Raw genomic sequence first — 288,358 nt, forward strand, 5'->3', positions numbered from 1 at the left:
CGATTCTCAGGTCGGACAAAGTGCTATTGGTCTTTTTCTAATTTATTTTAGGCTATTTGTATATGTGTATTCAATAGCTGTTCGCTGTTTGGTAACAAGCCCGATATATAGCAATAGGCTCGCCCCTATTAAGTACTTAAATTGTTAACGCGGGCGTACAGTACCTCGATTCTGTACATTCGATACTAACGTCACGCTATCGAATACCATACATTACTATCGAGCTACTCGTTAGGAAACCGGCAGCAATCCGGCAGAGAATCGCGACCTATCGAGTATCGAAAACTTGACATTTAAAGTGAGAAAAAGTTTCGTTCTGAAAATTTGTTCTTTAAATAAAATTTTATTGGTAATAATTGTGTATAAACTAATTTTGAATATATTATATAGTGGATAAAAAATAATCATGAAAGGTATCATTCTCATAAATAATAATTATAGTCTACTTTAAACGGTATTAGTAGAAATAAATCAATAACATAAATAGAGTAAGATCCCAGAGCTGCCAGACCTACGTCATTTTAGCAAAGCTGTTACTTTGAGGATTGTTAGTATAAAGGGTCTGTTAAGAGGTATGCACATCCACTACCTTGAAAGCGGGGCCGTTTCTGAGGTAGCGCGGAGTGAAGGTGCGTAAAAAACGACCCAACCCACGTTATAGTAGCAAAGTTGGTTTTCAGGTATGTTATTAATGATATTATGTAGAATTAAAATTGACTATTGCCAGACCGTTTCCCGGGGCCATTACTTCTGCCAGACGCCTTAAATGTTATAAAAAAATGAGGTCAACTACGTCATAGTAGCAAGCCTAAATTTTATATATGTTATTAAAGGTACAATTTTAAGACCCCCTGTATGCGGACAGACCATTCCGCGGGGCCCTTCGTCCCCTAGACGCCATTAAACTTTCCCTATGAGTGCGAGAGTAAGAGCATTATTCATACGCATAAATGAAAAACAATTGAATTAAAAAAATAAAAATTGAAAAATTATTGAATACTAACTGACCCGCGCATCTTTGCTTGCGTCACTTAAGAGAAATAGGTCAAAATGTTACATAAACGGGTTATGTAACATTTTTCACTGGTACTCTGCTCCTATTGGTCGTAGCGTGATGATATATAGCTTATAGCTTTTCTCAATAAATAGGCTATCCAACAGTAAAATATTTTTTTATTCGCACCAGTAGTTCCTGAGATTAGCGCGTTCACACAAACAAACAAACTTCTCAGCTTTATAAAATTAGTATAGATTAAAAGTACTTGGAATGTTTAGGAAGATAAGTAACATTATTTCAATTATTAATATTATATTATATATTATATTATTATATTATTTTATTTCATTATTTTATTATTTCAATATACCTACTTGTAACTGTTTTCAACACCATTACCTACATTTTTTTTACAGAGAATTCAAGTAACAATGAAGACGATGGTGGAGATGATTTAAATATTCAATTTGATGAGGGAAGTAAGAGCTCAGATAATGATGATGATGATGAATGACTACAATTTTTTTTTCATAATTTTTGATAATAGTGTAAACCATATCTATTTTTAAAATAATTCCCAAAATAATGTTACTTATCTTCCTAAACATTCCAAGTACTTTTAATCTATACTAATTTTATAAAGCTGAGAAGTTTGTTTGTTTGTGTGAACGCGCTAATCTCAGGAACTACTGGTGCGAATAAAAAAATATTTTACTGTTGGATAGCCTTTTTATTGAGAAAAGCTATAAGCTATATATCATCACGCTACGACCAATAGGAGCAGAGTACCAGTGAAAAATGTTACATAACCCGTTTATGTAACATTTTGACCTATTTCTCTTAAGTGACGCAAGCAAAGATGCGCGGGTCAGTTAGTATTCAATAATTTTTCAATTTTTATTTTTTTAATTCAATTGTTTTTCATTTATGCGTATGAATAATGCTCTTACTCTCGCACTCATAGGGAAAGTTTAATGGCGTCTAGGGGACGAAGGGCCCCGCGGAATGGTCTGTCCGCATACAGGGGGTCTTAAAATTGTACCTTTAATAACATATATAAAATTTAGGCTTGCTACTATGACGTAGTTGACCTCATTTTTTTATAACATTTAAGGCGTCTGGCAGAAGTAATGGCCCCGGGAAACGGTCTGGCAATAGTCAATTTTAATTCTACATAATATCATTAATAACATATCTGAAAACCAACTTTGCTACTATAACGTGGGTTGGGTCGTTTTTTACGCACCTTCACTCCGCGCTACCTCAGAAACGGCCCCGCTTTCAAGGTAGTGGATGTGCATACCTCTTAACAGACCCTTTATACTAACAATCCTCAAAGTTTCAGCTTTGCTAAAATGACGTAGGTCTGGCAGCTCTGGGATCTTGGTCCAAAAAATATCATAATTAATGTTGTTCAACGAAACATTATCAACACAAAAAAAGAATCAGCGTCTTTTTTTTCTACGTTGAAGCAGGCAAAGGAGACAATGCCTTTTCAGCCTCGTTGGCCTCGTCTTCCTAAAATTATCTAATATAGAATATTTAAATAATTTATTAAAATTAAAAATGGAAAGAATATTTTATTTCGAAATTCGAATTTCGAATTGCCCCTAAGTGCGCTCCAGCAAAAAAAATATTTATTTAATTTTATTTTATTTTAATGTTTGGTGGAAAATGGCGCCATTGAAGAACATAGTTGTTGCGAAAATCCGCTAGGGGCGCTGATCAATTTTTCATACAAAATTTTTCGATAGCTACTCGTTACTCGATAGTCGATAGTTGTACAGAATCGCGGTACAGTTCATTACAATTTTGAAGAACTCTTTATAACCACTAAATAGTTCATATAACATACAATCATAGGTGAGATTGTATCAATATACCTAAGGTTATATAAATATAGCATTATGCTTATTATAACCACAAATTGTAGGCAAAAGTGAATTTAAAATGAATCTGTTAATATTATCTTTTTGAATACAAATCACTGTACGTAGAATAATGTAGATTGGTAAATCATCCGTACACGCAGAATAAATAAATATTGCTTGATAAAATTTCCAGGAACAATTATGTGGTTTTGTTTATCTTTCATTTACGTTGCCATGCAGAGAATTAAGCTATAAAAACGTGGGGTAACTTTACTCCTTTTGCTGTTTTTCGGAAGCTATTTTTAACGATAGCTGACAATGAGTAATTAAAATCTTCATTTTGAATTTATAATTATTTGTCTTATGTCATTGCTGCGGTTAAAATTATTCGCTTTCTTTGCTGTATAAAGCAAATTTTTGCTCTTGAACTTATATACTGTGATAACGCCACATCATCAAACATGAGATTTTAAAATATTATAACATATTACGGAAAAAACCTTTTTTTATGTTTATCTTACCGTAACACCTATTTTAATCTTCTCAAAGGCAAATTATAATGCAAATCTATAGCTAGTTTATCTCATGCTCAACAAATACTAACTTAGATCCTTAACAAACTCAAACCTTCCCAAAAAATTTAAAAACAAGAGTTCATTATTTTCAACAAAACAAACCACGAAAACACCTTACCAAAACAAATATATTGAAAAGCAAAACATAGTATTTTAAACGATACCATTTCATGGTCGTTACTGCAAACGTTTTTTTTCTATCTCTCTCCATTCCGTTTGGCCTCGTTTAAAAACCTATCAACCTTTGAAATATACGTAAACGTAGAACACTGTGAGTTTTTAACCCCTTGGATATTTCGAGGCATTGTTTTTGCTATAGGCGATTCGTTTTTCAGGTTACAAATTGCAGGAATGTGGATGTTGCTATTTGATGACATTGGATTCCTAGACTATGGCTTTAGACTATAAGGTAGATCATATAAGAAGTCAATTTTATGTGCAATTTTTTGTGGGTGTTCGTGAATTTTTCTCATTTTTGCTTTACATTTTTAGTAAAGACAAAATATAGAGATGTAATTGAAACCAAAATCAAATCGATTTTTTGTAGATCTCAGAAAGTTTTTACTTCCTCATGGATATTAAACCCATGTCAACTTTTACAAAGGTTGCATGACATGAATCACGAGGAATCATCATAGAAGTCACCTTGGGGATAATTAAAAGTCTTAAATGTCAAATACTAATAACCACTGACAGTTGAATGACATTCAGTTGATAGTATTGTATTGAAAGGGTTGATAAGAAAAGTAAGTCAATGAATTTTCCTTATTAACTTATTCTTTAAGCATTCAAGCAGTTCAACAAACTTCTAAAATATGTTTTTAATATATGTTTACTAATTTTAAAATATTTTTTTTACAAAAAATTAATATTGAAACACATCTACAAAAATTCTAATTAAGCATAAAACAAAGGAATTCTTTGTCTTACTAATATCAAAGATATCAATATAATAATCTAACGTAACGTTAAAGTAATCTATTTCAAAAATAAATTACTTTAACAAAAAATGAATGCAGTTTATTACATTTTTCACTGAAACCATTTGTTAAGAAAGACGCGTATGAAGTTCATTACTAAAATTCGAGTGTAACGAAGCGTGAGAACAAAATATATTAATTTTATAAACATCTGAAACAATTCTTTATATTTATTTTGAAACTTTGTATTGGGTGTTTTTGTAGCACACGACACGGCATATAAATCAAGATATATATCGGTGTCGAACTGACTCTGACATAGTATATAGTTTATTTAAACTCTTTGAAATTTGAAATACAAATTTCACATTCTCTCTTTCTTTAGCTGATACTGTATCAAAATGATTGCAGTTTATAAAGCAACAGTGATATTAACTACGTTAACCACTTTGCTAATATAAATAAGCCGAAGGAAATCCGACATAATCTCGAAATATATTGTTCCAATTTGAAAATATTTTTAAATATTGATTTTATACCACTTTCAATTCAGCTATCTACGCAAGCGTTGCAAAAGGATATAAGCGTATCGGCAACACATCGTAACATTTCAAAACCAAACGAAAGTTAATGCCTTCTCCAACGATACAAAGTCTTCGAATAATTACTCAAAACACTCAAAACGTTAACAGTTTCAATATTACAAACTCACTTAAACGTATGCATGTGCAGGTGAAACCTTAACGCATTGTACACGTTGTACAAAGGGAATTGTAAATAAACAACGTTTAGCGTTACTCCGCGCTTGACGATAAACGCTCTTGTATTGTTCCGTTCGTTGACTGTTTAATAGCGCTGTTTTATATATGCTTTTGAAATTCTAGTAGATTTTTTGTAGGTGAAACAAAAAAAATCGTTTCAAGTAAGTGAAACTATTCGTCATGTTCATGAATCGGACAATAAAGTGCCTAACGTGCTTTTATAACACTATCTAATAGATTAATAGTTTAATAAAATAGATAATAAGTAGGTATAAGTAAATGTTCCTTTAAAATTGCAACACCCGGAACGGGTAACTGTTGCAACTATTATTATATTGCACCAACTTATGTATACAGTTTTTATGATGCAATAAATATATGTCTGACGTCTGTGTCTTTGTCTATATCTATGTCTAATAAAACTGTTTAACATTTATTTTACTAACAAGTCCTTTCGTCCTGCCCTAATACTTTGTAAGGGTCTATTTCCGCACTGCGGGAGGAGGAGATATTTTATAGTATGTTACTGTACATTTAATTTGTTTCTATTTGTCTTTTTACGTGTGTTGCTAATCGGCAGAGTAGATTTATATTTCGCAGTAAAATATCAATAGATTCAGATTTAAGTATTAAAAAAATATTAAAGACGCGTTTCAAATGTTTTTTCACTACAAAACTTTTGAATCTAATACAATACCTAGAAAATTGTGGTTTATATGATAAACTTACTATGAAAGCTATCGTGATACAAAGTAGATATTTTGAGCTATATTTTTTCTTATTTTAATCTGTCCGCACTCGTTACAGAGTGAGGACGCAGATAATAATGGACAAGCTGACAGCTAATAAATAGTAGAACCAATAATCTAAGATAAAATAATTTATATTTAGTTTGATAAAGTTATATGTTTTGAGAAATATATTTCGATTTTCGTTTTGATGCATTGTAAGAATAATATCTTCATTGTTTTATTTGGCTTGGTGCGATATTTAGAATTAGTATTTTATCTGACAACTTGCAGTTTTGTCAGCTTATGTTTTGTCACCTTTAACTTAACGGTTATGTGTGTGTATCTTAAACCGTATTTATTCTGTTTCATTTAAATAGACTCACACAGTTTAGCCGTGCCAGCGTTACAAATAGACAGAAAGACTTTCGCATTGAAAAATTTTGTACGTGTAATAAGTATGGACTTTCCGTTATTTTTTGTATAAAAAAACTAAAGAAACGTGTTAGACATTGAGACATTGAAAATACTAATAAATGATTTCGAGGAACCCAAGCTTTTGTTAGCACTCCTAGGAAATAATAAACTATTGTAGTGTAGTAAATTAAACTACCCACACAGAAGGAAGGTAATATATCTCATTTATCTCGAGTTGTAGACAATTATGAGGTTTTTGTTCCTGTTGAAGAACTTTTTGATGAATTACGCACTTTATTAGCAGCGGTTCTTGAGTTCAATGAACTTTTGAGTGTTTTGTTAATTTATCTTGACGATATATCTCATCACTATTACGTACAATATCTAGGTGACTAGATATAATTCTATGCAACGTAATACAATATGAAAAAATACAAAACACCGTTTCATCAATATTATAGTCTGGCAATTTAGTAAGAGTGTAGATTATAATTAAAAATGCTGTGGATATCCAAATTAGAGATCGTGACATGTATCAGACAGACCACCGACCGCTGCATAAGCCTGCGAGTCACGGAAGTTCTAAATTCTAAATAATGTATAGTATGTATACCTTCGTGAGCTGCGAGAATTGCATACAAGGCTCTTTACTAAGGTGTTGGACTGTACATAGGACGCAAGTTGGGTCATATTTTGCTTTAAAAATATAGCTTGTTCCACTTCGCTTGCGTAAAGCACTAGAAAATCACAAATAACATTCAAAATACTAAAATAGAACCAAAATCTTAGATTTTATAATAAAAATAATTGATGTTCTTTATGAATTATAAACTTGCGACAGCCCACGTGCGTGATGTACATAAATAAATCTGACGAAACATTTCAAATTCAACCAACTCCACTTTAATTAATAGTACTTAAAGCCCTTATACAATACGCTCGTGTGGCCGCTCATTGGCTATTACATTAGGGTCGTTATGACGTCACTCCTACGCACGAGACTCGTAGCACACAAATCGATTCGTAAATAGATCAACGCTAGTAACATGATATTTTTTTTTAAAACCTTTCCTTTTACAATGCATAGTACGCTTCGCCTTGCCTAAAAAGTGTGCCGTTTTGATTAAAAACAGTAGTCAACGACGAGCAACATCTAGTCTGGGATTAAAGGAGTCAATGTGTCGAAATCACTGATCCAATTTGGTTACGTTTAAAGGAGCTGAAATTTGCTTTAAAAAGCGTTCACCACGCACACACCGCTATGATTATAAAGACACACATTGCAAAAGACTCGGTATGCACAAGGCATTTCGTACACATCGTTTCTACTTTATATTAACATATACTTCATGGCAAGCAAAATGCCACACATTTGCTATCTATTTCTATATGGGTATGTGTACTGCGATCTAAAGCCACCTACGCATTCCTTTCATACGTGGTTTTGTTTTATCAATGGTGGCGTCCAATGTGGGTGTTTTTCTTTCCTAATTGATTTTTTCTAGGTATTTGATATTAGGTTTATATTAGGCTGTCGTAAGCAGCCTTGATTGAGTATGAGAGTAAGAGTTATTCTCAGAAATTTGGATGAACGAAAGTACGCTTTTATGTAAACCATAAATGGTCTTATTGCAAAGGTCAGGGTTTTGATTAGCAAATAAATTAAATATTTATTCATAATTTTACGAATATTTTTATTTCTTACGATATTTATTTTTTGTAATTTACAGTTTTCAACCTTTAGCGCAATTCCGTCGGTGCTGTCGAGTATCGAAAGTTTGACAATTAGAATGTACTGCCAAAATAATTCCTACGGCGTCCGTCAGAGGCGCTGATCAGATTTTCATACAATTTTTTTGTTGTCGGTAGTCGATATTATGCTTTGCATATTCAACATGAAAAACATTTTTTTAAGGTTCTATGAAAAAAAGGGTTACTAATACTCACTACTACTACTACTAAAGGGCTACTATTACTTAATAAATATTTTGAGTTATTTTTATCTACCAAAGTCAAAACTCCGGTCATTTACCCATAAATCTGTCCACAATAATTGAAAAAAGTTTGACGAACTCTATAATTTTCTATTAATTTAAGTAATGATAGACCCAGAGCGTTTGAATGTATTTCTTATGTGTCTAGACTGTATCTGTTTTCTTGTTATTTCTAAGAAAATATATTGAAATACAATAGATATGTGGGCAATTACACTAATTATAAATGCCGTCTTATATTGCAGTCTCTTATTAGTTTCATTTCAAAGGGATTATTTTTAATAACGATACATGTTTTTGTTTTTAAAATTCGCTTATTGTTCTTTCATCTAAGCAGTACAATAGCGTGTTGTGATTTCTACTTTGATTAGAAATAATAATAATATAAAAAATGCGTTGTTGTAGAACGTAAATTGTTTAGCAAAAAGTTAATTCTTTACATATTCCAGTTAATTCAAATTTACTATTGTGTCACTTGCGATAAACTTAACTAAGCCAACTTAGAAAATAAGGACTTAAATAAATAAAATAAAAAATAAAATAAAATAGCCTTTATTGCTGTTTCTTAACAAATAAACATTAAACATATTCTTGACATGCCTACTTCCTAAAATTAAACATTCTTTCTAACTAACTTGGTTGTTATCTATCGGCAACTGGTGTTTCTGTGGAACAGCTTGTCTGTTGACATAGGCCTCCTCTAAAGATTTCCACGCATCTCTGTCTCTAGCTAAACGAGTCCATACTGGACCAGCTATTTTCCGGATATCATCTTCCCATCTTATTGTTTGTCTGCCTCGATTTCTTTTGTTTCCCCTTGGATACCATTCTGTCACTATCTTTGTCCATTTATCTCTATTTTCCCTTAGCATATGCCCAGTCCAACGCCATTTAAGCTGTCGGTAAGTCGTGTGTACATTTTTAAATTTTGTTTTCATTTTAATTTCCTGCAGTTTTACTCTATCTCTTCTTTTTATACCTAATATACTTCTTTCAATTGTATTTTGACAGACTTTTATTTTATGTTCTTGTAGTTCTGTTAATGCCCATGTCTGGCACCCGTAAAGTAAACATGGCATAATGCATATTTCGTACACTTTCTTTTTTGCTGACATTGGCATATCTTTATCTTTCATTATCTCTTTCAGAGACCAAAACCGTTTCCAGGTATTTATTATTCTTCGTTCTATTTCTTTTTCCATGCAATTATCTGTAGATATAAGTTGGCCCAGATATATGTACTCCTTAACATATTCTATTTGTTCGTTATTTACTGTTATTTGTTCGTTGTTTACTGTTTGCTGGGCGTTCGTCATAATTTTAGTTTTAGTTAGGTTCATTGTCAGACCGGCCTTGGCGCTTTCATCAGATAGTTGCTGCAACATTAGTCCCAGCGTTTCGGCGTCTTCTGAGAACAAAACCAAATCATCTGCGAAGCGTAGATGGTTGAGATTCACGCCATTTATGTTGAGGCCGTTTTTAGTCCAGTTTAGATTCCTAAAGATCATCTCAAGCACCGCCGAAAATAATTTAGGCGATATAGGATCTCCTTGACGCACACCTCTTTCAATAGGAAACTCGTTGCCCGTAGATTCAAGTTTAACTTGTGCAGTGCTTGCTGTATAAACATTTTTAATTATTCTTATATATTTTGCTGGCACCCTTTGCCTTTCTAGAGCGTCCCATATATACTCATGCTCCAATGTATCGAACGCTTTATTAAAGTCCACAAACCCAATGTAATACGTTTTATTATATTCTCTATATTTCTGTAATATCTGTCTTAGAGTGTGTATGTGATCTATGGTCGAAAAATTACTACGAAAACCAGCTTGTTCCTTTGGTTGGTTTTCATCTAGTATATTAGTGATTCTTTGTAGAATGATTTTAGAAAATATTTTATAAATATTGGACATTAAACTGATCGGCCTGTAGTTTCCTATATCGCCTTTGTCTCCTTTCTTATGTAGCAGTATGATGGTCGATTTAGTCCAGTCTTCTGGGATGGTTTCCGTTTCAAGGATTTCATTGAATAGATCTGTTAGTCTTGGTGCTATCACTGGTAACGTTACTTTTAACAGTTCATTTGTGACCAAATCTGATCCAGGTGCTTTATCTAGTTTTTGTGTTTCAATTGATTTTATGGTTTCCTCCTTAAGGATTGTGTTTATCTCGTCCGTATCTGCCGAATTATATTCTTTTATTACTTGGTCACCTTTACGGCTTTGGTATAAATTTTGGTAGTATTCTGTAGCAATTTGTAGAATTTCGGGTCTTTTGCTGGTCTTTCCCCTGTTCTTATTTTTCATATTTGGAATCCAATCCTTTTTGACACTCATTTCTTTTAGGGCCTTCTTTATTCCGCCTGTTTTTTCTATATGTTTCTTTAGTGTTGCAAACCTTTTTGCTTTCCGTTCTTTTCTTAGTTGTTCGCTTATCTTTTTGCTTAATTCTGCAATTTTTTGGACATTATTATTGTTGCTATGTTTTCTTTGTTGTATAAGTTCTTTCCGTTCTTGTAATAATTGCTTACTTCTAAATGATATCGCTGTCTTACTGGTCATATTTGCTTTTTTAGTTTGTGATTTTAGTTGTTTGAGCAATCGGGTGTATTTTTCTTGAGTCGATATACATTCTTTTTCCCTTCCTTGTAAAGATGTCTCAAGGTTATTTAGAAGTAAATCAGTGTTGCCAATACACTCGATGGCTTTCATATTATTGTGAAATTGTCTTGGTCTTTTAACACGTGTCCCTGATAGTTTAGCTCTAACCAATCTATGATCTGTGTTAAAATTAAAATTTCTTAAGATAGACAGGTCCTCAAAAACTTTTAAGTTGTTAGACATAACATAGTCGATCTCGTTTTTATGCCGGCCATTAGGAGATATCCATGTCCATTTCTTTGATGGTTTCTTTTTGTAAAAACTGTTTATAATGCTTAATTTATTTTCAATAGCAAAGGACACCAATCGTGAGCCGTTTTTACTTCTATTGCCCCATCCGTGATTTCCTACGGTATATTCTTCTCCCGTTTTCTGTGTGCCAATTTGTCCATTAAAATCTCCCATAACTATTAGGTTTTTTGATTCATTTGCAGCAGTTAATTGTAGGTCTGCGTAGAATTTTTCAATTTTTGATATGTCTTCTCTTCTATTGGATTCAGTTGGCGAATACGCCTGGATTATTGACCATATTCGGTCTTCTTCACCATCTACAGGTAATAGAATGTTGAGTAATGCGATCCGTTCTGAAATCCCTCTTAATTCCTGTATGTTTTTGGCGAGGTTTCTTTTGATCATAAAGCCGACACCGTATAATCCAGGCGTCTCCCCAATATGGTAAAGTATGTATTTACCATGGTCTTCAATTCTTTCCCCTAATCTTCTCACTTCGCTAAGACCAATTATGTCCCATTTTATTTCATCCAATGCTAATTCCAATTCTTGTAGTTTTTCAGTGGTTCCTAATGATCGACAGTTTAAAGTGGCGATATATATATCGTTATCGTTACGTTTCTTTTTCTGGTTGTTTATCTTTAGAGGGTCGTGGTCATTTTCCCCCACGAGGACCAGTCGGCTTGGGGGAGGTTGGTAGTTTCTGTATGTTTGGTTTTCTATATTTTTGTGTTGTTTTGTTTCCCGGTTGCCGATAGTTAATTGTTATTGCCTATTATCCGCCTTGGGGCACGAGAGAGAGTTGGATCTGCCTCTCATCACATCAAAGGCGTTGCGCCTATTTGTATGTGATGGCGTCCAGACTTGCTGTTTTTTAGTTTGTACGTTATCACCCGGTGAATAAGCTTCTCCCCTTTTTCTTTTTTCGTTACTTGCATTATTTTCCTTTACTACGAGCTTATCGTACCTGAGATATGCGAAATTCCCTTTTATCCTTTCCTCTTTCAATTTTGTTTGTAACATTTTCCTCTTCTCCAATACTTCTTTAGAATAGTCTTCTGTTATATACAGGGTGTCCCAAAACTCAACGATAATCCGAGACAGGATGAAAGGCCAAGTCATACCGGTTATAGGAAAAATAAAAAAAAAATTCCATATCACTTAGTTCAGCAATAATAGACACTTTTCAAAAAAGTTCAAATTCCACACCCTTGGTCGCATTTTCAAGTCCTGTGATCACCAATGTCACAATTTCGCTAGGTTTTTTTGAATTTCGTGATCTTAATTAAATATGCTATTGATCGTATAACAAATTAATGCACAAAACATTGTTAATTTAATAAAAAAAGTTAAGTTTTAGTGAGTCATCTTTCTCAATAATATCGTTAGTCAACTTTGACGCTTCATACTGAAAAAAAAATGTACTACACTACCCTTGGCAAGTTATTTCAAAAGTTGGCGCATTTAATCAAGATTTGAAAATGGTATCACACTTGCCACTTTTCTTGCAATTAAAAATTTTATTTTTATTTGAACGAAGAGTATCCTCGCAAATGGATCGGACGCAGTGGTACAATTGTATGGCCTCCTCGTTCTCCCGATCTAAATCCAGTAGATATTTTTTACTGGGAATGCATAAAAGAAAAAGTTTATTCGAAATCAATACAAAATCTATCAGAACTTAGCCAGAAAATTGACACAGCGTCAGAGGAAATAAATGCAATGAATTTTGATTGACTGGTGCAAAGGTCTTTTGTAAGGCGTTGCAGAGCCTGAATTCATGCTAGAGGAAAACAATTCGGAATTACTTTAGTTTAAGGAGAATAATTAAATAAGATCGATGGTTCGTTTATTGTTTTTTTTTTTAATTATTATAACCTATTATGTTTATTACATTAAATATTTGTTATGGACTGACTCAATTACCTCTTTACTAAAAATAATTGCTTTCCTCTGGCACGAATACAGGCTCTGCAACGGCGTACAAAAGATTTTTTCACCAGTCAAGCAAAATTCCTTGCATTTATTTCTTCTGACGCTGTGTCAATTTTTTGGCGAAGTTCTGATAGATTTTGTATTAATTTCGAATAAACTTTTTCTTTTATGCATTCCCAGTAAAAAATATCTACTGGATTTACATCGGGGGAACGAGGATGCCATAAAATTGTACCACTGCATCCGATCCATTTGCGAGGATACTCTTCGTTCAAATAAAAATAACATTTTTAATGGCAAGAAAAGTGGCAAGTGTGATACCATTTTCAAATCTTGATTAAATGCGCCAACTTTTGAAATAACTTGCCAAGGGTAGTGTAGTACATTTTTTTTTCAGTATGAAGCGTCAAAGTTGACTAACGATATTTTTGAGAAAGATGACTCACTAAAACTTAACTTTTTTTATTAAATTAACAATGTTTTGTGCATTAATTTGTTATACGATTAATAGCATATTTAATTAAGATCACGAAATTAAAAAAAACACAGCGAAATTGTAACATTGGTGATCACAGGACTTGAAAATGCGACCAAGGGTGTGGAATTTGAACTTTTTTGAAAAGGGTCTATTATTGCTGAACTAAGTTATATGGAACATTTTTTTTATTTTCCCTATAACCGGTATGACTTGGCCTTTCATCCTGTCTCGGATTATCGTTGAGTTTTGGGACACCCTGTATATGTCTTTCAGATTTTTCCGAACTCTCATTATCTCAGTTTTCTTCCATGAATTGACAAGAGACAGCAAAACCGGTCTCGGTTTTCTGCCTGGGCTTTTCTTGCCGATGCGAAAAATTTGATTTATTTCAAAATCCCCAATATTTATATTTAAGTCTTTATTAAATATGTTCTTCACCACTTCTATTAATCCTGTCGTTGATTCTTCTTCCTCTTGTAATCCAAAAATAATAATGTTGTTTTTCTTCTTATCTCTTTTCATATATTCTATCTCTTTCTCAAGGCTTATTACTTTTTCCTTTAAATCTTTATTTTCTGCTATAATAGGCTTTATTTTTTCATCCATTTTTTCCATGACTGAATTAGTTATAGACTCCTTCAGTTCAAGCGTCTGTTTCTGCATTTCAATTTTCATTTTCTCAAACAAGATTTCGAATTGATCTTCCATGTTTAAGTTTTAATTTTTGCGTAAAATGAATCGCAGCGGTAGAAATTTTTCGTGTTGGCAACACCGACGCAATGAATGAATGATATCGATCCTGTCAAGTTGACTTGACAGTTGACAGTGTCTACTAATGTCACAATCAATTTCTAACCTCACTTCGGTAATCGTTGGTTTTTATAATCAGTTTTTCTTTTTCTCACATTCACTTTAATTGCACTGTTAGTTAATATTTACACAAGTCCACTACACGTTAAGATTGTGTTTTCAACTATTTATCGTGTCCAACAGTTCGTAAATGATTTTTAATCACAATAAGTTGGAGGATCTGTACTACAACGATGTTTACGCTTCGAGCACCGGAACCGGTTTCCATAAGGACTTAACATTGTACTAATAATAATAATAATATGTTCAATCAGTTAACGGTCTCTGCCTGCCCTCAAGAGAAAAATGCGAGATTTCTAGTATGTTTATATGTAGGACCGATTTATCTGTTAAAAAAAATCTAAATTCATACAAATACACTTACATTCCCCCAACTTACAAAATAACCCGTGTCTAGTCGTGACCTTCAGAAAACATGAAAATCCGGAAATACCCAGCTCAGGATCGTCATACGAAAAATAAAATAAATGGCATTCGGAAAACATCGGATTAACGGGTCACGAAGTTAATAAAGTAAGAAGCTATATAATATATCATGAAAGATGCTCGGTCAGCTACATCCTCTAGACTATAATTAGACTGATATATTGATTTATTACATACTTATTCTTTTTAGACAAACAAAAAAACCTCTTTCTCAACTTAAATTTCCTCTTTTATTATTAAAGCACCTACTTCATTCAATCTCTGCATCACCCCAAGGTAGACTGGCAGAAAATGCCTTTGGCATTAAGTCCGCATTTATACAAATTTTGTATAAGAAGCATAAATAAAAAAAAAAGGTAAAGTATGAACAAGATACATGCATACTATCACGCCTGTTATACCAAAAGACGTAGGCAGAGGCGAAGAAAGTACAACCGCGGTTTGTCTCATGCAATGTTAGTCCCATATAATAGAAGAGCCTGTTGTCCTATACCAGGCATGTTACTTAAATCCAGGCTACTATTAAAATAAATTGTAATAGAAAATACCAGTAATACGGGAATTGAAACCGAGACCTCGAAATCAGCAGTAATATACTACCGACCGCGCCACAGGGGCAGTCAACTCTCTTATTCTTTTTATAGAAAGATTTTGGTTAGTTGTGTGATGGATACGAAAAGTTTTAGTTAGTATTAGTTCAGATGTAGGGCAAACAATTTTGTTTTTCATATGTTGTAGGTCTCGGGTGTTATGTTTGTTGGTACTGATATATTATTCCCAGTAGAGATCTTTCTTAAGTTATATGCTAGACCCAAAGTGATTGACCTCAAAAAAAACAATGTTCAATTTTGCCAGTTTGTTCACAATACAGGGTAATAGATAGATCACGCTTTTTTTCCAAATGTGTGACAGGGACCGAAGTAGACCACTAGTTTAAGCCACCTACTTTCAGTTCTATTTGATAAAATATACGGATCAATCAAATGTTAAAAAAATGGTAAAAATCAATCAAATAATAAAAGCCCAGGTACCATATAGGGCTTCCAATTTGTACCAACATAGTGGCTAAATCACTACATTTTAAAACATGGTCCATCTCATCATATTACGTCAAAAACCCATCAGTAAAATATCTGAATAGTCATTTGAAGTTTTGATTACCTCATATGGGAAATGGCTGCGGAAATAGGTACAGGTGGCGCCACCTATGACCGTCCGTATGTTCTACATATTCAAAGTTATAATGGCCGTAGGAAACGTTTCAATGAAATGTGTGACGATTCTATAACGATCTGTTGGTGCATTTCGAGAATGTTCTATTTGAAGTAGATTGATCATGTCATGTTATTTTTATTGAGGTGATTGAAATAATAATTAATGTACTTAATTTCTTATAGAAGTTCTTGTAAGAAGGAATGTTTCGTGGTAAGTTACCACACGGTAAATTATGTGCAAACAGACTATACTGATATAAAAATAATGTTTTGGATGAATCAAATTGTATTTGGGTGAGGTACATATTATAATTATGTTTATTTCTCTCATATTTTATGTATCTATAGTAAAACTAGATAACTACTTTCCACAAAATTCTTCACAACTCCTCAAGATTATTAACCTAGATTAATACTAAAACTTCTGGCCTATATTCAACAAATTCTTTACAAATCGCAAAACTATGTCTCAAACATCCAACTAATTATTTCAAACTTACGAATTCTTACATAATTGTAAGGGAACCAGAAAATTTGAACAAAAACTATGACTTAACTTGGCCGAGTGCCACTTGAGAAAGTCAGGAACAATGTGTTTGCTTACGAAGCGAACTTGGTCAGGAAAGATGGCTAGAGGAAGTACGGGCCACGGGGTCGCCGCAAACATGGCTGTTACTAACAGTTTAATTGTATTATAGACATGTTGATTGATACTGGTCGGCCTGGTGACGTCATTGAGTCTGACTGGTAACAACTTGAACTACTATAGAAAGTTACAATTTGATCAGAATATGATGATTTTTAGAATAACCGTAGTAACGAGAGACACAAAAGCGATTTTAGTGTCGAGTACCTAAAAATCTAATAACACAAAATTCTAACGTTAAACGTAATTGCACCTATTATGAAATTATTGAAACATTTTACTTTGAATCTTTTAAAATTCATGTCTAGCAACACTTAAGGATTACTTACTAATTAGGTAATCATAAAAAAAAACAAAAGAATCTGATGAGCATCTTTCCAAAAAACAATTGCAAAACTTAATCAACCTGAATAATTCGGGTCATACTTAAAAACTTAACTTATTAACTCACAATAATGATGTAGAATGGGCTTTTAAATTAATTATTAAGCCTTCAGAAAGTGCGTTATAAGCATTATGCCCGGAGTTTTTTAATGGACAAAATTTCTCTTTTACTCCCTAAGCAGTGAAAAGTTTTAAAAGACCTGCTTTTTTGTCATTATTGAAGACATTTTACGATTTTAATAACTCATTCGAGTCGTTAAACTGTTCAGTATTGGCTTTTGGATTGTAAAAATTGAAATGGGAGTACAATTTTAAGCGTATAATAAAATATTTTTTCATTAAATGATAGTTACAGTATTGATAAAATAATCTGATTCTGCTTTATTGAATATTTTGTGATTGATAAATGATTCGAAAAGGATCAAAGGTTGAAAGCCACAAAAATACCAAACTGGCCTAAAATGGATTCACAGAATTCATTTGTATTCTATAAATGTTTGTAGAAACGCATTTTGAGCGGTAATATCCAGTACTTTTTTATGAAGAATCCGGAATAATTCATCAAAACCGAAAAAATAACTTTACAGGCATGATTTTTAGGGGGCTGTGGTTACACCAGTGTAAGCTGTTTGCTTGGTGTAACCAACAATCATAGCTTTATCATTTGACTACTGGCTACACCGAGTCGAGTAACCACGAAGACAAAAATCTTGGTAATTATTCTGTTGTAACCAGCTGGTACGGTCAGCCCTTAACTTGTAGTATAAAGGTAGTAAATTTAACGCAGAAGATGGATGATTAGGAAAAGCATCACGTTCTTACTCTTCATACAAAATCTTCTCATCACCAATCCATAATAATACGCAAATTAGAACATTTAACTGAATCAAATATAACAAGTTTGTATTAACAGATCTTCAATCAGACTAAAATTTACATTTCATTAGAAAGCAAACACGATGGAAGCAAGACCTAACGTGCTTATCACGCTTAATAAATAGGTATAATCAGTTGAGAATTTATTCAGCGCCGAAGGTCTGAACTTCGGGATAAATTTGAGACCAAACTTAAGGTGTTAAACGGATTAGAGTTGGTAAATTCTGGCCCTTTCATTAATTGGAGGCAGGAATCGAGAAATCGGACGAGGTAGACATTTTTTTAATGTACGTAGATTGGTTTTTTATAGATATTGAGTTATCACTTGGTTATTATTTGGTATTGGATGTTTTTAGAACTATTCCTAAGAAGTGAAGTCAGGAAGGCTGCCGGTTGTACGAGTTAAAACTTCCATCAAATCCCTACAGGCTTTTGAAAAAGATAACATTTTCTGCCAACTACACTTAACCTGGGACAAAGACTAGATAAAGTATGAGCTATTAAATTGCATACCTACTTAATAATATAATTATTTACATTCTCATGAGGAACATCATATGATTCAATCTTTTCTATTTCTTATTCATACGTCCAAACACGAGCGTTGAAAAAATGGTAGAACTGCTAAACCAAATCAGAAAGAACACTACATAATATATATTTATTGACGTTTCCTATATTCTCTTGAATAATTTCTACAATTTATAAACCATCCACGTGTAGCCTTTCATATTCAATTTCAAATTCAAAACCAAGGTGAATCATCTAATTACATCATTATTATACTCGTGTAAGACTGACTTAAGAGTTCATAAATACATACTTTAACCACTTATTAAGTCTATTATACATATACAAAGCGTCCGAATTATAGCTTTCGACACCTAAAATCAAACGAATCAATAGAACCCATTACTAACACTTAGAAGGCTTTGAAGTCCACAAAACATTCTCAAGGGTCAAAGTGTAATCAGGTCTGGCCGTAAAGTCCAAAACTTGGTAATATTTTGTGGCTGTCAGGACCTTTCGATCAACGAGAGGTTGTAATAGTTTGGCGGTCAACGCTAAGTTTCTGCGGGTAGCATGAATTTTGCAACGGAAGTTAAGGATTCAAAATTCATAATTGTATTATGGTCAATTATCAGTGAAGCTGTTCGTTACAAGACTAATATCCTATATAATAGCTTTAATATTTTCTAAGAGACATTTTTAAAGAAAGTTAATTATTGAAAAAGCTGTCCACTACCGGACACGGACTTTTTTTCGGAATGAAGGTTTGAGTTAACCACCAAACAGTTTTATTTCAGTTTCTTTTGAATCTTCAACTACTTCGAAGAAATTGGTTGCAAAAAATATCCCCAATACGATATCCTAAACACAAAATTGACACCTCACAACGTAACCGAACATATCATCCAATACAACGCCCAATTTACAACGAAACCCCACATTACTATCGAGATTATCCCAATTCTCACATTTATTCCCAAACGCGATATAAAACGAGAAACACGGGGTCCAAAATAACCAAAAATTACGGGTCACCCGACGCAAACAGACACCAATTTGAACACAATACCGTCAATTACAATTACTTGTGGGTGCACAATTGAATAAATTTAGCAGAAGGGCCCTAACCTAATAGTGGTCCTAGTATAATGCCTTGGGGCACTCCAAATTGCTACGGTCGAGTTGTTTCAAGGGGCATTGGTGCAAGATTGCAATGATATTTTCAATTTGATAGAGTGGGTGATTTGTTTGTTTCGGTTGACAGTTGTTGAGATGCATTTTCATGTTGTTTATTATTTTATAATTGAAGAGGAAAATTCTACAGAAGATATTTTTTGTTCAATGAGTGTTGTTACTTACTTACTTCAAATTACCTATATATTTTATTTTCGGCATTTTTCCAATTGTTACTTATTGTATGTCAAAACAATAAGTTACTGTGTAAAATATCATATAGTGTTCTATCTATTATTAGATGAAAATCTCATAGCCTTAAACAGCTTCTTTTTAACAAAAAATGAAATCCGGCTGAAACATTCTTAGCCTTCTTTCAGTTTCAAATATAGCATAAGTGCTTTCATACCACATCCAATAAAACGTGACCTTTTGTATTTACAATAGATTCTATTGAACGATTTTTATTGAATATGAATGCATTTAGGCATTAGCATTAGGTATAATAACCCCAAGATTTACATACTTACGCGGATTAATGTCTTTTCTGAAGAAATATTATTTGTGGCTGCAAATAATGTTGAAAAAGCGTAAGCTGTTTTGGACAATAGCATTGAGTTCAATCACTTTCATATTCAGTTTTCTGCGGAATATTGGCAAAGTGGAATTTTATAAATCAGATATCGCATTACATATAAATAGTAAATATTTTACGCCGCGGGATACTTATAAAGGCAACGAAAATGACTTACATAAATATATGTTTAAAGTGAACAGATCTCAGCTGAGTTAAAAAAAACAGCCGGATAGATCAAACATGTCAATCACCTTAATTATTGTTTTACCACAAATCTGAATTTAAAAACGCCAAATTTTTCCTCTCGCTCTCTAGTGAAGGTGCCAATATACACCCCTGTGGAACGCTTTGACGATATTAAGAAACATGTTAAAACTAAAATAAACCCTTCCAGGCTAATCATTTCAAAATCTTTCTCCACGTACAACAAGCTTTGCTCAACAACCAATATTAAATTTTTCCACATAGAGACATACACAAACACTGAACCAAAATAAATATGGAGTTTAAAACAGTGTCCGCGCGAACTCACATAATTTGATTTATAAGTTGTTGATAGATGAGTGTTAGTCGACACTTTTGCTGCGCCTTTACTAAGCTCTTTGGCTTTAAGTTGATGTTCGTAACTTAGGTCACTTTCAAAATAGTCTAGTTAGGAAAATCTATCATTCTATTTTTGTATTTGTGTACTTTAAACAAAAATTGCTGTAGACTAAGGTACTGAAAACTGCGTCATATTTTATTCAAATAAGAAACAGAAAAAAAATATACAGTCGAATTGAGAGCCTCCTCCTTTGTTTGAAGTCGGTTAAAAATACAAAATAAGTTTTATTATTGTTTCTTCTAGCTAAAGCTATATTTAAAACAAAGCAAACAAAACTTTCTATCTTCATTTTATTATCATTAACCAATTAATAAAACTTGAGACTACAAAGCTTGTGAACAGTTCATCCTATTTTAAAATAAAAGGTCAAAGTTGTTAAAGATTCCTAGAAACTTCTAACTTAGCTGTAAATTCTCTTGATGACAACTAATTTTACACGTTTCGAGAAACACAATGGCGCTCGGTTATAAAGTATGACGTTTGAATTATATTACACCAATTTGAGTAAAGACCCAAAGGGTCATATCAACGAATTAAAACGTAACAAAGCCATAAAAGAAGAAATGAAACGCCACAATAAAATTGACGAGGTGAAAAATTATGATATAAAATGTTATTCATAAGAGGCAGGTCTGTTTGTAAAGGCAGGTGCATCCGAAATCGGGCTTTACGAGCGAGTGTAATGTGAATCGTCAATTTCGGTTTATGACGTCGCGCATCGCCGCCGAGGGTGGCTAGCGGAGCGGTGAGAGGGTGCGGCTGTAGTACAAGCGGTGTAAGATTGAGAAGATTATTTTTAAATCTAGGGTTCGATGTATGAAAACCACTTATGACGAAAAATGTAGAATGCTTTTATTTATTTGTTGATGTCTGAGATGAGATAAAATGTCATGAGGGAACGAGGCATCATATTGACTATGTTATTGTCAGCTTTGATTTTGATGGTCAAACCATTAATTCCAAAGCTAAACAAGCCAATCTAATTAGAGGACGTTATTTTAACAATGAAGTTATTATAAATTACTTGTAATTACCCAAGTCGTTTTATAAATAATTTTCCCCTATTATGGTTGCGTCATCATTAACGAAATACGAGTATAAATTTTTCTTACAAACCTCGCTATTCGCAACACCGTACACTCAAAACCAACGCACATTATTATACAATAGCCTTATACATATACACGTCTGTGGCTTTTTAACGTTATTGCAGACATAAAGGTCATTCCATAGAAGTGCCGTGGTCTCAACGTCAAGTGCGTCAATGGTTCCGACACAATAGAAATGTCAATGATAATGAATTATACTCGAATGCCAAGGGGCGGAATTCTGAGGTAATTTATCTAATACGTGTTACTGTTACGGTTTAAATTCAGAGTGAGTTTGCTTGAGTTTCTGATATTGAAAGCTTAATTCTTTTTATTGGTTGGATTGGTGCTGCTGTAGATTGAATACTTTTTCTATTCATTTTTATATGCAATAAATTGCTGACAGGATCTAGATTTTTATTTTATTACGTCTAATATTATGCTTTATTCTCAGTGCATCTATCCTGTATTTTTATTGAACACTTTTGCAAAATAAGTCATTAACGTGCCCGTTTGCCACAAATATTATATTTATGGTATTTCCAAAAAAAGAATACTAGAAATTGTTAATATACTAAATGATTTGATTGTTGTCTTGAACATGTCCGTCTATTCTTATTATACATTTCCCCGTTTTTGTAACATTTTTCGTTGCTACTCCGCTCCTAATGACCGTAGCGTGATGTTATATAGCCTATAGCCTTCCTCGATAAATGGGCTATCTAACACTGAAAGAATTTTTCAAATCGGACCAGTAGTTCCTGAGATTAGCGCGTTCAAACAAACAAACAAACAAACAAACAAACAAACAAACAATCAAACAAACAAACAAACTCTTCAGCTTTATTATATTAGTATAGATTTATTGTTGTCCTTTTTTCCACTGTTTACATCTTTTGGTTTTCTCCTTGCAATCTTGAGACTTTGTTATGCCAGTTATTTCTGTTCCGTCAGCCCTCAAGAAAAAATAATCCTATCTGATAGAAACATCCACCCTTCGTGTTAGAGATCACCTCACCTCATTTCTCCCTCTACTTATTATTATAATAAGAGTCATAGCGAAGTTATCAGCGCGAGAAATTACATTGTTGCTTACACACAACAGAAATATATGAAAAAATAACTGCGGTTCCTACATAATATACTTATTTCAATACTAGCTGACCCGCGCAACTTCGCTTGCGTCACTGAAGAGAATGGGTCAAAATTTTCCGCGTTTTCGTAACATTTTTCGTTGCTACTCCGCTACTAATGACCGTAGCGTGATGTTATATAGCCTATAGCCTTCCTCGATAAATAGGCTATCTAACACTGAAAGAATTTTTCAAATCGGACCAGTAGTTCCTGAGATTAGCGCGTTCAAACAAACAAACAAACAAACTCTTCAGCTTTATAATATTAGTATAGATTGAGATATGTTGGGTAAATGAGGAAGGCGTGTTATTAAGGAAAATTCAGTAGTGTGGAAGGCTATACATATTTATATTGTGACGACGAACAAGGTCGGTTACGGAATTGCCTTCATTATGAACGGTAATTATTCGTTTGATGGTGAATGAAAGATATGGGAACCTTGGTGTTTATTAGATTTTTTTGGAAAACTACAACGTATTTTTGGAATCCTTAGAATGCAAGCGTTAAATAACGTAACGTTATATTGTAGGACCTCATGTTTGTTTTGATAACAAAACAGATCGTTATGAATATTGCGTTGGTCTTACTGGAGACGAAAGTTTTTATTCTGTTTCCTACGAAATGGTTTCTAGTTAATTATAATAGTGTAATCAGCTATTTTAACTAAAACAAAAATAAATAAAAAACACTACCATACATTGTCGTCAAGAATTTATTAATTTCGATCAGTACTTTTAATCTTCAGAATATCGATAACTCCGCTTATTTTCAATCAACAGTCCGATCATAAATTCCATTGAAAGTAATTGAAAAGAATTTACGATCCTACTGTTGAAACTTTACACAAACAATTCGCTTAAAGTTTATAAAAGAACGCGCTAAAACAACATTACAGTACACACGAGCTTGATTGAAAAATAATTCGCGTTACCGATATTTAGCACGTCGAAAATCGAACCTCAATTTCGGCAGGCGTCCACAACTACGTCGCAAAAACAAACTTTATATTACCCTTATAAAAACCAAACAGCCATTGAAATATAGACTGTATTTTCAAGTAATAAGAGTCATTTGTTTTATTATATTTTATTTTTCAACAGCAAATAACTTGTCGCCACAAAATGATGAAGCAAAAGTTTGATAGCGGCTTATCTTTCACACTACAAAAGTTGGTTGAACCACGTAACGTCCTAAATAAGTATTAAAAGTTAGTAATAATAGTAGCTTTAAAATTAACAACCTGAAAAAACAGTGGTCATGTTTGTTTTGAAGTCAGTGTTTGGTTTCACTTAGCTGGACTGTAGTGTGAATGATAAATTTTAAGCTAAGGCTTAAAAGAAGTTTATCACATGAAGTTCAAAAGGTATAAATGTTGTGTTAAACTTTACTCTTGAATTGAAGAATAATTAAAAAAAAACACCCGCACTAAAAATTGCTCTTGTGTCGCGGGGACTTTTACAAACATACAAACAACGGACACAAAGCACAACCAGACCCAAAGCTATTCAAAAGAACTGCCTTTTTGTCTTTTATCTAGTCCTAAGTAATAGTAAACATCAACTTATGAAAATAAATATCTAGGTAGCACTAGGCTAGTTTTTAGAATCGACTTCTACTTCTTGGTATAAAAAGCTGCATGCATCACAGCTTGAATAAAATATAAACATTGATGCTTAATATTGTAGCAGACAGTTTTATTAATAGATCTCCTTACTTTTATTAAAATAAAGTATTCACAAAATTCTTTACAAATTAAACCACGTATTTTCCTAAATCAAATACTAAATTGAGGTCGATGACTCCACAACTTGTTTCATTACAAGCAGCCATATAATGTTCGGTATATAAGTATGAAATTAAGTATTCAATTTGAGTATAGTATGAGGAACAAAAAAACTAGAATCCTCTTTTTATTACTTTGTATATTTTTCCTTTTCACTTAAACGTTGTCTACTCGTATTTAAGTATCGCTTACGGTAAAGATACACTGCTACTTCTATGAAAATGTTTGTATGAAAATATATTAATATTATGCACATTTTCGACTTAAAATTTCTTTATTACTATTTATTACACTTTTCTAAAGCAACTATGTTGAATATAATCATAAGATGTTTCACTTGCCGAGAAATTGTGCAAGTGCTACGACGTCGTAGCAAAGTGCTACGCAACAACATTGACTTTGCTACGCCGTGGAAAGCGTACATTACATGTAACCAAATTGAATAGCCACAGTAAAACAGAATATAGGGTAGTAGAAATCTGTTGTAAGGCTTCCGATGTCCTACCGAATGTCATTATTATAATCAGATCGAACCGGATTTCAGATTTGCCGAACAGGCAGTACAATGACCTAGAACCGACCAGTTATATCGACCCCGCAAATCAGTGCTACTCATCTAAAATTCGGTGCAAATTGCCAAGGAGATGAGGTTCTGAAAGATCAACTTATAGTGGTTATTTCAGTAATACAATGCGTTTATCTTAGTAAGATGTTCCGTATTTTACGTCATAGTCTTGTCATTAGCTAGATGGAAGTTTCATGTTTTGCTTTTAGTAGAAAAATAGAGAATGGTTATTGAATGGACGTCGTTAGTTGTAGCTATTGTAATTAATCTAGTTCTTTATAGCTTACTGAATTAATTCTAGATTGTTCCCTGGCCTAGATTATGAGATTGATTGGTCGACTCTTAATGGAAAAGAATTGAATGATTATTATATCGATATAATTACAGAGATTTCATAATGAGTACTATTGTATTACTGAAGTGTTTAATGGTTCTGGAAATTTGAACCATTATTCACGGAGATTGCCATATTTTTACAGTTTCATGTTTAAAAACCTTTTAACCTGAACTTACACCCCTGAAAATTCAGGTTTTTAACAGTTTTTTTTCTAGCTGGTTTTCTATTCCCTTGTTTAACTACTTTAACTACTAATATTATCAATGCGATATTTTGATACCCGAGAAAGGACATAGGCTATATATCATCACGCTACGACCAAAAGGAGCAGAGTACCAGTAATTAATGTTACAAAAACGGGGAAAAATTTCACCCATTCTCTCTTATTGGACGCAAGCGAAGTTGCGCGGGTCAGCTAGTATTTAATAAAGTAACTTAACATTTCCAATACTTTTTAATTTCAATTTGGCCTTAAAATAATTTATTCCAAAATTTTCTCTAAACAGTTAATCAAAATTTCCAATCATCGTAACAAAATTCACTTAAGCTGCGCCAAGAATAGACTACCCATTACAGTATCTATTGCTTCGGCTGTGGCTCCACGGGCGCATAATCGAATCTATTAGTTGAATAGTGTATTCGATTCAACGTTGTTGCGATCACCAATCCGATCGGCATTGTGGCTATGAAAATACAGTCTGTAACAGTGGTGAGGAGTTATTTTACAGAGGTTACTTATATTGAGGTGTATCGCAAGAATTTGTGACAATTGTTGGTAGTATTGTAATGAACTTTAATTAAATCCAGATGTCATAGTGACATTAAAATACAGTGATGTTTCTAAGAGTTTCCCTGTGACAAAAATGACAATAAATTTGAACATTAGCAACTCGGAGAGAGTACAATAAAAATTGTTTTGCATTGTGACGTCGTAGTAGTTACAGAACTATTGTAAATAAATAAATAATAAATATTTAAAAAGCAAGTTACTATGTTAGGCAGACATGATACGTAATTCAAAGCTCATAATCATGATTAAAAAACGACTAATCTTTGTCCAGAACCAAAACATAAAACATTAAATAAACATATGGACAAAGCATATGAAATCACGCCTCTGCACGTACAAAACATCTAATCTCGCTCCCACGAGATATAATTACGTCACTATACTATCTAAGGCTCAACATTATCACATAAACAAATCATAACACTGAACAAATAACTTCGAAATGGCTGACACAGTAATTAACTATCAAATTATAATCCGCTAAACTAATAATACATTTTATTACAAACTCATCACACCCTTTCACGAGTAAACCATCCATATAATAATAATAAATGGAAACTTTAACGTCGTTTTAGTTTTAATGAGAATATAAAGGATCGTGTTATACGGTGGTGTGAACATCAATGTATTTGTCAATCGTGGATTTGGATGCAAAATTATTACTAAATCAGGTTAGAGAGCCATAACTTCACTCTCCATGAGGTGTTATTTTTACATTTTTGCAATGTTGTTATTTTGATTTAAATTTTATAAAATCTTTAATTTTATTTTTCGGTTATAGTTACTAGTAGAGAAAGCAGTGTTTTATCAACCTCTGATGAATTAAAGATCCTTAATTCAGGTGATATTATTTAACTTAAAATCTTTTTGCTTCATTGGTGGATTTAAAATCAAACATTTCGTTCAAAAGCAATGTACATCTACACTACTACAAAGAATACCATACGAAACGTTACAACTACTATAAACATTTTTAGACACAGTTTCTTCTGTGGTCGATGGAAGATTGATTCATTCAATTGACGGTTGATTGAACGTTCAAAACTCGAGGAGAGACTGTAAACAGGCGTTCAATCACGGCTATCGACGCGTGAAGGTGACTTCGACATAATTAGTTCGGACTTCGGTGGCTTGGTGATTCATTTTGTTAAAGTACTGATTAATTAATGTCTAAATACGGATTTTAGAGTACAAGCCTCGGGAGAGTAGAAGTATTTTATTATGTTACCGTTGGTTATGACATAAGGGTCGAATGGCGTATTGGCATATAATTGCAAACATTAGTTGCAAATATTTGTGACCAATATGTATGTTTGGTGAAATATACAATGTTTACATTACTTATGAGCCTAAGTCTGCATATAGTCCTGTGGCATATTAAAAGATAAATCTCGATTTTGGATGAAAGACTTGCCTGATTCCAGAGACACTGAACCCTTTTTTTAAGAAAAAATGGATGAAGCTTCTGTTACCTATATTTTCCTAATTATTCCATTTAAAAAGTAAAGTAAGATTCGATATTGTCTTGTATGTGCATTGTTAAAATGATGCTAAATGTCTATAATAGTTTACCAAAAAAATTAGATCTGGCCACTAAAACGTTATCAGTTTATTAAAAAAAAACATATCAACAGCAAGTACCTACACAAATACTGTTTCCACCAATAAAATCATAGGTACCCAAAAACAAAAATCCAAAGCGAATGGTGTTATTACGAGGTGTTTATGAAAGAGTCGCATTGTTAATTAACAGTGGTTTGGTTATAATTGGACATATAACTGGCAGTCACCACGCTACCTGAGTCTTTTGTATTGATATTGTACGCGATGCTAGTGTAGTTTGGATAAGGTATTTTGTGAATAGAGTGTGGAGGATTTTTGGTTTAATTTTGTGTGATAAGTACTATTTAACACGAAAATATGCACTAGGTTCATAAAAAAACCTTTGACGACTGAAGCTTTTCTCGCTTTTTTACCTTTTAGCATAGTTATATTGGACAGCAAGTCCCTAAGTACTATTTCCATGAACGAAATCAAAGCTGAACTGACCAAAAACCAAAATCCAAAGTGAATGGTGTTATTACGAGGTGTTTATGAAAGAGTCACGTTGTTAATTAACAGTGGTTTGGTTATAATTGCACATATAACTGGCAGTCACCACGCTACCTGAGTCTTTTGTATTGATATTGTACGCGATGCTAGTGTAGTTTGGATAAGGTATATTGTAAATTAAATTATATTGCTATTTGGTTTATTTTTGTGTTTAATAGATGAGGAAATATTATGTACTTAAAAATAATGTTTTAAAATATAATAAAAGATAAAATATTTTTTTCGGAATCGTCGTTATAGTATAGTCAGCTTTTAGGTATAAATATTTTTACAACAATCTGTTTCATAAAAAAAATAACATTCAGTTTTTTTTTTAAATAGACCAAAAAAGTATTATCCGAAGGGATTTTCTTATTTCATTGATTTGTTTGGAATAAAAAATGTACGTTGTAAGGTGCAAAAATAAGTTGTAACATTCTCGGATAAGGACAAATAAAGCTACCTGCAAAACTCTAGCAGGTGTGTAATCGTAGATTGTTTATCATTCGTTTCAATTTCCAAATACACTCAGCTAAATCCAAAACTATTTCGATATAGAAAATCATAGTACAAGTTGTCGAAGAAACCGCATTTTGCAGTACATTGCTACAGCGCAACGACCGCGTGCCCTTCACAATACACCTAATGAATAGACAGACTATCTTAAATCTTCTATCACTCGCAGAATTTGAGGTCTACAATACAAGTAAAATTGACATCTTAATAAAAAGATCTTTGACTTCGTCAACAAACAATAAAATTGAACATTGCCGACCGAAACGATAAAGATATTCTCGAGCAAAATTACCGATGCTAATACCCCTATAATAACAAAATACACTGGTTAATTCATTGCGATGTCATTCGAAATTTATTAACCCCAAATAATTCAAAGTATAGTCGTTTAAACTGACACACGGATCAATAAACGTAAATATCCGGGATCGAAGATTCTCAGAATTTCCAATACTCGATAAATTTTCCGTCGAATTCTCGGCCAAACTGAATGCCCATCCTTCGAGAGATGTCGTGTTCACATTTTGCCTAATTCGCGCCATTTGCCCCTTTTGTCCAAATCCTTGGGGACAATCGGCACAGAGAATAGAAATGCGTAGATTAGCGAGGCAACATTGTTTCTCTTGTAATTAAGGTATTCCGTTATTTAGTGTCCAATATGTTTAATGTTGAGTTAATTGAATTCAAGCTTTAGGTTTGAAATTCGACCTGAATTTCTTTGTAATCGAAAGAAATAGGATTGTGAAAATAGGTTTTAAAGATCTAGTTTCAGATAACGTAGAAAAGGTTTTGGCAATAAATATTTTAGTACATGCTCTTTACGATTGCAAAGTACGTATTCGGACTTTTAATTAGACTTGGGTCGTAAGGTCGAATCTAATATATTGAACTAATAATATTTGGCTAATACAAACATTCCTTTGTTAGAAGACATCGATGACATTGATGTCAAATTAATATCGTAAACTTAATAATAAAGGTATCAATATTTTAAAGTCAATAACTCAATCTATCAAGGGAATGTATTGGACTGATAATATAATTATTTTAAGTCGTAAAGAAAAACTATAACGATTTTTATTACAATCTATAGTGCAACTTTCGTTCAACATTATATTATTATGTAGCTTCATTTAAATTTGACATTTCGAGCAACTTGAAGAAAGTAGTTCATGTAAAATCCGCTAGGGGCGCTGATTAGTTTTTCATACAAAAATACGTAAGTGGTCGGTCGAGGGTCGATATTTGCTCATTCTATTTCAAAGCAACTAATTACCTATTTTTCGCCACGTCTACCAATTTTCCGTTAATTTTACTTACAAACCGAAAAGTAGTTGAAAATACTTTGATACCGTATCCACGTTATTGTATTCCTTCCCTATCCCTTGGGTTTGTCCGCCCTCCGAATAGAAATGTGTTGATTATTTACAAATAGCGCTATTCCGTGATTCGTTGGCAGGTATTGTCCGCTCACGATTGTTGGCTAGCTTTATACCTGTTTATAAATATTATGATGAAGCTTTCAACTCTCATTTCCTTCTGAATATTAGACGTGTATCTTAGTAACTCGGCTTGAGTAATCAAATCAAATTAAAGGTACAATTTTGTATTCTTGATTTATACACGTGCTGTTTTGAAGTTACAATTGATTTTGTTATTGTTTTGAAGACCATTTTATTAGGATTGTCGTTTAATTTTGTTTTGTTTGTAATATTATTTGTTTTGATTTTGTTTTAAGTTTAATATGTAGCTTCTTAGCAATCAAATCAGGTATGAATAATTCCTAAGAAAGTGTTTTTTACTTTGGTCTCCTTGAATTAATTAGGCACGGTGGTGCTCCCTTGTAGGCACGCTCTGGTTGACTCGTCGCAGTGTCATGGGTTTGATCCCACACGAAACAAATATTTATGTCATCCATAAAATAATATTTTTGGACACAATGTTGTTCTCTGTTTTAGTTCATTCAAAGATTATGATAATCATCAAATATATTCTTTACAAATGTAACAATACAGCAATGATTATGTTCATAAAACGTTTTCACTTGGACAATAGTAACACTTAATTTTTGTATCTTGTGAGGTCAAATTTTTTACAAATATTACGAAAAAAACTGCTTCTATACCACAAAATATTACCCACGTCCTTAGAGATTTAATGCACGGTACACATTTTATGAGTCATTCCAAAGTTGTCAGGTGTCGTAAAATGCATTGCAAATTGTGAATTGCAAGTTTGTACATAAAAAAGTTTGTGCTTTAGCGTAATGGCGACTAATTTAATGATGAGGCTATGAATTTGTAGGCAGATGTTAAAGTAAGATTGTTATGGTTTACTTAGTTGTTTCGGCTAATGTAACCTTGGGTTTATAATTCAGACTCTTGGTAATGAGGAACGAAATTGTTGGCAGATGATGTAAGTTACTGTCTTGGTTATTTCATATTTCAATAAAACTTTTAAGTAACTTATGATCCGTCTGTTTTCGACTGTGCTTTTGTAAAAAATATTTGCCATATTTTATTTCGTAAAATCACGCCTCTTATATATTTAGGAGTAAAAACTTATTACTTTTTAAGTTACTTTAAATTTTAGTGAGTCATTTATATGTAATTAAAAAAGTGAAATATTATAATTATTATATGTATTTCGGAGCGTGTGACGTTCTCTGGGCTCTGCCTACCCTATGGAAAAAAGGGCGTGACTTTATGTATGTCAAAACATTCAAAAAACTAAACACTGTTGACACACTTCATAATTATGTACTCAATGAAACAAACAAGACAATTTTCATACAAAAATCATAAGCTGACCTCGTTTTCAATAACCCTGAAAATAACTGATTGAAAAAACTCCAAATCAATGAAACTACCCCTAATTATTTTCAGTCGTAACTTTCAGATTTTCCAAACGAAATAATAGGATGTAAAAAGGTAAGTTTTAATGACTTTTACAGAAATAATTATACATTTTGTTATGCGGGCCATATTATTATTTTATGAATATTTTATAAGTTAATGTACACTTATGGCGCATTAAGTGCTATTTGAAATCAGATAGGGGTCATTAACATTTCTGGTCGAAATTATAACTTTTGGAACTACGGTGACGTAAGGGTTTAGGGTTCCGTTATTGTAAATTTATTCACACTCGTCTTATTAATAAACAGCATTTCATTTTAACTTAATTTGGATGTTTTTAATTCTAAAATGCTTCAACCGAAGACGATTCTTTTATTGACAATTTTATTAATCAAGAGAAGAAAAAACCTACATACATATTTTACGCCTGGTATACCCAAAAGTGTAGGCTGTGTATGAAATACACCTTGCGTTTTATCATTATCAATGTTAGTCACATATGACAGTAAACATACAGTAATAGACGAGAATCAGAGATTCCCTCTCGTAAAACACTAAAATCTCACGCTATCGCAATCACTTAGACGCAGTAACGACAGAATTCCTAACACTTATAACTTCTTTTTTTTTCAGGTTATGATGAAAAAAGTATCGTTTTTATAATAATCAGTCGTTAAAATAACATAAAAATACATATTAAAACTGACAAACCCCGATAGCTAACTACTACAGCGTGTTTTAACAAACTTCACGAACAAAACTAAGGGTGAAAGTGAAGTTCCCTATAAAAATTAAACGACATTTTTATGAAGCTTAAGCGTGTTATTCTATAATGTAAACGGGCCACTCGTGTTGAACAATAGCTATCGAAGATTGAAGCGGTACTCTCGTTAGCTCAGAGATTCAGATTGGCATTGTTTGTGAATGTCTAAGGGATAGGAGGTAGCGGGAGCGGGTGAGTCATGACTTTAGATAGGCCTATTTTGAATTTACGGCTTTATAACCAATACTTTAACTATAGGAGCAATTTTATACGAAACACTTATCTTACAAAAGGCATACCTTCAGGTTGCAATTATCTTCAATAAACTTGATGTATGTTTACATACATTACCTACAGCATTGTATTACAATCCATTATGGTCCCACAGCTGTTATGCTAAACATTAAAGAATTTATTAGGGCCACGTGAACGCACATATTTACAAAACCATCATAATTATCTAACTACTAAAATAATATTTTTCAGCATACTAAGCCTTGTATAACCTATTAGCGGTCATTAACACAGTAAGCAAGCCCGCTACTCTCTTATATCTTCCACCAAATCAGATACTCCAAACTTTGAAGGGGTTTTTGTCTTCAATGCCACTCAGGGTTTGGCAACCGCTTGGATCAACCTGTATTATGTAAGCGTTTCAACTTAAATGGGCTTTTTATGGTCTCCATGTTTTGTATACACGATAAACATATACGCGGAACAATACAAAGGATCTTTTGACAAATGATATGTGTGTTTCAGACAAATATCTCGCACAGGAAGATCACTCAGGATTCGTATCCATTTAGTGATTATAGCTAAAAGGAAATTGCAGTGCATTAATCTCATAGCAAGTTTGAAAAAGAAGCGCTGGAATAATTCGGACGAAACTCTGGGCTTACTCTTTTTAAGACTGATTTTCCTAACATCAGAGAACTTTATTTGACGAGTTTCGATACATATTTCCAAACATCACAATTGTTCCCGAATTAAAATTATCCGTCAGTAGAAAAATGATTTCTGTAACGTTTCTGCCATAGTAATTGCACGTGCCGTGGTCCTCCACCAAAAATAACATTTCCAAATTCTCTAATTCGTAAAATATATTTTCCAATTGCAAGGGTCTCTTCTAAAATATTGAAATTGCCATTAATTTCGTAACAAACGGAGTAATAATCAGAGGAGCAAAAACATTGTCGTATTTATTCTAGTAGGGAGTCGAGTTCAACTTTAACCTAGTTTCGATGTGACCTATTTATTTAAGTGTAGAAATAATTAAACGTTCCTTACCCCTAGCGAGAGTTAGAAGTGTATTCAACAGGCTCGTTGATGTCATTCACTGTCATACGCAGCGGTTATGTGTAGAATTAGCTGTTGAGGATAACTAACTTTTTTTTGTTAGTATAAGGCTTTTGTAACTAGCTGGTGCAACGTTTTTTGTGTGAAGAAGAAACAAGTTTCTCAATATACTACTAGCACCGAAGGGGTTGAAAATTTGGTAAATAAATTACAAGCAGCCTCTCTTCATCGTACATAAATTGATGTGATGGAATCAAGACATGATTATTTTAAGTACCATTAGATGACCTGCCCGACTTCGTTCAAGGATAATTTATTATAGTACGTTAATACCATACCAGTTGGAATTGGGATCCCACCAACATCGTACAAACCTTGTCCTGACAATTACAACGAATTAAAACAAGAATTATCCAATTAGGCGCCGTAGCTTGAAAGTGATGCTCATATAAGTCTATGTTTATTTTTATAAATTAAAAATAATCGCCAAATACTCCGAAAAAATGATTTTGCAAACATATTGCTATGAATATACAACCCGGCGACAAGCAACCGGACTCTATCTGTAACGCGAGAACACATTCGTCATTACACCAAGTTTGACCGCAGTATATTAACAGCTCTTCGCCGTTTCGTATGTCCAATACAAACATAATTCCATTCCTAGCTTTCAGATCATGTTTACAGCGTTTGACCAGTACATACATAGCGGGTGGTAAAGGCTTTTCACACATCTCACGGGAACGCAACTCCGAACTCCGCTGCATCAAACACTACGAAGAAAAAGAAGCTGCAAAGAAGTTGTGTAGTGAGTTTAAAATGTATTATTTTTAGACTTAAAAGTCGACATATGGATACGATAACCATTTCAAAGTATAGTAGTGTTAGGGAAATTGTTCAAAACCTTATATTTTAAGACAACTCCGACTCTAACGATCGTTCTCAGTGTTGTTAGAACTTATGCAAAGTCAGCATCAAAACAATTATTTGTAAATGGCACATTAATTTTATTAACCTATGTCGGAACCGAAATCTCTGACTCCGTGGTAGTAGCGTTGTGACCATCTTAACCACTGCGTTACAAAGGCTGCCAGAGCCGTACATTTCAATTGCTAACGAATAACGATGCGGCCTTGTAATCGAGAGTGTGGCAAACCCTTTATCTATGAGCAAAGTTAGAGTCGGTATGACGGTCAGCCGACAGCCGAACGTGCTCTCCCAGACATGGTGTCAACAATGGAAACGCTTTTTAATCTGGTTGGTTAGTTAAACTGGGGTCAATATTTGCTACGTTTTGTGTGCTGGGATCGCGTTTTTTGGAGAGCCTCTTTATTTATTGACCTTTTGTATAAAATAAATACTTAATGTATTGATGGAGTTATACAACGAGAGAAATTTTGTGTAACTGGCCTGATGTATCTATAAAGGTCACTGTTGCGGTGCAAGTGACATACCAATAAGAAGAGTAATAACATGCTTTTTATTTTCCAATCTAATTTTTTTTTCATTGTCTACCTTTTATATTTTGCTAAAATGAAAATGGTATAGTAATATAACTATAACATTTTTATTATTTACACAAGAATATTAACGTTAAAAATAATTTTAAACTGAATTATACTATCTAATATACAAAATATAAATTAAAACAGTTACTTAGTTTAATTTTTCGAAAAATAAAATACGCTTAGTATTGTTAAATAAAATTAACATTTCCACCACAGGTGAGAAGCACTCAAAAGGCGCACATTATTCATCAAAGCCCCCAAACGTAGACGCCAATAAAAGAGCAAAAACCCCATTCAACAGATCAAAACGTATAGATCAGCGACTAAACCAAATAAACCAGCAACTCGTAAGGCAATTAAAACGTCCGCGTCAATGTAATTGAAACCGCACGCTCAAAGAACAAAATAACAAACCGTTGATGTCTTATTGGTACTTTGAATCGGAAATTAAAAGCTGTTCATGAATTAAACTGACTTTGTACCGCTGAGGTGGTGATTGCTATGCTGAATTAATGAATGAGAATCATTTATTTTAACTACTGCCCATAGATACCTTTACCTAAGTATACGTATCAAATATAAAAACTTTCTTGCACATTACGTTTTCGTGCGTTTGGTGGAGATTTGTCCGCGAAAGCTCAGGTCTCAAGTGTGGTTTTTTGTCAGGTCATAAAGTAATTGCAAAAATAGGTTTTCGTAATGTTGCAGTTTAGCTATGGTAGTCAACGCGTCGGCATATTCACGAAGCAGTACGGCCTATTCACAGTACTGTTAGACGGCTTTGACTACATGTTTGTAATATGTAGACTATGCCACAATAACACTAACATACTAGTGTCGATTATATATTGAAAGATTTTTGTCATGAATTCAATGAGGCCTAAATATGTGTATAGTTACGACTGACTGCTCCTGTGGCGCGGTCGGTAGTGTGAATGCCGCGCATGAGGTCGAATCCTGAGTCATGCTAAAAAGAATATCTTGGAGATTGCGCGGAATTAGGATGTTCAAATAGTGAATCTCCGTACCTCTGAGAGCACGTAAATTGTCGGTCCTGTGCCTGATGTCTCGCTGGTCATGTCGGTTTAGCCGTCCAACCAGGCTATGATAGTAAGAAAATTAAGAATGACCTGTGTATTGTGCACAAACTTCGACACTGTAAACAAAATAATAAAATGTAACATAATATTGACGATAAAGTTATATTTTGTCCACCATTTCATCAAAAACCACTGATTCCATCCTTGATCCTTTTTTCCAGCTAAATTAATTTCCCTTGTTTCCACAGAGATTAATCGCAAACCCTTCAATAGTTGACCATATTCTAAGAATTATTATTATCATATTATTTACTTAACTATTGATGTTAGGTGTAATTAGCGTACGTACTTCAAGTTACCAGGATAATATTGTTTTACCACTTCTCTGAATTCCTACGGACCTTTCCCGGTATTGGTAAGATACTGGTGGCCAATCACGAGGCTTAAATTGATTAATTGAAATATTGTGGATATAAACTAATATGTATTAACATAGCACACGCATTATTGCTTCGAAGAAGAAGACATCAAAACTCTTAATCATTTTTTTAACTTTTGAACAATAAGGCTAAGTTTATATGCGCGGAACTTTCGACCGCGCGGTACAATATCGGAGTAAACAGCTAGTATTGTCTACATCACCGCGTGGTAACAGAACCGAGAAACCGCGCGGTCCAAGAACTAGCGCGCGGGTCCTATCGCGATACCGTGCGTCTTGTACCGCTGGATCGAATGTTCCGCGCGGCTCCGCGCAATCATATGAACTTAGCCTAAATGTTTTGATCAAGAATATAATAGCGACGGCGTATACGTGGACTGATTTATTCTCAGCCAATTATCATTGTCGCGATGTTTGTTGTAATTAGCGTACGTACTTCAAGTAACAGGGATAATATTGTTTTACCATTTCTCTGAATTCCCACGGACCCAACTTCTTTCCCGGTATTGGTGAGATACCATTGGTCAATGACTTCGTCGCGAGGTTTCGGATTCAGTTCTTGGATGGAATAATTAACAAATTATGAGTACAACCGGGCGCTTAGCTAATATTATTAATGTGAGTTTGTAGTAATATACTATCTTTCATCATTTTAGCCTCGGGTTTGAACCTACATGGGAGGTGCCAACTTAAACCACTCGGCTGTCACAACTTTTTGATCATCCTTCAGACTATTTTTTATCTTAGCTATCGCTCAGCTTCTAGACTGAATACAGTCAAACAAATGTCGAAGCCGTAAAAGCCATCTAATAACAGAATTACATAGTAGCTCAGTTAACGAACACAATTTGATAAATCAATCAATACCTTTGTCCAGTCCAATATATCTAAGTGTATTGTCTAATAACATAACAGTTTTATCCCATAGATTTGTTCATTCGGTCTCGGACAAGGAAAAATCAGGGAAAATCTGTGATACGATCTTGTCCCTACGGTGGCTGTTAATCCACTTTGTGATCGGAGACAGGAACCTTGCATTACTTAGTTACCGGTGGAATCTACCTGTTTAAGTATAATGTATGAAGGACTACGGAATAATGGAGATCTTTTTTGTTTTGTACCTTGAATTTGGATGAAAAACTTGTAGAGTGATTTGATGTTCTTGATACTATTTGTATGTTGTATTGCCTTTGTATAGAGTTTTTGACATAACTTGAGAATTTAATAAAATTGATCCTATAAATGTAGCAGCATATGCGCCATAAATTGATTAATTGAAGTATTGTGGATACGATATGTATTAAGTTCGCATACGCATTATTGCTTCGAAGTAGAAGAAATCAAAGCTCTCAATCATTTTTGATACTTTCCAAAAATAAATGTTTGGCCAAGAAATATGACGAAACTATAACGTTTATTATAATATATCGCGACGGCGTATACGTATACTGATTTATTCTAAGTCAATATCATTGTCGCGAACAAGGACCCCGCACAGTAATTTATTTCAGCGGCAGCGTAGTAAGGCGGAAAATTATCAAACACCTAATAAAATATATATAAAGACATTCTCAGAACGACGTATTCATGTGGAATTTAATGAAAACCCCATTCGGTTAAATTACCCCCTTTGTAGGGAGCACACTGGTTTTATAATCTGTCTCTCGCATCAGTATTTAAATAGCGCGAAACACAATTTTATTTTTCAGAGCTTCTTGAGCATGCGCGGTGTGCCACAGTCCGTTTTTCCCCGGCTGTACCGGGCACTCACACAGACCAGCGCGTAGGTGATCGACGACGCACACATACAAAACAATGTACCGCGACTCAAATCACTGACACGCGTCTAGGATCACTCACACATTGAAGGCGCGTTGTCCGTATACAGTTTACGGACAGGGTTCCACGCACACATGGAAGCGCCAACCCTGGCGATGCTGTGTTCGTTAGTTAGTTACCCGCAAGGTGTCGTGGGAGCCAGACGTATTGTTGCGTCATTTTGACGTCTGACGTACGTCGAGTGCAGCGAAATGTGAAGTCGCGGGTCGTAAACCACGGAATATCCGAAAGTGATAAGATTTATGAGACATAATCAAGGCTCGCATTAAAAGTTCGTGAACAACTTTGTGTACTTACAAACTTAGTTCGGCTAATAGTTTTTTAAGTGAAGTGCTAGTGCGGTTTACTGTTAAAGTGGGAATTAATAAAAACAGGAAAGTTTAACCCTCTGTAGTGAAGTCAATTAATGTTTCTGGATTTATCAGGTAAGGTTTACAAGCTATATTATTTAAATAAATAAACATTAAACTGAAAAATTAAATTTTCAATTATTTAAATAAACTATTTTATACGCTCTAAAACAACGGTATTATTCATGGCCAATAAAACTAAACAGGATTAATCAATTCAAAAATTATGACAATATTTTATAAAGAAGATTACGATTTACTATTAAGTTAATAATATCTCAGAAAAGGCTTACTAATTACATCTTAATTAAACATGAAAGATTAAAGGGTAGGTATTTTGTACCAGTGATTTTATGTTTCATTTTACAAAAATACTTGGAAGTATTTTTGATTTCTGTTATTCGTAGAAATGGTCTGGAATGTAGGTAATGGCTGCGGTTGTAAAACGTTGGTATTCCCCGAAGCTATTAGATTACTATCGATTTTTACACTAAGCAATATTTTCTAAGAAGTGCCGAGTACAATGAAATTTACTGCCGTATTCGTACTATCGGAATTGCTTTCATGCGACTATATTTCACAAGATTTTAAGGTATTGTTTTCTAACGGTTTTTATTTACACATTTAAGCAATTTTTTGTAAGAGTAAGCAGATATTTTCTGGCTTTGAGTGTCATATTTTTGGTGTTAAGGAGGTTTATGATCTGCAGTTGTTTGATAAAAATGGTGAATGATGAAGGTTTGGGACATTAGATGACTCCTAGGTCTGTGCTTTCCTAAAAATATTAGATTGTTTTTAATTTTCACATATTTATATTTTAATTTCATTTTTACAATTTAAAAGGGATTAGATACGTCACTCGTCATATGCGAATAAAAAGATTTTAGTTTGATTTCGAACATTGTAGATTATAGGATTTAATTAAGTTTTTGGTTCTAAATGACGTCACGTGTGACGTTTACATTATTACCCGATAGAAGAGTGTGGTTTAAGAGGTTCATGTACAATATTTTTAATAACTTGTGTTTTATTTAGGTTGACAATTAAAGCCTTCTAATACTTATGTGTAGCTGATGAGACAAGCATTTCGTGAGTCAAGATTTTTTACCGTTGTTGTCCAATTCATTATTTTGATATTTATGAGAATCTAGTGAAAAAGGTGTTAATGATTCAAATATAAATTAACACGAACTTCAAATTTAGTTTAACTATAATATACTGCAGCGAATCCGTCACTTCCAAGTTAAACGTAGAATAATTTCCGTTGACCTTTCCGTGCCGGTTAGGGCAAAGAATTCGCGTTGATATTCGTAGTTCATGTGACCTAGATGCCTGCTACGCCGATAATGTCATCCATCTGAAGACAGTGTAAGGGTTAATCTTGTATTATGGCACGTTTTGAAGATTTTCATGTGAAACTTTTAGGATTATTAGAACATTTTATGAGTGAAAATCATGATTTTATGCTTAGACGTATCAATAATGTAATATAGTAGCTGGATGGCTATGGGGTAGGCAGGACAAATAGCTTCAATATTGGAATATACATCTAAAAATCAGATCTAGTTTCTACGGGGGTAAGCAAAGACCTATGAACGACGAATGCTACGATCTTTACAAACTTGTATCGCTTCATGCGCATCGTAGGGCTACGAGTACGCTTCTGACCTTTTCGTAGAACATCACTGATATAATAGATGCAAGCCAACGAAGAAAAGCTTAGGAATATTGATCATTATCACATATTATAGTGGTGTACAAAGAAAACAACGATATAAAACCTTACATGCCTAGGAGTTTTTTAAACAGTTTTGGAAGGAATGCTAAGACTTCAGCCCGTACTAGGCCGGCGCGGTGGACTCACGGCCTGAGTCTTTCTAAGTCTATTCGAGACCTTTCCCAACAGTGGGACAATAATGGGTTTTATTTACTTCTATTACGTATGCATTGGGATGTGTATGTAGTGATCTCCGAACGTTCTAAGCGCATCAAGTCGTTACCTGACTGCAAGTCAACTCGTGCGACGTCGATCTAATCCGACGTATGGCAGTCGCATGCTACATTGGGTATTACGGCAGTCTACGTGGGGTTAAGTCAATTACTATGTGTAGAATGTCTGGGAAGAAAATATAAATGTATAGTATCTTTGAGTTGAACTCTCATGCTAAAGATAGGCATCAAATAGCTGTAGAAAAAGGCAGGTGGAAAGAGGGAAGGGATGCCTTTGCTCTGTAGTGGGACAATTCGGCGAAAATAAATAAATAAATAGTAACTTTCAGATGAACTCAGTATAATGCAGAGATAGTCAGTTAGAAGATTTTATTTTATTAAACAACAATCTGGACATGATCTTGCTGTGATTACCGGAGAAAGCAAGCAACCGGGGGATCTAGAATTTGATGGGTGAATTGCCCAGCAATAGGACATTAGTAGATTAAAAGGATTTTAGTTATGCTTTGATTAGCTTATTAAATCATATAACTCAATTGATTTTTAAAAGCATGTAGACATGTCTTTGGTAAGACATACTCGTCATTACATACTTACTAACATTTTTAGCGTAGGTTGGTCGATAGACTATGAATGCCATGGGTGAAATCCCGTATGTATTCCCGGGTTACATTATGTTGTTAAGTAGTTTGAAATTCCTCTGCTTTTGTTTGTTAGAAAACTGAATTTGTATTAAATAATCACATTTACAGAAATAACGATAGTTTTCACACGTATTAAATACATGTTTCTAAATAGTTTGACTATGAATGCTATGTGTGAAATTCCGTATGTGTATCCGGGTCATATTATGTTGTGAAGTAGTATGTAAGTCCTTTGATTTCGTTTTACGTTTGAATGAATTTGTATAAAATAATCACATTTACAGAAAGAACGATAGTTTCCACTCGTATTAAATGCATGTTTCTAAATAGTTTGTATGGTTTTCTGGAGGTTATCTACAAAAAAAAAATATAAGTTTTTAATAACTTTTCGTCGATTTTGGTAGACGGCTTACTTCAAGTATGAAAGTGTATTAAGTATTAATTGTCCTAGACATAAAAAGTTTCGTGTCTTTGAAAACTTGACGGACAAAATCGTTTTCTCTTATAATTACAAGTTTGACTTTTTACTTGTAGCCGCTGGTCATACAAGGTTTATTTTAACTAATTGGAAAGGCCTTGGTAAATACAACCATTTTTCTTATTTATAGTATTGAATATACTTTCAGAAAGTCATATCTTTGAGTTTTTGATAACTTGTATAAAACTTTTTATGTCGTATTTTTGTGATGTTATTTTTTTATGATTTGTTATATTCGGGCGTGTACTTAGAAATGTATTTTATTTACAATTTATTTTTTGCTCATCATAAAAAATACTTAATTAGTATAATTACCGCATTAAGGTTTACCCTTATGTCGCGGGGACTTTTACAAGCATACAAACAACGGACACAAAGTACATACAAACACCAGACCCGAAACAACTATTTGTGTATTGCACAAATATTGGTTCCAAGTAGGAATCGAACCCCCGACTTCTCGACACACTGGTAGTGGCGTGGCATGGTGATCACCTTAACTACAGCGCTACGCAGACCATCCAATTACTAATCAAAACATATATTTTACTGTTTTATTTGTACCATTTGTTTTTATAAAATTCAGACACGAAGTTCTATTGAAAAGTAGTACTGTTGTTTATTTGCTAACTTACAATGTTAAAACATTCTCTTGCAACAAAGATGCAGAGGATCCTAAGAAGAATATTACTAATTATTAATACGTTTATATAATAATAAGCTGAGTAAGTGATTAATATCTTTAGTAAAGATCAATATAATCTCTGAGCAATAATATTAATATCTAGGTAGGTTTAATGAAACAATCTAGATTATAGATAATATTGAACTAGAGCTAAGTACCACTGCTTCACCTTAATCCTTGAGGTTAAAAGCTGTTTTAATCATAAAATTATAAGTGCCTAGACTAAATCTAAAAGATTTAATTCAAAAAATAGTATCAAGTAAAGCTAGAAGCCATTTAAAAGTTTATAAATAACAAAACTTTTCAATAAAATATATTACCAGTCAAAAAGGATATGGGCCACTGTCAGACTTCCACTTTCTCAATGTTAAATAATCTATTTTCTAGATAATATAGACAGGTAATGTATGAGAACAACTGCCACTATTCCGTCTGATAAAGCAATGTGATGATTATCTTGATTTGACCTCCAGTTTCTGAGGTACATTTAACGGTTGCTTATCTATTCAATAGCATTTTTAAACTCATATTGAGAACCAAGTATTAGTATTTTCACTATAAAAGAAGTTAATTTAGTATAAACACTAATAAACAGGGATTAGTAATGGATATATTTATCAATCAACTAAATAAACAATATTGTCAGCATACCTATCAAAAGTTAGACGATCGATTCGGCTTAAGATGCATTAAGATAGAAACGTTGGCAACATAACTTTCAATAACAACTTAGACTTAGCGATTCATAAGACAACCGAACTCTCAACTATGCACTCAAAGGCTTAAGCCAAATCCACACAGCCACAATACAAGAATTTAATCATAAATATATGAAATAATTCACGAAAGGAGATAAGAAACTAATGAGACATATCTTTGAAGCTCCAAAGGTTTCAACAAAGAGGATTTCGAGAATAGAATATGTTTTGTCAAAGGACTAGATTTAGATATGGATCTATGTACGGTACTTTAATCTGGAAAGGTCAAAGAAGGTTAAGCGAGACTTGGAATACATAAAATTTTGGACAAATTCTCCTCAACGAAACCTAAAAGATTTGAGATGCCTACAGTTGCTAGATATTAAAATAGACTATGAATATTACATTTGAATAAACATTCTATTATTTACTGAAAGAAAAGATGAATAATGTGATACAATATCTAAAAGGTGTGAAATTAAATCTGAAGATGTACTCAGAAATCTCTAGACCTAAAACGAAATAAGGTTTCAATATAAGTAAAAAGAGCGTTACGTTTCCAATTTTGGACTAAAACAGAGATTTTTTCACGAAGAAAATCTCAATTATCCACTTGCCAATCTGGAGAGCGAATCTTAGAATCTTTAGAGGAACGAAGTTTCTAATTCGATTATCTAATCATGAAAAGTCAGGAACTAGGGAAATTTTAATTTATTTCGGAGTCTCATTAGCCACAATAAATCTTTGATGGAGTTGTTTGTGCTAGAGTGATTAATTGGAGAAGAATTTGGATAAAATGTGCTATCTTACAATAACGTTCAATACCTTAGATATTGTTCTCCCTCACTTCTCTTAAATTAGACGTTGTTATTTGTGATTTAACTTTAAAATACAATTTACAATCCATCTTAAATATTGATTTTCTTCATAAGTTCAAGCAGAATCGTGAATAATACAAAATCAAGAGCTCTTCAATCAAAAACCGAATATTAATAGGACTTAGTCAACCAACATGCTATTACGCCTTCTCGTCCCTCGCTTTCAAGTTTGTCGCCAGTTTATCAACCCACGCCTTTTCTGAATGAAATCGTTACTGCAGTTTTGTGGGTGTTAGTATCTACAAGATTTATATTTTTACGCTATATTTTATACAGTATGTTGCTAACTTAGTGCCAACAAGATTTGGCGCAGAATAAAATTCACAACTTAATAAGAAAAGTCTAGAAACTGAATTGAAGAGATACTGAAACTCATAGAAATGTATGTGCAAAGGTCGTTCCGTAATCTCTTCCGCCTCTCGGTACGCGAAAGGGTGATATTACGAGGGAGCTCAATAAATCTGAGATATAGCGTAACAGTAAAAATATATAATACTTACATATTTTATGAAGGAATATTTTTGGAAAGTGAGTAAAATCAAAATTGCTCTCTAAATGCTTGCCTAATTAATCACATGAATATTTTGCTAACTGCAGTAACAAATTGTGGTTTGCCACAATTGAATTTTCTGCTCTAGTGAACACTTTTAGAAATAACGACCACAAAAATCATTAGTTCGAAACGTTACACATTATCATTTAACTATTTACCCTACACACAATTAGTCATATCTATCTAATATGTCAAATATTTCATTATCTGTATCTGGTATACCACATAACTCAAAAACTGTTTCATACATGCCAGCAATTTCGTTGACATGCAACTTCTAAGCAAATATGACGTCATGTTCCCCTAAATTTCATAATCGCAATCTTCTATAGTGAGAAGCAACCGACAAACATTTTGCTTCCCTCTTGTCAACGTCTCATATGACAAACAGAGCCGCGGGCTAAAGTGTGCTGAGTAGAGTAATATATCCTATATTCTTTTACGTCGGATCATATTTGAGGAGTAAACGAAGCGAGCTCAGATTGCTCTTGTTGGATTCGAATTTGTCGTTCCTTAGTTACCTCACTATATTTACGTCGACGACTTGTCAAGAGTTCATTTGTATGAAGAGCGTTTGGTATTTTGCTTTGTACCATATGAGTTTTCTTTCGTTCAGAGGAGAGTCTTTTCTAGAGCTTTTGAGTACGGCAGATAATATGGATATAATAATATATTTGTCAAATAGATTATTGTACAACATGTTTTTAATCGGTATTTCTATGTAGATTTGGTTTTGCTACCATTGAACCATTTTAGCCGCGTTTTTTGCACTATTTTTATGCAAGGATTTAACTTCAATATTTGCCGTTTCTGCAAATATTTATCATAAAATATTTTTCTCCAAAATTTTAATTCATAATTTTTATTTATAAAGTGGTATCCATTTCCATTTGGGTATAATATAGAAAAAAATATTTTTATTTTTATTCAACGCTGGTTTTTGTTTTTATAATTTCTATGCCGTATTTTTTTAACATCGATACATTTTACCAATTACTTGTTTTTTTAACAAAACCTTCGACTGCTCATCAAAATATCAATTCTGATATCAGAATACCCATTTATTCAATTAAAAATCATATTTGGAGAGTTTTGTGTTTTGCTTTCTGGAACATTGAAAATATTTTTTTCCTTTTCATTTTATTAAAACATTTTTATGACTTGTTTAACTGATTTTTTTATTCCATAAACTGCCTTTTGATTTGCATCAAGTTTTTATAATTTCCGTTCTAGGACTCTTACTTCAAAAACGGATATAGGTATAACTAGGACGATATGCAAAAATAGTTGAAACTTTGAACGTCATTCAGAAACTAAGACAGTTAGAACTTGGTTTTGGCAAAGGTACCATGTAAAGTTTTAAGATATTACCACAAGTTTTACTCACTTTATATCCTATCCTGCAAGCTCGATGGAAAACAACGATCAAAGCACACCACTACATTTTGCCGGAACCATAATGAGATTTTAATTGCTTCTACCTTTCTGCTTTATAACTTCTGTACTATCAGCATCTTTTGCCTTATTAATATTAATTGCTAGTTTATTTTGCTTTACAAAATCGATAGCTACGACCCAGTTTAATTACCTTACAGCAGCTTTATTTTTAAGGTTTACTTATGCAATATTGAGTAAGATAAGTTGGCAAACGCTACAGCAGTAAGGCCACGGTTTTAAGTTATTTTATTTTGTTTATACCTCTATATTATGATCGTTGATATTAGTTACTTTATGCATACAAATGTTGACAAAATAATCAGTAAGAAGCTGGCACATTTTTTTTACTATCTGTCGAGTGATTTAGTTTTCTTGTTTATTTACCAATTACTGCACCGTTCTTAAAATTGGCATAATTTCAGAATAGTCAGTATGGCCAAGAAACAATAAATAAAAATCGGCGCGGTAATCTAAAATCTATGCATGACTTGTCATGATTCAAGAGCTAACTAAACATTGGATCAGGCTCTGAATAGAAGTAGCCTATTTAAAACAATCCTTCATTTAACTAGAACAGTTTCATTTGCTTATTTGACAGCGTATAATAGCAAATTAGTCGCGATACACGCTTCGAACTTGTTGTTGATTGAAAGTTTGTAGGTTTTCTCACCACACTGAGTTGTTTCATAACAGTGTATTGTGAAATGCACTCCGGGTACACGGCTCAAATTAACCTGGAATACGTTCATCTATGGAACTTTGTTGGGCTGTTTATTTACCTGTTTTATCTCCTGCTGTAGAGATAGTATTGTGGGTTTAAGTTTTCTATCATTGTGAAGCTAACTCTAACTATATAGGGGTTAAGTATTTTTGAACGCTAACTTAATGTGTAAAGATATGTCGGTCATGAAGAATTAAGAAAATACGACTGTAAATAAAATCGTAGAAGATAAAGAAGATATTCATCATACACTATTTTAACATAAACTGATGACGTAGAACAATATTGTTATTATTATGCCAGCAATTCCAATTCTGTGATTTTACTTCTTACAGAAGGTAACAAAAGTTCTCAGATTGATCTTTTAAAAGAATAGTAAAGATCCAAAAATATCCATTAAACAATCTCGGCTACAAACTAGAAGTTAGATAATTAATTCAGAAATAGGCACACTGTCTGCTGGTAAATCTATTTTATCTATCCAGATAAATCTTACTAATAAATTTCCGAGACTATTTTTGCCCAAATATTAAGCTAAAAGATAAAAAAAACTTTTATAAGATAACGAAGTATTTAAAGTTCTGGCCGCGGCCAAACGATTTAAGTTTTTGGTATGGAATTAGATGTTGAGGCATAATTAAGTTGTTCGTGTAATAATCCTCTAAAGCTTAGTTGGGAACTTAAAAGGAGATTTTTTCGGACTATTATTTAAAAGACTAATTTGTCACTTGTAATTTAGCTATTCTGATACCCAGATGTGAATGAAAAATGGTCGTTTCCTTTGAACAAGAAAGTAATTTGACTTAAACATTTTGTTTATGAGACGGCTTTACATAACATAGCTAATAAAGAACTCGTTAGATATGGCGTCATGTGTGTATATTCTAGTTTTTCTTGAAAAAATAGTTATATGTGCTTATATCTTCACACTTTACATATGCAGTTTGGCGCAGTGGTTTAAGCGGTCACCTCGCCTCAATAACCATAGCGCCGGGTGTGATGGGTTCGAATCCCACCCGGGACAAATCTTTGTGTGATGAGCACGATTATTTTTTCTGAGCCTGGATGTTAATGTATTTATATAAGTATGTATTTAGAAGTATATAAGGACAAGCTCTGCTTAGTTTGGAAGCAAATGACCGTCAATATTATTTATTTATTAATAATCTGTGCTTATATCTTATTTATAAACAACTCCTTTATAAAGTAAGAGGCTATATATACCAAATCGCTTTGCAATTTCACAAACTGTATTTTTTGAAGCCCTATCAAAATTTTGTTATTATCGCCAGTTAACAAAATGGAAGTCTCTCGACAATTTAAGACACTTGATATCGTTAAAAGAGTTGAGATTTAACCGTGTCCTTTAACGCCCACGTTTTGAATTTAAATAAGTAACAAATAGCTGTTTCACTGAAGGCCAAGCGTTAATACTTAAGCTAGCTTTGAAGTATGACGCTACAAAGTTACTGGTAATTAAAATTTTAATATATTATCTTGGAAGGTTTTAAGAGGTAAGTTTCTGCTACACTTGAGAATTGGGACAGGAAAGTTCATTGGCTTTTGATAGATAAAAAAATGACAATTTTCTATAGCGCGATGTGGTTATTAATTATAGCGTGATGTTCTACAGCCTTTCATAATAAATGGACTTATAACATAAAAATGTTTTTTTCAATCCAAACAAGTAGTTTCTGAGATTACCGGGTTCAAACAAACAAATAAACTCTTCAGCTTTATATTATAAATATAGATGTAACAAGAGACAAAAGAAACTAGAAATATTTATCTTTTTAAGAATATCTTGTACCTTGTCTTGTACTGAAAATTGATACATTTCTATTACCAACACTTTAACTCGACAGTTGATTAGAATGTATTATGAACTTCTGTTGGTCATTAACTTTTATTTAAATAGTTAAAGCACATAATAGTAACATTCACTAGAATATTAAAGACATTTAACAGAATTAAGTCGGTCATCTAACTAGACATCGTTGCGTAGGTCTTAATACGCGTGAACGTAATTCTATCACCATTTACGAAACAGAATTTCATGTCGGGTTATACTGAGAATTTCCTCTATAAGATTTTGCTAGCTTTGGGGTCGAGACTAGAATATCTGAAACGTTAGTATCTAAAGCAATTCTCGCCGCTAGGCTTGTACAGAATATTGTTATTTTTATGGTAATGTTGTATGATCGCCAATACGAATGTTATGTACAAAAATATAATCCTGGGTTATTTTTAGATTTGCTATATTGCTGTTGAACAATAATTTTAATAATAATGTTTCAATTTTATATAGAGTTGCCAACCAACACTAAACCAATGCGATAGATTCGAATTTTAACACCATCCTACCACATTTAGCAGTTAAGGGTAAACTGCTAAACGTGGTAGGATGGTGTGCCCAGCAGTACGATAGTCATGAGATAAAAAATGATTTAACTTTTTTTGGAAAAAAATACAAGTTTCACAAATTCAAGTCTATATAAAAAAATGGAGCCAACAATAAAATTATGAAATTTTCGCATTACCTTTATGCAATCTCTCGTTTACTCTATTAAATCATTTACCACCTCATTGAGCATGAGAAAGAAAGGTTCAAACTTCAAAACTGAACTTCGTCAAAAACAATTCGAAAGAATTAAATTTCATCCCATGATTTAGATCTTAGCAAGATCCTTTAATGATCCAAGAAACGTCAAGAATTTTGCCATCGGATTCTTTGGACCCAGAAATATTTGTTTCTCTTCAGTAATTGCACTGACCCCAATCGAATCCCTTCTTTCCCCATTGTTTTATCGCTCTTGATTTTGTAAATTCTTTTAGCATTTGATTGAGGATGGAATGTTGCGACTTTTCGTCTTCTCTTCATAAAAACGACTTTGAGATCATTGGCCTTTCGACTTTCAGTGAGTACAATTTAGAAGCAAATAAAATTAGCGCAGACGATTTCAAATGTAAATTAATTATTGTTTCTACAACGTCATATAGTTATCGTCTGAATCACTAATTTTCATTAGCAGTCTTAGTTCGCTACTGCTAATTATTGTATGTTTAATATCAGTGTTGTTGTAGGCTTATAGCTCAACAATCAAATCGAAATTTATTTTAAAGTGTAAATAACATTTAAGACTGTTTTAACGAGCCGCCATTTTGTTTCGAAGCATGTTTGTTCATAATCTTCGAGAACATTCTGCGTCTCACAAACGCGGTCTATTTAATTACTAAGAGCTCACTATAACACAATTTTAATTAATTATTTGTTTGTTTGCTGTCTTTGAGATTTCTTCTTGTTATGTATTTTCGCTTCAAACGTCTTTCCTGTGGTTTAGAATGTTGAAGTAAATAAGTCGTCGTTGTATCTTCTTAGGCTTCTTAGGGAACAACCTAATTTAGGATTGTCAAATAAATATCATTAGCAGTAATATGTAAAATAGAGTCTCTACGTGGTATTTTTTGTTAAAAGTCGAATAATGAATTCAACTTATTAGTGAAAGAACCCACCAAAAGCATGTCGCATACGAAGACAGCAATGACATTAATAATTGAAACAAAATCTCACAATCAATAGCAATCTTTATCAGAAAACAATTCACAAAGCCTTTAACGTTCAATCGCTATTACCGTATAATTGCAGTTAGCCCGCAAACTATTTTTATTTGCTAAACATTCCAGCAAAGAAAACCTCCGCTAAGAGAAAAACAAAGGTAGGTAATTGGCAAAATAGCCTCAGTCTTGAACACTGGAATAAGCCGTGCTTAGAATAATGTTGTTGCGCTGCACTAGAAAATCACAATAAGTCCCTTAAGTGTTGGAGAAAATAGTGTTTTAGCGTAGTCAGTATGAAGTGCCTTCAATTTGTGGACTGAACGGTTTTAATACTTTGTAAACGAAGTGGTTAGTGTTCTTGATACTTTTGATTTTGAATGTAATATTTTAAATTCAAATTGCTTTATTAGTTTGTGATGTAAATTTGGCTCTTTAACTGGTGGTTTTAGACTTGATTATCCCCCGGTTTCTGAAGTACATTTGGCGGTAGTTTATCTATTTAAACTCATATAAAAAACAGTTCGAATAGATAAACTACCGCTAAATGTGCCTCAGAAGCCGGGCATAAAAGAGTCGCAATATGTATTTTACTCGTCCAAATTTACTCCACGTTTATTAATATTGCAACTAATGTTTTAAATAGGATTATTTTTTGTATTAATGTAGCCTAAAATTATAAAACACCATGTTTAAATCATATCAAATTGGATTAAAGTAGGATTTTTACGTTTCATAATAATAAACGTAGCTGTGACGACGAATAATATTATGAAAGGTTATAATCCTGCGGGACTTGCATTGCATGTTACGGTCCCAAAGAATCCCTAAGGCATAATATTCTCGTCTTGTCAATGATGAATATTTGCATATACATAACCCAGTGGTCTGTATTATACACAAGCGTACCGTACTTCTGAAAACTACTTCATAAGTGTTGCACCGAAACGAGTATTACTTTGTAGCGTCTTTGTAATCGTGTAGTTTTATTAAGATACATTAATTTAATGAAGCATATGAAATGAAGTATGTTTGATGATAAGGACCAAATGTCTGGTGTAATAAATTGTATTTTATTAGTACGCGAATTAATATTATGTATTATTGAGAATAAAAAAAGGGTAGATTTACGTGTTCAATTGTGTTCAACTTTTTTTGGACTAGGTTTTTAAATTTTGGGAACAAAGCTAGGACATTGAACTAGCCTAACAAGGTATTAATTTTTCTTTAAAAGTTTGGAATACTAAAATTTTATTACAATAAATTAGTAGTTTCTCCTCCCACGTTCTGCCTTAATGACAAGAGCCTAGTACTTCGAAAAACTATTAATTTAATAGAAACCCGATACAATTTCTTAAACATTCACTAACTTCTTGCATTAACAAAGAAAAACTATGAAACAAAGTGCAGATTGCCTCCATTTATATGAACGGTTTGCAATTCAACTTAGAACAAAGTTTAAGAGTTGAAGAAGAAAGTTTTAACAATCAGCTTAAAAACTATAGGGGTTCATAGAAAATTGATGCTCAGTTACACTAAGTTTTCCAGATGGAATAGAAGATTTATAAAAGAATAAACGGACTTGTCTCAAGTGAAGAACTGGTAATTTAATAGTTATAATTATTAAAATAAGAAAATCGCGAATTTTCTCATTGACTTATTCAGTTATGACATTTAATTGTTTCGCGTTTGATTATCGTTTGACAGTATGTTATTCGGTATCAATAACTATGAATATTTCCCCAAATAAATTCCATATTCCAAGGAATTGATAATTGAGTACAATTTTACAGATTGCCACTCCTTTTTTATTATGTTGTTTAACGCCGATTTTTATTTTAGCCAAATTTTTAAGCTTTGATTTCCATCAGTATTATGACGAGCTGTCTCCAAAGACTCAAATCCTCATGAAATTGATTGTAAATTTGTAAACATCAGAGTTTTTCTTTGTCGTTCCTTCTGTTCAAAAAGTACCAAGATAAAATCAACAGTAGAGATAAACACGGGTGGAAAAAATATTTTTGAGTGTTGGACGCACGATGAAAATTATGTAAGCCGGGCCAAGGGAAGCCGTGAATTTTTTATTACAGAGTTTTGAAACGACCGGAGCATCTGATATTCTTTGTTTTGTGGGACAGTGTACATGGTGGGTTACTATTTGAATATTTTAAGTTAACTAGTTAAAACTGGTGTTAGTTTTAACGAAGGGAACTAGTATTCTGATGGTTTTCGCCAAAAATAATACTGTAGGCAACTACCGTGTTATTTTTGTGACTTACAACGTGTAGCAGTAATGCTATTTTCCACAGTCGACACAAATGGAGTTTGATATTTAGAATGTATCTTAATGAAATTAGTTCCAACCCCATCCGCTAGGGGCGCTGATCAGGTTTTCATACATAATTAGTCGAAAATTCGATATCGGTAATCGATTATGGTAGAAAATCGCGGTATTTTAATTTTTTAATAGGCTTTGTGTTTCAAAAGTCAATGCGATTCCATGCTTTTTAAATATGCCTAGGTAAGTAAGGATAAGTAGGTATGTCTAGGTCGGCATACCTACTTATCATAGTAGGCATTTACAAGTACGCAGTAAAGTTGTGCTTTAAGTCTATTAGAATTTTATGAAGCATTACTATAAAGTACTTAAAACATCTCACGCGTTAAAATAAAACTTATTCAGCTACGCATTTCTTTGAATTTAAATTCACACTGAATTTGAAATCAAATTGAAGCATTTAGTTGAGACGTTTAAGATTACACCGAGATTTTATTTAATTTGAAAATAAATAAAACTGTTACTTGTGTATTGGCTGTTTATTTCTTAATACATTTAAATTCTCAAATTTTCTTTTTTGCGAAGCTCAACTGATTTTCGTAAACGTTTAAAAAACGGTCTTGATTTTTTTTTAATTGCACGAAATATTATTAATAAATTTAATGATTACGTTAATAGTAGAAGCCAAAAATTGGTGATGATTATTTGGATTTCTATTTATGAGTGAGATACATATGTAACTTTAACATTGGAGTTAGTAGTACTAAATATTTTGTGTCCGTGATTTATGCTGCTATCTTTATTACGATATTTTTTATTCTTGGCAAGATTTATCAAAATATATATCTGAATATTTTCCGTTGAAAATAAAGGTAAAGAAATACACAACTATTAAAATGAAACTAGTAAAGGTTACGTTTTCATCTCAAACTTTAATTGCTACGAGATTTTTATTTTAATTTTAATACATCTCTCGACTCTAGTTGTACAAAAGGTGGCGAATGCAATCTACAAAACATGTTTTTGTTGAAACTTTTTCGTCCTTCAAGATTGCAATCGCTTAAGGGATATCAAGCAGTTGTTTTTTTTTATTTAGATCTTTATCTGTCTTAGTGTGGTCGACTGCCTTGAACGGCAATGCATGTGACTAAAGATCTGTAGAATTTAATTATCGAGCCATGTAGTCATTACAGAAACACACGCTTAAATTAAGTTTTCTTAGAACTTCTTAACGCAAACACTACATCTACATATGTAGATTTTTAATGTGCACTGAATTTAAAAACGAAGCTTTTTGTTCCAAGGAAATACATTTTTAACGTTGTGTCTGGTCATAATGTTCAGCTATTTATAAAGGTGTTTTTCATTACACATACATATTATCAATGTGACGCAGATATACTAAGACAAAATCGTTCGGTCGGTGACTCAAATAGTTTGTTTCTGTAGTGTCTAGACAAAAGTACCAGCTTAATAATATTATTGTGTGAAAAAGACACATTTCATAAAACAGTTGACATTACGTCCGACCTCTCTCGTTTCACAAGTTCTTTGTCAAACATAATAGTATCATCAAAACGGAGTCCAATTTAATTTCAACTAAAACTAATTAAATTAAATTTGTCACAAAATATTCTCGTAAAATTAATAATATTCAGAAAGGCGACTTCAAAAACTAAGTACTGAGTTTAAAGTTACTGATATCAAATTACGAAAATGTTAATTTTGTTTTTGGTGACATAACCATTTGTTAATATCCAACTTATTATTAAAATACAAGACTGGAGACGTGTTAATGACCTTAGAAAAGATCTGCCTAAGATCTTTGGGAACTTTATATAATTTGCTAGGCCTCCAAATACTCCGATCACCTCGTTCCTCCACATACTATATAAGCAGTTTTTTAACACGGTCATCTGATTCTAAATTGAACAGGGCTTGGATTATGGTAACCAGATAACTGATAAACGAACTTATACATACCAGGTGCATACTATTTTATGCAGATACATTTTCAATAATAGATACCTTCTCTTTTCTCTCAAATAAAATATAAGAAATCGCGAAAAAATACATACATTTGTTCCACACGGAAAAAAGAGTATATTTTAAACTCACCTGCGTTACCTTTTAGAGATAACAGTGTTATGTGAAAAAACAATTCGTGAAATAATATTTTTCATTCTCTACTTCTATACATCATTCAGGTTTATACCATCGTAAAATTCTAAGCGTAAACTCTCAAACTTCCAAGCATTCAGTCATTTAGACTAAACGCACGCATTCACTCAAATTACTGTCGAAACTTCTTACTAACATGGGAACAAAAACTAGGTTTTGTTGGTACATAAAAGAAATAACTCAGTACAAACAGCACTTGGTTGTTGAGTAAAGCGTAAAGTTTTACTATTGACACTGATAAGATAATATACATTAGTACTGACGAATGAGGGTTTTTGAAGTTGTAGGTGTTTTATTTTTTTTTACTCTAAACTTAGAACGTATGTTTTTTGAAGTGAGAGACTTTATGGGGTTTAAAATGATTATTTAAGCTTATTTTAGTTCTTTACACTGTATGTAATAGAGGATAAAATTATTTCAATAATAAATGTTTTTTAGTTTTAGACATCGCTTCGAGACAAAAACAATATTCGTCGCTTCAATGTTTTTATATTACCTATTTTTAACGTATTTAAAACGAAAGTTTAAATTTAAATTTAACCTTTACATTTATTTACAGCATGATATTTTTCTTCAACAGTGCTGGTAAATAAAATGGCAAATGACATGATAAAACGATGATAGTAAGGTAAATTTTATCTACAGTTAAATAACTCATCATAGCAAGTTACAGTCATTTTATATCGTTACTGCTGTTTGATGGCAAGTTTCGAGATCGACCTTTTTAAGTGCCCTCTGAAGCAGAAAGGGTGGTTAGTTCAAATACCACTATGCGGTCATTCATTCATAGACTGACCACGGCGGAAATTCACAAAGCTTATTGATGGGTTACCGATCACTTGAAGTGAAATTTATTTTGAATAACGCTTCTTTTAACTATTAAATGTATGTTATACTGGCTGAATGATGTGATACTATAAATAAATTGATTTTGCATCAACTTCCAAAATTTAAATTGGTTGTCTGTTTTTATAATTCTGACATTATGTTCTATTTTAAACAATATAGTAGAAGAGTAATAAGCTTAATTTTTTTTCATATACATATTTACGTAATATCACACCTTTTTCCCTTAGGGGTAGGCAGAGATCAAGGAACGCCAATTGGTAACGATCCTTACCGACTTTTCTTGCCTCATTCACATCCATACATCTTGTCATATAGGACCGCCGGTGAATATTTTTGTTTTAATAAATAACTTATTTCTGTTCCACGTGTGTCCTCGTTATATCAAAACAAACTATATTTAGATTAATATGAGTACAGGAAGTGATACTATTGATAAATCATTATTACTTTGTACACAATTCATTGAAAGTTATTTAGATACAATCCGAATTCCCATTACAAAATTTAAATTAAGCAAGTTGCGTCACAATTCGCAAACGAAATTTTCATTTAATTTTCATTCTCTAACAAGCATGAACGGGGAATTTCCGAATAAAACAATTCCTAATTTTTCTCATTGGGAAAAACGTTACGCCAATAAAAACTGAATCGCCTTTTAGACCCAGAAAATGAATAATTCCTTCCTTCGTTTTTCTCTTTATACAGAAATACATTTTCTGAATACTTACGTTAATTATTGGAGTAAATGGGGAAGGGAAATTAAAAACATTTTCGCTAATAGAACGCTTAGACGAAAATTGTTATTAAAATGCTGCAATGCGGAAGAAATCATAGTGACGTTTTTGTGTCACGTACGTTTATAGACAATATTTAATTATACATTGTCATTAAAATATTGTCACGTTCATCGCACAATTCTCTGCGCTCTTGCGCACTATGGACAACCGGCTGGCCATCGACAAATTTTGTATGAAATTTTGATCAGCGCCTCTAGCGGGCGTCGTTGGAACTAATTTTACAGTACATTTTAAATATCAAGCCTTCGGTGCTCGATAGTACCGAGTGAGAATATAAGTGATCTCTTTTGTTCAATCATGGGAAAAGAGGGTCATAGTGAAATAGGGACATTTTTTTTTTTTAAGAAGGCCTAATAGCACTTATCGCTAATATCAACGAAATTTATTAAAGAAAATAAATTTTCCATAAAGAACTTCCGTTTAATGGTACTAATTAACAGTTCTTTTAAAAATGATTTACTAACACTAAATAATCGCCATAAATTTTCTAATTAAACATTAACAATAGTCACGTATGCTGATGCGTCTGTGAAATATTTACATTATAATTAAATAAGAAACTCAATATTGATATCTAAAACTTATGATCCGAATACAGTATAGTTCAACGAGTCTATCACTTCTATTCAACCAATTAAATAACTATGAAATCTCATCTTCCCATCAATTTCACTAATTCGAATATCAGCCTTTACATAGCAGAGGCGTGTAATCAAATCACGGCTATCAAAACAATTAACTATTGGACAATAACAATCAACGCTTGATCAATTGCTCACATTACAGTGCCCTCAAGCATTTTGATCGTGTAATAAGAGGTTACTGATTATGGTTCAGTGGTTTGGATTACTATTATATCAATAAATATAACTATTTGTACCTAAGCTATGGAATATTTGATTCTACAAAATATTTACAGTAGCGCAATTCTCTACATTCGATACTGTTGAGAATCGAGTGTTTGACATGTGAAATGTACTGCCAAAATAGTTCTTATGGAGCCCGCTAGAGGCGCTGATCAAATTTTCGTGCAAAATTTTTCGATAGATAGCTGGTTATCGATAGTCGACAGTGAAGAGAAAGTAGAATACCGAATTTGTTAAGTATTTTCAGTTTAACTTTTCAATCCTTGAATTTTAGAAACCAACTTGAAGGAGTTGTTAAGAAAACTTTATTTATATGAAAAACAGAGGTCTATTCAAGACGAATCACACACATAAAATACATTAGAATTATTCTACCCATGATATGGAATCCATAATTGATGCTATACATACTATCATCAATGATAACAAGAAGTAGATTTGGAGATAAAGAAATGACGGTTCTGTATTTTAATAAAGTAAAGCTGAACAAAGCGTATACTACCTATATAGTAAATATTTTTACTGCGTACCTGACGTAATCCGTCAGTCAGCCCTAACAATATCTAGTAAAGATGATGGAATACAATATTCTTAGACGGGACTAAACGGCCTACGTTGAGGCTTATGTTATTATATGAATGGTCGTAGGACGCCTGACACGGTTGAAAGGAAAATGTTTTGTGTAGAATGTAAGGGTTTGTTTCCTTGTTTAGAATTAAACATCTGTTGTCTCGACTAAGATTCTCGATATGTAGAAAATGAAATACCCAATGTAAATGTTCCAATTTATAATTTCTCAATAAAACACAAATCAATTTTGTAGTAAATCTGGGTACTATACAGCTACAATGAACGACTCACACTAGCAAAATTACGTACAACTATCGACTATCAGACCGGATAGTTATCGAGAAATTTTGTATGTAAATCTGATTAGCGCTTCTGGTGGGTGGCGTAGGACTTAATTTTGCAGTACTTTATAGTTCTTTCCCATTTCTTCAACGGGCTTAAAATGATAAGGTGTCAACTCTGATAATTTTAAGCCGGTTTTTCAGAGTCAATAATTTTAAGGTATACGAATAAAAATACGTTCTATATATTACCACGTCTATAACCAAGAACACAGCTTTTAAAAAATACTCGTGATGAAATACAAAAGTTTAAATTTGATTTCCATTGTAGCCAACGTTTGCGAGTGTGAAACAAAACGGTCAAAAAAATTCTATACATTTTGCTGTATCACATTTTTTCATTTCAGCTACTATTTCCCAATACTAGATTTGTCATCCAAAAGTTCAGGGGTCTACTCCAGTTCCACGAATTCGAAATAAAATAAATGTATTTTAACAGTAACATACAGATTCCTGTATGCACTAGAAAAATACTAATTTTCTTTATACATATAAATGTATTACAATTAATATTCATTAAGTACATCTAATGAAAACAAGAGTTTTAGCGTAATCATACTCGATAATACCTAGTAGGGTATAAGTTTTGAATTCTTATTGATGGACTCAAATGCGTGTTAGCTTCCAGAAACGCAGTTGGTACTATCGTGTAGTACCAAGTAACGAAAGTTCGGCATTAATATTTTATCCAAAAGCACTTATAGTTTAATGTTAACAATTAAATACTATTTGTGTCTTTTCACGGGCTAGTTTCACTGATCGAATCTTCATACAAGATTTATTGATAACTAGTCAGTTTTCGGTAGTACATAGAAGTAGAAAATTGTCCACCGTAAAACTATTTGATACCCAAGGCATTTGTGCCAACAACAACGCAGTAAAAGATCACCATGAAAGAACAATTTCGTTTCTTTATAAAATTTTATTTCATAGAACAAAAGTAGGCCTCCTGTTTTGAAGTGAACTGAAGAAAAGAAATCGAGTATATCGGAATAGGTGTAATAAAATTCAGGTTCAGCCTATTGAGACGTACAGCGTCTGTAGTCTGTATATCACAAGCTTGTATATTTATTACAATTCCAGACCTCACTTCAAATACGAAACAGACTTCGAAGTATAGTGAAAATAAGCCCCTTTTTTCGCAGTGATTAAATTTATTGGGTACAAATGTTTGAAAGAAAACCTTAGGTATTCTCTCCTTTGTTAGTTTAATGGATTTTAGTTAGCTAATTTATTCTTAAGACCGATTGAATTATGGGTATTTCTGTTATTTATTGAATGCTTACCTACTCGAACTATAATCTCTTTTTAGGTCAAATAAAAGTTGGTTCTCACAACACGGGCTATAATTTCATATATCATTACCACAGATGAGACACGGCTTTGTAATTGATTTCTTATCACAGTAAAAAAAATACATTGTTACTTTATTTTAATGGTACATTAGGAGTGAACATTTTGAATAAAAAATATGTCAAAACTGCTCCACTGCATAATAATTCAGAGCCGTGCATAAAAGAAGGAAATCCACAAACACTTTCTGAACCCAAAATATTCAAGTTAACCAAATGAAATTTCCTCGCACTGAATCTAAACTTCATCTTTTAAAGTGAGCGTAGTACATTTACATACACATTATTTCCTCTTTGCTCTAGTCAGAATTTTGATGTAACAAGAGAATTATCTTACTCTCTAACAATGTAGGGAAGTATTTCATCTTGACTCTAGCGGTGTATTGTAGGTTGAAAAAGGAAGTAAGGGCTATTACTGTCTCACGGTAAGTGCCCGTGTAATGTGATAATAGTTTTGCACAACAAAAGTTTTAAATTTGTAAGGTGCACTGTTTGTTTAATTGCCGAAAGTGTTACTTGTCCGATTCTGCACAGTCGGTACTATCGATCATTTAAAATGCACTGCAAATATAGTTCTTTACGCGCCCGCTAGAGGCGCTGATCAGAATGTCATAGTTTCACTAATAATATTACCACTACAGGTATATAATTATATAATTTTACTAGACTGATACTTTTTACGCATTTATGCAATAACTATTAAAACAGATTTTCATGAAATAAAAATCGAAATAAAACAGACTACAGCTATATTTTACAAAGAACCAAAAGAACCAAGTTGTTTGTACATTCTTATTTTGTTTGTTGTGACCCGATTTCATAGAAAGAATTCCAAAGAAGCACCGAAACTAGAACTTGCTATTTTAAATTTAAAGAAACCGTTTTATGCTATCAAAATTGGTTGTATATTTTTTTGAGCTACCAAATAAGTTTTAATTTGTGAAAACGGCTTAGTATCGAAATAGACTTCATTATTTTTAGTCTCAAGACACTCATTGCTGGACTCTTTTTGCTTCTCCATAAAGTCAGCAAACACTTCGATTGAACGCAAAATAAGAATAAAACTTCAACATCAATAATGTTGGCAAATACATTTATACGAGGTGACACTGGGAACCTAAATTAGATTCCTAAAAAGAGGCCTGGGACCTAAAAATCGATATTCACGGTGCCTTAGCGTCTTGAATATAAGGGATACAATCACACTCAATGACAGTGCGGTTTTACGCAAAAATGTGAGAAAGCAAACATACGCATACGTGATTCTGTGTTGTCATGGCAACCTGTGTACTAAGTAAGTCAATTTATATGAGCATGAAGGCTTTTTAAAAACTGCTGACAGAAAGAGGTTAAAACAAAAGAATGTAAAATATATTATAACAACAGTAATCAGGCTAATCTGATAGTAAATACCTGCGTCCTCCGTTTACCATCAATCTAAAAACTACTTGGGATTATTTGAAAATATTTATAATATGTTAGCTAATTATTTACACGTCAATCATCTTATAAATACAGTAACTTCCACAAATTGTACGGAAGAGGATTTTCTTATGAGGTGTTCGTCTAGTTAAACCTATATAAGGCGGTTTTCATTCAGGTTTTGAAACATTAGCTCTTAACTGGAAGCCTAAAAATTCCCAGCCTATCAATCAACCGTAAGTCTCTAAAATGACTAGTTCCAAAACACACTTCAGTTGAAATAAACTCATTATTTCCTATCATAATTCATTATCTTAATAACCTAATCAGTTGATTTAATAAATAGCCGGGACATCGGCGGCCACTCCAATCAAACTGTCAACTTGTCTTGAGTGATTGAGAGGGTAAATAAATGAAAAAAATATTGTTTTCATGCCCTCTTGTTTTATAAGAGGACGTCGGGTATTTTGGAATTATAATGCTGAATTTTGATTTCGTTATGGAAAATAGGTTCACGTTTTTATTCCTATTTCATAAAACCTACCTACTGGACTGGGAAAAACAAATGTTATGCCGTTTAGTTTTGAATAAGTGTCATGTTTTAAACAGCAGGTAGAAATCGTAGAAACATATAATAATTAACTTTTACGAACTTGTATATACATCAAAACATTTACCATGCTCAGCATTTGTACACAACCGAAGGCTAATAAATAAATAAGAAAATATTCAAGTTATATCTATAGAAAATATGTTTATTTTTCTTCATGGAAAGTTATCCAGAATATACAATGAGGCAATGAACATCTTAAGTCTTACGATAGCACAGTGAAGTAATATTTTTTACAACATTCGTTTCTTATGTCACTGCTAGTCTAGTGATCTATAAAGTAATTAAGAACTACTGCAATTAGTCAAAGAGCTATCTCAAAACCCTATCGCAGACTCGACGTACGAAATCACAGTATCTGTGTTTTTCTTAGACACAAGACTAAAATAAGTCTTTGTCCACCGAATCGTATTAGCTCGAACATTAAACAGGATTCGAGATAGGTCGTCCGACTAGTCGTAAAAAATATAAATGACTTTTTCTCCCAAAGGACAGACGTATTTCTCGTATTTCGGATAGATTCGTATCATCACAGTTTTTCGATTGAACTTCCATTCCAATCATAAGTCAGATATAAAATGGTACAGCGTCTTGTATTAGCTGAGTTTTTCTGACTTGAATATTGATGTGAAGTAATTTAGTTGAGTTGCAAAGATTTATTGCTATATGACGCGGCCTCTGTGGTCTAAGTGATAGTGTATACCTCTATCATCTGCCATTACAAATATACGCACACGAAAACTAAACACAAATAATTTGAATGCATTGAATTTCGTCATAATGCTTTCCGTGGTTTTAGCGTAAAAGTGTAACAGACATACATTTTTGTAATTGTAATATTATAAGACTTACATTAAATTACGCCCTTACGGCAGGTAGAAATCAAAGAAAAATCCCTACCTAATTTTGTACAAAATAAATTATAATCTAAAAAACAAATTAAAAATGAAAACACCTCGCGGCCTTTATAATTAAAAATTCTTACGAAAACACCGTAAAAAAACTTTCATAAGATACGCGAAAACAAAATCATCGGCCGTTATAAAGTAGCAATATAAAAACATAAACCGTAAACTTGCTTTAATACTTCCTTATCTTTACGGTTTATGACTGTTTTACACAAGATTACGGTTTATCCCTACTAATATAAATTCGAAAGTAACTCTGTCTGTCAGACCTAGTCTGTTTATAATTTATATTTCTTTTTATTTTGACTGTCTCTACTTAATACCTAGACTACTGAACCGATTTGGATTTAATTTGAGCAAAGGTAGTTTGAAACCTGAAAAACAGGCTTGAACATTTTCTGTCTGGAAATGTGACATAGTTTGGCGGACGGAGCCACGGAAAAGAGCTAGCACTATAAACTTGTTTATTTAGAATCATGATATTTATTTCACCTTTAATAAAACTGTATTATGATTTGCGTCCTAATGAAGATTTGTCTTATCGGGATCTGTTGAAATTAATTTAATCTAAGACGCTTTAAATACACCAAAATAAACTTCGACTTGAAAATGAGGTAAAACTAGGTTTTAATTAAGCTATTTTTATGATACATTATTATATTTTAGGCACAGAGGGGGTTTTTTAAACAGTTTTCTTGATTTAATAAACAGCACAATTTGTAATTGTCGGTCAAAAGTTAATCTTTAAGCAATGTTTATAATACAAAGGTTTCTACAAAGCAGCTTCATGCCTAATGAATGTACGATAAATACGAAACAACTCACAATCCTATCTATATCTTTTTAAAGGATCTAAGTATCAATCCGCAATTTCTAAGCCTTTGTTACTACAACTAGCTAAATCTAAAATATTTCCACAACCAGACAAAAGAAAAATAGGAAAACTCCCAAAAGAAGCTTTATTTCACTACGTAACAAAAATATAAAGGAATAAATATTAGCTTCACGCAAGAACTAGCGATAACTTTCAAAGAAATCTAATATACCTAGAATTTCTCCCGCTGTAATAATATAACTATTGTTTAAGTTCACTGTATCGATACTTCTATTGTCATTGTGAGAAGATATTGGCATCTTTGTAGTCAAGGTCAAAGACCTTCGAAGACGTTTTTGGTCATTCACTTTGTACGATAAAGGGTAAGCTGTCAAGATATTGAATATCTTCAACAAAATTGTCTATCGAAAAACATTAACAATGAAAAGGTAGAGAAATATTTTATGGTATATTAAATATTGAAGGGCTGCAAAATAAGTTGCGCATGAATAAGATAATGTGATGTGTATATTATAAACACAAAAACTTTGCGCATGTATGTATGTTCCATGTTTGTTACTTTTCTCACAAAAAGTACTTACAGATTTTGATGGAATTCTATAAACATAATATTTTTTAACTCGTTACTGTCGCACTGCTTGCAATAGTTAGATAAATAATAGTTATAGCATGCATACCTAATATATATTTTTTTACTTAGGAAATATTTGTACCTGGTCAAGTTCGTAATTCATTAACAATATTAGTAACAGGGGCACCATAGAAGACGAACTTTGGTATAGTTAAGGAACAAAAACAGAATATATCGTCCCCGTAGAGCGAAAAGTCATTAACTCGAAAAACCTTGTTTTGAGATATGGCTGTTCAAAGTTTTTAAAAATATAAAAATTCATAACTTACGATTGCAGTAACCTATCTCTACGTTTATAGTCTTAAATGAAGGAAATTATAACAAAGTTTATTTAATATAGACTACATTAAGAAAATATTGTCTGAACGCTTGGAAATATCAAAATATATAAAATTAGTTACTTTTATTTTTTAAATATGTAACATAATTTCGAGTTAGTTAATTTTTGATCAGAGTTAGTGATTTTTAACGCAGTATGAAATGCGTGTACCGATGTGAAAAATAGCTAAATCCATTTAGTGATTTTACAATTGCTAATAATAATTTTAATATGCAGAGATAATTCAAGGGAAAAGTAATCAAGTCGTTTTAGGTATTTTTTAAGTATGGGTTAGATACAATCTTAAGAAATGAATATTAATTAACTAAAATTAGTTAATTTGCTCATTTTATTTTCAGCTCAAAAGGGTTGACCTGGTAAATTTTCACATTCTATAAAACAAAAACTATAATAGCTACAGGTATGTGGATTAGACAGAAAATTAGAGAAAAATATGGCGATTTCAATGGTGTCATAAAAAAAGAAATCATTAACTCGAGTTAATGACTTTTCGCTCTACGGGGACGATATATAGAAGTTCAGTTTTTATCGTTAAAAGTAAACCTAACTGAAGCGTATCCCACATGCTTCGATCAGAAATCCGATTTTAGACGCTATAAATTGAAAATCAATGACCCGAATTCTCTGTATAGTTAACCTAAGTTCATTAAATGGATTTTATAATAGCACAGCAGCTATTAGCTTGGCGACTATTTAATTTAAATCTTAAGGGTGAGTTACACTGACAAGCTATTAACAGCAACATAGTTTTTTATATTTTTGACCTACGTCACGTTATGTTTGTAATTTTTGGCAAAACGAGCAAATGGTTTTTTAAAAACAGTGTTAATATATAAACGGTGCTCGCCTCGTAGCTAGATCAATTGATTGACAGACCAAAGGATTGATTAACAAAAAACGTAGCAGTGAACAGGTTGTAGTTGACCATTAATACAGGTAGTTCGTAATATCAAAGTGACTCTGAAAGCCTGATCAGCGCCTCTAGCGGATACCGTAGGAACTAATTGCTCAGTATGTTTTAAATGTCAAATTTATATCCGTTAGTAACAAGTGTAGAAAATCGCACTACGGTTCAAGAGCTATAAAATATCTGCTAGTTAATGTCATATTGTGACCACGCCTTTACCAAATTTTATCAACAGTCCTCTAACCAGCTGTAATAAGTTTGAATTTCCAATATAAATGGTAAATTCCTATTAATGATACAACTTCATAATGAAGAATATAATTTAGTGGAAAATTATTTGAAACTAGCTAACGCGTGCAACTTTGCTCGCACGATATTGAGTTTACAGTTAAGTTAATGGAATTCTATTCGAATGAACTCATTAAGTATGTGAGTTAAGATGGCTTCTGTTGTCCAGACTACGGCGTTAGTAACAATTGTGTTGCTTGAGACCAACTAAATACAAAGAATTCTTGAGGAAACCTTCCGCCAGTGAGCATTTTTTAATGAAAGTTTAATTTCCTTTACGCATCAGGGTTGCTTATTGTGTATCTTTGTTGACATCTATCTGATAACCATTATACTGCACATCGTTTCCTTGCCAAAATCATGATGATTAAGCGTCACGTCGTATTGCATAGTGGCTTTCAAACTGACGTACACTAGCTGACAACTGGAATACACAATACGCATGCTGGTTAACATGGTGGATTTAATCTAGTCTAGTTCCAGTCGCATCAAGGGAGGAGACCAGTAATTCAGGTTTTTACAATTGAAGTAAAACAAATTTTCTCAACAATAGAGTAGAGTTTGGTTGTGTGCCAAAAGATCAACGCTCTGACGGGTGTAATAAGAATTTGCCAAGTGAAATCTGAGTAAGTACTTTACTCCTATGTAGTTTTTACAAAGATCTATATATGTTTGCATAGATGTATGAAATATACCTAACTTTCGCCATTTATTATTTTGGTTCCATGTAATAAAAGGCTAGCCTATTGCCATATACATTGCATGTTACCAAACAAAGCGTTCTTTGTCCTTGAATTAAACTCGAAACCTAGTGATTAGTAGTGGTATACACTACCGCCCAGACCGCAGAAATAGTTTGTCAAAGAAGTAGGTAGAAATGCTCGAAGTAGTACTGTCGTTTGAATACAATCATGACTCTGCTTAACTGCTGGTAACATACGTAATGTTATGTTGTTGGAGATATGATTTCATAATTTGATGCGGTCTGCCGCAATGCGGCTAGTGCGTAAAGCCTACTTTCTTAAATCTCATAAAAGGTAAAGACTATACCAGAAAAATCTCACCGTATTTTTCACCGGGCGTATTTTTCACCAAATGGAAAGTGGAATTAATGAAGGTATTATAGTAAATTAAAGGCTAGTTTTATAGTTTGTACTTAACTGTCAGACAGTCTATCTGCTAAATAAAGTATAGCAAATGTTTCAAAACTGTAAATTTTCAAAACTACCACATTGATATTTAGAAGTGGTAAATGCCTTTGGGTAACTGAACTATCAAACCAAATTGAAAGTTGTCAAATTACTGAAAAAGAGTTCTACCGCATAAATATTTTCAGTTATCGTACTTCATGATGTCTTTTTCATAAACTCGGTGCAATGAGTTACCAAACAGAAAATTATGAACTTTAAAATTGAAAAAGTTTTCTTCAGACGTGTCCGTTAGTTTTTTATCACGCGAAAGACTTTCGTGTGGCAATCCTAATTTATTTTTATGGTGGTTTTCATTATTCAGACTGTAAGTGCAACTCTAGCATTTTTAGCATCTTTAGTGTCTCATTTAAATTGAGGCAAAGGTTGACATATGTAGGGTTATGGGAACGTTTTTTAATAATAGCACCCTTAGTTTTTGTCATACGCATCTAAAAAGCATCACCGCCATGTTTTGTGTAACGTCAGCGTTTCTCAAAGTGATAGCTGTCCCCGTGGCCACTTGTCAAGGACATTAACCTCTCGGGCCATAAGAAGACAAATTAGCCCCTTGCGGCCCAGGAGGCGTCCTAAAAAGGTCACCTAATTATTTTGATAGAACGCTTGCCCCACTTAAGTATTGATAAATGATGAGAATGTTAGATAGCTTTGGGAATAAGTTGTTTGTTAAGATTTTTGGGGGTTAAATTAGGGGATGAGTTATTATCGCTTTATGGATGTGATTAACTTCTTTGAAGATGGTTAACGTTTGCTCTTGCTATCTCGACGAAATATTAGCCCAAAGTTTGGTACATACAAACAAACGACAAAGGGCTTGTCCACTGTTCTACAGGACTAAGAATATATTTTGCAGAATATGGATAACTTATTGATACTGCACCATTAAATTAAGATTAACTCGGAACCATGATTTATGTTATCTATTTTTTTAGATCCAAAACACGAATTGAATCATGTGGAAATCGACCTTACGAATTCTCGACTAATTGTAGCGGCTTGACGAACTCAACAACGGTGCCATGAAGTGTATGTTAAATTATTATTACGTTACATATTATATTCATTATATTAAACCTAGTGACAAAATTGCAAGAGTATTATAAGCACATTACAAGAGACTTTTTTAAATAGTCAATCTGCCGTCCCTTCATTATTTTAGAACAGTAAGTAAGTGTAGATATTACTGTATACTCCTCAAAATGAGATAAGACCTAGCAATTTAACAATATTATCATGATTAGTATTAATATTCACGTTTCAATATAACCCATTTAGAACGGGCTTAATATTGTTTATTAGGTTCACCACAAATATCAAATTAAAGCACTGTAAATGGAAAACTAAATCTGAATTTAATATAAATGTTTTAGGCTTATTGACTTAACATTTAATTGTAAACATATAAAAGCATTTGGTTGAATGTATTGAATAATTATTTAGATGGACAAACCAATTTTGACAATTGGACGTGTTCGTATTAATAACCTGTCAATGTTCATTGTAGGGTGATGTTAAACATTTACAGGATTTCGGAGGTTTATTTTTATTATACATTTCAATGATCTAACGTGTGACTGATATTTTTTATATTTTGGTTTTTGTTCCAAGATCCTGTGCCTATTTGGTTAATGTTGACAATTATTCTAATAAAGTTATTACGATTTATATATTACTTTACTCCTATGCAGTTCAGCAAGAAAAAAAGCGATCGACTTGCATTTATTCCGTGTTTGCCTCAAAAAGTTTTTTTAAATTATATTTCCATTTTAGTTCCTCATTCGCCCCAAAATTAACTTACTGTAACTTTATTACAAGTACAACTATTTATTCTTATAATAATAATTTCATAAAGCAAAATGAATATCAATAATTAATAACAGCACCGTGAATGAGAATTAATTACTTGTTAAGCATACTCAAACAGAAATATTGTTTGTCGCAAATAAATTGGGTAAAACAATCTACGCAGTCAGTATACCGTTTCCTAGAAGCGCGGGAATAAACACAGCTGACGAGATTTTTCCATTCCTGTTTAGGGCTTGCAGAACAAGAAAATGTGTTGAGCAGCTATTTATCTTGGGACCCTGAAAAAAGGTTATACTTTGTGCCATTTGTCAAATGTATAAAAGAGCTAAAATCGTACATGTAAGTACTGTTTTTGATTAAAAAAATGTTCATGTTATCCTTACATAATGTAAGTTAGGTATATAATAAAAATAAACCAACAATGTTGTTGTTGTATTATCGGTTGCTATAGTCCTATAACTCAATAGAGAGACTTAGCACTCACGATTTATCTAGATTAAAGTTCCATATATTAAAAAAAATCTGAGTGCTACAAAAGTCTGCTGCTCGCTAATGTTCTAAATTCTGAATTTATTTTACCACCGTCAGGCGCAAATCTTATTTACATGGCTCTTTACTGACTTGATGGACTATATTTATGTAACAAACAAAATAGCGTCTCAAGCGTGAATCAAAGGAGCCAATTTTGTCAACACTTGTCACGAAACTTTCTGCGACTGATAATGTCAAAAAAATATACAATGTTCGATAACCAGCCAGCCCTGTTCTCAAATCACCATGAAAACAACAATGATATTTATCAAAACATTCTCTTGTTTTCGAGACGTGGTAGTTTCTCCGCCCCTTACTTGAGATACACTCTGATATGCATTCGAAAACTTTTGGGCGATTTCTTTATTTGGCGGCGGAACGTATGTGAAGATTATGGCAAAGATAATAGATACAGATGGAGGATAGTTTTGTTTTTATTATGTTTTAATATTATTTTATCCTCCAATATATTCCAGATATATTTATTGATTCCATCAGTACCACAATAATAATTCTTTTGAAAAAATAGTTCTCACAACAGCCGCGCTGATCAAATTTTTTATTTAAAATTAGTTGATAACTAGCCTTATCTTGATAGTAATGATAATAGTAAATCGCCTTTAAAGAATCACTTGCAACTGTTACTTAGTAAACATATTAAATATTTTTTGCCTCTAATATTTTATCACAAGATTTTATGTCGCGAGAAATTTAAAAATTCAATTACGACTGACTATTTAATCTAATAACTATTATCATTTTGTTGAAAAGCAAAAATTATGAACGTGGACAAAACTATAAAAATAAGCCACTTAATAAGGACAAAGAAATTCAAGACAAGTAACTACACTGAAACAAATCGTATAAAAGCTAAAACTATAAGAATATTGAATTATTTAATAAAATTACAATCTTTCAGTGTATTATTAGATTATAGAAACGTGACACGAAGAATATTAAAGTTTGTGAAAGTTTTGACGTAGGTAACATGTTATTATGAAGCCTTTGACTTTGTAAAGGACAGTATTCAAAGGTTTCGGTTATTGTTAAATGAATGGACAAACTTCATATTATAATGTTGTTTCGTATTGATGGTGTTTCAAACTTATTATCAAAGTATTATCAAAAGTAAAATTACACAATGTCACATTTTAAGCACTATACTTACCTAAGAGAGTAAAACTATTGACGTAATGATGAAAAAGGAGATAAAAATTTAAGTAACTTTACAATCAATGTGATCTGTCGACTGATGGTAATATTTTTGTTTTCATAGAAAATACGGTTAAAAAATTGACAGCGTGTACAATAAGTATTAAACTATTTTTAAATTTAACTACTTTTTTTCTGTCTTAATTGAAACTTTTTGTTTATTGCCTGATTGCTGATTGAATGCTCTATATATGCCTTTAAACATATCATAAGAGCATAAGAATGTCCTCAACTTATTTTTATTTAAATAACGCGTACATGATAACACTGTGTAACTTAAGTTTCCCGAAAATTCGATCCTCATTACGGAAAGGTTAAAACAATATCAAAGCAAGGAAGGTCCACAAGCTGTTCCAAAATAGTGCAACTTTATCAATTTTCGACCCACATTTGTAGTATCAAGTTTCAAACAGGACCTTAACATTAAAATCGTGTCGGAGTCAATAATAATATTTGGTTACAGAAACATTTAATGCAAACTAGTGTTGTTACAAATCAACGATCCGACTCTAAAAAGTCGGACATGATTTTACGCCTCCGACTTCAGACAATCATTTATAATTGGAAGTTATAATGAAAATTCGATCACAGCAAGCAACAAAGCGCTTTACTATGCAGGCTCGGAAGTTTGACTCCAACCTAGAAAGCCGGAACTTCCGATACCAACTTCGATAAAATAAATTTAGAAACTCGAACTCCGACTTCAGTTTTGGTAGAACGGAACGTCCCTAGTGTAAAGCCAAATACAGATAATGGGAACATTCGGTACAGCTGATACAAGATCGGTACAAAATGTTGGCCCCTTGCTTCAACCGCAAGAGTGCCTTGGCAAAGCGTCACGTTATTGAAAATCTTGCTTCAAAATGAATATACAATATAATATAGTGAAGTTTTAGCTACAAATCAGTTATTAAAAAGTATAGGACACAAAAAATACGACGGAAATTCAGAAATGTTGTTCTTTTAAAGTGACTTAAACCACTGATTTATAAAAGCCATATTATACGATAGTATGCATTAAAATAATGTACTAGAATTAATTCACATATAAATAAACAAACTCACTAATACCACTCATCGTAATTCATTATTCCCTTATTCTATATTCAATTCAACCCAGGCTATCTCTTACACGCACGCACAAACTAATGGCCGAAATAGCTTCAAACATTAGAGGTATGACTGGAAGAATTTCCACGATCAATAATGACAAAGCGAAACCGTTGGCCTTATTATCACTACAAGAACAATGGAATCGCCAATATAAGAATATCTATAGATTGGTTGTTTTGGTCCATCGATTGCCTTTCGGGAACGTCCTTTGTTAGTACAGAGGGTAGGCTATTGAAATTCAAATTTGAAGCTGAACATGCCACAGCTCGGATGTTTGTAACTTTGAATTAGGTAGTTTGTCGCGGTGATGCCGTGCGGTCGACGGTGAATTTTGATTTTTCGGGATTAAAATTGAGTTTTTCGATCGAGTTTTATAGACAAATTGATGGATTCGCCTCTGAGCGAGGTGGTTGGATTCTTGTGTGTCGAAAATCAAGCTTTTTCCTATTGAGTTTTGAGTAGCTATCGAAAACTGTTGTATGAAAAAGTAATCAGCGCCCCTAGTGTATTTCAAGGGAACTACATTTTGAGTTATTTTTGTTCTGTAGATAGAAAAGCAATTGCAAACGTAGACAATCTTGCTACTGATTCATAAACATGTCCTTACGTTAAACTCAGTATAATTAAACATGAACAAACTAAATTATTACTTAATTGCACCACGAGAATAGATGTAAAGAAATAGATATGAATTTAAGAAAATTACCTGGCGAAATGAATACCTCTACGCGTTTACTATATACCTATAGCTACCTTGAAACCAAGTACTAACTTAGAGAAGATGTAATATTCTGTGAGTTTACAGCCCTCGCTATAACCGCGCTTATTTTGCTACGCTCATAAACGCACAATGCCTACAGGCGTTACTAAGTATAAACTAAGATGCGCTTATAAGCTTTTTATGCAGAAACCCGGCGAAACAGCAGCAAGGCTTTATATTAAGGACTAGTAAATTAAAGTATCAACATATTATTATAACAAATAATTGAATTAATAATAACCAAGCAATGGTGTCTCGACATCAGTGTAGATAAAAATTTGCCGGGCTAAGCCCGGAGGATGCAGGACTCCTTTTTGACCGACTTTATAAAAGGCGAAGGTCCTCAATTTGTCGCGATTTTTATTTCAAAAAGCATTTGTTTGGAAACAAAAACATATGTAAATGCATTGCAGAACAACCTCAACTAAAAATTATGCCTTCAAATATGCCAAATCTCTAAACAACCTTTAGCTTTCGCCCCTACATATTTTGTAGGTACGCCCGATAATATTTACTCATAAAATTAATCCAAGGTTAGTACGAAATCAAGTCGGAATTTGTACGCAATATCCCTATAGAAAACGTAATCAAAGGAATATTAGTTACTGGGTTATGTCGGCTATATTGGTAAGTAATCTTAGAATAAACATTATTGGATAACTACCTTTGAAAGACTTAATAGAATGTCTGCGAATGATGGAAGCTCACTAATATTAGGTATAATAATAAGTTAGTAAATAATATTACTCCCAATGGATTGATAAGTTAGGTTCTTAATAAATTGTATTATTATATAAAATTATTATGATCAACATAGTTATTTCAATGTATAATTCAGATTAACCTATAATAGTTACGAAATTTTGTACTCATAGTAAATGAAATATATTTCTATACGTAAACTACTAAAATATATTTAAAAACCATTAACATTTTAAGTTATTAACACAACAAGTAAATAATAAATCCATTAAAAATCAAGTTAAAAACTTAATGGACGAAAAAATCGTTACAGAATTTTATGAAACTTCAACACAATATTTTGCTTCAAAAATTATATGTAAAATTTGAGACCTATTTTTATAACTTATGCCACTTGAACTAGTAAAATGCTTTTAAAGTGTGATTTTATCCATTAAATTGCAAGCTTATCCTGCGTACTACACTCGAAGGTTCAACACAAGAAGAAGTGTTTCAATTCATGTTTACGTGACCGAGTTTACAAACTTCTACTCATACACTGTACCAATTTGTATTACAATACCGCAGGCCCGTTTTGGTGTCAACGTTAAAGCTAAATCCCATCGGAATTCAACTCACTCCATAAGGAAAAACCAGCTAAAATTACTTCGTCTCTCTAACTAAATCTTTTATGTAAATTTCTATTGCGTTTCGCACCAAATCGTTCCCGAGAGATGACTTCAACGAACAATACCTTTAGAAACGAAAACGCTAGACTTTTTTCACCAAACATTAATCTGTTTTTATTACGAATCGTAGAGCTATCAAAGGCCAGGCAGATTAAATTGGTTATGTGACGACTAACAGGTTTATTGGATCATAAATTTCCTTCGTAGAGATATTTTATTAAGAGAGCAAATATTAAAAGGAGATTACCTAGTAGGCTGTAAACATAAATTGCTTCGAAATTATACGGCTCTTCAAATTTTTAGAAGCCGATTGGTTCGGGATTCTGTTTCCGACAGGTTATGTTATTGAAACATAATTTCTTGAGAGATCAAAGATTAAAAAGACAGGGATCAGAAAGTCTTTTTGTAAATACTCTGCTGAAGAATATGCTCTTTTTGAGAAGAAAATTGATTGGAAAATTAAGAGGATTGATGTTTGCTTTACTCATTAACGTCAATGAAATGAAGCTTATAACAAAGGCGTTAGGTAATATAATTAGTTATTGTGTTACAATGGGTACGTATTACGTATATAATTATGGTACACCAGTTCGTGATATTTTTAAAGCGTGGATTGGATGGATTAGAAAAGTTTATATTTGATTATGTTACCTGTAGTTAATGTATAATAGAATACGGGAATTAACGCGAACACGCATTTTACCTTAAAATGCCTAACGTTTCGGCGCAGGTTGCACTCGCCATGATCCCAGGCTGACTGGAGTTAGGCATTTTAAGGTAAAATGCGTGTTCGCGTTAATTCCCGTATTCTATTATACATTAAACATGCAACGCGAGAGTTTAAAAGTTATGGTTACCTGTAGTTACCAAATATTTTGGGATTAAACCAGACGAATGTTTGAACCCGTAATACCCATTGCAAACTAAAATGTTAATTGTTCTATGTGCTATAATACATAATTATGTGGTTAATGTTCTTGATTTTTTTTTTCAACTTCGCCCTTGAGAATTACTTCAGAAACTTGCAATTCAGTGTCCTTTTTCCCTACAGTTCCCATTCTATCTCGGTTCGGTATGGCTTCAAAACGTAAGCTGGTGAAAACATAAATTCGAGCAACGAAATAAATTATTACCGCCCGAGCTTACATTAAACTCTTAAATTTCACTCTTTTGTAAAGACTTCTACAATAATTGTCCCGACTTAATAACTGTTCCAGTGATATAATTTTTAAATAAATAAGGTACAAACTCGGCTGGTGGTATCTTGAGGCTCATTTATTACTTTGTGACTCAAAAAGCTAATAATCTTTGTCAAAGAACTTGAATAAGGCATTCTCTAAAGAACTTGATATTTAAGTAATGCTAAGAATTTGGTTTTGTTATTTAATATTAATTAATTTATTTTTAATAATAAATTATTTAACCCATGAATGTCCCACTGCTGGGCAAGGGTCTCCTCCAGTAATGAGTGGAGGGTTAGGCCTAGAGTCCACCACGCTGGCCGATTGCGGGTTGGGGACAATAAATTACTGTGTTTTAATTGTATTACAATTATTACATTTACCAAATAGTACATACTCAAGTCTATCACTATTACCTACATTTGGTGTAACGTTTGTATCAGACGCTAGTGTAGCTGATTTTTATATACCTCTGTGCCTACTCTATAGTTGAACTGGTAAAAGCCCACACCTTAACCAGCTCCCAGTATTCAATTGCATATTGTCAGTTTTGAGACCCAGATTAGCTTATTATGTAATGACTTCATTGTTCTTCGTCGGCTTTTAGTCTGAGTAAATATATGCAGGTAAGAAATACCCAGAATTCAGTCGTATTTTATTTGTTTGAAATCCAAACTTCAAAGAAGCCATGATTCCAGAAAATTTTCCTCGCTGAAACCTTTGTGCAAAAGCTGGAATATATTCTAGTCTAAGACTTTCCCGAATCCAGCTACTGGAAAACTGATTTTCTTGTAAAACAAATAATAATTACTAGTCCAAAACAGGGTGATTCTCAACTTAATTAAAGTTTCTTACAAATCGTCTCGTTTTGTTTCTTTTACTTTGTTAGTTGTATAAATTGTAAAGTTTAGTTGATGGCCCGCTTTGCTGGTCAGGGCAAGGCAGTCCGTGTAAGTACTGGCAATTAGTAGCCCAAGGCACTTGGAACTAAATTGATTCTGCTCTGGTCAATTAATTCACTTGCAAGTGCCGTTTGCAGCGTTTCTCTGTGGTTAACAGATGTTTACTCATGACCAGTTAACTCTTTGAAGAATATTACTTATCACTTAGCAGTATCTGTTCTTTTGAGAGGAATATAATTAAACTCTGATTAATACAGCTCTAATTTAGGGTTTAAGCTATCAATCTTTTCCAACGAGTTAGTATCTATTCACACCTAGCGTAATTTGGAGTGTATCACGTCACTTAGGAGTTAAAAGGGCTACCAAATAAGTTTGCAGTGGAAACGATCATGATACTACTACTTACTATGGATACAACCAGTCAGCGAGTCAGCCAGACAGCTATTATGATGTGTAGTAGAGCAAGCTAGGCGTGCTTAATAAGAATCTGACAAACCTGTAAATGAATTACAATTTACTCTTTAAGCCTTCAGATTTTTTAATATAGTATTAAATAGCATAGCATTTTTTATGGACTTAGGATATATGTTTTAGTTATCAATTTTTTTATAGTTATTACCATGGTGACAAAAAATAGTACTGAGAGTCGAATACTCTTAATCCATCCCGTTATTAAGTAAACTGGAGACTAACAAAAATTTGTTTTCTCTTTTCATGACACTAAAGCACCATAACAGTCTATGATCAACGTACATCCAAGTAACTGTTCGCCTACTAGCTATATCGCTACGAAAACGTATCAAAATGATTTGGCATCCGACCAAACCTCTGCTACCTACGGGTAGATTTGTCGTCTTTATTATAGACTCCGCTTCTTGTAACTGGTTATAGCCGGTTAAGGTGAATCGTAAGTAGAAGGTAGCTTATTGCTTTATTTCAGAGCGAATTGTTAGTGAGTTTATGTCTTTTGTGAGGTAAGGGATTAAGTATGATGGTTTATTTTCGTTGGCTTGAATTTTTGACATTGAAGGAAGATGCCAATAATATTCTTAATAATATAAGCTATGTGATTTCTCCTATTTTGCTCGTAGTTAGAGAAACTTTCTGGTGAAGATTTTAAACTAAAGACAAGTAGTGTGATTTTCTACAGTTGGTTCTATCAAAAATCGTACCATTTTAAATGTACGGCAAGAATAGTTCCTACTGCGCCCGCTAGAGGCGCTGATCAGATTTTTTTTTCTAGCTAGCTAGTTGTCTATATTTTATAGAAGTTATCGGATACCGTACCTCTTGAATGAAAATGAAGTTCATAACTAGGACTTTACCAGTGTGATGTGTTCTAAGCTTGCTCCCATTTTAAAAGGAGACTCGCCCAGCAGTGAGACAACAATGTTTTTTTTTATGTACAACTAGAATTACCTTAGTAAGATGAGATCAGAGTAATTTAGGTAAGTTTTCCGTTGTTCCGTTTTGTTTACTGCTGTCTAGAGCTCAGTTGTTATTTTAGGTCACACTTCATATAAATCTCCTGTGATATACAACTGGACAGTCACTTACGCAGATTGTTCAATTCGTGCTCCTACTTTTCTGATTCTTACATTTCAGGTTTTGGGCTAAATTCTCAGCATGTTTTTGGTTTTGAAATTTTAGCATAAGATTTTTTATCGCTCTAATTTTAAAAATATGAGATCGTGTCCTTTACTAAAGTGTAATCTATCACCGCATCAAATGTTATCCAAGTCATGCATAAACGAATATAATTTCACTATTTACAATATCACAATCACAAGGTACTGCAATTTACGCGAACACTCCTTATTGCTGAGACGATTAGTTAACGACATTTAAAATGCATTACCATTAATTACCACATACCACCGAGGCCAAATTTTGTCGTGCCCTACGAAGCACGGAGACGCTCAGCTGTTATGCGGTCATCCATCTACAAAACAAGCGTGCTATGGTCGCTTAACCCACTGATCATTTACAGACCAGTGAGCGCAACAAGATACGAGCGCCTCTAGAATCAATCAATCCAGTTTTATCTTTTAGTACCAGACTAACGATTCCACTTTGGAACTCTAAAACCGTTTTTAATTATTCATCATAATGGTCACGATTTGCGTTTTCATTTTTTCTATGATTTATGAAATTGCCGAGCGTTTTCGTTGATTAATGGGCCGTTAGTTGGTGAAATTCTTTTTGGTTCGTTTCGTTAAGCGGATGCGTGAAGCCTAGTTTTACCTAATTACTAAAAAAGGTTACACGATTAATAAAAGTGGAAGGTATAAATCAAATGTTATTTATAGCTTCCTTTTTTCTTATTTTCTAATTTCGATTTTTACTCGGTTTGCACGATTAAGTAAGATTTTGTATTTTGTATTTTTCTAAAATGTTTACTAACTGTTGCGCATATTATCGCATTTTAACAAATTTTCTCGCTTATTAAATACACATTGGATTTGTGATAATATTTTTAAACAAGTAATCCAAATAGGTTTTCTGTTCTCTCATTTTAGCGAGACTAACAAAAGTCATTTAAATTTTATTAAACTAGTCAAAATACTTGACGAGAAATTAATTGTTTCAAATTCTCCCAGGGTTTTCACTTATAAAATGTATCGGTAGTTACTCGATAGTGGTACGAAATACCCCTCAATTCACGATAACCCAAACCAATAAATAAGATACCAAGTAAATAGCCGTTATATTGATTTAAAGTACACACTTAAACCAAGACAAAATACAACAGTTTATGCCGTGCAATAACGTTGGGTTTCGATACCGTACACATATAAATTACATCAATTAATATTGGGGTGTTACGCACCCTATCTGGACCCACATCAAAATCATTGTAAGGGCACAATATATTAGTTTTTGTTACACTACAAAAGGCTGAGAATGTGGCAATATTATCAGGGTTTAGATGCGTTAATCGCTTCGTAATGAGATAGCGTTCTTTGAAATGGCTGCTGAAATGTTATTAATAAAATTATTAATTCTAATATTAAAATGTATGAGCTAATGAAGTTTTACAAAACTGCGTTGTGTATTCTACATGCTAATACATTTTGCAACGTGTCATTATAAAGCCTTAACACTTAACACCATAATAAAAGCTCAAATTATTACTGTAGACTTTTACAACTTAACGCATACATATGTTATTGTGAAAGATTTTGTAAAATTTACAAATATTTTTTTTGTAAAACACTCTACTCATTAGAATAACTTGTGCTTATTCAACTATTGTAGTTAATTAGCACACGTTGTTTGATAAGCCTGCTATAATAAAACATTAAAATTATCATCAAACGTAACATGACGTGACGTTACAAAAGTAGCTATCAGATAAAAGCATGTTACAAGCGCGTTATATTTGACAGGAACGTATTCAGAGCCCCTCAAACTACTCTATGAGGCTTAAGCACGCATCGCATTCACGCCCAATTTTACACACAGAGCTTACCTCGGATACTAAGTATGCTGGAAGCCGCCAGTTCTTTAAATGAGTTGGAACCTGAGCGTGCCTGTACTTTTTCAATAATGATGAGATCACGTAAAAACTTGTTTAAGAATTCTTGTGCTTTGTAGATTACTGAGTACTTACAATCATGTTACGGCTTAGTTAAGTTTTGTTTGTGTGCCTTGCGTACACAAGAATACGCCAATCTCCGCTAGTCAACGATTTTAGTCTTCAAACGACTACCGGTGATACAAATCCTTTGTCTACGTGTGGTATCGCCGACATTTGTCCCGCGACTAGATTTATGTGGCGTTAGTGTTATTGGTGGTATTCATACTAATTTTGCTATGTCACTTTCTGTTTTATTGGAGTACATTTTATTGGTGATCTTGTTACTTATTATGTAAAGCTCTCAACACCTAAATTCATTTATTATTTACATTACGAACTTAAACATTTAAGTAAGTAGTTTGAGTAAGGACTTGCTTGATTTATGTTTTACCGTATCTAGTACATTACGCGATATCTTTGAAGCTTATCGTTGAATTGTACGAGTACATGAAACAGAAATGAACGGGGCTCGCGATGCATTGTTTCGAGTTCGCTATGATGTTACAATGGACATTAATGTGTTTGCAGATGTGAGATAATGTGCTTCATTTGATTCAGTTGTGTACTTAAAATAGGCGTAAAATAGGCAATATTTGCTTTTTTTTCAAGAATTAAATAAAAGAGAACTTAGACAATCGCTTTACTGATTTAGATCCTCGTTCCTAAGGCACTCACTTAGAACGTTGATCAAGTCATACAGAATTTATTGAAAGCTTATTAGCCGATTAACGATAGACGGCAGTGAAATAAAATCGCGGTACAGATCATCGCAATTATAAATCCTGTTTATTGATGTAAGTAATCTATACTAATATTATAAATCTGAAGAGTTTGTTTGTTCGTTTGATTGTTTGTTTGTTTGTTTGTTTGTTTGTTTGAACGCGCTAATCTCCGGAACTACTGGTTCGATTTGAAAAATTCTTTGAGTGTTAGATAGCCCATTTATCGAAGAAGGCTATAGGCTATATATCATAACGCTACGACCAATAGGAGCAGAGTACCGGTAAAAAATGTTACAAAAGCGGGGAAAAATTTGATCCATTCTCTCTTATGCGACGCAAGCGAAGTTGCGCGGGTCAGCTAGTAAATTATATAAAGCAATAAACATGATTAACCATCTATTATCTACTTCAACTAAACTGGAAGACTTGTGTCAGATAATATGTTATAATGTAATATGTTATTGCGATGAATGAGATTTTAACTCATGACTTCTCTAATGCATCCAATTTTTGCAATGCATTTTGCAGCTAATGTTTTTTATGCTTATTCATATTGTAACGGTTTGATATGTATAATTCCCCATAAAAGTGTTAACAATAAAAAACTCGAATTAGTCGCCACAACACAGACAACGATTCCCAACTCTTAATTTCTCAAAAAGGATTACACTACAAAAAAATATACCGAGCTAATATCAGCTGTTCTCGAAACTTGGCTAGAAGCTTGCCCCACTTGGCAACCACCGAGAACTCATGTTTCCCTTTTATATTTACTGCCATCTAAAAGCTATCGACTTGGTTTGCGCCCGGTGGTACAGCAGCAATGGGCGTTGTTTTTAAAATATATCGCTCTGATTTGCAAGTGGGATGAACTGAGGCTATAAAGTGTTGTAACTCTATTTTATAAAACGGAAATTAAAATGCGGAGGATAAACATTGTTTTTGTTGATGCCAAATATGGTAAATAATATCGAAATTGTACAGTAAATGTGGATAATATTTTTTTTAGTATCAAGTTAACTTTAAATCTTACATTTAATTGCAATATTACGGATTTTGGTACCGCCTTTTTACAATTAACCAATACAAATTAATAGTGCGTACATCATCTTATCTTATATACCTATATAAAAAAAAGATTTTAACGAATTGAGAAACTCCTCCTTTTTTAAAAATGGTTAATAGTAATGAATTGCCAAATGTGTTGCTAAGCGTAAAACTGAAGAACGGTTTAACCGATTCGACTTATTGATTTTGTCAATTTTACAAAATCACTAAGTGCTCATTTACGTTGACTCGCGGGCGCGGTGGCGGACGCGGTCGCGAATTATCAAACATATGGCGATGTACCGAAGTGTTCACGTACAAACCGTTCGCGCCGTCTAAGTCGCGGGCGAGCTAGCGGCGTCGGGCGCGGCCCGCGTGGCGCGCTCGCGCCAATATCAAACGCGTGAAGATGTTCGTGTGTGTTCACGTCGAACTAGCGGTGGCGGGCGCGATTCACTCGCGACGTCAAGTAAGTTCAACCAGTTTGAGCCAGTTTGAGCCAAACGCCCGCCTGGCGGCCAACGTGAACACAAATCGCCACGTCCCCGCGCTCGCGACCGCCACCGCGCCCGCGAGTTCCAACGTGAACAAGCACTTAGTCTTTAAGACGCGGTAAAGGTTTTTGTGGAGAGAAAAGCTAATCAAAAAGATGCATAGAAAATTCGCGAGCAGAACTGCGCAAGTCGGCTAGTAATTTATAAAATAAATATTGTACAATAAATAGTATAATAATTTTTCTCACTAAAATTTTGTTATTAAATTCTAATTAGTTTTATCGAGGCTGTATTTTGCTTATGATTTGTGCTAATTAGTATTTCCCTAGTTTAAACTTAGCAAAATACAGACTCGAAACTAATTCACATTAAAACTTTGAAGCAACTTATATCAAACATCTAATTAGTATATTTAACATACTGAACGTATAAAGTAAAACCACGTCTTCAATTCCCATCTACAGTACACATTAATTCCTCTCGATCTATTAATTAGCATCTACTAACATAATCTACGTACAGTAGTTGCGTAATACGCCACCTCGTTACCCGAGGTAAGCCTTTGACAAAAGTAGGTTAGGCGGTATCGGGCTTGTTCGTCATTTTGTACTGTCGTAATCTGCTAATAGAAACTTAGTTATCTTGTTTTCTTTTTCATGCGGGTGGTAGTGTAATGTTCTATTATATGTTAGTCAGTAGTACGTCTAGGCTTTATCGGATTGATCGTTTGTAAAGTTTCTATGTTAAGTTTTGAGATTGTCTTTTGGTTCTTTTCAATTTTATGTAAATCTTTTTTTAGATTTTTATTTTAATGTTGCTCAATGGAAACCTTTTCCATTTACTTCCTTTTATATTCTTCAAAATTACTTTCGCTATTGATATTGTCCATTGAAAAATTACTCATAAATATCCTTATAGGAAAATTCCTTCTATTTCTGGTTCATCTAAAAATACCGGGCAGTAACGCGGTTAACAGGACGTACATTAAGCGATGACCGGTCCCGTCACCCGTAACCTGCACACTGAGTGCCCGATCGATAAATTCGACAATTTATACACTTCCAAGACTGGGTAATTTAATAAAGTTGGGTTAGAACACGGGGTTTGTTCCGCCTAAGTGATAGGCATCAGCGATTCTAAAGTTTCCGATCATAAGATCCTAAAGTTTGAAGAGCCAAAATATTTGGCCTCGAAATTTTCCAGGGACCCTAATATTAGAAGGCTCGAGGAAATGTCTTTTAGAGTTTTATGGAGCCGAAACTTATCGGACGGAGAATACTTGGCATTTTTACGAGTCTTATTATGAAACATGGTAAAGAATTTAGGTCGAAAAGTTTTTGTAAGCTGTTTTATAAGCAATGTCATGCTACATTTTAAAATGTTAGCCAACAAAGCCGTTGGGTGCTAAGCCTTGAGCAAAACTTCTGCTGAACATAAACATCGCGATTTTACCTGCAAAATTTTCACCACATAGAAACCATGGAGTCTATTACACCTACCCAAACACCTAATAAAGTCAACAGTAATAAAATTAAACGAAAAGCCGCGGACCTTATACAAAGTTATACCAAGAAAGCAACCGGCAATAATTCAAACGAGTAATTAACCAAGACGTACACAAATTTGTTTAGGGAATGACGCTAAAGCCAAACGATACATGTGCCGGAACACATTAAAGTTAATTCGATGATATATCATACACATAAAGTTTTGGCGTATATTCAAGAGATGCAGTGAGAAATGAAAGCTGCCAAGCTATTCTGGAACCAAATGAAGTTATGTCTCGTTAATTCTTTGAGATATTTCGCTGAGATTGTTGTTCATTCTGAAGTTGACTGGTGTTGAGTGGATTAATGTTGTTCAAGTTCGAGAGAACTGAGTTCATTGAGAACATTAGCTGTTCAGACTTATGATTACAAATAAATACATTTAATTTATTAGTGATTTACACCGCATAGAACTTAAATAGTGCCTTCAACGTCAAGTTTCATAATTAAGAAGAGTTGGTATTCATAGGTCATAAGTACTTAGTTATTCTTAAATAGCTTCAATAAGTTACTAGAAAATAATCAAAATTTTGTAGTAAGTAATAAGATCTCCACGCCCTCAGACTATGACTCAGAAAACCAAGCCGAAATGTAAAGCAATCTGAGAAAATAATTATTATATTATGCCTAATTAACTTATGAAACGACTCATAACCAAAGTAGTGTGACCACAGTCGGTACTATCGAGTATCGAAAGTTTGACATTTAGAATGTACTGCTAAAATAATTACAAAAACGCCCGTCAGGGGTGCTGATCACATTTTCATACAAAATTTCTCGATAGCTAGCCGGTTGACGACGTTCGATAGTGGTATACTGGTCAAAACGTCAAGCAACCTGAGGAAGAAAAACTGCAGCACTTAATTTCTGTTATAACATTAAATAAATATATATGTATCTCTAATTCCGTTACAAGTCGTTATCGATTCCACTAGTTGGGTGAACTAGATTCTCGGCAGCATAAACAGTACCTAATATAAGATCAGGGATAGAAAGATAAGGTTATTGTAATACTTTTGGGACTCATACATCAAAGTCTATGATTGATTATATCTATGCGAGTAACTAGCGTGTTTGTTACTATGTGGATAAAAGTATGTAGTAGTTCTGATAGTTTATGTAGGACGTTAAGTGATTTAGTTATATTTTATTACAGAATTTCGTTATACTTTTTCCTTGGGATGTATTTGCAGATTTATTGATATTTTATTGATGTTGCGACTATTTATTTAAAAAAAAAATGATTTTGGTCATGATTGCGATCTTCAAGTTTATTGCAGCCTTGTTTGTTTCATACATAACATGATGTTTTTGTCTGTTACAGGTAATTTTGATTCTACGAATGAACTCAATTCAAAAATGAAAAGACTATTTAAATCAGGTTTGTTCATTCTTCTTTTCAATAGTTTCTATGACATTAAGGATAAAGAATGTGAAGGAAATTTTCTATGACATGAGTTTGAAGATCTTATTAACTAGTGCTTTTTATCATCGAATTCTAAGGACTATTTATATTCCAATTTTTTTACACAACTAATGATACATTTTTTTTGTATCAAAAGTCACTTTATTTCGTAAATCAGAACCATGAACTAGAAATACACACACGCTCTCACTCACATCTTTCACCACACGACATTAGTAAGTTTGTTTAGGCTGTCCCCTTCTAACGGCTCTCTGAACTAAATTTAATTTTGTATAATTCTACTTAAAGCCCTTATACTCAGCCACTCGCATGGAAGGAGAGCAGACTACTGAGCAATGTTTTTTAATGGCTTAATTTCGTTTAAAAGTGAAACTTCTTTTTTCTGCGGTAATTTTATACGCGTGCTCTGTGGCCACAGAGGTTTTCTTTGTAAATATTTAATGTTTTTCTCTAATATATAATATATATTTTGGTATTTTTGTTTTTTTTACGGTGTGAGAGGTTTTACTTGATTTTATGCAAATTGTTTCGGAAAATATAGTTCTTTTTTTGGAAAAGAAATTCGTTTGCCGCAAAGCCTTTTTCTCTGCTATAAACCAATTAACTTAAAAAAGAAACGTGAAGATAAAAAAAAATAGCTAAGCAATTACTACGTATGTGTGTATCCGCAAAAATAATCACATTATCCGGTTGAAGTCGGGGCAAGCTACTTGTATGTTAATAAAGTGCCAAATGTGATCGTGGGTAGTTAATTTCTAAAACAAATTAACTTCCGCCCTAAGGAAAAGGCGACCTTTCAAACACTTCCTTGTAAAAACTTGATTTAATTCGTTTTTCTACATACTTTTCCTTGCCAAAATAACGTGTATTAAAATCTATTTTCATCTCGCTTTTGAGAGGTAGATTACATATCATGCGGGCTTATACTGAACCACATTTTAACAGGAAGGTGGATAATACGAGTGTTTTGTGAGTGAGCTTGTCACAGCTTGTTTTCATTATGTCTATCTAACTTTTAAATAAAAAATCATATTCCTTGAGAGCCTGTGTGTCGCGGTTGATAGTATATCCATCTGCTAACGTTGAGGTCTTGAGTGTGATTTCCGAGTCCAATAGAGTGCTGTTGGTCGTTTCTAATTTGAATTAGAATATTACTCAATAGTAGTCCAGACTTTGAAAACTAGTACGGTAATTGGTAATAAGCATGGGTGTATTTCATACACCTCTGCCTACTCAGGCAGCAGGCTTATTAGGTAAACAGTAACATTTTATTATAAGTAGTTTTTTTTATGTATCGTATCGCCTATAATCAACCAAGCGTCACAGTTGTTAAAGCCTTACAAGACCCTTAGACTTGGTTTAACAATTATTATCTTTACTGACAACAGTCGTGACAAACTTTTGATATGCTCATCAAAACGTAGACGCTCAGCTCTACCACTAACGTATTTAAATACGAAAAATATACGTAATTTTATTTTAGCGCATTGCGTTACTTCATTTAGTATTAAGACGGTGACACTGTGGGCGTATTTTGCGACATGAACAAGTCTGTATTCTGACATTCGTATGACAAGTACGTGTTAGCCTGTATTAGAACGCGTTCTCTAGGGAACACATAGGTATAACAAATAATCATTAGGTACTTATATAAGAAATCAACACTTCTTGCCAGTATATTATTAAACCCTTTATTTTTCTATTGCTATAGTGAATATCTTTACAGTCCTCGGTATTACCGAATATCGAAAGTTTGACATTTAAAATGTCAAAGTGTAATGCGAAAATAGCACTTAAAGCGCCCACTAGATGCGCTAGTGAAGCCTATTATACGCCTTGTTTGTAACTAACTTAAATCTTGGTTTCAAAGAAATACACGAGCGAAAACGAAATTTTAACAATTAAAACAAAATTACCTTTATCACGTCTAGTTTTATTGGTCGAGTTTTTCGTCCCAGCTAAAACTTTGCATATTATTTTGTACTATGAACGTACCTTAACACTACATCCAACATCAGTTATCTCAAACCCCAGACTTAGCAGAATTCATATCGAGATTGCAATAGTTCCCAACTTGTTTCACTTAAACAAAACAGTCATATTGAAACTTACACAATTATTCAACGCGAACTGTCTCTGAGATACGAGAGCACAATTTAACTTGTAAAGGATTAATGCTTATAGGTTTGATAAGCGACTTGTAAACGGGGATCATAACAAGCACATGTAACTTCGTGTATTGTCATTTTAATGACACCGGTCTGTTTCAAAGTAAATATGACAGATTGGGGTTGGAGCACACATGCCATTTCGAAAACTGGGTTAATTCTCGTAACTCTTGACAGTTTATCAAATCAATCAGAAATTGGTCAAATCAAATCAATATTTTATATTAGTTTCAATTGTAATATTAATTGTACAAACTACTTAATGGTATAGGACTAGGTGCTCCGGCTGTTCGGTATTCTTTATACAAGGTCATTGGTATAGTCGATGCTTTGGAGAATAATAGTGAAAAGAGTATCTGATTCACTTGAGACAAGGTGTTGACACTTAGGCAGATTCAACCTACTTTCACGTCATGATTGTATTGAGGCGACACCGCGACGTTAAGTCCATGCAAAGCCAAAATATTTTAGAGACGGAGGAACAGATTCGTCTCGATATACATATTATTATGTGTACTGCAGCCTTCTATCCGACAGATAAGGTTGAATTAATTTCGAACGTTTTCAGTTTTGATTGTGTTATTGTAGATTGTAATGGAATATGTTCGGGACTGAGACAATGGATGTGTGTGTGATATCGTATGTGAGGGGTAAAGGTGGAGTGCGGTTTCTTGATTAAATTATTTGTATTGGGGTACCTTCAAATCTTATTTACAGCTGTTGAGCTACTAGTTTATGCTATGAATTTATAGTTAAATCAACCTAAATAAATTCTTTTGGTTAAATCGTAAGGATTTAAGCGTCTCCAAGCATTATTAATAAATCAGCCAATAATTTATAAAATATATTAAATGCATTGAAAGCTTATGTTTGAGATATATTCACCTTTTAAAAATATTTGTAACAGCGATAAACGAAAATCATATGCACTGCGCTACGCCGCGTACTGCTTATTTTACCCCATGCAAAAGCTTTTAAATGATTGAAGAAACCCGACAACACATTTCACAATAACTAACTAAAATTATAAAAACAAACACACTATCCCTCACAAAGCCATTCCCCGACCCTATTAACCTACTGTCTCGCGCAATAATCTTCATTATCCATATCAAAACAAAATAAAAACGAACATAAACTTTTTACAGCGGTGAGAGAATGTTATTTATTTATTTTATTAGCTCGCCTTTAGCCTTCAAGTGTTGTACGTGGTTTCAGATTCAGGCTTTGGGTATTGTTATGTTATAATACACGAACAGGTTTTGCAGCCAACTGAGGAAATAAATTAACGTTCAGCTAGATCTTTGCAAGTGTGATTGTATATTTTTCGTGATATCATTTTAAAAGTTAAAGTGGTTTAATTCCACCACCAGCATCATTCTGAGTATTCAAGACCAGTATTGGTCAGACTGCAATGTAATTTTTTTTAATTACTAAGATGTCTCTTTTACCTACCTGGGCCTACTGTGGTAGGAAATCACTTAGCACAGGAAGATGACAAAGGAGAGGCCACTGAAGCCAGGCCTCAGGCAAATGCTTATGGTGGTGTGTTATTGATGGTCTTTTAACTTCGATTCCTAGTTTCTTATTAACGTATTTATGACTATTTTGTAGTAAAGTATTTAAAATCTCAAATGTTTATAAAGACGGAAAAAAAGAAGTTACGCAATCAAGTATTTCTTAAATGAAACAAACCTTCCTCTTTTCTTCTTATCTATAGGTTATGTTCTCCTATACATCACTAGCGCGGTCATTACTTCGTAACGACGTGTTCTCGAGATAAATTACACTAGACAACAAACACATATAACACAGAGAACTTTTGTGAGAAAACAAGAAAATTTTTATTCAAAGAAAAATAACATTTTTGTTTTGACGACATCCCCACGATTTATACTAAGAGTGGTTTGGACATTGTTTGTTCAAAGCCCGTGATTGTGGTAATCTTTTAATTAAAGTTGAAGAACGGGGACACTTTTTGTTCGTGTCAAATAAATTTTAATAATTGCGAGATGTCTAGGATAGATGAAATTTTATATTGTTGAGAAAAATATTTTGTTGTTTGACACCGGCTCTCGGAGATAAGAATGCAATAAAGAGAGATTAGAAATAAAATACTTTTGAATTTCTAAAGTTTACTCGAAATTTTATGTCCCCTGTGGTTGAACAAATACCAAAAAATATGAGACAGAAAAAGTTTTAATAACATTATTGGAAACTTGTAGAGGTTCGTCTCTAAAATTGAGTATAAGAAAATCTTCCTAAGTATAATATCTAGACCTATCGGAAAGGCTGCCAGCTGTCTAAATTCACTTCACAAGCTAATAGTCCATTGAAATGTTACATGAATTTTACATTTGTTAGAGGACGCAATTTTATTTTTGGAACATGTAGGGGGGGTCAATAGAAGCTTAACTTGAAGTTTGTGGGGTTGCCACTCTTGTCCCCCGGCCGCCATCTTGGAAAAGGGGGTGGAACCACTTTATTCGCTATATCTCAGAAACTATGCGTCTTGCAATAAAACTGTAAAAGCATAATTTGTAGCAAATTATTTTTCCTAAAAATATGTTTCATAACTTTTTGCCCTAAATTAACAATTAAAGAAGTTATAAGCAAAAAAGTGCAATTTTTTTTATAACAATTTTCTTTATTAGTCTATAACTTTTTTTAACGACAGCCGCGCGGATCGAACTCTGAGATTAAGCCACGCTTGCCGAGGTTCTTCTGTGGATGGGTGACCATCTTACACATATCGAGTTCCTCTATGTTTCGGAAGGCACGTTAAATTGTGGGTCCTGGCTGTCATTTTCGAAGATCTTTGACAGTCGTTAACAGTAGTCAGAAGCTTGAAACCCTGACAACCAGTCTTAACGAAGGGTATCGTTTTATATCCTAGGTAACTGGGTTGTGGAGGTCAGATAGGCAGTGCTCCATGTAAAACGCTGGTATTCAGCTGCATCTGGTGAGACTGGAAGCCGACTCCAACATAGTTTGGAAAAAAGGCTTAGCTGATATGTATAAATACAAAAAAAATACCTCAGACCAATCTTGTAGAGTATTTTTCGAGGAAAATTTATCCCTATAATTTTTTTCAACTTCATTAATTAGAAACTCAGTAACAGTGCTACGAAGTAGACCGGTCACGGAAAGAAAATTTTTGTAAAAAAAATCACACATTTTTGCTTATAACTTCTTTAATTATTAATTTAGGGCAAAAAGTTATGAAACATATTTGTAGGAAAAATAATTTGCTACAAATTATGCTTTTACAGTTTTATTGCAAGACGCATAGTTTCTGAGATATAGCGAATAAAGTGGTTCCACCCCCTTTTCCAAGATGGCGGCCGGGGGACAAGAGTGGCAACCCCACAAACTTCAAGTTAAGCTTCTATTGACCCCCCCTACATGTTCCAAAAATAAAATTGCGTCCTCTAATAAATGCAATATTCGGCCCTCAAATTGTAACATTTCAATGGACTATAAGTATTCACCATTAGCATGGGTGAACCCGCGGGACTAAACTTGTAAAAAAGATAACAATATAGTATATCTTATAAGCGATGTAGAAACTAATAATAAACGTCATCACCTCCTCTCAATAATTCAGTTCAAACGACCTCTTTGGCAAAAATAAACTGTCATTCTTCCCTAAAGAAAAACGTTCATTTCTTTGTCCTGACTATAAAACTTTGTTCAAACAAATCTCCTAAACAAACAAGATTCCCTTTTGTCACAAACGTTACTTTTACTTGTTGAAATATTAATATGATTGCTACGAAACGAATTTCTTCCCTACTTCTGTCCCGATAACGTTGTGAGTAAACTTTCCTCAAATTGCTTCCATTTCAGGTAAGTTCTTAGATATATTGTTTGAAGTTTCAAATAACATGCTAAGAGAGAATAATCGCGTTGTCATTTTAGATACAATAATTTAAACAGATAATCGTGAACAGTACAAATGAGCTACTATGATATTTTTTTATTCGTAATTTCTATAATAAAATAATATGTATAAGCAATACTGATTGCGCAGTATTTAATGTGTTTTAAGCTATTGGGAATCGGAGTTGAATCTCGCTTTGAATATAATTGTTAGCACGAAGAGAATAAAGTTTTTTGTCACTTTTATGCAATAATAATTTGTGAAAGTCGTTTTGTTCGAACAAAACTTGCTGTTAAGTTGTACATAATTGATTAAAAGACAAAGATGAAAGAAAAAGCGACCAAAGTAAAACTTTTCATCTACACAATTAAAATTCTTGAACAAATCGACTGGTATTTGATAAAGTCCATTTAATTTTCAATTGAACATTATACTTGATAAAACAATACAATAAAAACGGGAAAAGAATCGACTTTGTTTTTAACGTCGCGGCTTAACGGCTACGAAAAAACCATTTATCGGCAAATCTGTTATATTAAATATCAGGTGAAATTTTATTTTTTATTTTGCCAGTTTTTCGTCCAAAAAATGTTTGATACTCCAAATAAATTGGTCTGTCTCCAACCACTTATAAATTTCCCTCCGTTTTCCGGCCAATTAGCTTAATTGAAAAGAGGATAGATTGCAAAACAACCTTTGTTTGGTAGTTACGTAATTGTTGGGGAGTACATTGTTATCAAGCTTTTTCTCTCAAGTACATAGTGTTATAGCATATTTTATAAGCATTTATAAAAAAGTCTGGCCACTTGAAACTATCAAAATTTTAAAGTGATGAAAATTGAATATGTTAAAACAAAGTAAGTCTATTACAGAACTATGTGGATGACTAGCTGTACAATACCTTAAGAGATACCGTTCGTACTCGTTTATTTAGTTTTCACGATTTGTAGTAGGCCTTGGTAATGATATATTTGACACAAAGTACCGCATTCTTAGAAGACATCACATTCCACTTTGACATAAGCCTACGTAACTCAAACAAAAACAAGCTTCTTTATTACAACTAAACTAACACTCGCAACAGAAAAACTCAATTACAAGCCAGACAATTGTGTAAACAATTAAACATCGTTCCCTTAGGTATAATGTCGACGAATCCTCCTGTGTACTCTAATACACTTGTCAATATTAATTTAGGAAGAGTTGATTACAAGCCAACAGGGAACAGTTGTTAGAAACGTGTACACCCAGCCTGTTTGCTTGTTTGTCGAATAAATTTCGTTTGGCCTCCAAATGTATTAATTATTTGATTTGTAGAGGATATTGTGAAATGCGATATTAGTGTGTATTTGTTCGGCTTCGTGATTTGCCTGGATTTGATACCGAATGTTGAATTTATGTTTAATATAGAATTGTAATTGCATATTCTAGGAATATTGTTTTGTTCGCGTAACAGATCATTGGATACGTTGACAGATTCCGGGATTGTTTAATTGTATTACATAATAGGGCATTTAACTAGGTAGCAAGCAGTAGTAGAAACAATTATTAATGTTGCTTGTAATAAATATCCTGGTTCGAGCCGTTGGGGAAATACTGGCTGGTACTAAATTAGTATCGTACGTATTATTTCGTATTTATTATATTTATTTTACCTTTAATATAAGGTCTTTTATTTTTACTATAGTTACTAAACTTTCTGTATTAAAAACATATTTTTCTACAAAAACTAATTTTCTACGCTACAAACAACTGCACTATGATAGTTATCCTATATTATATTATGGTAGTTATTATGATATATGAAGCCAAATCTTTGTGCCATAGGTAAATAATTCGCTCCTCTGATGTTTGAAAAGCGCAATATCGAATCAATTGTCAATACCAATCATCTACTCAGTAACACCATTAAACGTATTATGTTGGAGAAAAAGTCTTTTCGCATTATAGTATGTATGAACTTGTAATAAAATCTCTTTGGCTTCAAGGATCACAAATGAGTACACGGTTCATTAGGTGTCTTTCAGTGAGCTCGTGAGGTACCCAAATATCGAGCTTTTTATGTAGAGATTTTATTTTATTACAAGTTCATACATACTTTAATGCGAAAAGACTTTTTCCCCGACCTAATATTATTCTTCTTGTTTTATACACAAATCTGTTTTACTCAGAATCATAAAGTGAAGTCTTCCGTCAATACAACATAGTGCAACTACAGGCTACATTTTAGTCCATGTCACTGGTTGAGTAGTTGCAGTGAGACGACAAGCGACAGTCGTTTACGTAATCAGTCTTCTAGTTGACTTAAATCGAGCAGTTCAATGTAAGCAAACGTGCCTTGTCTATTTCCTCACTCAGTGTGCTATTTTGAACACTAGGCTTCAAAGTTCCGGAGTCTATTTTCCTCTCACTTAAATATGCTTACGAGTGATACATCTTTACGTCTGTACCTCGATTCTTTACCACTATCGACTACCGACAACCGGCTAGCTATCGAATTTTGACATTTAGAATGTACTGCCAAAATGTTTCCTACGACACTCGTCAGAGGCGCTGATCCGATTTTCATACAAAATTTCTCGATGACAGTTCGGTTGTCAGTAGAAGAGAATCGAGGCACTGTTATAATAATATATGAATTTTGTATTCGAATGTTACATTGCATTGAAAAGTAGTAATGCTTACTAATATTATTTGAGGTTAGTTTTTATCATCAGATCACTTTGTTCGAGTTATAATCTCTTTTCTCTGAATCTGGATGGTCAGTTGAAAATGTCAGAATTATTCTGTAAATAGTGAAAAAATGCACCACTAAAAGTGTCCATATTTTAATCACACTTACCAATCTGCACTCATTCTATAAAGTTCCCTTTCGTCGGAACTGCGTCTAGAAAGCCTCACATAAAACAAATAGCGGAAAAAGAAGGAAGTAAATGAAATAAAACGGGTAGCATTCCCTAATAAACTAGCACTAAACGTTGAAGCGAAAGTCCCAATAGACCTAAGAACTCAACAGATAAAAAGGGCGACTTCCCGAACTTAGTTTAAACGCACGAATGCCCAAGGAAGTACTAGTGAGAATAGAATTACGTGTGAGCTTGTAAACTAGTTCACAATTTATAAGGGTAACACCGGCTAGCAAATTAGGAGGGTCAGCAAGGGCTGCCAAATAAAGTGTGAAATATTGAACGCTTCGTATAAAATATGTTGGGAAAAAGGACGGAATTTGATAATTGGTAGACAGCCTGCTTAGCATAGTGGTGTGAGGCGCTATTTTGGATTATAGATTCGGAAGATTGAATCTGTGGGTTGGGGTGCCGATACGGGTTGTATTAAGGCTTGATGTCATGAGTTATAGCATAAAGAGCAAGAGTAATATTATCTTTGAACTGAGAAGAATTCTCTTATAAAAATGTTTAGTAGTATGTTATCGACATCAGTTCTTTGAACGCGTTTGTAGTCTACTTAGTGGAAAGTAGTTGTATACAAGTGTTTGCGTCTCGCTTAATTTTACCAAAAAAATTAATAAAGAACATCATTGATATAGCATAGTCAGCTGACTGGTATTTTTGATACAGCTACTTCATTTTAGAAATACTCAGAATTATTAACAACAAGCTAGATAATGCATGCATGTATACCAAGGCTCTCTTTTAAGTCGTTGGACAGGCTGATTGCAGAAAATGTTTATAAAAAAATATTACGCTTTTTTCAATTTAGGCACGTTTTTTACTTTTTCTATTGTTGAAACAACGATTTTTATTCAAATTTCTTAAGCAAGACGTGTGTAAACTGAAAATTTATATAACTTCACCTTCTATTCAAAGTCACTCGAGTTTCAAAGAAGACACTTATTTAGTTAGAGTAGTTCGGTCTCTTTGAAGTAAATTGTCGTTTATTTCCATACATCTGAAGACTACCTTTGAGAAAGTAAATTCTGGTCCAAACCCCACATTTCGTATTGAAATTACGTCTTTTAAACTTTTAGTACGGTAATGAGCATGGAATTTATAAAAAAACTTTTTTTTTAAGTGTTTATAGTAACGATTTGAAACTTACATTTCTTAGAGCCGCTTGGAGGTAAACGATATTTAGGTAAAATAATCGTATGTACATACATTTTATAAATGGACGGCCGTCTTGCAATTTATAAACTAAGCGTCTCTGTACTTTATATCTGAAAAAAATAATTAAGATTATAATGCGACTACGAATATTTTTTACACAATATTGCTATATTTATTCCAAAAATAAATGACGAATAAGACTTTATTTTTAAATACATGATTGCCGTCTGACTTTCAGTATCTTTCAGTTGACAGACGCTTAACAAAAATCTATACTTATAATAAATCTGTAGAGAGGTCAATTCTGTACATTGAATATATTTAAAAAAAAACCAATGGGGGATGTTTAGTAACGGATACTGATACCGAATCTGCAATTTATAATTTTCTTTTCTGTCTGTCTGTCTGTCTGTCCTCCGTCTGTATGTGACGCTATCACGTAAAAACTACCGGATAGAATGCACTGAAATTTGGTATATGCATAGATTAAGTAGTGGAGCAGTTCCTAGGATACTTTTTATAGCATAAAATTTAAAAAAAAATTAGAAAATTGAAAAATATACGTAGAAATCGTTTGAACCTGCGTTTCCCTATAGAGACCATAGATGGCGTTACAATCCATTTCACAACATTCGCATAAAGTTAACGCGGCGCCTGCCGTATCGATACCTGTTGTTCGCACCAACCAATAGATGGCGTTATAGCTCGCAACAAAGCATGTTTTTTCTAATTAATTTGTTTTGATGGCTTTATTGTAAAAAAATACCTTTGAAACATGCTATACATTTATAAGATTTTTAAACATAAATGTTGTATGATATATTACACAAAAATGTTGGTTTACGTGGGTCCGGTGCGGTCGGGATATCCTAGATGGCAACCGAGTAATTTCGTTTGTTGTTCGCCGCAACTAACAGATGGCGTTGTTGTTCGAAACACATAACCAAATTAATTGGTTGCATTAAGGAAATAAATTGTATAGCTATGAAACAGACTACGTGGTAAGTTTTAAAAAATAAACAACGGATGATATATAAAAAATAATTACGGGTTACGCGGTTTCGGACGTATCATCGCAAGTAAACATTATTACGCGTGTGAAGAGCTCCGGCGCAGATAGGTCTGTCTGTACCTATTATAATATTCTGAATCCAGACGGGTAAGCAATGGTCAGTCTATAATAAGGTATTATATTTTACACTGTAAACTGGTACGGATACAGACGAGAGCGGAAAAGAAGGTAACCACAGGAAATCAGGCCTGCCTGAGCCTGTGTCACATTGTGTGCCCTTCGGGTCCCTTTCGTATATAACCATTAGATGACAAAAGAGTTGTTAGCATTTTTATGTGTATCGAGTGCTTCGCAATTCGCGTGCTCAAACGAATAAGCAACAGTACGAAATTCACGCGAGCGGAGCCGCACGGGTCAGCTAGTAAATAATAAAAGCTTAAAAATAGACGAATATTTTTCATTTGCAGCTATCATCTCGGCTTAATATTGTTTGAAAATAAAAATGAACAGATATAAAATATGAATTGGGCTTTGTACTCAAAATAGTAATAACGCAAATAACAGTATTCTGTACTATAGTATAGAATACTTTAACGAATTTCTTTACCGCCAGTACTATTGAGTATAAAGCGATTGACAATAGAATAAAAATGTACTGGAAAGATAGTTCAAATGGCGCCCGCCAGAGGCGCCGATCAGATTTTCTGAGATTTTTTCAATAGCTAGCTTAAAGCAATATTTGTTCGTCGATAGTAGAAAGGAAACACCCATCTGAAAGGTTTTGATTAAAAATCCAATTTATATATGACTTAGTGGACTGATAAAACATTATTGATATTTTAAATAAAGAGAAGCTTTAATTAATTAATTGAGTATAATATTTCGGTACAGACGCGTCTTGCGTGACAAAGAATAAAGACATGCTTATTTCAATTGCATATTCAATAAAAGTGATTGTAATTTCACAGTGCAATTAAATTTTTAATTACCAGTGACAATTTTAATGCAACACTGTTATTGGACAAAAATACAAAGGGAAAATAAATAACGCGAGCCTTCAGAGTCATTATATGGCAAGTAATTACGAAACATTTCATATAAATTGCAGCCAACATATAAAATATTAAAGTGTACATGATAATTGTCACATTCCCAGGAGACGACTGCAGAATTTTCAATACATTATAATACGAAATTATTTCGAGTGTATTTTCAACGTGAACAATTTCGACAACACAACGGCACGTCTGATACAAATTGTTAAATCCGTGATATGATCCCGTTACCGTACACCGCAAACGTACGAAATTAACGAAAAAACCCCGGACACTCGTGTTCAGCATTTTATAGTGCAACTGAGCTATTTTGATACTTTCGTCACGAAATATAGTCGGTTTATTTGAAAAGAATTGAGCATTGGTGTTGATAACGTGTCAAGATTTTATTCCATTCTAAAATTTGTGTCGGTACAGTGTTTTGCGAATGTGATAATGAAGTTCAGTGTTACGAAATAGCAATTCTAATTACAAAAAAGATGTATAAAAATACCAATATATGGATTGTTCTGATTTTGGGCACGCAGCGGTTTTCAGCTGTAGGTACAGCTTCTTTGCAAGTTAGAAAAGCCTTTTTTAGAAGAAACTTATGATGAACAATAGAAAAATAACTAACAATATTATCGTAATTGATAAAATAACAACAACACCCAATCCATTTATACAAATATTCTCGCTTCTACAACAAAAGACAAGTGTATACATTTACGTGACAAAGCAACAAAATATATACGTAAACACAATCCATATAATCTGAAGAAAGAAGTGTTTTTTTTCTTGAAAACATTTTTTATGGAGACAACGAAGGCAACACCCCATAAGTTGGCATTTATTCCTTCCCCTGCTTTCTCCATTGTCATGCCCTCTTCACGTAAGCCCCTTGAGATAACATCTAAATTGATTTCTTAAAATCGCAAAAATTCAAGCCGAGGTTCTCAATCTTCCTTTCTCTGCCTTTATATTATTATCGCCTTTGTGAAATAAATTAATTTGATTAGATTAAGTGCTTATCACTCAAGCTGTGACAGATTTTTCGTGCTCTAGATTTTTTGACGGAATTATTTGCATTATCAAACGTAATGCCTCCACGACTTTTTCCAGGAATTTTATTGGTGTTGCTACGTTAAAATGAAAGTGCTTGACATAGATCTGGCAGTTTGAGCGTAAGTAGGACTATGATTAAGAGGTTTAACTTGTATAGTATTTAGTTAGTTTTTGGTTGTAGTGGTTTCAAGCTGAAATCAGCTTACATCATCATTACGTATGACATTTTCCTGTGCAGCTCTCACCCGCGCATCAAAGTAAGTTTAGGTTTGCTTCCTACACACACTAAATATATATTTAATTTACTAATCCTTTAAGTTTCGATTGCACTTTTCATTATTAGTTGCTGTTTCTTCCTTTAAAAAGCAGCCATTCGAAGGTATAAAAATATCACATTTTTATAAAAGCATATTTTGTATTGAACTCCAATTTTTCACTCACTGAAACCAAATATCACCTGCTATTGGGAACAGTTATTGACGCAACGAAATAACAATTAGGTCAGCTAATTAACACATGTGCAACCGAACTGTATACAACTAAACATGCTGTGTTCGTGTAAATACCGTTATCAATTACACTAGACTGAAATATTGTGTGGTAGGCTTGTGTGGTAGGCCTGTGTATTTAACTTTACGATTTGGTTTTGGCACATCCTGGTAATATTATAAATGCGAAAGTTTGTAAGTATGTAGAACATTTTTGGGGATGGATGGATGGATGGATGTTCGTTACTCTTTCACTAAAAATAAACTACGCAACGAATTTTAAGGAAATTTGGTTCACTTATAGGTTATAACCTGGATTAGCGCATAGGATACTTAATTTTTACTCCGGGCTACCATTTCACGCGGGTGAAGTTGGGTACAGAAGCTAGTGTGACAATAATTTCGGATTCCAAGTTGGATTTATGGTGTATTTTTCTATGACAGTATTATTTGTCCACTCATCTTATTTTTAACTGATATTAGCAATGCGGTATTTGTATTCTTGGTTGGATGTTCGTTTCTCTTTAACGCTAAGACTACCGAACGAAGTTTAATGAAACGTAAGAGTGTTGTAGTTTTTTTTTTGTAGAATTTCAAATCAAATCAAATCATTTATTGCAATTTGGGCTAATTATGTAAATAAAGTCCATGCGGTAATTTTGCAATAAACATCATACGACTGAAAATGAAAATCACATTTAAATGTATATTAAGACTTTTCCATTAAAACCATCAAAATTCACGCCTGCATTTCTATTTCAGAGTCCATCTACTTTACAAAACACAGTACATTAACAACTCCATCATTGCGAGCTTATGACGTCAGAGCGTGTGTTCAAACGTGACGGGTAAAAACAATCGTGTTTACATAATCAGAGTGTACAGACGAATAGTAGTGGGGCTAGTTTGTTTTGTGCTTTGAAATTTGTGTAGTGATAGAGCTTCGTATTGTAGTGGAAAAGTGGTTATTACTTTCGAATCAACAGTAAATTGTATCGTTTCCATAAAAGTCTGTCTGTTGATTTTCACGTCTAAAGAACAAAATCAATCAGTATCACGGTCTTGGTTTTGTACATCTGGACATGTATGTTCAGCTATGACACGAATTTCGCTTTTAGTGAGACAATCAACTTTTAAGTAAAATAGTGATCTAGGTTGGTACACCAAAGTAGTCATAAATTACTAAGTAATAAATATAATAAAATAATATCATGGTGTTTAAAAAAACTTTTGTAGCTTTACCATAACTTGCAGTAAAAACTGACCAATGGTCAACACACAAGTAGTGTATATAACCTGTAATAAATACTTAAATCCTTAAAGAAATAATATTCCTTCTTGATTGAATAATGTGAAGCCTAGAATCACAGTCCCGCCTGTCAATGCCAAGGAACTAGACGACCAAAAATCTACATTAAACATGAACCTAGAATTCTACATTTCACCTGTCTGAAGCGCTAGGCTTGTCAAAATCATTCCCGTATAATATTTCACACGTTCACCTCCGTCAAATATCTGTTTCTATCGGGCTGACGTTCCATTAAGGAGAGTATACAATAAAATCACCAATACAGCAAATGTTGATGACTTGATGTCGGCGGCTCTTTATTACAAATAGTACATTTCCTATATGTTTTACTGCCATAATCGACAGCATGAGGCATAAAAAAATTGATTTTAAATCGGAGGTCAATTTTGCACCTTGTTTTCTCCCTTAAATTATAGTGATTAACAGGTTACGTCAATGTATTAAATAGTGCCAATCATTTTGACGTACACGTATGTCAATAAAATACGTGATACTCATACAGTAGAGCGAATCTTGTAGTTTGACATTTACAATGTACTGCAAAATAGTTCTTACGTTGCCCGCTAGCGGCGCAGATCAAATTTTCATACAAAATTTCTCGATAGCTAGCTGGTTTTCGTCACTCGATAGTAGTACAGAATTGCTATACAGGTGAGCGGCTTGCCAACAGTTTTTGAAGTAAAGCCGACATTAGGTCATCGAAGTATAGCGTCGGCGGGACAGCGTGTTTGGTGTGTAGACTCCATAAGGTTGGCTTGCGACAGTATTTTTTGCGTTTAGAACTTACTTGTCGTGGCCTTTGCTTGTTTTGTTTCTGATTTAATATGTATTAGAACCTTTGTTTTTATGATAAGGACAGAGTTTGCACGTATGATATTAATCATATTATCATACACTAGCGGCTCGGCCCGGCTTCGTCCGGGAATATAGTTAAATTTACTTTATATTTTAATCGAATTTGCGTAGTTATTTGAAATATATGTGCGTTCATTCATTTCATTATTTTTTGTTGATAAAGGTTATAGAGCTGCTTGTATTTGTAATATTTGGAGTAAAAAAAATCAAGTTTAAGTTCGTCATTATGTTGCTTTTGATTTACAGTAATACACCTTGCTCATATTTTGTGTCCAAGAGTAGAACCACAGTATATTAAATAACAAATATTTTCTCTCTCTTTATTATTTTGTTGCTGGAACAGACTAATTCAATTCATTTTTCCCGCTGCTTACGTCAATTACATACAGTCTTTATAAAACTTTCGCAGAAATTGAGTTCTAACTTCAGACAAAACCACTTATCTTAGCCTGTCAAAACAAAGCAGAACATTATATTAAAATCTAACTTCACTTACAAGATTGCTGGGACGCTAAAGAAAATCTCCTTCGATCCTATTATGTCATACGACTTCAATGAACTAGGTCCCTTTTGTTTTCTCATCAAACTGCACTAACAAAGGATTGTCTACACCGAAGTAAATATCTGCGTGGCTTTGTTACTTATCTACAGTGTATTTTACCCTTAAGCGCAATACATACAGATCGCGATTGCGTGATGGGCGTGGGTCAGAGCTGGAGTAAGTTGAATACAGACGCAAAGCAGGCACTGGATCCAATCTTCATGTGCAACAAAAAATAACCACGTGGTTTAAGCAGCACTGCCTTTTTGTGGAAACCGTTGCAACTAATACAGCAGACGCGAGTAGTACTGCTGAGCGCGTCCAGCCATTACCTTAATTTCCTTTCATGGTTGACTTTCACCAATTTTTTAACAACTGTGAGAACTATATTGTGTTCTAATAATTATAAATACTTATAACCTGCTATAATTAAAACTAGTATTATCTTAAACTAATTATACAATTAAAAGCTCGGAAATTGAAAGCACTGACTATCAAAATCACACCACAAGTTGACGAAACAAAGACCTACGGACTAAAAACGTTCCATCACGCTCCCACTGTCCGTGTGTATCACACTTTACCCTTAGAATAGACCATGCGTCATCAATTCCAATAGGCCTTCTCAAAGGTATATCGGTAACGTCAAACGTTGAACATCGAAGTCTCTTAAAGGTAATTGGTTCGTTTAGTACGAAGTGCTATTTCAGGGAATGTTTCACTCGTGTGGTTATTTTGGCAACTAATGGTTTCTGTGGGCTCGTTCAAGTTGGAAATGATACAGTAGTAGTTTTAGTCAAGTGATGCAAGAGTAGTAGTTTTAGCAGGATGATTTGCTTTGAAAAATGTTTATGGGAAAGAAATATTTCTTTAAAAAAACGCATGAAACTATTCTTATTGTAGAAGTCAAATTAAATAAAGAGGATTATAGGTTTAGTGTTCATCAAAACGATATTATAATGTTACACATTTTATAGAATAGGACTGTCGCGTGAATACCTACAACTATTGACTGTCGCCAACCGGCTAGTTGTCAAGAAATTTCGTATGATAAGGTGATCAACGCCTCAAGCGGGCGACGCAGGAACTATTTCTGCTGTATATTTTCAAATTACTCTCGATACCCCATAGTAGCGATTGTAGAGGTTCGCGTTACTGTTTATTACAAGACGGTTCAAATCATATTACATCCAAAAATTACGATTAAAATCATTTAGTTTAGCACAAGTGCTTGCTATTTCTAAAGCCGTTAGGCGTTAAAATTTTCCATGTCTTAACACGTGTTAACATACTATTTCACATCATAATCTCTAACAAAACCTCAAACCATGATAATTCCCTTCACGCTTTATTTCAAAGTAACTATTATCTTCATCAAAGAACTTTAAACCTCACTATAATCTTAGTCTTAAATCTAAATTCTAAATAATTCATCAAACAAGAGTACCTCTGTGGCCCGTTTAGTTGTGTATCCGACTGCTGATCATGAGGTTTCGGGTTCGATTCCGGGTTGGGGACGATTGGCTTTTTGAAATTTATATTACAATATTTGAAGTTGTAGGCCCGAGTTTTGTCTTGTGCACGGTAAATAGCAAAATTCTCTGTCCCCTATCGTATAGGACTTTGAATTGTTAATGTCGAAACATGGGTGTATTTCATTCATATCATGCATTAAGTAGATCATAAAACAACTATCACCTAGTTTCTTAAGCTTATGTTAACATGACATTACTTGAACTAAGCCTAATACCACCATGAATACATTCACGTGCTCTTTGAGCTAAATACCAAGGTGTTACGCTTCGTTCATTGATCTGACTTAATCCCGAACATTCGCTGTAAGCACAGCGACTTAACTGAGAGGATTCTGATTTAAGACCTTCGAGTTTATTTGACGAGGTAATGTAACGCTTTCAGTGGCTTTTAAGAAAATCGTATTGGTTTTGTTTTTTTATTGGGGTTTAAAATTAATAAATTTAGGATTTGGTATATCTAAAAACAGTAATTATAGGTAAATTGCAGGGGATTGTAGAAAAGTACATTATTTAATATTAAATTTTAAAAAAAATGCGGTGAAGAATTTTGTACAATTATTGTATATTTATCTTGTTTTGTTGTTTGTTACATAAACAATGCACATTTGGGTAGAAAGAGTGTTAGAGTGGAAAATCGAAATGCTTATTTCTACAAATCCACAATATGGACTCGACGACGTGACTCATTTAATAGTTACCAAGGTGTACAACTAATAATACTCTCTGACATTTTATTTATCGTTTCCTGGAAGGTCTATTATTATAGACTGTTTGTCAAACAACAGTAGATTTATTATTCTTCTATCAAATACTAGTACGAAACAGTTTCCAAAACTCATACTTTCAGCAACAAAAAATCATTATTTATTTCTCTTTTGTTACATTTCCCGTGTAGTTCCGTTGGAGCCCGTAACTTATTCATACGAAACCGCGGGACTCCTAAATCAAAACCTAACATTACATGATAAAAACGATACTCATTTTGCATTCAGTCGTCGCTTCAAACATAGGTATTGATTTCAACAACCCACAACGCATAAATCACGGTCATTATTCAGTTGCGCGATTCCCTATTCGTAACTATCGAGTATCGAGAGTTTGACGTACTGCGAAAATAGTTCTCACGGCGCCCGCAGAGGCACTTCAGATTTTCATACATTTTTTTTCGATACCCAGCTGGTTGCCGATAACAGATAATAATAGTAGAAAATTCCTCTTGCCTATGTGGTAAGTGGTAGTTGATTGTCAAACTATTTTGAGCACAGTTGAGCTGAAATACGAGACTGTTTTTTGCTGTTTGCTAATGGATCTGTCGCTAATCGTGGTTTGTGATGGCTTATAAGTCTATTATTAGCAGGCATGACATCTAATAGCTATTTTTGTGATAAGGCACAAACAATTTATTTTTGTTATGTCTATTACAATACAGATTGAGTTACTGACTCGCTGCCGCGCTGATTAGGATTTGGCCGATTATAATCGGCGCGTAACTAAATTAGCTGATTCTAGGAAATCGAAATTAACGAAAGATTTAAAGAAAAGAGCAATTGAGCACCGCAAAAGATAATTTAATCCAACTCTAAAAAAAAAATAGTAAGTGATTCAATAAGTAAGTCTCTTGCGGTTAGAATAAAAAAAGCTAGTCAAAATTATCTATACCTTAGTCTGATCAAGTCTTGTCTATAAAAATAAATAGAAAAGGTAAGTTCTTATACACTTACATAGAATACACGGAGTTCGTGTAGGAAGTTCAAAGAAAGCTTATTAAAATGTCTGAACCCAAAATATGTAAATCCTTACTTGAAATTCAGGATCGAACAGGGTTGTCAAAGAAATGAGGGTAGGTACCTTTTTTAAAAAGCGGGTGACCTAAATTCTACCTGTTTATTTAATGAAGTAAAAAAGGTTTTATAAAAAATATATTGTATGCTAGAATACGTGTATTTCTGCAGTGTAGGTACTTTGAATTAATTAACGCATCAATTGGTTCAGCAGTTGCTTTACTCTTGGACTGCTGTTAGTATTCCATTTAATAATATTTTATTACAAATAAAGCATTATAAATCTATTAGTGTTAGCTTCTCAACAATCTAGTAATGGTTTCTGAAATCCGTTGGTCGAGGGTGGCCCAAGTTCGGGTGATAAGGAATTCTAATACAATAAAAAAATGTCTAGAAATGGATGTCTAAAATGCTATAAATCTAAATGATCTAAAATGGAAGCTAAAATGATCATGATTTATTTGTTATTTCCTCTAAAGAGGCATAAAGTATCGTATTCCTAAAGAAAATATTTTTAAATCATACAATTACTTATATTTCTTTTGTATAACGATGATGACTTCTAACATCGCTTTGTACTGTAGTATTCAGCACCTAAACAAAATTTTCGCTCGCAATCTAGTGTTTTAAAATGTTGGGCTACTAATATTGAAGTACACTATAATATATCACATCGAACGATAAATGTAGCACACTGCATTCTTTATCCTAATCTCATAGCGCAACCTGATGGATGTTATAGCACACGCTCACGGTACGATAATACCTTTTTCTAGACGCCACATCGCGTTAGTAGCCAGTATTAAAGTACTGATATGAAATTTACCTAAAATATGAAATTAAGCACCTTTGGGCGCAGAGATGTCATAAAAATGGTGTGTTCTTTTATCTTCCTCTTCATTCTATTCGATCCAAGTCTAAGTCAATCTTCCTTAGAATACCTAAAATGTTGTTTCTTAGTATTGACGATTATATATCACATTGTTATGAATGATAGTCTTTGCACACAAGTATAAGCCTTCAAACAGTTTGTAATCTTCACTTTGACCGGTCAGTTTGACCACACAACCGACAATACAAATAAAAAATATATATTATGTTTTTCTTAAACCAAAATACGAATGTGGATACTATAACAATACTGTACTTTTAATTAGTGACGCAATGTGTGTGCGCAGTGACCTTCACTTAGCTCTGTAAACAACATTATTGAGTTACACACTATTCCAGTTATAATCTCAAAAGCAGCTATCAATTGCACTAAGATAATTCTAGTACAATAATACCTTCTGATTCTCAGAATATCAGATGAGAAGCCGTGCTTTGAACATGTCTGTAACATGCAATACGTTAATTTGTACGTCATTTGAATATGTATATGGATTAGAAGCTATTAACAAGGGTAATGCTGAATGATGTTGAGTAAACACCACTTTACCAGTATTAGTAGGGACTAACAAAGACGGTGAATGCTTGAGTGCAGGTAAGACTTTAGGGGATAAATATTTGACTAACAGATTGCCGAACACCAATTATTTTGTTACACTTTTGCGAAGTTCGGACCCAAACATTTTCAAGTGATTGCATGTGATAGTGAATAAAAATATATTTCAGTGAAATATTGCGTTAGGAAGAATATTTTAACTTTGTGTAGCAGAATGTGAAGACATGATTGCATTAATTACACTCTATCTTTCGGCATTCATAGATATGGTCTTGAACTTCTTTACTTCGATAATTGATTCAAAAGATCAAAAAAGCACATTATCATTTTGTTAAACATACAAAATGATAATGTGCTTTTTATTAATACCAAACTATAATATTGCAGTCAGTGTATCTAAAACTTTCCAGCTGCGTTGGAGTTTGTCTAACATAACCTAGTGTTCCATTGTATTACACAATGGATTACACAATTTCACAAGCCATATTATTATTAGAAATGTGGTCATGCCATAACTATGTCCTCACTAATGTCATTGTACCATTACAATTGATTCGAATCACAAAGCTATAAAAAACTTAACCAATTTTGCACAACAATAAAATAAAAAGTGCTGAAGTCTTGGCCATTACCATTAGCCTAGTTCGGTCAATAGACCGACCTATTAACAGTAACAAAAACATCAAACAATTTTAGATTTGACCTAAAATCAAAGCTTGACTAGGCACAAACACTTAGCACAACATTTTTTTTTGTAACAACGCCTGTTGTATCTGAAGATGTAAGCAAGCGTGTAGAAAATATATCATCGTTTCGTTATTTATAATTTTAGTCCAGGCAAAGGCTATTGCCCTGTACGTGGAGAATCCAATTGGAGGTACCGCGTCCTGGCCACTTTATTGTGACTGTTGAAGGAACACCGTCAGATTTTTAGTCGGTATGCCCAAATTTAAAAGCCGGAACGCCTAGCCGGCGGGAGAGCCCGACTGACCCCCGCTTCCTCCCTGGAGTGGAACATGCAGTACCGCATTTTCTTGACGAAATAAAAAAGGCTATTTCCCTGTACTGTTAAAAGACCGAAAGATCAAAAGTCCTTTGCTCGACTAGGGAATCGAGAACTCGTGATCAGCAGGCGTTTGTACTGCCGCGCAAACCACAGGCAATATTTTCATTTTTGCACTACATTTTCTGCATAATAAAATAATAATAACTAAATAATAACTTCGAGTTTGAACACCTTCCAAAAGGTACCTTGCTTTTGTAACGATACTCGCCAAAGGGACTATCCCAGCTGTAGAAAATCGTGTTACTGAATAATAAAATATAAATAATCTATTCATTTATACTAAGCTGGTTTGTGATAGCTGTCAACGAGTATGTAAAGGAATTTGTAATCAAAGTAATTTGGATTCCTAGAATATTTCAAAGCTAAGTGCTTGTAGTCCGATGCTTGTAAAATCTATGTCTTAATCAAATTGGAATGTGCGATTTTTATCCAACATTTATTAACCTGTCCTAGAATTTAGCACTTCTTTTAAAAAGCTTCTTGTAAATCGTGTTTGTTATTGAAATTTGACTCATGAATTCTGAATTAGCCGTGATACCAGTACTTATACAAATTTTCGTCTCCTACGCAAATGGTCTAGGGCATACATCTTAGGTAGCCCATCAATGGCTTTGTGTATATCAGAATAAATTGTTACTTTCTATAAGGGTTGAAGAAAACACTGAAATAAAACCTTCCATACATAAGGCTAATACATACAGTGCCAGCTTTTGCCGAACGCAGAAACTTGCTTGAAGCCGTAGCATGGCGCCAGTAGTAATTCCGTACCACACAACATTACCCCGGGAGCAAACTATCCATGTAACCCGTGGTATACGTTACCCGAGCCAGCCATCACACAGCCAGGCCGGCTACCTTTCTGCTAGCAGTGTGTAAGACCCTTTAAACTCTTAAAAATGTCCCCTAACCCCAATTGTTGACCAGCGTGGTAAATTTTATCACAAGAGGTGAACCTTGGCCTATAGTCAGACAGTAACAGGTTTAATATTATGAAATTACGGCAGAGACTTAGTATTCATATAGATTACTGTAACTTCTCACTTAGTGTTAGACCGCTGTCACTTTTCAAGTACTAAATTCGCATCTTGGTCGAATCACGCATTCATTTGCAAAATTCTAAGTTATGACTTTCCCTTGTCTACTAAACTTGATATTTCAAACTTTACTACAGCTTCAGACATCTTAATAACTGTCTACGTATAACGTGATAACATTTTTGCTATTTTCCTACACTGTATAAAAACCCTAAATTATAAGTACCTACTTAAACAAACGTTAAATTTTCTTTCAAAACTTAAGAAAATATTGTACATTAATTTTCAGTTTACTTTTTATGAGGGTTTTACTTTGTAAACTTATTGATTGATCACACAAATATTGTTGATTAGATTTTATTTAAACCATAATAATTGTATGTAAGTCACTTTTGATTACCTCCTAGTCAACAATTTACTCAGAACAATCTTTAAGCATGTGGGATCACGTCACTAAAAACAGTTTAGCATAAAGTTCTTAAACACAAAACAGCGCTAGCTGATCAATAACTATAACTTCTTAAAAGTGAACAATATGGATCAAAACATACAAGACTCTTGCTCCTCATACGAAACTTTAAACATTAGTCTTGTATACAAATACGCTCATTTCTCAACGATGCACTGATAATAAATCGTTTTCCAACACGCGAAAGTTTGTTTCTGATTTGAATGAGTTCGCGCACAGTCGTTTGTAAGATGCTTGCACGCTGTCACGCAAGCGTTGAATGCTTTGTGCATTATTTGACAAACTTGTGGGTTAGCATGCGAAAGATGAATATCATACGGATTTTTGAACTTGAATGATAATATTTGGCTAAAATGTAGCACATACTATGAAGTAATTTTACTCATGCTTTTCAAGATAGAAGGCTAGCGGAAAGAAACGCAAATCATGTATTTTAACCACAATCATAAACCAGACATACTTCAGACTTGCATTATTTTTATAAAGTAGGGGTGTAAGAATCTTTATTTAGGACATGTACGCCTTTGTACAACTAATTCACTATTCTATCGCATCATTTCAACACATTATTGCATGCCTATTGTGTAAGTTGACAACTAGTGTGATTTTAATAGCCGCTATGCAGTATATTGCACCTTTGACATAACACATTGCTCTTTAATATTAAAAAAGAGACTATGTAAAGAATAGTGTCTATCAAAGGTTTTCGACTGAGAAACACAATAGCGTCCCTGGTCCTTGATGACTATTAAGCGTTTCATTCCATGTACGTATAACTAAACAGTTATTTATTTAAAAAAAATCTTTCTTACTCAACCTTATTCAGTTAGTTTTAATAGTGACTCTTAGAAATAGGCGAGTAAAAACAAATAAATAAAAAAGGGAGTAAAAATAAGGGCGTTGATAAATAATTCAATTTTTGTTTTTCAATTAAATGTTAGTTGAGCTTTTAATAATATCAGGTTGTACATTTTGTCGTAACAACAGTAAATATTTGATCGCGATTTATTATTTATTGGACGGTACAAATATTTAATTCATTGGATTATGTTTTCACAAACAACGTAGCTTATAAAGAATAATCCCTGTATTTGAAACTGACTGTCACAAATTTTTATTTTGATGGACTTGACTACAATAGTACTAAAAATATTACGTAAATATAAATTGCTATTTTTATGACATAAATATTCTTCATTTCTCCGAGTCAAAATGATCCTCACAATATTGAATCATAAAAATAGTACGGAGTGGGAATTTAAACCTGTGTATAACTATTCTGTCGTATTGAATCAGTTACTGTGCCATTCGTGCATACCTATAATATTTTCGAAGGCAACATATATCATTAACAAGGCATTCATACCTATTATATTCCATTAAAATCGAAAACGATTCTCACCAAATTAAATTATTTGACTTGACAAAAAAATCTTCATCTCAGACTTGGAACATCCTAACCTAATATATTACTCTCGCCTAAACAAGTACTAACTTTATCACTCAACAACAATAAAACAAGACCTCTCATCAGTCACTATCTAAACCTATAAAGGCATAGTTCAACCAGCCTAGAAGCACTTCAGCGTAAAAGGCCCTACAATGGCCACTTTAACAAACACTTTCGTCTTCGCAGCACAAATAAGGCTACACTGTACATTTCCCGCTTCAGTGAACAGCTATTACCGTGACACAACTGACCTTGGGTATGTATGTCACGTTGTTTAGAACTTCGAGCGTGACAGGCATTCGTTAAATTAGGAGCAGCTCTTAAGAGAGCGCTGTGACAGAGTATTTTACCGACAAATTGTAATGTAGCGTCGGCCAAAGGATTATGTGTGGTGTTATTTTCTTGTTAGAATGAAGAACCAAGTCGAGTTACTTAGTATTTCTTGAGCAACTTAAATACTGTTATATTATATTCTAGCATACGAATTCGATTCTAAGAACATCTATTTTTCGGATCTGAATCTTCTATAGTATGTTTTGTTGCAAGATTTTTACTCTCATAAAGAAATTTGTTTCGGAATCGAATACTTTATGACTAAATTTTCTTATATTGTGGAGTTCAAAATATCTAAATCATTCTTACCAGGCTTGATGAATCATCAATTAATCAAAATGAATCACAAAAAACGCATGCAAAGTTTTTTTTTATTGAACAACACTCCATCCTTTTAAATAGCATTAATTTAACCGTGCTTTACAAAGGCAATTTACACTAAAGTAGTTCTCAATGCAAGCGATTAGAAATAAAATTTATGCGTCAAAGCTTCTAACTTCAAACTGTGAATCAAGCCTAACAAACAACCAAGAATCGTAAGTACAAAACACCAGCTAATGTTATTTCGCTGTTCTTCCAAGTTTCGCCTCCCAAGTGCAATGCCAAGAATTTAGTCAAGTAAATTAGTGGAATGAGGTCTGTAATGATAATGGGAAGTTTGCTGTAATTATTGTTTATCGCGTGTGTTTATTACACGAACTGTAACGAGGATGCGGCGAAGTCGTAACACTGGGTTGTTATTCTGAGTTATTTTGTAAAATTTTGGTGTCTGTTTTTGTGAAATGCTATGATCTGAACTAGAACTTTTGGTTTTTACTTTGATATTTTTACGTAGAATATAAAACATTAATTGCCTTGCTTATTACCTACTTAATAACTGAAAGAGCTGCATCGATTACATTCGCTTATGTGCATTTTACTCAACATACGTAACTTTATACATAATATATAGAAACATTGAAATCATCACGTCTGTTACACCAAAAAGTGTAAACAGAGCTGTTTAAATTAAACACACTGTCAGCCTTTATACTCGTACAACCGTGATTTAAATCCCATTTAAAACTAAGCTTATTAATAGCTATCAAGCAAGCCAAACTATAACGAATAAAGAACGTTCCAAGCCTTTAACAGACGCCAATATAGGCGTTATTAATTGCCATTAATATGGTCTCTGCTAGACAGTAGTGGATCATAAATCAAGAACTCATCGCCAAGCAGTTATCTTTATGGATTATATTGGCTTGAGTTTGACTTCATTAGTACGATTCATTTACGCTTTCTTTAACGTTTATAAAGATTATTTGTGTGATGTAAGCTTAGTGATTGTATGAATATTGTATGATTGTAAAGTGCGTGATTAATGACTGTGTAATAGGTTTTTAATAATGACATAAATAACTATACTTGCTTTTTACATGCAATATGTGCGATTAATGCAAGTGATATTAATCTTAAATATAACACAATTTTATACATAATATTATTATACCTACTAATTGAGTAAACGTAAAAGTGTGTACAGACGATGGATACTTTAACATAACAACCAAGGAATTTATTTTGATAGTACCTTGTTAGTACTTTGTTGTAATTTTTGACACACGAGTTTTACAAAATACGTAACCCGAAACATCATCCATACTAATATTATAAATGCGAAAGTAAATCTGTCTGTCTGTCTGCTACTCAATCACGCCTAAACTACTAAACGAATTTGCATGAAATTTGGTATGGAGATATTTTGATACCCGAGAAAGGACATAGGCTACTTCTTACCCCAGGAAAATGACGCATTCCTGTGGGAAAATTCAGGTGGTGGGCGAAGTCGCGGGTAAAAGCTAGTTCTAAATAAAAAAAGCCAGCAGTCGAAGCTTTTTGTTGCTAACTGTACGACTCGTTACAACACACCAACCCATTATAACACGTCTTAAAGGACAACCAAAATTAGGCCGTAATTTAGTTTCTTGTCTACTCAGGTCATTCACCTCTAGACAGACATTTTCACCCATAAGTCCTTTAATTACTTGTGCTACAAAACACAACATAAATTATAACGTTCTAGTAAAATCGTTTACATTTAATTATAAGACGACTAATGATGTCTCTAGCTCTACGAGTCAGCCTTGTATCTCAGGGACTTTACAAAACATACAAATAACGGATACAAAGGTACAGTCCAGGGGGGCTATCACGTATCTCAGTTGACAGCCATTTGAAAGACACTATACTGTCCATTGTTTTCTCCCTTAGATTATAGTGATTAATACGTTACGTCAAAGCAGCAATGTACTAAATAGTGACCATAGATTTGACGTATACTAGCTGTCAACTGAGATACGTGATAAGAAATAATATTAGTAAAATACTAACTGTCAATTTACTTTACCCAAGCTGGGAAGATTCTGTTAAAAGTGGTTGCAATGGACGGGTAACGAACCTGCGAAGTCCCAATTTATTGCAAGTCCTATAGTCTTTTAAAGCGACCTTCAGTTTTTCGTAAATTAAAAAAAAAAATATCAGAAAATTTTCATTACGCGTTTTTCTTACAGCTTTGAATATTAATAAATAATTTATTCATTTTTCAAGTGATACTTGACATGGATTATTTTATTGTTAATACAAAAGGTGATTTTTTTTTATCAAAACAAACACACAGATGAAATAAATATTTTTTTAACCTTTTCATCAGTAACTCGGATTAATGCGACTTTTTGAATTAATCAAATTTCAATATTTTTATTATAGAAACGTGAGATCACAAAAAGTTAAACAAAAATAATGTTGCATTTATTATAATAAAACGCTAGCAATAATAGGAAAATAATATGTTTTTTCTTTAATTTACTTTTATTTTCGTAACAAACTTAAAACAAAATAAGTCCAAATTCTAACAAAGTCCTTTTTTAAACTAGAAAACTATGTATCTAAGTCATGGTAATACGGTCTTTAACGTCTTCATAAAGCATTATTTATATACCGTATTGTACAACGAACATTGCATCTCATAAACCCATAACTTTAGCTACCAAAAAGTGCATAGAGGTTCCCCAATACCAATATTTTACAGTAGCGACCGCGACGTCGTATATTCAGTACAAATTCGGGCCCAATTTTATCAACGGTTTCCAACGGCATTTTACGTCGGTTCGATCCATACATTGTGCTATATGACAAACAATACATAATCCACTTTCAGTACAGTTTGGCAGACATTTCAATGCGTTTATGTTTACGAAATTGCATATTGGCTTGTAACTCGTTGTTGTAAGTTGCGTAACATGAATGCTCTCATACATTTGTAAGATATTTTGCCAGTTATTTCTGTCACATTCGGCCAAATAATAAATGCGAGGATATTACTTTTTACTTTTCTGTTGATATCATTAGCCTATCCCTTCCCGCGGCTGGGCATAAACCTCTACCATAGCTTTCCACTATAATATCTCTATGGCAGACTTACTTTAGATATACCCAGCTGTCGAATATGTTAATCACAGATTAAAGGTCCTGTATGACAAGACGTGTTTTTATCGGATCTATAGCACTTTTGTCGCATTCAATATGTTAGTATGCTGCTATAAATCGTTATAAAATTGTATCTGTTTAGAACGTTAACGGGACTACAAACCGCACGAACCGTCGGAATTAGTTTTTAGACAACCACATGCCACATTCGACACCCAAACTCATTACATGATTAGCATTCACGCATGACATTCATCAATTACACATACTACCATACAATTACATCACATGTACAATTTATTCACATCTATGAAACTAATCACAGAGCTCGCACAGAATATCAGTATTCAATTAACATAACCCTATGTCACCGTATTATTTTATGCTTACGCATCTATATTAACTATCAACCCGTTGCTATGGCAACCGCCTATAATATTCACTAGATTAACGATGAAGGGTGACTCACATAGAGAGCGGGAGCGTGTTGAGACGTTTCTAATGCGTGAGCTGTGCGGTTTCACAATCATCTTCACGTGCAACTGCGACAGCTAAGACAATAATTTTCATGAAAAAATACCATATACCGGTATACTATTTGCAGCGTCCCTGCATCCTTACACGGTTCGAAGCGGAGCGCAGTTTCTGACCCAAAGTGCATTGTATCATATTATTATTATAAAAAAATATATATATTTTTAAATAATGTTTTACTTTCTTACGCAAAATCTGCTAGACTTTACAATAGCGTAGCATAAAGATTAGAGATACATGAGCAATTTCTTTTTTTAATATTTCAGATCGAAGCCACGCGGTTCAATTTTACGTTAATAGAACTTCAAACAGTCGTACTCTCGCTCCAATCGCTCCCGCCCCGCAACCGCATTGTGTGTGTCAAGGACTTTAACGATAAAGGATTAACGGTTTCGTAACGCTTTCCGTCACTGTACCTTCTTACGTCTTTAGGAAGGGAAGGTGTTAATGAGATCTTTACCTTTTAGGGTTTAGCTTGATCGGTGTTAGATATCAGATGATTTATACAGAAAAGGGTTTTAAGGGATTGTGCAACAGTTAGGGTGTTTTATGATGGTTGAATAAATGAGTGGAGAAGATTATTGTACCACGATTTATAATACAGAATGGAAAAAGTGGAAGAAAGGCTCTGAAAATACTCTAGATAGTCATTATTATAAAGAAATGAATGATAAGTTGTTAAAATATCTTGAACAGTAGAAAATGTTTGCCAAGCGCCTTCATAACCCCGAAACAAATACTTATTAAAAATATACAACAGCCCGTGTAATTGCGTCAAAAATATTTTTAACAATTTCCTTATACTTCTTCCTTTCATTGATAATATAATTCGCATGTAGTAGAATAAGAAATCAATACTAATAACACGGAAAAATAACAAAACACATTTTCTTTTTTCAGGTACGTTACAAGTTTCAAGACACATCACTCGACTTTCTACATCCTCATCTCAAGTAAAAACAACATCTAAGTATTAACTCAATCTTCAGACAATCGATCACCATTACAGAAAAAAACAATAAAGAAAAAAAAACTCATTGCGAAAACATTGTAAGAGGATTAGAATTTCCAGTTGAACAGTACAGTTGGAAACAAAAATATGGAGACAGTACCACATTTTCAATTGTACTTCTTTGTATATTGCTATGAGTCAACCGTAAATTGATAGTGATTATGAAATGACCCGAAGTTATTAAGTCATTTTCTTATTTTCACTGTCACCTTTTCGATGTTAATTTTGTAACAAATTGATTGCTACCAGTCAAATTTAAATACACAGCCAAATAACATACTACTTTTATAATTTTCATTAATTAAAGTGCTGTTGAAAATGTGACAGTGTGTACATATTTTTGCTTTTGACTGTATATTTTGTACATTGAAACGCAAAAGTAAAATGGATGACGGAAACCGTTGTAACAAAGTTTACCTTCACACAATAATGTTTTCCGACTGGTATTATTTTAAATTTGTATTAAAAGTTCTTTTCCCGTTTGGGACTTCTGGGCTCCATTGTGAATTCCAAAACTGTTTTTGTGGTTTTGGGTGTATAGTTGCTTTAAAACGTACCAAATTTACCATTTATTTAGACCTTAAACTACTTATTAATATTCCTAATGAAGATATTTTTCTTTATTCAGATATGTAGTCATAATATGTTGAAATAGGTGCCTAAAAATATATCAATACTGTTTTTTTTTTCTACCTAATTGCACTAAGGCAAGATATAAACCCGTAAGCTTTATATTAAAAACAAGAATATTTACAAAAGGGAAATGGATAAAACAAAAAATATTCTAACTACACCGAACTATAGAAAAGTTTACACAATATGTAAATAAAAAGAGTGAGAGACTGCGCTAGTAGTGCCTTTGTAACTTAGATGAAAAAACTTGCATAGGTAATATCTATCCGTTAGCCAAACAAGAAAATAGAAGCAAAAAATACATTACGTCTTTTTTCTTCTGAGCTTTTGACGTGAAAACAGGGCCATTTAAATCAGGTCATTGGATACAACCTCATTGTGCATCATACTGCCTATTATATTAAAAAAACAAGGATACGATCGTTCTACACTTTCCCTTACGTAACGAGGTGAGGTGGTTTTCTATATTTAGTTGGAAAGTAGGTTACTTCTTGCCTTAAGATTGTAGCACACATATTTACTGGGAAACGGATCGTTATTACGTAACTCAGACTAGATACATCGTAGTAGAGTGTGGTCAGTGAATTCAACGTTAGCCAGACAGAGTGGCTGTTCAGTCGGTTTCTGATAATGACTTGTGAAATTTGTGCTTAAACGACAAGTATGAAAGTAATAAACCATGATCGCATAATTTCAAGTGTTGTGTAAGATAACAGTCACGCAACGGAAAGATTCCGTACCATAAGTAATATAGATGCTTCGATTTGTCTGCTAACTCAACGGCACGCCAAATATTGGTTAATGCCTAGCCATTCTCCATGACTAAGCCATTGCTGTTACAAGTGTTGCAATGCTGATTCGTGTATAATACAGTAGAGCATTAAACTTAGTGATAAGTTTTTGGCGATGTGACATGTGTGCGACAAACTTTAGAAGGATCTTATACTTAATTATGTAAGGCAAGATCAATCTTGTGTAAATTTCTTGAAACTTTATCAAAAGGTTCAAGTCATGTAGGAAGGAATTATATAGTGTAAAGTGTAATATATTAATTGCTTCTATATTACCCTCGCTTATAATTAAGTTGACAAGTTGCGACCTAAAATTAACTAAGCTTAGTACTTCTCGTTGAGTAAAGGGTTGCTTAGCAACGAGTGAAAATGAGACATTTATAGCTATGAATACGTTTAAAAGTTGTAAATACGAAGGATATTCTATTTACTTAATCCATAACTGCCCCAAAGCCACTGCTGGGAAATGGTCTTCTCTCGAAATGAGAGAGGGGTCTTGTCTTAAATCCACGACGCTGGCCAAATGTAGGTTAAGGACTTGGTTTCCTTTTAGTAATGTGGAAAAGGACTATGAGGCTTGCACGATGTTCCGAAGGATAATACAGTCCAGTAGCGAAATTCTCAAACATATGTCTATTGACAACCAGCTAGCTATCGAGACATTAGCGCCTGTAGCGGTCGCCGCAGGAATTATTTTAAATGTCAAACTCTAGATACTCTATAGTACAAACTGTAAAGAATCCGACTACTGATTTTTAATATGTATTGTGTATACTGTGTTATGTTAATTTAGCACGAAAACATCAATCCTCTATTTCTTTTCGATCATTTAGACAATTACTCCGTTATTCCTAACCCAAATACAAGCTCTAAAGAGCAACCTTAATATTTATTGGCCAAATTATTTTCGAGTTAATGTCTACGAAACAGAAATTACTCCTTTACAGTATTATTATGATTATTGTTGTACCTAAGACAGTACTTTACGACGATATAAAAACCGTCATTTAAAGGTTTAACCGAAGACAGTAAAACGCGATAAAACCATTGTTATATCTGAATAAAACTCAGATACTCAGTTCATTCATTTCATTCGTTCATAAACGTTTCCGATTGAATGAGAACGAGAGCATATTCGTTTTATTTTCACTCATTTTGAATGAACGATGTTACTTATTTATTTTTGAGTGGGTGTTTTTTGTTCAGTAACGTTTTGTATGAGATAAACGTTATGTGGAGCTCGTTAGGTATTCCGTTATATTGTTTGTGACATCCTTGTTATGTGGATAAAAATATTTTGGTAATGTCGTTTAATTTTTCAAAGGTTTTGTTTTGTTCTTTGATGATTTGTTTTAGTGAAATTGTTAGTTTATAATAATAATATAACATGATTGTTAATGTACCAATTAATATAAAATGAGTGTAAAACAATAGTGACATCGAATCACTTTGAGGAATTTCGGTTGAATGTCAAAATTACTAAAATCCGTCGTTCATTTCGAAATATCAATTCATTGTAACTATTATGCTATTATATCACCATTACTGATTTTAAAACAGTCATTCTGATTAACTCTGATAGAAAGATATGAAGATTATTTGGAAGTATAATGATTTTTAGTATTTTTATACCTATTTACTGGTACATAAATATACAAAACGCATTATGATACTAAGGGCCAGCTTGTAACTTATGAATAGAAGTAATATACGTTATATGCTAGAAAAAGGTGCCAGCATAGTTTGAAAATGTTAGAGACCGAGCCTTAATATAGTTTAGTTTTTTTTAAATATAGTTTTTTTTATAGTTTAACGAACAAAACGTTTGCAAAACCAACGTCATCCAACCACACCTCACACAAAACCACATTGAAAAATTAATCGTCCCTATTAAAATTTCATCGTGAGATATCAAAAATGGCGCTTGACATCTGACAGGCTTTGTCTTTTCCAAACTGCAATACAAATTAAAAGCCCCACAAAAGCGTATAGGGGTACATCGAATTACCCCAACCTATAGATTTAAACCTCGTCTGAAAGTGACAGCTATTGTTAATAGGATCATGTGTGGTTAATGTTTGTTTAGTATGATATTTCTAGAAAATAAATTTGATTAATTATTGGCTTTGAATTAATTGCTCAGTGGCTGGCTATTGAATTTGAAACATTTTTTTTTAATTTTAAGTAGATTTTGTTTTTTTGTCGTATAACAGAGGAAGAGAGTAGAGAGACGTATTAAAAAATAAAAAAATGAATGTGTAGTTACAATTTAACATATAGCAAAATGAAAACTATAGTTATAAACAAGATCAATACTAACATCATAAATGCGAAAGTCTGTCTGTCCGTTACACTTTAACAACTAAATCACCGAATCCATTTTAATGTACCTCAACACGAAGATAGACTAAACTAGGGGCCATAAGACCAAGACACAACACGGCATTGCGGCGATGCCTCGCAAAAATGACCTCACACAGCAATACAGGATAAAAAAGCAATCATAGATTTTTACGTTACGCCGAAACACCCTGTTGTGACCTGCCTAATACTGCTATATTTTCAGACAACTAAAAGCGAAGTCATGAGTAAGGCTAGTACCTAAATAATATTAGTAAGCAATGTTACATATTTTATCTAACAGAGCAAGGAAAAGCACTGCGAACTATGTTATATTTAGAAAATATGAACAGAACAATTGTGTACGGCGACATTTTTCCTCTTTTACAGTTTCCTTTGTATGAAAACCCTTTTATTCTGAGCAAGTACAGTCAGGAAAAAGAAGACCTTATCATTTCCTCGCCTCCCTAGTGTATCGTACAGGAAGTAAATGATATTAAGTCGAAAGATACTAGAATTTATTCGTAAAAAAAACATTAAACACGCTGTACATTTTGAATAGGGTTGTACTAAGAATTCATGAAGGTTTGATTATATCGAGTAATAGATTTTGACATGAGTTCAATACTTTGAGGATAATTCCATTTGTGTACGCTATTGAACGCTATAGACACGGTGTGGTTTAGCAGTCAAGATTTATAACTTATGGATGATTGACTAACATTTTTTTATAACAATTTGTGTTATACAGTCTATAATGTTGACATGACAAAGAAAAATACTTCTAATAAACATGAAACTCAATAAGAATATTAGGATGTGTGTTTGTTTTAGCACCTAGCTAGTTTATTACCTAGATTGATACAAAGAATATTTTTCCCGTGAAATATTTACCAGTTACAGAAGTCGTGCGTGGAAACTAGTATAAGTAGAAATATCCCTGTATTCTGGGCTACTTAGAAACACCAACACATAAAAATAGAAAAGTATGTACTACTTCTTACTACTATTATAGAAGTCATCTTACTTCCTAAGTACGTAACTTGTCTTCAGACTTTCCTTTGTTCATATTTCGTCTTTGTCTATTATTCTAAGAATGAGAAACGTTCGTAATCTACTTATTGAAGTTACGACTTCGAAGCTTTACTTTTGGAGTATATTTAAAAGTAATGTTTCTTCGAATAATAAATTGTCTGCGACTTAGAGACACACATATATTATATCTTATTTTCGAGGACATAATATATGTATAATATCTCACAGTATGGAATAAGGTTCCATTGCATCCCGTAACAAATAGCCGTAAAAACTATCGCAGTCTTAAGTAATTATTATCCAACAACTTCTCTTCAATACATATGTACAATTACTAGATCCGCAACAATTTTAATTTATTTTGTCATTAAATATGCACTGCTTGAGTGAAAGTTACGTATTATAATTTTAAAAGCGTTTTTGTATCGTTACCCAGTTTTATATATTAATCATGATCATAATAATTTTAAATGAATACTTACTTAATTCCAAAAATTTAAATATGATCTGAAAAAACAATTTCCCATAATATAGGTAAGTATTTAAACCCGTCCGTTTCAGAGGGTCGCCGTATCTATTTAAAGCCACCCTCCATCCTTTAGCGAAACAAAACGGTATGTGATAAAATTGACGGCAGATGTTTATGTAAAAGATCAAAATAAAACATAATATGTCATTAAAGCTTGAATGAATAGGAAACTGTGTGCTGTAAAGATTCACAATCAAATGCTGTTATGTTTTGTGATTGTTTAGTTATGTATTAGGTTTAGTAGGTATATCTTAGGATTTGAGAAGTTTAGCTCTTATATGCATACGTAAAAATGTTCATAATACATACATAATAGTTTGATGCTAGATCCAGAATTATGATGTAGTTTTCCTTAAAAGAAAAAGAAGAGGTTGTTTTAAAAGGTGATTATATTTCATCAAAATTATCCCTACCTCGTTTGGAAGGAGACCCTTGCCATGCGGTGGGACAGTAATAGGTAAAAATAACTTGTATCTCGATGGTTGACCGGTGAATTCAAACAGTATTTTAGTTGAGTATCTGGACTATAATGGAAAATATTTGTTCACAGTCAAAAGCTATAAGGGTAAGGGACCTATATTCTGAAACGTACAATAAAGAAATACAGACACTTAAATACAATGTCCTGATAATTTTTTATCTGAACATACAATTTTAAAGCCACTTCATTGTCCTCTTTCAAAACATTCACCAAAATCATTTCCAAAACCACGCAATTTCCTTGCATTTGTCAGTACATCTAGATACTAATAATAAGCTCACGCAAAGATACGGAGATAACGTCAGCGGTTACCGGCCGAAGCGTCCCCTAGCTAATCCTCTTTACAAAGGAAACTCATGGTGAGTATTACGGAATAACAGATTTACACGGTGTTTACTGCATTTTTCCTTATAACAAGTTCTCGAGGGACTCAGTGTGAAGACTTAGGGAGTACTGATTGTGTTTGGTGGGAGTAAAGGTGTTTTTTACAGGTTTTTATACTCATAACTTTTAAACTCTCGCGTTGCATGTTTAATGTATAATAGAATACGGGGATTAACGCGAACACGCATTTTACCTTAAAATGCCTAACGTTTCGGCGCAGGTTGCACTCGCCGTGGTATTTATACTGTTTGTGACATTGAAGTGTAGTTTAAAGTAAGCGTTTTCCCTGTACTTTCTTCTAACATAGACGACACTACATCGATATATAAAGAAATATAAACTGAACTTATTGTTCTGCTCTATCGTTTCTCCTTCATTTTTAAAAGTCACGTTTATTACGACCTGTAAGGTCGTAATAAACGTGACTTTTTGTTGTTTCGCTAACAGGAATATTAGATGCAAAATTACCAACTTAAATTCGAATCTAAAAAAAATAGTCAACTACAAGAGAGAATTACTATAAAACAAAAAAAATAATTTCTTCCCTGATATCCAAACGGCTGAACCAATTTGAATCAAACTTGATACGATAACAGAATATATCCCGGAAAAGGACATAAGCTAAAATTCGAAAACTGTTCGGCCATCGCCACGTTTACCAGCTAGTCTTATCTAAATACACTACCGTTCTAATACTCATAGGATACTAAGCAACAAACGAATTATTTCAATACAATGAGCATAAGCGTTTGCATATTGTGACATAGGTGTCTTACAGGGTCCATTGCACATGAAATAATTCTCAATTCAGTTCTCCTTGAAACACATTTGCTATCGGATATCCTTCATTCCATTCCGTTAAATATTTAGTCGAGTGTTAGTTAAACAATAGCCGGTTTAATTGCTAATCTAATTAGTTGATTAATTAATGAAGTTAAACGGATTTAAATCGGTTGATTTGTAGTTTTTGTATTAATCTTCCTGCGAGGTGATTAGCAGCGCGATTTTCCACATTTATTACTATTGAGAGTCTCATGAGTTTAAAGTTTAAAAAACTGGAAAAAAATGTTACGACTTGACATAGGTACGCTAGGGGCGCTGATCTGGTTTTCAAACCAAGTTTGGTAGTGTCAAAAGTGATAAGAAATTACCCTTCATATACCAGTTTTTTAAACCACTTTATTAGATAGTGTTAGTTTGGAAAAAGCTTTAAAAATAACCTTAAAAATAATGTAACTCCTTTACCAGTTAGGTACTCTGGCCAATTATATCCTCCTATTGTTTATAGTTTATAAAACCTCCCAGATCTTTACCCGAATTTCAAAACCATACATCAACCAACGGGAATAATATTATAATGTTATAATATCATTAAAACGTGTTTTAGCAAATGCAATTGTATCTGTTACATAATACTCACAGCATTGTAAACTATCCGAATGTACGAGTAGATTATTATCATTTGTAGTTTACAGCAGTTATTACAGGGCATTAGCCTTTTCCAATACCATTACAGAACATTACCTATGCAGTACAAAGCTTTGAAACACGTAAAACAGTTACAACATAACATGGATTGCGAAGTAATAGTAATATCCTCCTTTGCGATATTCGACTACGGTGCCCAGTTTCATTGAAACCAGCGAACTGTGCAGGAGTTTGCTTATAAGTAGTATTCATGTATTACTCTATTCTCTTATTCTCTTAGCATGGCATATTACAAGACCTAAAACAAGTCAGGCACAGGAGCCACGGCTTTGTGAATTCCTCAAGGCACGGAGATAGCTACAACTTTGATACTCGGTTGACTATCATGTGTCTAAATCGATTTTGAGTTCATACTTTTCAATTATAGTTGTTGTAGATGATTCGTTTTTGTTTTTCAGAGAAATCTTGGAAATAAATAAGAATCATCTTAAATTTATTTTGTAAGAAGTTTCGTTTTCGTTGATCCTCATGCTATGCTACTTCGAGACTGAGGGCAATAGCTGACAAATTCTTAAAAGAAAACCTTAAGTAAATAACTTTTAACCTAACTCGGGGATCAAACCCAAGAAACATTCCCTAACAATTTGCTCCAGATGGTTACCACACAGCCTCAGCGAAACGAGGTCACACATAAATATTTGACTTTCATTATTGCAGAGTTAATAATATTAATTAAACACAAATACAATGCCGCAACGAATGCGATCATTATTTACTTACGCTCTTTCGCTTCGAGTGCGGCGGAAAAGTTGCGACGACAATACGGAACGCGGAAGTATTTGATAAAGGAATTTTATATTGTTGATGTTTTGACATTGAAGAGCGGTATTTGAGATACGTACACAGAAGTTATGTTTGTATATACAATATACATTATATCTTGTTTGTTTTGGAGATGAAATTTGTATAAACTTGTGTATATGGAAAATCTACAACCAATTTTTAATATGTACAAATTCTGATGAATTGTACATAATTCGTGATGTTTTCCTCGATAGACTTATTTCGTTTTCCCAAAAAAATAAGATCATATAAATAATACTAGCCTGCGTCGTTTCACTACTGAGAAAAGATATTTCCCGAAGCTTTGCGCTGTATTCTGTCTCAGGCAGAGCAAGAGATACGAGGGAATCGAACCCACGACCTCCCGTTGCAGTGGTATCGGCGTGGCGACCTAAACCACTGCGCCACGGAAGCAATGCTTAGCAGTTAGTTACTTAAAATAGTCGCATTTAAAAGTATTTTATTCAACCATAATTAAATAAGAGACAAAGAATCATTATTTTACTATATCATATTTCTAGTAAGTCCTTTAAGACACTTTTAATATATTGCATGCAATAAAGTGAACTTCGTTTTCAAAACAAACAGGTCGATTTCAAAGAGCAGTCTAAAAGGTTTTTGAAGTCGGTCAGTTTAGTTGCAACTAATGAGAATAAACACAGTGCGAGTGGAATTTGTAGGTATTTACTTAATTAGCTTGTGGTGGACGTAGCGCATTTGCTTTACGTAAAATACATTAAATTAAACTAAAAGCTAAATGCTGTGAGATATATGTGTGTTTGAATGTCCGGTTTAAGTCAATTTATTGAAATGCGATTTTGTACTGGTTTGGTCAATTGTATTATACTCGGGCCATTACAAACGTGTAAACTACGTCATAATAAAAAAAATGTGACAATGTAAGTGTGAGCGAGAGAGTTTGATTAAATTACATGACGTAATTCGTACGCACGTTTGTAATGGCATGAGTACAGACAGAAAATACTTTGAATTATCTTAGGAAACTATAATACTAGTGACTAAGTATATTCATGTGTAAATAACATTGAGAGACAACAGAGATCATTGAGACAACTAGAGGTCATTTCGGATGTAAAGTACATTTTTATGTAGTTTATGAACGGGTTATTCAAAGAATAAAAACTATAAGATTAAATTACTAAAGTCATATAGTCATCGTGATTCAAGTTAATATTGAACTAAAAGATAAGATATAGATAATGCTTGTTGTTCAGTTATCCAACTTAATAATACTAGAATATTTGTTCAGCATCATGAAGATCATAGCAGGTCATCGACCTTAAGCAAGTCGTTCTAATTTCACATAACCGAAAAGCCGCAACGTAAATTATTACTTTGATTATTTGATATTACCCCGTAACGTTACGAAATTTCGTCGTTATTACGATTTAATAAGGAAAATTTGCACTTTATCCTTTTTTGCGAGAAAGCGCTATTTATTGGCATTTTACTCAACCACGCTGAATATTTTTGGGCTTATTAGATTTTTTTTTTGAGTTTTGACCTAGATATGAGAGTAATGTGAAATAACATTTTGTTTTATCGTGTCTCGAGAATATAGAAGTTAATGTGTATGTAATAAGTAATAAGATTTTTTGCTAGTCAAGCAAAATATTACAGTTGTCTAATTGGAATAATCTTTTCAAATCTACTATAGATAATACTTAAAATAAATAAACAATTTGAAAATCCAATATTATACCTAAAACTGTGCAAATAATAGTGTATAGTTTCCATTTTTGTTTCGTCGTTTACAATTAAAGTCCCATATAAGAAATTGTGATACCAATCACCAACCGGCATTAGATACAAAATCGAAGTTCTGTTGAGACATAACAATAAAAAAATCCCTCAATAAACATTTTAAATAACTCAAGTTTTGTCACAACATTAATTTTCTACCACAACCAAATATTCAAAATTAAACCACAACTACCAAAACCAAATAATATCACCCAACAAATTACTACATATTTTGATTTCCAATCACAACATCATTTGTTTACACAAACATGCAGTGCAAGCTACATTAGTTAATATTATTATGATCTATTTTGTATGGTAAATTATGGGAGACCTGCTTCCTAGTTCATGGCGTAATGACAGGAAGTGGCGTCCGCATGGGAGTCTATGTATTGCAACATATTGCAGTTGGTATTGATAGTAATTATTGTTATTTGTTTGTTTGCTTTCTGTTAGTGTATTTGCGAGTTGCTTTAGGTCTACATTAATGCATATTTGTGTTAGATGTACAATGTACATACTTATATGACAAAAAGGAATCGTCTATAACAGAATTATTATTGCGAAAGTATTACTCGGATATTATGTTTGTTATTCAAATCATCACCAGAACTGAACAGATTATAACAAAATTAGGCAGACAAATAATTAGTTTTTTTAACTGATCTAAAACATAGAGTACTCTTTTCCCTGGGATTTATTCACCCGGAAGAAGTCGTGACCAAAATTATGTTAGTTATAATTATTAGTTTTAGGTTTCTGTATACAGATCCAAAGAAACATATAAATACAGAGTTTCATGTTGATTTGGATCTTAATAAACGCAAAAATTATTATATCATAATGTTGATACTATCTCTACAACTCTAATCAAGCGTAAGTAATTTAATTTCTTACGCTTTCACCCCTAAACGGCTGAAGTTTAAGTGAAATCAGACAAATAAAAAAATATACCGCTATTTAATACAGGTATATCAACTGCCATGCTCAAAATAAATATATGAACATTGTTAAGTAAGAATTTTCAGGCAACATATTTTGGGATAAAATATATTCGGATATTTATAATCTTCGTTAATTTATTTCACGTGTATTTAAACCGGTAATAAGCTTGTCCATACATGAATTGCAGAATCGCAGTCTTAAATGGCCAGATTATAATAAAACATGCAGCGAAAACCTTTCATACGTTAAGCGTTCATAATGAATGTACGGCATAAAGGAACAATTACGTGACATTCCATAACAAACGCGCCTTAATTCTCACGATTTATCGAAAACGTACGAAGCAATAATATCCCTCATGTTTTCATTCGACTTTTTCATATGAAAACGACACGTAACAATTTACACTCGAATCAGAAGTCGCGCAAATTATATTTGTATCTACATATTTATATCCTACGATTTCATACAAATTACTTTTCTGAAATATGTGAAGCGAATTTGTGGAAGTATGTTATTGAGTTTTGACTTATAAGGTTTGAGTCGCGCGTTTTAGATACTCCTTAGAATGCTTGGTTGACTCATAAGATGTTTAGTATCTATCCGAACTATGGATAAAAATGTGAAAACTGTCAAGATAAAGGGATCTTTATTTTTAATTCCAAAATATGTGTCAATTCTTAAAAAATATTACATTATCCTTGACTGATTTTGCATCACTATTGTATTCATAGGACCGTGGCGCAGAGCCCAGAGGTATAATCACGTACATGTTCTAACCGTTAGTCGAAACACAATATTATTATTATGTATTTTTGAAATGAATTAGTTTACAATTATACAATTACATTGAAAGATTTCCTAACCTCCGAAAGCGTTCTTGACTTCTAGCCGATTGCGTTTGTAGACCGTCCCACGGAGTTAAGAGAGTGATGCAATAAAGACAAGTAACGAAAAAAAAATGACAAGCAAGGAAACCTTGCATGCCTAAAAATTTGTTTAACACATTTATTGAGGGCATGCAAAGTCCCTAACCCGCACTTGGCCAGCGTGGTGGACTCAAGGCCTAACCCCTCCCTCATTACGGAAGGAGACCCTTACCTAGCAGTGGGACATTAATGGGTTAAATTTATTATTATTATTTATTACCTGTGTAGTGCATACACTTCACAACTACAAACAAACTTTGACACCGTTAACTATATTTAACTAGCCACCGTGATTGACTATCAGTCACATTATTAACATCCCTAATTAGCATGCTCCAGATACTTCCCATCACAGAAAATAGTCTCTCTCAAACTCAAGGTAAAACTTAGAACATCGATGAAGTTTCAAGCAGAATTTTGTCTACAAGGTAAAAATATCACGTGTACCAAAGCTCCCTATATTTGCGATGAGCAGAATATAAAATTCAAGATAGACGAAGCTTTGCCTAAGTATAACAGGGTTTTATAACAGACTGTTGTTTTATACGTTTCACAAAGAACACTAACCGAAATGAAAGTTTCATGAGGTGGATTCATGTTTTTCTTTTTCTCTGTGCGTAAAGCTGTTAGAATAGTGACAGTGCTAGGTACTGTTTTATACCTAACCTTAAAATCTGTTTATTTTTACATCGATATATATGTAGATCACTATTGCATGTATTTTGTTCCTTTATTCAACGATCTACTCATAACTGCACCCGTTGCAGTTACATCTATACTAATATTATAAAGCTGAAGAGTTTGTTTGTTTGATTGTTTGTTTGTGTATTAGTTTGTTTGAACGCGCTAATCTCAGGAACTACTGATCCGATTTGAAAAATTATTTCAGAGTTAGATAGCCCATTTATCGAGAAAGGTTCTAGGCTATATATGATCACGCAACGACTAATAGGAGCAGAGTACCAGTAAAAAATGTTACAAAAACGGGGAAAATTTTGACCCATTCGTTCTTATGTGACGCAAGCAAAGTTGCGCCGGTCAGCTAGTAATATATATTCTGAACTTGGTTAAAGTTTTTTATTTTAAAAGTCGATCAATCCGTTCAACTCTTTAGCCATATAAGCGTGACAGTAAAAAATATAGTTATGTATCGGCAAAATAAAACCATTAAAATTATATATTCACTAGTCATATATTCTAATCTAAAAAAAATATTTTGTTAATTGTTAAGGTACTTATAAAAATCTGCTATATTATCGCTTTACCAACCGGTTTAAACAGGAAACATAATATAGGTAAAACAATGACGTTGTTAAAGCAAAACCGCAAAGCTTTACAAATAGTAAACGTAGTATAGTAAACGGGAACACCATGTAACTTCATCACATAAAAGCGCCATACATCAGAAAGTACTTACCTGGTTGTACCTGCAGGGATAAGCAGAGGTTTTCTCTAGGGACCTGCAGACGTGACGGTTATACCTGGTTTATCCGCCGCTATATCCGTATCTAAATCACATAAGGTTATATTAGGTAAGTTAGTTTATAGGTATATATTATGTCTGAGTTAGTTGGGTTCGAATGATTAATGTATGTATTTAGGTCAAATGTGTGACACCTTATAATATCGAATTAAACGTTGAAATTACATTAAGGGAAAAGTAAATGTTTTTTTTTCATAATTGTCTCACTAAAGTATGGATTTATAATAAACTAAGGTTTGTCTTAAATGGAAATTATTGGATACATTTTAGAATATTTAATTTGCACAGGGTTGTGAACGGTGAAAAATATAGTCATGATTGTCGCCGATTTTGTTGGATTTCATTTTGCAAAAAATAACGTTAAACGAGACCAAATATTATGAGGTCACAACTCAAAACATTTTATTCAATTCAATAATGGCCACACGTACAACAAACATGCTTAACCTATCTCATACATCAGCGTATATGCAGATCTTAGGATACAGGGCGGCCCATTTTTTAAACAGACAGTGAAAAATTACAAAGGATAGAATGATTGATCGCCTCGTACGTTTAAAAAACGATTCGGATGCTTAATTTCTCTGTCGTCACTTGTCGGTACTGACGCCGTGATGGATTGAGTTTGATGATAATATTGTCTGTCCGAGCTCTTTGACTAAGTTGAGGTGCATATGTCGTGATTGAGAGGTGACTTTGACAGTTGATGTCTTATGAGGTTATTATGCATTACAAGTAGATAGTGTTAAGTTTTATGTTAATATCGTCTGTCGAGCTCTTCCACTAAGTTGATGCATATGTCGTGATTTATAAATGTGTCTTTGAAAGTTGCTGTTTCTAGATTACGAGTAGTTTGTAATAATACTTACTTTCTTACTTACTTACTTTATAGACTTGATAATACTTTATAGGTACACTAAAGTAGTAATAAGTGTGACTATAAAACAATACGTACCTAGAATAATGAAAACTAATATGGCAGTTAACGGGTACAAATTATAGCAATAGTGACGGATACAAGTTACTACAAGATTCAAAACATTAATTTTCAAACAGTGCTATTTCATTTCGCGTAGAAAGTTAGTGAAATGGTGGTTATCTTAACGATTACATAAAACGCCCACTTAAAATTGTTCAATCGAAATAATAATAACAAATTAACTGCACGTTCTAAAGAGGCTCATAATAAATCCACTAACAGATGGGCACTTGATATAAAACAGTTTATGCAGTCTCAACATTTGCATTCGCAAGTCTTAATAACTCATAAATCCAACGTAATCCCACTCCATATTATTTTGACTACCAGTTCCTTACCAAGTGCTTTGCTTACATTATAATCTACATCAGTACCGACCTTTTAAAGCTGAAAGCTATCCTTGAAATAATGAATGCAAACGCTCGGGTTACATTCACAAACACTACATTAACTTGAAGCTAAAAAGACCAAGAATCTCTTTGGAAAGTGGTAAAAAAGCAACATTTTAATATTTTTCATCGCGCCCGTTAAAATTCACGAGAGCCTAATATAATGCTGTGCCGTAAATAAAACGGTCACGGCACCCCGAAACCTATTTGGAGTGTGTCCAAATATGAATAAATATGCTACGATGTATGCTAAATAGGTACGTTATAGTGTTTTATCTTATGGCGTGTGCACTAACTTTTGCGATTTGTGGTGTGTTTCGGTTCATAGTTTCCGTTTTAAACGATGAAAATGATGGTTGTGTTTGTAGAATGTGCAGCTGCAGTGGTTTATAGTACTGATCTTTATGTTTAGTTGTCCATTTCGAAGTAAGTATCTATGCGGAAGAATATTTTATTTATCTCAATCAAAATGTACGAATTCTTTTAGCACACGTTTCGTTGTTTCGTACTGCGTCAAATTCTTTGCTACGACGAATTCAAAAGAAAAATATTTCGAAAAATCCTCCACGACTATCCTAACACAATTTTCTTTTTCCTTTCAAACGAGCGAACAAGTCCCCAACAAGACAGAATCCGAAACAAAAATATGAAATCCACCCTCGGACAATACAACGTGAAAAATAGATATCCTATCTAAACAATCAATAATGCACGATATGAGATTCCGAATATCTGTCTCGAAACTTTTTGTTCGGTGTCCGTCATGTGTGCTGAAAAACATTTTTCCTTCTTTGTTCGGCACATCATGAATAAATTCTCGGGATTCCTTAAGAGCGGCTTACGCTATCCTTTCCAATAACGTTTTGGGTGTATCCGAGGAGCTAAGACGAGGATAGAAAATTTATGGCGTATGTTTGTTATATAGATTTTTTTCGATATTAATATGGAGGATGTGTCATTACGAGAACGATATCGATTCTGTTTGTCTAGTATATTTGTTCTTTGGTATATTACTGGAGCATTTGATGTTCTTCCAAGAAGGATTGTGGGTTGGGAAAGAATAATATTTTGTCAAAGTCGTTTTGAACTCCAAATTCTTCGCGGTCAATTGACGTTGTAAAAATTTCACACACATACATACATACAAATAATACGTTAGCTGATGGTAAAGCTAAACATTATGCCTAACATTATATGCCTGCATTACAACATAGCAGAACTTAAGTAGTCAACATTCGTGTCCTCTTTCATATTAAGATGCAAATAACTAGACAAGGAAGCTAAGGGAGCAACGTTCTCACGTAAACAATATCTCACGCGCTATAAAAGAAACGTATCTTCAAAAAAATACAACAAACACTTTTATATTCGTCCCATGGAGCAAGCTATTCATTTCCACTTTCTAACAAATAGCGGGATTAATAACGGGCTCACAAGCTCACACCCATATTTTTTTGCCAAGAATATTGCATACAAAAGTCATATGTAGTCGCAATAAACGCAACAAACGTTACGTATTTGAAAATTACAAGTTGCATGTGTTTTTTTCCTTATTCGTTATAATGCAGGGTTGAAGGGAATCGGGATTTGAGAGGAAAATATGAGCTGCGAGTGAAATGTAGCGGCAAATTGATGGCTTTACGATGTAGCTGTGGTCAGTTAGTGTTTTGGAAAGTGTAGTTGAGTTACATGGTTGTTTGTGGCTTTTATTCAGTGAATTGATATTCGGTTTCATTGTTATAGGATGCAAAGATAGATTTTTTCTACATGAAAGTTTTGTGTGCAATTTACTCACATACAATTTATCAATAGCTGATCACGATTTCGGCTCAATTCCGCGTCGTGCAAAGTGCTATTGACACAGGTCTTTTCCAATTTTCATTAGAATATTTATCAATAGTAGCCCGGCGTTTTCTTACATGCCTGGTAAATGGCGATAGACTCATTCTCTATTACATTCGACCAACATTGATAACAGCGAAACGTCTATATCGTGCAGCCTAAACTTTTGAGTGGAACAGGCGTGATATTATGTTTTTATGTATTCAAATCCAGTCTTTAAGAAGACTAGTGTACTACCTACATTAATAAAGAAGTAACATAGAATAATCTTCGTAATCGTTGAAACTTTTCACGAGACTAAAGTGAGCTGTAGGCGGAGACATCTTAGCATTCTCGACGTGTTATTAACATTATGACACGAGGGAAAGTAGACGTTCTAGGTACCTTTTGTAATGGAACTGAGATAGCGTGTTAGGGTTGATGGCAGGGTATGATTGTGTTGTAGCAGAAAAATGTGCTGTTAATTGGTATGAAAAGGGCTTAGGGACTAATATTGTAGTTTACGTAACGTTATTTTCTTGTTGTGTCAAAGTAGAAAACCTTTCTGTAGTGTATAAAAATTAGGTTGATTCTAATTACTTTGGTTCACTTCACGTCTAGGCAGTATAGTCAGAATTGCAAAATACATGGGTTAAATTATCGTTGATTCACCACGAGCCGAGCCCTTACGGTAGAAACTTATATACATAATATATTATTTCATTTATATAAAAAGTACCTATCTTCAAACCTTCATAAAACAGTATTATAGTCTTCCCATCAAAAACACCTTAAAATTTCATCCATATACAAAGGAAATAAACTCCTAAAAATATTTGCAGCCGAAAACCTTTACACAAATGACACTAAAAGTTTACACTTACCATAAAAGCCTTGGGCTCTAAACAGACACATTACTATTCCCTCTAGAAATAAGTGCAAAAGTGTATAACAAAAATTTCTCATAACGGCATTGTTCGGATAATTTTTTTGCTTCAACGCGAAAATGGATGCGACTCGCGAGGCGAGGCACCTACTACTTCACGTTTATGTATACTTGTGTGTGAATTCTGTAGCTGTTCTTTTGCTAGCTGGCATTCTTGCTTAGGTAATAAGTGAGTTTTTAGATAGTCAAATATTTTTTGGTCTGAAAAATACATGGTTAATTGGCTTAAAATACTAAAGCTATTCGTTAATATGAGTGGTTTGGATACTGTTTTACATGGTTCAAAGAAATTTAGAGAAAAAAATGCAATAAATAATATGTTAAACAAAAAATTGTTTAAAGATAAGACGGCAAAAATTTAAAATAATATTGAGTAAGTAATTGCATATTTATTAAACTGTATTTTTGAGTCGTATTAATCATTGTACTGAACATCATTTTGTCACAAGCAGAAAATAAGAGTGCTTGAATGTACCTATAGATTTTTTTTATGAAGGTAATTAGGAGTGACACTATCGGGAGATCCTTACCTATAAATAGTGAAGCAAACAACATCAAAATGTCAAATCAATAAATATCTAAATATCTTAAATAAAACAAACAACAATTGAACAATAAAATAATTTATAATGCGAACTAAAACAATTTCCACTTAGCAGTTCGAACCAGTTTCAGAATGTGTTTACAACGCAAAAGTTCCCAACTTGTATCCAACAAACGGAGCGTACGTAGCTATTTTACCAAGTATACTACATAAAGCTGAAATTCCATTGGGAATTTCCATCGTTTCCACGGGATGTCCGCACCATCTAACGACGTTAGAGTTCAGCGGGAGATTGATCGGAACCCTCTCTTTTGTCTGTGCTGATTTACTTTGCGAGTTGCTATATAAGACCTCCTTTTATATATTCTTGATACGCGAGGGAATAAGATATAAGTGGAGTATCTAATGTTAGTTTTAGTTGTTGTAACTATACATTACATATTGTTTTGTTGGTTTTTATTTGAGTAGTGAGGTCTATGGAGCCAGGCGGTATACGAGAGACATGAGATTGAATAGGTGCGTAACCAAGAGAAAATGTTATATGCCTTTAAGTTTTTTATTTCACCTCATTTTAAAATCGAGTGGCCATAAATTTTTTAATTATAAACGCATAACTCTATTGATTTTAAAGAAACAGATTCTGAGCTTCGTCTTCCTTGAAGATAAAAGATAAACATAAATTTGTTTCATAGGATGTTACAATTAGTGATGTATCAAAAGTTTATCCATTTAACAAATAGCTAAAAATAATAAAAGTTTATTAAATCCCAGCTACAAAAACCATCAAAAATTCTCACATTCTTTAAACGTTTACATTCACGTTCTCGCATTCAACGAGGAACGAAAACCTTTAATATTCCGAGTTCAGTCTTGACCAATTTTTTGTTTGCCCACTCAACCGTGGTACACAAAGGGAATCTGTGAAAGACATTAAAAGTTGCACGGTGGCGATTCTGAAAGACTGCTTAAATGGCCCGAAGGAACTTCAAGCTCCCACTAAACTTATTAATTGAAAAGTTTTAGCTTAGAGATTAGCGATTGCAACATCTTAAGCAGATTTCGCCTGTCTCTTTAAGTAACGTTTTGTAATTTATCGTTATTGTTCGTTTTGGAAGGGTTAAGATAAAAATATGGATAAGAATAATGGTGTTTTTAAAACTTGGTACTTTTGGTTAAGTTTTATGGCACTTAAGGATACTTAATAAATATAAAATAAGGCATAGGTACTTGTATCATAATTGCTGCGGTAAGTGATTTTAATTCACTTAATCAGTGATAAAAACGTCGTTTATAAATTTGAGTTACTTAATTGAATGTTCCTTAACCTGCGGCTGTTTCAATCGCAGGTTAATTTCATTTTGTTCACAGATTTATGTATTAATTTCACTAAAACTGGGTGTTTCAGTTTAACTGTAATAAAGCATCGCACCTAGTTAAGTTAGCGCTTTACATGCAATATGTCATGACAAAATACAGCCGAATTGAGAACCGCTTACTTTTTTGAAGTCGGTTAAAAAGCTCATGTTTGCCTCATCACTCGTATAGTAAATAATACATAAAATAAATAAACAATAATATTAATAAATTAGTCGTATTTATATTACGTCTAGACTTGTTTGTATCAATTACTCATTGAGGCTTCTAAAACACAGCTCGAATTTTAATGTTTTATACCCAAGGCCAGACAAATGAGGCCTTGAAAGCGCTTTGTGGACAACTTTGAAAACAACAAGCAATATTGTTATTGACAAAATAAATATTTAAGATATAAAAAAGGATTCTTCTTTTAAGTTGTGCGTATCACTAGTATTGTTTGATTAGTTTTCATAAAAATAAAACCTTTTATAAACATATCACGCCTGTTATACCTTAACGTGTAGATGTGCAGAAGCTTAGGACATACATCCACATTTCACCATCAGCAAGTTTAAGGCACGTTACCAAGCTCTGGGCTACTGCTGAGACCCCATAATCAACAGACGGATACATTACCAATTGCACCACAGAGACGTAATTTTAGCATTTTCAAGAACTACTTTAAGACTTCAAATAACTATTCAAAGATAGTGCCTTTGACTGCCTCCGTGGCGCAGTGGCTTAGGTCACCACGCCAAAACCACTGCGTCAGGAGGTCGTGGGTTCGATTCCCCACACGGAGCAATTATTTGTGCGACCCACAAATAATTGTTTCGGGTCTGGTTGTGCTTTGTGTCAGTTGTTTGTAAAAGTCGCAAGTCAAGAGCAATTCTTATTGCGAGAGATGTCTAAAAAAAAAAGTGATGATGCAAATATCAGTAGTCTAGAAAGATGCTCATATAAAAGCCAACTAAATTTCGCTCCATACATCTAAATCAACACACAAGAACTCTCATTTCAAATTAATGCGATCGTAATGTTCAACTCCCTTAGTCTCTAAGCACTGGAGCCAATATTTGGCTAAGGTATGCACGAAACTGCTGCAGAGTTGTTAGGTCTAAAACTTCAGTTCGTAATTAGTTCTGGACATGCATGATATTAAGTGATGAGATCTTAATTGTGACTCTATCTTAGTTGGTAGACTGATGTTTCAGGATAAATTTAACCAATTACTGTCCCACTGCTAGGCAAGGGTCTCCTTCCATAATGAGGGAGGGGTTAGGCCTTAAGTCAAGAGTTTAAGAACTTTTCTAATGAACTCTTAGGTATGCAAGGTTTCCTCACGATGTTTTCCTTCACTGTTAGAGCAAGTGATAATTATTTCTACAACACACATAACTCCGAAAAGTCATTGGTGTGCTACCTCGGGTTTGAACCTGCAGCAACTTGCGTGGGAGGTACCAGCTTATATCACTCGGCTATCACTGTTCACTGATAATTATATTATATATTGACTTAAATATTACATAAATACATACATAAAACAACGCATTTTTAGGTAGGTCTAGACGGAGACCAAGAAACGACCCTTAAAGAAAACCCTTTCTTCATTCACATCTGTTTTAAATTTTAGCATCCTTATATACTCTGGTTAAAGTTTTGTGTAAGTCATTAGAATTTACAAACAACTCATAATACCAAATAGTAATAAAAACAGTTTTAGTACTTCAACCGTAAATTGACGATGAACGAAGTGTTTCAAGTCAGCTGTACTCCTTCATTAAACTACTAAAACGAGGAAGACAAACTCTAAGAAAATTAAATGAAAACTGTAAAAGTTGTAGCGAAAGTTTTCTAATAGAAAAGAAAGTAAATACTTGGAAACGTCGTTAGTGTATAGACCGTGATATTGCTTGTTAATGTTTTATGAAAGCAATTTATTTTAATTATCAGCTCGACCTATAGCTATAAAATACCGGTATCTGTAAATAATTTTAAAACTTCCATATATGTTTTACATGAAATGCATTAAAAATAACCAAATTGAAAACCTTATTAAGGAAAACATCGTGAGGAAACCATGTATGTCTAAATTTTGTTTAATACATTTATTGAGGGCATGCAAAGTTTCTAAACAGCACTTGGCCAGCGTGGTGAACTTAAAGCCTATTCCCTCCCTCGTTTGGGAGGCGACCCTTGCCCAGCAGTAGGACAGTAGTGGGGTAAAAAAAAAGTTTAAGTGTTGTATATAAAATACGCAAATCAAATTTCAAAAATATCACAATTCAGTGGATCTACAAAAAGTAATATAACATTGTTATATTTTCCACTTGAAAAGGGTAACAATATAAATGTATTATGTATGTATCGTATCATCGTTACTGTAAACAGCTTGCTCGATCTTGACAAATGGCTTGTCCATTCATTTTTCAAAACGACACGCGTATAATGCGTAGTTTCCGAGATCCTATCGTAAAACATGAGTTGAATGATACTTTTTTTTATATTAAAGCTATATTTTGTTGAATTTTCTGTTTAACTTAAACTTAATGAAGTATTTACATACTGCTTATTTTATTATTAAATCATATAGCAAATATTTTTATTATCATTCCTTTTTCACATTTTTGGAAAGGTTAAAACATATTCAAATTTATGTGTTTTTTTTTTTACTTTATAATAAAAGGCTCTATGTACTTTTACGGAAAAAGTTTTTAGGTATCGTATTAAACAGCGTTCTTTGGTTCTGTTCTACTATAATTAAATAAGTCTTGTTTCGCTGATACTCAGTAGTAATTAACTTTTTACGAAATAATATTAATCTAATAATGTCACAAAACCAATTTCATTTCAGAAAAAAAGTATTCAGTTTAACCAATTTGTGTTGCGAGCTTAATAAATTCCTACAAATATGAATAATTAATATTCCCAAACTGTTTTTACATTCGTCTTTAAAATATTACAGCTTTAAAAAGAAGTTTATTTCACGTCGATATCTGGAAGTCAAGATATTGAACAAGATAAAGCACGTAAATTAAAACCGGGTCGTAAACTAGTTTTTAAATTAATAGGTCACTAGGAAAGTGGACTAGAGTTTATTAAATAATTTTTAGCACAGTTTAGAGTGTATTTAAAAGATTTTTCTTGTAATACACCGTTTGCTATAGTATTGGCTGTTGTTTAAAGCTAAGGCTTTTGAGGCAAACGATCTGTTGGCGTGTGGCCATCATCGTGACAGGATCATTAGCAATCATTTGGTATGCTCTGCTATCAAAACTATTTAAAAAACATGCTCAACGGTGGTCCAAGCAAGCACCGGTAACAATTCGTAAGTCGTTATGCCACCAAGCTATTTGAACAGCTGTAAAATGTTTGACCAAATTAAGTAAAAAAAAATGAAACAATAAAAATATTTGCTTTCTTTCACTCTATCTTAAATCATTAAGTATTCTAAGCAAGTACTATTACTCAAAATCAACATTAAAACAACTATTGTAAACCATAATTAAATTACCCTTCTCTGCTCTTGTACTGTTAAAACTGGTAGTTCTAAGAGCCCTTAAATCTAGATATTTGATTAAGATACAAACTTTGACATTAATTTGTAACTCTGTAATCTTTTGAAAGTCCAAGTTCGCTTGATAATTATGAAACGAAGTAATACTAACTAGTTGTACGTAACTTGTGATATAAACAAAGTGCTTCGAACAAAATTTCGGTGATATAAATGAAGGTACATTAAAGCGAGACTTTTGGCTCGACATCATAAAGGAACGCGTTGAGAAATGAGCTAGAAGTTGGGAACAACATTAGTTTTCTTTAGGCTTGTTTTGTAGTGATATTGTAGTCAAAGGAATAAATGATTTGATAAAACACTGTATTGTGTTGTACATTTTAGAATTTAAGAAGTTTTGTTCAACATTTACACGTCTTGAATTCTTACCGTGTAATTTACCTTCATGATATCGGGAGGCTATTACTATCGCTACCGAGTGTCTAGTTACTTTATGAAAAATTGATCAGCGTCCCTAGCGTATAAAACGATGCATCTTTCGAGAACTTACAGATATTGCTATGTTTCGCAAACGATAATACGTAGTGACAACGCTTTTTAATTTAGCGCGATCATTATATAATCGATTTAATCGATTGTAACAACACAGTGATGAAGTCATTGCCTACTACCTGTTTGTTACCATGCGAATAGATATCCAGAAAATATATTTTCGTATCTAATTTTATTTATTTTGTCTCTATTCAAATAATAAATCAAAGTTCCTTGCAACAGAATACTCATCCTTAGTACTGGAGCTGTTTTTGTATATTATTTATATTGGGAGAATATTTGTTTTAATCAAAGTGTTTATTTGTTCCAGATGATGCAGTCAAGTAACCCGTACTACCACCACGGCGAGACGAAGCTCTACAACGAATGGATGAGACGAGGCTGAAGGATGACGTGGCGGGTCGACATGCATGCGATGAGCTTCAGCTACCGACTCAAGATCGGCCTCGTCGTCATCGTCATCATGGTGCTTGGCTTCTTTAACGAGAGTCAAGGTATTTATGAAGAATCGCACTGTTTATCTTTGTTTTTAACTGCACGTTTGGCACAGTGGTTTAAGTGGTCACCTCGCCACAACAACCGTAGCGCCGCGTGTGGTGGGTTCGAATCCCACCCGGGACAAATCTTTGTGTGATGAACACGAGTATTTGTTCTGAGCCTGGGTGTAAATATATCTATATAAGTATGTATTTAGAAGTATATAAGTATGTTTATCAGTTATTTGGTAACCATAGTACAAGCTCTGCTTAGTTTGGAATCAAATGACCGTGTGTGAGTTGTCCAATAATATTTATTATTATTATTATTATTTATCTTAGGCCCTACAGGCTTAAGGTCGAAGCTCATTTACACGACTCTGTTCCAACACTGCTCCCACCCAACACCGCCCTAAGACAAGGCGACAGTTCGCAGTCCGCGCGGCGACCGCTAGCTGACGCCCATCTGTCCACACGCCTACCGGTCGCGCTTTCGCTTTACAGCCGAAGCAGCTGGCTGACACTGATCTATCTGCTAATTCATGTTGTCAATATAAACTATACCGCAAGGCCACGGACTTACAGCCCATATTTGAATGACCTTTTATTAGTCGGGTGGTAGCAGAGTCGTGTAAGTGGGCTATGACTTTTAGCCCAGAAGAAAGGGAAGTAGTAAGTTCTAAGGTTAGTGGACTGATCGAAGCTAATCATTCGGCCTAGTCAATCCCCATTTATACTTCTAATGTACTTATGCTGCTACGCTAAAGCAGGAAGGAAGATCTGGAAGGATGACTAGAGGCCGACAATGTCGTAGTAGGTCACGAATACGTTAGTGCGACGACTTGGACATCTATGTGGAGAGTTGACTTGACACAGCCTACGAAAAAAGCTTTTGGCAAAAAGATTCCTCCCAAATTTCTTCGTTGGGCAGGTAATACTGTTTTCCCTTGATTATTTCACTGCCGATGAGAGGCTTAGGTTAATATTCTTTCTATTGTATTAATCTTCAATAAATTGCCGGAAAAACACGTCCCGAAAATATATACTCTTTAAATGTTTTGCCTTAATTCATTGTCTATCAATCGTCAATTAAAGTGTTTTTTAAAAGAATTCAAAGTGAAATAAAATACAGAGTATATGATTTCATTGCAATCATTTCTATATTTGATACCCACAATGAATTTCCAAGAACAGACAACGGAATACTACTAGAAGCAGTAATAGCTCTAACTATCGAGCTATAATAAACTGTATTGTTATCTTATAAAATGGAACGTTAGTTGTTCTCTCTAACTACAATGAGCAATGGAAAGAAAATTGCCGGTGTTCTCAAGATGATCATTACTACGAACAAGGTTGCAACATCTTTTATATAAAATACAGAGAAAGATTAAAGGAAAATTGCACGTATTAATCGTCGATGAAATATATTTTTCATTCTTTCAAAGACTTCGATAATATTGTAAATATAAAGGTTTTATATTACAAGACGATTAATTGATGTTCTGATTTATTTATTAAACTTACTTTTGTTCATGTGTTGAATTGCATGAAATTTTAAAAAATAATATCTTCCTAGCTGTGTCCTGTGTGTGTGTTTTGTTTATTTTGTAACAGAAATAAGCATCTTATTCAGTAGGTAAGTGATTTAGTATTTCTATAAAGCAAACGTATTAAATTTCAAACGTATCATATATCGAATTAGTAAGCCGATATTCTTAATAAGCTAATACATTGACTAAATTAAAACATTAAATAACTATTCATCTTCTCAATACATCTAGATTGCAGCTTTCACAAATTTTTAAAATGATTCATAGAAAATTTAATTTCGTAATTCAACTCCGAGACCATTCAAAGTGGAAAAGATATCTGTAATAAAACTGTAGGGTAGTTTTAAATAGGATTTCATGAATGCGAAAAATTGTATGCACCATCATACATTTTAACTTCATTTACAAGATAAAGGGTGTGTTTGTTTTGAATATGTAAATTTAAACTGCCTGTAGCGGCGATAGTGTGTGCTGTAGACATTACTGTGTCTCATATTCGAGTATGGAGTCAGGCAGACGTTTTGTGGATTGTTCGATAGCAGCCCGAAGTTTGGTTTTATGACTTGTGTATAATCTCACCCTTATTACTTGGCGCTAACGTTGTTAAAGAGATTGTATTTTATAAACTGCCTCCGAGTAAATCAATATTATAAGTAAACTTTTGCATTAATTTCGTACTTCTCGAATATTTTTTGTTTCTTTTTGCGCTTCATTTGATATTTACATTTTTTCCTATTTTCAATGGCTGCAAAATGCAATTTTATCTTTAAATTACAATTTCAGTGATGCCAAATGTGGTTACAAATAGTTTTTTGGCACAACTGTAAACTGGTTGTGGTAAAGTTAGGCGTTCTGTTAAAATTATGTTGGCACTCTATTAATTTGTTTATTTGGATGCTTGTTATTAGTCGGCATTTCAAAACTAAAATATACTGCATTCGTTATTTTTATTGTGGTTGGTATTTGCGATATGATTTTATTTTAAAGTAAATATATTATTGGAGTAATCAGTATTAAAGCCTGGCCACACTACAGTCGCTGCAATATATCTAGTCGGTTTAAAAATCATGGCTAAGGCATGATGTTACTTATGCCATTTAAGTTTTTGCATTTAACAAGTACGGTTCTGCTTTTCTAACTGATATGTTATAACATTTCAACGGTTACACTGTTAAACTCATTATGGTGAAATGTATGGAGATGCATGGAGATGTTTGGAGATGTATCAACCTATGGTTGAGCTCAGGGAAGTTGAATATTTTACCAAGCATATGTACGAGTATTAGTCGGTACATCATGTTTTATCATAAGTTTCTGAGAGCAAGAACTCTGTGCAAATATTTACATATATCTGTAAAATTATTAAAAATCATCTGATACAAACTCCAACCTGCACACACCTTAATTAAAAACACGCATACTCACACACAGTTAGTGTGTAAACACGTCAAATCCATTTGTACTGCAACATCGCCAACATAGTAATTAATGTTGTCTAATTCATCATTAATTTGACCATAACTCAGAATTACTGGACTATTAAGTCCATTGTATATTGTAATGTGTGTTTAGTCCGTTTGGTTGGAAAATTGCTTTCTTTGAAGTAAAGGAGATCATCCACTTTGGGCCATTTTTGAAAGTCGGCCAACAAATAAAGTAGCAAATATCGATAGAGCTAGACATTTAGAGCAATAGTTAGCCCAAAAATGCCTGAGTGATCTCCATTGTTTTGGTATTTTGTAGTGATGCGTCTTTACGTATTATATATCTCTTTTGTGGATACTATCTCCAAGAATCTCATTTCGATATTGAAACTAAATATATATAACTCAAAGGTGACTGACTCACATAATGATAGTGACTATCAACGCACAGCCACCACTGGACGGATCGAGCTGAAATTTGGCATGCAGGTGGATGTTATGATGTTACATTCGCTAAGATAGGATTTTGATCAATTCTGCACTCGGCGCTGGCTAGCCAGTTCTTTTGCTAGAACTTGGATTAACACGCTGTGGCATCTTTAGTTTAAAAAGATACCTTCTTACCAGTTTAATAGGTTAAAATGCGAAATTCGTTTGTTACAATGATAACAACAAATTTTATTTAACCTTAATTCAATGTATGTGGGATGGTCTGTGTAGGATGGCTTGGTACTTCCGCAGCGTTTATAGCTAGAAATAGAATCTTAAATACCTCAAAAACAATATCAGCAACATAATCTTATTAGTATCATTGTCACTTTTTACCAACTTCAGAGAGGAGATACTCCTACTCAAAAACATCAATATGTTTTTGTTCTTTACTTTAAAGGGTTTAAGTAAAATAATGTTAGTACTATAGATACAAAATAATATCTTTGTCATGAGCGCGAATATCGGTTTTGAGCCTGGTTGTTAATTTTCTAAATAAGTATGTATTTATATTTATATAAGTATGTTTATCAATTATTTGGTAACCACAGTACAACCTCTGCTAAGTTTGTAATCAAATGACAGTGTGCGAGCGTGTCTGAATGCGAAGGATACTTATTTATTAATTATTTCCTATTAAGTGATTTTCAATTAACAAAGCTTTATATTTAAACATGTTCTCATCTAAATGAGCTCTTTAACTAAGAGCTTTAGACCAGCATACAAACATAATCATCGTTAGCATGTCGCTTTTGAACCGCCACTTCGATCGTAGCGTCTGATTAGCAAATCAGCTGCGTCAAATCAGATGGCATTTGCTTTGCATATATACACAGTATTATAACGAAGCGCGGCGAGGCGCCCATAGCCAGTTGCGCTCACCGGTCTGACAACGATCTGTGGGTGAAGCAACCGTTGGCGCAGTCATTCTATAGATGGGTGACCGCATAGTGGTATTTGAGCTGGGCGTCTCCGTGCTTCGGAGGGCACGTAAAAAGTCGGTCCGGTTGTTGTCTACTAAGATAACAGTAGTTAAGCCATGTCAAAGGCCTTTCGGGCGGCTTGAACAACTTTGACACTAGGTTGACCATTTACCATACGATAAGAACAAGAAGATAACGAAGCGGATCCATCATCCTATGACTAAAGTCAATTGTAAAATCAGGCAATTCGATGTTATTAATGTGAATGAATCATTTGGCCAAATTGTGATACGGACTCATATTTTTGAGTTACGCAATACAAGAAAGACCTTTGTCTATTAACGGTGATCATTTTGTCTTTTGACTAGACATATTACTTTTGTGTTATAATATTTTAGAATATGACAGTTTAACGGTTTGAGAAACAAAATATAAAATTCGACTTTTCAATTTAAAAAATATGGAATTTTAAATTATACTCAATATCATGCATGCTTAGGCTCTCTATTAGGTCGTAAGGCTAATAATCGTAAGGAGTATTAATCTTGAAATATAATTAAATTAATTAATAATCGATCATTTATTGACCAGCAATTCAACCTCACATAAGTACAAACTTAATCGCCAATTAGACTCTAAACATAGGACAATGGCATACCTTATCCTGCTATTTTAGACAGAGATATCAGGGAACTTTAGCACAATAGTTGAGAATAATTGGAAGCACTAGGTAAACTTGGTATTGTCCAGTAGTTTGTGAGAACTACCAACTAATTTGGCACCTCACGATTTAGTTACGTCGTGTACTTCGCATTAATCAACGAACAGTTGGTTAGTTTAGTTTAATAAACATGGGAGTTTTAGTAAGTGATACTTCGTACACTTGTAGGGACTCAAGGAGTAACTTATAGCTAGTTGGCTAATAAAACTGGAAACTAATGTAATTAATTAGAACTACTAATCCGATGTTTATACACTATTTTGATCTGTGTATTACTGTTAGTCAGTCAATAGACTTGAAGGCTTGTGTGGTGTAGTGATGGAGATTGCCACGCACTGCCGTCGAAGGTCATAGGTTCGATTCCTGCACGAAATGAATATTCGTGCGGAAACACAAATGTATCCAATGTTTGTATGCTTGTAAATTTACGTCTTGCAAGAATAATGTATCTCTTCCAGTATGGGTTATAGGTTAGCGATGGACAGGTTTCGTATAAAAACATAACCAGTGTCATATGAATAAAATTTTCAGTACATTTTATGTGTCAAACTTTCGATATTCGGTAGAACTGGAAAATCGCGCTACAGAAGAGAAATAAAAATTGAATGGGAAAGTTTTACGTAAAGTTTCAACCTTTACCATTACATAGGAATGTAAACATAGGGTCAGATAGTAACATAAATGTAGCAAAGTATTTATACTGTAGGTAGGGTTAAGAGAAGTCCGTGAGTCGTAGCGACCTATTTAGATCTATTGTGGAACAAGTACTACCTTTTGTTTAAGAACTGGAATAGAACTGTGCTGTAGAATGTTTATGTGTTACAATGTTGAGGTGGATTTTTTGAATTGGATTTTTTTTGTTATATATAATATTAATACAACAAATTTCATCATTCTAGTTAAGATATTTCTACAAATCTACTCCGATTTTACTTTTCAAAACGTGTAATTGCTAAAGTTTGTCTGCTTTTACAGCAAAATTTATTTATACTTTACTTTGTTTCGTTTGTGTTTATAATTATAGTTAGCTTTAAGGTCTCAATATTTAAGAATATTAAGTTGTTAACATATAACAAAATACTTGATATCGATATAGATTCATTTAGATGTTTAGCAATTTAATTCTTTATTGGTATGTAATTCGATTTCTATGAGATGCTATAGTCCTGAGATAGATGTCAGTAATCGATACTATTTTTTGGAGGAAAGTATTTCCTCTTACAAAATCATAAAAAAATATTTTTCTTCCAAATCATGTTAACTAAAAATAACATCAACATTTGATACAGTTGAATCTTTAATGTACCGCGAAATTTGTTATTCTGAACATGCCACGAAATAACGTAACGTCAAGGCTGTGTCTTCCCGAGAGCTTTGGCAATAGTGTATTAATACGCCCACATCCTATCGTATTGCCTACTATTGTCATATTCCGGACACATTTCCAATAGCAAGCCAGCCATATCCTACAGAAACTCAATAACAAATATGCACCTAAAATTTTAGTTTCGTTGTTCCCATCGTACGAGTACCGGGTAACAAGCAAAACACTATTTTCTATTTCATTTTCAGACAGTGTAAAAACAATACGTAACGTTGTTGCATCAAAAAATGCAAAGAATATTCCGAATATCAAAACGTATCCATTATCAAATAACACGCGTGGAGTGCTACAATATTTGTGCAAAAACAACAAATGTTTGCCCAACTAATGTGATTATTTTGTTCAAATAGATTCACTCACAAACTACGCCGCTTGTTCGGAATATTTTACGGCCAACGTTTGGATATTGTTTGTCATGTTTGTGTGTTTCAACTTGGATTCCTATTGTTTGGGTGGTCCGCCGCAAACAACTTTAGTGTTGGAATTGTTTTTCAATTAAAAGTTATTTTATTTTTGAGTTTATTTTTGTAACGTTACTTTTTTTGTTAGAAAAGTCTGCTGATTTTTTAGTATAATTGTTTTTATTTGTACTACGCAAATTATTTCAACTTCAGCGATCTTCGTTACGACTGAAAAGCTTTTACAAACGTCAAAATATGTAATGGCAAAATAATTCTTTATTCAGAAAATACAAATAAAAAATATTTTAACTTTCCACAATACAAAATGAAAACACGATAACTAACAAAGCCGAAATGATAAAACGGAGATGAAACAGGAACGGATAATTACAACAATAAAATAATTAGGAAACCCGGCCGCGTCCGCTATACCATTTTTTTCTCCAAATAATCGTGATCATTCTAAGCAATCCTTAATTGGAAGCCTGGTAGAATTAAGCGATTTGCTACTAATGGAACTTATTTCCATTTTTAGGGTTCCGTACCCAAAGGGTAAAAAAGGACCCTATTACTAAGCCTCTAATCGTGATAGCTAGAAACCTGAAATTTTCACAAATGATGTATTTCCATTGCCGCTATAACAACAAATACTAAAAAATAAAAACAAAATTAAAGGGGTCCCCATACATTTAACGTGTTTTTTTCGTTTTTTTTTTGCTTAATATTAAAAGCGGTAACAGGTAGAAGCTTATTTTTTTTTTTATTACGATGGTGCGGAACCCGTACGTGAGTCCGACTCGCACTTGGCCGGTTTTTTATTTCGTATTACAGTCCAGATATTGCGCCAATTAAAGCGACGTACACGCTTAACGAACATTTTCTTTTTAATCATCTTAGTTATTTTCGAGTCGGATTTTTCGGATTGCTGTTCTATTTCGTGAACCGAAAATAGGGGTGTAATATTATATTCTGTATTGAGGGTTCCAGTTTTGATCGCCTTGAGTTCAAATATTTGCTTTGTAATAAATATGTCTGTTTGTTTGTTTAATGTACCTTCACCCGACAATGCGGTTTTCTTGTCAATATTTACTCAATTGACTGAATTGGTTACGTATCTAACAAACATATAGTATCTTCTAGCACATTTTGCGACACTAGCGTGATTATTTAAATATATTTTTTATTTCCTGGCACATTTACTGTTTTGTCACGCAAGACAGACAAACATACATAGATAAAGTCACGCCTTGTTTCCATAGGGGTAGGAAGAGACCAAAAAAAATTTACTTCCTATTATACTTCCATTGCTTCATTCACATCTTCTCTTACAGGACCGCCTGTTACGACTACTACTCACGATGATAAAATATTAGTGTTACATCAGAAAAGTAATAAATAATATCAAATTCTAATATTCCAGTACATAAGCTAGCTTTCGCAACATACTCGTAGACAGTACAATCTCACCCCTATAATTTCGCTCACATAAACCGGCCAGATTTGCGACCGTAGCCTTTTCCATAGCGTTATGTATACAATAATTCCTACGGCCTAGTTATTAACTGGATGTAACAAAACAAAAGAGGGTACAATTTCCGAAATCGCAAGAAACAAAAGACATTTTAGTGAGCGCAGATGTTATTAATGTGTTTCATTAGTGAACGCGGGGATAGTGGCCGATGGAAGTGGTAAAATGTAAAACTGTTTGGGTTTTGAGCGCAGTTTCCACGGGCTCCGATGTTGCTAATGAAATTTGGGTCGCTGTAAAAGATTTTAATTGTTGGAATTTAAATTATGTGTTTTAGTGATATGAAGGGCTGTGATATCGTGTTGAAAATGTGATTTCGAATATATACGGTATTCGATTTTAAGTGTTGACTAAACTAATTTCTAAGAATTACATAATTAGAGTCATATTTTCATGGTTTATGATAGACGAACATTTCAAAATTATTTTAATTAATCTCAAAACTTTAATCAAGCAAGCACATCTAATTTCGGCGAAATAATAAACAGAAATTAAATACAAGCTTCAACTAATTTAAGCAATGTCATTTCCACACATTAACTTAATCTGCGTAAAAGCAATATTTGTGAAAATGGTAAGACGAGTTATAAAGTCGAAGAAACTCAACTAATTACTGGATTTTCTCGAACAAACGTTGATTTGTTCAAGAATTCTGTTGACTTGCAAAGTTAAAATAAATATCGTTGATTTTCGACTGGAAATCGCGATATTATTGCGAATGGTATGATTACTTTGATAGCTGAGTAGGAATTATAATTTGAAAATTAATGATACGCGTTGGGTGTTTAATTTTATGCTGAGGCATAATTGTTGATATTTTAATCGTTGATATAACTACAGTACGGTATCAAACAAATTGAAAAACTACTTAACAAGCTACGCTTTATCAATAATCTGACACGTTTTTTAATTACATTTATAACAATTTTTATTTTTATTTTATCGCCTGATTAGTGGTCAACCTAGTGTCAAAGTTGTTCAAGCTGCCCGAAAGGCTTTTGACGTCGCTAAAATATTACATGGCTTCAAGCAATATTTTTTAAATAAACATTGATCATTATTTTTCTTCATAGAATGACAACGCAAGAGTTATAAAGTATTAATTAACTAGAAATGTAGATAAAATTATGTTACATAACAACAATATACTGGTAAGAGATGTATCCTCTAATTGTACACTTTATATAACTTGCCTATATAACCTCTGTGGCGCAGTGGTTTAGGTCGCCACGCCGATACCACTGCAACGGGAGGTCGTGGGTTCGATTCCCACACGGGACAATTATTTGTGCGATCCACAAATAATTGTTTCGGGTCTGGTTGTGCTTTGTGTCCGTTGTTTGTATGTTTGTAAAAGTCCCCGCGACACAAGAGCAATTCTTAGTGCGGGAGTTGTCTTTTTAAAAAAACAAGATAAAAAAAAAAAAAAAAAAAAAAAAAAAAAAAGAAAACTACACGAAACAAACAACACGAATACGAAATATGTTTACCTTTGAATCAAAATTTCTGTATCCTTTATTACACTAGAGCATTTTGCCGGTTTCCCTCAAGTTGTAAGTGTCGATTGAAGCAAAGGGCTTCATTGTCCGTAGTCACGGATACGCACTTATGAAACGATAGTGATCTTTGAAACTACCATATTGTTGTTGCACGTGCCTTAGTTGTTGACGCACGCGATTTACATCATAAGTTTGGTAGTTTATTAAAATGAACAGCTTTTATGTTGAGACGATGGTATGATGTATAAGGGCTCGGTTGATACTTGTGGTAATAAGTGAGTTATAGAAAACAATGCGAAGTTTTGATAAGGAGTTTATAGTTATTGAAAGTCAAATGTGTTAGGTATGATTAGATTTAAGAATCGAAATGTAACAACTTTACCTGAGTGTTTCTAGTCAAGTATTTATTTATTTAAAGGTATAATATATGTACATATAATTCAAAAATAGACAAATAAAGTGGATCTAAACTTTTATAAAATACTCAATTATATATTGTATATAGTTCATACATACCATAATGCGAAAAGACTTTTTCCCCAACCTAATATTAAGTACAATGTAAGCCAGCAATGTAAACATTGGCAAAATTATGTTAAGCTTAAATACGAATGTGTTTAAAAAATACACTAAATGCTGCGTAGTACAGTTATTTTGAAAAACATACCCAAGTACCTAATTTAGCTTAAGTATCTAAGATAACAAGCAAGAAATGTTTGCTTGCAATGAATTCTTGCCTTATTTGGTGACTATAACTAACTAGCCATCTTCAACGCGTCAACATCTTATTTTTACTGTCAGTAATAAATAAAGTAAATGATCATAAAATAAAGCCATGATAACAATCAGCAAGACATAGACATCAACTTCAAAATACTCGCTCCCTCGCTTACGACTTGAGGACCTTTTAAAGCTTCTAAAATCACCACTTTACCTATCTTTATATTAAAGGCATTACTAAAAATGATTCTGCACTTTACAGCCTAGCGTTTTAGATTAGATTACTCGGAATTTTAACACTAAATGCTTCGAGAACACTTAAGTTCTTCATAAAAATAAAAGAAGTGAGTTCTTTTCGTATTTTGAGGTATCATTTAGAAATAATGAGTACTTGAAATAGGCTCAGCCATTTGTAATTCGTTATTTCGCTAGAATTTTATATTCCTGTTTTTCAAAGTGTTTTTGTACGACAGAAAATATTAGATTACTAGCAAGAAGGTTTGGAATGAAAATTGAATGTATAATAAACGAGTTTTATGTGGTAGTTTTTTGGAAATTTGGAAGGAAAGTAAAGGAACCGAAAAGAAACCTGGAAACAAATAATAATTAAAACATAGTGTTTCTACGTTTACTGAAGTAGTCAGAATATTTTCACCAACAAATAGAGAGCACGTAAGTTTCGAGGTTACTTAATCTACTACAATTTATTAAGCCCAGAATCTTAGAAGCTCAAATACAAGACCTAAATATAAACGAATTCCATACATTACCAGATAAAAGAAACCCAGAACAAGGTCAGCCTTTCATAAATTCTAAACCAAAGAAACAAAAATATTTTCTATTCAATGAAAACATTATTTATAAGAAGCCTTTGACAACGTTAAAATAACCAGTCAACTATACCGCTGTTTTACCGCAATCGAGTCAGGATGAATAAATGACGATACTTTTTCATCTCAGTGAGGGATCAGACAGCCATAAATTATTAAAGACATCTCCCGGGCGTAGAATAAAAAATACAGAAACACCTGAACAGAGATAAAAGATCGATGGAGATATAAAAGTTGTCTTAACTTTTCTAGGAAATTCAATTATGACGATGAAAGCGAAAGGTTCTGATTGAGATAGTTAGGAAATGGACTTTTTTATTTGAAAGATAACTCTCGCATTAGGAATTGCTCAGGATTTTTGCAAACATACAAACAATAGACACAAAGCACGACCAGACCCAACACAATTATTTGTGGATCGCACAAATAATTGCTCCGTGTGGGAATCGAACCCACGACTTCCCGACGCAATGTCCGACCTCCCGGCGATCTAAACCACTGCGCTAGGGAGGCAGTCAATCATAAAATAATACTTCTGTTGATAATTTCTTATATGTATTGCTAATGAGTGCAGATCGATTTAAGTGTGATCTAAATGTGTTGTAAACATCTTTTAACAGTATAAATATTTAATTTTAGACAAAAGAATAACTTTTGTCTAAAATAAAATATCCATACTAATATTATAAATGCGAAAGTAACTCTGTCTGTCTGTCTGTCTGTCTGTCTGTCTGTCTGTCTGTCTGTCTGTCTGTCTGCTACTCAATCACGTCTATACTACTGAACCAATTTGCATGAAATTTGGTATGGAGATATTTTGATACCCGAGAAAGGACATAGGCTACTTTTTACCCCGGGAAAATGACGCATTTCCCGGGAAAATTCAGAAAATTCAACGAAGTCGCGAAAAATCAATATTATAATGACATTGAATTAACAAAATTCCGTTGCCATGGCAACTGTTTTAATGGCGGATATGCCTCAGCGCGACTTCGCTATAATAAGAGATATAAATAATTTTGAGAATATTTTTCGTGAAAAAAAAAGCATATTTTATATCATCACGCTACGACCAATAGGAGCAGAGTAGGTAACAGTAAAAAGTGTTACAAAAACATGGAAAATTCTGACCCATTCTCTCTTAAGTGACGCAAGCGAAGTTGCGCGGGTCAGCTAGTTTATACTAAGATAAAGTTCCATCGCCCACGCAAATGGTCGAGGATACTAAACCTAGGCACACCCACGACTTTTCGAAGTTGTTTATGTATTAGAGATAATATTAATACCACCTCTTTTGAACAAAACCTCGGACTCTCGAAGGATGGTAAGTCTGCACGCAGATCAATATCGTGTTAACTACAGAAATGATTGTGACTGTTAATGGTTATTCTGCTGACATGCCTGACTAATCCTACTAATATTATAAATACGAAAGTTTTTCACAATTAATGTATGTATGTTTTTTTTATTTTTTTACGAAAAGCCTTCTGAACGGATTGCACTGATAGCTTGTAACCTGGATTAACGCATAGGATTATGCACTTTTTACCCCGGTAATTTATTTCACGTGAGTGAAGTCGAAATTAGAGTTAAATAAAAGTCTTCAGTTACTGACTGACTGATTGACGGACAACGTGCAACGCATAGTCAGGAGCTACTGAGCGTAAAAAGTTGAAATTTGGTTCAAATACAAAATTTGGTACAGGAGCATTAAGAAAGAATATTTTTTAAATCACATCCCAAAGGAGCTGCAAACGAAAATCTAGTACATTATAAAATGCCACAGGATTAAAACAGTACCTAAGCAGATAACATGACAACGTCCGAGTAACACGGCTATTATGTAACTAATTAGATTAATTGAAATTAGACACGGACTTAATTTGCGGTCAGCTGATGGTTAAGTGATATTGTTAACTTTGTATAATGTATTACAACTGGATCAACTAAAATACTTGTTTAATTAAACTCGTTTGATCAGACTTGGTATAATTCTGTTATTACTTTTCCATTTGGCCAAATCCACTTTAAGTAAAGGTTTTCAATGGTATATATTTCTGTCTCTTTAAAATAGTTTCTGCATATATGAAGATAGTAATTTATCATTAGTATTGTATGCGTATAGTTTTATATCGTATAGTTATATTAGTATCTATTGTATATGCATTCTTGCGTATTTAAGAATTTAAAGTAATGATTTCTCTGTCACTCTTGTAGAGATCTTAGTTTAGTTTCATAAAACGTTATACTGCGATCCTTTCATAGCTCTCTTTTTCTATTTTCTGTTTCTTTTTTGTAAAGTTAAACCCCCTTTTTTTTTGTTGTAATCTACAATCGTACAAAAATCGAAAACCAGAACTACATCACACCTAACTAAACAATTATAAGGTAACCTTAAGATTTTTCAACTAAAAAAGAAAGAAGCGAAATGGCAGAATAATACGGATTTGATTTTATTTTCCTGACATTACTAAGCAGCTAGTTATAGAACAGTCTTCATGGACAATAATGAAGCAGTAAAAAGTAAATTCACTTGAATCTTTTGGGAAACGGCGAGCAACTCATAAACGGTATTTTTATACTCGACGCTGAATGAAAATCAATTCAGATTAGAATTCCAATTAAAATCTGAGGAGATTACTGTTCGGATAGAAATTGATTTTGTTCCATTTGCAGATCTGTATAATATGGCGGTAAACTAAGCACAATACGTAAATGAATTGTAATAGGAATTGCTGCTTTTACATAATCTTCTGGTAAATTAAGTACAAGATTGTTCCGTGTTACTTTCCTTATTCTGGTAAGGAGAAAGAGTAGGTTATTTCGTGGAAGGACTCTCGAAAGTAACGTAATCTATAACATATACTATTCTTAAATTAACTAAATATTTTACTCAACAATAATAAGATTACGGAAATGCTCTCACAAAAAGAATCCCCAAAGCAAAAGTGAACATGTTGAAACTATTTTTTTTTTTCAAGAATTGAATCCAAACAAGAGTTACTTCGACTAAAGTTGAAATATGTACTTATGGTGCAAGAACTAAAATCTCTACTGTGACAGATAATTTAAGAAAACGGACCACATTATAGCAAAAAATAAAAACCAATTCCCCAATAGCAATAACTAACAGCACCATAAAAAAACATGAAACATAACGAAAACTAAACGCTTCAAGCTTCCTGGTTTCAAGGCGCGGCTGTAAAAATAGACATAATCATAGGAATTCAGACATTTATACGTCAGAACTCGCTCAATGTTATGAGCGCGGGTCCCTGAGGTGTGCTGAGAATTCATATAAAGGTTATCTCCGTGTGATATGCGGGTCTTATGTGACTGTATATTTGAGTGTGTTGACGTGCGATGCCTTTTTTTAAGCAAATTTTGTATGTTTAGTGATGTATTACGTAATGATACTAATATATTTATGAGTTAATGGTTATTATTTGCGTGCCTACGATTTGTAAGACGGCATTTTCATATCGGATCAACGTGACAAAACTTTTAGTAAACTATTTTTATTGAACTTAATTTGAAACAAAACTTCTAAATTTCCCAAATAAAATTTTCCTTCGAAAGTTCAGGTAATTTCGTATTTCCTATTCATTAGGCAGTTCGTGTTGTTGAATTATATGATTTTAGTGCACTGGTTCACTTACTAATAAAACAAGAAAACAAATAAATAATCATATTTTTTAAACGTGGACTCAACCTTCTCCTTTATTACGAGAGGAGACCCTTGTTCAGCAGTGGGGCATGAGATTTTTTTTGTAATTGTTAGAATAATTGTTTGAATTGTATTTCTTTAATATTGTCTCTATTATTATATACTATTGAAAATACTATAATAAATATCTGCATAAATCACTAACGTATCTCATAATCATTGAAGCAACGTATCAAGTAGTGCATTAATAACATAATGCGGTCAATCAATGGAGCGGTCAACTGTTGTGGTTAGAACAATGTCCTGTTTCATATTGTATTGTAGGCGATTAAGATCGTTATGATTAGTGATTTGATAGACTAACTTGTTGCAAGTGTGTCTAGTAGGAAATTTTAGAGTATAATGCTGCTGTAGATTTTGTTATAACAAATTGATGGGTTTTTTAAATGTACTATGGTTATATGTATTTGTGATTATAGTATTATTTAAGAGTTAGTTTAGGAAGAGAAGTTACTAGGTCGTAAAAAAATGAAAATATTTTAAGTTTGCGCCTCTATTCGAGTAAAAAATGAAAAAAACAGTAAACGAAAAAAAGACAACAACATGTACATAACATACAGGTTGATGTTTTACAGCGACTTAAAAAGTTTAATACATTCAGAATCTTAGTCATAACTTGATTCGCCCTTGAAAATACATTAACGTACTTAGCATAAAACACTAAGCACTTGCCATCAGGTGTGACCATTAACATATCACCACATAAACTGGCCAAGTACAGTTGAAGTTCTCTTCTGGGACGGCAACCACTTTTCCCTCCTATACACCGTCATCCACTTAGGCATCTTTATTATAAAAGTTTTGCCGTTCAACAAACACTCCGCATTACACGTCGGTGTAATATACAGCCTTTATGAGCTTCGTAAAGGTGGGGTTATGTTGTTAGCGAATATTAAAATAAAAATTATATTTACGTGACATATTTTAGTTTTGGGGTCGTAATGAGGGGGTTGAATTTATTGGGGAGATGGGAAAGGGTTGATAAGAAGGTAATAGCGTATTATAAGAGAGTTTAGCAACTTCTCCCTTCGTTAATGTATTTTGGTTAGGGATTGTAGTCATTTGAAGGCGATAATAATTTCTCAAGACATTTATCATTGTAGATTAAATTAAGAGAAAATGATTGTCTACTATTTCTTACTTAAACTTACGACATCTCATTATGTGAAAAGTCGTAAGAGTGATAAGTTATGCAGAGTTTATAATAAGATTGGAATATGGTATATCTAAGCGATATTTCTTCTTATGTCTTGAACCAAAAACTCAATTTCTCCTACCGTACTTTTCTCTGAAAAGACGAGGTGTTTAACCTTATAAGGTTTAAGTTCTTTACCTACATAACACTTACACAGCTTACTATTAGTACCCTCGAGAAGCCTTAGTTACCTGACAAGATTTCCACGAAGTACGAAATACATTTCGTGACTACAGTCGGTCATTGACCTATCTATTTCATTGTTAAAAGTACTAAGTGGCTTCGTCTCTACAGTATCGTTATACATACATTAATCTCTTAATAGCTTCTAAATATAGGTGTATATCATATCGTAACGGTTGAACGATCATAAGGATGGTCTAATAAGCAGGGCACGGTGAGGTATGAGGGTGTGGGTATGTTTCGTATTACTCGGTTACATATGAGACTGTTTGAATGACTGGGTATTCGTGCTCATAGCGAGGCTTACCGGTTGGTAAATGGTCACTGGGTTACTCGACCTACGAGAGTGAGAGATTTAGATTTTCACAGATTACAAATATAATTATCTCAGTACCGGTACCTATTTCATGAATTGTTGTTCACTGCCGGTCCATAACATAATACATAACTCGAAGTCCTTTGGAAATAATTGCACTTCTGTAGAATGTTTTTCAGGTTCAAACCGAAGAAGAAAAACTTAACTCACAAATTAACATTCTGAGTATTTATAATTGAGCTGTGTTACTGCGATTATATTAGTTTCAGGGACATAGGAAAGCTCTCTAATAAACTAGCATTTTTTTGTTCCAATTTTTTTTCATTTTAACCACATCTAGGGGTGTTTATCAAAAGCACTTGCGCTATTGAAATACACCCTTAGATGTAAGTAAACTGTTTTAATTTATTTTTCCAAAGGACTAACAACTATTAAAGAAGCTTATCTTTAATAATACTCTCCTCAAAACAGCAAACCCGACAAAAAATGCTATCGCAACACCTTCGCAACGCTTATAAGTTCATTATCAGAATCATTTTTGCAAGCTAGTACTGGAGTATGTTCACTAGAAAACTAGATGGTATGGCTGTAATTGAATAAGTGTCCCTTTAGTGCACTCTACCTGCTAAATAGCACTATATACTGTTTAGTGTGCTTCAAGCTTTTGAACATGCATTTTTCGATACAATTTGCTCTGCTATTTTGAGCAGGGTTTACTGTTGCTACAGAGAATTGTCCTTTGATAAAGTTTGATGGTATTTTGCGTTTGAATTCATTAAATGTTGGCTTAATTTTGACTTGTTATTCTACTATTATATAAAAAACCTATAAAAATTCAATGTTCATTTGGCAAGATGTTCTGAACTTGAGATTTTAATTAGTGATTTGACCTTGACCTTTTAAATAATCAATTTAATTCCAAGAAAATTGTGTCAGCTAACAACTAGTTTCATACAGATACTTCATATTTTTTTTAAATCAAAATCAATTCATTTATTCGTTTAGGTCAAATATTGAAACTTATGATAGTCGTTAAAATTGCTAAAAGGGTCTTAAAAAGGATGTCAGTTTTAGATTTACGATACCTTATTTGCTGCCTCACATTTCGATTGGATTACACATGATTGGTGAAGCTAATTTTATGAAAGTGAAAAAATACAAAAAATATTTGTTAAAATATATATTTCAAAATATTTGAACACGGCATTTTGTACAGTCATCGGGTAATTTGTTAAATGGCTCTCCATTTATCTCGCAGTCTAATAAGAGCGCTTCACTTAGCTACACGATAAGGTCCCGAGATTTACGGTTTTAAATGATATTTAACTTAACACTGTTATTTTATGACTTACAATTTAGTCTATGTTGGCAGCTTTTAGTAAAAAATTTTGCCTGTTACAATTTGATTACAATCTATCAACCTTCTAAAATTCATCTGAGTTGGTTTTCTTATGCAGTGAAAGAAGCTATTGTTTCACGAAACAATGCATATTTTAATATTTATCATTCGACAGCAACAACAATATAAAACAACCACTTCCCCATCATTTTTCTTCCTCTACCCTCCAGCAAATCTGATAACAAAATCTCCATCTACCCGCACAACATAAAATTCTGTCAGCGCCCCCAATCATTCCTGATTCGTCCCTGACCCGTAGTACAATAAATCATTGTTTTGTCTACCTTTTTGGAACACGAATGCATAATTCGTCGATCAGAAACGACCTACTGGCAAGCAATATTATACATTCAAATGAACAACACGCAAATACTGGATATGCTTCGGTTTCTAATGTAGGTAATGTCGAGTAATCTGCATTGGGCCTTGAAGATAAATATGGAATGTGTCATTTGGTTTTTGTCACACGGGACAATTATTTGTGCGATCCACAAATAATTGTCCCGTGTGGAAATCGAACCCACGACCTCCCGTTGCAGTGGTATCGGCGTGGCGACCTAAACCACTGCGCCACGGAGGCAGACTCTCAAAACATACAATGCAGAGTCACGAAAATTCTGCACTAAATCAATATAGTTACAACTGCAAACACTAAACAGCTGAACGTAAAATTTATGCGAACTCAGGCAGGACCCGATATAACTAATAGCTAGTGGAGAGCTTCAACAAATATGTTTAAAAAGTGTCCACTCTTTTAAAAATGTAACTAGAATAACACTTGCTTCTGTTTTATTTAGAATAGAACAATAAAATCACATCCTCTGTCGTCACATGACTGTTTGCAATAAAATTTAAAACTACTGCAAAAAATGTCGTACGAATTTTATTAATAGAGAAATGATTTATGTATAACGTTAATAAAAGCTTAATATGAAATTCAATTCTACACAATTATTATGCTGGATTTAGCTTTCAAATGACTTTATTAAACCAAAGTCCACCTCCGAATTCCCGCGACAAAAGCTTCAGAAATGTCTAAAATATATCAAAAACAACGTATCTAAATATATTTTTCAGTTTAGTTTTAGTCAGTCAATATTATTTTAATCCTTTTGATACAAATAAGGCTTGCTTAGAAAATGCACTTAATTCGTAACACTTTGTTCTTCAAACGCTCTTCGCTCTCATTCCGACCTTGTCACGGCTTCATTGCCCAGAAAACTTCGTGAAAACCTCTTGAGAAAAAAGGTAATCTGTATTCAAAGTATGTTTTGTGGGAACCTTTCAGTTGACCGAGTAAAATCGTTACCACTTCTCTTGATGACTGTTGCGTCCAAGTTCACTGACCTTGACGTAATTCGGACAGGTGAACTAAAAGTACTTATTGTTTATCTGAAAAGTTTTACTGGTTGTATTAGAGTGAAGCAGTTTTCTTTTTTAGGCTACAAAGAAGAGAAAGAATAACGGTTTAAAGTCAAGCCCACTAGCCCCAAGCTACACTTTTTAAATGAATTTGACATTATGTCTCCAGAAGAAGACTAGCCCAACTTTAAAGAAGAATTAGGTTTTAGTTATAAATAATCTAAATTATTTGTATTTGCTTGGTGTCATGCTATTACCGTTTCTTTGCATTAGTATGAACTGTATTAAAATTGAAATGTATTAAAGTTGAAATTCAGCCATAATTTTGATAGCCATTATTTTATTATTCTATCTATACTAATATTATAAAGCTGAAGAGTTTGTTTGTTTGAACGCGCTAATCTCAGGAACTACTGGTTCGATTTGAATTCTTTCAGTGTTAGATAGCCCAATTATCGAGGAAGGCTTTAGGCTATATAACATCACGCTACAATCATTAGGAGCCGAGTAGCAACGAAAAATGTTACAAAAACGGGGAAAATTTTGACTCATTCTTTTAAGTGACGCAAGCGAAGTTGCGCGGGTCAGCTATCTTAAATAAAATAGTTTATATTGGAATGCTACCGTTCGAATACATAACTCTAGTTTAGTAATAATAAAAGTATTATACCTTTTCTTTCGAACTAAATAGGGTATTTTAACTATAATATGAATTTAAACACAAAAACATATTCAACTTGAAAACCATTTTTCTAAATTGGAAAAGCTCTTTGCAAATCCAAATGAAGGTCTTTTTTTTTTAAATTGGAAAAAAACCCTTGAAAATATAAACATTTCATTTCTTTTGTAACAAATACAAACTCAGGTACTTGAAAACACATTGTGAAAAATAGAAGTTTTGAAAAGAAATGAAAGTAATACGTACATTGTAATTTAATAAAACATCAAAGCGTATTTTCTTTTTTCGTGTATCTTTTTGGCATACATTTTACCTCGTCAACATTTTACAATAAGATACTTTATTTTTTTCTTTAATATTTAGCATATTTTTCTTTGCCAAAATATTAATACGAGAGTCTTGGATATTTTTTTTTATTTAGTTTTCGGTTAGATACTACAATTATACATAATGAAATAACAAGTGCAGTGCAATTTTCTACGGTCGGTATATCGAGTATCGGTAATTGACATTGTAAAATGTACTTAAGAATTAGTTCCTACATCACCTGCAGGGCACAGATCAGGATTTCATATAAAATTTTGTTTATAGCGAGCCGATTGTCGCTACAGGTAGAAAATCGCGCCATTGAATTGTTAACATTTCTTTAAATAACAAAGTCTTTGTAGATGTATGTTATTCTTCTCCTTCATAAACTTGACAGTCTATCAAACAAACACTAACTTATTTGTAAGATTTGTTTTATTTTCAGCTTTAAATTGAAACCATTTGACACAAGAATCGATCTAATTAATTTCCTCATACTATTTTTGTCGTATGCTCCTTTGCATACAGTTGACATTCCGCTTATCAGCAAAACTAGCAAAGCTTCAACATTTCTAAATAACGAAATTCACATACAAAATACAAATAACAGAGCAAATAAAATTTTACTCGCAGAGATTACAGACTAAAATAATCCAAGCATATGTTTGTTGAACTAATTCAGTTGAACAATATGTATATATGTAGCGTATCTAGTCTGGTATCATGTTGAAAGTAGATAGCATTACAATGGCTTTAATGTGATTATACAGACGTAAACATGATAAGCTTGTAATAGAGTTTGTGTTGCGATCAAAACCATTACTACGAGTCGTTGTTTACGATTCGATATTGTGCAATAAAAAAATTCACTCCTAGTATTATTATTCTCGTGTTTCATGTGAAAAGTAATTAAAATAATCCATATTTTCATACAAACATATTCGATGTCTGTATGTATGTTTATAACGCTTTCATGTTAAGTCACTAAACCAACTGTCATACAATTCGGCTTGGGGATAGTTGAAGACCAAAGACCATAGTCAAATATTGGCATTCAAAGATGTCACATGCCAACTAATTTCTATTGCGTGGCAATCGCAGAAGATGTAAATCGGAACAACGTCACACTCATTTCATATCGTAAAAAGAAAGAAGATTTGTTACAAAAATCATAGTAACAGTCGAACTCGTTTCAATTGCATTAAATTAACTGTAGTACTTTCGCCTGCTGATTCATCTATGCTTGTTAGTCATACTATCACGATGGGAGTAAATCCGTAATAATCATGTGATTGTCAATTAGTTTCGAATGCAATCTAGATCATGATCATGTGTCAGATAACTAGTATGTTAGATCATATCAGACGCAGGATATATCACATTATTACTGTAATGCCAAAGGACTATCGTGAACTACTTGCAAGTATATTCGAGTTACCATCGAGAAGTTCAAGATAGCAACTCGATTAAAGAGTACTAGTTTTTTGAGAAATATTTTAAAAGAAAGAGAAGGGTTGTCCTGTTCAGCAAGCCATAAGAAAGGATACCTACAATAGGTATTTTATTCCCAAAATTAATGCCATCACTTTTACATTAGGAACAATGGTATGTGGACATACCAGGTTGCTTAGTAGTAGTTTTTTATGTAGTATTGAAGCCGGTGATAATAAAACAGTTAGACAGAGAGTAAATTATTTTCGACTTTAGGAGACGTACTAGGATTAAATTAGTAATTTATTCTATTTCCTTCTTTAATTAGTGTTCAAGTACGTCTAAGATTTTACGAAATCAGCGAGTGCGAAACTCGATTATATAGAAAATGACGTAATATATGAATCCTTATTAATTAAAAACGCAGGCCACAAAACCCTCAAAGAGAAATTAAAAAGGATCAAAGGAAAAATTCTAGCTTTTGCATCCTTAACTGTAATGCGTTTAGATAGAGCTAGATATTAGTACTTCCTTTAAAGCCTAAGAGGCTTAGTGTAAGGCTATCGGGTCAAGTGGCTGGTCTGTATGGCTTCGCGTTAAGCTTGTTACATTAAGAACCCTGGCTCTGCACCTTCGTGTCGAGATTTCGACGCACCTTATGGGAATTTCTGGTGTGAGGATTAGGATGTTGTATGTTCTAATTGGACGCAGTTCGTGTAATAAAATGCCATGATCTTTTTCCTCATTTTTGTAGAATGTGATAGTTATCACTTCCGAATAAGTATTAGTCAGCGTGTTAGTAAAATGTTGTTATTTTGTTTGTTACTTTGCTGTTATTTTACACGTGAGAAAGGTAATCTGTAACTTATAGGTAGGTCGTAAAACTAGTTGTAAATATTATTAAAAAAACGACAAAAAAATATATATATTAAAGATAATAAATATGTACGTAAAACGTTAATGACGTTATAGAATATTTACGAAAATCTTTTTAATAAGTTAATATCCTATGCCCCTCATACAATTTACAGGCAAAACCAGAGTCAGAATTTATTCTTAACAAGAAACTTCGGTCAAAAATGTTGTCTACAGCAAAGTCACAAAAGTACTGCTTTGCAAAATTTCAACTCAATCGAACATCTAAAAGTAGGTCACAACTGACTTGCAAGAATTACCGCGAGTATATAAAAGTTGCTAAAAATAGAACTTCCCAAACAGAATATTGATTATATTGTGGTAATGATGTTCTTAATGTCGATGCTGTATTTTTCAATAGTACCTATACAAAAAGTATTAATAGAGTCTATAAAGTACCTGAATCATCTGCAATAGATGGACACAGGCCAATGATGATGATGATGAAAGTCAAATATATTTTTCAATCCGTGAGTGTTCCTTTGCTTGCTAGGAAGTTTCACTCAATAGTTTTTCATTTGGCCAGCCTGTAAATGAAACCTTTTTAAAGCTAGTTTTATCAGTGACGTCCAAAATTGGATTGGATATATTACAAAGAGATCACGATTGTGTTTTCACAATATCTTATCTGGTAACACAATAGAAAAATGTTTGATAGTGTATCATTTTATGTATGGCTTCGTTTGTATGGGTTTTTAGAACTTATAAGCTTTTTCAAAAAGTGCGTGAGTGAATAGAAAACAAAATTGGTCAAGCCGTTTGACAAAAATAAGGACAACAGATAGAAAGAACTGACAAGACTTGGAATAAAAATACAAGTCGCTTTATAACTTTAGATGTTTATTAGTAAGATAGTAATAATATTAATTATAAAAACCACATCATGGTGAAAAGAAACAGAATATCAGACAATTTTTTTCTTTATTAGAATTCACCGCTAATATTCCTGTCCACATGGATACAATACGAAATTAAATTACGTGTCCAACCTTCATAACATCTCCAAATGATCACAACACATGGAATTACGTCCAAAAACTATATTACTTTAATTAAATAGCGGACGACAACAATAACTAGACTAATATTATGTCTATTGTTGTCAGCTAGATTAGATTGTTGCGGAAAAATATACCAAGTTGTTGACAAAATAGAGTACATTTTAGACTGAAAGGAAATTTAAAAATAAGGTTAATTAGATGTTGATTACGGAGATAAACTTTAGTAAATTAGGTAGATGTAGGCTAGCCATATAACTTTGAAGTTATGAGCTCTATTTGATATTACTAGTAATTAAAAATATTCGGTATTGGGCGTGGCGGAATTCTAGCTACGAAAATAATCGTGACTTGATAGCTTGTGCTTTTATGGCTTAATCGCGAAATCGATTTTTAAAAAATAAGATTTAGCATACAAATAGCTGAAAGCCCAAGCTACAACTACTATATACTACTTTTTTTTAAATCACCTGGTAAAAGATTAAAATAAGGAAAGGAAATGAAAATTTGTCTAACGCAGAGCCTTGCGTGAGCTAAACTCAAATATTACAATAACATTTTGGCAAAATGTAACATGTAACTTATCTTTATATATACATATAATTCTTCTTTAAGTGTGTATGTAACTGAACTTCTCTTAAACGACTGGACCGATGTTGATGAAATTTTTTGTGTGTGTTCAAGGGGATCTGAGAATGGTTTAGATTCATAATTTTGTCCGCTGGACAATGTTTTTTTGACGTGTAGACAACGTCTGTCGGGTCCGCTAGTTTTATTATAAAATTCACATGGTTGTTATCACATGCAAAATGTAGTTTGACATAAAAATGACGTATACGACATCGACGTTCAATACAATATTGATAGGTTGACATGTTTCCGTCACACAATGTTATAAATCAAAGATTTGTGAATGTTTGTCATTGTGCTCACTGACATACAGGCATTAGTTATAATGATGTATGCAGATTAGTGTCGTGACTGAAATAGCACGGCTATTTATGAGGTTATGTAATGTTTGAACAACGACGGTTTTTGTTTTGTTTTATACATTTAATAGCTTTTGCCCGCGACTTCGTCTGCGTGGTTTGTGACTTAAGACAGAATTTTCATACAAACTTTCACCCCCTATTTTATGCCCTTAGAGGAATTGATGAAAAAAAGAAAGATCACTAGGTTAGTCATTCAGTCAGTCACCTTTGAGTTTTATATATGATATGACATGAGTAGGTAACTGGGTTGTGGAGGTCAGATAGGCAGTCGTTCCATGTAAAATACTGGTATTCAGCTGCATCCGGTGAGAGTATATACATCCAGTAAGCCGACTCCAACACAGTTTGGAAGAAAAGCTAGGCTAATATGACATGAACTCGTATATGGTTGGAAATATTCTAAATTAGGTTATACTCGCAACTTTAGAGGGAAAAGATTTACTGAAGTAAAATGTATCCTGAGATTGTTAATTGATTGTAACAGTAACGAAGTACCGAATTTTGTCAAATCTGGTCAGTAGCGCGTTTCTGTACAGTGCCAGTGGGTAAAAGTTTGGCATTTAGAATGTACTGCCAAATAGTTCCTACGACGCCCGTCAGAGGCACTGCTCAGATTTTCATACAAAATTTCTCGATGACAGGCCGGTTTTCGATAGTCAATAGTATTAGAGAAGCGAGCTACAGTAGTATTTTGTTGAGCTACAAATATAAATTCGTACTCTTATTTTCAAAATAAACATGTATAATATAACTAAAATTCGTGAAAACGGTTGAAAACATTCGGAACAGTACCAAAAATATTCAAAAACTGATGAAAACTACTTTCATCATAAAAATGTGTTTTTGCCACGTTATTTTTGGATTAATTAAACTGTAATGAGAATGGTTAATAAAAGTAATATGTTTTGTATTCAAAAGTCAAATTCACATAAATGTTTCAGCAAAAATACAACAAATATTTTCCTTTAGTATAAAACGCGTTAAAAAATATTGTTTACGAATATCAGTAGCCATAATTTCAAAAATTACAGTTAACTGTTCATTCATTTACATAAATATGTAAAAGATTTTTTTTAAATATAAATAGTTTTTTTATTTTGTTCTGTATGACTGATAGATATGGTCAATAGATTTATTGATGTGAGTGAGGCAAAGGAAGTTTGTAAGGATCGTACTAAATGGCGTTCTTTAGTCTCTGCTTACCCATATGGGAAAATTTGGGTGATATTATGTATTACGTATGTAAACAGTCTTTTATAAAATATACTGCCTCCGTGGCGCAGTGGTTCAGGCCGCCATGCCGCCGCTACCATTGCGTTTGGAGGTCGTGGATTCGATTCCCACACGGAACAATTATTTGTGTGATCCACAATTAAATGTTTCAGGTCCGTTTGGACTTTGTGTGCATTGTTTGTATGTATGTAAGTCTCCGCGACACAAAAGCAATCCTTAGTGCGGGAGTTGTCTTTATAAAAAATAAATAAAATATACACTAACTCTTACATAACTCTACATAACAAAAATAATATCCAACCCTAAACGGTAAAAAGGTGTCCAAAATGACCCGTGAAATTAGTCCCGCGTCACATCATATTACAACTGAGATGTTCTCTGAATAATTTCTTAATCAGCGTCACCTTTGTTAACACTAATTGTGTCGTTCTGTATTCCTTTTGCACCAAACAGAATGGTGACTAGGTGTTATAACGAGCTACGTGCTGTGTTGTTTTTTCTTGCTATTGTTTGGTCTGTGATTTTGGAAAGAATATTTTTTTGAGAAAGGTAGCTCGATTGTGTGAAGATATTTGGTGGAGTAAATTAGCCAGTTATGTAAGGTTTTCTGTAAAATTTCTGACGATTATTTACTATTATATTTTAATTGAATTTATAGTAGTCATTTATATTGATTATAAGACTGATGTATGTAAATTAAAGCATAAAATAATATATGACGCTGTCGTTTAATTTAAACTCAAATTAACGTTTAACAATTGTGGTTTCTTTGGTCTACTTCTTAAAAAAATTATGTCCTTTTCACGGACTACTTTGACTTATACTAAACTCATACTTATTTCACGAAATGCTATATTATACATATAATATAAATATTACAAAACAGTGCAGTGAATTCACTCTCAGATTCTACATACTTAAGTATTTACTCGAGTTACCTACAGTTTATTTTAAAGGTCTTCGTTTAGCAGCTAACTCATTTATTATTAGAACGACTACCCGTCTTCAGTAAAAAGTTTAAGTTTGAGAAAGCGCTTTCTTTGCCCGTTCTTGCGAAGAATATAAACAAGAAAGTATGAAGGCTCTATATAATTATGCTGGTTTGTGCTTTTGAGGTTTTCAATTTACTACGTTATTATAATATCAGTAACTTAATTTTTATAATGGAAACTGCATGCAGAAGTTAGTTAATGTTTTATTCTTTACTTAATAAATATACCTAAAAGGGTTATAATTAACTTTCATGAGATACTTTGGAGACAAGCTAAATTAACTATCGATGCACAATATTGCAATTTAGTCAATTCGTATAACTTACGTTGAATACATAAAAAATAATAGAGCAGATCAATATTTTTGATTAACCCCCGGTTTCTGAGTAGATTTTCTATTCAATAGTGTTTTTTTTGTATGAGTTTTAACGCTAAATGTACCACAGAAACCGGGGGTAAGATAAAGTTTTGCTGAAATAGTTTAAGAACTATTAATTTAACTCAAGTCTACCCATAGATGGCGCTGCACGATTATATCATACTTTCTCGTATCTAAAATGTAAAAGGTCAATATATTATATGTCGTATAGTTTCCCGTATTTTTTTATTCATTCAATTGAATAACTTAGATTCAGATAAGATAGCAAATAAAAATACACGCGGCTACAAATTACTATCCCGCCTACAAACGTCAAAGCGACCCTTTTCACATAATTTATTCTAACAAAAACAAGACAACAAGATTATCAAGTTTCTTCTCCTTTTTCCTCGTTCAAAAAATTTAAATATATTATATTACATTCAGAAGGAAATGTAAATGGAATACTTGGAAATGCAAAAATAAGAATATTTTGATACCTTTTTGTCTGTGGGTGCTCCTGAAGCCATAAGTAAGCCAGTACAGAAATACATGTTCATTTAATTACTGCTAATTTATTTTATTCTCCCTTATTTTTTCTAACATCAAACGTAGTTAATTGTGCAAGGTCAAGTTTTAATAAAAACGTTTAGGCATTTGATAGCTTAATTTATTCATTCGGCTTCTTCCTAAAATAATGCTTTTTATGTATAACTCTGTTTTTAAATCTAGTTTGGGATGAAAAATTACACATTTACATAGAAAAGCAAACCCAAAAGTGTTTAATCTATCTGAAGATAACTCATCTAAATAAGATCATAAATAAGATCATACCAAAATTGAGTCTTGATTAAAATGCACTAATAACTAATGCTATATAGTGAGCAAGTTACCAACCTCCGGACTATTGAAAATAATTTAAATTATAAATTATAATAGTAATGAAATTCACCCATTAATGTCCCACTGCTGTGCAAAGGTCTCCTCCCGACGCTGGCCAAGTGCGAGTTGTGTTAGAAAAAGACCAGTGCGCCACAAAGTCAGTCCCATTAATATATTTATCAACATCAACTTCCATACATTCACTAAAACAACAAGACTTATTACTAATTTCTTTCACAGGTACAGCTCACTACGGCGAGGACAGCGTGGGGTCGTTCCCATACTTCGAATACAATGTGCCTCGGAACGTGACCACAGTGGTCGGACAGACCGCCTTCCTGCATTGTAGGGTTGAACAACTCGGCGACAAAGCTGTAAGTCATTTGAAATATTTATTCACTATGTTGTATGGATATCGAGGATTTCTATTGGAATTTAATTTAAGCATTGCCGTGGATGTTGTCACAGAGTAATGTGATTTTAAAGGTATTTAGACAAGCACACCTTCAGAGGAAGAATGACTTAACACTAAATCAAGTCGTTAACGCCTTTAATCCAATTATGATACGATATATAGGTATGACGATGTTTGTTGCATTTCAGCTGCATGTTTGATGCATTGGTTTATATGCGTCCTAGTGCTATAAGCGGGTTCAAGTCCCACAAATATCAGCTGGCCTATACCAGCTTAATTGTTATAAATTGGATTTTTCTATTTATGTTGCTTTTTGGCCCATCTCATTCTTGTAGTAGTTTGAAAATTAGGTATAAGAAATTATACTATGTTTAATGATATAATATAAATTGAGTCTTGTTTAGAACCAGATGACCGTGTATACACAATCGAAAGATATTTAATTACACTTAAACACCATGTTAACTTATTTATTCCTAATTGCGTAAATAAAATAGAATAACAATTTACGTTGGCGACGAATTAAAAGACTTGGCATTTTCTTTTTTTGTAATTGGAAAGGTTTTTTCCTTAATTTGGAAGTTGGTTTTTAATGTTCCGAGATGTCAAGGATAAATATTAATTGTTCTTTTAATCCACGAGGCAAAATTAATGAGTTCTATTTCTTCGTTTCATTAGTTTTATTTATTATTAACAAAACAATTACACTAAAGAAAGCATTAATTGAGGCCGATTAAGGTTCATATAAAATTCCAAACTACTCTTGTAATTTGACATAGAAAAAAAAGTAGTAAGTACTTTATAAATATAATATTTTTTAAATAAACATAACGACCCCATTTTTATAGTTAAAAAAGTATTCCTCTTTCACTTTCTAATTGTCAGGGCCTTTAGTTTCACCTCTTAAACAATTGCCTCAACAAACGCAAAAATATCTAGAACTAGAACAAATTTCAACGAAGTATTCGTTAAGTAACTTGAAATGTTAAGCTCGATACACAGTCTACACAATCCGACAGTTCGGAAACGCTCTCCGATAACCAGCCGTACCAACAATAGTCGAATGACATGACTCTTATAAACTTTAACACAAATCTCACGCTTCGCCTATTTAAACACAATTCTCTGTACAAAAATAAACCAGCTTGTAAAGCGACTATAGCCTGCTCCAGTTCTATACAAAGCCTTCGGTAACAAAGCTAGAGTATTGATCATTAGCTATTTTAGCGCGGCGATCTCAAATGGAAATGCGGACCTGATTCCGATGTTCTAAATAAATGATCGTGTAGGCTCTACGAGGATTTAATGAAATACTTGCAAATTAGGTACTCGTGTTTCGGTTTTATTGGATTTTGATGTAGTGATTTGAAAAGCTGTTTGATGAGGACGTCAAAGTCCTAGAAAGAATAACAAAATATCTATAAACTTTACGTTTGAACGCAGTGAAAACGTATAAAACGAAAGAGCTATCATACATATGGGTAGAATTTGTAAATTAGACACAATAATATCAATAGTCATAGAATGCATGTCCGACCCGTATTTGTTAGTGGAGGCTCTAAATTAACCAGAAAATGAATATTGTATTAATTTTTAAATTCTATTCGTTGAGGTGATTCCAAACGCCCCGGTTATAGGCATCTATTTAATTTTATTTAACAACTTAAAGTATGAATTGTTCAATTCAAAAAGAAGCCAGAAAGTATCAAACGTTCGTCATCACGCTAACATGAATTAAGTAAATTCCTTCTGTAGTACTTCCATTGTCAACCAGACAGCGTTTCTTCCTCGCTATGAATTTCTTCTGAGGAATAAGAATAACCTTCAATTCAAACCATTACTTCTCCACAAAGCATCCACCGGCTTCACAAGTAAACAAATTCCTTTCTTAATTTCTTGAAAACATTCCACGAAACTCAGAGTTTCATTTCAAAGGCCCAATAAAAACAAATTCAAAAACATTAGCTGCTTTAAGTAATTTGAAGCGAGTGAACGTATCTCCACGAGTGTTGAATTATTAAGTGACTTGACGAAAGGTCCGTCATGGTGACCTTAAGGACCTTTCATACTTTTGGTTGATATCCGGTTTATAGTCCTAAAACTGTATGTTTTTCTTTCTGGTATATTTTTTTCTGACACTTGGCTAAGAGGAGACTAGACATGCGGCTGTCTTGAACTATCGAACTGATCGTCAAAATTCAATGTTTATAATCCTTTAGCGATCCTATGAGTTTTGAACAGGATTTTACAGGTCAAGACCATAGTCTTTTAAAAATTTACATTTTAAATCATAATTTAAAATGTAAATTTTTCAATACGAAGTTCATGCAATATGTGGCGTAAGAAACACTTATTAATCTTTGATTAATTTCTGAAAAAAATCGGATTGAGTAGAGTGGCGATTGAAAGGACAACACAATGACATGAGGTACAAACATTTCTTTACATTTTCTTGTACTCTGCAAAAGTGACAAAAATGGTTTGTACATAGCAAAACGTTAAAGAAACTTACAAGATCGAATCGCCCCATTGGTATTGAGAATTTTATAAACCGGAACGAACCGGATCTCGATAAAGCAGTGGAAACTCCTACTAAAACTGGTGACTCAAAAATGGGTCAAGGCAATGGTATAATATTAAAAGTTGCAAACTTCCATTTTGTTGCAGGTATCATGGATCAGAAAACGCGACCTCCATATATTAACCGCCGGAATACTGACTTACACATCGGATCAGAGATTTCAGGTAACTTTTAATTACACAACTTTGTTATTTTAAACAATTCATTTTGGTTTAACTCCCGTGAAGAGAGTTATGGTGTGAATATTTTTAACAACATTGTTAACATAAGAGTTTATTTATGTACCAGAAAGTAATATTAATGACTGATGTAAAAGTCAGATGTTGAAAACATATCGTGCAGTAACGTCTCAGGGGTGTGGCAAAAGAAAGATGTGCATAAAATTTTAGGTTCTCAGAAACTAGATTAACATCGCAAGGCATTCGTTGCAAATGATTCGTCACATATGCCTCTTGCTGTATGGACGCAGGTACTTACTGAACAATCCGGCGAATACAATCGTAAAGAAATAGTGATTACAAAAACATATTACAGATCAGAATACTTGTTCCATTATGTAGCCACAGCCGCTTAGACATTCGAACAGTAGTCGTAAACTAGTAGCAGTAAACTAGGCAAGTGCAATCTCGATCTGAACCAGTTCTGCTTCAATACAATAGCTACGTGGTTCATTGGTGGGCGTAATTTACTTGTAGCTATCAGACTTGCGTCTGTATGCGGTTGATTGTTTTTCTTAAGAAAGGCTTATTGAAGAAAAATATACGTATATGCTAGTCGCTGTTATTACGTGATTATATGATATACATAGACTTGAACTTACACAAGTGACAAAAATATTTTCTTGGTTGATCCACAGACTCTTTTTTCTCGAAGGAACACATTGTACATGACATATTGTGATTTATGTCGGGCTAACACTTTTTGCATATGATTTAACTATTAGATTGATTAAGAGAAAATTTAGTTAATTTAGTTACTTCAGTAACTAGAATCATCGCACCACTAAATTTTTTACAACATTAGAGAGACCACTCTAGGGAGTTAATACATCGTATTTCAAGTCAGCTTTTAAAACAAAATATTCTACAAGGGCAACGAACTTTGTAAGGCACGAAATCTAAGCTCATTCAATTCCACCCTTATAAACTTGAACATCCCAAAACCGAAGAACAGAATATTATTTTGAGTTTCTCCAACATTTCCTGCTTAAAGGTTTCAAATTAAACTTGAGCATCTTTATGAACAGGAGTTTTGTACAAACTCGGAAGACATGACGTTGACTGACTTAACAAAACTGCGGGTACCAATATTTTATTTTAATTATAACTTATTTAAAGTATATTTTTATAAATCCGCTTTAGTCAGAAATTAAAAACAAATTTTCGATCAATGTGTTGCAGATCATACGTCTTTGTAAACTAAAATCTAGGAAATGTCTTAGTAACACCTATTTTCTTTCGTAGAAATCAGCAAAAAGGTACCCAACTGTACTTATTTACTTCTAGTCGTAAGTAAAATTAGAAGTAAAAGATGATCACAATGAGATTCAAAGGACACAAACAATAACTAAGTATACAAATAGCCTAAGTACTTACTTAACCTCGTTATTCAAAACAAACCGCGCCACATTACGTCAATACCAAATCACTCAAAAAATTTAAACCATCGTACATTCAAGAGACATTTCCATCCTGATTAATTACAGCCATCAGTTCAAAACATAAATCCCAGACTGTTTTGATAGCTAGATTGGTGTCAACACGACCAAGCTTCACACAGACTTTAGCTAAGTCTAACGTCTACACAATATCAGAACGCAATTTAATCTGTGATGGAACTTCTACATATAACATACTATATGTAGTTGTATATGATTCCCAGTGCCTTTGCGGCTTAAGTCAAATGTCTATGAATTGAGGATATCGTATCATTTGTAGGCAAGTTTGTTGCGTCATTCTGTTAGGTAATTAAAAAAATTGTGTGACATAAATTTTAAGTGGTTATAATACTATAGGTTTTCGAACTGGGTAGTCGGTAGCAGGATGTTTTAACACAAATTTTCAGATAAACCTAATTATATTACCTGCAATAGATGTCTTTCCCTCAGTCCTAAAAACAGACACTTGAAAAGAGTGCATGACAAAATTAATATGTATCACAAGTCTTTTATTTTTATAACACATCCTGTAATAGTATGTTTGTGGTATTCTTATTATGTATTTTGGTTCAGTAAATTCGGTAAACAGATACATCCTACTACTAGACTAAGTAACAAGCCACACAAAATAATATATGTGTAATGCATTTCTACCGACCGCAGGGAAATACAGTACTACTCTATGAATGCTTTACGACTTTCATGTACCTGCCATCGGGAAATAAGACATAAGCAAACCAATACTAACCAAATCTATATTTAACAGGTGATCAGGCCAGAGAAATCAGAAAATTGGACGCTACAGATAAAATTCCCACAGGAAAGGGACGCGGGTATTTACGAATGCCAAGTCAATACTGAACCAAAGATGTCCCTGGCTTTTCAACTGAACGTAGTCGGTAAGTCCAATCATAGCAATTACATTAATTTCTGATCTATTTGAAGCGTACGTGAGGATGGAGAGGAAAGCTTGATAATTGGTAAAGTTGCGTATTGGAACCAATGTTGGATGTTGGTGATGTTTAAGTTTATTTTTTCCTTTTTCTTTTTGCGATTATTTGTTTGAATGTATACGTGAGGTTAAGTTGCTAGAATTTATTCAATAAATTAATAGTAAGTTTTTTTTACCCTTTTAGTTATCAAATAAAAGTCATAATTTACCTACTTAACTACTAAACACCAAAATGAACTTTTACAGCAAATTAATTGCTTAACGGATATTATTTTATCTTTTGAGCAAGTTGACGCAATAAAAATGGAATATACTTATAAATACATGAAGATTTACTTGCGCTTTTCCAATTTTAAGTTTTCATGTTATTAAATGCTAATATTATCAAAAAAAGCTAAAACAAAATAAAAAAAAGTATTTTGTTAAAACTGCATTCTTCATCGATAGACTTCATATCCAAGTGAAATGCAAGTTGATTGAAAATTTCAAAGTAATAAAAACTCCAGCGAGTATTAGTTGTGCAAGAAAAAAAGTCTAATTTTATCACCCTTAGCGCAGTCTGAGCTGTTTTTATTTCAAAACAATAGCACTAGAAAATTCTAGGTTGGAATGAGTTTTTCTAGAGTGCTTTCTTTAGATTTTAATAAAGGATATGAAGAACTTAATTAAGTTTTTAAAATGTCGTTTAAAAGTGTATTACTAGAGTAATTTGTAGCTGAAGTGTTCACTTTACTGTAATTAGATTAGGTTTTTTGTTATAGTTTATGTGAAGTCATAGGAGAAAGAGGGCACATTAAAATTAAAAACTAAAATAATATTAAAATTCCTTTTTTACGAGATTTTACTTCCGGGACTTAGTTTGTCTTTTGCAAGCTGATAAAATATCCAAGTTATATGTTATAAAATCATCACGCCTTTTTCCTCGGGATGTAGGCAGAGTCCAAAGAACGCCACTCACGACAATCCCTATAAACTTCTATCGCTTCTTTGTATCACAACTTTCCAAAACAATAAAACTAACATTAACCTCAAACCCAAAACTAGTTGGAACTCAACCTGTTTAATACACAATTCCAATAAAGTATTAACTTAGTGAAATAGGAGCATTCATTAACGGTGCGGTCTAAGTTTTGCCGCAAAGTTTCAAACTACAACACAAAGACTAAAACAGGCGGCACTTGACATTGCAATTTTCCAAGCTTCCTGAGCACTTAATGCTTGCTTGTCTTGCCACTTGCCTCTGTTGAGCCCGTCTAATGACACAGCAAAACATGCTACCAAACTTGAATATTTACTCAGTAAATGGGGTCAAATGCCAAGCTGTTTTTGCGATAGCTGTGATACAAGAATTTATGTGCCCTAATAGTATTAGATACAGAATATAATTTAAACTACAAGAATATCATGAACAATTTAAAATGATTTTGATTTGGTTCTCCAATTAGTAAATGAACATTGACACAGTGCTAGTCCACTGTGTAATCAATGTGAAAAACATAATAATTTTGGTTGCTGTTATTATTTGTACGTACCTACATAAAACCACGCCTGTACCCATGTTATTTGTGCTCTATAATATACATAATTGTATATTTTGAAACGTCGACACAATATTTATTCTACAACACCATTGAATGTATTGTATGAATACAATGATTACATTTTTAGACTTGTCTCCATACTTTTACAGAAAAAAACTAATTTCACTATTTAATTTTCTTGTAGAAATATAAAATTGCTATGTAGCAGACCCTTTTTACAAAAGTACATTACAATAATGACTAAACTTCAAACAATATGGTAACTAGATCCCATATTTATTAACCGTTTACAACACGAGTGTATTTCAAGATCAGAGAACAGCCTATTTACATATAAAATTATGGTAATTGTCACACAATTTCATTATGCTTCGCGTAATACTGTATCATCGTTGTCGGTGATGGGATAATGGAACGATGCCTATATATGCGATATAATGGCTTTAGATCATCACATTTAATCTTTCAAACCAGAATTGAATGTTCTAGTTCTTCCATTATTTTTATAACTTAATTGGGGTCTACGTTAAACTTCCTTGGAAGTGCTTTGCTTAATAGTTATTGTTGTCGCCGCAGTTTCCGACTACAGCTAAGTGATGTTTTAATAGGGTTTGCAGCTACTTTTTCTTTGTACTTCGAGTCTGTGCATAACAACTTAATGCTTTATAGCTACTTTTTTGTTCGCATTCCCATAATTTGTGAATAACAACCCCCAATTTTCTTTATCCTTGCTTATTAGCCGTGACTTAACAGAAACTCCTTGCATGAACCCTCTTGAACTTTTCAAATCCCCCGATAACAATGTGAAATGAAGGCCTCAACGCAACCTTCGCCAGATTTAATCTTGGCCTAATTTTTTCTTCATCGTTTTAAGAGGCGTTTTCTGTCTACTGTATACGTGCTGTATCACGCTTTGGAGGTTCTTGATAGCCACTTCTGTCTTTAATATCTTAACAGACAACATCTCTTGCGGAATTAGGACGATAAAACAGAAAATGAGTTTTTTTTTCTTTCGCTTTAACAACACACTTATGTATTCATAGAATTATTATTGTTATGCGAAACACTTGGTTATTAAGTTTCAGTTTAATCATATGTGTTCGCTGTTTCTCTGTCATCATATTTTTATGTGAATTATAATAAGAGTCGTTTAAACGCAAAATCCAACACGTTTAGCATAGAATATATACAATATACATATATATTTTTTGTTTAGAATCCGGTCAAAAATGGTTTTATAACATTTTTCAGTTATGCCTTTCTTGAAGTCAAACATCTTCATACATACAACATACTTTTAAAACAAACTTCTACAATCAAATCGTTTGTGATGCAATCATAGGCCACCGGTGAGATAACTCTACATCAAAATTTCAAATAGTGTTCTTCTCTTCTTCTTCTTAGCGTGTCGATGGCAAACAATTATAGTATTAAAACTTAAAATAGTGTATGACACTTTATTTCTATAGTGTTGACATTTACCTCTAACATTGTTAACTTTTTATCAACAGAAGCGAAAGCTCACATCTTGGGTCCCGTGGACCTGTATGTGAAGACGGGCAGTTCTCTGTCGTTGACGTGCATACTCAGTCAGGGCCCGCACGACTTAGGCACCATATTTTGGTATAAGGGTAAGTATCACCAAGCATTGTATTTAATTGTTTAGAAAGTAGTAAACTAAAATATTAACTCTTATGTAAATATACTTTGTTAGTACAAACTAGATAAACCACAATATAAAATGTGAGCTTAAGATATTCCTAGGCAAAGCAAAAGAAAGAAGAAAAAGAAGCAAAGAAGTAGTGATAATCTTAAGATATAACTTTTGCTGGTGTAAAGCAAGTGCACAAGCATTTGGAAAAACAAGAAATTAAATCAAAATAACTAGTAAAAGTTGAACTATACTTTGCAAATGTTGATCTCCTAATTATACCTACCCGTAATTATGCGAAACTTTACAGAAATAATAATTCGGCAAAATATAAACCATTATAGTTTAAAAGCCAATTACGTAAATACACAAATCTGACCACCAAATCTCTCGCAGGATCAAACCTAATAGAGTATAAGGAAGTAGAAGACAACACATTGATCGACGAGCCCCGCCTCCGGCTGAAGACGGAGTGGACGGAGCAGCTGACGTCACGACTGACTATAGACAAACTGCTGCCCGGAGACAGCGGGAACTACAGCTGCGTGCCCACTATGGCTGAGGCGGCTTCTGTCAATGTGCATGTTATTAATGGTAAGTCTATATACAATTAATTTTATACTTGAAGCTTGAATAGATAATAAGTAAAATAGGATAAGTAGAACGGAACTAAGATGAACAGAAAATTGTGTGAAAGATGACATAAATTTGAATGACAACTTAGAAGAGAGACTCCCATGCAAGGATTTACAATTCAGATTGAAAAATATCAGTCACCAAAAACCTTTTGCAGTTGAAAATCATGAGTTCGATACAGAAACACAAAATAAATAATTGTAATCAAGATAAATCGTGCATGCCCAGGCTCTCTACTATGTTGTTTGAATATAGTCAGTCATGGAGACTATAATCATTTATTCAGCTCGGACACCTTAGCAGAACCTACCTTTAAATAATTCCAAGAGAAAACATCTCAACATAAAACTTATACCTCAAAACCAAGCACAAACGAAAGACACGTCAAAATATTCACATATTCTTCTTCAAAACAATACAACAAACATTCAATTGTCAGCCGCTATTTTAATCTTTTGTCGCATACAAGGCGAAACAGTGAAGTTTATTCTCAACCGCAAGGCAAGCGCTTAATCACTTCAATCCCCGTGTGTGTTGCAGTAAAATACTAAGTCTTAGAGCTACGTGAACGTTCCTCTGAGCTTTCGAGACTGCTGTTAGGATGATTCTACACTGTTCTTCTTGTTACTTTGTTGCAATGATTTGTGATGTAACTAGTGTCTTAGTTCCTTAAGTTGTTAAAAATGTGGCAGAGATTTAAGATGAGAAATATTGAGTGTTGAAAAATATTTGGCATAGATTCACTTAAATTACATACATACATGCCTTCTTCCCATTATGGTAGGTAGACATCATTTGGATTAAAGAAAATCATATGAGCTTGAGTTATAAAAAGTTTAAATTATTGTTTAATAATTAACATAGCCTTTGATACGTAGTGGTAGTGAATTCAACTGTTGCAGAGGTAACGGATTCGAATCCAAAGTTGTGACAAAATATAATGCTAGGTTATTTTCGTCAAGAAAACTTAGTGCTTAGGAAAGTACCAATGAATTTGTTGCTAACTTCTCGTTAGTCTACTTAGAGAATGTACCTGACATATATGTGTATGGTACACACTTGGTCACTACAAACAAACTTCTGCGCAGTTACCTATCCTAGTTAATTAATTGAAACCGACCGCCGCGACCGAATATCGGTCAGGGAACATTATAATTGATAATGTGTAATTGACTTGCACGTATGATATATTATTTATCGTAATTGAATTTATGCTATTGTCTGAGCGTTTCATTTGTGAGTTAATTGTTTAACCATTGTGTCTGTACGCGGACAGTTAACTTGATACATTTTGTGGGTTTATTTCGATTGCTGTAATTTTATTATTAATTGTAATATTTTAATCCTCATATTGCTGGATTAATCTGAGTATTGTATCATGAATACTATAATATAATTGATGCGAATTTGAAAAAAACTAAAATGAAATCACTGCATCCGTTCGGGAGTAAAAATGCCACAGAAAGACAGACACGTCAAACTTATAATAACACCGCTCTTTTTGCGTCGGGGGTTAAAAATATTATTCTTTGCGGTGTGAAGGCACCCTACCTTTTACCGTCTCAAACAAATAAAAAAGTACGATGTTGCGCGCAAATAAACAGTACAACAGAACTTTTTAATAAAAATAGTTTCTCTAAACTCAGTTTGAAATTATTTGCATATGAACAAATGTACAACGGTTTGTAACAATGATTTGAATTCTTGGAGTTGTATACAATTGTATTATATGGTTTTATGTACTAAGTTTCGTCTCGAATCTGAATTCGTAACTTGGTTAAATTTTTGCTCTTCTTTCTTACATTTTCGTGGTTAGTGCTAATCCTAGTGTTGAAGGTTGTTCAAGTGGGTCAAAGATATCGGTCGATCTAAATTATCGCTATAGCTATCAATACACATCATAAGCAAAGATACTCTGTTCAAAACTTCACAAAAAAAATATTATGAGCGACTCTGTAAATATGTAGTTACAGGCTTCGAATATAATATAAAACCACCTTAAAATAATATAATGAAACGACGTAAATATTAATCTCATCCCCTACAATTTAAAAAGATAAGACTGTAATGAGACACACTCAACTTAAGTCTCAATTTCTAGAATCAGTCCAATACACTTACTCATTTTACATAAATAATAAAAATCATTTAAACCACACTCTTCTCTTTTTTTGGCCCATTACTGTTCCACTGCAGGCGTCTCTTCCCATACAAACCAGGGAGCAGTTAGTCCTTGAGTTCACCACGCTGACCTGCATGCAATTATACTTTAAACATAAATATTGGTATCTAATCTAATGCTATTGTTATCAGGAGAACATCCGGCAGCAATGCAGCACGGCAACGCGAACACAGCCTCACCGTGTGCCCTCTCAGTGAACCTCCTCATCTCACTGTACTGCACCCTCGCCACGCTATACACCAGTACTGTGGACGGATTCAGATGAAAATTACACAACACGCGCTGAAAACATCGCTCGGTATGTTGGTGTTGTATAAACCTGTCTAGTTTTATGTATGGGATGCGGACGTGAATTTTGTATTGGTTGTTTTTTAGTTTGTCGTGTCGTTTTGTCTGACACGTTTTTAACACTGCTAGGCTTAACTGCGTCATGATTTCAAGTAATTATGTTTTTTAATAGTTGTGTTAAAGCAGTTTCACAGTATTAATCAAGTTTTTGATATAGAAGAGAAGAGCAATCACCTACTTACTACAAATATGGCTTACAGTTATATTGAAATTACAATATTTTATTGTCGTCCTTTAAATCAAAAGTCTATGGGCATAATAAGCACATATACTCAAAAATCAAAGATGGTGTGACTTTATGTTTGCTAGAGGCAATTTTCCGATACACTCAATTTATTAAAAACCGCCCATTGTTTGAAGGACAAACAACAGCAAACAAATGTATAACATATTGTTCTTATTATGCTGTGTTCTGTCTAACACAGGGCAACATGTGTGAGCAGTGTCATTACAAAACCGAATGTTACATACTAATTTGCATTCAATGCGTCTAAAATCCTAAGCCGTACACTGATCCAAATAATTAAATCAGTAGTCCATCTTATACCATGTCAGTACGGTCGAATGGATTTTAAATGGGAGGATTTTATTTATATTATATACGAATTGTAATGGCTGATCAAATATTCAAACGACAAGATACCTACGCTCTTTGATTGCCAAACTGTTCATTGAGTTGAGTTTTAGGTTCAATGGACAAATTCAATGATTTGTATAAAGTTTAATGATTCATTTTTATCATGTTTTTGAATTTTCGAAGTAATTACTTGGAGTTTTGCTAAATAGGTACCAACTTAAATAGTCATTTTTTTTCTTCGGAAAACTTGGCAGTTTGAAGTCATATCCACATTAATGGAAACTAAGACGGGTTTCGAATCCGAAAATATATAATTTACACAATTTTCTGAATAATTTGTTGCTAAAGAAAAAATATCATAAAAACTCTACAACCTAATTTAAAATTTATTAAACATCGCAATGTCAATAAAGCATTATATGTACTTTATTTCAAATTCTTGACAAAAAGATACAAATGAATGTTGATTTTTTATGAAACTCAACTACCCTACTTTCCGTTATTTGAGCGCCTTAAATAGTTAATGCAACAAAAAGGTCAAATGCCGACATAAAAACGTCTCTAGAAAAACACAAATACATAATTCATGTCCGTAATTATATCCCAGAAAAAACCTTTTTCATTGAACAGTGTATAGAATAGAATTTATGTTAATAAGTAATATAATAAGTAATGGATATCGTAATAATAATTGTTAATTTCTGTCTTGCCGGGATGTAATAGATGTAGGTATAGTTTCTTTGTACAAAACTTTTGTACTTGGTTTTAACATATGCAACGAACATTTTGCAAATTTAGACGTACGGTTTGCGCAAATAGTACGTCATTGGGTTTAATGCAGCTTGACTAAAAATACTATGTTTTTCTTCAAACTAATAACCCTAAGCTTCATAATAAAGTTATATATAGTGCTCAACAAACCAAATCTGCAAAGTGTTTGCTAAGAAAAGTAAGTCATAAAATATTTGCTAGATGCGAACGACTTCCACTAAAAAGAAAATGGTTTCTTTCTCAGGAAAGTTTGTAAAGCGTTTTGTTGCATGCAAATATTTTTACAATGGGTTTTCCTAACACTTAAGACAAAGAGGAAAAAACTGTCAACTGGGTGCAAAATTATAATACTTTTCACGACTTTTTTGAATTTTAAACTGATGAAAATGACAGCCCAAGTTTTTCCACATTCTAATTTCTATTTTGTTATAAATGAATGGATTTTTTTGTAAATTATCTGAGTTGAACAAAGACTCTGAAATAAATAATAATAACTAATTTGCTTTGATTGCGTCGCAATTATAGTCAAGTACACAAACAATTTTGTGATATTCTTTGTTCATTTCAAAGTAAATATTTCATTGTCAACTCTTTTTTTCGTAATGTTTTCTGTTTGTAAATTGCAGTTTGTTTGGACTAATGAATTAGCTATTAAATTGAGTAAGGTATTAATTTTATGGCTATTTTATTCACAAATAAGAACGTCATAAAAGGGTACTATTTCTCAAAACACTGTATTTAACATTCCAAAATTTAATCATATTTTTTGTCTAGCTAAAAGGTTGGGTTCACCTTTTGTTCTAAGGGCCACGAGTTTAATCCCTGCACGGAACAAATATTTGAAATTTGTACCAAGCACATAATATATTATATTTGTTATGGGCTTAACCATTTTTGTACGGACCAACACCATGTAACCCTGTAAAAATACAGCGTGTTTTTTTTTTGCATGTTTCGTAAAAAGTATTTTGTAAAATTTTAATGAGTACACACTTCGAGAAAAATTGTATATGAGTAGTTTGCACAGATTTCAATTCTCGCAACTCTTTCGGAACCAGCTTTTCAGAGCAAATAATAAAAATTTTGGAAACTGTACCTATATTAAAATGGCCTTCTAATTTCGGCAAAACGTAAATGTAAATAAACTTAATTAAATTTTGGGTAGGTTTACTATTGAGAGGACGTTGGTATCGTTTATAAGAGATAGCGATTATATTTAAAAATGTAGAATTTTTATCTTGTCACATTATTTCAATTACTTTTGTACCCTAATCTGTGTTTAACAACTCACTAAGTGTATTATGCAAAGGATTGCATTTAAAACTATATATTTTTGTGTTACAGAAAACAAGTAATTGACTTTAATATTAAACATTTACTTTTTGTCAATACTTTTCCAAAAAAAAAACTAATAATATTATGTTACGTCTTCTCAAATTGTTATTTTGTTTGTTGCTCATCTCTTATACCTTGGACTCGCAATGACACTTCTCTTTTCATTCTCTTAACGAAATCTTTTTGGCAATTTAATTTGAGTTTAAGGGATTATATAGCAATTTCAATTCTATCCCACATAATTGCACGGGTTTTAATAAAAAAGTAAATTAAGACACTTTCGGCCTTTCAACAACCTTTTACTTTGGTTTAGAAATAAAATAATTTTACGTTCACAAAGATTTTGAACGACAAAATTTTTGTATATTTTAATTAAAATGTTCTATAATTGGACGATTTTGTATTTCTCTGTATCGTTTTGAAATTATTCTGTTTCGACGGATTATTCTGTAAATACTCTAAAGAAAATTTACTTTTATTCAAATCAAATTTAATAAACTATTAGATGTTTATTATAAATTACTATTATTGTTTCAAATAATAAATGTTATATTAAATTGATAGAATAATTTATTGTAAATAAATTATATTTAAACAAATTCTTAAGTACACGATTGAAAAATAAAATAGCACGGAAATTATTATTTTAAATGTTATTTTGTAGTTGTTTTTCTAGTCGAATGTTTAATAGTATTTAATGTGTAATATAAAATTGTAAATAGTTATTTGTAAATATTAATTGTAATAATAAAATAACTATAATTTGAATTTGTTATTATTTATTTGTAATATGCAATAATTATAGAAGTTATTTGTAATAAAATCAGAATGTTCGGTATAAAGAGTTGGATTGTTTTACACTGGAATCATTACAGAATGTAGAAACTGATTAAATAAAATGACTATGTAATTAATGGTAAGGCAAACTTTGACAAATAAAGATAGTAACATTGAAATAAAGTTCTATTATTATACCTGTGTCAAACCCGACTGTATTTTTGGTGCATTCAGTAGTGTTTACATGCGACTGCCGCACAAAGGTTGAATTAGAATCCTGGGCCAAAAATTATGTTCTAAATTTTTCTGTTTAGAATTTCTGAGATTCTAAAAATCAGAGACCCTTAGCAGCTGAAAATACACTGAATTAATAATCTAGATCTACAAATCGCGCATGCCAAGGCTCTTAAAGTTGTTAGATTACATGTCTATGTCAACAGTATAAAAATTATTCTATTATACCAACTTGTAATAAAATATTATATTTCGTAAGCAGTCCTATAGAACCTTCTAACATCAATATTAATTTACCTATTTATTTTCTGAAATCTTTACATTAGCCTGATCTCGAACAGCAAATACGATATATTATTGTCATCTAGAAATATCAGCGTGACAATAAAATGTCGAATACGTATAAAAACATCATAGGAATAACACGTCGCTTTGAGAATAATACATAAATATGAGTTGAGAAAATTCAGATGAGATGAGGCCATAAAACGGATATAAACTAGCGTTTATGATTCCTTACTATTTTACCAGTATTCTACGCGTGATAGGAATTTCTTATCGTCTAGAATATGCTCTACATTCAAGGGAATATAGGCAAATAAGTTTAAAAAAGGTGTAACATACCTACGCGAGAAAAACTGCCACAGGCAAAATAGATGCAAATATGATACTTTGTAAAGTGTCATATTTGCATCTATTTTGCCTTTACAAATTCTGCAATAAGTTATGTTGTTCATACTACAGTCAGAGAGCCAAATCCGCTTTCAATTATATATCGTGTTTGCTAAAATAGGAAAATAAAAGAAAATTTTAAAATCAGAACCTTCCACACACCGCCTCAAAACGTTGAGGCAAACCACCAAACGACATAAAACACAGCTAATCTTGGAACATATTATCTGAAAACTACTCTAATATTTACTCCATCTAAGGATTAATCTTACGAGCAATAATATTTTAACCATCACTACTATTACATTTATGGAAAAAATGTAAGTGCAAGGCATTTCCTCAGTAAAGAAATACTCAAAAGGAATAATCCGTCTCCCAATCCTTTCAGCTCTTCAATGCAAAGAGAATCAACACACATCGTTCCTTTCGACACTGCACTATTGACATTTACACAAGGTAAAAGTATACTGGAATAGAGTGCAATACGACTCTAATTAAATAAAATTGTCAACGGGCCACGTAATATGTGGGTCATGATTGTGTAAATGAGTGTACAGGCTAATGAACGTTTTGAACGTGTGGATTAATTTAGCTTTATGTAGGCTTCTGTTATGAAAATAATATGTGTTTATTTCACTTATTTATGCATTGGCGGTTTATGTGGGAGTGAAATATTTTGCCATAGTAGCAAATTTTGCTGCTTTATGCAACTAAATTGCTATGGCGATTTTGTTATTTCAAAATGCTAAGTAAGTAACTAAACATAAAGTATCGTAGATCCATCTGCCATTAATAAGTCATCTTTCTTATTTGGGGTTAAAGTACATACTTGTTTTGAATAATCACCGATTTACCTTATTTTAGTGACTCGATTTCTATTTTCTATTCTATCATACATAATTGCAATGAGGAGTAAAATTGTATAGCTGCCAAGTATAATGGTGGCGTGGTTGTACTATTCATTAGACCTAATAGTGTGGCTTGTTTTACTTATTGTGCTGCGGTAGATTATCTTCAGAAATACACAACTCTCCACCGCCGTCGCTAGACTAGACAAATCCCTGTCTGAAAGCGTCATAAAACATAACCTTGATTTTATCCTAGCATAGACATCCCTTACATTGGACGTTAGCGGTTCTTGAGCGTGTAAGCGACGTTAGCGAGGTGTGCTAGACGCGGTAACGTCAAGCATCTGTAGCTCGATTCTCTACTACTATCGACTACCGACAACCGACCTGTCATCGAGAAATTTTGTATGAAAATCTGATCAGCGCCTCTGACGGTAGAAAACATTTTGGCAGTACATTCTAAATGTCAAATGTCGATAGCTAGCCGGTTGTCGGTAGTCGATAGTGGTAGAGAATCGAGGTACTGTACTATTTTTCCAGTGTTGATGTATTAGTTGCAAATGCTGCGCACTCGCTGAACTCACGTCACGTTGCTGTTCAACGCTTGAAGAACGCGCACGTACAATGTGAAGGAGAACTTATACCAAAATTAACACAAGAGAAGACTTTATTTAGGCATATATTTATACGATATATTTAATTATATCCGACAATAATGTTAAACAGCTCACAATTTATTTGGTTCTACATCACAATGAATTTCCAAATTTCCATTTTGGCAGTCAGTTAATTAACACAATAACATGTACTATGCAAGCATTTTAAAATTTATATTCGAATTATGTTACTAGAATTGGTTCAATTCAGTAAAATTATCACACTGAAATTAACATCATCATTTTAAAACACTTTAAAAAGTCTGAAAACGATTATTTGGAAGAAGACAAGGAAAGTTATTTTTATAAGATTAAAACTAGCCATAACGGGTTTTACAATCATCTTCGTATTTTGATCGTTAAAGAAGCCATAAAGATTTTTATTCTATTTGATTTATTTCATATAGCTCACTTACCACTATAGTACTAAGTGCTCCTGTCACGTAAAAAAAAACAATTAGGATGACAAATGCAGTGTCTGTGAACAAAAAGGTTAGGATCGACACAAAGAAGAAAATTAAAAAAATCCTTTCTATTGCTTTACCGAAGTAAATTAGAATATCCATTGTCCTAACTTATGCAGCAGTGAACGATAAACTGAATTAAATAAACAAAATTTTACGCACCGAATGACGGACTGTATATGGCTCTGCCAATTCAGGTTATTGCATCCGTCTCATGCATTTTGAATGACTCGCGGAATGCAATTATTGTCACTAGTTTTGTATTGTACAGTCATGTTAGAATAATAATTGTTATTATTTTAGAGTTGGTATAATATATCAAAGCGTGGATGTGAATATTATTTATAACGTAAGTACAATACTTCGATTTTTAACTACTTGCTTATACAGATACCATATGAGGGTGACAAATGAGACTTGGTGAAAAGGAGTTGAAGCAATCGGCGTAACCGAAAATGGTTAAAAAATCACTTTACATATATTTTAAAGTAGTTTTGTGCCAACGTAAATAATGAAAGATTACGTTAAATAATCAATTAGTAATAGAACCCTTCAAGTTATCACACAAAAGCACAATGTATGAAATATTTTACTCCTGATAAGGGGGAATGCTATAATATTTATGTTAATAAAACCCATGTTGCCAATATAAAATTGTACTACTGTATTTTTTGAACCGGTAAAAACTTCAACTAATGCTTACTACTTGAGTGTCAGCACCGTCTCAGCCTACATTTCAAATTGGTTCGATCCAATCGGTGAGTTAACAAGGCGGCGATATACCAGTGTGGCGACACCTCGTGTCCAGCCTCCGTGTTAAGTAAACCGAGGATTGTGTGGCGAGAACGTCTAGCCAATACGAGGTAAGGGTGTTGTCTTATGCAGCCGATGTTTGGACAATAGTACCCAACGACATTTATTTAATGATTGAATCTTCTTTTTTTTGAAGTCAATTCCCGCACTAAGTGTTGCTCTTTTACCGCCGTATGATGATATAATGAGGCGCCCGTAGCCAGTTGCGCTCACCGGTCGGTCAACGATCTGTGGGTTAAGCAAACCTTGGCGCGGTCATTCCATAGATGGGTGACCGCATAGTGGTATTTGAATAGGGCGTCTCCGTACTTCGTAGGGCACGTAAAAAGTCGGTCCCGGTTGCTGTCAATTAAGATAACAGTCGTTAAGCCACGTCAAAGGCCTTTGGGCGGCTTGAACAACTTTGACACTAGGTTGACCAGTAACCATACGAAGAGAAGAGAAGACCGCCGTGAATTTAACAAACATATAAACAACGGACATAAAGTACAACCAGAACTAAATATATGTGGATTGCACAAATATTTGTGTAGGAATTAAACCCACGACCTCTCAACGCGTTGGTAGTGGCGTGGCGACCAACTTAAACACTGCACCACGTAGGCCGTCACATATCTTCCAACTTTTGATTTTATACAAAAATTAAACCATCTAAATATTTCATTAATATTATTCAATATAAATACATTAAGTATGAACTAAGTATTAATCATAAACCAACAATAACAACACAAAAAATAATTCATAACGACCTCAAAATACTTGGAACAAATCTACTTAACAGTGTACAAATGTTTTGCTAAGTGGGAACAAATCCTAAGGGTCTAACTAGTAGTAGCTCAAGCACTTGACAGCTTTAGGTCCTCCTTAATGAGCACTTCGATAGACGAAATGTTTTTGGCTTAGAAATTTATCGGTTTGGGAGCTTCGGTAATTGACCTTTATTTTAGCAGGAGAATTATATCGTCACTTTTACTAGACAAACAGATTGTTAGACGTGTAAAAGGTTTTATTATTATTTGATATCATAATAGCTGTGTTTAATTTAATGGCGTGTTTTTGTGTGATGTGATACTCAAATTGAACGCTAGTCAAAACAGTTAATGTTACTATATATTGAACAATCGTTTATAGCAAGTATTGCTTTGCCGCTAGAGAAGATACAGTAAAATTATAATTTAGCATATCAAAGACCCGTAGGTTTATGCAGCTGACTATTGACTGTTTGAAGCAGCAACTTTGTTTGTTTTTATACACATAATTATTTAACACTAGAGGCTCGCAACTTCGTCCGCGTGGAAACCCTTCCCGTGTTAATCCCAATCCCTCGGGAACTCCGGGACAAAAAGGAGCATATGTGTTATTCTGAGTCTTCAGCTACTTACTTACTAAATTTCATCGTAATCGATTCAGTAGCATTTGCGTGAAAGAGTAACAAACATCCATACACACATACATTCTCACAAACTTTCGCATTTATAATATTAGTAGATAATCACGGAGACTCTCTACTAAGTCGGAATTTAGCACATACCTCACTCTATGTCACTCTTAACAAAAGACCAGCTATATATAAGAATAGTAGGTATCTATACAATGGACTAATCCTATTTCACTTTACAAAGGAACTTAGTCACAGTCTATTTTCAATCACAGAGACTAGATTGAATAGAGAGCTTTTATCCTAACACGATTTTTCCTCGATGCTCTGAATTCCAGGTAGCCTGGCGGTGTATGACATACACGTAAATACCTACAACACTCTGTAAATAAGATTTTATAACAAGACTTCTGTTTTGTTTGATTCTTGCTGTCAGTTATATTTTTGTGTAACTATCTAAGAATGCACATTCATAAATGTATATGAAGTTATGAAAGGCTTAAAAATTATATTTTGATTCTTTCACTTCTTAGCGAAATGAAAAAGAGAAAACATATTATAGTAGATTTTTAACTAAAATAGGTTTATAGTTAAAAATCTGTTGTTTATGAATAAGAGGGGTAGAGTCTAATTAGAAATATAATACTTTTTAATTATGATTGTTACTTTTTAGCGACAGTAGGTCAACATTTAGGACTCTTTTAAATATTTAGCTTTTTATTCAATATCAAAGTTTGTAATGTTTTTAGTTTAGCCAGCCCAGTGACGTCAAGCATTTCAATTCTGATGTAATATTTTTATGTCAAAGAATTTCGATTCCCGTATCTATTTGCCTCGTTGAATTTGAAAGTATTTATTTCTAATATATATTTTACATTTCCTCTAACTGAACCACATTGACTATCCAAAACCTACGCCAAATAAAATACTACGCAGTATATTATAATAATAATTGTCTGAACATGTTGTTGAAAGATAAAATTGTTACGAAACCACTTCATGATCATCATAATAATTTCCCTCAGGGATCGTCAAAGGCGGTCTATATAATATTCCACAAGAATGATCTGTGCCGTATTCGGTTATTTAAAACTTGTTCTATTATGATAATATTATGCCATCAAAAACATTCTGTAAAAACCTCAAGTCTCGCCGTAAAAAGTTGTGAGATCTATATAATACCAAGTCGATTAATCTATTTAGTCTCTACTTAAAGGACCTTCTGTCTAAAGTTATTACGTATGTTATTATCATGCCAATTTAAAAAAAAATACCTCTAAAACAAATAGACCGACCTGGCCATCGCATGATTTGATTATTAGTATGTATCACACTAAACAGCACGACGAGAAGTTAATGCTCCTGAAATGTTAATGGCGAATTTGTGTTTTATTGCGATGACCAAGTCGATCTATTTGTTTCAAAGGTTTTTTTTTTTTAAATTCACTTCCGTGCCCCCAGATTATTAGGCATAAACTTCATGTTTAGAAAATGTAATTATTAATATTTTTATTGAGAGTGGGGTCAAATTTCGGGCTGGAACTAGTCAGCGATTAAGCAAAAGTTTCACCGCCCACGCGAGTGGTCGCTGGTTCAAACCCGAGGTAACAAACCAATGACTTTTCGAAGTTATGTGTGTATTAGAAATAATAATCACATGCTCCAACGGTGAAGGAAAACATCGTGAGGAAACCTTGCATACCTAAAATTTGTTTAATACATTTATTGAGGGCATACAAAGTCCCCAACCCGCACTTGGCCAGCGTGGTGGACTCAAGGCCCTCCCTCATTACGGGAGGAGGCCCTTACCCAGCTGTGGGACATTAATGGGTTAAATTTATTTTTAAATTTATTCATGTTTAGATAATGTTATCAATAACAATATTTTTTTATTTTTTTAGTAGCCTACGGAGATTGTTGGTACTTAAGAAGCATTATATTGGCACTAATGCGCATTTGATAAATTTAACCAATCTCATAAAATCCGATTCATTAACTGCACAATCCGAATCACGAAACAAGACAGTAAAAAGCTAAACCTCCGACAATCAAACCGTCAGTGGCACTCACAAATTCCGAGTAACACCTTTAATATCGAAATACATAAAGGCATTCGACTTTTTAATTCCGCCAGATTCTTTGCGAACAGAGGGTCACAAGTGCTGACAAAAAATTTTAATATTGACAAAACGTCTTTTATATCGCACCAATTTGGAAAAGTAATTTTTCCCTTTTGAAAAATGCCTTCTTTTGTACCGCTCCTATTGTGAGATTGGTCTCCAGTCCTTATATTGAATAAGTGTGGGTATTATGAGACGCAAATTCTCTAATGTTTTATGACAAATATTCGTTTTGAGGTGACAATGGTGTTTTTGACGGCTTTATCATTTCCCTGTCGAATTTCATTTGTTTAAGAGGCGTTTTATTTTGAGTGAGTGTTGTGTAATGACAATGTTGGCCAGGATGTCTGTTTCGTTAAAAAAGATGTTTCTGTGAAGCCATTATAATTTTACCCCTTGTCATTAGGCCAAAACATGTAAATGAGACCGAAGTGAAAAAAAATGGATATCGAAGCAAGACAAGTTGTTACTCTTTCCGGGTGGCAACCAAGCGTTATGTAATGTATGACTTTTAGCCATTTATTTCTTGCTTATCAGTCACCATTTTTCTATAAAATCACAACTACATAAAAGTTTTTAATTATCAATAAATTAATTATTCTGTAGATGAAAACAAATACCAGTATATTATAATAACAGTTTTAAAATGATTGCTACATATACAATTATTATATATTTTGAAATAATTCAAATAGCTATTTAATTAGAAGAACAAACACATTTATTTAAATGAATAATGAGAGATAATGAATATTCAAAATGTCAATACAACTTTTCAATTTGAAATAATTATATTTTATGTGACAACTTTAAACAAATTATAATAATGAGCAAAATAATTATAATAACGAATAATAACTGATTATGTTATTGTTATATTTTAACCAAATCAATAATAACTTACTGCTCAAAAGGTTTATTTATTTTATAATCTAAATAACAGACATTTGTAATCATTTTTGAACAAATATAGTTATTTATTTTTGTTATATTTGTAGATTGTTCAATTTGTGTTTGTAGGAATTAAATAAACATTCGTTTTTGAACTGGCTGGCTTTATTTAGGCCGTAGCGCTTTTTGTGCTACACTGTTCATTATTATGAAAATATAATATTTTGGATTGTTCTCAATACTAATCCAGAACGTGATTAAGGTATTGCCACTACATTAGCCTCGCCCTCTATAAGGTACATGGGTCTAACATTGTAAAAGGCGAAACGCGGGTGTATTTCATGCTGGTGCACCACTCTCACCAGCCAACACCTTCAGGTATAAAAGGCGTGCTGATATTATGCAGGTATGTATCATATTCTAAAATCTTTTATCTGTAACTTCACATGTATGAAATTAAAACATTTCAAACTTTATTTTTGCAGTTTATATAGCAGTTGTGTCCTTTTTAACTAAAAGACTAGCTCCATTATTATTTTAACATAAAAAATTACTTACAGCCTCATTATATGAAAAGAAAATCAAAGTAAGTAGAAGACCACCAATCATGATGAAATAGACTGTAAGCAGTCTTCAAAATCTCATCGAAAATAGTTAATGCTTTGAGACATGTAATTGTAACCGACCCACAAACAAAGCCAGTATCGCAAATGTAATACCTATTCAGTATGTATGAATTATTATAACATTTCACAAGTTTCATCAACAATATCAGCAGGCATCCAATCCTATTTTAATTAAATATCCATTAGTCTGTTTCTAAACAAGCTGGGCCTTTCCCAGAACCATGTTTAGTCTTACACTAAGTGATTACTCCCGAGGCAATCATAATTTACTCTAAATCAGCATTGACTTGTACCAAAATGATATGGGAGGATGGAAAATAAATCAAGCCTAGAGTTATAAATTTGAAAGTATGTAATGTTTGGCAAAGTAATAGATAATGTCTAGATGAAGAACATAAGCTGTGCTACTGCTTTGAACACGACCAATCGAACTTACCTAATTAGTAGCTTTATAAGACAAAAGGAAATTTTGAATCTGTCCACAGATCGCGGAATGATCGATGAAAATATGTAGAAAGAAAGCACTATTTGAATATCCTCCTTTTTGAAGTCGGTAAAAATAAAATGAATGACTAGACGAATTGAGAAGCAATATTTATAGCTTTTATTAAATACACCCATAAAAATATGGTTGTATTTATAAGATATAGCTTTATAAGATAACAAGCAAAAACACGGTGTAATGAATCAAAAAACGTAGAAAGATGGGACTGACCTTGATATTGCTCTGAGCTACGGTTTGGAATAAATTGATAAAAAATGGATTTACGTCATTTACTTTGAAGTTAATGACTAACATAAACATAGATTCATGCACATCAATCGTTTTAATTAAGATTTATAATTTTTAATCATATACATCTTAAAATTGGCTGTACTTCAACTGTGTGGAAAAAATCGGGATATAAAGTATTTTACGTGTTAAAGCAGGTTATAAAACACCAGAATGACATAATAATATATTTTATCAAAGTTAATCATGCAGTTTTTGTTCAAATGAGGAGCAAATAACTGTGCGACCATAAAAAATTTCATATTTATAATATAAGTGGAATCTTAAATCACAAAGACATTGACTAGCACAAAATTAATATCTTCCCAAAATGAATGCTAACCGAGAAATAATTGGCATTCATAATCTTTTAATTATAATAATAAGGCTGTACAAAGGACCCTTATCTCTCGTATTAAAAATGAATGGCTTTGCAGAACATGTAATTTAGCTGGAGGTTGAAACCTTAGGATGGTTTTACAGTGACGCTTATGAGACGCGTGAATTTTAAGCGAACCTTAAGTTTAAGTTAGTTAGCTTATTAACTGCGTGTAATAACTGCTGGTAACATCGTATTAGCTGTAGCGCGATACTGTACAACCGGTACTGTCGAGTATCGAAAGTGAGACATTTAGAATGTACTGCCAAAATAATTCCTACGACGCCCGTCAGAGGCCCTGACCAGACCGGAATCTTGTATGAAAATCTTTTCTTACAAGATTCCTCGATGACAAGCCGGAGGTACAGATTACCGGTAGTCGGTAGTAGTAGAGAATCGAGCTACAGATTATTGACATCTTTATATATATAATCCTTCTGTAAATGTGTACTATGTCACTGAACTTCTCTTAAACGACTGGACCGATTCTGATGAAATTGTTTGTGTGTTTTCAAGTGGATCTGAGAATGGTTTAGGTTCACAAAAAAAATATATGGATATATATATATATATATATATATATATATATATATATATATATATATATATATAAAATATAAAATTCTCGCGTCACATTTCGTTGCCATGCTCCTCCGAAACGGCTTGACCGATTCTCATGAAATTTTGTGAGCATATTGAGTAGGTCTGAGAATCGGCCAACATCTATTTTTCATACCCCTAAGTGACAATATATATTTTTTATTTTACATGGCAAAACAAGGTTTGCCGGGTCAGCTAGTTATCTTATATTAACTGCACGCTTGACGCAGTGGTTAACGTGGTCATCTCGCAATATCCGTAGCGCCTGTGTGATGAATTCGAATATCACTCAATACCAATGTTTGTGTGATGAGCACGACTATTTGTTTTGAGCCTGGTTTACCTTATCCTTAATTTACCTTTATATGTATGTAAAAGTAAATAAGTATGTTTACCAGTTATTTGATTGCCATTAGTACATTATGAAATAAATTAGCAAAATATGTTTTGGTCGAATTTATTAGTATTGTAAATATTTTGTTATATAGTTTCAACAGAGATATTTAATTATGGTTAAATTAAGTTTAATTTGAACTCGTTTATTTGTAGCCTCATATTTATATAAAACACGCATTAAATCAATTCGTAAATTAACAAAATCATGTTTATAATAAATTATATCGAAATAATTACCTAATTTCAAAACAAAAAGTAAAATAATACGGGAATTAACGCAAACACACATTTTACTTTACAATGCCTGACGTTTCTGCGCACGTTGTACTGGCCGTGGTAGCAAGGTAACCATGGCATTTCTAAGTAAAATGCGTGTTCGTGTTCTACATCTATACTAATCTATACTAATATTATAAAGCTGAAGAGTTTGTTTGTTTGTTTGTTTGTTTGAACGCGCTAATCTCAGGAACTACTGGTCCGATTTGGAAGGTTCTTTCAGTGTTAGATAGTCCATTTATCGAGGAGACTATAGGCTATATAACATCACGCTACGACCATTAGGAGCGGAGTAGCAACGAAAAATGTTACAAAAACGGGGAAAATTATGACCCATTCTCTCTTCGGTGACGCAAGCGAAGTTACGCGGGTCAGCTAGTATTTTATAATAAACAAACATAAAGTTTAAAACTTACAGTTAGTTAAGTCAATCTTCAAAATAACATTTTATCAAACCCTATTAAATAGAATGGTTTGTCGCTTTCCGCTCGTACTAAGCCTCCACTCGCTCTGTGATCAACATTCCATGTAATTTATTCACAACAAAGAGTTTTTGATATCTCCGCATAATTGAGAAGATACCTGTGACGTTTCAAAGTACTGTTGTTCAAAATGTACCGAGATAAGGGTATTTTTATATTATTTATTGGATTAATGATTAATTCACATTGTTGTTGTTTCCCGTTGCGATGTTCTAGGATGTGGTTTACGTGTTGTTTGTTTTACGCTAATTTATGGAAACATGAAATTTTTGTTCACTGTCTTAGCAATGACACGAAAATTTTGCGTTCACTGCTAACCTGGGCCGAAACGTCAAGAAAACCAAGGTAAGAAAGTTTATTTTTTTTACTCATTACCCCCCTTCTGGGCCAGGCTTTCCTGCCGAAGTTAGGGAGAGGTTAGGCGTTGAGTCCACATGCTATATAATAATAATGTTATCTCCGTTATAGTTTCAGGCGTTAATTTTTTTTGTTATATTATGTATCAAACTAAAGTTAAATACAACTTTCTGGTAGTGACAACTAGTGACAACGTTTACCAAATACTTAGCCATACAAAAATTACTACGTGAAGTATATTTATACAGAAAATTCCCAATATGTATGTTAAATAAATACCATTGATATAAATACTGGTTTCCCAGTTAATCATTCCATTACAGCAACAGTTGGAAATCCTTAATTATTGGTTTTAAAGTCGAAATACTACACTTTTACGCATTTAAAACTAAAATAAATTATTTCTCCACCCATTTATTATGTATTGAAAATAAATAACACTGTAGTACTGTATTAAATAAATGCTTTTTGCGAATATCAAATCATTTAATTTAATTATTGCTTATTAAGTTTTATTGCATTCGCTTTTCTCACTTATTAATTCATTACAATTCATGAATTGGAAATTGGATCATATAATGGAAAGCAAATTAACGGGAATGCATAATTTTTTTTCTTAGAAATGATAAAAAAATAACTACTTGGTTCTATAATTCACAGGAACTTCAAATAACACAAGGAAAAAATAGACGATTAAACCTAAATCTACAAATACATATACAATATACATACATAATATCATGCCTTTATAGGAGGAGGCAGAGACCAAAGAACGTCACTTGGTACGAACCTTAAAAACTTCCTTTGCCTTTGTCACATTCATACATGAGTACTACAAAATGATTCAACGAAAATTGATTGGGATCAGAACCTCTCTTTGCCCAAAAGCATTGTTGCGGCGATCACCTTAATACGCCATTGAAATTAAAACTTTACAAGAAGTTGTTACTAATTAATTGCGTAATCTGCCTTTTAACTTGATCTTTATTCTTCTTGTCAGTAAGTAGGTACTACTTGTTTTATTGTTTCTACAATTTCCAAACTATGAGAGTAATATTTTTATTTAATACCCACAAAACTCAGTAGCCGAGTCAGTTGTCAGGCGTTTTTACGTAAACATCGTTAATGTCTCCCCTGGGTTGACAGGGGACGGTTTTATTTAATTAAGTGCCCACCACAATGCTAATATTTCATTGGGTAACCAGTTTTTTCTAGATTCTACTTCAATATTTGTTCTGTGGTAATTGTTTAATCAGCTAATGTGTTAGGCGTAGCTTTTTGTTTGAGTACTGAATGCAAAAAGTTTAGAATAAAATGATAAGGACGAAATAGTATTCTCTCATGTACCCAGTTTTATGAAAATTCACTATTTTTACAATTCATTGTCTGATATTTGACAGCGTATGACATTGCCAATAAAGCTTTGAATAGTCGTACATAGTTAATAGTACTTAGTTTTGATCAAATAAAAAAAATGTGGGAAATCTTCTCAATTTTAATAGACTTGTACATGAGCCAATCATTTATTTATCATCATTATCACAACAGCTCCCTGTATACAAAAACGCTTCTCCGTAGCAGCATCGTAGCATGGGCTACAAGAGTCGTAGCAGAAGCGTAGCACTCGCTACGAAATCTTTGCCGTCAACCGTTATCCGCTTGCTAAACATCGCTACCAATCTCCACGATAAGCCAAAGATACACACTTCTATTTTTATACGCAATATCTCACGCGCTACGTTCAAGTAACTATAATATTGCCTTAACCCCTTATATTCACATTCCTAAAAGTCTAACAAAGCCTTTGATTTTATGTTTACACGAGAACGTAATATCAGACGGATAAAAATGATCCTGAACTAACAAATCTAGGTTACGTATGTAATATGGAAGACTTTTCAAACGTTAAGGACTGTTCACATTAGAAGAGATTCGGCGAACACTGTATCGTTCACAAACGTTCTATGAATGTTCGCAATAGAATTATATCATCGTGTGAAATAAGTGGCGAATGTACTTTAGTCTACATATTTATTTAACTCAACTCGTTTTCTTGTATGTTTCCGCGTGGTCTTCTGAAATGGTTATATGGTTTTAAGCGAATCATAGGTTCATAGGAACTTATTTTATGAGTTCATTGCCATTACAAGAGAGACAGTTACCGTCCGATCACAGAGACAAAAAACATACATAGCACTTAACTTTCATCTTTTTCTTTTTTGACAGATCATATTATGATAATTTCATTGATGGATTGGTAAATGCAAATAACTCTAAGTACTAATGTGTATTTACCTCAACGATTCTAGGTTACACAGTTACATAGTACATAATACGGAACACTTTTCAAGTTATATTAGGTTTCGGCTAGCTTTATTTAGTAAGAGCTTTTGCCGACGGCTTTAGATCAGTTTGTCAAAGAAACTGGTTCAGTAGGGAATTGTGCAATACTTTGTGCATCCTAGTGTTTTTGGAGACTTGAAATATTTGTAGAGAGGTTTAACTTAAGTATGTGATCTCGTGTTTGCGTGTTTGTTATTTACTATTAAGTATTTTATAAATATGATTTTTTGGTACAATAAAATTTGGTGTGCGGATTTTTTTCGATAAAAATCATCAATATTAACTGTCTGCGCACTGAATTTTATTCGAATTTCGTTAGTAGTTTTGGTTTAAGTAACGAAATTTGTCTAAACGTTTGTATTTATAACGATAGTAAGAATTTAAAAAATACAACTCATCTTAGAAGTCATAAAACTTGTATTATTATTTCAAAGTATTCAGTAAAATAAATCTTTGTTAAAAATCCAGTTATAAAATAAGATGATAGAAAAAAACGTATCCTAAAATTTTATTACATTTCTAAAAATCTGAAAAACTAAAGTAATCTAACGTTATAAGACAAAAATAATTTTATACGATTTTCAACTAAATTATATCAGTGAAACTAATAAAATAATTTCAAATATAGCTCATTGTTATATCTGTAGTAAAAGAAAAAACCGAATGTCCACTTGTCAGTAACAGAAAAGCTTTAGGTATCTAGACTTAACAAAAGTAATGAAAAATAAAATAAAAGTTAGACATTAATAACCTCTACAAAAATGAAAAAGTAAATTGAGAACCATTTTTATTTTGCTACTAATGTTTTATTAGTCCGCCACGCTGACTTTACATATCTTCAAGAACTGTTCTAAAGAATCCTCAGGCATAGAAGATTGCATCGCAATGTTTTCCTTCACCGTTGAAACAAGTGATAAATATTTTGAATACACACATACCTTCGAATAATCATTGATGCGTTGACTCGGTTACAAACCGACGACTCCTTGCTTGGGAGGTGCAACTTAAACCACTTGGCTACCACTGCCCTTCTATTATATGCACGCGATGTAGAACACATAAAAAAATTGGTGGTAAATTCACCCACCGTAACTTTGATAATATACCCATAAGAGACCAGTATAGGACCTAAATTAATAAATAATTTGATTTTTAAACTCATTTGAAACATGTTTTCGTTACTTAAAATTATATTAAAACAAACACCACCAAACGGCTGGAATAAATGCATTTTCTTTTACACCAAGCACGAAGTCTCTTAATACCAAAAATCTTTTTTCTTCAGTAAAAATTACCGATGTCCCGGAAAACTTCGGTAGACGTATTCCTTCATCTACATTTTATTAAATCAGAACTTATTTTAGAAAAAGTTTTAGGCGTAGAGATTGAATATTTCATTTAAACTCTCAAGGACTTTGATTTACATGATATTATCGTGACAGATCTTTTTAGCTTCTTATTGGTAACTACTTAGTGTTTGGGTCATTATTCTAATTTTTAGAAAGTCTTGTAAACAACGTCTTCCATCAAAAAATCTAAATACATCAAGTATTTTATTTTCTCAAAAATGTATTCTGGAAGGTCTCTCAATTTTACGTGATGAAGTATATTATGTAAGTGACTAAGAAAAGAGTTTTTTTTTTGTCAAAGTGGTCCCTCCCGAGGTCCAAAATTTCGACTATCCTACAGGTCTTTGGAAACACGGTAAAAAGAAATTCAATTCATATCATACTACGAATAAACGTTGTTCTTAATAAACAGGAAACTGAATATAAAACAAGCCATATAGAGTTACCGATGACGTAATTAATTTTGCAATTTCAGCAGTAATTTCCCAGCAAGCGTTGCGGTCGACTTTATAAACAATTAATTTTACAAGTATCTGTAACTATCATTGAATCATTCATTTAATCACTACTTAATTGTGAAATGTAATTAAAAAGCCAATATTAATCAAAACCATTAAAATTATTGTTGATGACTTACGGAAGATCAATTTTCCTGTTTGTGTTAATATAATTGCTAGTTTACTTACTGACTATCCATCCGATAATAATTGCTGATTTATTCATCCCGTATATAAAGGGAGAGTATTCCGTAAATTATTGAGTTATATGCTTTATAAATGTCAAAAATTGCTTATCAAAGTAATAGACCGACTGTAGTTAGAAAATCGCGATACTGGTCAAGATTGCAAAACGAATAATCAAGCACAGTCCCATATCCTTAAAGCAGCTTAAAAACCTATTTTATGTAAAATTGCATGCGCATATTGCGCTTCCATTCAGACGTTCAATACCTATAACTGTTTTCTTTATAAACCCTAATACTGAAAGCAGATAAATAAATTAAAAAATAGACTTACTTGGTACAATTGTGAATTTATTCTGCTACGCGTACATTTTGAATTCACACAGCAAAATTTATTAATATTATAGTATGAGAATCCTTATTCTAAGAAGGCACCCAATTTAATCTTGCCTTGCACTGTCACTGTTATAATTACATTTCTCTTCTATTAATATTATATTAAACCATACAATTCTGGCTAAGAATGTAATCCAGATTCACTTTATGAATATGTAAATAAGAGGATATAATTAAGCCGTATTTTCTTCCTGTTTATGTACTTTCGGGTAGTAAAGTTTTAATTTAAATATTAACTTATAGCTTTTGCTTCCACTTTCAGTCAAAGAATAAATTAATGTAACGTTCTGCTAAAATTTGTACCTAGGCAAGTCACATTACCGGCTTGTTATAAAGAAATCTATAACATAATGGGGAAAAGTTCATTAAAAAAAATTGAATTTGGACTCGTTTTAAAGAACGCTTTATGCTTATAATGTTTACGTCAATGACAAACGGCTTGGGAACAAACATACAATACTAAAAACCGAGAGAAAATAAGAAACTAATCCTTAAAACTTTACTCAAAAAACATAATAAAAGTGTTGTTTACCTTCTACAAATAGCAGTACCACATGTGTCTTGCACACAAAGCAGTCCAGACGATCTCAACTAAAACAACTCACTTTTATCCACACTTTAAAAATACTCTTTTAACATAATCTTTCTCCGAGCTCATGCAGTTTTTGCATTCCCCTAATATTCTTTCATGTTCAAGTGAAATTTCATAACGTTGGCTTGCTTGTATTACCAAAGATACTTTGTACAAAGTCTTAAAAAAAGCTAATAAGGTTGCTTGCACAAAATGTGCGAAGCTTTGTGGAGCAAAATAAAGTTTCTGCTTAGACGTTACTTACCTTTAGATTAAAATATTCAGTCCCTTCGTTCACGTGAAACATTCATTTTGGTCTTTTAGTGTGCTGCTATGTTTTACTGCTCGATCCAAGCCAATATACATATAGGAAAATCGCGTCTGTGTGTATTTATAAAAGAAAATAACTGAGATTTTTCGGACTTTTTTATTAGCTTAGTAAATAAATTAGACAGACACGGTCGTACCTAATTCGATTAACGCCTCATCAAAAAAAATATTGAAACGAAATATTTTTATACAAACACCTCAATTAATTAATTATGGTATCGGCAAATTATTTCGTAATTACCCTGTTTAAATATGAAAAGATAATTTGGTTCATCTCATATTTATGTTTGAGAAAATTTCATACAGTTGAAATAATTATCTAGGCTTTATATTCTCTGTGTAATATTAACACGAGTAATATTAAATTATGATAATTACTAGCATTTAACTTAATGCACTGAAAAACAAAATGTGTACCTATAGGTGTATACATTTTATATCTAAGGTACCTGAGATGAGGGGATCTTTTTACTATGGAATAAAATTGTGAATGAAGATAAAATAGGAGAATAAAGCGCCTTAGAATGCTCGTATAAATAGTGCACAGGGGGTGGCGTGATTTCCGAGAATTTAACTCGAGTACTCCACGCTTAGAAAACACACTAAAATCCCAGACGCCTTACAAATTATTCATAGCAATGTTAACGCTGCGCAAAAAATCTAAACGAAAATCTTGATGGAAATTTCCGCAGGCGCTAACTAGTATGTTAATAAATGTAATGAGAAAGTTCATTGACATTTACAATATACGCCACAGGGATGATTACCCTTGCTTTACTGCCACTTTAATGTTAATATTTAATTAAATTTTTATCAGCGCGCGGCGGACGTGGAATGAAACAATGTCGGTTATGAAATTGAAATATTATGATAATAGGTTACTGAGATTATTAATTAGTTGGTCCGATAAAACTTTATAATTTGTCAATGATATAAATTGTTGATACGTGTTAAACGATAACAAGTTAACTAATTTAGTATGGCCAGTTTAGAACACCGCTAGCCAAAATTTGGTTAGAGATTGACGAAATGTGGTTGATTAAATTTCATGGCAATTTAAGTAGCCACTTTATAAATATTAAAGTTACCAAACCACTATAAAATACATCATGAAAGAAAAAAACACTAGTATTAAATTCCAGACTGTTTCAAAATTGCCAATGTAACGGTATTATACGATTGTAGGATGAACCAACGCGTTAAGAATAATAAATATTATGAGAATTTAAATACAACCTATGCCTATAATTACCTATTGCAAAAAAGCATGAACTTACTCAAAAATGTTTGACAGTTGGTTAGCAATTCGAAAACACCTTATTTTTAACTTTCTTAAATCCGTTTCTTAAATCACTGTTGGGCATACACCTCTGCCTAAGTTTTCATTCCATTAGGTCATTCGTTTTGTCTCGCTATCTTGTCGCCGCCGGCCATCTACTAGCAGCCATATCGTAGCAAAGAAAAGTGTGAAATGGATTTTGATGGAACCATATTATGTGCGTCATAATATAGTATTGAAAGCTAAATGGATACTAACAAACTTGTTAAAGAATTACAAACAACTTCATTGCTCATCAAACAGCTAACTCAGTATAATGAAACCTCAGGAGACTGCTGTCAGTCCGGCGCGTTGAAATGTCAATTAATCATAGTATAAATAGGTTATAATACCTTGTAACGGAGCGAGCTTGCGTAATAGCATTCCGCTATCATTGAGGATGGTTGTGAGGTTGAGTCAATGGAAGTGCCATAGAAACTTCAGGAAATTTATATTTGTCTTCGGGCTCACTGCATAAAATTACAAGAGCCTTTCACGTTTTCAAGATATTAGCGGACATTAACAAACTTTGTTGGTTATCAATAGGTATAAGTTTCAATGAAAGTTTCAGTTCTAGTCGTAGGATGTTATTTCATTTCTGTTTTTCAGACAACGGATAAAAATAGAACCAAGAAGTCAAGTACAAAAATATTGTTTTTATTACAAAACTAAACCAACGTTTTTGGTAATAAAAAAATATTTTTGGTAACTTCAACATTAACACTTTGGAGAACAAATTGAACTACAAGATGTTAAACAAAAATCCTAATATTAATTATTATATCAATTAACGTATGTTACATACTAACTTCAATGCCCTAGCATCTTAGCGACTTATTTATATTCCACATAATAACTTCTAACAAAAAACTGAAGAAGAATACGTTATTGAATTAAAGGAAAAATATTCTGTCTAAAGCACTTGCTGATAAGACAAACACTGAACAACGTCAGAAAATTATTGCACACAATTTCAAAAGGGCCCATGTCACGCTACAAAAACATAAGACATATGCCATTTTAAAATTACACAGTCTAAATAAACAATATTGAAAAAGGCGCAAGTCTCGTACTTCGTAAAGTGACATATGCCTTTTTCGAAATGACATTCTATTATGATCTCTGAACGAATTTATGAAACTAGTACAAAGAAGAATATTTGTTGAGATAAGATAACAGTGGATTTACTAAGGCTCTTGCCCTTTGCGATTTATATGGGAAATTATTGCTGGCGTTGTTTATATTGGTGCTAGTATCTTTTAGTAAACGTTTTCTTACTATCAGTGGCAATAAAGACGCAACTGTTGATGTATTTTTCGTTCTTTTATCTGATTATTTTAAGTATTAGCTAACAGTTTGTTAGGCGAGTTATATTCTACGATATTTTAAGAAACATTGAAATGAGTAAATGACTTGTTTGTGGTCTCAAAGATCAAAACTTGAATCGCCGAAAAGAATTTCGATCATTATAAATTACGGAAGAAATTTCTGTTAGATACACTGGCAAACATTAAAAAAGCATAACATTGCATTATTTGACTTCATACTCTATTTTTATCAATTTTTATTACTTATTATAAAATAAAATGTTTATTAGTGCCTCACTATTAAGTAAAACCCTTTCCGTATTACTTCTACTTCTACTAAGGAATACAATTCTAACATTGTCCAAAAATCGTAATCACCCAGTCATATCCAGTCTCTCAACATCTCTGTCATACGCATAATTCCAAATCTAACGTGCGCTAATGAGTTGGTTAACCGAACATTAATGGTACCGCCCTGCCCGTTCGGATTGTCATGATAAATGACACCAACTAATGAATTTGTGCGGCTTACGAACTGTTCCGTGATGTACTGAACACTGCTGTGAAAATCATGTAAATAAACTATTAGGATTAGGAGTTCTTTTACATTATACATACACACATACCTACATACGTACACACGTACATATAGATATACATACATAAAATCACGCCTTTTCCCATCCGGGTAGGCAGAGACCAAAGAACGCCACTTGGTACAATCCTAACAAACTTTCCTTGACTCATTCACATCCATTCAGGACATTGCCAATATGAACTGTGTATGTCTGTTTGTTGTCATTATATAAGTCAAATAATTGCTGTTCGTTAATCTCGCTAAAACTGGTGAACGACTGGCAAATTTTGGTCTTAAATTATTTGTGGAAATCCAGAGAAGGTGTAAAAGGTGAATAAATTTGAAAATGCGCGGTATTAAACAAAAACAAGAAAGCTAGTTTATAATAAATTTAACCTATTAATAGCCCACTGCGGGGCAAGGGTATACTTTCGTAGAGGAGATCTTTACCCAGCATTGGGATAGTAATGGGTAAAAAAAATAAATAGCAACATTCAATTCGAGCACTTCAATTATCTTCAGACTTTGCACAATCTATTTTACTCACCACTTAAGTTCCAAAGAAAGCAATCAATCAACCCACATAGACCATTTACTGCGTGGGTGGAAACAAATGAAAAGATAAACTATTGATCAATTCTACGTTTTTATTTCACGATCACACGGAAGTTTTATCAAATGAACCTTTAAGGCACTTGAAACAACTCGGTTTGATTGATTGCCTTATATAACAGAAGGTTACGCATGTATTTCCTTAAAGAATTTGGCAAAAGTTTATTTTTGCGTTGATATTTTTGTTAATAATGATACTTATTTATTGGTTCTTAACAGACTTAAGTCTGTTTAACATAAAATAGAGATATCTGGGTCTATAAAATAATATTATCCGCACATTACTACAAAAATACATACCCAACTTATTATTGTCAAAATATAAAATAGAAAAAACCACAGTTCCTCCTTTTAAAGCAATGACAATATAGCACAAATACTAATCATACTTATTTAAACCAAGGATTTGAAGCATTAACATCAACATAGGCAGCAACATTAACGAGTTTTAACATTAATTTACAAAAAGGACAGCCGTAAACCGAACAACCGACAACAAAATGTAAATCATCGAAAAATAAACCCGATAGTCCATAGTCCTACAAAACCTAGGAAAATAATGTAAATCGAGACTATTGAAATTCAGCACTTAGGTTTAAGAGCTTAAGTAAACACTAAAACTAGCCCAAACACACTTAGGCAAAGTCAACGGACTGTAAACCTTTTCCTTGAAACGAGAAACTGGTTGAAACTAAAGCTATTAGAGAACTACACAAGTAAATATTTGAGCTGTAAATGTTAAGCAAGTAATAAACACTAACAAAGTATTTTGTACTTCTAGAAGATCAAATAATCTTCTTTAAGAGACAAAAAGGTATTTTATAACCGAATACCATATTTCTATGCATTCGTTAATTTTGGAACGACGTCAGCTTTTTTAAATTTAGGGCTGACTTAAACACAATACTATACCTTAAATGAGTAGTTATAAAATGTGACAGTCAGGCTAACTTTCTTCCACTTTAAGTCAGACGGGTGTACGAACATTCACCATTTACTATGTGACCTCTGAATGTCGACGCAGACGAACATAGCACAGATGCAGATAAGGAACCTACTGTACTTACGGAACGTACATATGCGACCACTTCAATTTAGCAGAACGCAGAATGGGAAGCCTAAAGGTGGCCATGTAAGAGTACTTCTTTTTTTTTCGTCAGGAAAATGCATTACTGCATGTCCCTACTAAAAACCTAACGATGTTCCTTCAACAGTCACCATAAAGTGGCCAAGACGCGGTACCTCCAATTGGATACTCCGCGTGCCATGTAGGAGTACTACAATTTATTGTCATAGCAACTGTTTGCACAACGTTTAAGCACAATAAATTATAAGCCCCATAACTTAACGCAATAAAAACACTTTAAACCAAAAGGTAACTGCAACTCCCAAACAAATTAATTGTTTAAAATTTCAAAACATCGCTTTGTCCTCCTCATATTGTTCCGTGTCCTTAACTCGAAGATTTTTAATTAAAATAGTTTGCAAGTCTAACGCAAGGTGCTTAAGTAAGATTCGAAACTTTTACATCACGGCAAACAGTGTGAGAATTAATTACACGCCTTTGTCTTCGAAAGCATGGCTTCTGATTAGCTTTCCGTGTTGCTCTAAATATGAAATATGGGTCCGCGTGATGGAGCCAAATTGGATTTTATTACAAAAGATTTTATCTGATGACGTCTGATGTATTTATGAATTTCGCTTACTTTTCATGTACTTCATTTGTGAATAAATTACGGTCATAAAATATTCCGGTGCTGCTTTAATTTTTAACCTCAAATGTCCCATTGTCCTATTTTTTTTACTCTCTAAATAGGTTTCCAATTAGTTACACTAATGCTTTCCTTGCCTCCTTTAACGTTGTTGATCTTTAAGCACCCATTGAGTGACGAAGAAGTGTTGTAATTTCTTTAATACTCGCATTAAAATTAGTATACCTAAGAGATGTCCATATTCCGCGCTATGTCGTCGTTCATGTTTACGATTACGACTGGCTATTTTATTTACAATTTCATTTCATATAGCATACAATACTCAGCGTTCTTTAAATTCTTAATATATACAATAACTGAATAAAACAAACACACTTATTATTTAAACGAATAGCGAAATAAACCCTGTTTTAAATTCCTAGTAGAATGAGCTACAAAGTTGAGAATATGTTCAGTTTTGGCAACAAGCCACGGAAAATTAAACGAATATAAGTTGAGAGTGAAAACAAATATTAATGTGATTGTTTCACTTCATTTGTGGCGGTTGAGTGGATGTGTTTCAGTTAACCTATAATTGTGTTTTGTGGGTAGAACAGACTGTTTATAATCTATTTATATAATTATTGATTGAGGTACTATTACGACTGTTATCCAGAAAGGCAAGACACAGGCCGCTAATATACATATATGGAAGAACTCAAAATGTATAATGTTGTCACCCATCCACAGATCAACCTCAACTGGTGTGGCTTACCTACCTGTGAGATCGAACGACGCGGCTATTGTTGGCTAACAGGTTTTTGCTTAATTATAATAATAATATGTTAACACCAATATCAATCGTTGTTCTGATGTAATCGCTTTTTCCTTAAAAGTTTTACTTTATAGAAGATAACGAAACAACCGCATCACACAAACGAGATTTAATTCAGTCACTTTGATTGTTACTGTGAATTCAATATTTGAAACTTACTACCTCACTACCTTAGTTTTCAACAGGTCATCCTCATACTATTACTAAATACAAGTCATCAAAATTGATGTACATAATTTGTTTCGTCAATTTGCATTTAGGGTCTGTAGGTTAGACCACAAACATGCAAGATACACTCATTAGTATTTGTACGATATACATAATTGCGGTTACCTTCGTTCAAAGTTATTTATGGCACTCGGCCCGTACCTTAAGGTACTTATTTACATACAGCTTAGTCTACACTTGAATTTAACTACACGTTTAGGTCTAGAAACCTAGGATAATGGTAAACCTCAATCTTTTAGAGGTGTTGTTATCTATATTAATATTATAAATCTGAAGAGTTTGTTTGTTTGTTTGAACGCGCTAATCTCAAGAACTACCGGTCCGATTTAAAAAAAAATTCAGTGTTAGATAGCCCATTTATCGAGGAAGGTTATAGGTTATATATCATCAGGCTACGACCAATAGGAGTAGAGTACCAGTAAAAAATGTTACAAAAACGGGGAAAATGACGACCTATTCTCTTTTATGTGTCGCAAGCGAAGTTGCGCGGGTCAGCTAGTCAAAAATATAGTCTTAGTAATATTCCGTTTCGCAATGTAGTTGTTGTTACAATCAAAATGCATCTAAAATAGTAAACTTTTTAGAAGTAAAAGCGTACCTGACAGACAGCTACTTTCGTTCCACGTATTTTGTAAAGGAAAGAAAAACAATTATCAGGTGATCATGTTTTTAGATCATCGGAATAACTGGAACAAAACAAGAAAAAGAAAAAATAAAACTTTTTCTGCATGAAGTAAACATGTAGAAAACAAAATTTAAGAATAACTTTGATACAAATCAAATCAGAATGTTGTCAAAACAAATACACCGATATAAATAAAATATAATGTTATACAATATCACATGTAGGCCGTAGCTTAGACAGAACTTAGTATTATATTCTATACAATACATAATAATATACTTGTTTTAACCTTTAGGTGTCAATAGGGCATTCAATGTCAGACTACAAAACGAAAATATTGATATATTATAATACTATGTACAGGTAGTTCATTATCTCTAAATACTAGTGTAAAATACGAAAGTGCTATTTTCTACGACTGACGAAAAATTTCATATGAAAATCTGACCTGCGCCTCTAGCGGGTGGCGTTAAAACTATTTTTGTAGGACATTTAAAATGCCAAATTCTCGATATTCGGTAGCACCGACAGTAAAGAATCGCGCTACAAATGACAAAATTTTACGGTGTTTTTTTGTTAGACAAAAATTTTGGGGATTGAGGATATTTCACTTCATTGTCACTGACACAAGCTGACGTAAATTATTCACGTAAATGCAGCAATTTAAATAAACTTTCCAAGGCTCCAAAGGCACTTTTTCCTCACTTAAAAAATCTGCTGACATTCATGGCAAGCACATTGTAATATTGTATTACGAGATAAAAAAATAAACATTACTATATAAACATGAATTAAATAAAATATAAGAGGTCATTGACCATCAAAGCTAAAAATATATACCTAATAGGCACAGAACAAAAGCTAAACCCCTAAAAATACAGTTCATATTATCCAGATTTTGTTAGGCTGTATAAATTCCATGTGCTGTAGGCCTTGTTATTTATATGAATGAAAATAATGTTGGGAAAATATATGGAGCCGTAGGGTTAGGATACGGAGAATAAATATAATTATGGAGTTCATAAAGAAAGGGACGATGTACACATAAGTTCTACTTTTATACATACTACTATTTAACCTTATTACGTTTTTAGAAAGGCCAGCGTTTGAACTTGAAAGGGAGTTGTTTGATATACAGCTGCGATGTAAAATGAATTCAAAATTGCATGATAATGACTCTAGATATACAAAATATGCAAAAGATTTTTTAATGGGGAATGATTCCCTCACCTCTCACCCTCAGCTAGTAATGTTTCGCGGATTTGACGGGACAATGTACATAAGTATCATAACAACCAAAAAAAAAACAAACCCAAAAAAATGCTGGTCGAAAACATACTCATTAGTCACTAGGAAATGAGCGTGCGAAATCTGTGCGCTTATATCGATTTAATTAGTTATATAAAAATATAAAAGAGCTGACAAAAACATTATATACTTTCCGTAGAAAGCCAAGACTTGGTAGCTTAATCCGCTTATAGCACTTAACAAACAGAATCCAATTCTAGAATTCTATTTCCAACTTTAACACAAACCGCAGCTGATGACGAAACTCGACTGTAGTCCAAAGATACTTCATTATCTTAAAACAAAACCCAAAACGGCTAGATTAATCAAGTATTTAGACTTCAAAAACCACACTAAAGTCACTTCGCCCACATAAGCCAAAGCCCACACTTGCAGACTTTGTAAGAAGTTCACAAAGCAAACACTAAGCACTTGTCTAAGTTTAACTTAAACAAACTCGCTAAAGAAACGTGTATGAAGTAACGAAGTGAAAATGAGCTCGAGATAAAATATTTAGCAGTGTACAGAGGGAGTGATATTCTTTAATGAAAGTTGTGTAATGCAGTACTGTGATGGTACGAACACAATACGTAACATGTTATATGATACTCATAAATGCGATAATTATGTTTTATTAATTAAGATTGTGAGAATTTATGTATGTATGTTTGATACTCTTTCACGAAATAGCTACGCTACATTGATACAAAGATAACCACATAGAATACTTCTTACTACGGGAAAAAGGGTGAAGCCGCGGGCGAAACCTAGTGTTATACAATACTAGCTGACCCGTGCGGCTCCGCTCGCGTGAATGATTTTTTTTACTAATACAAAGCTTAATTATTCCTTAACAACAAAATATGCTTTTTTTCACGAAAAATATTCTCAAAATTATTTATATCTCATATAACTCGCGCTCATGCATATCCGCCATTAAAACTGTTGCCATGACAACGGAATTTTGTTAATTCAGTGTCATTATAATATTGATTATTAGCGACTTCGGTGGCGAAACCTGAATTTTTCCGGGAAATGCGTCATTTTCCCGGGGTAAAAAGTAGCCTATGTCCTTTCTCGGGTATCAAACTATCTCCATACCAAATTTCATGCAAATTGGTTCAGTAGTTTAGGCGTGATTGAGTAGCAGACAGACAGACAGACAGACAGACAGACAGACAGACAGAGTTACTTTCGCATTTATAATATTAGTATGGATTGTAATGTAATAATGTCCTTCTAGCTCAAGCTACATATTCGGCCACAGCGGCCATTGAAACCAGCCAACTGTGCAGGACTTTGTTTATAGTGTCCAAGATGTGTGAACCAAGAGTGTACATATGTACTGTACAGGTGCACTTTTGCTTTTCTATCATAAAAGATGGGATGAATAACAAGATGGGATGAATGACCAGTGAGGGATCAGGCGCAAGACCGATAAATTGTATCACCTGATTTCTCAAAGTTAAAGTTTTAGGCTTATGTACATTATACAAAAATAGTGTTGAGATGATATATATGTATATATTATTCAAGTAATTAAAAGTGATATTCTGATTTTAAAATATGTTTCTACACGGTTAGAAATACTGGCAAAAAATAGTGAATCGGTGTTTAGAAAAATATATCTAAAAAATGTTTAAATAATTTGGTTTAGTTTTCATCGGAATAATTTGATATACGGTTTCCAGAAACAGAGATTTATTGTATCATAGCTGTATTTATTGAAAAAATAAATCAAAAGTTACGTATTTTTGCTACAATATAAACCAATTGGCAACCATGTTAATGTCATTACAAAAATAGATGATATATGTGTAGCTCACATACATATACATATGTATGAATATTTTACGTAGCAAATACGCAAAGTTTTTTGGACAGGGACAAAATGTCTACTAGAGTATTTTATTTCTAATTTCCGCTAATTAATCCTGGTTTGGATAGTATTATTCTCATGCAATATAATGTTTTAATTAAATGAAATACCACGTGTATACGCAAGGTTAAGAAAATACCAAAGGCTTCAGGGCATTCTCATGTTAAGATATACTTCAATACTTTGTTAATTTGAACCTCTATGTTCCGAATAACCCGATTCGTATAAAATACATTCGTTTTGATCACTGACCCTTAGCAAACGTATCATAAATTAATCAATGCTCACCAATTTAAATAAAACCCTATAAAATTTGACATTCACGAATTAAATACCACCAAACATGTTAAATGACATTTGAACACCAAACACATTCCATTAATAATTCCAACCTCTTTGTACCCTTCCATTCAATCACCTTTCACACCTTCGCGACCTGATTAACTCAACAAAGTACAAACAATGTGAATTCAACCTACAAGTCGAATAGGGAAACGTACCCGTTGACCGCCGGGCAATTTTTCGCACTATTTCACCTGTCTGAAGCAACACTCGGCCGTTTTTACCCCAACGTTATAAGGTAGACTGGATATGACGGGTGAGAAGGTTTATTTTAGGAAATACACGTAATATGGATGAAATTGTTTTGACAGTGTTCGTATGAAGATCCTCCGGGTCTACATGTGTATAAAAAGGCATGTTTGTCCTTAGATAGATACGAGATTTACGGCCTGTTACATCTTTGCTAGATATGTTGCCATTGTACGGCCCAGTAAGAAGGGACATTTGCTACGAACGTACGAAGAAACAAATGAAGAAGTAGCTCGAGGTGCGACTATTATTATGAATCAAGACGAAACTTATAAACACTACATAAACAAAGAATGTAAAAGCAAACTAAATAATCTTCTTTAGGGTTAAAAATAATAATATATCAGAAACGCTAGGTAGAGAATCTGACTTTCAGTCGATACGTTTTGAATAAAAGATGATCGCGATGGGGCAATTATGTTATTGGATTTATGTCTCTCTAGATATCCTTTAGAGAAACCTAAGGTTTGGGTTTTATCTGCTAGCAGAACACTCTTTGCTACGTGTAATGACTTAACAACTGTACCCATTATACACTGATCGACAAGAGTCTCGTCCCAGAATAAGAAAAGTATGTGAAAGAATCAGGTATTGAGCCCTCTACGCTGACTAAATGTACTTTCTTATAGTATCCAACTACGGGTACAGTATCTAATCTCAGGCAGGAAACTTATCAATCACCATTTGACCGACTTGTTAATACAAGTATGTATAAGTAGTAAAAGATATATGTAGGTATAATATTGGGAAAAAATAATTTCTTATATTTATCTTTTATCCACATCTAAGTATAACATAGTTTAACTAATCATAGTGAAACACAGCCTAACTCAATCTAATTAACATCTTAAAACGATAGACACATAAATACATAGACGCGTCAAGGCTAATTGGCAAATGTAATAATAACGTCCATTACGTAATGAGTGATGATCGGTGTAATCACTCATATCGATGCTACATCTATCCGTATTATGATGTCATTACGACACGCCTATTATAGCCAAAGTGTTCATAGGTAACTATAATTGTTATTTACGTAAAGTAGATATTGTGTACATTTGTTGAGGTCGCTACGGTATAATAATTATTGTAGCCATCTCAACAAATGTACGTTACGAATAGCTTCATATAATATTTCGATGATTCACAGAACTTTTTCATTATAGCTTTTTACTCATTATGTCGCGGGTATTTTTTACAAACATACAAACATCGGAATCAAAGTACATATCGTACACACTCGACCCAAAAAAACTATTATTTGATGGTACAAATATTCGAAATAGAACTCGCGAACCTCCCGACACTTGTCGAGCCATGATGACCGCATTGTCGTATACGCCATGGAGTCTTAAAATATAACTATCGGAAAATAATATTCTATGACCCTGTTAGCAGCATTACAAATCAGAATCTCTAATATATTTTTTATTGATAAAAACCATTAAGCTATTAATTAGATTAGAACAAAACATACCTTTGCTTGCATGCTTCAACTGTAGTAAAATAAAACTTATCTGTTCTTTGATCTCAAACTTTACAGCTAAGGTGAGTGGACTGACAAGTAAAGTACCTAATGAAGATTCATGCATACTGAAGTGCAATTTTCAAATGTAGTACTTGTTGAATACTTAACAAGCAATCTGTCTTGCATAGATGTAAACACAAAGGTTTATGCTATCGGTGAGGTGAGCTGCTTGTATAATGAGTCAGTAAATTTTGATGACGTAGTTATATAAAACTAAATACAAATCTTGAAATAGCTTACATATTTGTAGGAAATTAATTGTGAAGTTTAGTTCCCACGACTATTTAATAGGTTACTATTTTAACGCCAGCTAAGAAAAATTTAAATTAAGTATGTTATTCTTAAATTTGGCTTGGCTGCAAGAAATAGTCCTGTTTTCGGTTATTTGATCCGATCATTTGATGTAGATTTTATATCATTTTCAATCTGAGATCTTATATTATTACGAGAATAAATATTTCTCAAATAATCATTGTTCTTTAAACGTTCTATAATTACTTAAATGAATTTAAAAACGTCCGCACTTATTCTAACCTCAAGCAATTCATAAAAAATATATTAAACATAAAATTCCAAAGAAAATAAGAAAACGTACATCTCACATTTTCTTTCATCATTTCTTTCACAAAGAAAACTATTTGTAACAAAGACCGTTCTAGTTAATTCGTACTCCGTTGCAAGACGGAATATATTCGGAATGTGGGTCACTTATTTTTTTTTTCGAATGCTGATTGGATACCCGGAAACGGTTTGTTTTGGGACCTTGATCAGATTCAAATAAATCTTTTAGATAATCCTGACTTTTTTGTCCTGTTATGCATGGTATATAAATCACTTTTTTGCTACGGAAAACGGGAGTACAACCTAAACTGTTATCCTCTAAAACATCATCTTGTTACACATATTTATATATACATTTAAACGGATACAAAATTTAACACCGAATAACAAATTTTCTCGTCATTCCTGCGCTAAAAACTGACAAACAATGGGACAAACTTTGACATTCACGGCTAGAATATAAGAAGGCGGGTAAGGCTGTCATCATAATACTAACTTAGGTATATAATTACTGTAAAATACTTGCAAAGTATATTTAGAAATCCCAGAAGTAAATCGACACCTATCAAGGAATCTCTTTAAAGAAAAAGATCAAAAGAAAACACATTTAAAAGTAATAAAACAGATAAACGATAGAATTGGAGTTCAATACCTTGTTTCAACGTAGGATAGCAATAAAATTGCTTCATTAAACGTTCTAGAAAGTACTTTTTAGCATACTATCGGAGTAAAAGCGGAATTTTAAAGATTCATTGTTACTCTTAAGAGTGTAATTACACTGGTGCTTGAAGTACTTTGCTGGTTTTCGTTGATAACGGAATGGTAGATGTAAAGTGGGCAGGAATGTTGCATTAAGAGTCTCAAGTTCGTTTCCTGAGTCAGATATTTTTATGGTGTTGTGTTTGTTGTGTATCCTTAGACAAAATATAGCTACTTAACATTGTATTTTATTTTAAGTATATGTCGGAAAGTCCAAAACCTCCATCATTTTGGTATCCAAACTTTTAATAATAAATCCAGAAAATAAAACAGTAACGCTGGTAAAATACTTTGATATTAAACGTTACATATTAAGTAAATTTGTAAAGAATTGTATATTACACAGTAATAACAGATTTAGTCTAAAGTGATTTGAAATCGGTTTTCGGTTAATCCATGCTTCCACAAAAAATTGACAAAATATTCTTAAGTAATACTTCAAGAAAACAGTCATATTGTCTTAAAACAGTACAATATTAATTTACCGCGGCTTGTAATGTCATTTTTATCGCGTAAGTCCAAGGCCGTCGTACATCTGAAGACTCGTTTTCGCGACGTCTACGCGGATAAATTCTTTCGTCTTTTCATGAATAAAAGTGTTTTTGAATGGTAAATTATTATCTCAAGCGATAAGGCGACCCGCTTTTTGTAGTACACGGGACAGAAAAGCCTAATTATTTTTGGCTATTGTGATAAACTACAGTGTTAATAAAACTTGACCTTTGAATGTTATCTTCAAATAATAATGTTCTAAGATGATATTTCGGTAGCTCTATTTTAGATTTAGATCCCAGGGCCAGACGTTATTTAGGTTTCGATGGACAAATAAGTAGGATTGAGTTATTTAAGAACTGTTATTAATATATTTATTTTCTGTTGTATACCTACTATTAAGTTCGAACATTGGGCCAATTTTGGTGTATCGGGTAAAATACACATACTTTAAAATAGCTACCTTTCCTTAAAACAGATGGCTGACTTTTTAAATATCTTATTAAATATTGTTAGAAATGAGACACTTCCTATCGGCGGTAATTGAAGAAAAAAGCCTTAACGCTCTCTAAAAACTTTATCCTTCTTCAACTTAACTCATCTTTTATATATGTGATGACTACTAATAATTTACTTCAAAAAGTTTTGCAGCATCCCGCCAAATTCAGGTTTGGCTATAAGAGCTGTGCTTAAACAAAAACAAAGCGGAATTTTCTGAGATGTTTAACACACCTCTCTCATATAACAATGTGAGTATATTCAATGCGTTTTCCCAAATGAGATATCATTACGAGAATGTATCTTCAGGTTGTTTACTCAACGAGATACCGCGCTAATAAATTATGAACACATATTATTACAGTCGATTGGAGAGCTTTGTTGACAAACGCATCTAGATAGATTGTTTGAAGTAGGATAAGAGTACCGAATATTGTTTTTATCTCTGTTTCACTTTCAATTATGGAAAGGACGAAAAATGTGTAAACCATGTACCTATTTTATATTTTTTTAATATAATCAAACAGGTATTGCCGTCAGTCAAAAGTTTTAAACAATAGAAGTTGCATTCAAATATTTATTAAAATGATGTATCTGAATAAATAAAAATAAGTTTCTAACATATGCATACAATATAGTATTTAGGTAAGTAGAATATTTGGATGTGATTAACTAGTTACTATTGTATCGACGAGGCGTGATCGAACTACTGAAGGAATACATACATGATTCAACTGTAACTAAATTATTCTGCAAAATCGCAAAAAATAATAAGTTCTCTGAAAACGGTTTATTTCTGGTAACATAATCAAGAAAATGAACATTGGTTTTACAAGTAAACCAAGATACGATTTCCTGAAAATAAGGAAGCTTATATACAAATAGTTATTTACAGAGAAGTTGAAAACGTGAGAAAAGCGACGTCTGCAATACATTTTCTAAGAATCTTAAAGCATTGTTTGAAGGAAACTATTACGTTATTGTGTACATTGTTTTGTTTTTGAGTACAATGGTAAAATTACGCAGATTTTTCAAGGGTGAAGTAGATAGAGATCAAACAATGCAACTTACTTAGATCCCTAAAACTATTTTCTTCAATACATTTTAGATTTTCGAGCTTCGTGCATATCTCGAACTATTTTTTGCTTCATGCACTATCATATACCTGTTGTAAAGTAATTTTGTCGGTTCTCAAGGTTCAAGTTATCGTACCAAGAACGGCTACGAAGTACCAAAGACATGGTTTAAATGTTACATGCAGGTTTTTAGACATATTAACAATTCCACACCAGACAATAGTATAATATTTAATATTCTGTCAAAAGCTACAAATATAATGTTTACAGTAAACATGGGTAACTTTGAATCATTTAGGTAACATTGACAATGGGAATTTGAACAAGTTTCGATTATTTTTTCATATAAAACCAACACAATTGATAAAAGTTTGCAAAACTAAAATAAACCTTTATCAATTGTGTTGGTTTCAAATGAAAAAATAATCGAATCTAGTTCAAATTCCCTCTGTCAATGTTACCCAAATGATTCAAGGTTACCCAAATTGACCTTACTTCTGTTTATTTTTTATTGACTATACCGGTCAAAATAAACAATTATTAGCTCATTTTGGAAGGGATCGCTATTCAAGAATTCTAGAAAAGTGAAGTAGCTATACAATGATAGATAATTTCTTTGCAACTAAACAGTACACCAGTACCTTACCTACATAAAAGCCCAGTATACAAGTAAGAACTTGGCCACCCTCACGGTATGAGTGTAAAACGTAACATTGAACCACGTCGCACACAGATATGGGCGGTCTCAGTAAATTATTTCATCTGCTCGCGAAAATATTCGGTAGCAATGACTTTGTGGAGGAACGAGGTGATCATGTTCCTCCAACCAAAGGGAGGATCCTCCGACCAGGCGAGGTGATCGTGCCTGGTGGGCCTAGGCTGCCCGACTGTTGTAGTCGGGAACTTGTATATATAGTCAGTTGCCGTGCAAACTTCGATAGCGCGATCTAGGACTTGTGACGTCAGTTACACTGCGCGTGGTGGTTGGTTGCGCGCTGGTCCTAGTAGATGTCGCTGTATGTAGCGAGCCGCTACATCACTCCCCCTCAGACCGTAGGTCGATCTTCTCTTCATGTCAGTCAGTCTCTCCAGTGCCATGCATTGATGAGTTCCAGTGAGTCGGAACTGTATGCCGCTAGTCCCAGTGAGTCGGAACTGTATGCCGCAAGTCCCAGTGAGTCGGAACTGTATGCCGCTAACTCCAGTGAGTCGGAGAGGTGCGGTGTGCGGTGTGCGGTGAAGTGTCCCCAGTGAGTCGGGGCGAGGTGCTTGTTGTCTGCGGTGAGTCGAGACGAAGCGTTGCGGTGCCCTGGGTGCGTCAGAGTAGCGTGACGATGATGCCCAGGTTGGATGCCGCTGAGGCCGTAGGGTATGCCAGTCATGTGCGTGAGCGACATGTTCGTGGAGTGTCCTGGTGTGGCCGAAGATGCTGGCTGGAGTTGTACGACTGCTGCTGTAGGAGTGAGGAGTGATGAGGGTGCGAAGGTTTGCTGCTGCTGGTCTGATCTTCGTGAAGGCTGCTTCCAATCACGTCGGGGTCACCACTGTGGAGGAACGAGGTGATCATGTTCCTCCAACCAAAGGGAGGATCCTCCGACCAGGCGAGGTGATCGTGCCTGGTGGGCCTAGGCTGCCCGACTGTTGTAGTCGGGAACTTGTATATATAGTCAGTTGCCGTGCAAACTTCGATAGCGCGATCTAGGACTTGTGACGTCAGTTACACTGCGCGTGGTGGTTGGTTGCGCGCTGGTCCTAGTAGATGTCGCTGTATGTAGCGAGCCGCTACATCTTCTTCACGTATACGCGAGCGTCAATGTCGTGAACGTGGAAGGTATGTGATATATTGTTTCTGTAAATTCTAATAAATGGTTTCCTAGAGACCATTTTGTTGATTTGCTTCCGTACATACTATACGTAAAGGTGTAAGCAGAGGAGATATTAACAATGTTAGTTTTAAGTTACGGAGGACGACCCATATACCGGGAATGCTATCAAACTTCGGGCTGCTAAAATATTGAGAAATATTCACTATAGCACTTTGCTCTATTCGGAAATCGAAACCTAGTATTGGCTCTGCCCCTGTAACGTGGAACCTCTAACATCTCTGTCTGCATCTTCAGTTATAACAGGCGTAATATTATGTATTTAATTTATAATGATATCTTTACATGTGTATAAAACAGTAATCAGAAATAAAACAAAGTCACCAGTCATTATCAAAACTAACATCAAAGATTACATTATAATATTAATACTAACACTTATACAAATCGACGTTCTAAATAGTAGATATTCACTTTACATGAGCATAGAATATTCGTGGAAACATATTTGTATATTTCAACTAACAGACCTGTTAGCTGTATGGTAAGGTGTGTTGTATAATTAAGCAATGGTAATGAGTGCGATGTATTTTCATCTCACGTCGGTAACGGTTCGTACCGATTTCTGTAATATATGAAAACTGTTGAAATTATATTTAAATGGAGGAAACCTTGTGTTCTGAGTTTTAATTGTTAATTTGTGATATAGATATCATTCAATTGCCGTGATGATACAAACTTTGAGGGTATATGGCCCAAGTTCGATTTTTGCAAAGAATCATTTACATGGATTTATAAATTTTATTTCAAATGATAAGGTGATTGATTAGTCTTTACTTTTTCTTACACTATTATGTTAGGTACATTTCCTTTTCTGAATAGCAACTTGCGGTACCAGTTCCTCTGGAGAGTGCTGTAGCTCGATTATTTACCTATTGACTACTGACCACCGGCTAGCTATCAAGAAATTTTGCACGAAAATCTGATCAGCACCTCTAGCGGGCTCCGTGGGAACTATTTTGGAAGAACATTTAAAATGCCAAACTCTCGATAATCAACAGTACCGACTGTTAGAGAAATGCGCTACTGCTGGTGGTGGTAGCCGAGGATGCTTTAAGTCGGTAAGAATCTATCATAACTGGACTGTCAACCCCAAGAGAGTCGGGTATTTAATGAAAGATAATAAATTCAGGATTTTTTAAACTTCGTAAGAGTCCTCGAGGAGTAGTTTTATACGGAAAAGAACCTGTATTTTACATGGAATTGGCAGAGACTAGTTTTAAACTAAAGTTTTGTTCTAACCAACAATAAAAATAGTCTTTTCAACATCAACACATCAGCCAATGAAATTAAATTGATATAAAGAAACGAACAGCAGGAATTGTACAGCGGGATATTGTTATTTGTTTTAATTCCGATGAATAAATAAACTTTTATATTTTATCTGCCCGTAGTTACTGAAAGATTAATGTTTTTGTTCATGCGTACTTTTAAAGTGAAATACTAGTGAATTATTTTCGAAAATGTATATTTTTTTATTTTACTTTCTGACTAATAGTGTACTCGAAAAAAAGTGAAACATTAAAGTACTGGATATGCTATAGATAGACGGGAAAATGGGTTTGAAAAAAAAAACAAAAACACTTTAATATATATTCTAAATAGTAATGATAAATGTCCCAATGTACATCAACCGAATCAGGTTAAATAATCCTATCTAAATATTTGAGGCTAATTCGGCATTATGTCTTTTTGCATTAGTAAAATGTCACGTGTTCTTCTAAATTCTAGGGAAACTAAAACATATTCTGAACTAGAATAAAATTCACTTGATTCTACAAAAGACATAATTTTATCAGAAACAGGTCAGGTAATTCACTTATAAAACAGGTGGAAGCAAATATACCTACTCATGAAATTAATCTTGTAGCCTCGCAGTACTTTACAGCGAAATAAGCAAACTGCTATAAAAACTTAACTCCTTCGTCCGGTCGTAGTGATGTGAAAGGAGAATCGACTAAACTAAGATGTATCGACTCTTGGGAGGTAGTTTAAATTGTAAGAATATAGGTATCGATATTTTCCTCGCGTGGTTACATACTGTGCATAATAATATTGCAGAGTATAATAATTTATTAACGGCTATAAAATATATATTATCTAGTGTTTTTTTTTACAGTTTAGTCTTATACATAGTAGAAATAGTATCTATACAATTTGAAAAACGATGATGATAATGAATTTTAGATTACCTTGGTAATAAGACTTGGTAATAAGTCCTGGTAACCTGGACCAAAATGTTTTTGCAGTATAAGTTTGAGACATAAGATTTATTAACACGCCGTGAACCAGCGCATAGATAAAATTATACCAGTCAGTATTGAATTATGCAGTTTCAAACTAGAGAAATTCGATACAGTCTCATATTACCCAAAAAAATCAATAAAACTTTTATCCATTTCATCCAATATAAAACTGAAATATTGATACCTCCATTTTGGTATTGTGAGTTTCAAATCGATCAGTGTAACTTTGTAGGACTCTGCATCATCAAATTACGGTTTTCGACAGCTAAAATCCTATAAAAATGCATACAACACTTTTGATTGAAGTTTGAACAACGAACTGACAAAAAATAACTGTTACATCCCTCCCTTTGATGTGTTCGAAAACTATTCTGCCAGTATTTTTTCGGTACATTGAAGATGAAAGATAAATAAAGAGGCGTCCGTTTCAATAAGCAGCTAGTCGATTTATTCGATAATCGATTACCATCTCGATTATAATTCGACAGTTTTCACAACATCGAATAAATCGACTAAGGAGCGTTCCACGTCATTACTTTAGCTCATCGAGTATTCAGTTCAGGGTTGTCTCGTAAAAATTGGCATTAGTTCACACTTAGCCCGACGCTTAAAATTCAAGTGGCGGTGTCGTTTTTGCATTGAAAGTGGCAATTACCTGACTTTGCCGGCATGTGTGGATCTGACGTATGAAGTCTTTGAAATTCCATCGAGTGGCCCATGGTTTTGTAGTTATAAAATAGATTTGCATGTGATACAGAAATGTTTTTCCATCTAAAGATGTTTAGATGTGTGAAGTCTGGAATATTATAATGGAATTTTGGAGTAAAAAAATGGTAGTTTATGATATTACATTTCGTTTGTACGATGTTTTACTTTCTACTGGTACAAGAATTTCACTCCAGAAAATTACTTAAAGGTTAATTTCAGCAATAGATAAACGATAAACCTAATCATCTTCAAATACATCAATGAGCCTTACAAACTTACACTCTCCTAAGGTTATACCTAGAACATATTTCACAGACACATAATTGATACAAAAATACGTAACATACCCATACATAATATAAACCGAACCCGGAAAATAAACGGTACAATGTAAGTAAGTAGTAAAATTTTCCTTCATACTATTAAAATCATGGCAACCCTTTACCATCACAAAGGACATGCCCAAGAGATTATAGGAGAAAGAAGCACTCCGTTCAAAGATATCGCTCTACCGCGGAAAGAGCTTAGAAATATTACTACAAATGTTCTTTAGAAACGTGTACTTTGTCCAGATGAAAATATTTTATATATAATAATAGTTACAGGATGGATTGTTTTGATACTAATGTAACATCAAATCAATAGTAGTCAGTCTTTTTAACTTTGAATTAGGCAAAAAAATTAAGAAGATCCATTCAATAGTAACCAAAATTGGAATTATTGTGGTTTGGTGAACCCAAAAATCTACGAGTAACGAAAGAGGTAGCATCTTTTCTTCAGACTTACTTGCCTTGGGTGTATTCACGAATAGTTCTGATTCGATCCTAAGACTAACGACAAACATAGAATATCAAAAAAAAAAACATTAACGCTATCTTCCAACATAAAATGAAGTATTTTTGCATTGCTCCCATCCAATAACTAACACCTCACACATCCCTTAACCTAACCCATCGATCAATCATCCCAACAGATTTACTTTTACGCCCCTTGTTAACACAGCTTCTTAACCGAGAAGGGCCAATAAAGAAAAACTATGAATGATACATCATAAGGAAGAAAAACGAAGCAATCAGTCATCGTTACATAAAATTTCATCTGTAAGGGTATGTACTCACTGGAGGTAAATAGCCTGAGCAAAATTCTATATCTACATAATTTATAGTATAAGCTATAAGATTTACCGATTTACTTACCGATAGCGTGGTATGATTCGTAGGTGCAGTAGAACCATTGAAGAAAAGCGAGTGACTTGGTAAGTTGGTTCTCAATTAAAAGGTTATAAGGGGGTGGTTTTGATCATTTATATATGTATATTTAGCGTAACATAACTATGTGTGGTACTTACTCTTTAAAAAAAAAACTTTATATTAGGGAACTATTATTATTATACTCCAGGTGGAAATTTGCTTTGCAACTCTTTGACCTCATAATAAAATCCATTTTCTAACCCTTGAAAAAGTTCTAAAGGGCTAATATCGCGAAAACAAATATTTTGCAGTGTATCCACAGACTAAAATATGGTCGGTCAAATTCCTAGCAATAGACTGATTAAGGCCAATACACACCGAGACACGTAGCAACAATTTCCTTAACAAAAGGAAAGGGAGAATAAATCCAACATTAAGAATGTTAGATTATTTATATTGTACAATGTTTAGGGAAAAATGTTGACGAAACCCTTGTCCGGTACGTGAGACTAATCAACGCTTTGATCGTGGTAAGTATAAGAAGACCACGGACCACCATTTGATGCGTCGAGCTCTACTTGCGTTAAAAGACGATGTTCAATTCTTTCTTGAGAAAATTTTAAATGCTGTCACGATGCTACAGTCCGTATTGTCGAGTATCGAGAGTTTGACATTTAAACGGTGCTGCTAAAATAGTTTCTACAAAGCCCGTTAAAGGCGCTGATCACGTTCGTGCCAAATTCGAGATAGCGAGCGGGTTGTCGGTAGCCGATAGTGGTAGAGAACGGAGCTAAGGTTTTGTTTTATTGCAAAATATATTATGGCCTAGGACAATTACTGTAGTGCTAGTCTCTACAATCGGTAATATCGAGTATCAAGAGTTTGGCATTTGAAGTGCCCGCTAGAGCCACTAGGCAAATTTTCACTTCAATCTAGTTCTGTTTTGTCTTTGTCTAGTTTAGTTTACCTTGCGATATAAAATACGTTATAAATGAGTAAGAAATGGTTTTTCAGATGATAATAATAGAAATCAATTAAGAACCCATACGCAAGGTTTATGTGGACTAAGTAGGTATAATATAGACGGCAGTCAGGTAAAATCTTCTTAATCTTTAGTATAGATTTAACAACTACTTTCATTTTCATTAATAGCAAATTCGACCTTACCCAATGTAATTCGACTAAAACAATATAACACAGCAATAATGGACAAAACAAATGAACCCATAAAATCTATTCAAGGCCAAAACTCCGTTTCACTTACATTGTTCTCTAAATAGTTTCAGTAAATTTCAAAATTGCTTGCTAAAACTATGTCGTAGACAGAATGGCGAAGGACATTTGGTCGATTAAATGGTTAAATTTTTAAGAGAGAATAGTACTAAAATAGATTTAACGAGATAATCTAGAATTTTAGACTCATTGAGAAAGCTGTCCGGTAATAATTTTGCCACATTAATTCTCATCGTCACGTCTCATCTGAAGATGCACGTAATAGAATACCATTTTTCTGCGCAGCGATTTTTAACGTACTGGTTAGGGTCTAAAGTATTCATTAACCTCTTACTATTTTACATAGATTACTTAACTGTAGTATTGGTATTCATCTCTTACTTTCGACAGATAATTAAAAAGCGACCAGTTTAACCGAACTTAGATTGTTTTCACATCTTTCTAGTAACTGCTAAATAAGAATCAAATAATCAAGATCTAATAGAAAAAAGATATACCTAAAGTTAGAGTAGGAATATAAATAGTTCGATGAAATGAAAAATACAAATCTCCATCTCTCGTCATCGTCGAATCGATGGACACATTGAACACACACATACATGACAAACAGATTAGAGACAGATTAGATTTTGCGCCAACAATTGGGTTCCGTTCGGACCCTTCGGATACAAAACTTTCAAATACGAATTCAGGTCAACGGTTTGATTTTCGTATTTCAAAAAAGTCTGCGCGTGTACGATTGTGTTTATTTTTGTTATGGAGGAAAATACTGCTAGAAATATGACTGTAAATAACAGTAGCTATGTCATGCTGTAAGCGAAATTGTTGTGTTGTCGATTACTGAAGCCTAGACGATTAAGAAAACTATTGACTATTATTGATTTTGAGTTTAAATTCAGTAAATAAATATTTTGAAGGAGGATTCTCTTGAAATGCTGTAGTCGTTACTATGAACATTGATTCAATTTTTGTTTTGTTTTTACCCGTTGCTGCCAACCTAAACTACTCGGCTTTCACTGCTGATTGCTATCACACTGATTCAATGTCGAATTAAATTTTGAACTAGCTTCAGAAAAAAGGTCAATATTTATACATATATTATACAAGTATTCGAAAAAGTCACAATACAGGTAACTGGTCAGCACCGCCCCCTTCCTTAGCAAGGGAAACGTTAAGAAAAAGGAAAATTGTGTAAAAAACAGTGAACTCCCGAAAAGCCCAGTAAACAAGGACATAAAGCTTAATGACACCGATGTTATCGTAACCTTCAACAAACAACGCACTTTACTATTTTGTATTGGCAGTTTTTGGGTTCCGTGTCAAAAAATTTGGGTCAAAGAATTGCAGAAACGAACAAAATTAAAAACAGATTTATATGAAAAATTTACTATAACAACTATGTTTCTATGAGTGCGTTTTAGCTATCACAAATATGGTTGTTAAAAAACCAAATGTAAAACTAAAAAACTTAAATCTGGCAAGTGCTAAGTGAAACTCAACTAAACTAACTACCTAACCTTTTATTCAAATTCAAATTTTAGATATCAAAGGTTCAATGGTTGATAGTAGAAAATCGATTTTTGTTTTCATACTATTCATACACACTGACTATACACTGTCCAAAATAGCACTGATATATCCGATATATTAGGTTTCAAGTGGTCTAGTATACTAACTGATACGAAACCTTGATATCCAGTACAAACATTCTCGCTGCCATTATTTTTTATTACAGCATTATCAAGATCAGCAATATTTATATGTGATTCCTTCATTTCTTCAAGTACTTCTGTGACGTATAGACTGCTCAGTATTACGACTAATACGGTATTATCATCGTTAGTCCAATTTATGTCAAATAATAAAAGTATTTTGAGTATGATAGTTAATATTATATTATTGATATTAAGTAGTTTCGGGGAGACCTTTGCCTAACAATGGGCCAGTATAGTTTTAGAAAAATAGATATAAGGCAACCAAAAAATACGTTAAATGAATGGCAAATATTATTTGGTGAAAACTAAAGTATTGTCCCTTCAGTTTTAAAATAAAGTGCTGTGTAATGCGTAAACCATATCGTTTCTAGTGCCGTTGTAAATATTTGTAGTAATTCCGTACAAAATACGATTTACTTACTAAGTAGGTATGGAAATACTTTATGCAGTAATTGTTACAGTTATGAATAACAAATCAATGCATATTATGAGAATTTTATAAGACAACTACAAATAGTGAACTATAAATAAAGTGTTACAAGCTAAAATTAGATATTGAAATCTATTCATCTAGAATCAATTCCGGCGTTAATATATCTGATCGAGAGTTTTCCGATTCAATAAATTTCGATAGAAATTCGAGCTAATCGTACAATCGTTGCGATTTCTGCAAGATTTCCACACATGGTTACTGATAGGTGATATTTTTGAGAGTTAAATTTTGTTATCGAACGGAAAATAGCAGGAAAATAGCACAGAAATCCTGGAGACATCACGCTCGCTTGAGCTTAAATAAGATGTTCTCGCGAGAACACGACGACGTTTTTGTAGTGTGTTCTATGTGAAAAGAGTAAACGGAGATACAAGTGAAGGGGTTAAAGGTGAAGCGATTTTCGAGATAAAAACATTAGAAGTTCAATTACTTTCTAAATGAATAATACTAGGAGAAGTTGACTGAGTAGTTGACTTAGTGCTAGCTTCTTATTTTATCTAATAGGTAGAGCAAGCATAATAAGGGCCTTTATTAGAGTTCTTAAATTCTAAACTTGCTCTGTATTAATCGGTATGATAACGATGCAGGTAGTCCGCTTTTACAAGCAACTGAACGTCATTGCGTAGGTACTCTCAGAACACATAACATTACAGGAAAACTTAAAAATTTAATTGAACTAAATACTGAAAAGTTTCACTTTCGCATTATTTATTAGACTTACTCTAAGTCTAAAGGCTCAGCAAAAGTATCTCAGTTCTTCTAACATATCCCACAAACCGTACACTCAAGCCACGTGAGGAAACCTGTCTGCTCTAAGCAAATGTGACGCGAACACGCTTTGAGAGTAAATTTAAAATTTTACTTTTAAACCAACTAGTTATTGGTGTGTTGAATAATTCAGTGCCGTGACGTAACGGAACTTTGTACGATATTAGAGGCATCGGGCCGTGGGGGTCCTTTTATACGTGCCTTTGTACGGGATAGTGACGCAGTTTGTGTCTGTTATGGCCCGTAGATTGTGTTAGATGGTTCTTTCTTAGTGATTTTTGTTTATAAAATATACTTTTTACATAACTTTTGAACTCTCGCGTAGCATGTTTAATGTATAATATAATATGGGAATTAACGCGAACACGCATTTTACCTCAAAATTTACCTAGCCACGACCGAGCGACCACGGCGAGTGCAACCTGCGCCGAAACTTTAGGCATTTTAAGGTAAAATGCGTGTTCGCATTAATTCCCGTATTCTATTATACTTTTTACAGACTGTAATGTCTTGTTGTTGATTGGTCTTCTTTATTTATGACTAATGGTTAGTAAATAGTACGGATAGGCTGACAGTTTAAGGAAGCTTTAAAGTTAAGTCAGCATTTAAAGTACTTCAAAGCATCTTTTGGATTTAAACATGCTTATGTTTTAAATACTATTCTAAGACCACCATAAAAAGTCGTCAATTTTTGGTATTAGTTATCACCTGATTTTGTATTTAAGCAATGATTTTAACGATCGCTTTTATTATAAAAGGTTGATAGCAAAAATTCTATACATTTTTTGTTATCTGCTATTCTATGCCACCTAAATTCCTGTTGCATTTTTTGTCATCGTAAACATTTAGGGTCAATGCGCCGATAGCGATCCAGCTATGTCACTAACAAATAAATCTAAACCCACAAAAATCCGTGTTGCATTTTTTTCTATAAAACCATTTTTCGTCTATATTTCATGTATACACATACGTTAAAAGATGGGAACATTTATTATTATCCGAGAACTACACGCCCCACTTCGATGACCCGTTTCCTTGTGGAATTGATTGATCGCCTATCAAAATTTGGTGTGCTTATCTATAAAGAAATTCGCACTAGTGCAAGGTAATGTGCGTTTCGGAAATGAAAATTTAATTATTTATTCAATGTTTAGTGGTTGTGGAATGGAATAAATAAATTATCATAAGTACATTTTTGGGACTCTTGTAAAGGACTAAGTAGGCATTTTATCCAGCCTTGCTTAGAATCTTTTACACGAGATTTATAAACATGACTCAATGTCAAATAATAATATTATTATATACTCGGAGGATGTCAGGTTAGGGATTAGGATTAACGTCAAATATCACGGATTGTTTCACTCCAAGATAACGAAATAGTGTCAATTTTGTTTTAAAAGAAAAATGTTTAAGACACTTTATTCGAAATGCAGATAAACTACGAACAAAAGAATTTACAATTGATAGCGAATCCATTCTACGCACTCAATAAAAATAAATAAATCTAAACAGTTCAAGAAGGATTCTAATAGTTAAAGATAAAGAAAGACAGATGATCCATCGATATCAAGATTTAAAAAGAAAAATCGAAATGCAAATTTTCAACAAAATTCTTCACGTATTTTTCATCCATTCTCATTCATTCATTGACGATGACATAACGTAGATAGCGTCGGTTCACTGAACGAGTGAGGTGAACGAATGAACGATTTCAAGTAACTCAGGTGTAAGTATCAGGAAAATTTTGAGATATGAACATTATAATACGTTATTAGGGCGTAAGTGAACAACGTGTGGTACTTTGTAATTTATCATAAAAGGTTCGACGCTTTTAACAAAACACTTTTATAATAGACTCCTTTCATGCGTGTAAGAATTGGATATTAGCTTAGCTATCGGCACATTAAGTTTGATATCGTTTTACCTTTTTTAGTGCCTATAATGCATGCTTTTTCGAATAAGACGTTACAAGAGCAAGGTGATGAGTTTATTTTGTTAGTACGTCTGCATTGAAAGTGTTGGCTAATAAAGTAAAACTAGGATTTTTTGGCTCCTTGAGTCTCGGAATATTATCTCTTCTATTACAGTGTTCAGCTATGGGTTAGTTTGTTTCCATATTGTCATCATTTGAATGATGACAATATGGAAACAAACTAATGATGTTGACATCATTGTTCAATGATTTCATTTTCACAAATAGTAAGATTTTCAGAGATACGAGCAGTATGTTTTTCTAAGGTGTTTATAAGTTAGAAGAATAGGAAATACGGTCTGAAAATGACCCTCTTTCAGCAAACGTCAAAGTCACATGACTCCCAAAAAACTGGTTGATATTCATTACTCAGAAAGTTAACTGGAAAAAAAATAATTTACAACAACGGCCTTACCCAAGAATTATGTGAGAACATATTACTTAAGACCTACGTACATTTGTTAATTTAACACCTAACATTATTATAAACCTTACGTTGAAGCCACAAGGTTGAAAATGCTTTGATAAACAGGTGTACTCGGAACACAAGTTACATATTATAAGAGGCAATATCGCGTTATATTTATGAGTGGGACGGTACGGGTTAGTCCCAGGACTCATATTCAGTGGTTCAACCTAAAATTACTTATCTCACCTGGTTATGTTTTGTCAGGATTCTTGTATGGCCTTTAAATCATAATGACTTAGTGGATTAATTTCAGTGCTGTTAGCTGGCTACGATGTTGATAATAAATTTGTAAGAGGCGTAAATGTAGTGCTTGTAGAATATGTTATAATTATTTCTGGGGTAATCCAATAATAATATTGTAAAGAGAAAATGTCAGCGGTTATAATTATATTATAATAGGTACGTATTGAATTCTAGAAGATTATTGTTTCGAACTAAAAGTCCATGAAATTACTGATAGCATTTTGCCGGGTAGGTTATGTTAAGAAACGTTAGTAGGCAAGCACAAAAAAATATATTCATGAAAAATACAAAAATGACTTTGTGGGAATCTCTTCATACCGGTCATTGGTCCATTGTGCAACAAGATATGTTCGAGGTTCAAACCAATGACCTCAGTTTGCCGGCCTATTATCATCTGCTATGAAAGTATATCTATTTATATACTTTCAGTATTACAAAATACTTACTCACAGATATGTGGATGTTCGCCTAAGTAAAATAAAATGTTCTAAGAAAGTCTAATCTACCAAAATGTTATAACCAAATGCCAAAAACACCAAGACTTTTAGAAAAGTAGATAAGTCTTTCTTCCTAAATGTAATCCAAACTTATTTAACTTCTTAATATCTTTGAAAAGTTTCAAGTTCTAAATGATACGATGATGCATATTAGGCTTCTGAGATTTCGTTCCTCAGAACAACATTTCTTGGATGATTCAACTTGTACAACTTCAAAGTGCTTAAAAGTTTTGCTGAGAATTTCTTGAAGATCGAATACCACTAGATCTCTTTAGAATTTAAATATTGAGGGAAGTCATTGTACTGGTCTTGTATTACAGGGATTAGATCTCGTATTTCACTCAGCAAGTTAACGACCTTAATAAAGTAGTTTGTGGAGATGTATAAATGTGTGTGTATATCTTTATATATATAATTCTTCTGAAAATGTGTATGTCACTCTTAAACGACTGGACCGATTTTGATGAAATTTTTTGTGTGTGTTCAAGGGGATCTGAAAATGGTTTAGATTCACAATTTTGTCCGCTGGACAATGTTTTTTTGACGTGTAGACAGGACAACGACTGTCGGGTCCGCTAGTGTTCTATAATATTTCACGGAAAATTTACTAAAAGGATTTTAATTAAATTTTATACATAGCTTGTAACATTTTTTATAGACAACATTTAAATTAGATTAACACAAGAGAAAGTCTCTTGTGTTAATTTCAACACTGTTAATGGCTAAACGTGGGTTTATTGCATACGCCTCTGTCTACACCTTCGTGTACAGAGATGATATTATGTACTAGCTGACCCGCGCAACTTCGCTTGCGTCACATAAGAGAGAATGGGTCAGAATTTTCCTCGTTTTTGTAACACTTTTTACTGTTACTCTGCTCCTATTGGTCGTAGCGTGATGATATAACATATGTTGTTTTTTCACGAAAAATATTCTCAAAATGGTTTATATCTCTTATAACGAAGTCGCGCTAAGGCATATCCGCCATTAAAACAGTTGCCATGACAACGGAATGTTGTTATTTCAATGACATTATCTGGGGGCACGGAAGTGCCCCCGCAAGTCGAGCAAAAAAAAAGCGGCACGGCCGTAACATCCTTTTCTCGAAGCAATTCGGGCTATTTTTGACACCCCTATAATTTCGTTGTGGATAAAACAAGAAGCCTGGATTTTCAGCAACTAATCAGTCATTGTATAAACACAGTATATTTAAAATTTCAGTCAATTTGAACCAGTAGTTTAAGAATGACAACTTGTTAAAATTTTGAATTTTGTCACTCACTGATTCACTGACTCACTGACTCACTGACTCACCGATCATCAAAAGTCTAAGGTACTTCTAGCAGACTTAGAAGCTTAAAATTTAGAATACAAATAGGGTTTAGTGTCTTAATCATGGAAAAAATTTAATATTTTCTAATTTCGGTCCAGTTTTCTTAATACACCAACTGCAACAATAACTTTGAAATTCCATATAAATGTATAAGATTACAAGGTTACATTTGCAGTTAATGAATTATTATTACTGTAGAAAATAAAATAAATAGGTGTAAATAGGTACCTACTATATGAGGCATAACGGGAGGGGGTAAAGGGTGGGTAAGGGTGTTTAGCCCATGAAACTGAACAACATTCCCATAAGAAAATATGTTGAATTATGAAAAAAAAACGTCTTTCCATACAAATTTGACTTATGTTCGCTCTACAAAAAGAAGTGAGATGCCATCAAAAACATTCTGTAAAAACCTCAAGTCTCGCCGTAAAAAGTTGTGAGATCTATTTAATACCAAGTCGATTAATCTATTTAGTCTCTACTTAAAGGACCTTCTGTCTTAAGTTATTACGTATGTTATTATCATGCCAATTTTAAAAAAATACCTTTAAAACAAATATATCGACTTGGTCATCGCAAGAAAACACAAATTCGCCATTATTAACATTTCAGGAGCATTAACTTCTTGTCGTGCTGTGTAGTGTGATATATACTAATAATCAAATCATGCGATGGCCAGGTCGGTCTATTTGTTTTAGAGGTATTTTTTTAAAATTGGCATGATAATAACATACGTAATAACTTAAGACAGAAGGTCCTTTAAGTAGAGACTAAATAGATTAATCGACTTGGTATTAAATAGATCTCACAACTTTTTACGGCGAGACTTGAGGTTTTTACAGAATGTTTTTGATGGCATAATATTGACTATTCACGATTTAGTTCGCCACTTGAATTTTCCCGGGAAATGCGTCATTTTCCCGGGGTAAAAAGTAGCCTATGTCCTTTCTCGGGTATCAAAATATCTCCATACCAAAGGAGAATGGGCAAAATAGTATGGAGCCTGGGCGATCCGCGGCCAAACTTGATTTTTTGTTTTTTTAATGTAGTTTAGTCCTATAATTACCGTGTAGAAGTTTTATTGCCGCGACGCACTTATATGACGAACAAAATACATTTTTGTTTTTGAGCACTTTTAATAGTATAAAAACATATTTTTGGCTTATATTCGGAGATTAAATAAAAAGTACTATTTATATTATTGCATACAAATGTAGACTATTGTAGACATTATTAATATTCGAACAATCATAACATGTAAATATGTAAATATCGTAACAAGTAAACTTCTTGCTCTTCTATAATATATTCACTGAGACGACTTATCTGTCTTGAATGCTCAGGTTAAAAACGAGGCGTTCATAGCCAGCTGCACTCACTGGTCGGTAAATGATCTGTTGGTTAAGCAACCGTTGGCGCGGTCATTCTATAGATGGGTGACCGCATTGTGGTATTTGAACTGAGCTTCTCCGTGCTTTCCAGGGCACGTAAAAAGTCGGTCCCGGTTGTTGTCAACTAAGATAACATTCGGGCGGCTTGAACAACTTTGAAACTAGGTGAACCATAATATGATAGATAGATACGAGTTACGATTATTGTTCATTTTGATGGCATTACAATCGTTATAAGAAGATGTAACGTTATTACACAACATTAAATGCATTACAGACACGAAATAATTGTATTTGTTCTATGAAGTTCTATTATATTTACATGTCAATATATTGTTTCCTGAAAGGATTGCAGCGAAACGTTCTTAGTACAAGTTGTTCCTAGTTATCATTACTTTAATTTGACACTACTTTCATTAATGGCCGCCGACCGCCCAGGAGTGACAGACAGACAGACAGACAGAGTTACTTTCGCATTTATAATATTAGTATGGATGATACTTTTTACGAATAGAAATTTTTTGAAGAGGTCAAGTATCAGACAGTAGCCAGTAATATTATATTTTGTTTCACTTTAACTTACCCATACTCGACAAACGTAACTGTACTCGCAAATCAGTAGTTTAACATGAATAATATTTCTTCTTCACAAAACCTTTGGACTCATAGCTTCACCGATAAAGACGGCAGGAATAACGAAAAAAATGTAAAAACCTCTTACCACTTTTACCAATAAAACGTTTCACATCCAAAATTAGATCAAGTAGACAGAGAGAAATCTTAAAAGGCCGAAGCTAATCTAACTTTTATTCTGCTCAATATCTACAAAGGTCACAAAATTATAAGGCAGAGGGTCACGAGTGGCCGGAGCAACGTCATTGGGGATCGTAAAAGAGACAAATGTGACAATCAGGGTGACACATCGGTATTTGTGGTGTAATCCGTTTTGCGCTCAACTGAGAATATTTTATTGGCTATTCGGAGCACTAAAGAAAATATATTTGAGACCTGATTGAGGGTTGTTGATGTTTGAAGGGGATGTTTTGTTCTTGGCGGGTTAATTGATGTGTTGTATGTTTCCTTGGTCTCGGTTGGTTTAGTACATATTACTTGTAGTAGCTTTATTGGTGATATTTAACGATCAGTTTCCTTGCAAAAGTTTGCAAAATGTATCTTCTAAAAAATTGTGCCCCTAATATTTACTGTAAGCAAGTTTCTAGCTTTGTCCCATTCAAAAATTTTTCATGTATAAGAACTAAAGCAGAACAACGACGAAAAGAAAATAATTTAATTATCCGGACAAATGCAAAAATCGAAGTAAGTAAGCATTTGTTATCTGATCGGACCGAATTTTGATAGATGTTTTTTAATCTTATCTATTGGATAGAAAACAGACTCTCCATAAGCAACGCAACTAGTCTTTAGACTTATCGAAGTGCAAAACTAATCCCACATTATCCCATTGAATATTCCAAGTATTTTATAGCCGAGACACTTAGAAGCACATTGAAACGATTAGCTCGAAGCAGCAGATATCTTTTAATTTTGTCCTAATGTCGGTTTCATGTTAAACCGGATTTGTATTAAGACTCAGATGAAATTAGATAGGAGATTGTCTTTTATGTTCGCGGACGATTTTCTTAAACGCTTGAACTGTTCGTGAACTCAACCTTGTAAATGCTACAGAATCGTTTTGATTTGTTGGAGAATAAAGCTTCGATAAACTTGCTGTAAATTTATCAAATGATTTTGGAAAACCATTATAAACGTAAACATATTTTTACTTAAATATCTTTGTGAACTGTAGCGCGATTCTCTACAGTCGGTACTATTGAGTCTCGAGAGTTTGACATTTAAAATGTACAGCGACAATAGTTCCCACGGCGCCCGCTAGAGGTGCTGTTCTGATTTTCGTACAAAATTTCTCGATATCTAGCTGATATTGGACCTTAAAGCCTAACCCTAAGAATGGAAGTCATGGTTTTTTCTTATGATATTATCTTTTTATACTTACCCCATTAAAACCAATATGCTCGTATAGTCAGAATTATTGCAGTGTCGGAGTTACGATTTTAAACTAAATAAAATAATCACATCTGTATCGCCAATCTCTACCAATAAAATGATTTGCATATTAAGCCACTAGATTTCCATAACTATATTAAATAAAATTTAATCTCAGTGGAATCCAAATCAAATAATTTGTAGCTAAAAATACGGTTTCAAAAATCCAACGCACCAATGACGATTTCATTAATTATTTCCCCGAGTAAATAGCCTCGCCGACTGCCTCTGAAGCACAGTCGGTAGTATATGCGACTGCCGCGCAAAGGTCTCGGATTCGATTCCCAGGTTGGTCAATGTGCTTTTGAGTATTTTCTCATTTAAAATAGAGTATTTTTCAACTGTAGGCCGGTATCATAGGCGTGTTATGTATTGCCATTATTATGCTTAAAGCAAACATTGTATTCTTAATTCTAAACAGTTTCGAATACAGTCTTAGAGGGCTTTGACCAAAACTCAACTAGTACTCAACATTCTCAAGCGGACGCTAAAGAAAACCGTTCAAACTTAGTTCAACGTAAAACAGCAAAGTTCAAGTTTAAAGTGTTGAAGTTTGAGTAACGACTCATATTTCACATTACTCACACGTGAGTGAAATGTAATCGGTTATGTTTAAAAGTGTACTCGTTATTTATTACCGAATCGTGATAATTTGTTTTCGAGAAATTGAAATTAAAGAAACTTTACTTGTACATTTGAAGTCACGTGGCGTTTTAAAGGTTGTTTCGTTTTAGTTTTAAATATAAATAGGAGGATGATGGATGATGATAATAGTTTTGCATCTGCTACTTTTGTAAAAGCAATCTTTTCAGTTGAGAGCGAGGATTGCGACTCGAGGTGACAGGTATGACAAGATTAAAGGAAACCGTCGCGTCTTGACGAAGACGGCTACATAGTACGTCAAGGCATAAGCGACAAACACTATGTAATATACTGCAAATCATCGAATATATGTTATTCTAGTCATTCAAATGAAACATTCGCACCACGTACTAAATATGGCTTCAAAATAAATAGACGCCGGCATTGGAAAGTCTTTACTATCCGACACTCCTCTTCGGATATTTTTCTTAGCTTTTTTTTACTTCCTTACTGTAAACTCTTTCTTCAGCAAAAACTGCAGTCGCGGTTGTCACTCCAAGACAAACCTCTTAGGAGATGAAATTCCTTCGCTAGTCGTAGTCTTTATCAGTCGCCAACTTAATTATATTATCAGCAATAAATGGACACAGGCTAACTGATGATGAACTGAAAGATGACTTATTTGCTGCGGCTATATCGAAATCCACCAAGCTATATAGCTTGTAACTAAAGCGTAAAAAATGGCAAATATAAACTAACTGCCTCACTAAAGCAAAAACTTCTACTCTAATACACTAGAACTTGATATCACAGTGTAATGCAGTATGCAGTAGCTTAAGTAAGAAATCAAAGTATAAAGTATGCGAGTGGAGTCGGGCGTTTGTGTAGAATAAAATACGGCTGAACTTGCACCTTGTGAGTCCACGAAGGGACAACTTTGGCTTATGTTGTTGTTTAGTCGTGTCCTGCTTGACTAGATTTCGTTTACTCCAGTGTATTTAAAGATTACAGCGCTGTGCCTCGATTCTCTACTACTATCGACTACCGACAACCGAACTGTCATCGATAAATTTTGTATGAAAATCTAATCAGCGCCTCTGACGGGTGTCGTAGGAAACATTTTGGCAGTACATTCTAAATGTCAAAATTCGATAGCTAGCCGGTTGTCGGTAGTCGATAGTAGTAGAGAATCGAGGCACTGTTTCATTCGTTTTGGATGAGTATTAACGTATCACATGGAATTTTGACAGTTGTTTTCATGAAAACCACTGTCAAAATGTCAAAATGCTTCATAACATTATCAGCTATCTGCGTTATCTAAAACTTATTCATAAGATGTGCAAATAGCTCTAAGGAGGTCCTGTCTCATTAATAAACGCGGCAAAACTCCTATTTGTAACTCAATTGACTCATAACTCAAATAAATAAAACTACAACAAAAGGGCGTAAAAAATATCAACAAAAACTAAAATGTTTTTTGTAATAGAATTTGCAGGGATCACACGTTTTTGTATCTCCTATTACACAAGCGTTTTATTGGATACAGATTTTTAAATGAAACTTTGTACTTTTACAAAATATCGTTTTGAAATCACGTACGCGTACACTATTGGATTTGTTTGATATTATATTCAAATAGTGCTTGAAGTATCGCGTTACCACCAATTATTGGGTATGGATATTTTGTTTTTATTCTGTAACCAGCGGACTAGCTTCGTCACCAGCCGGATACTGTTGATTCCATTTCCATGGGAATTTAGATCCAATTGATTTTATACAAACCTTGGTTAAAAAAAATAATTAAACAAATTGGTTTCCTTGTTCAAAAGTTTTGCGCGTAGATAGAGTCATACGTTCAGGTGATTAATTGTTATGTACAAGAACGAAGATTTAAGAGGCCGCTTTATAATGTCCCTTTCAATATAATATAATAATATATTACTGTAAAATTTTAAGTAGTCCGGCCAAGAATAGGCCTTATGCTATGCGACTAATTTTACTTTTGTTTAATAAAGGCTCTACTTAGTCGCTTATAAGCCAAGCGTATAAAAGCATTCATTTTATTGTTAAAGTAAACTTCTTCAGATACCTTAAAAAAATATTTGAGAGTACCAAAAAATGGGTTTTGGAGGCATTTGAAAGAGCTCTGTCAACGTGAACATTTTCAGCGTGGTTTCAAAATACTCTTGACGTTTCCCATTCCGGGAAAAACTCGGGACCAGCAATCATTTGACAATGAACTCCCAAAATCCAGTCCTCGATTCCCCGAATAAAACAAGAAAAGCAATTACTTTTTTCATTTTTCGTCATAATTACTCAAAACTTGAAGAACAATCATCACTGTTGTACGACTTAGCAATTATTTCATAACTTTATTCTCTTATATTCGACTAAGAAAAAAATATATTTAGTTTCAGTTTGTTTACTTCCAATTAAGTAAGCAATACAAAAAATATTTTTTTTGGCGTTTTTTTTTTTGTGGAGTTACATTTCCTATTTTTCTTACAATCGTCAATTAATAGAGTAAAATCTTACTACTTTTATAAAAATCTAAAGTTTCGTTCAAATTAATATGGCTTGAACGATTTTCAACATTTTAAAAACTACCAATAGATATAATGAATTAGTCTTCATGGTTGAACTCTCACATTTAATAGCGAACATGGCTGACTGGACTTATATTTAATCTGTTCTCATATTCGTACAATTATGATTTAATGCCCTTTGTATTGGTTTGAACACGGGTGACTGTCTCTATTGAGTGTGAAAATTGTTTTGCACTATTAAAATTTGTGGGCGATGTTGTTGACCGTTCAGTGATGTGAATAACTAATCAATACTAGTATATAAATATACGGTAGCCTCTATACTGCAGCACAATTTTCTACAGTCGTTATTGTTGAGTATCAATAGTTTGACATATAAAATGTACTGCCAAAATAGTTCCTACAACAACCGTTACAGGCGCTGATCGGATTTTCATACAAAACTAGCTGATCCGCGCAACTTCGCTTGCGTCACATAAGAGAAAATGCGCCATAATTTTCCCCGTTTTTGTAACATTTCTCGTTGCTACTTCGCTCCTTTTGGTCGTAGCGTGATGATATATAGCCTATAGCCAAAAAAAATGTTTCAGTGTTAGATAGCCTATTTATAGAGGACTATAAATAGGTTATCTAACACTGAAATATTTCTTTAAAATCGGATCAGCAGTTTCTGAGATTAGCGCGTTCAAACAAACAAAAAACGAACTCTTCAGCTTTATAATATTAGTATAGATAATATTAGTATAGATTTCCGATAGCTACCACCGTCTGGTCGATGGATGATACTAGGGAATCGAATAACAGTATCTACTGATAATATTTTTTTTATTACTTCAAATAAGAGCATTTAATGCGTTACTCTACATTCAGTCGTTAAAAGCTCTCAAATCGAAGTAATCTAGCTACAAACCGAAATCCACAATAAGCGTGCAGGTTATTATCTATAGCTGCCCATGTGTTATAATTTCGTGTATATATGTATGTATAATGTATGTGTAATGATTATGGCAGAAAAAAAGCGTTGTTGAAACTTTTAAATTAATTTTTCATTAAAATTAATGAAAAACGAAAATACTTTCTGAAAACTTTTATTAATGTATTTTGAATGTCCAGAAAAATGGAATGCAATGTTAATTAACATTTCTCAGAATACTGCAATTAATTGAAGAGTAAATTAATATTAAATACATATATTTTGTTGCCGTTTTGTGACATGGTTAGTAGCATAGTTGGTTTACAGACTATCTCGTATTAAATTCGATAGGATTTATTTTCACCTAAACTGGTTTGTCTTTGGATTTTGTCTTTTCATACCCATTGCTACCATTTCGGAAATTTATATGTTTACTCGTTACATCAATGCTTCGGGTTTTTGACTTCTTTTTTTAGACTCAAAGCCTCTCTTTTTCCCACCCAATCTGACTGTGCCCATGCACAGGAGAGTCAGATTGGGTATAGGGTATGGACCCTACCACGATGGACCCGTAAATTGCAATTTCACTTCTGGCAATTATTTTTTTAAACATAGCTTGCTTACTACATCTATACTAATATTACAAAGCTGAAGAGTTTGTTTGTTTATCTGTTTGAACGCGCTAATCTCAGGAACTACTGGTCCGATTTGAAAAATTCTTTCATTCGTAGATAGCCCATTTATCGAGGAAGGCTATAGGTTATATATCATCACGCTACCACCACTAGGAGCCGAGTAGTAACGAAAAATGTTACAAAAACGGGGAAAATTATGACCTATTCTCTCTTACGTTGCGCAAGCGAAGTTGCGCGGGTCAGCTATCATAAAATATACATTCGTCAACAAAACCTATATTTTTGGTAATTAAATGTTGTGTTTAGAATGTTTCCCAAACGCAAATCTCCCTAAGCAGCACAACACTGCACTATCGTGGGAACAAACGAAACTTTTTAAGTATCCACAGTTCACATAGACGTTTTGACGTAAATAGGTTCCGAACAGCTGACGGTATAGAACGTTTTGTACTAAGATTATGTCTTTTGCAGACTGCATTCATTGTTTTTGTTCTTAAAGTAGTGCTAATGTATTTTTTTGTTTTAAGGAACGAACTTCACTAGAAATTATTTATTTGATAATTTGAAATTAGTTATTGCTTTCATGGTGTGAGCAGTGGTGTATACGATCGCTAACCATGAGGTTTCAGGTTCAACTTTTGGGCCAGACAAAGAGTCTAATTGGTCTCCTTCTAATTCATATTATATTATTTTAATCGTAGTCCAGACAGTCCAGAAGTTTGGTAACGTGCCCAGTATATTGCAATAGGCTCGTAACATTTCACTAACACAGTAAACAGCAAAACGCGAGTGTATTTCATTCAGGCGAAATGTTATACAAGTATTTTAATACACACTTTACTTAAAAAAAATTGTTTTATTAGAAAGTTCATGAATAATAGCACATACATATATCTAATCTATAGTGAAAACAGCGACAGATAAAACGAGAGAGTACAGATTGTTTTGTTCGTCGTACTGCAGCTATCTGCAGCTATCCGGAGTAATTCAACTAGCGTTTATCTAGTTGTTTTGAAATTACCGGAGTTTGTTCACTCCCTATTGTTCGTTTTCTGTTGATAGACAGAGTGTTGCAGTGTTAGTATTCATTAATCTCAGATACATTACTATAAATGACCCTGTTTCAGGTAGGGTTAAAAATTTAATCATTCAGTAAATAATGCAAATTTCATTATTATAGCACATTTGTAATAATAATTCTAGAGCAAATCTGTAATTTTTAGGAGAGAGGCTAATAATAAACTAAAGTAATCTCACATAAACTCCATTTCTGAAAGTTAACTCAAATAAGTTTTAAATAGTCACCAATATTTTATCTCAAAGATTAGTAAGATAAATGCAAAACATTTCAATTCTTTCTCGTCGATTGTAAAACAGTAAAAAGTGTATCGTGAAGTGAAGTAATTTACTTAAAACAACTGAGATAGTGAAAATCAAAGTTTACTTTAGCTTCGCAGAGAAAAAATCTTCATGAAAATTCCTTTAAGATTGTTTACGTTCAGCTTTCACTATTAAATCCTTGACAGCGTTGAAGATAAAATGTACTACGATTCTCAATATAAACGTGTGTTTGCAGATGCTAGTATAAGCTTAAGTTTGCTGTTTTGTAGAATAATGGAGTCGATAAAACGGATTTTAATTATAATTGCCTTTCAGATCACAAGCTCCCGGGACGATGGTGTTTATAATTTCATATACTTTTATGCCTATACATCTTCATGTAATAGATGTGATGTCATAAACAAAAGATATACAGGCATAAGAATTACCTCGTAATTTGTACGACTATTGAGTAAACTCGATTCCATAGGACCACCTTGAGCAATGTCAGTGCGTAGATTTTACTGCCTTTATGATCACCGCGCCTTTCACATATCTTAACGACCTGGCCAATCAGCTCTTTGCTTATTTATTTTTGCGAAAAATCCGCGTAATTTCAATAACTTTCGTAAATAACAACAGACTTCATTCTTGGCATTCAGGCAAATTTTATTCGTGCATTTTAAATTAACTATCATATTGTCATCAGTACCATGCGGGCATTCAAAATTTCACTTTAATACGATAACGGCAACTGAATCACTGTCAATTTGCAATTTTATTATCGGTGGACGAAAGTACCTTGTTCAATATTTTTCACTAACTATAACGATGTTGTTTATTAAATCGTGCCAAAATTTATAAAATATTTAAACAATTTATTAGCTCAATAAATGGGTGTACATGGCTGTTTCGTTTGTATGGTACAAAAACCACATTAAATAATAATGGATGAATATTTATGAAAGTTATATTATCAGGTTTTGATACTATAATATGATGATTGAAAGGTTAAGAAGCAGCTGTAAATAAATGACTAAGTCCAATTCGATTCCCAGACAAAATTTTTTTGTGGTTATAGGTTAGGTTAGGTTAGGTTCAAACCCATTCTGGAGAGAGGGCACGGCGCGCTCACTTATCGGCTGACGCAGGTCTTGACCGGACATGGTTGTTTCGGCAAGTACCTGTGTCGTATAGGCCGTGAGCAGACGCCCAGGTGCCACCATTGTGGTGACTGCCCCGATACGGCGCTGCATACGCTGGCACACTGCCAGGCGTGGTCGTCGCAGCGCCGTCAATTGACCGGGGTAGTTGGGAGCGACCTCTCGCTCTCGGCCGTGGTTCTGTCCATGGTCGGGAGCGAGGCAGCGTGGTCGGCCGTCGCCTCGTTCTGCGAGGAAGTCATATCCGCAAAAGAGGCGGCGGAACGGGAGCGAGAAATAAACGCTCCCCTCCCTTCCCGCGCAAGACGCACTGGGCGTCGTAGGCGCCGGGACGATCTCCGGCCCCCGTGACGCGGACCTGTGGGTGGCGGAGGCGGAACGCTCCGTCGCCTGGACAGGGAACAGGTCCGAGAGGCGGGGGTGTGCTGTGTGTTCCTGGCACACCCCCTTGAAGTGGAGAGCTAGGGGGGGGGCAATACTCATGCCCGCCCCCGCTCGAAGTAGGGCCCGCATCCAAGGCGGGCCGTCACCGGCTGGGACGCGGAGTATCCAATTGGAGGTACCGCGTCCTGGCCACGTTATGGTGACCGTGGAAGGAACACCGTCAGGTTTTTAGTCGGTATGCCCAAGTCAGCCGGAACGTCTAGTCGGCGGGAGAGCCCGACAGACCCCCGCTTTCCTCCCTGGGGCGGGACATGCAGTAATACATTTTCCTGAGGCAAAAAAAAAAAAAAAAAGGTTCAAACCCATTATAAATTATAACGACACTGACTAACCTGTCGTAGGTACTAATGACGTGAACTGTACTAAAACCTCTAAGTGTAAGTGCTATAGTTAAATATAAAATAGTAATTAATTACATAACCAGCTTCAGCCTTTCTTCAAAAGCTTTTACACATATCGTTTGAAACTTAGTACACATAATTTATAAATTGTGTCGCAAAGAATACCACATAATCCATCTTGTACATCACTTAGGCAAACTTTGCTTTTCCACAAACAGAATTAAGATCACAAACCAACGCAAAGAAAGTTTATGTAACCCAAAACTCGGGATACAAATTCTAATACTTTAGAGTTTAAACATTTTACTAAGAATGTAGACTGGCAACTTTTTGTCGCTCAAGAAATTGGATTTCAACTATATTTTTACATTGTCAAAAGTTTTATTATTCATTGACTTTCACTCTTTTGATTTCTGAAAAGTACATAATAAAACGCATAAAAAAGTACTTGCTAATTATAATAAATGTTGAAAGGATATTTTTTTATATCAACTATAACATCTACTTTTGTGTTGCAAGTAGATTTAATAGACAATTCAACGGTTTCTAGTTCTATGTATTTTTTTTATTGTCTTGTTTTTTGTTTGGTCAGTCGACCGAAATGAACAACAAAATGTTGGCCGTTTGTAAGAGCTTCAACACACACACGAACAAAATTATCTTCTTCGTGTAAAAGTTAACATGGCGTCAGCTTACAGTTTCAAACATTGGTTTGTAAATGATTTAAAGCAGAATTCGTGAGTTTTAGTACTTATATCTCTAGTATTATACCATACTAATTCTGAGTTTTTATTCCTAAGTGTGGTTAATGGTCACTATGTGTCCTCCGAAGCACGTAGACGCTCTGATTAGATACCACTAAGCAGCCATTCATCTATGGAGTGACGCCTTAATACACTGATGTATACCGTTCAGTAAGCACAACTGGTCTGAGTTCCTCATCAATTTTGATTCCAATTAGTTTGAAAATACATCATTATTTTTTCAGTTCACAAAACACATTACCGTATCGGTAACCGAACGTGTAATTTTAATGGACAGAAAAAGGTTAAAAGCATTTCAATAAACAACATTGGAAAAACAAACACCCGATAAAGCCATTTTCATGGCGGATATATACGGACATCCGGAGAACAACACTACGCAGAAGTAACGCGAAATAAAATTAAATAGAATCACCAAGGGTACCGTATTGTCACCAAGGCCGCAATGCCCGCAATCCCGTTGAATACCCATATATTTTTCCCATCCAATCCCCTGTAGCTGCAATTCTGTAAATACGTTTTTTTGTATTAATATAAGTACGTTTGTTTGTAGATTAAACAGATTTTTTTGAATTAAAATGATGGTGAGTAGGCTTTTTTGTAGATTGCACACTTCGATGCCAAAGGGTTGTTTGGACCGTGCTGTGTGATTAACATTGCCGACTTGATGTGGTTTGTTTAGATGATCTCAGGACTAAGCAGAATATTACGTTGGATAGCATAAATTAAGGAGTATTTGTACATATTAAATAATCAATTGATATCAATATCTGACAGAATCCATGGAATAGTAGTTTAGGTATTAGCATGCAATGCCGCTACTGTGGGATTAGTTCGATTTTTACATAGGACAAGCATTTTTTAGATGAATAAACAGATGCTTCAGCTATGATCGTACTGTTGCATGCATGTTTATTACACAACACTTAATTAATTCTTAGTACATAAGTTAACATTTTTAATATAACTAGTATATTTTTAAAATATACCTACGTAATTATTGCCTAAAATGATTTTCATTCAATCATTAAATAAAAAATAATTTAGATCGACAGCTTTGGTTGAAAAATAAGTAATCGTTGTTTGCAAAAGTAATTAGTGGAGTAAAGGCAGTTTAATTAAAATTCCAGTTTAAGCACATGTAAGTCAACAAGTGTCAGTCGAGGTTTCAACTATAATTACAAGTAAAACACTTAAATCTGAACAAAGAAAATTAAATAAAATCACTCTGTATGTTACATTGCTAGTACGTTATTACAATTTCAGACTCAGTACTTACTAAGCATTGTTTAGTAGTGTCTGAACGATAGAAGCTCATGGGGTTAGTTGCTCGCTTGATTAGCATTCTGTGAATTTCTGGAATAGGTTTAATTTTACTTTTTAAATAGTGATAACCTAGCTTTGGATCGAGTTATTGTAAAGAATGGGTGATATAATATTATTATGTACCTAAATATTCGTTTCAATTTGACCCACAGAAAGCTTATAACCCACACACAACACTGTTGGTGTGCAAATATTGAAACTGATTTGATTGAAAGAAATTGATAAAATAACTTAACACCTAGTTATAAAACTGGCCGTCATTCAAACCCCTAGTGATCACTTTACCCGACCTTTTCCTAAATATGTAACAGAAAAACAAAAACTACAAACTTTAAGCAATGATTGAAATCATTGCTCAAAAATCGTATGACAATTTATCACAATCCAAGCCAAAACAAAACACTGAATCGTAACACTAGTTCGCTTCGGAAATCCGACAAAAGTTCTTATTTTAACTGTTAAAATATCAATATCTGTTCGCAACAGCATAACAATGCAAGTTGAGAGAACGTTGTGAGAGATCTGCTCCTAACGCTTTATTTATTGAGCCCAACATTATGGAACTTTGTCGTTCATTCATTCTCGTATAAATTATGGAGTATGTGAGAAACGTTTGTTGAATTATTATTTGTTAAACGATGGTATAGTTTTATAAATCTGTATGCATGTTACTTTTGTAGAATTGAGTACTTAACTGATTGTATACAATTGGTAATCTAATGGTAAATTCATATCAAAAGTGGATTAAAAGGTTCACAGTACCATTTGTCTGATCAAAGTTTTAAATAGATTACTAGTTGTAAACCGAGTGCTTCTATGTTTTTAACTTTATTCCGATATAAATAAATATTAATATTATTTACTATAGCTGACCCGCGCAACTTCGCTTGCGTCACATAAGAGAGAATGAGCCAAAATTTTCCCCGTTTTTGTAACATTTTTTACCGGTACTCTGCTCCTATCGGTCGTAGCGTGATGATCTATAGCCTATATAACCTTCCTCGATAAATGGGCTATCTAACACTGAAAGAATTTTTCAAATCGGACCAGTAGTTCCTGAGATTAGCGCGTTCAAACAAACAAACAAACAAACAAACAAACAAACAAACAAACAAACAAACAAACAAACAAACTCTTCAGCTTTATAATATTATATTAGTATTAGTATATTAGTATTAGTATAGATTATTCTAATTTTATGTTCGTGTATAAAACTTAACTTCAGTGTCTTAAACTTAGAAAATAAACGAAAACCTTAATATCATCTTATATGTATTAATAATTAATAATAATTACTGAAGAAAACCTCATTCAAGACTACACGTGAAGTCAATCTATTTTGTAATATTCGCAACATAAATACCAATCAATAATACAAAATATGAGTTAATATAATATTCAATATCATAACGTATCAATCAGTATCGGTTAATACTAAATTCAGGATTTTGATTAAGGTTCAGAATTAATATTACAATATCTGATCAATTATTATAGTACAAATTAAACAGTACGGCTTATTCCAAGAATAGCTCTAGAATTCATTTATAAGCAAGAAATATGAGTACGACCAGTTGAAAGGAGAAAAAGTAAAAAACAAATTACTCATACTAAAGTGATTAAAAATAGGAGGCCAGTTCTCTGGAATATAATCTATCGCTCGTCCAGGTTTATCTATTTATTTCATTTGGTTATTTAACAATGAATAAAGTGTAAGAAATATAATAAAATTAAAACGAAAAGGATTTTATAATCTAAGTTGTTAAGTGCGTTCGTAGGCTCGTTTGAATATAGTGCCGTGGTCAAGCTTTCTACTGTTTTCCTAGCAATCCATCTAATATCCAAATGTATCTCCCAATTTTTTTATGACCTTAAGTTGCTGCATTCGTCCACGTGGTCTGAGATCTTCTTTCGGTCTTTTTCAGGAACAAACAGTTCGAGTATCTAGTTGCCAATGCAATCAGGTAGTCACCTTTTAATGAACCTTATCGTTTTGTTCTACAATAATATAATTTACTACTTTCTATATTTGTATCTAAATAGAAACCAGCTGCAAAGACATCATACAGTAACAATTATGTTAAGGGTTGGAACTCATCTGACGAAAGATACGTTGCATATTATCGGTCGCGTAGCATTAGAACAGAGAAACTAATCTTAAAACGGTTTACCTCCGATAATGCGTTGATGGCGTTGTATATATGCGTTGATGGCGTCTTATCTTATCTTATCTTAGGGGTGGGGGTGCCAGTTAATGCCTGGCTGACACTTCGACCATTCCTGATCCTTTGTGTCACCCCCTCCTTTGCTGCTCTAGACGTTGGGGGGCAGGGCAAAACTTATCAGTTTTGCTATGCTCCCCACCGGAAGCAGCCTGTAGTCTTCTGGTTTAGGGTAACCGCATCCTAGAAGATCCATTCTTTTCCTTCCTAAAGCATCACACTCGCACAGTATGTGTCTCATGGTTTCTGCTTCTTCATTGCAGTGCCTGCATTTAGGGTCATCTATGGCACCTATTTTATTTAACATGTAGTTCGTGCCGTAGTGTCCTGTGAAAGCACCAAGTATTTTCTTGATGCTGTCTTTGCTGAGGTTTATTAGGTTATTACTCCAGCTTTTGTTGCGTTGATGGCGTACTTAATAGACTAAGCTCGACGTATTTTCCGTCAGATATGCTCCAACCCTAAAACATGTTGTTTTAAAAAACACTATCTATCGTAATTCAAGCCTACATTTATTTGAGCATACATTTCCATAATAGCTATTCAACAAAGTAATTTACACGAACAAAGACACAATTTACAAGTAATAACATATATTTTTATAAAACTTAATAGCCTTTACTCACGTGAGCGTTGTATTTTTTGCAAATGGCGTTTATAAAACACGTGTTGTCAACAGCAGTATACTCGTACTTACACTACAAAACTAATTACCCTTGAAACGATGAAACACAAAAGAAATGTTCTACGTTTGCGTTTTTTTCGTTTTTATTGCCTACTTTTCACATTGTAATAAGGTTTACATGTGTTTTTGTTGTTTGAAGTCTTGTATTACAATGTGGTTGAGTTGTGGTTTTAAGTATTTCATATTAATTGTATATTTTTCAACATATGAGTTTCGTGTTTCAATTCTTTTATTAACTACTCACCAAACTGATGGACATAGTCTGGAAATTATGCTACATCGCTCGTATATCACTTGGTTACTCATAGTCGAGGCACATAGCAGTACATTTAAATTGGCCACCAATGAAATATGCCAATTTTATCGTGGTTTTAGCTCTGAGTTTCAAGTCAGGAAGTCGCTGAAAATTTCGTGATGACTGCATTAACCCACCAAGCAGACCCAGTTTCACTGAATACTAGTGTATTTAGGAAAACCAACTGGCGGGTGACTAATATTCAGAGACCCTCTAGTGGGTCTATACAGACGACGCAAAATTGTATGTTGTTGAAGTCAATGTAAAGAATATTGATCGTTCTAGCCACTATTTGATCAAAAAATATAACGAAAAGTTCAAATTAACTATTGGGTTAAAACCCAGAGAGACTTGGATATCGCAAAAAACATTAATTCGCCTGCCATCGCTTTGAATGTATTTATTACGAAGCGAGATTTAAAACGAAATATCATTTACGTGAAAACTTTCACTTTGATATCGTCGATTTTAATTGAAGTGTCGTTTTGAATGATTGCGGTTATTTACTTACAGTGATTTTTATTTAATAGTTTATTTATTAAATAGTGGGGATCAAGTTGCGTACGCTGATTTTTTTTCCGTAGTTAATTTCAGTTTGTAAAAGTCCTCCTCTTATTTTATTTTCTTAAATTGTGATGAATGAAAGGTTCCGTCGATTGAAGGATCCTTACTATTCAACTATGAATGTACGAAAAATTCTTGTTAGTCAGAATTATGTAGCGTAAACGTTTACGCGTAAACATTCTTTGTTTTAAATGACTGCACATTTTAAACACAAGTGAAATCTAATAATTTTGGTCAATACTCCAAAATGAACGTGTATCACAATTGTAACCTCACCTCTTTTCTACTCAAAATACAACCTCCAGTTGTGACTGTGTGCCCAAATTTTGAAACACCATTATTTGTATACGTGTACAATCAAAACATTTTAATAGAAGCATTGATAAAGATATTAACACGAGAGTTTTTTAATACAATTTACCACTAACAAAGCCACAAAGTCTTAATAAATTCTCTCAATCCATATTCCCGCAAGAAATACGCAGTTGATATCATAAAAGATGAAAAACTGAACTATATCCTACAGTCGCTTAAGGCAAGTTTATCGACAGATTCCGTTTTCTCTTCTTCACATAATAGCCTCTCGGAACGGTTGGCTAAGGTCAATTATTTCCTATCGTGCTATATTGAAATGGGGTAATAATATAAAATAGGCGTGGACTTTATGATTCCGTTTCTGCACATATTGAACTTGCCAAGATTATTGCTTTATCTATTTTTCCTGGTATTTTGTTACAGAACCTCGTACTGGTTCAAATCAAATGTGAGGATTTTCTTATTTTTAGAACCTTACAAAGAATTTAAATCATTTGACTATACCATATATACATTTCGACTGCCTCCTTTGCGCAGTGGTTTAGGTCACCACGCCGATATCGCTGCGTCGGGAGGTCATGGGTTCGATTCCCACACGGAGTAATTATTTGTGCGATCCACAAATAATTGTTTCGGGTCTGGTTGTACTTTGTGTCCGTTGTTTGTATGTTTGTAAAGAACTCCGCGACTCAAGATCAATAGTTGTCCTTTTAAGTAGTATTACCAGCTACCATCTTTTCGGATACGTATAAGCGCATAAATACAAATGACATGGAATTACAGCGCTTTATATTAGTTTTTCTATTTATCATAAATGCTTTCTGTTTCTCACGCATAAAAATTAAGTTTTATATGATTCTACTTTTTGAGTTGGCCCTTTCCCGCCATTAGAGATTCGATGTTAATTTAGAAGCAAAAAAAATTAGCAGTAACAGGGAAAACAATTCATAAACAAAACAATAAACGCAAAAACAAAACAAAATGTATAATTAAAGACAAATATTGTATCAACAATACAATTTAAAAACAATCAAAGGAAGGAAAAGAAACATGCAAGTGAAGACGTCGCCGCAGTCGCAAAGCGTTGTAAATGACTTTTGAAAGTGTGCCCGCTTTTTAATTAACATTCTGTTTAAAATATCTTTCTGTTAAGATGTGGTGGAAGGAGGAAACGTGAATTTTGTTCTATGATTGAGACGACTGAATTGTGGGTCTGTGGTACTTATGCGGTTTACACACGTTAATTTTACAAACGTACAACATTTTAACAGTAGCCGCGCGGATCGATCTCTGAGGTTAAGCCAGGCTTGCCGAGGTTGATCTGTGGATGGATGACCATCTTATACATACCGAGTTCCTCCGTGTTTTGGAAGGCACGTTAAATTGTGGGTCCCGGCTGTCAATTTCGAAGATCTTTGACAGTCGCTAACAGTAGTCAGAAGCTTGAAAGTCTGACAACCAATCTTACCGAAGGGTATCGTATTATAACCCAGTTAACTGGGTTGTGGAGGTCAGATAGGCAGTCGCTCCATGTAAAACACTGGTACTCAGCTGCATCCGGTGAGATTGGAAGCCGACTCCAACATAGTTTGGAAAAAAGGCTAAGCCATGATGATGACTTAAAATCACGCGTTAGTCCCGCACGGGTAAGCAGAGACCAAAGAACGCCACTTGGTACGATTCTTACAAACTTCCCTTGCTACGATCACAGCCATACATCTTGGCTTACAGGGCCGCCGGTTAAGAGTACTATGCACTTGGTTTTTCTGAAGGACATACATACATATGATCCGTGTATGTCTTTCTAAGGTGTCCACTCCCAACGTTTTAATAAATATTGTCTTTAAAATATTTTTATGTTAAGATATTATGGTGGTAAGAGGAAACGTGAATTTTGTTTATGATTTCAACGATTGAATTGTGTGCTCATGGTAACGATGTGTATGTCTTTCATATTTAAGACAGTAATATAAAAACATAATGTTAAAGTTTTTTCCTCCATTCGTATACTTGGATTACGGATTCAAGAACCAATTTTTCATATATATAATAAAACGGTAAGCTTCTTCGACGATATTAAACACTATGGGTAAGCTTGCATGGAGTTTTACCTTACCAAATAAAAATCTAGGACGAAAATGATGTTTAAAACGTTGAGTTTCTTTCAAAGGGTTCTATAACGCTATTTAATATTTTATCACACTACAATCAGTTGAATCTAAGCAGTTCTATTGAGAATTCCTCAATAAATTGCACATTATGAAATAACAAAGGAAACCTTTCAATGATCCGGTTTGTTTTCAATGAAAACGTTTTGCCTAGGATCTGAAATATGAAACGAAGGAAATATTCTGTGTATTTCTTCCGTTCCTTGACGGAGTATGTCTTAAGTGGGGAAAAAATGTTGCATTGTTGAACGTAAATTGATTTGTTTGGACAAAAATAACGTTATAATTCTAGTCACTGATTATATGTTTTTTTACCTAAAATAGTATAAAACAAAGAACATTTTGTATATTTTAAGCATGCCTTATTACTTCCAAATAAGTAGCGGTTTTCTATATATTCGATAGTAAATTTTTCAGATGTTTAGGTCATACCAATATATGTATAACCATTATTGGTTGAATAGTGTGATAAAGTGCAATAAAGTTACAATTTTTAAGGAAAAGTACTGGCTTACCACTGCATAATTCCAAATAAACTAGTATTAAGGTAAAAAATTTTAACTTATTCAAGAAATATACACCAAAACTTCATAAATCTTTTAGAAAATACCTAGAAGAAAACAATCCAGTCCTCCATGAATCTCAGATACTCAAACAGATAAACTCAAATAAGACATCGAATAAAACTCTCAACTAGAATAGCTGGAAAGAAGAGCAGCGAATACTGGAAATAAATAAATAATAAGAACAAAACGACAACAACTCACTTTGCAAGTCAGTAAACCGAAATACACAGCAACAGTAGCTCGATTCTCTACCACTATCAACTTTCGACAACCGGTTAGTTATCGAGAAATGTTGTCTGAAAATCTGATCAGCGCCTCTAACGGGTGTCGTAGGAACTATTTTTCTAGTACATTTTAAATGTCAAACTTTTGACACTCGACAGTACTGACTGTTGACTCGCGCTAATATTAGGCATAATATCTTTCTGTATTCCGACAGTCGCAATAGACAGATACCCATAAGGAAGTTGCTGATCTCTGAGGATTAAGATACCTTTGATAAGATTGAAGTGATTCTCATCCGACACGTTTGGATAACAGTATCAAATATTAAGATGATTTCGCCTCGTATTTCGACAATTTCTAGGAATACTGCTATTGTTATTCAGCTTTTGATTGGTTGTGAGAATATTGCTTTGGTAAAGACGTTGTATTAATAAACGTAACTGATTGTTAAGTAACTTAACTTATCAATCAACGATTTACACAAAGATTTTTCGTACCAATTTTCAAAAAAGTATGAGGTTAAATAGTTTTAAAAGTAGATCCCGTAATCAGATTACATGCAGTTTTCAACGATTTTGAATTGTTTTTTTAACCAATTACTGTCCAAGGATCAAGGGTCCCGAATAGGAGGAGTAAGGCCTTGAGTACACCACGCAAAGGCGTGTTGGGGACTTTGCATGCCTTCAAGAAACGCATTAAACAATGCACGTCTAATTTTTTGAAATATAATAAAAAAATCTCAGCCTTGATTTGAACTTTACTGACTATAGCCAGAAATTAATTCACTTATAACCATCCAAAAAACTGCGCCAATAAATTGAAAAGCGCAATTTGAACCACATTTTCTTCGCCTTAAAACCGTAGCTCGTAACTTCGGCCAGCCGTATGTCACCGATTCAACGGCAAAGAAAATTTATTCCGTCACAAACACACTCCAGTCTGTCACACTGTGAATCCTGTTAACTGAACTTAATGACTGGCCATTCGGCTCATTAATCTGTTCCTTTTATGGCCCGCCTTTTTGTAGGACATTCGTTATTTACCCTCTTTCAACTGTTGAAGCTTTGAATAAGTAAATTATGTGCACAGTCAGGGCCAATCGCTTTATCTGTGGTATTGGAAGGTAATTTTTTCGAGACGGATCTTTACACTTGCCATGGTTTCTGCCGGTTCTTCCCTTGCCATGGCTTTTGCCAGTACTTCTTTCTTCCAACATTTCTGAAATTTAAATTTATACCCTTTTTTTTCTAACAAATTATTGTACCAGTTTTTTTTAACAGCACTAAGGGTTACGCAATACTAGCAAGTCTATAAACCCGAACATATTAATGATGTCAGATGCAAAACTTGTATAAAGGATGGGTATACCTCGCTATTGCTATGAATTGGATTCGAACCTAATACGTATCATTCAAAGTTCAATATCTCAGCCACTAGGTTGCACCGACAATAAATTAATCCGAACAATCAAAGTTACTAAATGCAATCAACTCGATTGGTAACTAGAATACAGTAATCAAGTAAATAGTCCACAAAATTGAGTCTAGACCAAAGTGGTTAATCAATAAGCGTTTCTTTAATAAACCACTCGTAGTGATCGTAGACTGATGAATGAGATAAATGAATTAATAAAGAGAACTGAAATTTGTAGGTTTATTCATAGAATTGTACTAAAGGTTATCATCAATGACTAAATATTTTGTAACTTACTACGCTTGGATACTTGAACTTAGTAACTTACTTAGTAGTGACCTTGAGTTTGGTTATGTACCAAATATGTAGATACAAGGAAAAAGCAAAAAGTGTATACGAAATGCACATACAATTATACCTCCGGATAAAGCAACAAAAAAGTTATCAAAAAATAATTGTTGAACAATTCACTAATTAAAATAAACTTTTATAGAAATACACGTGTCAGAGATTAAGGAAGAAAGTAATTATTTAAAAATAATCCATTTTATATCGGCAATTACTTTTTAAACCGTTGTTAACATTCTTAAATGTTTACTCGCCAAAAACAAAACACAATGTTTTGGTTTCGACAAACAAAAAGAAAAAGTTCGTTATTCGAAGAGATTACAGAGTTTTATAATTAAAGGAAAATTTTAAAGGAAAATTATTCACATGAGAAATTAAAAGTCATGGACTAATTATGGATGCATTTGGAACTCGGTGTTATGCGTTTGATCGTGACAGCTGCAGTAGTACGTTGGGAAATTAGTTAATGATTTATTTTTAATACTAATACGAAACGAGTATTGTCTATTGTCACGTAATAATAATGTTAATTTCAGTAATAAACGATAACTTTAATTTCTACTGACATCTGAAATATTTATTAACTATTTGCATTAGAAAAGAATCCACATGATGTATGTTTGTTACTCTTTAACGCAAAAAACTGCGACATTGAGAAAGGAGAATAATTGAACTGCGTATATGGACTAGCTGGTAACGTATATGATTGCTGATTTAACTTTCGTTTTCTGAGTCAAACAAAAATGTCTGCCTTTACCTTCGGGTACACCAAACGTGGTGTTGTAAAAAAACAAAACACTTTTTTCTAATGCGAGTAATCTTATCAATTGATTCTCATTTAAACGCGTCATGTGAATGTGCCGTTAGAAATTGTATTTAAAAACAGTCCATAAGTAAATTGAGCTATGAAAGGAAGGTTAGGGAAATAACTTTCATAATGAAACAAGAAATTCCAACATTTAAGTAGAAAGATGATATTTATACCTCATTCAAGAAGACTTATAACAAAATTGGATGTTTATTTCCAACACTCGTCCTACATACCTTTGGCTATTGTCCAAAACTTTTCCTTGAATTGACAAAATATAGAATTTTGTTGTTGTACTGCTAAAAATGTGACAAGAACTTAATATTTATTGAGGTTAATAACCTTACACAATACATAAGACAAATCCAAAATAAATCACTCATACTAGTTTTTAAGCTAACACAAAAATACAACAGCAAAAGTAGTTAATTTAAGAAATGATAATATTTTCTCTTAAAGTATTCTTAGTACATTTATGAAAATTTCTTGTACTCCATAAAAACATTTTTCTACTTAAGATTGCACATTTTTTCAAGAACTTGGCATGACCTTCTCATATATTGCGTTGCAACACTGTATATCTTATTTAAAGAGACAAGATAATGTACTGAAACCTGTTTGGACTGTGTTTATACAGTTGGCAGATAAATTTCAGAGCTCCCTACATATTTCGTTTGAAATTGAGCTTCAAACAAGTGCAAATGAGGCTCTGCTTAAATGTATTTGTTGAGCACTTACTAGAGTTTCTGCACCTGCTATATTAATAAATGCAGTTTTGGTAAAGTTTAATTCTGGAGGGGAATGTAAACATGTTGTTGTAATGCTCAGATTAAACGGTAGACGTTTAAAGTATTTAAAAATGAGGTCGTAAAGATTATTGTAAATCACATTATTTTTATTACAGTGGTGTAGATCTGATGTCGAATATACGTACGTGTATTTATATTATGTAGTTGTAACACTATTTCCAAGCAATATCGGTGTCAGAAAATATTTCAAAGAAAAAAAAGATCTTTCGTGATCCTCACTTACAAAGAGTTGATTTTCGCTTTTCACAGATGTTTTACTCTGCACTGTTTATGTGCTTATTTCAAAATGGAAGCCTTTTTAAATAAAAAGTAAGAATGTCAACTTAAGTCATATAGTATTAGTCTTTGTTTTTATCAATTTAATAACATCTATTAAACATATTGTCTAAATCAACCAACTCTATTAAAACTACGTATAAATTGACTACCGTTACATCTACTAGTAATTTGACAGTACTCCATTCAGATACACAAACAAAACCACACAAACAACAGCAGATTTTCGCTTCCCACAAGTCTACGAATGAATATGTAAACTCATTGGCCGCCTTGAAGTTAGAACGAGAAATGTTGATGGTAAGTAACGATAGCAAAATACTACTATTTGTGCGAGGGAAATTGGCTTTTAGGACGCTTACAATGTCTGATTGTAGGAGATTCTACTGGCGTATTGTTTTATATTGAAAAGTGTTATTGAACTATTTCTTATCTATTCTAGAAGACTTTATAGAAATGATAAAGCTCAAATGTCTAAATTATAACCTACAGCATCGACAATGGTTTTGTATTTCTACATAATACGTACTATATAATATGGATCCTGTGAAATGTGTGGTGTGCTCTGTGGAATGTAAAATATATATAAGGTAAAATCTACTACTGTTCTCCTTTGACTGTAGTGGGGTTTTTTGATCTTTCAGTTTGTTACATTACTGCTTTTTTAAAAGTAGTATGTAAGCCATAAAAAACAATATAAACCTTAAAAAATGGTTAGAACACCAAAAACCCGTTTCCATTTTCCTCTTCTCACATCATTTAACAAACCATTAAAAATAACAAAAAAAAAATCCCATTGAATCCCCTCCATTGAAGGGGCTTCCAACGACTTGTCAGCCCATTCAATCTCTGCCTCCTTGGAACTCAAAACCTCAACCATTGTAAGCCCTTGTCTCAATAATTACGATAACGCTAACTGCCAAGTTGTTGAACTGTTCGAAACCAAAGATAGTTACGGTAAGCGAGCATTTAGCGGCAAATGATTATTGCTGGCCATTAGTCTCAGTCACTGAAAGTCTTAGTGGAATTAAAGAAAGTGCGGTTACCGAGGTAAACTGTTTAGGTGGGCCATGAAAATAATAATTATTGTGAAAAAAAATCTAATTAAAATTTTTAGCTTTATTAATAATAAAATAGAAAAATAGATTATCGTCGATTCATTCAGTCAAAAATAAACTGTAAAAAGATATTTTGTGCGTTGGAGGTTCTTCAAAAATATTAGTTGACGAGCCACTTAAGAAGCCTGTACTAAGTGAAACGTTTTATACAGGTATTTTATGAATGCAACAAAAATATATGTACTAGTAATATTAAAAATACCAGAATTCAAGAGAATAGACGGTCATGCGCAAACGACTACAGTTTTCAGATAAATTTGACTGCGAATATTTTACTTGAATTACCACAGCCCAAAATTATTATTTACTAGCTGACCCGTGCAACTTCGCTTGCGTCACATAAGAGAGGATGGGTCGACATTTTCCCCGTTTTTGTAACATTTTTCACTGGTTCTCTGCTCGTATTGGAAGTAGCGTGATGATATATAGCCTATAACCTTTCTCGATAAATGGACTATCTAACACTGAAAGAATTTTTCAAATCGGACCAGTAGTTCCTGAGATTAGCGCGTTCAAACAAACAAACAAACAAACAAACAAACAAACTCTTCAGCTTTATAATATTAGTATAGATATAAATGTCATCCTCACGCTTCTTAATCTTTCCACGCAGGCAAAATTACGAAGAGAAACTACATAACATTGTCAACAAAAATATAAATTCTTTGCGTTTAATAGCAGTAAGATATCGCCAGCGTAGAGGCCACACGATCATATAATAAAACTTTGTTATCTCCTCACACAAAAGAATTTGAAAACATTCAATTCTTGAGATGCTCGTGAAACATTTATCTCAAATAATGTCTATAGTAAAACTTGTTTGTCACTCACTTCCATATTTATTCGTTCGTTGTCATCGAATTATTCACCACTTGAGTGTTACAGCTGAATAACAGCTTGATATTTGACTTGGTCCTTCATTTAAGTTTACGTACACCTTGAATAAAGCTACATACCTATATATTATAGTTATATGATATTATAAAGGCGAAAGTTTTGGTGTTTGAGCTTATGTTCGTTCCTCTATTATGGTAAGCCACAAGATGGATAATGGTACACATTTATTTTTTTAATACTTTGCAGGAACACATACTGTTTTAGCTGCTAAATCTTTTCTCATGAACGATTTTAAATATTGAAATATTAAATCTATACTAATATAATAAATCTGAAGAGTTTGTTTGTTTGTTTGTTTGTTTGAACGCGCTAATCTCAGGAACTACGGGTCCGATTTGAAAAATTCTTTCAGTGTTAGATAGCCCATTTATCGAGGAAGGCTATAGGCTATATAACATCACGCTACGGTCATAAGGAGCGGAGTAGAAACAAAAAATGTTACAAAAACGGGGAAAATTTTGACCCATTCTCTTGGGTGACGCAAGCGAAGTTGCGCGGGTCAGCTAGTTTTAAATATTATTGGACAACTCACACACGGTCATTTGATTCCAAACTAAACAGAGCTTGTACTATGGTAACCAAATAACTGATAAACATACTTATATACTTGTAAATACATACTTATATAGATACATTGACATCCAGGCTCAGAACAAATACTCGTGCTCATCACACAAAGATTTGTCCCGGGTGGGATTCGAACCCACCACACGCGGCGCTACGGTTGTTGCGGCGAGGTGACCGCTTAAGCCACTGCGGCAAACGTGCAGTTAATTTCAGGTTTGGTCTATTTTTTGTACAGCAACTGGAAGACACACCATAAGATGAAATAGCATTGATCTTCTGCTTGCTATCTGTTTATATTAAGCAGAATATCTACATATACTACCAACAACTGCACAGCAATATCACCTAACAACATACAACTTTTTGTTATGAGAACCAACCAATACTAAGAAAATTGATCAACATAAAATAAGACGTAGGTGTACCGTTACAACCGTAACTTATCCGTAAAATACAAGTTGTTCTATTCAATAAAACATTACAAACTGAACAAATATTGGTACACGACGTAAATTTATTTATTTGAGGAATATCATCCGTTCCGGGAAATTCTTTTATTGATAGATAGATTTTCTCGGAACTCACGCCTTACAGTTCTGTACTAAAGGCTTATCTCGCTTTTGCTTTATTGAGCTGTAATTATCTTGTGTTGCTATGATTTCTCTTGCGGATCGCGAGGGTATTAAATTAAATATGTTGTACGGATTCTTGGGAAGTTGTTCGTGTATTAAAAGGTAAAGAGAAATCTTGGTGCAGCTAGGAATAGCCGAGGTTTGTTTGCTTTGAATTCGTAATGATTGCGTCTAGTCTTGAGGTAGGAATACACTCAGGCTAGTATATTATAATATCTTACAATTTTTTTGGCATTCTATATAATATCATAGTTAGCTTAGACTTTAAAAACACGTTAAATAGGCCGATAATTCGATTACCGGACTAAACAAAGTCTCGTTTTACTATTATGAAATGTTTTTAGTAGTAACCCCGACTTTAAGTGCCTCACAAATGGCTGATAACCCATGAAAAAGAAATGGGTGTTTTCATACATCTGCCATTCACATCTGAAAATAATAAACTGACTTTTTATTAAGAGTATAACTTTAACCCGTAGTTGGAAAGCGTGGAAGACTCAAGTCCTAACCCCTTCCGCATTATGGGAGGAGAGCCCGGCAGTGGAAGTGGGACATTAATGGTTTAAATTTATATATTAATTTATAATATACTTGTTAAAGTAAATAGCTGTTGATTTGAACTAAAGTTTAAGTGAAACGTATTTGCTTTGGCATGCAACTTTGATGCGACGTCCACGTGAAGTGTGGCATTGTTTACTCTGAGTCCATTGTGAGAGAGTTTCACAGAACTTCGTTGTTTTGGAAACTCTTAGCACTTAGATTATCTTCTTGTTCATTTGATCTCCGTACGAGTTGGAACTGTAGTGTTTGTTGTATGTTTAATGTAATGTACTTGGATACTATTTTATATTTTAGCGTTATAATGATTATTACTGCAGTTATGACAGTTCCCGCACCTTATATTAAGGTCTGCTTCCAGAATGGGAAAAGCGTTACACCTTAAGGCTACCACGCCGGCCAAGGGCACGATGAGTAATTTAAATACCTTCGAGAAAGAAAAAGAAAAACATTTCCAAGAAAACAATAATTAAAACATTAAAAATATTGTGTACGTTTCGCATAAATAAATAGCAGTTTCCTAAAATATAAGTGAGTAACTTTTAATCGGGTGTTTTAATTATTACTAATAAAAGGTGTAATACGATTTTTTACTCGAAATTGTTAGCAATAGATTTGCTGCATACTAACCAAAATCTTTTTTTTGTCGAACTTCCGAAAAGAAATACGTGTCTGATTCGCAACAGAACGATTCTAGAAACACGTAAACCAAATTACTCGAACACGATCCCATTCAAAGGAGTTTCGGTATTCCTAGAAAAAGTTCTTACAAATGCATACCAACTCTGCCTTCTCAATAACTCAAAACCCCGCATCGCATACATAATCTATCGTCAAAGCGATACAGCCCAATCTAGACTGGTAGCAATACAGTAGATTGAATTCATCGGAGAGCCATAAATAGGGGCACGTTTTCGACGCCGCAGCCTGTATCGATTGTACTGACAAATTGCATATGTCAACGGTTCTTCGAGCTCGGTAATCCGAATGTGACTTTTGCATTTGGTACGTAAACCTTTGTTGGGAGTAATAAGTTTTGATGTGAGTGCTGGTATGTTTTAATCAACGGTGATGCACTGAACGTTTGGGTTTATTTTCTTCAAAATTTAAGTTTCTGCATGTAAATGCAGAACACTCTTCGAGGAAAACCAAAAGCAAATTCTTCATTTTTCAGAATATTTTTTATTATTGATTGTGTTGTAAAATTTGTATGGTCTCAAGCTCAACAATTGTTCTCGAGTCATAGATTTTTTTCTATTATTGACAACTTAAGTCCTTCTATTTTTCATCGCTATTTTTTTTTTGTTAAAAGTTATGTTACAAAAACAATATACGTTTATTTCTACAAACTTGTGTACTTAAAAAGAAGTCAGAACCACCACCCTAATTCCCTAACCACTGCGCAGATCAGTCAAAATTTCAACACGCCAATAATCTCGTAACCCCGAACCAATGTACCTTTCAAATCGTTTTATACAAAAAGCTGTACGTATTTATTTGGAACAAAATCAGGTCGAATATATTGCGACCGACGACCGTATCTCACCGGGTAATCCTCATTGACCACCAGCTGATTTAGGTTCGTATAGAAAAATTGCGCTCATTCAATATACAGGGAATTAATTCAGAGTCTTGTTTGGGACATTTGTCTGTCTACTGTACATGTGGATAATGTGTCGCGGTTAAAGTTTTGAAATAGACTTTTGGTGAAATGGATGCCTTAATATTTTTATGCGCATTCTCACATCTTTAACTACATAACTTATTGATAAAGGCAAGTTTACAACAAGCACTATTAAACAAATAGATCGACTTGGTCATCGCATAAAAAAACAAATTCGCCATTAAAATTTCAGGAGCATTAACTTCTCGTCGTCCTGTGTAGTGTAATACATACAAATCATGCGATGGCCAGGTCGGTTTATTTGTTTTAAACGTAAAATATTTTTAATATTGGCATGATAATATCTTATGTAATAACTTAAGACAGAAGGTCCTTTAAGTAGAGATGAAATAGATTAATCGACTTGGTATTATATAGATCTCACCATTTTTTACGGCAGAGAGATTGAGCTGCGAGACTTGAGGTTTTAACAGAATGTTTTTGGTGGCATAGTATATTTTTGTTACTGTTTGCTAGTTGACATAAAAGCAAGTATTGCAAGCACAATCAATGTTCTGTCACTCTGAAATTCATTTGCGTAAGAGTTATCACGCATCTACGTTTGTTTTATTTACTCCTATATATGCCCTGGTAGTAAGTCTGTTAATTAAGCAGTATTTATATGCATCCACAGTAAGCTACTTATGTTATTAAGCGTAATGATATCGGCATCGCGGGTCATCAGAGCGTTGCGTATCACAGTACACATTATGGATATAATTATTACGCTCTACGGCTGATCATTTGAGCTCAATGATCAATTGCTAAATACCCATACTATAATAATCACATGAGTTTAATATATAATCATAATAGGATACTGATTTTGTTGCGAAAACAACAACTGTCCACTTTTATCAGCTCCTATTTTATACTATTAGCTGACCAAGAAAAACTGCATTTAAAATCTGCATCTAAATTGCTAGTCAAAATACTTTAGGGAGATCATTTGTTTTTTAACCCATAAGAAAAGGACAAGACAGTCATAACAATGAAACTTCCATACAGAAGCAGTAATTTTTCGAAACGGCAATTTTGCAACAGTGACTACAACATTGATATTGTTCAGTTATTATTTGAGTCTTACAATAAAGTCTGATATGACATTACTAAAAGAAAATATCTAAGCGACAGTTTGTTCGTTGTGTGCACGAGAATACAAATGGCACATTTTTTCGTAGACTTCCAAATTTTTTGACGATGTTTCTTGAATGTGTGTCATCTTCGATATAAGTACCTATTGATGCTGATATTGTTGGATATATTATTGACACAAAATCTCGTTCCGAAGAAAGTATACTTACCTACTGGTACTACTAAATTACGTCAGATATGTTAGTCAAAGCTGACTGTCGAGACTATTCAGAATACTAAAAAACTCTTTGTGGAAAAATATTAAAACCATTGGTAGTTGCTCAAATATAAAGACCGACAATTAACGTGCATTCCTGTAAGAAAAAAAAATTCAAGCGACTTGACATTAGCCACAAAAAAGAGGTAATTTCAGGTGAACACAAAAACTTTCAGTTGGACAGCAGAATTAGGAATTACTATCTATCTTTTTCAGGTCGAAGGTAGTCTCCACCCGGTATCCTACGTATCAATTCACAGTACTTCAGGGACTTTCATATCATCAGTCACTGTTACCTATTGTCACTAAGCGTCGCCTAAGAAAGACTTGATCGATATAGGCAACGTTACCTGTCACTTAAACGTGGTCTTGAATACATCACACCGCGGCCATTAATCATTGAGGTAATGAGCTTCATGTAGGCGTTTTGAGTAGATTGTTGCTAGGGAAGATGGTATGAATTTGTTTTAAAGTTTTACACTTTTATCGCCTATGGTCGTTTCTAGACATTTTTTTAACTGCTTATGATTTCTGCCTTCGATTTTAAGGAATCATTTAATAGTCAATCCATTGTAGTAGACTGAAAGAGTAGACGTCGTCTTATTTGCGTTTCAAGGAGATTTTTGTGCTTAGCAAAGGATTAGTGATAGGTTTTTATTTGTTTTTTTTATGTTATCAGAAACCCCATACTATTTCTACCTCATATTTGGAGCTCCGAAGAATGCCAATCTTGGCTTTCATGATCACTGTTAAGTGACGAAGGCACTTATGTTACATGCTAAAATGTTATTCATTGACCGTTATACGAGGTGTCTCCTGAAAAGAATGGCCTAATTTCAGTAACTAGAACTAGCAAAATATAAAAGCTGGCCCAAATGTACTTTACCAAAGAAGTGTAAAAAACTTCACAAAAGACATCCAGCTCTCAATAATGTCCAATTACGCTCTTAATTCCGGAGTGAAATCCTTTGATAATAGATGCAGTATGATTAAGTTAACACAGCTTCCCATTAACGTCAGACTTTCCTCAGAGACAAAGGGCAAATCTCGATTTTTCTCTCACGACTTTTAATTCGCACGCGTAAAAATCGTGGTAAACGCCAAAAAATATAATAAAAGACCTTTACTTAACGCTACATAACTTAAACACCCTACATTATGCCTCTTCATTCTATCTCGCGTTGTACTACAAAGTTACTTTTGCCATCCAATTGCACGAAATTCAACCTTATGTAGTAAGCGTTAGGTTGTTCGCAATTTATTTCTGTTTGTGAAATGCGGATATGTTCAACGTGCTTAAAAAACCGCGTTCATTTGTCACCGGCAGATGCAGTCGAATCAGGAGAGTGGTCACAAAAACAACGGGAGAGTTTAATCTTGATGTATTTTGGTGTTTTTGCAGTGCTCTATAGGTGGAGGGAAAAATAGAATAATCCTGTTTTTCTTTTGATCAGTTTTTAACGACAATTTTCGTAGCAGGAAAACGGGAAGTATTGTGCTATCGGTGTTATGACATGAAATTTTATGAGCAAACTTGTTGTTTTTTGTGTTTACGTTCTCTGGTAAAGTTAAAAAACGAGTTAACTATTCAACGTTGTATTCGATGGTTTAGAATGCATCAAGCATACAGAACAATATTTTTATTTGTTGCAACAACAAATTAGCTGTCTGTCAATTGTATTTTTATCTTAATTTGTTTTAGCAATAATTATATTATAATTATTTCCAAACGAAACTGAGACACACGACAGAAATCATAATATAAACCTATACCTTCGAACTACACAAGAGGTCACAAAAGGTCACTTCATTCCCATGGCCCCGCCGCAGCCGGCAGGTGATTGAGCACTGTCCTTTGACACGGCCCAGAGGAAAAATTACGCGGGTTTTTTGTGAAGAACCAGGTAAGCATTATGGTTGTATGAGCCAACATAACTGACGACTGCCGCTGAGATTTTAACGGTATTGTTCAAAGATAAGTTTTTGTCGCATATGTGTTGAAAAGAGTATTATTTGTGTAAGGGGATTGTAGTAGTAGTATGGATTTGATACCCGTATAGGTAAATTGTAATAAAATATTGAAATAAAGAGACATACACAGACCATATAAAATGAAAATGAATAAAATGAAATCGTGATTTTATTTTTGTTTGTATGTATTAAAATAAAATAAATTGTTTATATTTAAGACGTACTACTATCCCGCTACACGTCCGATAGTCAGAATTACTTGCCTTGGTCCAGTGTTGCCATCATCAACAATCGGTCGTCTGCCCGTATACGCGACTATATTTTTATTTGTTATGCACTACAATACCCTACTGGCTTTCAATAGTTATATCCACGTACAAAATAAAATATTAACAAAGTCTCATCTTTTATCTATACTAATATTATAAAGCTGAAGAGTTTGTTTGTTTGTTTGTTTGAACGCGCTAATCTCAGAAACTACTGGTCCGATTTGAAAAATTATTTCAGTGTTAGATAGACCATTTATCGAGGAAGGCTTTAGGCTATATAACATCACGCTACGGACATAAGGAGCGGAGTAGCAACGAAAAATGTTACAAAAACGGGGATTTTTTTTTCATTCTTTCTTATGTGACGCAAGCGAAGTTGCGCGGGTCATCTAGTAAAACATATGGGATATAAAAACAACATCACTATTTTATGCATTGTAACAATTTGGACATATAAAATAGTACACGATTTAACGTAGGTACTGAATTTTACATTTCACGTAAAGTTTATTAAAATAATATAAAAACATAACTGGAAACCGAATTTTACTGAAGCGAATAAAATAATTTATATCACACTCGGGCGTGAAGGTAAAATAAATAAAAGGCATCAAATGTTTTAACAATATTCAAATATAAACACAAGAGCTGAGTATATTTCCTTATTGTGTGATTCCTATGCCCATTCGTCATTTCGCCTGTCCGACGGATTTTGCAGATCACGGCTGGCCGAATACATTATCCATTTGCTTTGTCGGAAACTGGTTGGTCGGAAAAAGAATCAAATTGCAAATGGTTATATAAATAGGAATGTATTTTTGGTAGCTTCCTTTTTTTTTTTTGAAGAGTGACTGATGTCCAAATTATCTACGCCTTTTAAAATTAAATGATGCACTTATCATATGTATAATTCGTGTAGATGCCGATTATAAGTGAATTTATACATTCGCCTTATTGTTGAAACCATTCTAGGTTACAATGTCCCTGACTACATTAGTTGGTAAATATTGTCAATGCACCATGATATTCAATTCTCAGCTTATAATGTTGACAAGATACTAGTCCAATCAAGAACCTGGCCTGAACAGAATTCCTCATGCATTTTCATATGTGTAAAGAGACATTCAGAAGTTCAGACATGCTTGAATTTCGTTTGTTCATACAAAGCTATGTACATAGGAGATACAGGCATAGACTAAAGAACACATATTCGCCTTTCAAGTCATTGTAGTTTTCCACCCCATTTATTGCGACAGTAAACTAAAATCGGCAATCAAAATATTGTCAACTAAAAACAAAAAAAAAATAATTAAGAAATAAACTACGACACACGTAAACTTACCTGATTTACTAGATTCTAGTTGGTCGGGTTACGTGTATTTTCTAGAACATGTTTCCATTGTAATATAGCTACCTACCAAAACCTCAAGGTACAATTGATTAACCCTTATTTTCCTCATACAAACATACCACAGACGGTGAACAAACATCACAAAACGTCCTTCAACCTTCACCTTGAAGCTGTCAACAGAAACGACTAGTAAAGTTAACCATTAAAACATTCTCTCTGGAGGTTTTTGAAGTAAATTTCAGTGCTCCTTTCATTTTGAACCGCAAAGAGACTACTTTAAATGTAAAGTGGAAATTTTGCTAATTTCAAATATAGTGGGGTGCTACATTTTGTGTGCGTATTTCATTTGAAGATCTTTATTTAGAATTGTCGGTTGATGATGTAGTTTCGGATTGCGCAGGTGGAAAGCTGAAAGGATTTGAAAACGAATATTAAGCGTATTTATGTAGAAACGGTACGAATATGTATGCATAAAAACTAGATATATGGACATTGCGTCTTCCAATCTAGGTAGGTAAAGTGATAAAACAGGTTTTTTTAAAATAAATATTGACAGTAAATGATGATTTTGGCAAATCTTAAGCCGGCAGACGTTTAAAGACCAGCGGGCTTATAACGTATCTCAGTTGACAGCTAGTTTACGTCAAATTGATGGTCACTATTCAGTACCTTACTGCTTTGACATAAGGTCTTAATCACTATTATCTAAGAAAGAGAGAGCAATGTACAGCATAGTGGCTTTCAAATAGTTGTCAACTGAGATACGTGATAGCCCCCCTGTTTGCTTAGCACGCATCTCAGTTGACAAGTGTATGCCAAATTGATGGTCGCTATCCAGTATATTGCTGCTTCGACGTACCACGTAAAGTGCCAATCATTATAATTGAAGGGAGACAACAATATTCAGCTTAGTGGTTTTCAATTAGTTGTCAACTGAAATTCGTGATAGCCTCCCTGAACAAAGAATTATTGAAAATTAAAAAATAACAAACGTTTCTAGTACATGCTACACAAAAAATAAATCTTAAGTACATCATATTTCACTAATTCATTCACGTTATTGTTCAACCAACTAACTAGTTTAAACGCCTAATAAAAACCTGATAGCAATAACTCAGAACTACGTAATTCTAAAATCCACGCAAACGACGCTGTTTGGATTAAGTTAGGCGCTTTACAAATCTTAATATTACGCCGGTTTAGTATTTCAACAAGTCCCTTGATATAGAATTATGTCGACTTTATTCATAAGTACTTTTATAAATTTATTCTGTTTGTTTGACTTTCATTTTGTATTCAAACGTTTGTGTGGATGATTAGTTTCTGAAGTACTTACAAAACTTAGTTTTTAATAAATTAACATAAGATATTAGCGCGTCTATCAGTACACCTACGAGAATATTTTATTCTGATATTTAAGATAGCTGTTACGAATGCCATTTATTTCACGACTGTATTACTAAGTAATTCCAAAAGAATAAAATAATGTGAGTATGCCATAACTACGGCCGCTTAAATTGCATTACGTCACCCAAATCAGTCATATAGTAAAAATTACTTATATTTTCGATATAAATCCACTAATAACAAAAAAAAACACTTTCTATAAACATTTGATGGAAACAACATTAAACCAAGGTTGACCGTCCATTTTTTTATCACATCGCGTACTAAATCTTACTCTAGCCGTACAACATAAGTTATATAACAAAAGACATGTTTCGTCTGCCTCGTTTTACTTCAATACTATAAATAATAATACATGTTATGGCTGTACGCGAGCTAACGGCCTATACGTCTGGCAAGAGCTGACTATTCTTTATTCCTGGACTAGATACAAGATTTTTAGCAGAATACACAATATTTTTTTGCCATGTGTACTTAAGAAATCATTTATTTGCTTCCTTGAAGTCGTAAGTAATGATAATACACATAAAAAACAATATTATTTTTAAGTAACTAATCAATTAAAATTCTATTAAAATCTTTAGACGTTAAAGGGAAATAACATAGTTTTGGAGTGTACGGGGTTTCAAATAACATATTTCGAAACGCAAGCCGACCTCACCTGCTGGCGATGCACTCTGCTAATTAACAAACAGACAAAACTGACCGACCCACCAGCCTTCACTGAATCAGCGTGGTAGAATAACGGTCCACTCCTTCCCATGAACTGATTCTAGGGCATATAACGAAAAGAAAACATAGTTTTAATTGTTTTAACGGTATGGGCAAAATATCGCCAGAAACTACTTTCTCATATCGTTGATCAAAAATGAAGTATTTGTCAAACTAATCACGGCAAGAATATATTTCATTTGAAACAAAATAAAAAAAAAGTATCTTTCCTTGACTTTAAAAACTTCTAGATGTACCCCATTATCCATAATCTCGGAGTTTCAGCTTCACGGTTTACGATAGGCCATTACATTTTTTCTATTGTTAGAAAAACAAATGGCCCGCTATAATAGCCCACAATCGTACCTTCGAACAAAAATCTTCCCCAGGACATCTAAGATAAGTTGCTGGCAAAATATAATGCCATCAAAAACATTCTGTAAAAACCTCAAGTCTCGCCGTAAAAAGTTGTGAGATCTATAAAATACCAAGTCGATTAATCTATTTAGTCTCTACTTAAAGGACCTTCTGTCTCAAGTTATTACGTACTAGCTGACCCGCGCAACTTCGCTTGCGTCATATAAGAGAGAATGGGTCAGAAGTTTCCTCGTTTTTGAAACACTATTTACTGTTACTCTGCTCCTATTGGTCGTAGCGTGATGATATAAAATATGTTTTTTTTTTTGACGAAAAATATTCTCAAAATTATTTATATCTCTTAATATAACGAAGTCGCGCTAAGGCATATCCGCCATTAAAACAGTTGCCATGACAACGGAATTTTGTTATTTCAATGTCATTAAAATATTGACTACTCGCGACTTAGTTCGCTACTTGAATTTTCCCGGGAAATGCGTCATTTTCCCGGGGTAAAAAGTAGCCTATGTCCTTTCTCGGGTATCAAAATATCTCCATACCAAATTTCATGCAATTTGGTTCAGTAGTTTAGGCGTGATTGAGTAGCAGACAGACAGACAGACAGACAGACAGACAGACAGACAGACAGACAGACAGACAGACAGACAGACAGACAGACAGAGTTACTTTCGCATTTATAATATTAGTATGGATGTTATTTTCATGCCAATTTAAAAAAAATACCTTTAAAACAAATAGACCGACCTGGCCATCGCATGATTTAATTATTAGTATGTATCGCACTACACAGCACGACGAGAAGTTAAGCCTCCTGAAATGTTAATGGCGAATTTGTGTTTTCTTGCGATGACCAAGTCGATCTATTTGTTTTAAAGGTGTTTTTTTTTAAATTGGCATGATAATAACATACGTAATAACTTAAGACAGAAGGTCCTTTAAGTAGAGACTAAATAGATTAATCGACTTGGTATTTTATAGATCTCACAACTTTTTACGGCGAGACTTGAGGTTTTTACAGAATGTTTTTGATGGCATCTCACTTCTTTTTGTAGAGCGAACATAAGTCCAATTTGTATGGAAAGACGTTTTTTTTTCATAATTCAACATATTTTCCTACGGTAATGTTGTTGTTTCATGGGCTAAACACCCTTACCCACCCTTTTCCACCTCCCGTTATGTCTCATATAGTAGGTACCTATTTACACCTATTTATTTTATTTTCTACAGTAATAATAATCCATTAACTGCAAATGTAACCTTGTAATCATATACATTTATATGGGATTACAAAGTTATTGCTGCAGTTAGTATATTTAGAAAACTGGATCGAAATTAGAAAATATTTAATTTTTCCCATGATTAAGACACTAAACCCTATTTGTATTCTAAATTTTAAGCTTCTAAGTCTGCTAGAAGTACCTTAGACTTTTGATGATCGGTAAGTCAGTGAGTCAGTGAGTCAGTGAATCAGTGCGTGACAAAATTCAAAATTTTAACAAGTTGTCATTCTTAAACTACTGGTTCAAATTGACTGAAATTTTAAATATACCGAAATTGCTGAAAATCCAGGCTTCTTGTTTTATCCACAACGAAATTATAGGGGTGTCAAAAATAGCCCGAATTGCTTCGAGAAAAGGAGGTTACGGCCGTGCCGCTTTTTTTTGCTCGACTTGCGGGGGCACTTCCGTGCCCCCAGAAATGGTTTTCTATTACAAAGGTTCTCTCTTGTTCACTCTAGGCGTAGTCGTTTGTCAAAAACGTGATACGGCCTAAAATAATAGGCTTTCTTTGAATTACCTCCGACACAGATATTTTGAGGAGCTCCTGACTAAATGTCAGCTGTCTACTTAAACATTGATCTATCTAGAGCTGTTCAGAATGAAATCTATTGAGAATGAGTGAACATTAATTTTGTTCCGTTATACAATGTTATGTTTTGCTACTTACTATAAAATAAATCTACGCTAACTACGGAAAGGAGTTCAGTTCTTAATGGGCGGACAATCTTTCTGAAATAAAAAAACAACTACTATATTTTATTGAAGTCAAAAATAACCAATAATCTTCCTTATAACACCGTTGACATCAACTTTGTTAACGGCAAAACACATATGCATTTAATTTACTTCTGCCTTTACCTCCGGGTATAACAGGTGCATGTATGTAGCAACATGTCAACAAAATGAATGTCAATACAATGAAGAAAAGCAAATCTTTCATTTACGTGCAACAATGTTCTTACCTCGATGATATGGTGTACACATTACTAATGACATTTCACATATAATATCATACAAAACAAGACTGCAACACAAGATTAAACAAGCTTATACGACATGACGAGGGAAAATCATATTATGGTACTAGAGGCCGCCCGCGTCTTCGTCCGCGTGGAAACCCTTCCCGTGTAAATCCCGATCCCTCGAGAACTCCGCCATAAAAAGTCTATAATATCTTATTCTAGATCTTCAACTACCTACATACCAAATTTCATCATAATAGGTTCAGGAGTATCTGCGTGAAAGAGTAACAAACATCCATAATATATGCCTCTGTGGCGCAGTGGTTTAGGTCGCCACGCCGATACCGTTGCGTCGGGAGGTTCGATTCTCACACGGAACAATTAGTGCGATCCACAAATAATTGCTTCGGGTCTGGTTTTACTTTGTGTTCGTTGTTTGTATGTAAGAGTCCCCGCGACACAAGAGCAAATCTCGCGGGAGTTGTCTCTTTAATAATAAGAAAAATACATACTCATAAACTTTCACATTTATAATTTTAGTAGGATAGTGAATGTATACGCAAGCCGTGGGGTGTCGAGTAGTTAAGTAGCTTGCACTTATGTAGTTACTACATGCGGTGCAGACAATGAATATATGGGCATCTAAGTGCAAAGGAGACAAGCGTATGTGTTTTGTCTTTGCATATTAGCTTTTTGGCTCGTATTTTCTAAGGTTTGAACGCACTACTTGCTTTGTAATTTTTCTGTAGTAAGGTGTAGTTAGTTTTGGTTTTAGTGAGTAAGAAACAAACGCGATCTGCAATATTTTGCTTATAAATCCCAGCATAGTTCGGTCTCGAAACTAATTAAACATAATTGATAATGGACAATTTCGTTTTTTTATTCATTTTGTGTTTATTTAACTTAATAATAATTGTATTGTTTCATACTTTTCAATTCTACAGTTTACTTTAAATACTTAAAGCAAACAGAGGCTAGGTTTTTTGGGCTTCTAAACATTGGTTGTTTTGGTCAAATAAATTAATTTTTCAGATTTCCTTGATTTAAATAAGAAAAAAATAGTTTTATTTGACGACTAGTAATATTCGACCAAAAAAGTGTTATTTTATTACTACTATTTTTATCATTTAGTTTGATATATTTCAAAAGCCATGATGACATTACAAAGCGTGCAGCAAGTTTGAATATATTCGTCCAATGTTTTATTGGGTTAGCTAAGCTCAACTTGTATTGAGGATAAATGGGTTAGCGCTGGTCAAAGCCTCATGTAACAGTGTTACTACTACTATATAGAAAATGTTATGTTTGTATGTGTTATAAAATATAGCGTAGTATTTCGATTTCACAATTTAAAATTTCTTCTATGGTAGTGATGGTTCAATTCTAAAGCCGACTCCGGGTCCCAATCACGACATTGATCGATATTATACAATATACAATTATATTGCTCGATAGTTTTACTTAAAAACAAATAATAACTCGTTAGTCAGCTTGAAATGCTCATGGTAAATATCTATTAACGATGAAGCAGAAATAGAGAAAACGAATGTTTGTGAATCTGTTTGAAATGGTAACCATGTACCACATCATTAATTTTAATGATAGAGTAGTAAAGCAGGCAGCTCAAATATAATATGTAGATGGTAATTATTTATTCTCGCCTTAGAATAAAATTAAAAGGACCAATCGATAACTTTTTTGCTCTTTGCACAAGGTTTGACTTTCATCCAAAATCCACATAACACAATCGACTGAGCAAATTCACTCAACAATAATACCGCAGCAAATATGTTCAACTAAAATAAAACAGAAAAAAACAATGATTTGTATTCACAAAAACATGTTTTATGTTATAAGACAAAATATACTGAAATCGTAATGTTCTGTAAACAAAATGCCACGCATTATTTCCATTTAGATATGGGTAACGTTAGAGTGATCAATCACGCATAATTTATGTACCATTACTTGCTGAAAGGGCACAGAAGCGAAATGACAAAAACCTAGAGATGCGTAATGTGGGTAAACAATGGAATGATCTTCGCTTTCAGCCTCAATGTGCTTGTTCTGTTGTAGGTATATGTTTTGAGAAACCTCTAATTACTGTAGGATCAGATGTGCCTTCGAATCTAGAGGGTCATACTTGCCCAGATGTCAGCTTTTACGTAAACGTGGTGATGGAAAATATTGATGGAAAAAATATTCTAAACTTAAAGTAGTAGTAGTTTATTTTAGAACAAAGCAATGAATATCGTTATAGATTTATGGATATTATTTGTTCAATAGTCGTAAAAAGTTGCAAAAAAATTCAGTCTCCGAGTCTAATTTTTATACAATTACAACCTCCACTACACTCTCATCAAAATCCAATTTGTTCATAAATCGAAACGTCCAAAAAACCGAATCAAAATTCCTATTAATATTCTAAAGCAAAATATTGGGTGTTTAGATAAACATCCATGGAGTACACACGGGGACACCCTTAGGACCACAGTTGGGCCAAAGTTTAATTAGCTAAGTTTATAGCAAGCTCAAACGTCGGACTTGTTTAGGTAAGGATTAAGGGAAACTCATTATACGATATTATAGATAATACGAATTTTATGAACACAATGACTGATGGAGCTTTCTAAATTGAAAATATCGTCGAAGTATGTTCTTAATGAGTTTTGTTTTGAGTCTTGTGACAGTGTGTCAAAAATTCTAAGATGAAAGTAAGAACATTGTCGTTATGGGGAACAATATTTGTTCTTTAATCAAGTTTATTTGTTTTATTACTTACCTAATTATTAATTGCTTTAAGTGACACATGTATGGCAGTTGCCGTGCCATCAGATACCGATGTCAAGGGTTCAGGATATACATGTATCAAATATTTGTGATTGTACATGTTCGGGATTATTTGATATGTTTTATCGATCTATTTATTGAGTACAAAAAAACTTAATATCCGAAATGCATATTTTTCTTGTTGTCCCTGGCTATATGCTTAAAAGCTTGTCCTAAACCACATATAGTAATCTTTAAATACAAAACGTATCTGAAATACATGTTTGCCATTTGACATAGGTAATAAGATCCCTAAAACAACAATTTAAGAAAGTTTCAGAACTCGTAGCATATTACTCTAGCACTACTATACCTCAACAGGGAAAGACGGGTGTGATGATAATGTAATGTAAATTTTATCTCGAGCAGAGGTTTCATCTCCGTGTAGTGCTGAAGCACGTCAAGGACGACTTGAAAATGTTCACAACACTAAGTAAATATTAATTTAGTTTTCAACAACATTACTAAAACAGTGCAGATTAAACTTGGGTTTTGTATTTTAGAAATTCTTGGAAACTTTAAGGATTTAAGATTCCCTGAATAACTTAAGTGGCTAACTACGTAACACATTAAGTAACAGTTTGCTTCTTACTTCCGCAAAGTAATAAACAGCTAATGTAACCCGAGCATTTTCAACACGAAATTCTCGCTAACTGGCACCTAGATAATTCGTGTTTCAATTTCAAACCGAGGGTAAAAATGCTCGCCCTTTTACATAAAGCAAGAATCGCAAGCAACAAAAATATTATTTAGTCAAACGCTTGGATCCCTCCGCTGGGATTCATCCTTTGCCGGCACTCTAAAACGTCAACTTTAATTTTATAGAATTTCTTTTGCGAAATTTCATCGATGAGAGAGGCCGGTTCCAATCTCCGCAGTCGGGCTTTCATATTGTTTTTTTTCTTCCTTTTTTTGAGGAACTGACTCCGTCCTCATTCGGAGATTAATAAAATGTAAATTTTCTGACACGGCTCGCGTTTCCGAACAATTTCGCCAAAGTGTTTCTTAAAAATTCTTCAAGAGTCTCAAGGTTGTGCCTGATATAGCTAATCTTTTCAACAAACTGTATATTTTAAAGTTGATTTTTAGACATCAAGTTACTTTCACTGCGGTAAGACGGTTTTAGTGACTTAAAATTTATTCAAGAGATTGTCTGTAGTTAAATCTGTCTGAATATAATATTAATATTATTACATGAAGATTAGTTTACTTAATAGGTTGTTAATTCAATAGCTACTGACCGCAGCATACAATCTACATTTAATAATGTATTGCTATTTATACCAAAGCCAATAATTTAGTTATTAAAATCTTCTTCGAAGATCTGATATTGCCGTCATCGTACCCTCCTTAACCCTTGTTAAACCAATATATTACATTGAAAATCGATAGGCTATACACAATACGAGACAAATAAAATTGTACAAAATGGGAAACCTAACCCCCGAATAAGAAATAATCGGAACGAAAATTACCAATTTCCCATACGAGGCTTCGAATATGAGAAAATACATACGATGTTTAATACAGAAACATTACGAGCTGAACCTTTTCAAATGAAAGTGACCCGTGAACGGTGGAATGAGGAAATTAAAGATATGAACGTATAGAATTGCACAGGAAACGACCACGAGAGAGACGAAATATTGGCACCTCATACGTTTTGGATAGGCTTCAACGATATATGTATTTATACGTAAGTAGGTACTATACGATACATTGTACTTGTGAAACGTATTTGTTTCGTATTTTACCAAGGGTAAGTGCTATTTTGCAGATGATAATTTGTTTGGTAATTTTAGTTTAGTTATGCGACCAACAATTCACATTATATTCCATGAACACACTCGTTATTCGCACTTGATTTAACCTCAAAAGTCAAAGAAAAAGATACAGATATACAAATCATGCTACAGATAAAATAATCTTCGGTAATTCTGACTACTTTTGCGTTATTTAATTAAAGTAGCTATTATCCATAATCTCGCTTGCTAACTGGACTATCCAGGTCAGTCAGCAAATTAATCCCCATTTAATATTTACTAATGACTCGGAAATTGTACAACAATATAGAAATCCGCTCAACTACAAGAGCTGTTAAAGGAAATAGTTAGAAGTTTGTAGCTATTAACAAGCACCCACTATTTAGCCCACGAGAAAGTTTCAGGCTTTAGCGAGAAATCCATGGTAAATATTCTGGGTTTTAAGTAAATGGAATATTACGGAGGCTTTGTATTACTTGTTGTTTGTAGGAGCGCTTAGGATGTAGGAAGTTAGCCTTGCATTAGGTTTAGTGGAAGCATTAATACTTGCGTATAAAATAGAAGCAAAGTCCCCACCCCGAATTTGCTCAGCGTGGTGGACTCAAGGGCTAACCCCTCTATGGTTTTGGGAGACTCTTGCCCAGGAGTGACTGTGATTTTAACTACTCATCGAACTCTATATTTGTCGTCGTACCGCGTCTAGGACCATAACATTCGTCAGTCTTATAAACAACGCATAACTTGACCTAAAGCAATACTTCAAAAAAACTTCATAATTGGGGCAAATAAGAAGCCTTTTACTGGCAAAAATATACTTTGTTATAAAAATATATATTTGTTCTAGAAATAACTTCGTAAAACCAAAAATAACCGTATCAATATGTGATCTAATTTCCTAAAACGAGATGAGCCGCGTTCATCAGACATTCACATTTGAAAAGTAATAAGTTCAATATTGACGTCATGTGCTATCAATTCATATCCTGTGCGAAATTATCACGATATTAATAGGTATTAAATGTATGGGGAATATTTATTTTTGTCATTATATTTTCTATGAAATTGAGGACTACTGAATATTTTTTATTTGATGATGAAATAAAGTTTTTGGTTTATTTTGCATCATCTGTGTCTTGTGAAAAAACTTACAAGTCATAATTTAAAACACGCTTTGCCATTGATTTATAGAATGCAATTATTTATTATTGCAAGAATAATAAATAAATTGGCACAACAATAATGTTATGTTATTTCAATAACTGATGTATCTTGTAAGCCTTAAAGGTATTTAATTTGAAGATATGCAAGGAAATATACTAAAACCACAAAAAGCGCTTACAATTTACGAAACGTCAGTACCTACACAAACAAATCAAAAAATCTGTGATGTTATTTTAGCTTTTTTTATTGATTTATTTTATAAACAATAAAAAAAAAACTTCTGACTTCTAAAATAACATTAACATGCCTAAGGTTTCGGCGAAACGTTAGGCATTTTAAGGTAAAATGCGTGTTTGCGTTAATTCCCGTATTCTATTATACATTAAACATACAACGCGAGAGTTTAAAAGTTATGGTTCTAAAATAACATTTTAAAATCTTCACAAATCTTTAAACCCCTTGAGAAATCGAAAGCAAATATGACACCTTTACTTTGGTTTCAATCCCTTATATGAAACAAGGAAGCAACCGCGTCGGTATTGACTTCCGATACTGACCTAGTTCAAGTAAAAATATTGTTGCATTTACTGAGATAGTTTGGCACCTAGCGTTAGAATGTAACTGACCGAGGGACAGCTTAAAATATTAGAAACCCTTCCTAGATTTAAAGTACTGTTTTCAGTGTTACTGTTGCTGTAAAATCACTTTAGATAACGAACTTTAAAATTGTTTTTCAAGTAATTTTATAAATTGTAATGTATATTTTGATAACGTGGTTTATTTAACAGAAAAATGGCCTATTTGAACAAAAAAAAACACTCTATAGGATTTCGACAAATCAAAGATTACTAAACTGTACACTTAGGTCATTTATTTTTCACCAGTGAGATAACGTGAATTAGAATTCTGAAGATTGACTGCAATTTTTCTACTGCACGTTTGGCACAGTAGTTAACTTTTTTTGTGTAGTCACGTCTTATGTCATCCGTACTTATAAAAGCAAGCTGTTAGCTAAAAAAATTGCTTGTAAACAAGAAAGAAGAATTAAAACGAAATAAAGTGAAAACAATTGAAGCGTAACAATTATTCAGTGGATGAACAAATGATTTAATTTCAAAGTCTGGATAAACAAACAGTTGTTTATTAGATTGAAGGATTCGTTGTTTCTTGTACAACTATTGTCTCGCTGTAAACATGTTTTGATGATCTCAAAGACTTTGATTAATCGTGGAAAACTTTGTTTTGTAAATAAAATAAGTGTTAATTGACCGGAAAATACTATGTACAATATAATTCTGGTTTTTAACAAAAATAAATTAAGGAGAATAAAAGGAGAGCAGACCATATTTAAAATGAATTAGTGTTGTGAAATTTTATTGCTTAAGACACTTCTCGCTGAAAACTAATTAGTGCTTCGAGCGTATGTTTAAAGTTAAAAAATAATTGTCACTCGACGCTTATTGATAAATTAAATAAAAATTTAAAATGCTTCATGTGTTATGACGTCACACTATTTTAATAACAGTCTAAAAAAAGAAGACCAGGTATTCCTAAAATACAGAAGGTACATCCTTTGCCCAGACTGAAAATAAAATACTAATTCCTCAAGTAAATGTTCCAATACGTACAAAGACTAAGACATTCTTAGAAGTCTGACTAGGTCTAAAAATACTTCCCTCCCCGAGGCTGTCGTACGCCATTTTCCACCGAAGAAAACGGTTACTTAAGCTGTCAAATTCAAAACCATCCTCATGAATTGCCATCAAGGGATGATGTCTTAATAAATTAACATTCAAAGCGTTGTTTGCTAAATGACGTGCTCGACCTTCGGCTAAATTATTAACAACATTACAGACATTACGGCGTTAACGCGAGTTCTCTAGACTTCAACTGTCCTTTGTGGATTGAAGCGGGAACCTCGATTTGGAGTTTTGAAATTATTATATTAAGCTTGCTTTAGAACGGTAGTTGGCTTCTTAGTCAAGGCCTAAAATTACCAAGAACTGTGATGGATGAAATTTCATTGATGTTTTTGAAGGACAATTCCTTGCGACATAATCGAGCCGGCTAGCGAATAGATCTACTTGTTAGCTAGTTTCATTTTTTAAAAAAACTGTTTGCGGGTATATAAAATATATCAAGCCTCAACATTATTTGATTTACATAACTTGATCATAGGTCCTCTTCGTTTGAAATTTAATTTTGTTTATCAAACCTTTAGCATTCTCACCAGTTTATTTCCCGTCTTCCAAACTTCTGTAATGTTTCTCGTATGATTAGGGAAAAATTGTCCGAGAAATTATGTTGAAGTAAAAGGATAAACGATAGTGGTTCAACATCATTAACCTAAGCTTAAGAAACCCATAAATGGTTGGTGCGTAGGTCGTAAGTACTAGCCCTGTAGAAAATTTTTAGGTCATAGCGTTTCAGATCATTATTTATAAGCAACACATGAAGGCACTTAACCGATCCTTAGAAAAATGTTCAGAAGTTTAACTTATAAAGTGCAGAGATATTTAGTTAAGGGAGACCAAAGAATTTGAAGGTATATTTTGCAGTAATTCACTATTTAAATTTAGAGTCAAATTCTTTAGCAATAATTCATAATCATTTGTTGGAAATATTATAGAAAGAAAAAAAAAATGCATCTTTCATGTTAACATGGTTGCTAGATCTTTTTAATGTAGCTTCTAAAATTTTGAAAAAAATATGAAATATTGTATCTATTCAATACTATATTCATACACACTACAGTTAAAATGTACCAAAAAAAGCTTCGAATAGTAGCCTTAATAGTTTGCAAAATTACATAATAATATTAAATCTGTTACGCACATTATCGCCATTTAATTATCATTAATAATACTGTTTATTACCTCCCTTGTGTTCGCACACGTTCCGTTAAATCAATTTCCGTGCAAACTTTGAAACGATATTGTAATTTATTAGTTCCCACAATATACCAGTAGCCTAGTTTCTAAATAATAGCTTTTTCTACCCTCAGTAGACGCAAATGTTCAAATTTACAATTCATGATCGGAAACTTTCTCTTTCATAAACATGAGTTTGTGTAAAGAATAAAATGCGGTACGGTACTGAGTAGCCAATGAGCTGATTGAACTGAATAGGACAAACTGACTAGTTTCCAATAAACAACTAAAACAGATAAAGTAATGGTGCATCATGGCAATTTTATCTAAGAAAACTGATGCTATAGTGTATCGATTGTTTGACAAGCGAAAAAAATTCCTGCAGCGCTCGCTAGAAGCGCTGATTACAATTTCTCGATAGCTAGCCGTTTGTCGATAGTCGCTAGTGGTACTTTCAAAGACGTTTTTATGAAACTTGTCAAAGTCAAATCGTTAATTCATTTAGATCAAGTGCAGTAACCAAAAATACAGTTGTTACAGTTTTTGCATTAATCACCTATCCGGAAATGGTGAAGACTTTATAAGAAGAGCCGGCCTGTAACTCACAGCTGAAACGTTGTAAACTTCAGACCACTTTGTTTGCAACGTAAAACAATTCCCAGAACTTGAATTGTAATTGGTTCTAAAGTAACCAACTACGTATGAATACATCACTTCTCCGTTATTTAATCAACATGCAGGATCAAATTACACAGCACATTACACCTACTTTATGCATTACACTAAGAAAAGCCATTGCGGAGCTATTCTCTAATTCCATGAAAAGTTAAGTTCAACGAAGAAATTACTTGAGGTGAGTTCGTGTAACTTTTAATTTATTCACAAAGCAATTTGACTACTAAACTAGCAAAGCGGTGTGCGATTAAAGTACGGTGTTGTGGTGAAGTGCAGTTAACAAGTATATTATTCTGTTAGAACAAGATGTGTGTCTAAGTGTACGCCGGTTGAAGAGAGCTAATAGTGCTTCGTTAGGTTAGCGGTATTGGATCACGTTGATGATCGAGAAACTCTCGAACCACCTCCAGTGTTTTACATTTTATTATTGTCATACCTCGTGTAACATTAGTCAAGATTGTTTTCAGCACCAATATTGCGCTCTTATCATTTTTTCTTCGCCACGGAAGGAGGGATAACATTAAAATTAACCTTAGTTTCAAAACTACTAAGGAAATTGTTGATATTTTGAAATGAGATAAATATAGATAACTTACCGCGTCATTAAATTTGAAACAAACCTGTCTGTTCTCGAGTATGGTATGGACATCATAAAGTAAGCACATTAAATCTATACTAATATTATAAAGCTGAAGAGTTTGTTTGTTTGTTTGTTTGAACGCGCTAATCTCAGGAACTACTAGTATCTAAATAAATCGCACTCATTAGTTAAGAAATAACGTTCCATTTACACTACAAATAATCGTTTCTTCTTAACCACATGCTACATTTAGGTAGGATAAGATAAATCGTTGTAGTTTACACTGCATCCCACATTAGAGGAAGTTACGTTCAGCTAAGTGCGATCAGATTACGAGACGATTAACTCTACTTGAAAACGCTAAAGCTACTACCAGTATGTTTCTATACCGCTATCACCTAAACTTTCAACTTTACTGACTATCGAAAAGCTCCCCGAATGCATTTTGAAAGAAATTTATGACGTTCTAGCACCTTTATGCATTCTTTTATGATCCATAACTTTCATAAATAAACGATAAAAATATGTTGACTTTTATTTTTAGAAAAAATAATTACTTAAACGAAACGGACAAAGAAGTCTTATAACAAAACACTGAACATATCTAATTTAATAGAACCAAGTCTACAAAAAACGAATACTACACAATGTATAGATTTTACTACTTCTCATAGTACAAGCAAAAATACACGAAGCACTTTGAAGTATTAACATAAAACACGAGTATTTATTAAGCTCTTAAACAGTATAGGTAATAAAAAACGTCTGAAACAATACTTTGGAAAGTTTTAAAACATGAAATGTGATTTCTCCTTCGGTCTAGACAACGTTTGATGACAGAAAACAAAGTTATAAAATGGTGGCTGTAAAAATGTATTTGTGAAACGGATGTATGATAACCGGTTTTATTAACGACCGCTTAGTTATAGCAATTCATAACTTATGGGTGCATTTATGAAAAATCTTTGCATTCGAATAATTATATGTTTAAACTAGCTTTTTCCCGCGACTTCATCCACGTAGTTGACTTAGGTACGGAAGTCTACAATCTCAACTTTCTATCTCCGGACAATTGTGAGAAAAAAAATTCAGAAAAGATTTTGGGTCCGATCCAGGATTCGAATCTGAGACCTCTAGCAGTAGCATTCACTACTGATCGCGCCACAAAGCAGATAGGTTAACTGATAGATGAAGGTGTGAAACTAGCACTTAGCCTTTAAAATTGAAAGTAATTATGTAGTTATTTTAGACCAGGACCTTATGACCATAATCATGTGCCGTGAGTAACGTTCATGGGAAGTAATAATAATATGCTTTTATTAGTACTTATTGTCAAGCACCTTTGACCCTTAGTCGTACCTTCCTATGTTGTGTTAGATTTATTAAAATGTTATGTTTTAAACACCGATCAGAGAACGGAATTTTTAAATAAGTGTGATGGACAAGAAAAATATGTCACACCATTTTACACGAAAATCTATGAAAACTTGAACGGCGATAGATACAAAATTAGAAACAACTGAATAATAATTTATGATTCTAAAATGTGACGTCATTTTAAATAAAAAATTAGCATCCATGCACTACAAACGACTTTTCATTCGATCTAAATTAATAAATTGCGGTGTTTATAAGATATGTGGTATGAAACAAGCATTACAACGTAGCTTAGAAACATTTAAGGGGTTCCATGAACGCCTTTTAAAGTAACCCCGTCATAAGGGGTAACCCTATTACCAGTCGCTAATTAAAATTAAATATTTAAAATTAAAATCTGTTTATAGGCTCCCATTGCCTTAAATTTTGAAAGGAAACTCCCAGGAGTGGAGTGAAAATGGCTTGTTAGTTGAATACTAATATTGGTGTCAGTGGCAATTTAGAAAACCCTGGAAATTCACCTTAAACTTGAGCTAAATTTAGTTCTAGCCGAATGATAATAATATACACTGGCGTTCAACTATATCGAAAGTGGCTTTTCGTGCGACTTTGACACTTGGTTGACCAATAACCCTACAGCATCGATGATTGGTCGTATCTCATTGAGTCTCGTTGACAACAACGAGAAATTTATGGTCATCATTTAGTACATTGCTGCTTTGACGTAACGATTTCATCACTACAATGCAAGGAAGAAAACAATGCACGGGATGGAGGCTTTCAAATACCAGTTGTCATCTGAAAAACGTGATATCTCTGGTGTCAGTCTATAACAATTTATATGACCTTAGTTTCCATCTTTGTCATCTCGTCTACACAGGTATTCAGAACAAATAGGCTATAACCCAACTAAAACGTCCTCAATAGTCAAATCCGATAAGAATCACAAAGATATATCGGAACCCATATTAAAACATTTTACAACCTCACTCATTTGTATTGCGGACCGCTGATACGAAACTTGCGTGCTTTGTAAAGCCGATATACCTCTCAAATCTCAAATTCATACCACTTAAGCAGTAACATCAGATCAAATACTTGTAACCCTTCATTTTACGACACTCAAGTCACTCATAAAATGCCGCTTTATGGCGTAACACACTCGAACCGAGTACTCTATGTTTAAAGGTTAACTGTTTTCGGTCATTTACTTCATAAAATTTCATATACTTGTTGATAAGCGGCGATAGATGGAAAATTGTCGGTTTATGGGAGCGATCATGGTGGTGTTGAGGATTATGCTATGGTGACTTAATCTAGTTTGGAAAATTGAGTTTTAGAAGTGTTTGTGAGTAGAAAGGTGTGGAGGTAGGAATATTCATAAATTACTTGAAATACTAAAGTTGCAAGTCGGAATTACTTAAATATTTACACTGAGGCTCATAGATCCATCGTGTGTTGAAGTGATCCACTAGATCACGATTAGTAAGTCGTTACTGCCGACTAACGAGCGTTGGACATTTAAATTGTACAAAAAAAATGTTCTGACGGCACCCACTAGGGGCGCTGAACATGTAGTATAAGTAAGTTGTATATAAGATATATAAGTAAGTTTGTGATGGCTAGCTGGTGCCCGATAGTCAAAAGTGCTAAAGAATCGCGCAGCCATCTCTATTCATCGACGGTGACGTAAAAGTTTATATCTATTTATAACTTATCAGCTGTATTGACAACGATAACAAATAATAACAAGGCCTAACCGAACTTGATAATTAGTAGACTGCCGTTGTGGTCAATGTGGGCAGCCTATGTACTTATTATAGTAATTAGGATTACCACGTTGTAATTAAACATGTGTTTTTTTCTTACTTAAACATACATTAATGAATATAATTATTCAATACTTTGCCCTTTTAGCCTTTTAGAGGTATTTTATTTAGTGCGTATAAAAATGCTATTATCGAGTCTAAAAATAAGTGAATTTATATTTTTAACTAGTGGGCTGGCCCGACTTTGTCCAGGAATAGCACAACATTTTCCCGTTGATTCCATTCCTGTTGGAATTTTGATCCCATCGATCCCATACAAACCTTGTACCCACAGTTACAAAAATATTAAAAAAGAATTATCCAAATTAGTTTAGTTGTTCAAAAGTGATGCGCGTACATACACTCAATCGTAGTTCAATAAAATGCCGCACAAATAACTACAGTGAAATAGAAAAGACAAAACAATATCTTTATATCTTCCCCACATGTTCAAAACTGAGAAATGGTAGGAAACAGTACATTTTCTCGACAAATTATATGGCGGAGTGTTCTTGCCTCACAAAGCCTTGTCACTCCACCAGGGATGTGTTCCAAATATTTCTGAAACAATGGTTACTTGCTTGCTGACTATTTCTTTAACGAATAGAACGAAATCTTAATATTCACATTTTTTTTTATTATCTTATTAAATTTATCAACATTATTCCGTGCGTAGGTCAAACCCTTGACTTGTATTTAATACTAGAATTAACTACTTTCGCACCTCTTTTAAGTTTATTGGTTAACGACGCGTCGACGGCAATCTCTGGTTCGATTCTCGCTCGGAACAAATACTTGTGATGCAAAAACACGTACCTTGGGTTTCTGAGGTACATTTAGCGGTAGGTTATCTATTCAGTAGCGTTTAAACTCTTATAAAAAGAAACGGTATTAGATAGATTAACTACCGTTTAATGTACTCAGAAACATGGCATTAATGGTTTTGTGTCTATGTGTACCTTTCATTGATTGTATATTCGTAAAAGTTTCAGCAATACAAGTCATTTCTTCTGTGTGTTATTTTAAAAGAAAACGCGAACTTTGTTATTAATCATTTTTTCTTTAATGCTACCAAATAATTATTAAATTAATACATGAACTTTTCAGTAAACACATTGCTAAAAAATGCAATTAGCTGGGCAGAGTAGCACTACGCAATAGTCTGAGTACAGCTAGCCAGACATGCGTTAATGTGCAGCTAACTACGGACACTACACTGCACTCGTGGACGTCTGCCAGTGCGTTACGCGTACGTATGTGCTTTCAAAAATATCTACTGCACTTTGTAAATGAATTTTACCGTAATTAAAATATGAAAAAATAATACTAGGTATGTTATGAACCACCAATAAAATATTTTTGTATTTTTATGCAGAATAAACATAAGGATGATAAATTCGGTTTTTTGTTAGTTTTAAAAAAGTATGTACGGTGGTCGATTCTATAAACATCAATATGCCAAAATTGCGTCGAAGAGTGGTTTTTGTTAAATTTGATTTAACTGTATTGTAACATTGAACATTGTTTACGAATAACAACTAATATAATCTTAGAGCAAATTTGCTGCAGAGCAGTACTGATAATAAATAATCCCTTGTAAAATCACTTTGCTACAAAGTAGCGGAGACAATAAGCCCTCGCAAGTATCAACCAAAAACAATATTTTCTGCTTTTTACAGTTCCTAAACAGTTTAAAAGCAAAAAAGCGAGCATCACTTTTATTTAGCAAATAGCATTCGCGAACACGAAACGCATATAAACTTATTAGCTTGTAGTCGAGTCGCATTTAATATCCACAACGTTACCAAACAAACCGACTGACTATGAAATCACGAACTCTCCTGTAATTGGCAAACAGTAGATGTAACAGTGTTCAGGGACGTCACATCACTTGTAAACTGCTTTTTGGTTCGAATGTGACGGCCTTTAGATGAAAAGCAAAATTCTGCAATAAATTGTCACATATTTTCAAATGTAAATTGTTACATTTTATGAAACTACGCTTGAATAGACCACCCATATTTTAGATCTTTTCGAAATGTGAGTGTTAGTATACCTAAATTTGTAATTGATTTTTTTTAAATAGAATTAAAAATTAAAGAAATGCTATTTTTGTTTGCAACCATTGGTGTTTTTGAAATTTTATCTATTGAATACTTGAACTACTTTTCTTTGGAACCAGTGGGAAATGTGAATGAATGTGAAATGAAATGTATGAATTAATCGTGCCAACTGCCGTTCATAGCTCTGTACTTACTTCCAATACGGCCTTTAATTTATATCTGTAAGAAAATAATAAGGTAATTGGTCTTTCAATCTTAAAAGAAAGCATCGTTGTTATGAATACTACTTAAATGATTTCTAAGACCCTCCGAAAATAAATAAGTTAAAGCAAATACATATATTTTGAAGTTATACAGTCTTGCAACTTATAGTCATTAACTCAAATGCACCCAAAACAAATAACAAGTCCAAAAAAGCACACATCATTCCTTCACTCATAGGCTCCATTTGTTATCCCAAACGTCTATACACAATGTAAGCAAAAAAATCAACGCAAACCTTTAAAGCAAAATATGTGAGTTACAAAACTCGTCTGCAAAATGAACGCTTGTCAACCTTGCCAAATGAAGTTCAAATGAATGAGCGTCGGCCCTCATTTGCGTCCAAGTTGGTGTAATTGCTCGGGCAAAGCTTTCACGTCATGCGTACTTTTTACAACGGTTGGAAGGCTGCGTTTGGTGTCCGCTGACTGTTCGGTGCGAACTATTTGCACGATAATCTAATACTATAGTAATAAAATCTTTTCTCTACACAAAAATGCTCGATATTTGGTTACCTCACGAGCTCACTGAAAGAAACCTAATAAACCGTGTACTCGTTTGTGATTCTTGAAGTCGAAGAGATTTTATTACAAGTTCATACATACTATAATGCAAAAAGACTTTTTCCCCGACCTAATAAAATGGTGCGTAGATGCACGTAGCCGTCGCTGTCGTCTTTTTAAATGAAATAAACAAAGTGGTATGACATCCCTTTTGCAATAATTTATTATTTTTTATGTCATTTACTTGATTAAGCAGTCATTAACACACAAACAATGTAGTTTAATCGTTTGGTATAAAGTATTAAATACATCTTGAGTTTATACCTACTGGAAATTTATTGATGCTTAGAATATTGTTAAGATTTTTTTTATCAGTATATTGCCAAAATTTACTCATAAACATTAAATATGCAAATATTCCTGAGCAATACTCTCATAGTTCAGAAACAATCCTTGTAACACAACTTTTTAACAAACCTTTTTCAGACCTATCGACCTTTTCGCGCCACCAGTAATAAAACTCCCTGCAAGACCTATAAGTTCAAATAAAATAGTGTTGAACAGTCTACATAAAGTTCATTAACCCGAGAGCAATCACGTATAACACAGCTCTAATCACAGAGTACGAGTGTTGATGAATCAGACATGATCAAAGTTAACGCAATTATCTCTCACACGTATCTACTAATTTTATTAGATGAAACTTTGTGATTTACTAGCTTCAACATCACTGGATTTTCTGCTACGTTATTTGGTTTTGGAAATCCGTAAATATGTAGTGAAGTCATGCTGCTATCGTAATGGAGGGAATGAGTATAACATTTTTGTCACAGACAACTTAATGTATAATAATATGTATTATTTTGGGTGATGATAATTTTGTCTGCAGACTGTAATTCGTGGTGTAGGTAACTTGCTTTTGTTTAGTCTTATTAAGAATTGTTGCGTGTATGTTGCCAATAACACAATTCTGTTCATTTTATAACAATTTTGGACAATAAATCACTTTTTAACTTATGAATGTGTATATTACGGAAGTCCTCTGCGATATAAAGGAAACAAACGTGAAACTAATGTTTTAACAAAATTATTATATTTCTGCGTGTCAAATTACCGCGTGTTTACTAAGAACCTTTTACTTCCTCTCTAATACAATAACAATAGAAATACATACCTAAGTATTTTCAATATACCAGCTATTTATTTTTTGTCTCCCAGTACAATACCGCTGTTTTCCCCATTCTTAATCAAGATGCAAAGTAAATACAAATCTGCATCATTTATAACCGCAGTTAATGAACCAACAGTGATTATTCAAAGGAAAAACTCGCTATCTAACGGACATTAAGACCAGGGGAGCATCGAGCAAAAAAATATTAATGAAAAAGTGTTTTGTGCAAAAAATCTGATTGCTGCATG

General features: G+C 33.4%; 2 protein-coding genes across 2 annotated transcripts; one reads left to right on the forward strand and one right to left on the reverse strand.

Annotated features, from left to right (window-relative positions):
* Nucleotides 1–11,911: 11,911 nt before the first annotated feature.
* On the reverse strand, nucleotides 11,912–14,588 carry LOC142983115 (uncharacterized). Its single transcript, XM_076129951.1, has 2 exons — nucleotides 13,826–14,588; nucleotides 11,912–12,240 (listed from the first exon to the last, which is right to left on the reverse strand). Exons 1-2 carry the CDS (start codon nucleotides 14,276–14,278, stop codon nucleotides 11,923–11,925), a joined length of 771 nt encoding a protein of 256 aa, XP_075986066.1. The 5' UTR covers nucleotides 14,279–14,588; the 3' UTR covers nucleotides 11,912–11,922.
* A 24,439-nt stretch (nucleotides 14,589–39,027) lies between these two features.
* LOC142983238 (zwei Ig domain protein zig-8-like) lies at nucleotides 39,028–183,657 on the forward strand. The gene is made up of 8 exons (XM_076130148.1): nucleotides 39,028–39,325; nucleotides 139,468–139,651; nucleotides 168,314–168,447; nucleotides 171,156–171,233; nucleotides 173,493–173,625; nucleotides 176,731–176,850; nucleotides 177,267–177,464; nucleotides 179,820–183,657. Exons 2-8 carry the CDS (start codon nucleotides 139,546–139,548, stop codon nucleotides 179,951–179,953), a joined length of 903 nt encoding a protein of 300 aa, XP_075986263.1. The 5' UTR covers nucleotides 39,028–39,325; nucleotides 139,468–139,545; the 3' UTR covers nucleotides 179,954–183,657.
* The last annotated feature ends 104,701 nt before the right edge of the window (nucleotides 183,658–288,358 follow it).

Source organism: Anticarsia gemmatalis, chromosome 23 (genome assembly GCF_050436995.1).
Source record: "Anticarsia gemmatalis isolate Benzon Research Colony breed Stoneville strain chromosome 23, ilAntGemm2 primary, whole genome shotgun sequence".
In the NCBI taxonomy this organism is placed as follows: Eukaryota; Metazoa; Arthropoda; class Insecta; order Lepidoptera; family Erebidae; genus Anticarsia; species Anticarsia gemmatalis.

Bases quoted from the DNA above. Each gene is read 5' to 3' on its own strand.
- LOC142983238 (XM_076130148.1), top strand. From the start codon at position 139,546: ATGACGTGGCGGGTCGACATGCATGCGATGAGCTTCAGCTACCGACTC. The intron at 173,626-176,730 runs GTAAGTCCAATC...TTTTATCAACAG, and splicing joins TTTTCAACTGAACGTAGTCG to AAGCGAAAGCTCACATCTTG. The intron at 176,851-177,266 runs GTAAGTATCACC...AATCTCTCGCAG, and splicing joins CACCATATTTTGGTATAAGG to GATCAAACCTAATAGAGTAT.
- LOC142983115 (XM_076129951.1), bottom strand. From the start codon at position 14,278: ATGGAAGATCAATTCGAAATCTTGTTTGAGAAAATGAAAATTGAAATG. The intron at 12,241-13,825 runs GTGTCCCAAAAC...ATTATCGTTGAG, and splicing joins ATCTGAAAGACATATACAGG to TTTTGGGACACCCTGTATAT.